This window comes from Panthera tigris, chromosome D3 (genome assembly GCF_018350195.1).
Source record: "Panthera tigris isolate Pti1 chromosome D3, P.tigris_Pti1_mat1.1, whole genome shotgun sequence".
Lineage (NCBI taxonomy): Eukaryota > Metazoa > Chordata > Mammalia > Carnivora > Felidae > Panthera > Panthera tigris.
In genome coordinates this window covers 45,513,411-45,740,608 of record NC_056671.1, presented here as the reverse complement: position 1 = coordinate 45,740,608, position 227,198 = coordinate 45,513,411, and the positions used below count along the sequence as shown (strand labels likewise).

Here is a 227,198-nt window from a genome sequence, read left to right as displayed (position 1 = left end):
TTCTGTCTTTAATTTTTTGAGGCACCTCCATACCGTTTTCCACAGAGGCTGCACCAGTTTGCTTCTACCAACAGTGCACAAGGGTTCCTTTTTCTCCACGTCTTCACCCACACTTGTTGTTTCTTCTTGATTTTAGCCATTCTGACAGGTGTGAGGTGGTATCTCATTGTGGTTTTGATTTTCATTTCCCTGATGACGAGTGATGTTGAGCATCTTTTCATGTGTCTGTTGGCCACCTTTAGATCTTCTTTGGAGAAATGTCTGTTCAGGTCCCCTGCCCATTTTTAAAATTTTTTTTTCTTCAACGTTTTTTATTTATTTTTGGGACAGAGAGAGACAGAGCATGAACGGGGGAGGGTCAGAGAGAGAGGGAGACACAGAATCGGAAACAGGCTCCAGGCTCCGAGCCATCAGCCCAGAGCCTGACGCGGGGCTCGAACTCACGGACCGCGAGATCGTGACCTGGCTGAAGTCGGACGCTTAACCGACTGCGCCACCCAGGCGCCCCTCCTGCCCATTTTTAAAACAGGTTGTTTGTTTTTTTTGGTGTTGAGTTGTATAAGCTCTTTACGTATTTTGGATAGTAACTCCTTTTTGGATGTATCATTTGCAAATATCTTCTCCCATTCGGTAGTTTGTCTTTTTGTTTGGTTGATTGTTTCCTTTGTTGTGCAAAAGCTTCTTATTTTGATGTGATCCCCATAGTTGGTTTTTGTTTTTGATTCCCTTGCCTCAGGAGGCATCTAGAAAAATGTTCTTACCACTGATGTCAGAATGATTACTGCCTATGCTCTCTCCTAGGACGTTTGTGGTTTCAGGTCTCACATTGAGGTCTTTAATCTATTTTGAGTTTATTTTTATGTACAATGTAAGAAAGTGGTCCAGTTTCATTGTTTTTAAAACCTCAGGTATTATCTTACTTTGACACCAGCAGGAGGCAGAGGATGAGGTGTTTCTTCAATATACCATCCTGTTTCCTTTAGCTTCCATCTCTCCTAGGGCTTTCCCTCCGCCCCCCAAGCCTTAATTTCTACATTTTATGCCAAGTTCACATGCTCAACTCTAAATGCAGGGTGAGTGAGAGGTCTATAGACCCAGGGGCTGGCCCAGATTACTGCAGTCCCCTTAGCTCTCATTGTCCGTGGCTCTCTGCTTCCCTCACCCAGCACTCCCTTTTTTCAAAAATGATCCATTTGGCCATGTCTTGTCTGGGTCTGATGATCCCGACCTTGCTGGCCCCAAGTCAAAGCCAAAGTGCTTGGTTTTTTCATTTGTACAAATAAAGTATGCTTTCCGCCAAAGGAGGCCAGATTCTGTATGATTGTATATTGTTACGAATCTCCTGTGGATATAAAGAAAAATAAACCGTTTGTTTTCATGATAATTTGCCTTTCTTTCTCTTCTCTTCAAACTCAGCTGGAGAGGATTGCAAAAACAGTTGTTATCCCTGGGGGAAGGGAGCAGGGGGAGGGTTCTTGCATCTTAAATACAGACTCTGACTTCTTCCAACATCCAGGCCACTTAGCTCCGAACAGGGAGGATGACCCAGCTCCTTCTGCTGGACCCTTGCTGTCCAAGAGGGTGAGCATAGCCATGTGTGGCCGTCACTGAAATGACGTGTGTCCAGATTCACATGTGCTGTACATAAGGGTAAGTACACAGTGATTTCAAAGATTTAGTACAAGACACAGGATGTAAAATATTTTGTAATCATTTTTATACTGATTACAGGTTGAAATAATATTTTGATAGATTAAATAAAACATCAGAATGAATCTCCCATTTCTTTTTACCTTTTTTTTTAATGTTTGTTTATTTTTGAGAAAGAAAGTGAATGGAGGAGGGACAGAGAGAGAGGGAGACACAGAATCCGAAACAGGCTCCAGGCTCCCGGCTGTCAGCACAGAGCCCGACGTGAGACTCGAACCCACGACCCATGAGATCACGACCTGAGCCAAAATCTGACGCCCAACCAAATGAGCCACCCAGGTGCCCCTCTTTTTACCTTTTTTAACGGGACTACTAGAAAATTGCAATGTGTATATTTGGCTCACATGATGTTTCTGTTGGTCAGTGCTGATCTGGAGTGGTTCTTCGACACTGGGCCCGGGAAGCGGCAGAGGAGACAGGTGTTGGCAGCAGCTGCTGGGGTTACCAACCCAGTAACAATATCTAAGACATTAAGTTATTGAATGTTCATTAAATGCCGCACACTGTGCTAGGTATTTTCTAGGTGTCGTGTCATTTCATTTTACCAAGGGTGGGTGGGCAACATTCTCCCCCAGTTTATCAAGGAGACTCAGAGAGATTCAGTAACCCAGGGTCACCCAGCAAGGGTTCGAACCCAGATCTTTCTGATTAAGCCTGTTCTTCTCATCTGTACCTGAGAGAGTTCTGTTGTGAAGGAGAAATGAAACCCCTTACATTTTACAGGGAGTTGTTGGTTCTGCTCTTAAGTGTTTCCATGTGGATTCCTGACATCGGTGAGGTCACTTGTGGCTTTCTCCCTGGAGGCCACGTCTTTGCCAAAAGGTGGGGTCCGTGGCCTGCGTTCCAGCTGCCTTTCCAGTGTTTCAGTCCGTGCCACCAGCCTCCTCCCTCGGCTTGTGTCTGGGATCCGCCCTGCACGGGTTGGAGCAACCAGGAGCACTTTGGGAACGGCACTGCCCCCACCTGGACTATAGCTCTTAACGTCTCCAGAACAACCAGCCACTGTTGGATTCACAGGCTCCGTTCCTTGGGGACCGGCAGGTTTTGGTGGCTGAGAGGTTTGAAGGTTGAAGGATCCTGGGTGACTGTGTCAGAAGAGGATACCCTTCTCTGCACCAGGTCTGCAGGCCCACCAGAGGGGGGGACAGTTACAGATCTGGCTGAAAACATAAACGTGCAAGAATGCAACAGGTGGGGCATCCGGGTGGCTCAGTTGCTTGAGTGTCTGACTTTGGCTCCAGTCATGATCTCACGGTTTGTGAGTTTGAGCCCCACGTCGAGCTTTGCACTGACAGTGCTGAGCCTGCTTCAGGTTTTGTGTCTCCTTCTCTCTCTGCCCCTCCCCTGCTCCTGTGTGTGCTCTCTCTCAAAAATAAATAAACATTAAAAAAAATACAGTAGGTGATTAGTAATGCTTAGAACGTGATAATCTTTCTTGAGCAGTTGGTTTGGGCAAAGTACTGAAATAGAATATGGAATCATCTGGAAGTTCAAGTGCTTGGGACTCTTTGGGAGTCAGTGGTCCTTTGATTCTTGTTCCTGGGAAAGCCAGTGAAACGAGTGAGGCCACTGAGCTTCTCCTGGCCCTCCCCCAGCTTCAGGCTCTGTCCCTCTACCCTGTCTGGAAGGAGGCTGTGCTGGCTTGTTCGCAAGATGCCCGCACCCCCACCCCAAGGGTATTCACTCCCCTGTGTAGTTTCTGGCCCTTTCTCTTAAAGCTGGGCTAGCTCTGTGACTTGCTTGCTGCCAGTAGGACATGGTGGAAGTGATGCTATGTGACTTCCAAGGTCAGATCGAAAGCAGCCTTGCAGCCTTAGTCTTCTAGAATAGCCTCTGGGAGCCCTGAGCTGACATGCGGAAGTCTGAGCACCCTGAGGCTTCTGTGCTGCAGACACCAGGTGCAGGCGCTCCAATAGACAGTCCCTGCTGAGCATGTCCTTCTAGACCTCCCACTAGGCCACCAGACTGTGAGGGAAGCTGTCTTGGACCCTCTGGACCAGCCCATCTGCCAGCTGACTGCCATCAAGTGACCTTAGTTGATGCCACGTGGGGCAGAAGAATCACCCAGCCCAGCCGCACCTGCATGAATTCCTGACCACAAAATTATGAGATACGGTAAAATTGTTTTAAGCCACCGAGTTTTAGGGAAATCTGTCCCACAGCAATAGATGCCAGAGCAGAGGTCCTGGGATTCTGGGCCTCTTAGGTGGATCCACTCTGAGCTCCCTGAGCCCCTCCCCGGAACAAAGTCTTGCTCCAGAAGTCGTCCCTGCTTCTGCTGACCTCTGGCCCCAGAGCTGCCCTGCGGAGCGGAGCGGGGGGGGGGGGGGGGGGGGGGCCCAGCTGACTGCCCCAGGCTGCCTAGAGCCCCATTACAGAGCAGATCTGTACTTTGCGGTAAGTACCTCCTTTACTCATTCGTTCATTCAAAACACATCGAGAGTCTGCTACATGTCAGGCTCTGTTTGGGCTCTGTGGATATAACCATGAACAAGACAAGCCCTCCTAAAGCTTGCTTGCCGTGAGCAGTGAGCACTCCCTGTGTGAGGGGACAGGGGACCTAAGTGAGCAGAGGCGTGGAAGTGGCAGCCCAGCGGAGAGGCAGAAGCCTGTGAGAGGCGGGGAGGCCCGGAGGGAGGTCAGGCCGCCCCCGGGTGGGATTTGAATGCTGGGACGAGAAAGCCTACGCTTAGGAGTGCCCATGATGTTCCATACGGGGGCTCCCAAGGTGTGAGGTCATAGACTGTTTACAACCCTGAAGGTCCAACTTCGAGATGAGGCCTCAGAGACCCTGACAGGACAGGAAACCTCCCCAGTCTCCCCGCTCCTCAGCCAAGACTCCAGACTTGTTTTCACTACCTGTCTCCCTGGCCCCTCCCCATGGTATGGGCTGTCCAGGGCATTGCCCACCCACCTCACCCCCCTCCCCAGATCACCGCGTTCTGAGCCACCCAGAGGAGCCAAGCCCCCCAGTGGCGGCCTGCACAAGGCTCCCTCTGTTCTGGAACCTTTCTGAGGCAGCAGACACCCTGAGCTCCTGGTGAAATGAGGGATTCTTTGCTCCTGCTGTGAGCTGATTTTCGGGGGCGTGACAAGCAGCGGCCTGGCCTTAGTAAAACGAACAGTGGCGTATAAAGCTTTGTGTGGTTCCATCCAGGATTCACTGGGGAGGGGTCTGAATGAACCAAGTCCCCTCACCCCCTCAGCTCCCCTCCTTTGGCAGCTGAGAGTAGAATCCCATTTCGACAACTGCCTGAGCCAAAAGGAACTTTTGAGTCATTTACTTCCTGCCTGCGGTGTGAAAAGGCCCACGGGGCTGGCAAGGCAAGGCCTTTGTGCCCATTTGTCTTCACAGTGTCCCTCTGAGGGAGCCTCAGCTAGAGCAGTGGAGCCTTGGGAATGTGGAGACTTAATCCAGGCACCATTCCCAGGCCCGGCGGATCTGCGTGCTTGGTGAAAAGGGCAGTAGGGCAGAGGTGGAATCTTAGGGTCTGTCCAGGCTCTCTCTGTGCCCTGGCAGGTGATGTCAGTCATTCCTTCATTATCTCCTCACTCCCTCATTCATCACACCCATATCACGTGCCCGTGGGGGTGCTAGTCTTGGTTACCCATGCTTCCGTTTTCCCCAGGAGAGCTAACCTGCCTTCCTGAAGAAGTCAGCCTCTCCACTGCTGAAAGTGAGGCCTGGCTAATCTTACCAGCGAGGCCAAGGGCCCATTCCGCCCCCACCCTCCCGGCCCCCGAGGGAAGCTTGTGGTCATCCCTGAGGCAGAATCTCCCGTGTTCTGGCAGGAACAGCTCTGGGCGACTTTCTGTGTGCTTCTAGACGTAAAGCAAATACAGTTGACCCTTGAGCAATGTGGGGGATAGGGGTGCTGACCTCCTGCAGAGTCAAAAATCCACACATAAGTTTTGACTCCCCAGAAACTTAATAGCCGGCCTACTGTTGACCTGAAGCCTTACCAATAACATAAACAGTTGATTATGCATATTTTGCATGTCATCTGTATTATATACTGTATTCTTACAATAGTGGAAGTGAGAGAAAAGAAAATGCTATTAAGATCATAAGGAAGAGAAAATGCATTTGTAGTACTTTAGGTATATTTTTTGAAAAAAAAAAAATCCATGTATACGTGAACCTGATGCATTCAAACCCATGTTGTTCAAGGATCGCTATGCACATTCCCTGTTCTCACAGAGGTCCTGGGCCTACAAGAAGGCCTGCAGACAGAGGTTTGTTTAAAAAACAAAACAAAACAAAACCACTCACAACAGCTTTGGGGCACTTGGGGGGCCCAGTTGGTTGAGCTTCTGACTTTGGCTCAGGTCATGATCTCATGGTTCATGGGTTCGAGCCCCATGTCCGGCTCTGCACTGACAGTGTGGAACCTGCTTGGGACTCTTTCCCTCTCTGTCTGCCCCTGTCCCTCCCTCCCTCTCTCCCTCTCTCCCTCTCTCTCTTTCTCTTTCTCTCTCAAAATAAATAAAATAAACTTAAAAAATATATATATATAAATAAATAAAGCACCTTGGGGGTGCCTGGTTGGCTTAGCTGGTAGAACACATGAATGACTCTTGATCTCGGGGTTGTGAGCTTGAGCCCCATGTTGAGCGTAAGAGATTACTTAAAAAATAAAATCTTAAAAAAAAAAAACAGCTTTACTGAGATATAATTCATATGCCCTAAAATTCACCCAAAGTATACAATTCAGCGGGTTTTAGTACGTTTGCAGAAGTCTGCAACCATCATCACTCATTTTAGAATATTTTCATCATCCCAGCAAGAAACCCCATAATCATTGTCTTTCCTCCCTCCCCTGCTCCTGCTGACACAGGCAATTCACCTTCTACGTCTACAGGTCTGTCTGTTCTGGAGATTTCATGTGAACGGGGATCATGCAGTACCTGGTCTTTTGTGTTAGACTCTGGTTTTTAAGTAGTTCATATACTTCCACCAAAGGCTGCTTCCTGTAGGAGCCACATCTCTGCCTGGGGTGGGAGTCCTGAACGTGGGGCATGGAAAAACGGAGGGGGTGGGTAGGAACAAGGGGACCCAGGCACCTTGAGGGAGGTAGTGGGAGGGGGTGTCGTCAACGCTCTTCCAGAACCCTGGGGGAATCTGGTCTCAGTTTATCTTTCAGCGATGCCCCCATTTGATCCTCAGGCCTTCAGCCAAGTCTGTTATTGCAAGACATCCTGGTGTTGGCTGTGCCTTGGGGAATAAAGGGTGTGGGTCTCCTGTGTGTGGTGAAGTTGGACAGGGGAGAGGAGGAATGGGCACCACTATCGGGTCAGGCAGTACTTCTGAGGTCCTGGGGGTGAGGACTCCAACATACCTTTATGTGGGGGACACGATTCAACCCAATTCATTACTAATGAATGGCCATCAGTTTTACTTGAGAGGCTGTGTATACAGCTAACAGATGCAGCTCCCACCTCCTGTGTGGCCCGTGAAGCTTATCTGACTGGGTTCAGGCCAAGGAGATGTAAGCAGAACTTGGTGGGTGAGACTTGGGGACAGCTCCTTCAGAGACTTCAGATAGGTAGGTCTCCTGCCTTCTTCCTGCTTCTTTTCTAGATCGAGGGCATGATAGCTGGAGTTCTAGCATCTGTCTTGGGCCCCGAGATGACCTTCGAGTTGGAAGCTGTGTTCTAAGAACAGTGGGGCAGAAGCTAGAAGGAGTCCGGGTTTCTGATGAGACGGTGGAATCACCACGCCGGCTGTGGGCTGCCCACCTCCAACCATTTTAAGTGGGAGAGAATAATTAAATTCTCCTTTGTTATTTCGCATCTCTGTTACTAACAGCCAAAGGCGACCCTAATGGAGACGGCCTCCAAGGAGCCCGTATGGCACACTGGGAAAGCTGTGTAGTAATATTTGGGCATAAGACATTCCTGAGTGAATACTTCTCCTCAGATCTGTTTATACACACAGTTGCCTCACAGCATAAAAATGACCTCTCTACTTGTCCCTACCCCCTACACTGTAAGCTCCTCGAAGACAGGGTCTAGGTCTATCACTGTTTCCTCAGTGCCTCACACAGAGCCGGCCCACAGAAGGTGCTCAGAACGTGTTGACCTGAATGGATCCTAAATCCTCTACATTTACCAACTCTGTGGTCTTGGATTCTGAGTCTTAATTTGCTTACCAATAAAAATGGAGGCTATCATACCAGGGCTGTTTTAAAAACGAAGCACAATTGGGGTGCCTGGATGACTCAGTTGATTGGGCATCCGACTTGCCCTCAGGTCACGATCTCAGGGTTCGTGGATTTGAGCCCTGCTTCGGGCGCTGTGCTGACAGCTCAGAGCCTAGAGCCTGCTTCAGATTCTATGTCTCCTTCTCTGTCTCTGTCCCTCCGCCTCTCACTCTCTGCCTCTCTCAAAAATAAACATTTAGAAAGGTTTTTGAAAAGTGAAGCACAATTAAATGTATAGCATTTATCAAAACACCTAACGGTGTTGGATACCCGAGGAATGGTGGCCAGTATTGCATTATGATTTTCTATAAGAAATCTTGTTCTAGCCCCCATGTGAGGCTCCACTGATTTCTGACAACCAGAGTTTACTTTTTCCTAAGACCAAGTCTCTGACTTACGTTGTGTTCATTAGGGTCCCATCTTACTCTCTTTGCCTTCTTTTGGTCTTGAGAACCTCATTAGCACATGAGTCCCTACATTCCAATTTTGGCACCTTCCAGTCTGTGCCTTCCGGTGCAAGTAAGCCTTCCATGCTGAGCCAGGTTATTAGCTAAGTCAGGATATGGGAAGCACTGGGGGCTGTACATTCTGCCCAAGGGTCTTGGTGAGTAAAGACGGTCTTCCTATGAAGTTGCAAAGATGTCCCTATTGTCCCACTGTTCCTGGTACCCCAGCCACTTGTCACGTGATGGAGCCATTTCCCCTCTGCTTGGATATGGGCCACCCTTATGACTGGTTTTGGCTACAAAGGCAGTGAAAGTTGTAGAGGCCTCTTTTAGGCAAACAGACTTGAACGATGGAAGGTAGAGAGGGTCCACAGCGACCACCTGGCTAAATAGACAGGCCCATCAGGAGACCCATCTCAGAATCTCCATAGGCCCTAACTAACCAATGGGCTACTTACAACTGGGCACAGTTACCAAAAAAGGGAACATTCCATATGTCTCCCATACCTCCTCATCTTCCCCCTTTAAAAACAGCCCCAGCCACTGCCACTGCCTCGGTGCAAAGGTACAGACAGCCTCTCTGTGCTGTCCAGCCCACGGCTCCTTGTGGTATACGCATTAAACTTTGATCGCCTTTGTTCTGCCCCAGGGGAATTCTTTGCTTCCTGTTCCACCAGCTTCTACCCTATCCTCGCTCCACATTTGGGGGCCCTCCATCCAACCAGACAGATGCCCCACTTAGACACCATGGAAGCGACATTACCAATTTTGAGCTAAGGCCTTAGGAAGCCTTATATTCTACCGACTCCCTTGGCTTCTTCTCTGAGCCCTGTCTACGAGGCTGTTTCCTTGGCCTGCTGAGTTCAGTGCAGCCAGATTCCTGCCAAGCCAGTTTAGCAAGCATCCCTCCCTACCCTCCATACCTAACCAAGTTCCTCTTGGTATTTTTCCATCCACTGACTCCCTCACCCTGCCCATTGTCTGTAAGTCCCCAGCTCTCTGTCATATTCAGAGTTGAGTTCAATCTCGGTCCCCTATTACAGTAGTCTTGATCTCTATTTCAATAATCTTGAGTAGTTTTCCTCACTTGTTTAACTCTGTCCAGTGTTCCATGTTCTCTTTGACAGCTTCCACCATGGGAACAAGCCCAGACGTGGCTGCCAGAAGATAAGAGACCATGTGGAACAAGGCTAAGTCCTTCCTGCCAAGGCCACCCTAGACCAGCCTGCCCGTAGTGACTGCAGACGCATAAATGAGCCTGGATGAGATCAGCTGAGCTCCGCTTAGGTAAGCAGAACTATCCAACCGCCCCCGAGGTGCCTGAGAAATAATCAATGTCTGTTGGTTGATACCACTACAATCAGGGGTGGTTCGATCTGCAGCAACATTGTGGTCAATATAGGTGATGACAGATACAGCAGAGAAGGAAAAGCTGAGAGAAGCACAGCAGAAGTTCTTTGGGAAAAAGCCCCTGCCCTGAGCTCCTTGGGTCCTGCAGAGTTCATACTCTGGCTCCCACAGCATTAGGAGGGACAGCCCTATCTATCTCTTTGGCTACCACAGCCAGAAGGAGGAGGCATGGGGGAATGGAGTGGGAGCTGACTGTGTGAGTCCTGCAGTCGCCAGGCAACACCAAAGAGGCCAGGGAGGACGGAGCCTCGGGGCAGGAAGGGACTGGCTGGAGCTGGGGTCACCTTAGCGGTCTGCGCCCGCTGGGGAACAACTAAGTCCTACACTGCCCATCACTTGAAGTGAACACATTGGGACCAAGCTGTTAATAGCAGGCCGAAGAACTCTGAAAGACCAGCAGCCAGAACATACTGCACTCTGGGTCCCCTTCTTGAATATTCTCTTCCCCAGTCTGTGCCCTACCCAACCCTGGGCCTGTTGTTCTCTCACACAGCTTCTCTTGTCTCCTCAGCCATATTTTTATTCTTGTGTTTTTTAAACATTTTGTTTTAAGTTTACTTATTTATTTTGAGAGAGAGAGAGAGCAGGGGAGGGGTATAGAGAGAAGAGGAGAGAGAGAATCCCAAGCGGGCTCTGCGCTGGCAGCAGAGAGCCTGACGTGGGGCTTAAACCCACAAACAGTGAGATCATGGCCTGAGCCAAAAACCGAGAGTTGGACATTCAACAATTTGGGCCACCCAGGCACCCCTGTTCTCGTATTTTTAAAAATTGTGGTAAAGCAGGGGTGCCCGGGTGGCTCAGTCGGTTAGGTTTGCAACTTCGGCTCAGGTCATGGTCTCATGGTTTATGAGTTCAAGCCCTGCTTGGGCTCTGTGCTGACAGCCCGGAGCCTGCTTTATATTCTGTGTCTCCCTCTCTCTCTCTCAAAATAATAATAATAATAATAATAATAATAAAAACTGTGGTAAAATACATCTAACTTAAAATTTACAATTTTAACCATTTTCAGTGTATATTTCAGTGGCATTAAATATGTTCACAATGTTGTACAACCATCACCACTATTTCTGGAACTTTTTCATCACCCCAGATGGAAATTCAGTACCCATTAAACAGTAACTCCCTATTCCTCTGTCACCCGGCCATTGCTAACCTCTATTCGACTTTCTGTGTCTATGAATTTGCCCATGCTAGGTAATATAAATAGAATCATATATCGGTTCTTTTGTTCTCTCAGCCCTTTATTCCCAAAACCAAAAGTTTTGTGTTTAGATATCTGAAAAGCAGCCCACTAGGGATAAGGACTTTCTTTCTTTTTTTTTAAGTTTTAATTTATGCATTCATTTAAGTAATCTCTACACCCAGCGTGGGGCTCGAACTCACAGCCCCAAGATCAAGAGTTGCACACTCTTCCAACTGAGCCAGCCAGGCACCCCATCCAAACCAAAAGTTTTGTTTTTAGACATCTGAAAAGCAGCTCACCAGGGATATGCACTTTCTTCAATACCCATCCCCCCTCTTTTGACCCCCTGCAAGAGTTGGGCTGCATGACCGTGACCTTGGGGTATAAGGTGTATGGGGTATGGGTGTCCCTGTCCTCATCAAATCTCCTCAAAAAACAAATCTCTCCTCCCGACCAAGCTCCTGAGGAGGGGCCGTGAGGACACCCCAGCCTGCATTTTACTTTCTGCTTTGTGAGTCCAGCCCTTCATTCTCCCTGCACACTCTGAGCTACCAGTTTGCTCTCCTTCCAGTCGGATGGGGAAGCCATGGTATGCCGAGGGAGCTGTGGGCCTCAGCTCTGTCTCACCAACCCCCAGAGGACAAGGTCCACGCTCCTGGAGTGGCCCCAAGGTGCCCCACAAAATTTTAGGTCAAAAGCTTAACAAATAAGTACTGCTTTAATAGCAGAGGCCCTGGCTTGAGGTAAGTTGGAAGCAGACCAGTCCTATGGGGCCAGAGCAATCTGGTGGGGCCTCAAGTCTGCAGGCTGCCTGTTCGCACAAGTTGATGAGGTAAAGTAAGCAGATGAGGAAAGAAATGCAGAATACTGCTAAGTTTCCACCCACCGCTGCCCCTTCCCCCACCGTACACAGGCTCACTCACGTGCACACACGCGCGCTTGTTCACACGCACTCTTTCACACGCTGACATACTCTCTCCCCGCCCCCACCTCACACACACCTGCCTCAGGGACTCATGTTTTCCAAGGCTGAGATGAGAAGGCTGGACAGAAGTCAAAGGAACTATTTTCCAGAAGACCCTGGGGCCCATGAGCAGTGGGATCAAAGGTGAAACTGAGAGGGAGAGCAGGGTCTTTTTCTCTCCCTTATCTTTGAGAATTTAGCACTGCTCTGGCCCTTTGGCAAGCTGGGGACAGCACCTGGGGGCCAGTGGGCTGGCAGTGGTGGCGCCCGAGGTGGGGAAGCTGCCTTGAGAGACTGTGGGTACCCAGGGGGGGCAGGGGAAGTGGGTAGGGAGAAGGGGAAGTGGCAGGGAAGCAGAAGGATTGTCAGCTTGTTATCATGTGTATGATTCCCCCCCAGGAGCTCACAGGGGGTCTTTGATCAACTTTGCCCACAGTAGGGGCGCCAAACAGAAAATTCTACCTCGTCCTAAGTGTAGAATTTATTTTTATCTCACAGGATAAAAACCAGCAAAGCTGATTCTTCATTGTCAAGAATTCCCTACCTCCCTTTCCTCCGTGGTCTTTCCCAGTTCCCTTGGTCAGGCAAGTCCACTGCCGCCGGTGTTGAGATCTGTGGAGTCTGGGCAGGAAGTAAGGAACCCTGCCGGACCCCTATCCTCCTGTCTTTAAGATGGACAATCATCCCTTCATAGGTTCGTTGAAATAATTAGATAGGAAAAAGTCATATATATATATATGAATATACATATGTATGTGTATATATGTATATATTCACCATATGTCTATGTACATAGGTCTGTGTATGCATACCATATATATGTACTATGCATAGTCCCCAGCACATGGTAAGCAGTAAATATCACTATTGCTATCTTTATCCTCATCTATGATGGCTTTCCACAGCAGTTGGCTTTAGGTGGCAGGAGATTTGGAATAAATGGAATGTGACCAGGAAATAAAGTGACATTTAAGTCTATTAGCACTTACATCATCCAAGTGAGCATGGAGTCACCCCGGAAGTCCTCATTCCTTCATTTGGGATGTCACAGAACAGGATGCATTACATTCTCCAGACGTCTGTGACGTCTGTACTTAAGAGAACGGTAGTTTCTCAGACTGGTTCACTTTCCTGATCTCCACGGCTGTTCCAAATACTTTCGTTCTCTTCAAGCCCCTTTCCCCTTACTTGCCCTTCTGTCTCCCATTTAGGTGGGCCTTGCCTCTTACCGAAAGGGAAAACAGAAGCTGTCAGATGGGAACTTCACCTTCCCATCTCATCCATGCAAACCTGCTCGCCTGGGCACTTAGCTTCCCTTCTCTTTACCTCCCCTCCCACTTAGGGTTAATCCCTCTTCTCTGCTCCTTCTGATTCTAGCTCCTTCTGCCATCTCAGGAACTTGACCACATCTCTCTTTTGGTAATTTGACCCCTCTCTCTCACCTGGCTGTAGACACCCTCAAGTCTTTTTTTAGCAACAAGAAAACAGAAATAAAAAACAACGAACTTGACCTCTTTCTTCATCCCCATCGTCAGGAGCTGGCTCCCCCAGTACTGCCAACACCCCCACTGAGGAGACAAAGCGACCGCCGCTTGGTGTGGTGGGCAGGAGGGAAGTGCAGTGAAGCTTGGTTTTCAGAGGAGGGGAGACAAGCCCAGAATGCATCAGGACTCGGAAGCTGGGTTTGAGGTTAGTCTTTCAAGGTGGGGGATCTAGGACTTGGGTAACGAGCTTGATACCACAGCCCAGGATTGGTGGGGACGGCAACGGGAGGGATTCAAAGCATCTCCAGGCACAGACTGTACGTGCTTCTCATTGAAGAGTTGATGGGTATCTGGGGGAAGTTACTGTAGTGAGCAATCACCCTGTTTGTTTGGGAGGACGGTCGCAAAGAGTAGAGGAATGCCAGCGAAGACGGGACGAGCGACCTCACGCCAACTGGGCAGTAAGGCGTGGTTTCACTTCTCTGCGTCCAGGCTGAGTGTGGGGTGGAAGGTTTTGGTTCTCAGCTTTGAGCTTCAGCCCTAGTTCCTTCCTCACATTCACAATTAAACTCGTCAAAACAATTTCTCTGCTTGCTGACGCCAATTTCTCGCCTCCTCCTCACTCGGAGCCTGATGTGGGGCTCAAACTCACGGACCACGAGATCATGACCTGAGCTGAAGTCGGAGGCTCAGTCGACTGAGCCACCCAGGTGCCCCCCCTCAGGTATCTTCTAAAACAGCACTCGTCCTCAGCCGCGATCCTGTCTTTCAATCTGGTTGATACTTTGCAGGCCTCATCACACAGGGCCTCTAGGGCCTTGGTCTCCTGCTCCTCGGTGCCCTACGACCCAACATGCCCCCAGGGGTCCCGCTATCTCTCTCACACCACTCTTTCTCTGCTTTGTAGACACATCCCCGTCTGTCCAGGTGTTAAACATTATCGTCCCACCAGGCCTGGTCCTGGGGCTGCCCTCCTCCCTCTATGCTTGCCCCCCTGGCAAAGCCATGTGTTCACGCACTCCAGGCACATTTGTAAACGTATGTCTCCAGCTTGACCTGTCTTTGGAGCTCTGGACCCACATACACAACAGTCTACATGACATCTCCTCTGAATGTCTCCAAGCCTTTACACTCCAAGATCTCTGTGGAAGTTAACACTGTGACAAAACAAACAAATAAACAAAACAAAACAAAACAAAACAAAATTTCAGGGGTTTGACATAGTAAAAGCTTACTCCTCTCTGATATGCCGGTCCAGAGCAGGAGTTTCTGGTCTGCTGGTCATCTCTCCCACATGGTGACTCAAAGGTCCAGGTTCTGTGCCACCTGCTGTATCTTCAGAGTCCTCTGCATTTATCCAGTGGGCAGTACAGGAGAGGAACAAAGCACATTCCCTCTACCCTCCTAGATTTAATAGCCAGGTCTATGAAATAAACTGACAACAGGCAGATTAATAGAAGAAAAGTATACAAATGCATTCATTTTTACTATTACACTACTGGGGATATCACAGGATAAAACTAAGTGAATACCCCCAAAATGGTGAGAATTGAAAGCTTAAATACTGTCTTATAGGGGAAGGGGAGGGGAGATAAAGACAACGAAGGAAAGAGGAAATTATTTTTAGGAAGGATGAGAGACCAGATGGGAGGTATGACAGGGTACGACAAAGTTTGTCTGGCTGTGGTGCTGGCTTCCAGTCCTCTCCTGTGAGAAGAGTCAACCTTCCCGGGTTGATGAAACTCCCCAGGTGGGGAATCTATGACAATGGAGTTCGTTTTGGAGGATCTGACTTTAGGCAGGTAAGGGGACTGCAGAGAAAGCAAACTGCATTTGCTGGTTTTCAAGTGCCTTCAGTTCAAAATAACTAATTTGCCAAAGTGGCACATTTTGGGTTGGCACATCCTGAACTCCTTCAACAGGGAAAAAGGGAGTGTCAAAGCCACATCTGAGTTTTAAAAGCTTTGGCCTGGGAAATGGTATCACTTTACTCATGTTCTGTTGACCAAAAGAACCCCCCCCCAAAACAAAAAACAAAAAACGAAACAAATCAAACAAAAAGTCACGTGGTATTATGGGTTAGATTGTTGCCTACCATCACCCCAAAAAAGATGTGTTCAAAGTCCTAACCACAGGTACCTGTGAATGTGACCTTATTTGGAAATAGAATCCTCTGCAGATGTAATCAGGTTAAGATGAGGTCATATTGGCCAATCACATGACTGGTGTCCTTACAAGATGTTAGAAAGTTGAGCATGCAGATATACCCAGAGAGAAGTTGACCAGGCGAAGACGCTGAGACACAGGGGAGAATGCTATGTGAAGACAGAGGCAGAGATTGAAGTGATCCGTTTATAAACTAAGGGACACCAGGAATTGCCAGCAACCATCGGAAGCTATGGAACAGATAGATTCTCTTTCAGAGCCTCTGGAAAGAACTGACCCAGCCGCCACCTCCATTTTGGACTCCCAGCCTCCAGAACTATGAGAGAATAAGGGTATATTAAGTCACTCAGTTTGTGGCACTTTGTTACTGCAACCACAGAAAACCAGTACACCTGGCCACACCCGGATACAAGAGGAAACGTAGTCCCACATTTTGGTGAGAACTCCATCCTACTGAAGGGCTTCTGTCACAATATGGAAGCCTGAACTCACCCTCTTCCCTTCCAATCCTTTATACCCTAGTATGGGCACTGCCCTCGTTGTAGTTGTCAAGGCTAGAAACTTGGGATCAGCCGTGACCTCTCCTTCTTCCTCCCCTCCCATATCCAATACTAAGTCCTAAATATCTCTAGAATATATCATTTCTCTCAGTCTCCATCACAACCCACTCCCCACACTGACACCCCATGTCCTGATCACTGCAGAAGTCTCCTGACTGGTCTGCCTTTGCCCGTGCTAGTTCCTCGTTGAGCTTCCAGACTCCTGCCACAATTCAGTTTCTAAATCTCCAATCTGCTTATGTTATCATCCTATTTAAATATGTTAAAGATGTTCCATTGTCTAGAGGATAAAGGTAAATTCCTTGTGGTCAACAGGGGCCTTCATAGTCTGACTGATGGTTCATTTGATGTGTCAACTTGACAGAGCCATAGGTGCCCAGACATTTGGCCAGACATTATTCTAGGTGTGTCTGTGAGGGTGTTTCTGGATGAGATCAACATTTGAATGGGTAACTGAGGCTGGTTGCCCTTTCTGATGTTGCTGGGTCTCATCCAATCAACCTGAAGACCTGAATAGAACAAAAAGACTAAGAGGGAAATCCTCCTGCCTAATTGTCTGAGCTGGGACCCTGGTCTTTTCTGCCTTCAGACTCAAATGGAAAAACCCACTCTTCTTGGGTCTTGAGACTGTTGGCTTTTAGATTAGAGTTTATGCCTTTGGTTCTCCTGGCTTTCAGTGTTTTGGGCTTAGGCTGGAAATACATCATCAGCTGTCTTGGGTCTCCAGCTTGCTGACTACAGATCTGGGGACTTTTCAGCCTCCAGTCATGTAAGTCTATCTATCTATCTATCTATCTATCATCTATCTATTATCTATTCTCTCTCTCTCTCTCTCTCTCTCTCTCTATCCATCGATCCATCCATCCATCCTTCCATCCTTCCATCCTTTCATCCTTCCATCCTTCTTCTTGGTTCTTGGTTCTGTTACTCTGGAGAACCCTGACTAATATATTGACCCTATCTATCTCTCTACACAGCACACTCCCACCTGATGTTAGGGCTTTGCATATGCTCTCCCCCTAGAAAATCTGTTCCTTCTCATCTTGCCCAATTTACTGCTACTCATTTTTCCTATCTCAGGTCAAACATCACTTCTTCCCTAATTTCCTTGACCAGGTCCACTCTCTCAACTAGATATTCATTAACACACCATGAATGCCTCCACTGAAGGGCTTGTCAAAGTTATGTGGCCATTTCACTGTGTGTCTTCCCTACAGCCTGTGAGCCTCAGGAAGATAGTTACCATGTTGGTAGTAACTACTACTCACTACCATGCCCCAGCACCTAGCTCAGTGCCCAGCCAAAAGAATGTGTGGATTGAGTTTTGCCGCCATTTGCAGGGGATATCTACTTGGAATACACGCCAGGAATGATCAGGGCTGTGATAGACAGTTATCCTTGTTCTGGGTTGGGGAAGAGGGAAGAGACAAAGAATAGGTGGCTTACATCCAGGGGTTGTTCTATGGGGACCTGTCATCACCACAGCAAGGGCACCAGTCAGAATGGAGGCAGAAGGGTGGCTGGAGGGAAGTCAGGACAGATGCCACTCAGTTGCTCCAAGGACACTGACATCACTCAAAGCATCACTGGAACAGGCCATCTGAAATTACCTATTTTCTCTTTTAAAAAAAAATTTTTTTAATGTTTATTTATTTTTGAGACAGAGACAGAGCATGAACGGGGGAGGGTCAGAGAGAGAGGGAGACGCAGAATCTGAAACAGGCTCCAGGCTCTGAGCTCTCAGCCCAGAGCCCGATGCGGGGCTCGAACTCATAGACCACAAGATCATGACCTGAGCCTAAGTCGGACGCCTAACTGAGCCACCCAGACGCCCCCCACCCCTATTTTCTCTCTTTAAGGCTTGCTATGGACTGGATTGTTGTGTCCCCTCAAAATTCATATATTGAAACCCTAATCCCTAATGCAATGGTATTTGAAGATGGATCCTTTGAGAGTAATTTCATCATGAGGGTGGAGCCCCCATGAGGGGATTAATGCCCTTATAAGAAGAAACACAAGGAGCACCTGGGTGACTCAGTAGGCTAAACATCCAACTCTTGATTTCGGCTCAGATCGTGATCTCATGGTTTTGAGATCAAGCCCTGTGTCGGGCTCTGTGCTGGGCATAGAGCCTACTTATGATTCTCTCTTCTGATCCCACCTCTTTCTCTCTCTCTCTCTCAAAAATAATGAGAAGAAGAAGAAAAAGAAATACAAGAGAGTTTGCCCTTCTCTTTGCTCTCTGCCACACGAGAATACAGTGAGAAGATGGCTTTCTGCAAACCAGAAAAGATTGCCCTCACCAGTCACCAGATATGCCGGTGCCTTGCTCTTGGACTTCCCAGCCTCCAGAACTGAGAAATAAATGTTTGTTGTTCAAGCTACCCCAGTCTATGGTATTTTTGTTATAGCAGCTCAAGCTAAGACAAAGCTGGATTTTATTTTTTGAAAACGCCGGATGCCATTTGGTGCGAAAAGTGACTGGAGTAGGTGATGGCTCAGAATGACAGTGTTTCAGGTCAAAACGGGAGGTGAAGATATGTCTTAACGAGACTGATCTCTTATCCCACTGATCCTCTTCTCGTGCCAGACCCAGAAGGGGAATCCCCCGCATGCTTTATACCACAGACTAATACTAATAGCTGATGTGTAAGTGCATGCTGTGTGTCAGGGCTACCTGCGTACTTCACGTTCATTATCTTGTGGGCCCCTCACCACCTCCTGAGAGAAAAAGCCAGAGTCAATCCCATTTTAGAGCTAAGGTCTGAAGCTTGGGAAGGTTTCATAACTGCCCCCAGCTGCGTCGGCTCATGAGGGGCAGAATGCACCTGTTACGAGAACGTGCACCTTGGACGTCAGAGCCATTCTTTGAACCACTCTTGTGTGCTGCCTCCCGAGTGACTGCCTGAGAGAGCAGTGATTGTTTAAATAAGGTTTACACTCATTACAGCAATAGCCTCATTATATTTCACTAGGGGAGATAAAGCACGTGAAAGTGCTATGCTATTAATTACTACTGTAATACGTACACGTGCCCACACACACACACACACACACACACACATGCATGGAGATAATGGAAGGGAGACATGCTTTCCAGATCCTTGCTACTAAAAGTACTAAAAATGTGGCTTGTGCCCGGAAACATTGGTTCCCCAGAATCTCGAGTGCCCTCCTAGATGCGCCGACTCCATATCTGCTCTTCAACAAACCCACATGCTTGGTAAAGTTTGAGAAGCCCTTTCAGGATCAGAATCTTTGCCTTCCACCTATGACCCCACACTAACAGCTATGACCTGCAAACTTCTGGAGGTGGAAAAATCACTGGGGAACTTGTTGCAAATATGGATTCCTGGGTCTCACTCTCGGAGATTCTAGAATTCCCAGGCCTTTTCATGTCTAAAAGACATGGCAGGTGATTCTGATGCATCTGATCCTACTAGGACTCCATACTTTGACAAGCGCTCATCAAATATTTCTTTAGTTTTCCAGCAGAAAATACGTCCTTAATAGTAACTTAATAGTAAAAGCTCTGGAAACTGCTTTTGGCAACAACAGAAGTCCAGATCTTGTCTTCATTGGAATCAAGAGGACTGTTTTAGTTTGGGAAAGTCTATATAATAAACCTCTAATTCTCCTCCTTCTCTGCCTCTCCCTTCGCATCTGATTTCTATTCACTTCTCAGCAGCTGGGACTCATGCTTTGATTTAGAATGGTGGTAGAGACTTCCTGAGAATCATTTTAATCATTCTGCAAGAAATGAAAAGCTTGCACTGTCTTTTTTGAGATAGTTGAGTTAGCACACCTTTTTGGACCACTTGGGGCATGTGAGCTCTGGGAACCCCACAGAGCAAACTAAGGTCTCTCAAAAGTGAAAACTCGGGGGTTTCAATGACCAGACAGCTACGGAAAATACCCATCCCCAAAAGGTGATTGGGAATTAAAGGGACTTCCCAAACTTGGAATGGCCCAAGAGCTTTCAGCGAAATTGACACTGTGGGCTGTTCTGTGTGCTTAGAGAGGCTATCCACGTTCAGTGACTGGTGGAAATGTGTGCTAAGATGTGGGGAAGCCTGGAAAGGACAAGGGGACTGTGTGACAAGTCGAGAAGCAGGAGGCCCTTTGCTGGGCCCGGAGGACAGGTGGTGGCCAAGGACCAGAGGGAGCTTTGAGGTTTGGACGGGGCAGGAGACCCCAGACGTGAAGCAGAGGTGCAGAGAGAGGGATTTCAGATGGACAGGAAGGAGGAAATGCAGGCTATGGGTTGACTGCAGGGGGTGGGACAGCCAGGAAAGCCTGTGACGAAGGCAGTTGGGAGATGAGCCAGTGAGGAAAGTGATTGCATTGCACAGATGGAGAAGCAAAGGAGTGTCTTGATAGAGAAGAGGAAAGCAATTTCCATCCTTCTTCCCTTCCTTCCCCTCCCATCCTGTCCCCTCCCCTCCTGTTAGTATATGTGCTGCCCAGAGAGCAACGCTTTCTCTCTTTTTTTTAATGTTTATTTATTTTTGAACGAGAGAGAGACAGAGGGGGAGTGGGGAAGGGCAGAGAGAGAGAGGGAGACACAGTATCTGAAGTAGGCTCCAGGCCCTGAGCTGTCAGCGCAGAGCCTGATGCGGGGCTCGAACTCACGAATGGTGAGATTATGACCTGAGCCGAAGTCAGAAGCTTAACCGACTGAGCCACCAAGGCACCCCACAACCCTTTTTCTGAGAGCAGAAGATTGGGGGCTGGAGGTGGGGATGGGGGTAGAAAGAACACAACCATCTAGGTCCTCGGGGCTGGGTAGAGGACAGGAAGCATCCCATCCAGAGCAGCCTGTTTGGATTCTGATCTGACACGTCTGTAGAGCCTGAGTGGACACGTGAATGGCCTTGACTCGGTGGGTAATGGACACTCTGAGTATTATGGGCTGAACTGTGTGCCTCCTAAAGCCATGTGTTGAAGCCCTAACCCCCAGAGCTCAAAACGTGACCCTGTCTGGAGACTGGGCCTTTAAGAGGTAGTTAAGGTTAAACGAGGCCGGCATGGGTGAGATCTCATCCAGTCTGACTGTTGCCTTTAGAAGAAAAGGAAAAAGCTGGGCCCCCGAAGAGACACCAGGGATGTGTAGGCACAGAGAAAAGGAAGAAGAGGCCGCAGGAGAGACCCCAGAGGAAGCCAACCAACCCTGCCAGCACCTCCGTCTCAGACTGCGAGCCTCCAAAACTGTGAGAAACTTTCTGTTGCTGCCCGGACTGCAGGGCTGTGGCTATGCGGGAATGAACCTGTGATATGCGGTGTGGCCTGGGGCGTCTGCTGGGCGGTGAGGGTGAGGAGGCAGCCTCGTCCCAGCCCTGGGTGTTGTTGTGAGGGCTGGCTGCACAGCAGCTGGCTAGGCGGGGTCCGTCTCCCTGCTCAACTGCCCTGGTTCTTCGGGGTGAGCTGTGAAACTGGTGGCATTTCCACCTGGGCTCTGATGGAGACGCGGTGCCAGCGCCTTTGGCTTCTGAGACTCTGGTGTCGGGCCCAGTGCAGACGCGGTTGCAGGACCAAGGGTCAGGGGGGCCCCCCCCACTCTCTAGGCTGTTTGTCACCACTCCCTCCCCTGAGTGGGGGACCCAGGCTACCAGGCCCGGCCGCCAGGCCCACTCTGCCCAGGCTTCCTGGTTCTGGGCACGGGAAACCTTTGGAAGGGAGGAGATTAGGGGGAGAGAAGCCACCAGGCGGCTCCACCTGGCAGGGTGACACCTGGGGCTGTGGAGGGAGGGAGCTCTGGTGACACAAGGACTTGGGGTTGCTGCCATCAGCACGTGGCGGGTAATTGGAGCTAAAGACAGCAGCGAGGCATCCAGGGCCCATTTGCTGGCCGACAGGTGTGGGAGCAGCCACCTTGTGGAGGCAGTCACTGCGCCTCGCCCAGCTCGTGGGTCCCTGAGACGCAGCCAGCACCCCTGTCCCCCCCAGCAGTGGGGACAAGAATGGAGAGGCGCCTCTCAGGGGTGTGAGAACATGAGCGAAATACCGCTGTGCGCTGCCCGGCACCACGGCCCTCCGACTAGAAACGTGGGATGTGGGATGGGGACATCCGAGTCCTCAGGGCCAGCTCTGGCTGACGGCTGGCATAACCGTGCTGTGAACGGGGCGGGGCATACACCGTCTCCGACTCTGCATCCCGGCCCTGCTCCACGCCTCCGCCCTCTGCCGCTGGTGACCGTGCGGGAGGGGCTTGTTCCTGGGTCGTGAGAAAATGACATCCAATGCCGTGGGGGGCAGGGGGGCGGGTGTAAGCTTGTCTGTGAGTGTGTCCGTGTGTGTGTCTGAGTGTGTGGAGGCAGGAGGACCCGTCGCGCCTGGTTCACAGGATGAGTGGGCTCAGCTGTGGCCTTGGGTGGGCGCGCAGGTGGTTCAGGCTGGGCCCTGCAGCGCAGGCCACGCCCACAGGCCGTCCTCCGTGTCTCTCCCCCAAAGTGAGGGAGGTCGCTGAGGCTCCCGCTGGGCTGTGAGAGAGCTGGGTGCTCTTCAGCGCCAGCCAGGCAGCTGCACAGTGCTCGCCATCCCAGCTGTCCTAGTGCTCGGGGCCCTCGGGCTGCTCACCACCACTGTCTTTATACCTTTACACACCTGCCTGCCTCTTTGGCCTGCGGGAGTTCTCCTCTAAAAACTTAGGCTAGAGGGGTCCCCGGGTGGCTCAGTTGGTTAAGTGTCTGACTTCGGCCCAGGTCACGATCTGAAGGTTTATGGGTTTGAGCCCTGCATCGGGCTCTGTGCTGGCAGCTCAGAGCCTGGAGCCTGCTTTGGATTCTGTGTCTCCTTCTCTCTGCTCCTCCCCTGCTCCGTTGCTCATGCGCATGTGTGCTCTCTCTCTCTCTCAAAAATAAATACTAAAAAAAAAAAAAAAAAAATTAAGGCTGAAATCCCTAGCAGCCTGAATGCATCAATGTCCCATCAGGCCTGAGGGGTACCTTTTGGGAGGACTGACACAGTGACCCCCACCTCACCTACTGCACCCCAGTAGGACTAGGACTGAGCTGGTGGGTGAGGTCTGGAACTCAAGAGCTTTTAAAAAATAATTGATAGTAGTTCTGCCAGAAGATGCCATCAGCCTCCCTCCTATGGACCCACTGATTGTTTTGTTTTGTTTTGTTTTGTTTTGTCATCTTGATCAGCTCCTGTTCAAAGCCCCTCATGAAGGAATGACCAAGAACCCTGAGGTTTCAAAGGAAGGTCCATTTGGTGGAGAGGGGGTCTGGATACCACCCTGAGGAGGGCCGTTTTCAGAATCAGGTTCATTGTAGCCAAACTGTCTTTTTTTTTTTTTTTTTTTTTTTTTTTTAATGTTTATTTTGAGAGAACATGTGCAAGCAGGGGAGGGGCAGAGAAAGAGAGAGAATGTCCCAAGTAGGCTCCGTGCTGTCAGCACAGAGCCTGATGTGGGGCTTGAACCCACCAACCCTGAGATCATGACCTGAGCCAAAACCGAGTCAGACGCTTAACTGAGCCACCCAAGCACCCCGCCCCCCCCCCCCCCCCCCGCCTTTTTAAGGCACATGATTTTTTTGACAGTTCTCACTTCTTCTTAATGGTTCAGTGGGTCAGTTTTCACTGTTTCTTTCCAGAATGATTTGGAAGTATAGAATGCTTGTTTTCCCAATTGCTCCTGCTTGATGAAACACAGTGTCACTAGCCTGTCAACTGGGTGTGCCAGGTGGGGTTGGCACTTGCAATAGGGAGGCAATTAAAGTGAGTTCAGTGAGCAAACTGTTTATGGAGGTGTGGATGGGTTAAGGGACCATGAAGGCCAAGAGACCCCAGGACTAGCAGGGCCCTTTGGGTGAGGTGGGGGTTGGGCTGTGGAGCCAGAGAGCTGGACCTCCTTCTTCTCTTTTTTATCCTCGGCAGAGCCAAATCAGCAGCCAGAGGGCGAGGGCGCTTGGGTGCTGTGGTCTGTGGGGTCAGAGCTGAGCAAGACCCGAGCAGAGAACCGACTGATAATTCGCCCGAAGAAGGGATTGTTTTGTGATGATGGCTCATTAGACTTGACCAACATTTATTTGGTGAATTCTGCGTACCACGCACTGCGCTGAGTGCTCGGGGATGTGGCAGCGAGTACTGTTCCTGTCCTCCTGAACCCTGTGGTCTAGAGTAACAGTTAATGACCGTGAAATGGTCTCTGTGCACATCTGACGAGGCCTGTGTTCTGCAAGTAACATTTGAGGGTGGAGGGGTGAAGTCTCAAGCAGCTCATAACCCCTAAGCCGTTCTCTGGACTCCACTGCAGTGTGGCCTTTCCTGCCAGCTGACTGCCTGCCCAGGTTGTACTTGGCCTCATCTTAGAGAAAAACAAATATGCGTTTCCTAGTCATCTACGGATAGGAGGGATAGCAGCCAGGGAACATGCAGAGTCAAGAGGCAAAGAGAATTTGTGATAATTATAACACACAGTGGAAAACCCATACATAAACAATGGGAAACTGGTCGGATGTTGGTGGCCACCGACGCTGGCACGTTACACTGTGATCTTCCACTTAGATGCAAAAGCCCCTTGGCTCACCTGTTGCAGAAGCGAGTTTTCTACAAAGCCCCAGTTCTCCCAGGGCCCAGAAATGTGTCCCACATCAGCCTCGAAGCCTGCTCGTATCCCAGAGGACAGTGCTCTGGACTTAGCAGCTCCAGATCCCTTCTTCTTTCTGCCCAGAAAGGGCTGGTGGCTGCTGTGTGGGTGGGGGGGAAGGCCCCCCCTCCCCTGAGGGTCCATCAGGGCAGCAGTTCAAGGGGGACATCTGAGGGCAGCTGAGCAACGGCCTCCCGCTTTCTTAGCTTCTCTGTTTTGATCCAGCTTGAGGCAGGACGGCTGGTTGGGCTTTGGAATGAGACAGACCTGGATTTGAATCCTGCCTTTACCATTTCATAACTGTGTGCTCTTGGGAAAGTGACTTTCAGAGCCTGTCTCTCCCATCTGTGAAACGGGAGCATGACCCCTAATTTTATAGTTTGTTTAAGGGTTGACTAAGAACATGTGGTCTAAGTGCCTAGCACAGGTCTGGCGTGTGGAATCTGCTTGGTGAGTATGAAGTCCTCCCCGGCTCTGCCCCACCAGCCATCAGTGCCCAACGTCCAACCGCCTATCACAGTTCGTGACTCTGGCTTCTCATCAGCCCGCCCAGGCGCCCTGGTAAGGAGTCCCCAGTTTCATCCTGCCTGTCTTTGTGGGCTCCACTCCTAGGACCAAACAATGGCTCTAACTTGGCCTGCCTTGTCATCCAGGTACCTGCTGCCTTGGACTCCTCCACTCCAGGCCTGCCCTGGAGCTTGGCTTTTGAGCGTCTGCATTCAGGGGTCCCTCTGGAGATTAGTATCATGGCTCCTGGTAGAGGTGCCTTCTACCCACCCCCAGTAGTCCTTCCTTAACCTCTGGAAGCCCCTCGGGGGCAGGCTCTTGGGGTCCTCTTGTCACCCACAGAGCCCAATGTATTAAAAAATGGTAGGTGGACCCCAATGAAAAAGCAAAATGGAGGTGTGCTCACCCGTGATGTCCCCAAGGTCATGACTATCCAGCCCCCGCAGCAGCCCTGGGGAGTTGCCTTTGGTACCAAACTCTTCAGCCATAGGCCCAAGAGCCCGGGGCACAGACCTTGTCTGAGCAGCAACACCAATCAACATTAGAGGAGGCGATCTCCTGTGAGCCAGCTCCGATTTACAGTAAATGAGCTGTCGCTCTGTCCAGTTGAGATCTTTCGGCCATGTGCATCCAGAGAATGTTAGAGGCAGTGGCTTAGGGAATCCAATGTCAAAAGTACCTTTCAGCGAGAGACTGGTGGTATGTTACTGTTGTTGAATTAACCATCTCCAGTGTCTGCCTCTTTTTCTATCTTAGATAACTCTGTATGATAGGTGGTTATTTTTTTTTAGACAAAAAGGTTTTCTGTGCTTATTTGGAACAGTGACTCTAAGACATTAATGTCTGTGGATCTTCATGGAATCTCGGGAAGCTGCAGATTCTGCCTTTGGAACAAGCCCCCAGGTGATGCCGATGCTGTGGTCCTTGGACCACACTTTGAGTAGCCGGACGGTAGTGGCGATGGTGTGTAGGCAAGCACCTTACTTGCCAGGGGAGTTTGCATGCTTCAGCCCTGTGTTGCAGACTTTCTGGAGTCTGTCCCTTTATGGGGTGGGGGCTCTGAGCTAGCACTCTAGCATTCCACAGGGAGGTCCTTTGGCAGCAAGATCATTTCTTTCACCGATCCTTGGTGTTAACGACACGTGACTCCGGATTTATAGCCTTGATGTTTCCTCTCTTCCCCGGCTGCCAGCACTCTCCTACCTGGCCCTGCCGTGACATGGCCGGCGTGGTCCTTAACAGCCCTGACAGCCTTCAGAAGAGAAACTCAAGACTACCCCTAGGATGCTCCCCTCATACACCCCATTCTTTGAAGGACTCCCCCCTCCACCCCATCACTGGACATGACTAACAGGTAACAAAACTACCTGGCTCAAATGTTCTCCAGCAGATTGCAAGGTGAGGGTGGGGGGCACGGCAGCTTCAGGCTCTGAGTCGTAGAGGTGGCCAGAGGGAGAGGCCTGCCGCCCTGAACCAGAGACGTCTGAAACAAGTCAGCAGCAGGGGCTGTAAGTTTTATTGTTTGCTGTTGGGGCATGAAGGGGACAGGACAGAGTAACAAGGAGATGGGAAGGGATATCCAATGTCACCTGCTCCCACATCAGAAGGGTAGGTAGGGGCTGTGGTATGGAGTGGTTTATGTGCAGTAAGGGACCACCCTGAAACGGGCCTGCTGGGTGAAGACCATAGAAACTGTAGTAGGGGGGAGGTTTAAGTTAAAAACAAGGAAAAACCCACAGAACGATCAGCTTTGCATTTGGCGTGTTTCCTGTGTCCATCTAGGTTTGACTGGGGGAAATGGAGGGAAAGGAGTGACCTCTGCCGTCACTGGGCTGGCTCAGGCCCCCCCCCCGGGGGCAGCTGCTCTGGGAGGTGGGGGCCCCTCCTCCCCAGTGGCTGCCCTAGCCTGTCGGCTCGGTTGGGTTCCATCTCTTACCTAACAGTCCAGTCCGAGGAGAGGCCGGTCTGGGGGAACCACGTGAGGCAGGGCAGCTAGTGCTAGCCTGTGGGGCATGTGGCCGGGCGTGGCTTCCCCACAGACATTTGTGCATGCGGAGAGCTGGAGAGGCATCGAAGCAAGTCTGAGGAAGCTGGGCTGGCAAGGGCTAAACCCGCCCCTTGTGGTGGAGGATGAAAGGGCAGAAACTCACGGTCTTCTAGAACAGTCTGTGGAGTGGCCTCCTCTCCACACAGACTCAGGCTCCCTGACTCCTAGTCAAAGCCCTGGGATGTACCAGATTATGGGGGCTGCTCTGGCAATGACCATCCCTTACCTCGGTCTCATCCTCCTTTACCTCCAAAAAGCTCAGGTTAAGGACAAGCAAAAAGAAGCCTTTTGACAAAAATCTTTCCTTCTTAGCACCCCTCCCAACTAAATTAAAACTCCCCACTCAACAAATCCACAGGCCAAAATAGTTTAAAACTGTCTTAAAAAAAATGGACCAAGTTCAGCTTGCTAACTTTGCTAAAAACTAAATGGCCCCCCATTCAAAAATACTGGCCTGACTTAAGACACAGGAAGGACCTCGGTGGCATGTGTTACCCTATCAGATGTCCCTCTGAGCCTGGCAGGAGATTCAAGGCAGATGGACGGTGGGGAGCTCTGTGGGCAATTTTAGATCCTAGTGGCCTTGCTCCTCAGAAAGGCTTTCCATCTGCCAGGCACTCACCAGGGAGCCGAGCAGGTGGAGAGTCTGGGGTGGCTTATCAGAGAGCAAGTGACAGACACCAGGAGGGGAAGGTCAAGAGCATGTTTACTTCAGGTGACAGACGCTCCAAACACTATGCCTCATTCCCAGTTTGCTTCACGAACAGCGGGCGCCCCTTACACGTTGGCTTAGAGATCACGTTCGTCTAGCCCTGTCTTACAACTGAATCCAGCCAAGGAAATGCTGTGGCAAAGTATTTAGTACTAAGTTCAGTTAAATCTAGGACTCTGGAGCAGGGGAGTATTCAACCTGTTCTCTCCCCAGCTGTTCCTTGAATTCCTGTCCCGTGTGGCGATTTTTTTTTTGGCTCCGCTAACCAAAGCTGTGCCCGCTCAGCTCCCCTGTCACCCGTTCTCTGGGGTGACCGGAGAAGCTCCCACTCTGTGCACAGATGGGGACAGGGGCAGGGCATGAGGTGACTGGTGACATATGCACCTACACATACACACATGTATATAGAAACAAAATATTTTAATTCTTTTTACATGGCCACAGGCTTTCTTGTCAGGTGAACTCCAGCAGGCACCTCTCGTGGCTGCGAGGGGATGGTGTGGTGACGTCATCCCAGCCAGTTCGTATAAGCTACAGTCCCCATTCGGCACAGCCAGCCTTATGTGGCAGATAGGTCGCTGCCTCCTCAGGTGACCGAACCACAGCTCAAGAGCAGTTTATCCCAGCGGTCAGAAGCCTCGAAACACCCATCATGCGTCTTACCCCTATTCTGGAATCTTATAAAACATTTATATATATATAGCACAATAAACGTGCTTATTATGCACTCTAACATAGAGTACAGGAACACACACCACGGAGCACAACCCCAGCCGTCTCCACGGTGGGAAAAGTGCGAAAGTCAAACGCATACACAAGGTGTGGCAGCAGAAAGGTATAGAGCACCACGCTCCATGCCTTTCCACACGACCCGACACCGCGAACTTGTCATCTTTGTCCCGTTGGTGGTAGGAGCAGTAACAGAAACTACGTCACCTTCTAAGGGCAGGGGATGCCAGACAATCTGGTGTGGAGCGGAGAGTGATTACGATCCAGAGCTGATCTAGAACTAACTGCTGAAGGTCAGCCTGGCTCACGACCCCAGGTGGAGGTCTGCTCTCTGGTGGGCGGGACCGGCTTTGGGGGCCGAGGGCTGACGTGATATCGGTCAGACACACACATTCTCACACTCACACGCTCCGGGGGAAAGTGCATTTCCAAGAGCTGATACGAAAATAGATTGGCACACTCTTTTGACACAGTGAGGGTATGTTTTCAAAGCGTTCCCCCAGCTGCTGCAAATTCTCTCCCCACTCTGCTCTAGAACTTTGCACTGAGTTGGACCAGGTCTGGAGAGAAGGCCCTGTACTGCACTGGCGAGGTCTGTGCATGCCCGGGAAGAACAGCAGGGAGGGGACAGCTGCAGAATGTCGCCAGGGGAAAGGCCCTGTACCATCTTACGCACCGTTCTCCCCTTCCCCCGCTGAGTAATAAACTGCTCGTGGGTCATCCCAGCTAGCCAGACCAAGACTCCCTGAAAAGTTTCCGGTACTGCCCTACACGAAAACATGTGGAGAGGAAAAAAGGCTGGTATGTCGAGTTCTATTTTTGCATTTCCAGTAGTAAGTGCTGTTCTGCAAGCTCAGAGGAAGTGGTCCCTGGCCCTTCTTAGGGCCTGTGCTAGGAGCTCTGCACCAGGCGTCTGTAATGGGGCATGACCTCGTGCTCCGGCAGATGAAGAGCAAACTCCAAGGCCACTAACACTGGGAATTCAAAGGCAATCAGTTCTCGTCTATTCAGCCGGAACTTCTCTTCCAGTTTCTGCAATGGAATGAAAGGAAACCAAGAGCATATCAGCTTTGCAATCAAAGTCCTTGCCTTTCTCCACATGTAAGCTCTCTACCCACCAGCCAATGAGTGTTTACAGAGAAACCCATTACAGGCAAGACTGTGGAGGAAGAAAGGGAGGCAGGCTTCAGCTGTACTTCCCTCTCTCAGTCCTGGTGAGAGAGGGACCACGGTCCCACGACTTCATTTACTCTCTCAGTAATCTTAGTACAAGATCAAGTACTTAGATCAAGTACATCCCACGACTTCATTTACTCTCTCAATAATCTTATAAGTTCAATGTGACATTTATGCCCACTTTACAGAGGAGAGAAAACAGGGTCAAGAGGGTAAATAGTTGAGCCTAAGGTGAAATGGGACAGTAAAGGCAACGCTGAGATACCAACTCAATTGAGATTTCAACTCCACCTGTTACAAGTAGCTTATTCAGGCTTAGAGGGAAGACTAAAAAGATCGCACATCATCTACAACAGCAATGACCACCTGGGAAGTTCAGGATTGGGTGGGCGGGCTCTATGTAGTTTGGTCCTTTCACACACGAAGACCCAAGACCTGTTGAGATCAGCTCCCTTCTAGGGTGTCACACAGCCTGAGTGTGTGCATGTGAACGGCCGGAGCACGCGGCTGTGTTTAGCTTGCACCCAGGGGCTCCCCGCTGCCACCAGAATACACACCATGAAGCACCTCAGCCACCTCCATGGCCGGGGGTGGGGGGGAGGGGAGTGCAAAGGTCAAACACACATGGTTTGGCAGCAGAAAGCACCACGCTCCATGCCTTTCCACACGACCCAACGCTGAGAATTGGTCATCTTTGTCCCATTGGCAGTAGGGGTAGAAACAAACTATGTCATCTTCTAAGGGCAGAGGATGCCAGACAATCTGGTGTGGGGCAGAGCTCAATCCACCCAGCTGTGGGCGCTGCTGGAGGAGAGATGAAGGAGAACGACCAGGGGAGGGTGGGCAGGGAAGGCCTTGTTTTTGCCAGGACACATTCTGCTCTGGCTTAACCGGTTTGGGCTTAAAAAACAAAACAAAACAAAACTCCCCCGCAGAGCCATTGGTGGCCACTGATTATAACAGGGCTGGGACCCTGTGTCAAATTAACTGCTACTGCAAATGTCAAAACCACTGCCTGTATATCCTGCATGGACACACTGTCTGGTCTATTACTCGGCTACAACTAAATGTACACAACCTCACACTTGTCAAGATTATTAGTTCAGTTAGTATCTATGTAAACCTGTTGATTCTCAGATTTAGTAACCAAAGTTCCCCTCCATGTTCCTAAAAGTATATACTATACAAGCTAGAGGATTATGCACCATTTCTTAGAAGCAGCAAAGCACTGACCTAAAGAACATTCTTTCTTCCACGGATGGATGAACGGATAAACAAAATGGGCAATACACATACAGTGGAATATTATTTAGTCTTAAAAAGGAAGGAAGTTGTAACACATGTTACAAAATGGATGAATCTTGAAGACCTAATGCAAGGAGATAAAGCCAGTCACAAAAGACAAACGGTGTGTGATTCCACTTCCGTGAGGTCCCTAGAACAGACTAGCTCAGAGAGGCAGAAAGCAGAATGTGCTGGTTGCCAGGGCCTGGGAGGCAGAGGGAGTGGAGAGTTATTGCTTAATGGGAAAAGAGTTTCAATTTTGCAAGCTGAAAAGGTTCTGGAGCTGGACGGTGGTGATGGCCACAACAATATGAGTGTACTTAATACAACTCAACTGTAAACTTACGAATAATTAAAATGGTAAATTAAAGCAAAAAGAATGCTCTTTCTTATGTGGGGAATACCTACATTAGCTTCCTTTCTGCTCTCCTTTGCCACGGAGACAGCTGCACAACTAGACATAAAGGGCATCATGTTAGGCATGTCTTGTGTGTTCTGTATTCTGAGGTTTGACATCTGGGGCCTTGCTGATCCTGGAGGCACGGCCACTTTCAGGGTCAGCCAATTCCTAGAGAGGGTGAACAACCTGCCTGGGGGCACACCTTTCATACCCAAAACAACCGATCCAAGGCCTGCACCCCAACCTTCTCTGGGCCTCTATCCACCTGCCCTAATGACGCAGGGCCAGGAGGTAAGTAGGGCGGCCCCCATGCCCTAAAGTCCACTGAAATTAGTCTAGCTATCCAGTCCTAAGCCTGCTTAGGCTGCCTTGCCTGTTCCTTCCTGTGGAAGCCAGAGTGAAGACTCCTGCCCACATTATCCCCTTCTCCCTCCGCCTCCTAACCAACCCTGGTACTTCCCCACATGGCCCCCCCAAGGTATGCTGCCTACCCCGCCAAATGCATGTTGACACCCTATCCTCTAGCATGATATTAATCGGGAGGCTTTAGGACATGGTCAGGTTGAGGAGCTGATACGTGGAGTCCTCACAATGTAATTAGTGCCCCTGTAAGAAGAGACCAGGGAGCCTGCTTGCTCTTTCTGTGCAAGGGGAGGACACTGTGAGGAGGAAGCCATCCACAAGCCAAGGAGACGACTCTCATCAGGAGATGAAGCAGCTGGCACCTTAGTTTTGAACTTCCCAGTCTCCAGAACTGGGAAAAGCCAATATTTAAGCTGCCCCGTCCATGGTATTTTGTTATGGCAGATAGAGCTAAGAGACTTCTTTTGGGAACTGTGTAAGCTAACTTTTCAATGGCAACTGTCTCCTGATCTGTTGGCTTTACTATATCTCAAATTTTCTATGAATACACTGTATTTTAAAACAGGCATTCACATATCCATCTAAGATCAAGGTTGCTTTGCTTTGATGGGGCTCTCCTTTAAAAGAAGATACTACTGAATCAAACCCATACCCTTCCCCAAAGATGAGGCAACTAAGGCCACAGGAAGCCAAGGTCTGATGGACACGCTGTGGGTCACATTGCTCATAAGTCCCCTTTCCATTACAGTGGCTTCTGTGGCTTTGAGAATAATTTCACCCCTCATGGTGTCCAAAAATTGATTTTTATGGCCAGACCCAATATGGGGGGGGGGGGGATCTTGTCAAAGTGGATCATCCCTCTGTTCTAGGACAGCCTTAGATGTGGGGCCAGACATCTGCTGCAGGATGACCTCACGGCCCTGGTCTCGCAGTGGCTACTAACAATCAGAATTCTGGGCAGGATCATTACCAGGCTCTTCCCAGGTGCTCCCTCAGCCAACAGGACTCAGGTCACTTACGTCAATTAAATGCTTGACTTCGTGTTTTTTGAGGTCACTTCCGATTTTGGCTGCTAATAGTACACATGCTCCAGCACAAAGCTTCCGGTTCTGTTTGTTTAGCTTTCCCTTGAGGGCGAGCTTCTCAAAATAGACAAAGGCCATGGCCACCGTGGGCTCCTCAAAGCCGCAGTCCTCCTGGGCAAGCTTCCGCATCTCTCGCTTTAGACTAGAGAAAGACAGGAAGAAAGGAAGATTATTAGAACTTGGGAGTTTCAGAGGACCCCAAAGATAAACATTAATCCATCCTGAAAGCATTTCCTTTTTCTCATTCCCAGAATGATGACGTGGAATCGGACTAAATCCCTAGGAGTAAGAAAATTCCATTACATGTGGGCAACAGACTTAGGCTGCTGGGGCTCTTCTCTGCTGGTGGAATTGTATAGACGATGTCAGTAAGGGACACAGAGGACCCCACTGAACCCAGGTGGTGTCTGAGAGTCTCTGGGAACTAGGAGTAGAGCTACCCAAAGGGAAAGAGGAAAACTATGATGGGGAACTATGATCATTCCAGAGAGGCACTTTCAGAAATAAATTAGGTGCTTGGTATCAACTCTGCTGAGTATCAGTCACGTTCAAGAACCATGACAGAAGAGGAGTTTAGGCTAACAGCACAACAGCCAGTGTGCTTAGGAACGCTGCCCAGCTAACGGACAAAGTGTGAAAACTTTTTTTTCTTACGTCTCTGGCTTGGAACATGCCAGAATCAAATCAGTATTGGGAGACACAGCATGTAAATATTGGCACATACTCCAACACTGTGTTGGCGTATAGTCTAGCCCTCATCACTACGCGCACTGAAAATCTGTCCTGGCACGCAGATACAACATCAGTCAGCTCCTCTCCAGCCTGGCAGATGTGGGTCACCACAAAGTCAATCCAATCAGCTGTAGGGGAAATACAGGCCTGATTTTACTTTGGCTGTTTTACTAACTGCTTAAAGCTTAAAGGTAGGGCTTGGCTGTCAACTCTTGGGTGGACGACTGTGGGTGAAGCATTACCTCAAATGCTGTGATGCCTACCTACTCTTTTCTGTTTTGTCTACATTGGAGAAAACAGGGAGTGGTAGGTTTCCTATTCTGAGTTTTCTGTAACATAACTCTTACTGAACTGATTATTCTTTCACTTAAAGAAACCACCCTCAGATGCATGTCAGAGCTCATGTCAAGAGCTCTGCCATCGGTCCTGCTTCCCTTGGCTCTCACTCATGGAAGCAAGGGTCAGCCAGCATCAGATGAGCTTCTTTTTGCTGAACATGCCTGTGTTTTATTTCCCCAGAACTACAGGAAGAACCATCATACAAAGCGTGAGCTTAACGCATGCCAAGTGAGAGTCGGAATGGAAAGGAAAGTTCAAGTGGATGTCGATCCTCACATACCTCCTTATTTTGCTGAGTGTTAATTTAATGTGAGGAAATTTCTCCTTGAAGGTCTCATTCATGTCCTTCTTGAGATCTGAGGGCTTTACGTAGTCAATGACGGTGGTCTGTAACACATCAGACAACCTGGGTCACTCATTAAAATAAGGGTTCTGGGTGGCAGTTACGTATACGTTACAGCCACCTCACAACTTCTGACACCACCAAGCAATGGGGAAGCCAAGAGGAGAGCCACAGCATGGGCCCTGTTGAACCCAAGAGCCTGAATGGGACGTGGTCTCTGGAGGTAGATGGAATCCCTGTGACAACAGGACCTGGTGACATCTGAAAACACCGGCCTCGAGCCAATCAGGAGTCAGTGTCTGGAAGGAGTGGAGCCCCTCCTTCAGTTCCTGTAGTTCAGCCTGTTAGTCATACAGCACAGTGTTTACAGCATCGAGTGTGGACCCACACACGTGGGTTCAATCCACACTTAACTAGTCGTCTGGCTGTGGGACACTTCCACAACCCCAAACATCGGGTTTCACATCTGTAAAATGAAAACGGTTAGCAGTGCCTACTTCATAGGACTACAGGAGAAGTAAAGTGCTCTGTGCGGGGCATGGCATACAGCAAGCACTCGATAAATGTTAGCTGTTATTTTTTTAACTGTGGGAAAACATACATCACGTAAAAGGTACCATCTTAAGCATTTAAAAGCGTGCAGTTCAGTGGCATGAAGGACGCTCACATTGTTTTTGCAGTCATCACTGCCATCCGTCTCTAGAAATTTCATCTTCTTGCAAAACCAAAACTGTGCACCCATTAAACAATGCCCTACCCCCCAACCCCCCACCCCAGCTCCTACTGGCAACCACCATTCTGCTTTGGACTGGACTTCTCCAGGCACCTCATTCAAGTGCGATCACACAGCATTTGTCCTTTTGTGCCTGGCTTGTTTCACTCACTATCATGTCCTCCAGGTTCAACTGCAGTGCAGGGGTCACAATCCCCTTCCTTTTTAAGGCCGAATCACATTCCATTGTGCATACTTGATGTCAGCTATGGTTAATAGTCCTTTAAACCTTGGGTTTCCTCCTCTCCCCCCACCCCACCCTTTTAGCAGGCTCCATGCCCAACGTGGGGATTGAACTTACAACCCCTAGATCAAGAGTGGCATGCTCTACCGACTGAGCCAGCCAGGTGCCCCTCCCCTCCCCCTTCCTCATCCTATCCATCCTTAAGACAGGTTCCTCCAAGCCTCTTCTGAGTAGCCAGGTCTTCCCTGCTCATCTGTGCTCTACACTGTTAACTCTGAATCAGACACAGTCTCTGGCTGGGTCTCACCAGCATCACCTCATCCCCTCTCAGGAGCGTGCTTTCAAAGGGCAGCAACAACGCACGATGCCTCTTCTGGTTGGCCATAGCCAGAGGCAATAGCCTTCGCCAGGCAAAGCCAGAAAAAGAAGAAACAGATTCTGACAAGGAGGCCCGTTCCCATGGATGGCTGCTGCCAGCCTCTTCACGGGCAACAGCCTGGCCTTTTCCAGAAGATGCGTCAAAGGTTTCCTCAATGGTTCTAACAAAAGTTGGCAACTATCTGTAAACACCTCTATTCAGGAGATGCTTGGTTGGGCAGGATGTTCATTTTTATTTTCTTCAGGATTTTAATTTTTAAGCAATCTCTACACTCAGCGTGGGGCTCAAACCCTCAACTCTAAGATCAAGAGCTGCACACTCTATGACTGAGAGGGGCCAGCCAAGCACCCCTGGATGGACAGGATTTTAGCACGGGCACATGAAATGCCTCTGGTGTCAGTCAATAAGCAAGAGGAAACAAAGAGCAAGCATGTCCAAATTCACACTGATCTGAACGGCACCTTCTGAACAGCAGCTTTGGGGACTAAAAGCAAACCAAAGCAACAGTAACTCAAACAGTTGCACTGAACTTGTTCGGAACTTTCTCAAATTCTGGGTGGAAGTAGACTTGGGGCAATGCCCAGAGTCCTTCCTTGGAGCCATGTCTTTCTGGCCCTATCAAGAAGGCTCTCCCTCAGCTGGCCCCGGGACATGCCTGTCCTGGTAGCCACCGTGTGCATCTGTGACGTGCCAGCAAGGGGCAGGGGAGTGGTGATGTGGCAGCAGTGTGCAAACATACACATGCATACGCACTTGCGTGCAGCGACGTTCTGCTGAGCAGCGAGGCAGAGTGCACGGGACTTCATGGAGGCCACTTACTGCCAAGGTCTGACAGAGAACGCTTCCCCTGTGGCAGCCCTCCAAGATGGCTTTGTCATCCCGAACAAACATCTCCTCTGGGCCGAACAGGATGTAAGAGTTCTCACTTAGGAAACAGGCAGAATGGGGAACTACGTCTGACATTCTTATCTCAAGCTGGACCCACCGGCCAATCAGCCAATCCTTCTGTTTCCTAAATACCCAGCCCCCCACCCCTCTCTTCTACCCCTCCCCAAGCATCCTGAACTCTGCGACAGCCTCTCCTACTCTTCCTCGGTGGATGAAAGCTCAAGGTTTGCTGTGACGTAAGCAGGCTCAAGCAAAGACTCATGGGCCCTTGTTGGGTACTGAAGCCCTGTGAGCCCCAAGCAAGGATATCCTAGACTGGGAAGGGGTGGTCTGGATCCTTCTCTGTGGCAACCACAGCAGCCCTGCTTTCCTCGGTCTTCTATATAGATCACACAGCACTGCTTGCTCTCTCACCAGCAGAAAAGCAGCTTGTAGGTGCGTTTCAGCCACCTCATCTCACAGATGTGGAAGCAGACGCTCAGAGGGGTGAAGGGGCAGGGCCAGCACTGGGAGCTGGGTCTCCCAGCTCGCCACACACACTGACTTCCTGTTTCCCTTCTCTATCGGGCCAAAATGAGAGCAGTGGACAGCCTGAGACTGCCAGCAGGTGGAAACGTCTGGGTGCTGGTCAGTGGCTCTGCCTCCAGCAAGCTGGGCAACTCTGAGAAAGACGTTTGACCTCCTTGGGCCTCACCTTCCCCTTCTCTGAAATGAGGGAAGAATACCTCCTGTGGCTGCTTCATAGGTTTGTTTACACTGAAGATCAAACAAAGAGAACAGAACGTACCTAAAGGACCCTGGAGAATTTTATTGAGAACACGGAAATGGGAGATGGCACAAAACAGGGTTCTGGTCCAGGCGCACAGAGTCAGGGTGTGAGGGTGGGGCCCTGGATCCGCATCACAATGTCACCCAGGTGACTTTCCTACGCATCACAGTCTCCTCCCCTGGCTAGCATCCAGGCCGCTGTCCCAGTGATTCATCTTCACATACGCTGTGGCCTAGATACCCAGCCCTCTCCTGGGACATGCCTTTTGCCATACTTTCTACTCCTTTACAGCTAGGATTCCAAATACAATTCTGGTGCTTCCTGTCCGGTGCTCCGGCACGAGGAGGCAGCACTGAAGCTGAGGCCATGCTTCTGTTGATTCTGCTGCCAAGAAAAGTCATGGCGGGAGTCCTGGTTTCCCACTCTACCGGTGTAGACCACAGCAGGGCAGCACGGATCTGAAGCCAGGGGCAGTGGCAACTTCCTAGAGGTGGAAACACCACCATGCCTGAAACCAGCAGCTGGTGTAGCTTCCCAACCAGCAACTGCGGGGTGTGTGTGGGGGTGCTGATCAAGGATGAGGCAGGGCACAGCTCCCCTGCTGGCCTGGCTCTGCAGAGTGGGCTCAGGATCATTCCTGAAATCCCAGCTTAGGCTGTCTTGTCAGCCTCCACAGTGATTCTAGAAGCTGTTTAGTGTCCTGTGATAAATCCTTTTCTTTGTAAACTTGCTCACAAGGATGCTCTTCTTCGTAGTTGAACCATAACTGATGCACACACTACATGGGGTAAGGGCAGAGCTGCTGAGTCCTCTAAAGGCCCCAATGTCCTCAGTTCCCTGGGGCACTGAGTCTTGCCCGGGGCCCTCACACACCACTTTCTGACCAGTCCTAACTTTAGAAGGACCCCATGAAGACCAAGAACCCCACTCAGCCTGCAGCCCTGGGCCCAGTCCTTTCAGGGGACACTCTTGTTTTCACGAGCAGCCCTGTCCTAGCTCTTAGGGTACAGAGCAGGGACCTACTTTTCCTGAGAGCAGGAGAAATAGACATGTGCATTTATTTCAAGGCTGGCCCTGGAGATGGGGGGGGGGGGGTCAGGGGGAGGGCCAGTGAGCTGATGCTGTGAATCCCCCAACCAGTGCCTGGCCCCTAGTGAGGGCAGCACACGGCAGCCACAGGGATGGCCAAGCCCTCGAGTTCATCTCCTAGAGCTGTAGAAGCGGCACTCTGTCACCCTGGTGGAGTTTCCAGCCATATGGCTGTGCCCTTGCCACTGTTCCCCCAGCATGGAGTGGAAAGCCTACTGGCAGCCTGGTCCTCCGCTTATTATTTGGCCGTCACTGGGCTACTCTTTGGGTCTTTTCTAAAGTAGATATGGTGCATTTTGGGGTGGGGGATCTCTGCAAACCTCCACGTGTGTCATTTCCTGACCTCCAAGTGGTTGGCAGCCTCCAGGATAGTGTGGAGAGGGAAGATACGGGATAGACATGAGAGAGCTGGGCCCAGCATTTCCAGGGTGGCTGCTCTGACAAGTCCAAGGGCATCTGGGGAAGGGGATGGGCATACAGACTCCTGGAGGCTTCCTGCTGCCACACCTGAAGCAGGTGCCCAATGACACCGCCATTTCAGTTCACTTGCTTACATGGATGGCGGTGAGGCAGGCTGGCTTCAGGGGCGCTGAAATGCCTCCAAGACTCAAGACCGGTAGGACGGTGGTGGTAAATTGTGGACGTATCTGAACACCTAGGCAGACTGAGAATGCAAAAGTGGTTGCATTAGTTTCCTGTGGCTGCTGTAACCAAGCACCATCAACTGCGAGGCTTAAATAACAGAAATTTATGGTCTCAGTTCTGGAGGCTAGAAGTCTGACATTAAGGTGTCAGATGAGTTCTGTTACTTCTAAGACTATGGCTAGAATCCTTCCTTGCTCCTTTCCTAGCTTCTGGTAGTCCCAGGCATCCCCTGGCTTGTACATGCATCACTGTAGTCTCTGCCGATCATCACATGGGGTCCTCCCCATGTGTCGGTGTTCACATGGCTGTCCTCTATCTCTGTTTATAAAGACACCAAGTTGTGTTGGATTAGGGCCCACCTTACTCCAGTACAACTTCATCTTAACTAGTTTATATCTGCAAACACTCTATTTCTAAATGAGGTCACATTTTGAGGTACTAGGGGTTAGGGCCTCAGCCTGTTTTTTGGGGACACCATTCAAGCCAGCGCAGTGGCGCTTCCTCATAATGGTGCTGCTACACAGCCTCTCTGTTCTTCCCAGGCTGGACGTAGCTGCCCCCACTGGCCTTAGCTCTGACCCAGGCAGCAGGTGTTTGTTGGCCTTGGCCTCAGTCTGAGGGAGTACTTTCCATGGCTCTCTCTTCGGTCTTACTTTTGTCTGTTTTTCTGAGCTGTGGCTCTGTGGGAGAAGATCACAAACTCTGGAGCCAGAACCCCAGGATTCCGTGAAACTGCTAAGTGTTCTCTGCTTCAGTTTCTTCTTCTGGCTTCTCCATCATCTGCTTTATGTCAACAGCTGCAAGGCAACTGGCCATCTGTAGGGCTCAAATTCAACTGCTTGGGGTACACAATCAGGGCAGCTGAGTGGGAAGCCCCCAAAGCGACCATCTGCTTCCAGACCCTTACATGCTGCACCCTTGAGCCCACTGCCCCATACTGGCCCCGCATGGATCAGACTCTGTGTATTGGGCAAATCACCCTGAGCCCAGGGCCGCTATGTCAGGCAGTTTCCAGAGGAGATGACGGTCCTTTCTGTCTTCAGCTCCAGTTCCCACTGAGAACCACTCTCTGGAATACAGCAGCCACAGTTCCACTGCGTGGTCCTGTCTGTCTTGGGGGGCCATAAGAGATTTTGATAGGCTGGACCTCCTGACCACCTGGAAGGCACCTCTCCTCCTTCCAGTGACAGAGGTGAGTGAAGATGGCAGTACTGGAGGCTGAGATATGGGCATGGGATTACAACGGGACCCCAGTTACTCATTCCTTCTGGCTTGAGAGACAATGAATTAAAAGTGAGGCCAGTGCTACGTACCAGCTCTCCTATGAGTCTAACTGTGTAAAGACTCCCAATGCCCAGGTTTTGCCAGCACACATCACTACAAATCAAAGTGCTAATAACCAGGCTGTGGTTCCTTCCTGGTCTGGGACAGACCAAGTGACCACTGTTTTCCATGCCACCTAATTCTAGGCCATAGGATTTGCCAGACGTAGGGCTCCTTGTGGCCCACTGCAGAGGCTGACAGCTGGGACAGGCCGCATGGCAGGCAGACAGCTCCAGCCCTGTGGTGCTTGCAATTTTGCAGAGAGGGCCATTCCACTCTTGGGATAAGAGGTAGCTTCAATGCACTTTCATGCAGCTGCCTGGCTGCAAGAAAGCTGTGTGTGCACAGCCACATAAAAGGGAAGAGAGGAAGGTCAGCTGGGAGGAGACTATCCCAGACGCAGAATGTCCAGAGACGCAGTTCGGAAGGGGCCTGGCCTGCTTGAGATAGGAGGCACAGTCAGGAAGGCTCAGTGGGGGGCTGACACCACGGCTCCCTTCTGAGATGACAAGAAAAGATGGTAAGACCAGAACTTAGTCATCTAGCTGGAAAAGTCTACCGTATCTATTGTGGGCATACTGAGACACCTTTTGCTTTTAAAAAAAAAAACAGAGATTGACTTATGTTAGGAGAGAGGGAAATGACCTTGACCCGCACCTGGCCCATAGCACCAGTCACAGCGCTGTGCAGTGGGGGCCTCACAGTGGGGTTGGATGCAACGGGAGACAGTGGAGGCAGGCAAGGCAGGCAGGTGTGTGTGGGGGGTACATGTACCCCAATGACAATGCCGGAGAACAAAGAGGGGCTCAGAGCTGGTCTGGTTTCAACAGAAATATAAAAGGTGCTTCCATTTTGAACCTGAGAACTTTCTCCTTCCTTCTCTATCCTCCTGCCGTGCACATCTCTCCAAGCATTCTTACAAGCAGCTCTGAACAGATGTGGGCTTGCTGTAGACTCTGCTAAGGTTCCCCTCTGGGTCACAGGATCCCCTGGGGGCAGAACATTCCAAAGGAAGGATGGGTATCGGGCAGTGATCTCTGCAAGCTCCTTCCAACACCAACAGCCACTGCACGGCCGGCTGGGGCTATCCTGCCTGACTGCACTTGTCCCCCGTCCATCGGCGCTCCGAGCTCAGCAGGGCACTGGGAAGCAGATGTTCTGTGCTCGCTAAGGTAATTAAGCAGAGTGGTGGCCCTCACCTAGATCAATCTAACCACGAAGAGCTGTGCATTTCAGCTCTTCTACACATTTTTCCTTTTCCCTAAGAGGACAGTAAATCACAAGGAAAACTATGGGAATGAGCAGAGGGCCTTCGCAGCCCCGGGCAGCATTTGTTGCTATTTCTACCCATCGGATTCCAAATATATAATCCCGGATTTACTCTCCCTCCCTTCCCCTTAGGGGAGCAGCTCTTCAATTTCCCTCACCAAAACGAAACCGTTTGCAAATCAAGGAGAGAAACCACAGGAAAAACTGCTTTTGCTTCAGGGTTACACTCCTACATGGATTTACCAGGAAGGGCAAGGTAGGTATTGAGCTTCAGGTATTTGTCAAATACTTATATGGTACTATAGAAACTTCTAGAGTCCACTCACTTGAGAGGACACTGGGTAGGTGTGGCTTTAAGTTCACACACATACATAATGTATTTGGATGCACTTTTACTATTTTTTAAAATGTTTTATTTATTTCGAGAGTGAGCGAGAGCGTCTGCGGGGCAGAAACATAGGGAGAGAGAATTCCCAGCAGGCTCCATGCTGGAGATTAGGATTCTCTCTCTCCCCCTTCCCTGCTCATACTCACTCTCTCAAAATAAACAAACCTTAGGAAAAAAAAGATCGCAAAATGGGCACTAAACCTGAAATAAACACATGGAAAGGAAGCAGATGCTACAACATCTTGGTAAAATGTAAAGCTAGTATTTCATTTTGCATTATTTTTATAAGAAAAAAAAAAGATTAAAAGAAAACCACAATACTGATGCATGCTACAGCATGGATACATGCTGAAAACATTATCCAAGTAAAAGCCAGACATAAAAGGCCACATGGTGTACGATTCCATTTTTATGAAACGTCCAGAATAGACAAGTGTCCAGAGACAGAAAGTAGATTAGTGGTTGCCCAGGGCTCAGGGGGGTGGAGGGTTAAGGGTACAGGGGCATCTTTTGAGGATGATGAAAATGTCCTGAAACTGATTATGGTGATGGCTACACAACATTGTGAGTATTCTAAAAACCACTTAATTGTATACTTTATTTAATTTTTATATTTTAGTAGGCTCTACGCCCAACATGGGGCTTGAATTTACAATCCCAAGGTCAAGAGTAGCATGTTCCACAGACTGAGCCAGACACCCCTGAACACTTAAAAAAAAAAGTGAATCATAGGATATGTGAATTACATCCAATAAAGCTGTCACACACAACCCCTTCCCCCCAAAAAAACCCTAAAACCAAAACACAAAATGCACCACATAATGCAATAGGGCATTTAAAAAGGCATTTTATTTTGGGGCACCTGGGTGACTCAGTCGGGTGGAGCCTGCTTAAGATTCTCTCCAACCCCCCATTCTGCGCCCCTCTTCCCACCTCATGTGTGGGCTCTCTCAAAATAAAAAAAAAAAATTGTATTTTAACACTTGCATCAAAAGCTGTGGGACAAAGATCCCACTGCTCAGCTTCTGTGCAGGTGCCTGACAGATTTTCCCTGGAGCTGGGGAAGCTCTAAAGCCCTTCCAAGTCTCCAGAAAGGCCTAGCACTTTGGTTATTGTAATGACACATTACTTTTCCTAATGAGGGTCTCCTGAATTGAAGGAGCTTTTAAAGCACCTTGAAACCTGAGGGCCTTACAGGGAGGAGCCCCTGGGGCTCAAGCTACTTCATCTTCTCTATAAACCCACACTGCAGACAGGTAAGTAGGAAATCAAGATAGCTTGCAGTGAAAAAGACATACAGTGAAGGAAAGCTGGGCCAACTGCCTGCCACACAGAAGGCTGAATTCGTCTTCCTTTGATTGACTCTTTATTATCCACTGCTCAGCATTTCCTACTGTGCGGAAAAAGTTCTAAGACACATTCCCACAACACTGGGAAGGTCTGGGGATAGGAAGGAGGGGTTTTTCTGGGAGTATTTAGACTGTAATATTAAGTAAATACAAGCATAGGCACTTTATCAAGAAGATCAATCCAAGAGATGTCCTCTCAAGATTGATATAGATATCGTAAAGGTTATTAGTCGGTTTTTTTTCTGCTGTCAGAACAGGTCGAGAGGGACTTCTTCCTGAGAAAGGAAAAGGATCCAGAAATCCATTCAAATAACCTTAACTCTGTTGGCACTAGCTCAGTCAGCTCTTTTGCCTACTTTCTCCTCTTAATTGCTCTCCACACCCATAAAGGGAAGAAAAAACAAAACCACTACTGACTTCAGCTGCCAGGTTCTAATGATAAACAACCACTCTCTGGTGAAACTTTAATGACAGGCCAGGCGGTGCATAAGGCAGGAAGCCCCCGCTTCTGACTCGAGGCCTCACGGCTGCCCTCACCACACTGAGAAACACCATCATTAAGCTAAGGCCCTGTGAGAACCCACATGCAGCCAGGAGGCTCAACATACTTTCCTATTCTGTGGTCACCGTCTAGAAACTTTAGGGCCAAAACCACAGGCCCTACTTGTAGCTGAGACTTGGTTTCCAGACCTGCCCCAGGAATCTTTTTTTCTTTACTTCAAAATTTTCCCTTTGCCCTTTCATGGTGGCTAATAGTGGAAGTGACTTGCGTACATCAAGGTTAAAAACCAACCTAAGTCTATGTGTGAGGCCAGTTTTAAAGAGGTGCCACTTAAACTTTATATGTAACAGGCTTCTTTCTAGGCCTCAGGGAATTGTTTGCCTCTGGAACGCTTCCACTTTAAGACATGTCCCAACTGTGGCAACACAAGCAGCCTTTTTATATCACACTTAGAACACACAGGAATGAAAATATATGTCCAACTACATCCCGGCTCGTTAACATCACCTACATAATGACTCAGAAAGCCTACTCCTAGGTATTTATCTGTCCAAGAGAAATGAAAATATATGTCCACCAAAGACCTGTAGAAGAATGCTCATAGCTGCAATATTCATAGTGCCTCTAAACTGGAAACTATGGTATACCCATACAATAGAATCCTACTCAGCAATTAAAAAAAACAAACTACTGACACCTGCAACATGAGTGAATCTCACCTATTAAATCGTATGAAAGAAGATGGGCCAAAAAAAAAAAGCACATAGTATATGATTCCACTTATTTAAAGTGCCAGAGTAGGCAAACTAGTTTATGGTGACAGAAGTCAAAAGAGCAGTTGCCTACGGGCACTTGGGTGGCTCAGTCGGTTGAGCTTCCGACTTCAGCTCAGGTCATGGTCTCGCAGTTTGTGAGTTTGAGCCCCGTGTCAGGCTCTGTGCTAATCAACAGCTCAGAGCCTAGAGCCTGCTTTGGTTTCTGTATCTCTCTCTCTCTCTCTCTCTCTCTCTCTCTCTCTCTCTCTCTCTCTCTCTCTCCCCCTCCTCTGCTCATGCTCTGCCTCTCTGTGTCTCTCAAAAGTAAATAAACTTAAAAAAAAAAAAAAAAAAAAAAAGCAGCTGCCTTGCCAGGAACAGGTGGGAGGGAGAACAGGATGGACAGGAGGGAACTAAGGGGAAAGAAATGTTCTATCTCCATTAAAGTAGAGGTTACAAAGATCATGGAACTGTACACTTCAAATGTGTACATTTGATCACATGTAAATTACACCTTCATATGAAAAGAGAAAAAAAGTTAATGGCTGCCACTGGATGTGATGGGGTGAAAGGTTTAGCTCATCACTTTCAAGGATGCCTGATTCTGCAGAGGCCACACGTACATCTCAGACCCTGAATTTCCACAGAAACAGAACACTCTAAAACACTGGACAACAGTCCCTGGCTCTCCTGAGGCCTCTGTTGGGCTGGTCTCACCTGAGCTGCCCTGGGGACCTCAGGGAGATAAGCATAGGCAGCAGGACCCCACAGGCCTTGGGAGTATTAAGGGAGATGGGCATCTTCCAGCAAAGGCCACTACAGGAAGCCCCAGAGAGGGGAGAGAGGAGCCGGGGTGCACAGACTTTGTACAGGTCTGACGTCCACCCGCCGGGGGTGCCCTGCCAATGATGAGGGTTCACATACCAAGAGGAAAGCTCCAAGGCTGGGTTTGTCTACACAGAGGGCCTCACACCCACCTACAGGCCAAGATGTGCCTCAGACCCTCAAAGAAGGTTTTCAACAGCCTGGGTCAAGTAACCCTATACCTCTGTCTACCCTGGTAGCCAGAGCCCATTACAAGCACAGTTCCCTGTGCCTGGGGTCGAGTAGGTATGGAACGTCTGTCAGGATCATCATCTATGGGCCTGCCTTCTCCACCTGTGCGTGTGTGGGAGTGTACATGTATGTGCATGTGCGTAGAGGGAAGGACAGTGACTTTTACTGTTAAAAATCTTGATTTTATACACTCGCTCTCTTCTACCCCTTCACATGACAGTCTTGTGCATGGGCCCCTCCCATCAAGGCCTGGCAAGGCTGCTCCTTCTTACCCCTCACACTCCCCTTCAATGCTATGTCCTCAGGGGAGCCTTCCTGCAGGCCGGCCTCCAACCTCCACCCCCCAACCCTGCCCCCATCATCTCCTAACCACTTTTCTTCACCCTCCTCCTGACTGCAGTGACTTGTCTACTTGTTCACTGTCTGACTTCCCCACCCACTAGAAGGTTGACGAAAACACTATGTAAGGGAGCACCTGGCCTGACACATAGTAGGGCCTCAGTCAGTATTGGCTGAATGGACAAATTCTATGAGTTCAAGCAAACCAACACGAATCAAAAACAAAACCCTCGCACTTAACTCGTGCAAGTTCGCTGCATGTGAAACAGCTCTATTCCATGCCTGCTTCTAAACAGGAAGTTTCCTGGGAGCCAGTCTGAGGCTCTTTGTAACACATGACATGCACATCAGTGACAGAGGACTATGCTGGAAAGCAAATGCCCCACATTTTATCAAAGTACCAATATCTGTGGCCAGAGTAGGAGACGTACATCTTATGGAGCTGACCAGGAAATGCGGCTCACAAGCAATTTCGTTCTCTAAAACGTGTACTGTTACAGGAAGCACAGGCTGTAGATTCAACGTGGTGAAATGAAAAATGAGCCAGTTGGGAACATAAAACAAGGAGGATAGGACGTATATGCTGACTTGGCGAATCATCTGGCACACCGTCCAAGGACGAAAAATCATCTGTGTGCACAGGCACGCAAATGTAGACTGTGGCCCAGAACCTTAAAGCTCACAGTGAAATCATTTAAAGAAAAGAAGATGTAGTACCAGCCTGACACCAGGCCTGTAGAAGGAAAGGTCAATGTTATCACCAGACAGAACATGATCTAGAAAAGAGCTTCCTACCAAACCCCAAGGTCAATCAAAAATAGTGCCCCCCTCTTATTCTCTTGGTTACCTAGAAATCTGGTAACCTGTTGGCCCAAAGAACCATTTTCATGCCCTACTCCAAGGTCAGCAGTTCTGCCACTGACTGCTGAGGGACATGGGGGTCACGGGCCAAGTGAGAAGAGGACCAAGCCAGGAGTTCTAGCCTCGGCCCCCACTTCCTGTCTGGCAACTATGACAGCCTCACTCAAACTCCCCGAACCACAGTTTCCAGCCCCGTCACTTAGTGAATAAAAAGCAGTGAACAAAGAATCTTAGTCTTACACAAGCCATGACGTTTCAGTTGCTCCCTCCTTAACATTAGGGCGGTGATTCTGATAATTTATTACACACTTGTGGGCTAGCTTACATGAATAAACTCTGGCTTTGTAAAAGAAGTAAATCAGGGGCGCCTGGGTGGCGCAGTCGGTTAAGCGTCCGACTTCAGCCAGGTCACGATCTCGCGGTCCGTGAGTTCGAGCCCCGCGTCAGGCTCTGGGCTGATGGCTCGGAGCCTGGAGCCTGTTTCCGATTCTGTGTCTCCCTCTCTCTCTGCCCCTCCCCCGTTCATGCTCTGTCTCTCTCTGTCCCAAAAATAAAAATAAAAAACGTTGAAAAAAAAAAATTAAAAAAAAAAAAAATAAAATAAAAGAAGTAAACCATCTTTTTTTTTTTTTTTAAGTTTATTTTTAGAAAGAAAGAGTGTGAGCACGGGGGAGGAGCAGAAATAGAGAAGAGAGAATCCCAAGGAGGCTCTGCGCTCTAAGCACAGAGCCAACATGGGGCTCTGTCCCATGAACCGTGAGATCGTGATCTGAGCCGAAATCAAGAGTCAGAGGCTCAACCAACTGAACCATCCAGGTGCCCCAAGAAGTATATAATCTTAACAGGTCATAGAGTGGAATAAAAATTACACATGGCTCTGGTCTTGCTTTCTGTGTTTAGGAGGTGGGGAAAGAGGATGGGAGAGTAAGAAACGGGCAATTTTAAACTAAGTACCTCTGGTAATTCATTCAGACTCAGCACAGCGTATTAGAATAGGATATATGCTGGAAAGCCCCCGGGAAGGTCCCGAGTTCTGCCTGCTGTTCCTCTGATGTCAGCCACTTGCCAAACGTTCAGGGGAGAAGGAGAGGCTGGAGCGTGGAATGCTACTGCTGAGAACTCTCAGCTCAGAGCGCGTGTGCAGGGGCTCGTTCAGTAAATGGGCTCCCGGCCCTTGCTTTTACAGAACCATGAGCCCAAAACAGAAGAAGGACCCTCTGCTCGCTCCCGAAGTTAAGGCCGTGGAGAGCAACAAGGGTGGTGGAGGAACAAGGGAACCAGAGCCGGGTGTTGTGAACTGTGCCCGCCCCATCTGGGCCCATCAGGGAGGCAGCAGGGGCATTCCGGGTCAGTGCTCTCCCACCCGATGTGTGTGGCAGGCCTGGCGTGGCAGGTTTCCCACAAGCCCAGCTCTCTCCTCCTCCCACAGCTGCCCAGGATCTGCCGGCCGCTGAGCTGGGGCAAGTCCGCCCCAAGAAAGGACACACGACCCCATCAGGCCCCACTGGTGTCTGGAGAAACGGCAGCCCAAGTGGTGGGAAATGGTGGTCAGCCAAAAGCAGAAACCGAAATTACACAAAGGGAAAAACAGGAAGAGTCCATGAAGTAAAAATGGCAAGGGAAGATTTTGCATTTAACGCCCACATTGTCCTACCTTCACTCTCCCAGGAGATAATTCTGTCATCGGGAGCCCAGTGCCAAACGTTTGCTCGGAGTGCACATGGAGGCCTCCAGTCACCATGGATCTCCAGACAAAGCTGAGCCTGATGGGCCTGGTCCTCCCCTAGTGGGGCCTACGAATGTATAAGCTCAGTTGTGTCCCCTCAGAGGTGAGGTCCCCAGCACCGAGCTGGGGGCCAAAGTGGTGTACACAGGCCAGGTGACCAGCCCGTGCTGGTCCTTCCGTAAGCAGCTCACACTGGGGAGACCTCAAGAAGCTTCCCTGGCCAACCAGCGTTTGAACAAGCCCCCCTACCCCAGAGAGCAGCCATCTGTTAGGGTGAGAATATCACCTCCAAGCTACTCCTCAGAGGCAGAGGGGGTGAGCAAAACGGACTGTTTCTCCCCCGCTACTCACCATGTATGAAGGAAAGATCAGAACTCGCTTGTGCTTGCCACAAGGCCACTGGGGGTCATCCAGGAGATTTGGGTCATAGTCCGTGAAGTCTCCCAGGTCACTACCTAAGGATCACACACAAAATGATCAATAGGGGCCCCAGACTCTCAGAAGCAGAGGCGGGGTACAGGGGGAGTGCAAACGCCCAGTACAAAGTTACACCGATGCAAGGCTGGCCTCAGGCCATTTAGCCCAGAGTCACATCGCACACTCTGACCCGCAGGAGACGTCTCTACATGCCAATGAACTGTATCCCCTGCAAAAGGGTTCACCAAATACTTAACATTCCATTGTGACAGGTTTTCCACCTTAGAAAATTATGTATGAATCTCCCTGACCTGGGAGAGCACAAAACCTCAATGGGCGTGAAAGATACAGCAAGCAATGAGATCACAAAATGTGGCACTAAAAAAATGCATTTGCTAAACCTGCAGATCGAATTGGTACCTCCAGTGGTGCCATGTGAGCAGCACATTTGTGGTGTGAGCGCCTCCAGGCAGGCCACCATGTCTGTACAAACACAGACAAGAGCAGGTGCCAGTGCAAACAGCCGTACGTGGCCAGAGTCGGTGGATACACCAGGACAGTATGGCCAAGCTCAGCACCTGGGCAGGCCTGAGGAACTTGTGGCTCACCTGGAGTTTCTCCAAGAGTGGAAATAATACTGCCTCATACAGTTTTCTCCCTTGTTCACTTCTTACGGAGGTGTGGAGGCCAAGCTGGAAGCAAGCAAGCCTTCCTTCACAGGCCATGTTAGTTCACCCACCACGAGACTCACAAAGTTCTCACACCTGATCCTGTGTTTCTGGCCCATTAATTGAAAAAGCCAAATCTGAACACTGTGAAAATACAGGCAAGAACCAGGTTGAGATAAGTTGGTAGATTATCTCTGAGTGGTAGAGAGAGGCTGAAGGGAGCGGGGTGGGTCCAGCCATATCTGCACGATACAGCATATGGCATTTCTCCTTGTGGGAGCTTGAGAGTGAGTGGCTGAAATATCTCAATGGTGGGGTCCCCCTATGGCCTGGCTGCATGGCCACACGCATGGCCTGAAATCGGGCTTGCCCAAAAGTCATGTCACCCGTGGGATGAGCTCACGCTCCAGAGGCATGCTTCCTCCAGCCTGCACACAGAGAGACCCACGCACACTGTGCACCGAGGCACCTTCCACCACGCGCTGCCCGGGGCCAGCCCGGCCCAAGGTTACCTGTGTCGAGGCTCCCCTGGGTGCTGCTTGCGCGTCCTATGGAGAGGCTGCGGTGGCTCAGGTTACGGAACTGGGAGAAGGAGGAGGTGGAGTCTATGGTATTTCTCCGGGCTCCGAAGGCATTTGTGGGTAACAGAAACTGGGTGTAAGAAACAGTCTAAAAGGTGAAGATGAAAATGGACAAAATGGATTATTCCCAGACAATGTTAGGTTTGCATCCTGACCAAGCTAAGTTATCACACCAAGTTCACATCCATATTCTTAGCTCTGCCCAAGGAGACCTGAAATTTGTTTTTGGCATTTATTGGTGCCAAAACCTAAACTCAACTGACTTAAGGCTAGGTAAAAGTTTAAATTTATTGTACTTTGGGTGAATGCTCATGTCCTATAACAGAAATATTAGTGTTTGGTAACCATCCCAGAAGCTGTTGGGATGTTGTGTAATACAGGAGGCACATACCACACATGGCTGTTTTTTTCTGAACAGCACACGAGTTTTAATAACCCACCAAGTACGGAATTCCAAAACACGTCAGGCTCCAAGAGTCTCTGATAAAAGGGCTGTGGCCTCCTGTACGTTCTTTTGGCAGATGCGATCTCTGATGCTTGTCTCTAGCTCACCTCTCTCATTCCCAGGTGAGCACTCAAACTTCAGGAATGGAGATGGAACAAGTGTTTTTTTGTTTCACCTGCTTGGAAAAGTGCACCTCATGCACGCCTACTTGTGGCTCGGGGCTGATGTCGTCTGGGTACAGTGGGGACCGGTTGTTCCGGGAGAGGGGCTGTGGGAGGTCATGTGCTGCCCCAGCAGCTTCAGCTACCCTGAGACAGCTTCCCCAAATACTTGCACTGTCTCCACAAACAGGCTTTTGAAGCGCTTACAAAGACCACCTGGATCGAGCACCAAAAGGTCAACTTCATCTTTCAACCTTCACTCCTCAGGCTTCCACCCAGCAGCTCACTCACTGGGTCGTGGACAGGGAGGAACGTGACAGCCCTCCTGCTAGGTGCTCACTATGGCTGACAGACTCAGCTGCTCAGGACCACAGGAAGCCCTCTTCCCCGCCCCTGCAAACTTTCTAGTAGCAAGAATGCTGCTGGCTGACAGCATCAGTTAATGCATGTTCAAACCACCCGTCACTCCATTCCAGAAGAGGCACAGGTGTGCTTGTCTGAGACAGTGGTCAGTATCATGGATTCCATCATAAACTGTGCTGGAGGAGAAATACACGTGCTGCTATTTCATCACTGGCTCGGGGGTGGGGGGAGGCAGGGTTCCACATGCACGCTAGGGGAACAGGGATGGGCTGGCATCACCCACCAGGAAGGGGCCCCAGACTCGGCTCCTCCACCACGAGCAAGGGTCCCGGTCTGTCATGCTGCCTCTGCTTCCCAACCCTGGAGGTGTCGGCACAAACCTGCTGGGTGGAAGCCAGAAAGCCTTACCTTCCCGTCAGCTCCCAGCTCCACGCCTTCAAGGCCAATGATCTCTTTCAAGCTCACGGCACCTGTTGACTGTTTCCCTCCATCCAACTTCAAATCCCTGGGAAGGACAAGCCCAAGAAAAAATGCTTTGGTGTGTACCCAAAAGAGCCATGATGATGTTTACTATACACGACACCACAGTCACACTGACAAAAATGACCAAGCAGGCCCTGGCCAACAGCATGTCCCTTTGTCCTGCCTCTGAGGCCCATTAGCAATACTGAGGGCAGTTCTACCTTGGTTCATCCACTTTGACATAAATGAAATCCAATCAAACAGAAAGCCTGAAGATGAAAGTCAGTTTCAGAAGCCGATGGACCACTGATGTCCCTCTCTGCTGCACAAGGCCCCTTTGCTGAGAGTCATCCTACCGGAAGCTAGACAGCAATCTCTGGGTATGGTGGGACAATGGTTCTCTTGGGCTCCCGCTGCTGGATTCATTTTAAAGCTGGGGGAGACCTCCTCTCCTTGCCGCCCCCTTTTTTAGATGGGAGTTAATAAATTCGTGTCTAAACAGTTCTCATTATTACTGCATTAATGAAGGAATTAATGCCACCATAGTCACCCTAGCTATCTCACCAAGGGACCTAAGAAGTGAGTATTTTTCTGTAAAAGAATAATCTCCAGTATTAACAACAAGCATTTATACAGCACTTCCCAATTTACCAAGACTTCCACACACCATCTTTCATTCTTTAAAATGATCTTATTATAAGGTATTGCTACGATCTTATTTTACAGATGAGAAAGACGAAGCCCCCAGTAGGTTAAGTAGCTTGCCAAGACACAAGATAGTATGTTGTAGAGACTGGTTTTGCATCCAGTGTTGCTTCCAGTACATCACATTGCCTAAAAGATGCGAGACAAGCTGGCTGCGGTTATGCTCAGGCGTTAACTGCTCACATTGTCAAGGTCAGTCCCCCTCCTTACAGTAGTCCTCAGACTTGGCTGCAGATTAGAATCACCTGGAGTTCTCTGACCAACTACCACTGCCTGGCTCCCGTCCACAGACATTCTGTTTCAGTTGGAATGGGGTGCAACCTGGGTATCAGTTTTAAACACTTCCCACGGGATTCTAAAACACAGCCACATTTGGGAAGGACTTCCAGTTTCTGTGTCTATGGTGCTTGTTATACACAGCCACCTCAGGCTGGTAGTGTTCTTGCTGTGTGGCCTGGAGAGAAGCACCATATTCAGGGGCTGTCTTCCACAAACTAAGCAAGAGAAAAATGTTAAAGGCAAGACTCTCCAGGCCAAAGATCAAGAAATCAAAGAAAAAGAGAGGGAGCCGGGTGAGTGAGGGGAAGAGAGACAAGAGACGTCCCCTTCTGTGAAGGAAAACAGGCATTTTCTGATTTAGCTGAGCAATCACTAGCTCTAAAACCCTACCTTATAACGAAAGCTTGATTAACAGCTGTAAAAGAAATAGCCCAAATTTGCATCAAATATTGCATTTTTTAAATATTGCAGGGTACTTGGGTGGCTCAGTCAGTTGGGTGTCTGACTTCGGCTCAGGTCGTGATCTCACAGTTCGTGCATTCAAGCCCCACATCGGTCTCTGTGCTGATAGCTCAGAGCCTGGAGCCTGCTTTGGATTCTCTCTGACCCTCCCCTGCTCGTGTTCTGTCTCTCTCACTCTCTCAGAAATAAACATTAGGGGAAAAATTAAAAAAATATACATATATATACATAGGGGAATAAAGGTACTCTCCTTGGGATGCCATGGTATTGCCATGTTCAAAACTCTCTGGAGCCCCTTTGGAAATTGATAAAGTCTTACAAAAAAAAAAAAAAAAAGGCAAATAACCAACCTTCCCAATCTTCAAGCTTTATATTTATATATATTTTTGCTCTGAACACTGTTGCTTGAATCAGAATGCCCCCTCCCACCCTCATACCCTACTAGCCAGATTTGACTGTAAATGACTTCGGGTAATTTCAGACCTCAAACTCACCCCTTAGGGATGGTGCAGAATTAGGACATTAACATACAGAACTGTAAACACTTTGTCAGAAGGTGCACATCATCCCGTCCTGAGCTCCAAAAATATTCTGAGCAATGGGAGTCCTTTCGGGATGTGCCTGCCTTTTCCCAGGGGCACCTTCTCTGCGGGGGGGAACATGCTCACTGAGGGCCAAGGCGTCCAGGAGGATTTAGGTCACATCACTTTATAAACATGCTAAGTGAACAGTGACCTGCATTCTAGTCTCTGACCTCAAATCGGCAGCTGGAAGGACCAAGCAAGCAGGTGGAAGCAGAGTGGGGCTCAGCGAGGCCACCAGGACCTTGGGATGGCACACGCCAGAGACCACCTGCCCTTCCGCCCCGCCTCCTATGTGAGCCATCCAGGCTGTCTCTCAGGCTTCCTCAAACGATGGACAGAGATGATGCCTGCACTAACAAAGGGAAACGCCTACAGAGCAAGAACCTGAACCAGGCAACCAAGGCAAAAGTAGCCATGGTGGGCAAGGAGAAGGGATGGCTGCGGCAGCCCAGGAGGCAAGTGGGTACAAAGACAGCAGCGCCTTGTGTCTTATTAAAGGATCTACAGCTCGCTTCCGGGACTTCCTTCTTGCCTAGAGCACAACCCAGCAAGCACGTGCCTCAAATTCCCAACTCCCAAACAACTGTTTCCTTGTTTCTATTTTGCCAGACAGAGAATGTTATTTAGGGCTGAAACTAATTTAAAAGCAGGGCCTATCTTTATGGGGTGAGAAAACAGAAAGAAATGAGGATGACAAAACATGCCCATTTTAAGAGTGCTCTGGCTGCAGGCAGGGACAGAGGCTCATTCCACGATTGTATCCTGTCTACACCATGTCTGATGTGTAGTATTGACTTAAGAAGCCAGGCAGTCTGGCTCTTTGCTGTCTTACCAGTGCTCATTTATACAGATGGCATGGGACATGGCTGTCTATCATGTCCCTTAACATCAGTCTCAATTTGCTCACAGGCTCCTGATTCCCTGGACAGCCTTGCCTTTGCCAGCGGGCCCCCTCCTTGCTGTACGTACACATCCCAGTTCACAGAATCAAACCAGCCACGCTCAAACCACGCTCAAACCACACTCCCCTTGCCGATGCCACCCCCAAGGGAAATGGAGCTACAACACACATTAAATTTTATGTGCTCACATAAAATCCAAGATCCCTCTTAGGAGATAAATCCCAAAACCCATTTAAAGATTTAAACAGGGATTCTTAGACCCAGTGATTATTCCAATACCTCAGGACACTCTGGACAACATGGGAGAGAGAGGGCAACAGGCAAAAGCCCCACCACACCTAACCACAGGAACCCATCTCTAGAGAGTGTGTGAGTCTGCTCACCATAGCCATCCCTGCCCACCACCCTTCGCTTGTTACTATTCTCCTTTGTCAATAACCAAAGCCAAGCAGAGTCGGAAAACAAGTCAGGAGAGTAGTAGATCCAACCTCAACTGTTCCTAGAAAAAACACACATTACTCACTGTAGACCAGCTCTGTCCAATAGCACTTCCTACAGTGAGGGAAACATCCTGTCTGCGTGGTCTGATGCGGTAGCCACTAGCTCTCTGTGGCAACTGGGTGCTTGAAGTGTGATGAGTTGACTGAGGAACTGAACTGTTTTAGTTCATTTAAATTCAAATAGCTAGCTAGCAAGGGAACATGGCTAGCAGCTCCAGTACTGGACCAAGTAAGACTTCCCACAAGTGGCCTGGCCACTGCCTCAGGATATTTACTTCCCAGGCCCCAGCTCACTGAGGAGAGATGGTGTCAGGTGTCCCAGAAGGGGTGGGAAAGAGGCAGGACCCTGCAGATGGGAGCCAGCACAGGATTACCCTCAGTGGGGAGGGAAAGGATTATGGGACCCAAGTTCAAAGGGGACCCACACCCTGCACTCCAGCACCTTGGGAACTGGGCTCCTGGCTGTGATCAGATGCACATCATATGTGGGGCACACAGCAGCACATCCTTTTGCCTCGAAGGCCATGGGGACGGGGTGATAAGGGTTTCAGCAACACCAAGCACATTCGCGAACAATGAGCAGTGGTGCTCCCCAAATCCGAGGCATTACAAAAGACTCTAGGTCCTTTGCACATCCTGGTGGGGAGAAAGGAGGATGCCCAGTGATAATTATCTTTTAATTTCCTTTCAGCCTTGGGGTGTGGGGGATGGGCCAGCTGTTCATATTAAGTAGATTTTTTTTTTTTTTTTTAAGAAGAAATGAGGCATTTCCTGCACACCACATCTGGTACACTCCTATCTGCTCCATTTGAACTTCAAAACTTCACCCACATGGTAATAAATATCACAACCGCTCCAGAAAATTGATAGCTTCACGGCAGCGGTTGAGGGCATGCTTTCCCATTTTTTCTGGCTCAGGTTCAAGATGAGGTTGTTGCTAACTTCAGGACTGCCACTTTGGTGGAACTGAATTAGAAGCACACTCGTGCACACATCTGCTTGCATAGTGGCATGTCCATGGAACATGACATCCACATCTCGTGTAAGCGATTTCAATATGTTGGTTTCTTTTACTGGCTTTTGAATTTCTAGATAGTAAGACTCGTGGCAACTGACAAAAGACGGCTTTCACAAAGAGGCTGACAAACTTCTCTAGGTTCCTTAGCTAAGTGCTCTCGTAAGAGTTGCTGAAATCTTGTATTAACATGAGCCATACAAAAATGCTGTTGCTTGCCCGTTTTGACCTACGTACATAGCGATTTCACATCGTGCCACCTAATTTACAGACAAAGTAACTGCTCAGGACTCACATGTGAGTGTGAAGCAAATGAGAGACCTATGACCCAAGAAGCCCCACTGTTTGGGGAGCCAGGAAGAGTTGCCTTTCTGTAAAAGGAACTCTGAACAGTGTTGCTGGTTCATCCAAAAAGAATCTGTAAAAAACTCCAGTGAAAAAGAATTAGGCAAAAGTCCTAGGGGAGTAGTGATAAAATCTTGATGTTTTCTAAGATCATTGTTCTGAATTCTCATTAAAATGGTGTATGAAAACAGTCTGGCTCAAAAGCCAGCATGAACCCTCCAGTACCAGGAGACAGAACTGAATTAACACGGAGCTGCAGCTGTAAGTAATTAAAAGCAAACTGAAGTTGGACTTTCCAGTTTCTCTGAAAAGCCTGGAAGATTATTTTTCCCAGATACATCCAGAGTCCAAATATTAATTTACTTATGTTCCACCTCCTTCTAAAAATGGAATAGAGACAAGTTCAAATACCCTATATGGATACTATCCAAAATTGTGTGCATTAAGGTTTAAATGCTATAGCTTGCATTCAGAGATGAACATGGTTAGTTAGTCAGGTCATAGGAAAGGATCTCATGTGGGCAGATGCACTAACAGAGCCAGTGGTGAGGAACCACGGACAATGCAAGGGTCTGTTTTCTTCTCTTCCACAGGCCTGAGTGACGCTACAGCTCAGACCTACTTAGCTGTAAGAGCTCATTTCTCATCCATTCAAGTTTCTTTTGCAGAGGCTGTAGGCAACAGACAACACTTTGAAAACCCAGCACAAAGGTTTTCTTACAAAGTCTGGCCACTGGGAGTGGATGGGAGATGGTTTAAGGGGGGACAGGGCAGGGGCTCACAGAAGATGGGGGAGGGGATGAAAACAGAAGATGAAAATGCATCTGGGGAGACAGCCAGGCAACAGTTCTACCCTTCAGCAAGGGGCAGAAATATAGGTTGGTTCTTTGTGGAATGGAGCCCTATTCTTCACAGGATGGCCCCACAATTCTTTTAATGTAGCTCTCCTCGAAAGCCTATGACTTTGTGGTTGGAAACCCCCTGGACCTGTCTCTGTTTTGGCTCCCACAGCAAAGAGTGGATGAGTGTGATTTTGCAGTTGTGGAATCATCTGGTCAGAGCAGATGGCCAATCTAGATATCCTGGTGCCCAAAGGGGATTACCTAGGTTGTTATTAACCTCACAATGTCCCAAGTCCTGATTTCATCCCGTGTAATAGGTAAAATGATCTCCCATTACCGATGCTCACGAAGCAGTAATGCATGCAACTGATCAAACAAGATTCCTTGTTAGATAACAAGAAGTTCAAGGTTAAGGCCCTTTCCTAAAGGAGCATGTGATTAGCAAACCAATATTACTCCTAATAAAAAAAAGATATGATTTAAATACTTAACACCTGGGAAGTGGAAATGTGTGCGTAATCCAATTAACTAGCTTCCAGGGCTTCCAGCTTCCAAGATGGCCCAACCTCCACTTGTGATCATTTCTCTAATGGTGCTCTAAACTCGAGACCTTGTAATGCCAGACAAAAACACCACTGGGCACTCGCTCTTTAAGGAACAACAACAGGTTGAACGCTTTGATGCATAAATAATTTAAAAACCAATTAAATATTAATAGGATTTCCAGATCCTTTTAAAAAAGAGAGAGATTTGCTGCAGAGAGTAAAGCTTGAAAGCTGGATTAAGAAATACCACTTGTGAGCTAATTTTAATTAAGAGATTACGCATCCGCTGGAACCCTGTGATATAAAAACATTTATCATCTTTTAAGAAATCCTATTTCTCACCTCTTCAGATAAAATACAGCTGCCATCTTGGATTGAGTCTGCTTACTTGTAGCAGAGCTGAACGTTACACCACCATAGTTCAGAGTCAATGGAACAAAGCCCAGGGCTGACAGGAAAAAGTGAAATCAAAGCAGCTTTTAGTCTACAAGTCCTGCCCCTGACACTCAGCACTTCACCGATAAGCCATCCCCCAAGGGTAACTGGCAGACAATGAAGGGGCCTTAATGTAGCTTACACCAAAATCTTTGTCTAATGGCAGCTCCTATAAACAGCCGGATAACGGCATGATTCATCCATGAGCTCATTCCAGAAGATGTCTGTGTGTGGGAATATGGTTGGTGTGAGCAAAGAAACACAATTTGTGAGTGTGTAATTTTCCACAATGAAAAGAGACGTTCTGGGGGAAACTGGGTAGGGAGGAAGGAGGGGGATAGGCCAGAGCCAGGGAGGAGGCTTTTAGGCTTGGAGGCCCTCTCTCAGAAGAAGTGGTTTTGTATGTCACAAAACAATCAACGCTCAGGAAACAGACCCAAGAAGATGACCTCATCTGAAATGTCCCCATGACAAAAGCTAAAGACATAAGCAAATATCACGTGGGCACTGCTATTTTAAAACATGCTCCCAGAGATACCTTGTGCTCCACTGGGAAGCCATTTGCTTTATCACATGGTCTCAGATACATCTGTAGGAGAATCCAGAGATTATCATTCAATCAGGTCTGGTTATATGAATGGGTCTGTTCCTACACACATCATCATCAAGCTGGAATCATCTATTTTGATTATTTTACATAACCCTGAGTCACAAGTTAACTGGATTCACTGCTACCTCCTGATCAGATCTGTACATACAGAAATACCTAATGATGTCTGTATGTTTCAGGAAATAAAGTACATCTGGGCATTTGTGTCAGTCCCCATATACAGAGATAGTCCTGGGACTGGCCCCCAATACAATGCCTGTAGTCTCTCACTCACCAATGGATTGTGTTCCAAAGCCTTTGAGTTGGCCATCTGGAACTTGGAATGTATTTTCCCACGGACGTGATGTTACAAATGGAGATGGCCCACACAATGCTCTTTTAGCCTCTAATGTCACCAAACTAGCCCCATAGTAAGAGCAAGAACTCTGGTTGTAGGAGCAACAGGTCAGAGGGTGAAAGAGGGTGAAGAAATAGGAAAAAGCTGTCTCCCTCTTGGTTTCCTCATTTGGGACTAACCTTCAGTGACATTGTAAAGGGGGTCAAGTTTGCATTCTTTCTACCTCTCTCTCTGAACCTCCTTTTCCTTCTCAGGACCCCAGGATCCTTACTCCTAAGCTGTTCCAGTCTTTCACAGTCTCTCCCGCTTTCTACTTCATTTAAAAAAAAATTTTTTTTAATGTTTATTTTGTGTGAGAGCAGGGGCAGAGAGAGAGAGAGAGAGAGAGAGAGAGAGAGAGAGAGGGGGAAAGAGGGAAACACAGAATCCAAAGCAGGCTCCAAGCTCTGAGCTGTCAGCACAGAGCCCGATGCGGGGCTCGAACTCACCAACCGCAAGATCATGACCTGAGCCGAAGTTGGAAGCTTAACCTACTGAGCCGCCCAGGCACCCCTCCTGCTTTCTACTTCTGAACCCATAAATTCCTTTGCAGCTCCTGGCCCCATGGTGATGGCAAAGCAGTCCAAGGGGACAGGGCTGGTGGCACAAATGGAGGGGCAGTGGTCTTAGGTAGAGATGTGGACGAGTGGTTTATCAAGTGGGGTCTGCCTACTTAAGAGAGTCGGGAAACTTGCTTGCAATTCATTTTGTAAGCAAAAGGTTGCCAAGCCAAACCACAGATCCACACGAAAAGAGAAGGCAGTGACTCATGTGGATAAAAGGCAAAAAGACTCAGTCGGGCCTTGGCAAACTGTTGATTGAAAGAAGAAGAGCTGGTTTAAGGCTGGGACTCTTCCCAGAAAATAGTATAATTTACAAGCTTAATCTGAGAAGGGTGTTTACAGCTATGGGAAGGTTTGATGTTACAGTTATAGTGAAAAAGACGCGCAACATCTGTTCCTCTTCTCAGTGACCAGCTTCTGATAGCTTGTTCTGAAAGGTGGGATGTGGCAAAGCTTCTTCCCACCGGGAAGATCAAAACAAAACAATCAGCTCTTCATATTCCATACAAGCACATGCACTAGGGGATAAGAAAGAAAGAAAAAAAAGACTGGAAGGAAATAAACCAAAATGTTAATGAAGGTTTTGTTTAGGAGCTAAGGCTCAATAATTTTTACCTTCCTTTTATTTTTACATACATTCTAGATTTTTTAAAAATAAGCAGTTAACCACCGAGGAAAACAATTTAAAGACCAAATGAAAGCAGATCTGAAGATGAATCCCTTACGTTCGTAGAAACAAAGCGCTGATGAACTCATCACGAATCGGACTGAGATTTGCTGTGTTGGGGCAGATTTAGGAAGAACAATGAAATAGCTCTGTGACTGGACAGAACAGAACCAAAGTGAACATTTAACGAGTATCTACTACAGCCTGGCAGGGTGCTCAGAGCTTTCATATGTAATATTTCATTTAATACTCTCAAAACTCTAAAGCTGACATCATAGCCACTTTTACAGATGAGGAAGCCTGGGATCAGCAAAGCAAGTTAATTTGCAGGGACCGAGGATTCTGCCTGACCGCATCTCCATCAAACACAACCTATGCTCCCTGGCTTCAGATGCCCACCGGCACCAAAGGCAGGGATGTTAGATAAGGACTGTGGTTTTCCTAATGGGACCATGAAGCACAGAGTAAAAGTGAGTGGGATCCTCATTCTCACCCACTCTTCTGGAGTAACTCTGTGGTTAGCTATTTATTGGCATTTTGTGTAAACTTATATTGGAGGAGCGGTTTCTTCAGCAAAATGTCTGAAAACCACAGGACTGAACAGTCTCCAAGTTCCTTCTAGCTCTGAAGGTACATCTTTGGAGTTTAAGGGTGCTCCTTGCCATTGAATTCTGAGAAAAGGCATTACCTGGTGTCAGGTACCCTTTGGTGAGTTAGCCTGGGGACACCCAGAGAAGAGGCAACGCCCTTATGACCAGAAAGGGCTTCTACACCCTTACAAGTGGTTTTTGCTCACTAAACTCAGCCCGCAGGCCTGCTGTTATGAGTAAAAATCCACCCCTATTCATGATTAATGGAACTCAAATGCAGTTTACCTGAAAGGAGTTAGTGCAGCCTGTAACCAGTCTTCAATCTAAGCATGCCAGCAAATCCTGACATCTTCCTAACATGTGCACTTGATTAGACATGGCCATGCTGGTCCCCAGAAAAGGCCGGACAGTGAGGACCAGAGTGTGTGCACGCGCGCACGCGCGAAAGTGTGGGTGGTGGGGAGAAGGACCAAGGCAAGAGCTTCACTTTACCTGGCATGGAAAGGGGCTCCAGAGACAAGAGGAAGCTCCCCACTGCCTGGGAGTACTGGGCCAGGGAAAACCACCTCCTTCTAACTCTATGCAAAAGTCAAACCAAAGATGTCCTTGGTTTAAGCTTTAAGCAAGAGCAGTAAACACAAAAGGAAAATCACATGTTGATCACGGGCTAGATAAGCAAGCCAGCTAAAAGCCAGGGAACTCTGATGGGGCTTGGGCAGACCAAGTGGGACATCAGCAAAAGGCCCTTGGCATTCTTGGGTTTAATATTCAGAGTGTTGAGTATCTGTGAGCAACTCAAGCAGCACAGCAGGAGTGATCCATGGTGTTGGTGAAGCCAATAAGAACTGCCCAGACTGTGAGGCTACCATGTGGAGGAGTCACCTGGCCGGGTATGTCAGGTGAGGGAACCTAGTTGGGGCTTAGCACCTGTATCCTGACACCTCTTTTGTCACTGTAGGCTTAGCAACTTTCATTGTGGATGTGGTCATCACCTGCAGAAAAGCAGGGCCCAGAGATCCATGACAGATCATCCTTGTTGGCACCTTCCAGGCCCCTCCTTCTCCTTGCCCATCCAGCACCACCATTTCTATCAAGTTGCCAACAGGGATGGGGTGCCAGGTGAGGACTCCAGGGAGTACTTGCTCCTGTTGAAGCAGCCAATCTGGCCATCGTTTTTTGGCACAACGATACATTCATAAAATTAGCCATTCTCAAAAGCCCAGAGACACAGTCCTCAGACATACTGTTTTTACTCATTCATTCAACAGAGTGTCTACTATGCACATTGAAGTGCTAGAGAGGCCTTGAGAACTAAGACACAACCCACACCTTCAAGCAGGATGAGGACAAATTACAAAGGAGTTAAAATATATTTGTTAAGTGCTATGACAGGCCTATAGGTACCATGGAACACAAGTGGGCTCTTAGCAGGGCTTTGAGATGGGGCATTAGGAAGACCGTGAGGGTGGCCTGAGAAAGCTGCCCGGAGGCGAGATCTGAGTTCCATCTCAGTAAGAAGCTTAAATGGGGTGAGGGGCAGGAAGTCTTTCAACCTTTGCACCAAATATATAAAAGCCCCAAAGGCAAGAAGAACCTGACACGCAGCCAGGCATCTTGTTAAGGCCAAGAGAGGCCATGGGAAGAAGGGTTAGACAGGAGAACTGAGGCCAGCCCAAGGCCCTCTATATGCCGACTAGTCTAGAAAATCCTGAGAGACTTTTAAGCAGGGGTGATAAGCTTTGAGTCAGAAAAATGACAAGTAGACAAGAGTAGAACCGTCCAGGGTGCAAGGGCTCCCACATATCTGACTATGGTTGGGTTTTTCTCAGCTGAATGATAATCACAGATGAAGGCTGGGGTCAGGAGACAGCAGCGGTGATGGCGAGAACTGAAGGGGTGGGGAAGGGAATGGGAGGCTGGGGCCCAGGGCTGGGAGGCTGCTTCCACCTGCGGGGTGGACATGTATGGAGTCTGATTAGACATGGTCTTCTCATTAAATTGGAAAAAAAAAAACCAAAAAACAAAATGAAGGTGAAACAGACATCTTCAGATAAAAGAAAACTAGAAGCAATGGATCTGTACTACAAGAAATAGTACAGGAAGAGCAATTTCTTCAAGATGAAATGAAAAGATATCCAATGGAAAGTTTAGAACTTTGGGAAAGAAGGAACGCTGGAATGGGTTAAGTATCTGGGTAAATGCAAAAGTCTTTTTGGTCCTTTTGCCATTTTCCTCTATCTCTTTACAAATTACATGCCTGTTTGAAAACACTGAGAGCGTCTTCTTTCAGTGAAGCATGTTTGGGTGAGGGGGAGGGACCCCTTACTTCCCTGAGGGTTCCCTCCTGGGGCTGAGACCGGGTTAGGGCTGGAGTCCTTTGGTGGCCTCCACAGGTTCAGTTTGGCCACAGGTGGTTCTTCAGTGAGCCACTACGGCAGAGATCACCGACTGGCCCGCAGTACCCAGGAAGGCCAAACACTCCATTTCCCAGACTCTCGAAGGCAGCAGAGGCTCCACGGAGCAGAAGCCCTCATGTGGAGGCTGGAGGCGGAAATAACATTGAGTGGGGGTGGGGATCAGAACTTCTGGCAAGTGTAGGTGGAGGCATAAACAGCAGGGTTTTTACAGAAAGAAGCCCAGAGTGTGGCTGCATGTCTGTCCCAGCCGCACTGCCTCCTACTGGGCTGCTCTTGGGTGTTGTTACTGGTTTCTCTGTCTTCCGGGAACATTCTCTGAATGCCCCCTCCCCCCAATCCACGGCCTTCCCACAACAGTCAGTGAGGATCCTGTTGTCAGAGTGTACCCCACCCTGCACTCCACCCCTCCGTGCCCATCAGAGCCACTGTGAGTTCATGAGACAGGCAAGACTCTGAATTCTTAAACTAGAAGAGCAGGAACAAAGGACAGTTATTAGGAGCGCTTTGTTTATCTAACAGAGGATTTCCTCAAGTGTTGTACGTGAACAAACTCTGTAAATCAAATGGTATTTTAAGCAATAAGAGAGCTTATTATTAAGAAAGCAAACAAGCTTTTCATTTTTAAAAAGCCTTGTCACCAACCCTTTTGCAAGGACGTGTTTGGTGCTGTGATACAGTCCTCGACTGTAACTACTTAGCATACTTTCTCAAAGAGAGGCATTTTCCACACAGGATATAGACAGGAGAAGACCCTCACCAGCCCCTAAATCGCTTCAGTGGTGGTGTTTGTGGGGTGACCTGGCCGTGGCTGGGTAGCTACCGGGGAGATGTAAGCAAGTAGCACTCAGGGTCATGACCTAGTGATCCCCACAGACAGCCAGGGTGTCCGCACCATGTCAACACCTGCATTACGTGACCCCCCACTCTCCACGGGCATTCCTACTCTACAGTGGACGAACACTCAGGTGAGGGGAATTATACAGATTCTTTTCACCCAAGGCTCCACCCAAAGATGCTGGGGGCTTGGCCTTGGAGGAGCCAGGCTGCAGCATAAACTGGCAACCTCTAAAGCCTTCGGAAGGTCACCACCCACCAGCACGAAGACCACTGCGTCCCCAGGAGGTGGCTCTCCTGTGGCACATACACAGACCTCCACCATCACCCAGATACACACTAGACAGCCAGTGTCGCCCACTTGTCACTAGTTCCGGGCCAGCAAGTGCGGCCCCAAGCCACAACGGTGAAGAAAAACACACTTGGCTCTCAGCTGTGTGTCAGTGCTTTGGGACCCGCACCTATGGGGTCTGTCTGCCCCAAAGCAGAGAACACAGCACCTCACAGAGCCTGCAGCCTGTCTGCCCTCCCTCTTACCTCTTGGCACTGCTGCTAGGGCAATCTCTGCCCCAACCTTGTAACTGCAAACTGATAACCCCAGAACCCACCTGATGAGGCTGTTGCGAAGATTCAACGAGCAGATGCGTGATGGCACTCAGCACAGTGCCTGGGATACTGGAAGCATGACTTCTGCTTCAGCTCGCATTACTTTCTCCATCTTGTTCACACAAATGCTTGACCTCATCAGCTCTTCCTAAGAAAATAGGCTCTTTTCTCAAATACCTTTAGCTTACATCGAGGCATGGAAAACAGCTTGAAGAGTGCGGCAGCTGCTAAATAACCAGGGCAGTCCGCGTTAAGCAGAAGCTCTAAAAATCACAGTGAGTGGTCCTATTGTCAGCTTGGAAGTATAAATCTGGTGGCACGCAAAGTGATCCTAAACATTTCACACCATTCTCAACCCTGAGCTGATTAAGCCCCTGTCCTTGTAGCCTACACCAGGAAACCACGTACCAAATAAAACCGCAAGGTCACCAGACCTGCACTTTTTTAAAAAATCTCAAATTTAAAAATATTGAATGGAGAATTATTCAGAGGGGAACTCCAGAAGCACCTGATCACTAGCGGATGGGAAGTGTGAATGGCACACCTCATTCATAAACTCCTCGTTCAACCAGACTTCCAGCTTCCACATTAGCAAAATTGACAAGGATGACAACGTGTGCAGGACCTTGGAAAGTCTGGTCAAACGTCCATGTTGTACTGAGACCTGGAGCGGCTGAGTGATGGGCCTGTGGCAGTGACATCCCAGGACAGCTCGCTTCTGTCCCTACCCCCTTCCCCTTACTACCTAGGTCTAACCACTTAGCTGTTGGTCAGCAACAGGATTCCCACTTGGTTGGGGCTTTACCAAATTCTTTCAACAAGCCAAGCATCACAGAGACTCCCCACCACATCCCCCAAAGTTCCTAAGGGGCCAGACCATCTTCTAACATCCTCGGAAGTCAATGGCGAGGCTGGAATGTCCTTCCCCACTTCTCTAAGACCTCACGCTTCTATGTCTTGATGAAGAGCTGCCAACTCTGGGGAGCATTCCGTGATCCCTCCGTCTGAATTCACTGAACTCCCTCCTCTATGCTCCAGCTGCACACTGCTTAGGACTCATTTCGTTGTTTGCTCTTGTGTCTGATGGTCAGTGTCTTTACTACCTTGTGTCTCCTACCATTAGAGGGTAACGAGGAAAGACACATTTTCCTGTGCACCACTGTATCCCTACTGCTTAGAACAGTGTGCCTGGCGAACAGCATGTTCTGTGAAGGAGTGAATTCTGCTATGCAGCAGGATTGCCTGAATCTCTACCCAGGAGTCAGGCAGGGATGGCAATGTATTGGGAAGGGGAAGGAAACTCACATAACAAACTCTTGGCTTTTTACTGTTGATAGTAGACTCAATATAAATGTGGATCTTGATAAAGATTTGGGGGAAGTTAAAGCACTCTGTAGCACCTCTTTGGGGCTCCCCAGCTGTCCTGGATTGGTTGTTTACATGTCTGGCTTCCTGGCTCAATAATAAGCTCCTAGAGAGTGGGTCTTCCTCATCCTACACCCTCCCAGCCTCGATCAAGGCCTTGCACCCGCAAGGGGTAGAAAAAATGCATGAGTGAATAAGTAAATGAATAAATGGTAAAACCTCTCCTAAGACTGGCCTGTCTGCTTTGATCAACTGATGTCAAGGCCCAAAGTTAAGTGCTCAGTTCAGCTGAAAACCAAGAACAAAGCTTTGGGGTCAGGGTGGGAGGCAGGGCGAGCCAAGATAGGAGAGCCAGACTTGGGAAGCTCCAGTGCAGCATGAGAAGCCAGAAAGCAAAACCAGAAAGAGGTAAGGCCATCCTGATAGATGCTTCCCTTGTAAAAGAGGTTCAAGTACACACTGGATGAACTTCTGAGTTTCCTGTTTTTAAAACTTCCTTGTGATGAAGTTGGAGCTGTACATCATCCCTTTTAGCAGTGGGGGTTTACGCGTGTCTGGCATAATCAGGCGCCTGTGGCTCAGTCCACGTGCAGAAGCACAAAAGAAATGTGGCGGCTGGAAACCACAAAGTCAGCAGGTTAAGATGGCTGGAGTACAGGGTTCTGGTGCTGCTGGTTCTGCTGGGCATCCACCCCCATGCCCGAGGGGTCCCAGCTCTGAAGCAGCGAGGCCAGGCCAGGTCATCTCTGAAGTCCTTTCCAGCCCTGAAATTCTAGGATTTGTGTCCCAGTCACACAGAGTTAACTCTTAGCATAAAAGGAATTTTCCACAGCAGAAAGGTATTAGTTACTACAGGCATGAACTAAAGCACTGGAAAATATATATGTATATAATTTACTAGCATAAATACTTTTATTATTTGAGCACAGTGGTTTCCCAATAATTAGTGAAAAATAATCCTAAGTTTAAGTGGCATTCACTAATAAGATGTCTGCTCATCGAAAAATTTAAAAAGCAGAATCGCTTCTTCACCTTACCACTAAATTACAGTATTTTGAATGGTGTGCAGAGTTTCTCATGTGAGTATTTAAGTAGAATGTGCTGCAGAAAGAAACAGGCATGCTCTTTTCTGTTAGGTATTGCAATTGATCTGATTATGTTTTTTGTTATAGAAAATTAACCTTACTGCACTTTGGTTTCCTCATCTATAAAGTGTGAAAGAGTTTATTCATATCTAAAATGTAAAAGGTTATGTCCTGTGACCCCACAAACTCACTCTGCTTCTTCATCTGGGCCAACCGGCAGAACAGCAGAATCTGCCAGTAACCCTATGACAGATCTTCCTGAAACATCCAGGGCCTTGTCAGCAGCAGCCAAGGAGACTGCGGCACTGACAGACACCTGTTTCCCAGCACACTAGCTGGGATTTCCTCCAGGTGTTAAAATGGGGGGGAGGGCACATATTTCCAACAAGGACGTCAAACAGTTTGGGTGATGTCTTCCTGGGTAATTTAAATTTAAATGTGGTCCCACGAGTTCTGCATAAAATGCAATGATCTTCAAAGTAACGACACAGGTAGTAACCTGATATCCCCATTCTACAGAAGAACAAGCAGAGGCTCAGAGGCAAGTAATTTGCCCAAGCAAAAAACTACAAGTCTCCCAAGTTCTCCATGCTGACCCCCCACATTCTGTTTAAGAATTTGGAGACCCTGACAAGCGGGCCCCACCTACCTCTTTGTGTGAGGTGCTGTGCTGGACCTTGTGTACTCAGTTGCCCCAGGAGCCTCAGTTAACCCCTGCGAGGCAGTTACCATAAAAGCTCCATTTCAGAGATGGGTTTCTGTGATTATGAAGCCTGTTTTGCCCATTGGCCAGAGTGAGTCAGGGAAAGTCCTAGAGCTGGTCAGAGTTGGGTTCAAATTCCCATTCTGGCCCAAAGTCGATGTTTGAGACTGTAACTCTTAAAGATCAGTGGTCCTATCTATAAAACGGGGTAAGTACTTCGGTACCATAGTGAGGGGGCCCCAAAACTTGGAAATAAGATCACCATTCCAGAATGAAAACAGACATGAACAGTTCCAAGATGAAAGCACAGAGAAGCCAGATTATGTTAAAGACACTGAATGAGTTCTCAGCCAGGAAGACTTGGCAATCATCTGACTGAGTATCTTTAGCCTTAATTAGAAGTAGTAATTATGTGTGAAATTTCAGCGTGCCTTGGTTTAAGTTCCAGGGGGCAGGAACCAGGCACAAGTTTCACTACGTTTATCCCAGTACCTAGTCACATAGTAAGCACTCAATAAATGAACGAATGCAACATAGCTGAGGGAAGAATACATCAATCAGAAAGGCTAGCAAGGGCAGCCTAGAGAAATAAGGCTAACTCCACAGTGACCATCTAAGCTGGCCATGAGGGGAAATACTTAGCCTTCCACTGCTGATTCAGATCTCCGTGGAAATGTGCTCACAAGCTGGTCACACTGCAACAATCTGAGCCCTGGGGCCATTACTTGTATAATAAGTTTAACGAACTTGCCTTCTGGGTCACACATAGGTTCGTGAGCTGGTACAATCTAGTCTCCGTGAGGAATAAGCCTGCTCTCAGGTGCAGCTGAACCTGGGACCACAGTAGGTTGGTAAGGTAAAGCAGGCCTCCTCACAAGGTCTCCTGTGGGCAGCCCTGCTGGCCACACCCAGGTGGCCCCTGAACCTCTGAGCCGAAGGATTTGCTGTTACTTTTCCATGAACACCTACTTTTGCAAGGTTGTTGTAAGGATGCAGGGAGTGAAAAGGACTGGCATAAAGTCCTCAGTCAACAGTAAGATTACCATTGCTCTTTCAGACACATCTAATAAATGACTGAGTCACAATTCCACGAACAAAATGTGCCACTTTCTGTCCCACGAAGCTTATGGTGTAGAGTACGGATAGAAGTGAACTGAACGGATAGAAGTCTGACAAGTCTATGTAGGAAAGGGAAAGCCATGATGAGCAGGAGCAACCCGCAGAGCTCATGGAAGACAGACAACGGTGAATCCGCCCCAAGGCCACACTGCCCTCCCACAGGGTGGTGGTCATGAGCAGGTAGGGTGTGGTTGTCACAGTGTCTAGAGGGCACTTCCAGCATTTAGTTTATAGAGGCCAACATCCCACAAGGCTCCTGCATCCTATGCGGTAAACTGTCCTACCCTACATATCAGCATCTCCCTGACCTCAAACACAATATGCAGTGACAGGTGAGGGACAAAGCAGTCAAGACTCAGAGGAAATGAGCACAGAGTTCGGCATGGGGAATGAGGAGGAGAGGCTCTGCAAGGACAAAGCCTCACTTACCTACTTTTCTTCAGAGCGAAAGGAGGAGCTGGTTGATCTAGAGAAGTAAGCGTTCCTTTGGCCTGCGGTGAATCGCATAGGGCTGTTCCCGGTACCATTTTGCTTTGGTATTTGCTCCGGCTTCCTGGTCAGTTCCCAGCCCCAAGCCCGAAATGCAAAGAGGCAGGATGTCCACATGGTTTGTATGATTCCTTACCTCACCTACCTTTCTCCGAAAGTTGACATGGCCCTGAGGAATGGGGTGGGTCCCCATGTTGATCGTTTTACAGTATTGGAAGAGGTGACAAGATGCACATTTAGGAACAGCAGGCAATATGGCGAGGACTGGCACAGGCGCGTGCGCGCACACACACACACACGCACGCGCGCACACAAATAACAAGGAAGCTTTCTGGCTGAAAAGAAAGTGGAGTTTTTTTTCTTTCAAGTTTACAAGTCCTGAATTTGCAGTGTCAAAGGCAAGGCAAGTTCTTTGAATGGAAAGGGTAGCCACATTATGCACAAGGTGTCACAACTTTTCACCCAGAGAACTATAAAGCAAGCATGCATATACATACCCTGCTTGGGCACTGTCACGATAGGGCAGCACTGAAAATATACTACAGAAGGATCTTCTGCCACTGATAAGGACTATTCTAAAAAATAAAAATAAAAAAAAGAACAAACAACAAACAAACAAACTAAATGCGAACACTCTTAAAAAAAAAAAAACCATAGCAATTAAGCATTCATGGAATTCACAGCAATATTTGCACACTCCTGCTGCCTCCTCTGGCAGATGGTGTTCTGTGCTCCTTGCAAAATGCAACCTCAGCACAGCACAAGTACATGGCTTTCTCCTCATCCGAAGGTTAGCGTGTGTGACACTGGCGAGAGTCTCTAAGGCGCACACACGCATCATTTCTCTGCTGAGAGCTCCTGGCTGGGGGCTGCACGGCAAGACACAGCAGACAGAGCCATGAGTCTGGGGGCCCAGTGCTGCCAACAGTCATGCCGCATTTAAACCACCCTTGTCTACTCTGCAGTGAACAATGCAAGAGCACTAGTGCCAGAAACCGTGAGCAAGAGAGACATTCAGATGCCATTACGATCGTCAGGTTTTTTATGTGCTGGCAGCATGTTAGGTTCTGAGAATAAATTAAGGGAACAATTACATAATCAGTCTTATCTTCCATTCCTGCTATAAAGAAACTACTGGAAACAGTTCTGCATGATGCTCTTATGCAATCAAAGGCCACTTAGGAAAATATTAGGAAAAAAAAACCTCAAAAAAGTACTTATCCTAGCATATGAAAATAACTTTTGCCAAAGACAACTGCTGATTAAAAAAATGAGAAACAAGTGGAGGATGTTAAAAAAACTAACGTTCTTTAACACAATAGCAACAAACATCAGATACGGAACTTACTGACTTTTGTAATCTTTTCCTTCAATAATCATGATGATAACAACCAGAGAAACGACTACTACTAACTGTATCAAGGTTTGGAGATTCTGCCCTAACTGTATCAAGGCTTGGAGATTCTGCCCTTGTTTTAAAACCGTGATATTAAACTGTCGACCTGCCTAGCATAAAGTCGGGTTCCCCAGCATGGCAGAGCAGGCCCTCTGTCTTCTGGCTCTTTCTGCCTCTCCGGTCTCAACAAACATGACATCCCTTTGGCACTTCATCATCCACCCATCCTAAAGGACTTGCTGTCCCCCACCTTTAAAAGACCGCTGCTGTTTCATACCCCTGTCCTTTGCATGCTATTTCTTCTGCCCGCTATGCCCAACTTGGTAGGCTTAGTGAACTCCTACGTAGTCTTCAAACCTAGCTCAGAAGTCACCGCCCCAGGAAGCATTTTCTCTCCCTTCACTGAGTTACTCCTTCCCTTTTTGGTGCCGTTGCTGGCTCCGGATTTCCACTGCCAGGAGTGCACCGATCACAGAGGGCTGCTCACCACTGCCTCCCTCTTCTTCTAGAAGGGGCGTCCAGAGGCTGAATACATGGCAGCCCCTCCATCAACAGTGTGGGCAGTGTTGTGCTTCAGAGCAGCACCTGAGTGTCCGTCCCCGGGAAGGCAGGACCACGGCTGTCTGTTCATCCCATGGGGATTCATCTGACATAGTTAAGGGGGTGGAAGCAACAGTCCCAGCTGCAAACAGCTGTGTCACCTTTGCGTGACTTCGGACCACTGACAAACTCTTCTGAGCCTCAGTTTCCTCAACTAAAACGACAGGATAAAACTGCTAACTAGCCTATTGGAATGCTGTAAAGAGTAAATGAGTCTACCCTGGGAAAGCCCTCAGAACAGTGCCTGGCAAATAATGCACACTAGATAAATATTAACTGATTTTACTGGGGACCACCTTCTTGGGTTGAGGGAGGTTTCACCCTGGATTCTGAATCTCTTCAGAGCTCTCTGCTAAAACACACAGGCCCGCGGGGCACCTGGGTGGCTCAGTCGGTTGAGCATCCGACTTTGGCTCAGGTCGTGATCTCACGGTTCGTGGGTTCAAACCCCACGTCGGGCTCTGTGCTGACGGCTCAGAGCCTGGGGCGGGCTTTGGATTCTGTGTCTCCCTCTCTCTCTGCCCCTACCCCACTCATGCTCTGTCTCTGTCTCCCAAAAATAAACATTAAAAGAGAAACCAAAAACACAGGCCTGCAAGATGTGAAAGGTGTACTCCCAGGACAGCTGAGGGATGACACACGTGGCCCGTCTAACAACCTACACGTAACACTCACACGGGGGGGGGGGGGGGGGTCTCTCTCCTCTCAAGGGAGAGGTTTCTTGTCAGATACCACGGACCCAAACCCTGTCACTGCTGCCAGAACAGAAGTGTCACAGACAGAGTGGACCACCAAGGCGTCAAGGGCCAAGAGGTAAATAAATTGTGAGCACACCACCTTGCAAAACAGCAACCAGGCTCCTTGGGCTCTTACTCGGGGAGACCAGAGACAGATCCTGACGCTGTAATGCCTGTGTCCATTTATTTAAGCAGACATAATAATAATAGTTAAAACTTACTAAGTATCCATTAGATGCCCCATTCTAAATGCTTTAAATGAAGACAGCAAGTAAATGACATGCCAACAGGGACACACTAGCAGATGAGACCCATTGGGGATCTGAAGCCATGCTCTTTGCCACTATGTGCCTTGATGCTTTGCCCTTCTCTAAGACTTACTAGAAGAGTCTGCTCCTGTAGGTTTGACGGGGTATTCATGGACTTCCTAGACCCAAGAAGTCTGCCTTCATCCACATTTTCTAGGGTGGCTTTCCAGCCTGGCCTGCAGGTCACCAGGCTAGGAATGGGTGGGGCCAGAGGGTGACCCATCACAACAGCCCAGATATGAGTTGCCAGCACCACCAATGCCTCACTCTCCTGCTCTGCTCAGCCTGGGACCTTTTCCAGACAGAAAGAGGTTCTTCACACAACCCCCACCATCCCTGGCCATCCACCCAAGAGAAAAGCCTGGAACTGCCCATTCCTGGTGGTGCTCAACATCCGTGTCTTCTGCAACACAGAGGAAGGAATGTGTTGAGCAAACTCAACTGGCTTAGTGTTAGTTCATTTTCTTCATTACTTTGTGTTAACGTACGGTTCCTTCCCACACACTGAATTTGTTTGGACATTTTTAATAGAACGAGAAAATGAGAGAACATAAATGCATGTGAAATTAAATATTCTTTCCAAAGTCCCAACCACGATGTGTCTATTAGCAAACAGGCAGCATTAGAGTTCTGCTAAATGAGTGCTCATCTGTGTGGTCTTCACCATTTAGGTCTAGGAGAGGCTGACAGCCTGAGTCTCATTCAGAAAAACATGTTATTCTAACACATAGGTCAGGTTTAGCAACTATGAATATGGAACGTTTTCCAGCAATCCAGTAGGGTTGGTCCTTTCACAGATGACCATTCTCAAGCAGCTGGAGTGGGGAGGAGAAAAATAAGGACCACTGAATCTTTGGGCACTTCCCTCCCTTTTTGGGGTTGAACCATTCTGTTGACTTCCACTTTATGCGGGCTTCAGAGGAGGAATACAGAGCAGAGACCTACACAGCAGCTCTGCACAAGTTTGTGGCTGTTCCTGGGGAGTTCGAAAGAGCTGACAGAGTTCCCAGGTACGCATCCAACGTGTTTCCTGAAGTAGCTCTGAATCCAGGCGGGGCTTCGGCCTTAGCCAGAGCAGGCAAATAACAACAAGTGGCAAGCTCTCGCCTTCTGTCTCCTCCAAGAGCAACTCTGAGCAGTGTAAACCTAAAGGCAGGCCCCTCGTAACCAAGTGCTATGCCCCAAAGCTTCAGTGTTCCTGTGAATTTGCAGCTTTCCTCTCTGTGAGTACTGGGGAAATCTCCATCATCATGGTGATGTCCAAGAAGAAAATCAGATTTATTTGCCTTCTTAAAGTGCTTCTGTATTTGTGGAAGAATTCAATCAGATGGCAGTTGTCAAGAATGACAGAAGACAGCCAAACTCCATTTCCAGTGGGCTTTGGAAATTGGCCACCTCCATGTCTTGGCCTCCAACCGATACAGTTATTTTCTTGGATGCCCAAATTGCATGCAGAAAGTCCACATAATTTTCCTTCCTGTAACATTTAACACTTTACTTGGAGTCAAAATGACCAGAAAGCATTACACAAAAGATTGTAACTTCAAAAGAGGAATTAACTCCAGAAGGATAGGTCTTTAAGGAATTAAAGATCACATTTCCATACAAACATCTGCCAAAGGAAAAAAAAAAAAAAAAAAAGACAAAAAAACAAAATAAAACAACAAAGGGAAAATCTCCTAGGGCTGCAGCCCACATGGGGAGAGCTGCTTCTGGATAGACAACATTTTCCAAACCCTTCCAGGAAGCATGAAGAGCACCGACTTTCTTCTTCATAAAACTTCATTTCCTTGCTTAGGAAAGTGTTTCTGGTATGAGGAAACCAGGGCTTCAGGCCACAAAGCTTCCAAAGGCACACATTGCCTCTGAGATACTGGAGTGTTCCAAATAGCCAGGAGATACACAACAGGCCCCATGGCTAACAGAGCACCACAGACCACGGTCATTACATCCACTCTCGACCCTTTAGACCGGAGCCAGCAATGTCTGACCAGGGAATATTTCATGACATCCTGGACCCTCAAATATCCCCTCTTATGCCAAAAACTGGCTTTTTGTTCTATTTCCAGAATCCTGGGGCATCTCTGTTGGCTGTAAGAAAGTTCACTCTCTCCCAGGTGGAATATTCCATTATAGCAGAAATATGCTCTTAAGGACATAAAACGAGCAACTAACATTTACTCTAAAGTTAAAGAAAATCACACTCGCAACAATGGTGGATGAGCATGAACACAGCCCAGGGTGACACATTAGGTACTGGGGACAAGTGAATACCGCATTCCCTAGTTCTGTAGCTCATGCCCTACATGACCAGAAAGAGAAAGAACACACTTTTAAATGCTGGGGTCAGTGGTTGAACTGTGTTCCCCAAAAAGACACGCTGAAATCCTAACATGTTGAAGTCCGTGGCACCTTGAACTTTGCAGATGTCATCAAGTTGGGATGAGGTCATCCTGAACTAGGGTGGGCGTTAGAACCAATGGCTGGATTTCATCAGGACAGACATTGGGGGACCCTCCCGTACACACAGAGGAAAGAAGGCCACGTGACAATGGAGGCAGGGACTGGAGTGGCGCAGCCAAAAGCCAAAGATGCCCCGCCTGGGATTGCCGGCCACCCTCAGGAGCCAGAATGGGCGAGAGGTGACACTTCCCTAAGAGCCTTCAGGGGGCACACGGCCCTACTGACACCTTAATTGTGGACTCGTGGCCTCCGGAGCTGCGAGAGCACACATTTTTGTTTGAAGCCACCCAGTCTGGCAGCCCTGGAAAGTGAACACAGCTGGCGTGCAGTCACTTTATTCCCATGGCTGCGCAGTGCCACCCATCTCCCGCTCGGCCGTCTTCCCTGCACTCGTGCACGGTTGCTGGTGCACAGAGAAGGTAAAGCTGTGAAGACTGATGCCAGAAAACAAATGACTTTTGTGAAATCAGAGAACTAGAGCCTGCCAGGCACTTTCTCTTCCCAGCCCCCGCTCCCCCCACCCCCAGCTGCTTCCTCCTCCTACAGTGTATGTTACAAGCTGGGGGGGGGGGCTTGACACCCCTCTCTCTCTTTCTGAAGGGCTGATTACATACTTGAATGAAAATTAAAACCAAAACGTTCTGTTTCCTCTATTTAAGCTCTCATGAGCCATGGGTGGGGGCGATGCTTTTCCTCCTTAGGAACAGGCCCCTAACCGTGGCATGTGCTGAGCTTGGGAGGAGGGCAAAGAGCAGACAACCTGCAGAATTCCAAGCCCTTTCTTCACAAAGAGATCTGACTCTTCCATCCTGAAATGTAAGAAAAGCAATCTCCCAATTCTGGGAGTCAGAGGGAGGGAGGGAGGGAGGGAGGGAGGGAGGGAGGGAGGGAGGGAGGGAGGGAGGAAGGAAGGAAGGGAGGGAGGGAGGAAGGAAGGAAGGAAGGAAGGAAGGAAGGAAGGAAGGAAGGAAGGGAGCCTGAGGAGAGGAAGGACCTAGAAGCCTGAGCACGAGGCAGGGCTGAGGCCAGGGGCAGGGCAGGCCATGGAGGAGCAGTGGGGTTCCAAGAGGTGAGAAGAGGGAATACAGAGCACCAGATGAAGGGAAACATGGTGGTCACAGTGACGTGTCAGGCCCCCAGCTGGTCGGGGTGAAGGAACTGGAGGCCCCAGGGCTGGCATGGATTAGACAGCAGAAAGCACCTGAAGGTCTCCGCTCAGTAGCCTGCAAATACAAGCTGGTGAGATTCTCATCAACGGACGTGTGCATCTCCTTCTCACGACTGCTCACACCGCCCCAATCTTCACAGCCCTCCGGGACTGCCAACACTGCTAGTACCCGAGCACAGCCCTTCACTGCCGGCTCAGGGGGCACACTTTATCCCACAGAGCAGGAGTGGTGGAGGGCTCCCGGGAAATAGCTGTGTGTGCTCTTCCGCTCCTCTCTCCCTTCCACAGATACTTTCTGAGCACTTACTCTGCCAGACCTTGGGGATCGGAACTGACAAAGCCAAGAGCTCCCTGCTCACAAAGCTTCCAGTTGGGTAGGAGGTACATTTACATAGGGGTGGGAGTGCCCTGACTGAGAAGTAGAGGTTGTTATCTGAGGGACTGGTAACCTGGCCTGAAGGAGGCAAAGTGGGCTTCCTGGAAGAAGTGACACCAAAGTTAAGACCTAAGGGATAAGGGGCAAGGAGAAGATAAGCTGGCGGAGGGACTGCCTAAGTCAATGCTGGCAGGAGAAAGAGCAGAAGGCCTCTTGAGGAACGCAGTGTGCAAGAAAACTCTCTGCTGACCTCCACGTGCCTGAACCACCAGGGTGAGTCACTCTGACCAACACTCACCACACACTCAAAGCTCAGGTGGGGTGGGGAGGCTTGTTCTCTAGAATATACACTCTGAGTTGTTTACTTACGAAGAGTTAATTATGCACATCCCCAACCTGTTTACTCCAGTTGTGCTTGCTACTTGTATTTGTTCAACAAAAGCTACACAAACTGATCAAATGTGAAGGGGAAAAGGAGATAATGCTATAAAAACACCAAGTGCTTTAAAACATATTCAAGCAAGGCAAGTCACTGAAAAAACTGGGTGGGGGGTGGGGGTGGTTACTAGAAAGATTAGGAAAACACTGAATATCCAATTGGATTTTGCACTTAGATTCTTGGGTCACTTTATTTTTTTTTTAATTTTTTTTTCTTAATGTTTTTATTTATTTTTGAGACAGAGAGAGACAGAGCATGAGCAGGGGAGGGGCAGAGAGAGAGGGAGACACAGAATCCGAAGCAGGCTCCAGGCTCTGAGCCATCAGCACAGAGCCCGATGCGGGGCTTGAACTCACGGACCGCAAGATCGTGACCTGAGCCGAAGTCGGACGCTCAACCGACTGAGCCACCCAGGCGCCCCTCTTGGGTCACTTTAAAGAAGTCTAATCTGGGGGTGCCTGGCTGGTTTTGTCGGAAGAGTATGTGACTCCTGATCTTGGGGTCAGGAGTTCAAGCCCCACGTTGGGTGCAGAGATTGCTTAAAAACATAATAATCTTAAAAATAAGTAAAATCTTTAAAAAAAATTTTTTTTAATGTTTATTTATTTTTGAGACAGAGAGAGACAGAGCATGAATGGGGGAGGGGCAGAGAGAGAGGGAAACAGAATCGGAAGCAGGCTCCAGGCTCTGAGCCATCAGCCCAGAGCCCGACGCGGGGCTCAAACTCACGGACCACGAGATCATGACCTAAGCTGAAGTCGGACGCTTAACCGACTGAGCCACCCAGGCGCCCCAGTAAAATCTTTTAAATAATAAAATAAATCCAATCTGGACATGGCAGCAATAGGTGGGAATAACGATATGTGGCTTTGATGCCAGAGACAGAGTCTGATCCATGGGCCCAAAAGCAAAGAAAAACCTTTTTTTGGCATCAAAAAACCGGCTGAATGGGGCACCAGAGTGGCACAGTCAGTTAAGTATCCAACTCTTGATCTCAGCTCAGGTCACGATCTCACAGTTTTAGGAGTTCGAGCCCCACGTCGGTTGGGATTTTTTCCCCCCCTCTCTGCCCCTCCCCCTTCTTGCACTTTCTCTCAAAATAAAATAAAAATAAACTTCAAAAATTAAATAAAATGTCCTCAATAAAACAAACAAACAAGAAACCTGCTGAACGGATGACCACCAATATGCTTTAAGTTAAAGCACAATATTTCAGCTCCATGTGTAATTTCTGTGGCTATTTCTTCCATGGATCACTAAACTCTTCTCATAACCATGCAACTACTGTAAATAATTCTGCATAGCTGGATGGTGGCTTGGCAGTAGAGGAGGAGCAGAAACAGGTTAAGGTTGCAGGCCAGCTCCTGAAAGGCTTCCCAAACTGGGGAGGGAGTGGGTCTTGAGGCACAAGAAGCCTGGGGGTGGTTAAGATGGTGACTGGTGACTGTGACGGTGACAGTGACCATGACCAAAACTGTGGCTAGGTGAGCTCCCCACAACAGGACAGGCAGTGGAGCGCCTAACAGCCACGCGAGCAAGAAAGGGAGTGTGTCTGCAGGGGCTGCCATAACAAGGGGCCACGTGCTGAATGGCTTACACACCAGAACCAGTGGTCTCTTGCTCCGGGAGGCCCAGAGTCCCAGTCCAAGGTGTCCACCAGGCCATACTCCCTCTGATGAAGGCACCAAAGAAGGGTCTGCTCCAGGCCTCTCTGCCAGCTTCTGGTAGTGCCTCAGCAGGCAGCAATATAACACACGGCATTCTCCTTGTGTGCAGGTCTGTCTCCAAATTTCCCCCTTTTAACAAGGGCACCAATATTAAGATTATGGGCCTACCTTGCTCTGGTACAATCTCAACTAATTACATCTGCAACAACTCTATTTCCAAATGAGATCACATTCTGAAGTACTGGGGTTGGGACTCAGCCTAAGAATTCACTAACAGGGAGATGGGAGGAAAACAAGCCGAGCGCGAGTTTAAGGAAGTCTCCCCTCGAGCCCTGGAGCCCTCTGCTACCTGCTCTTCTGCACTTCCAGGATAGCACTGGTAGCTGTGTCGCAGGCCCTGGCCCGAAGCCATCTGCATTATGGTTTTCTCCTCCAACTGCTGCATACCACTGGTGGGGACCACTATCTGGTCTCCCCCGGGGTCCCCAAGCCCTCTCACCAAGCAGAGAATTGAAGCAGAACCACCCAGAGAAGGTTCTGCCCAACTCCCAAACTCTTTCTCTGTGGCTCATTTTACTTCCTGTAAATCAAACCGGTTGAAAAGCAACAAGTGCTTGTACACTTTGAATACATCTGTGCGTGCGAAGCACTGACAGTAATCCCTGCAAAGCTTGGTGCAGAGTCCCAGTATAACCTCCCTGTTTCTTAGACACAAATAATAGAAGCTAGCATGCGGTGCGCACCCCAAGGCACAAGCATCCCTGGCGGGTGGTCTACGTGCCCAGCTCCTCCCTCGCTCCTGCCACTCGCAGCACCAGGGAAGGTGCAAAGGAAAGCCACTGGGTCAGCACACCGGAGGGTGATCCTGGGGGCCATTTCGGGCCGAATCTAAGGGAGGCTTGGGGATTGCCGAAGGCTTCTTCAGTCTGTCTGCTCGTAGCCCCCAGGCCTGAGGTTGTGCTGTCGGCTGGTTACAGACAGATGAATACAAATAAGGATGCCTCTGCGCCAGCCAGTGCTACTGGGGAATGGCGGGTTCTGGTTTTGTAAGGAGCAACAAGAGTTCTTTGATGGGAAAAGCCTGTTTGGGAAGGGCAGATGTTGCACGGAGCCTCACAGAAGAGGCTCACCATCTATCAAGTCAGATGCATTCATTTGAGGGAGAAAAGGCAATGCCATTTTTCCACTTTCAAGAAGGCCAGTCCACAACTTAACTAGGGGTTTTATTTTTTTTGAGATGTGCCATTTCCTCCAACTCATTTTTCAAACTAAACTAGGCTGACAGATTGGGACTGATGAGATCACAGGCAAGCTCTTAATTTAGTTATTACCCGTCCCCTGCCCTCCCTCCAAAATTTTCAGTATAAAAAGGAAAGGCTGCAACCTGACTTCAGTTACCATACTTTTACCAACTGACTTTGGAAAGCAGATAAAGGGCGCCGAAATCTTTTATATTTTTTCCTTCCTACTGAGTCCACACTTTAAAGACGCAATGGTCTAGCTCACTTCTTTGTCATTCTCAAACCCTTTCAAACCTCTTTGAAAATTCCTCCCAAAGGAGGAGACAGCCCAGTCAGTCACGGCAAAGAACATTTCTCTGCCTGTTCTGAGTGAAATGGTTCTCAAAGCAGACCCAGGAGGTGGGCACTTCCAGTGTACTTGGCAGCCAGACGTCTGAAAACCAGATCACTTCCAAACAGTGCCAAATAACGGCTATACGCCTGAGGGAGGGGGGTCACCCATCTGAAATGACGGCTCTTGTCTCCTATCATTCTCAAAGACAAATGTTTGTGGCTCGGGAACTGGAAGCACCAGGAGAAAAGGTCCTTTCCTAATAGGACCATGAGGGTCACTAAGACATTCCTGAAAGGTCACTAGGCCACCTGCTAGTCTTTGATCTTCAGGCTTAGAGGCTCCACTTTCCATTCCGATGGCCCAGTTCTACCTCCCCAGCAATCAGCTCTCCACTCGTACTAGCTGGCCTTGTAATGTTGGTCATTTTCAAAGGTGTATCTTGTCCCTGAGGACGAGGTTTGTCTTCACTTGTGTTTAACCTCTTGTCGCCAGCAGACAGTGGGGCTCTTGGCACAGATGCAGAGGAAATCGAAGGGTACCTGGCTTTTCTCTACTCAGCAGCAGATCCCGCTTGCCAACCACCCTCCTTCACAGGATTTTCGGGGGGCCTGTTCCAGACACTCTGGCATGGGATCACTGTTGATCACTGGTCACCTCTCTTTTGTGACACAGGGTTTTGCTCATGTATCTGTAACAACTTTCTAGAGGCCTCAAGTCATTTTTAGAAGTTTGTTTATTTTGAGAGAGACAGAATGAGTAGGGGAAGAGCAGAGAAAGGGGAAGAGAGAGAATCCCAAGCAGGCTTGATCCCGTGAGCCATGAGATCATGACCTGAGCTAAAATCAAGAGTTGGACGCCCAACCAAGGCACCCAGGCACCACTCAAGTCATTTTTAAACTTCATTATCAGGGGCACCTGGGTGGCTCGGTTGGTTAAGCGTCTGACTTCGGCTCAGGTCATGATCTTGTGGTTTGAGCCCCACATAGGGCTCATTGCTGACAGCTTAGAGCCTGGAGCCTGCTTTGGGTTCTGTGTCTCCCTCTCTGCCCCTCCCCTGCTCATGCTATCAAAAATACATAAATCTTAAAAAAATCTTTGAAAAAACTTGTCTCTTTTAAAAGACAATACACAATATACACATCCCTTAATTTTCTGTAAGAATAAGGTTACCAAAAAGGTCCTGCAATGCTTGCCCTTGATGGTTGGTTAAGCTCCTGTTCAAATGCAAGTCAGACCACACTGGTCCTCTCTGCTCGGCACCCTCCATGGCTCTCATCTTGCTGACAATAAAAGCAGACATCATCACAATCTATCCTGCAGGACTTCTCAGGGTTTGTCTCCTCCTCTCTCCCTGTCTCTACTCCACCGACACCAACTTTCCTAAAGTTCCTCAGACACACTCGTCAGTGAACGATCCAGCCTTAGTGACTCCGCAGTTGCCGTCCCACCCACCTTCCATGTCCTTCCCCACTGGCGGGGACGGCACAGGGTTGGCTCCCTCGCCTCCTTCAGACCTCTGCTTAAAAGTCTCCTCATCAGTGAAGCCTTGGCCCACCACACGCCCTGTCTCCACACCCCCAACCCCTCAGCTACTTCAGCTTTCCTCCACAGCACATCTGTCCCATCTCTGACAGGACAGGTTTTCTTGGCTGCCTCCCCAGCTAGCCAGTAAGTCCTTAAAGCGGGATCTTTGTCTGCTTCATTTACAGATACATCCCATCACCTGAAGCAGTCCCAGCACAGGGCAGGCCAGTACCTCTACGGGTATCACTCTGCATTCTGTGTAGTTAAGGAACTACTCTACCGGCACCTTCTGTCTGGATGCACATGTCTCCTTCCCCCAAAATGGCTGTTTATATATAAGGCAGTTCACTGAAACGAGATGGACAACCTGGCTGTTCCCATTTGCTACACGTAATCATCCATCCTTCCGTAAAGAAGGGGCTTAGAAAATCCTAGTCCGCTGCAGTGAGGCCATCCCAATACAAATCCAGTGTTCTAAAACAGGGCACTCAGGCTGATCGCAACATGGCAGATGGGACTGACCCAGGCTGGGTGTGAAAGCGATACATTTCCCTCCATTAGGACAAGTTAATTAGCTCACTCTGTAGTTCCAACACACTGCTAGGCTCTCTGGAAAACACGGTCTATCTAAATTCCACAAGATCTTTCACACAAACTTGTGAAAAGCCTTTATCCTGTACTGTAAATGATCATCTACCTCGACTGCATTTATTATCCCTGCTGGGTTTAATCTCGGTGAGCTGGGCCTAGCATTTCCAGCGATTGTGGGACTGAGTTGCGTGGTCCTCATCTGTAACACATCCTCCTTCTCTTCCTGCCTTTGGTCTCCTGTTTGAGGCGTACTGGCCTTCCCTCTGCAGAGGAGGCAATACGCTCGAGGGAATACCATGTGCTATTCTTCTTCAACCTCCCTTCAGGCTGACTAGAGCCGGCTAACAACTTCCCGCTGCCTGCAGGTTCTCCAGCTTCACAATCACCCAGCAAACGCTGGCATGTGTGATAATGACGAACAGTCTAACATTTCTCCGAGATCAAGAAATGTCATGTCTATGGCAGTCTTCTCATTTACTACCCTAGTTATTCCATCAATACAGAGATGAAGTTAACTTAGCATGACTTTTTCTCAGTGAAGTCATGCTGACTTCTGAAAACCATCTGCTTCCCAGTCCCTTCCAGAGCTTTGCTCGCAATCTGCTCTGGGCTTGCTTGCTAGCCTGTGATTATTAGAACTCACCCTCTGCTACCACCTTAGTCTCTTTTTGACTTTTTGAAGGCAACATCTGGCTGCCATTCGACTTAGAACTTCTTTTATTCTCCATGGCATCTTAAAGATCATCTGTGTTTCTGAATTCTTTCCATTTCCTGGGATCTAGTCCCAAAGACTAGAACTCACTTAAAATGTAAGGCTTCTCCATTTGCTTCTTCCACAATAAATGATATCTGTTTCCTGAGTGCCTCCAGTATGCTGAGAACACTGCTCCGAGAACACTGCTCTGTTTAGAGTCTGTACTTCACAGCTGTACTTGAAGCTAAAACAGCCAGCAGCGGACATTTGCTCTGTCCTTGTACCATTAGCCCCAAGAAGTTTACCATCCCTCCCCTCCCTCTTTTGAATATGGTTTTAAAAGGACCATAGCTATCGCTGGCATTTTCTTTTATTGGCACAAAATACATTATATTTATATGTAATATACATTTGACCATTTTTCGGCGTACAATCTAGCATCGTTAAGTACGTGCACAATACTGTGCCATCATCACCACTATTTCCAAAACCTTCCCATTGCCCCAAACAGCAACTCTGTGTCCCTTCACCCAGTCCCTGGTAACTGTTCATCTGCTACTGTCTATAAATTTACCTATTCTGGGTATTCTGTATAAATGGAATCATACACTATTTAACTTTTGTGTCTTATTTCGGTCAGCATAATGTTTTCAGGGTTTATACATATCCTGGCATGTATCAGCACTTCATTCCTTATTACGGCTGAATAATATTCCTTTGTATGAACATACCATATTTTGTTTATCCACTTATCTGCTCATAGACACTGAGGTTGTTTCCACCTTTGGGCTGTTGTAAATGATGTTGCTATGCTATGACCATGGGCATACAACTAGGCGTTTGAGTTCCTCTTTTGAATTCCTTTAGGCATTAACCTGGTAGAAGAATTGCTGGGTCATAAGGTAATTTTATGTTTAACTTCTTGAGGAACTGCCAAACTGTCTTCCGTAGTGGCTTTTACATTCCCACCAGCTACGTATGAGGGTGCCAATTTTTCTTGCATCAGTCTTTCCTTCACTACGGACTTTAGGGCCCTTCACACTATTCTTATAAGTTTTCTTAAGCCATTCCTTTATTAGTCTTTAGTCTTTAGCTAATGGATTTTAAAAATTAGAATTCAATAGTTTTCTCAAATTTCACCATGACATGCTGTCTTATATTTGGATTTTTATCGCCCACCTTTCCCTTATTAGGAGAATGAGTTTTAAAATCCAATGCCTAGATGTGGATTCCACCCCCTACTTTCCAGCCATGCACTCCAGCTTCCTCCCTTGTTAACTGGGATGATGAGTGTTTTCGTTTCCTATGGCTGCAGTAACAAATTATTACAAAGTCAGTGGCTTAAAACAAAGGAGTTATTATGACTCTGGTGGTAAAAACTCTGAAACGGGTCTCGTGGTGCCAACACAGAGGGGTTAGAGCCAGTTCCCACTGAAGGAAGGCTCAAAAAAGTACCTGTTTTCTTGCCTTTTCCAGGTTCTAGGGGCCACCATATTCCTTGGCTTATGGCTCCTTTCTCCATCTTCAAAGCCAGCCATGGCCAGTTAAGTCTTTCTCACATCACTCTGACACTGACTCTCCTGACTCCCTCTACTGCCTTTAAGAAGCCAGTGATTACTTTGGGCAAACCCAGATAATCCAGGATAATCCTGTTATTTTAAGGGCAGCTGGTCAGAGACCTAGCCCCCCTCCCCTCCCCTGCCATGTAACCAGCATATTTACAGGGTTACGATATGGACATCTCTGGCAGGCATCATTCTACTTAACGCAACAGCAATACCTTCCTCATAAGATTGTTTCAAGGATTATCTGTGTTTCTAAATTCTTTCCATTCCTCAAAATACATAGTTCTGAAGACTGAAAGTCATTTGAAACCTCTGTCCACTCACTCCACAAACACCTCCTGAGTTGAGTTAATGAAATAAAGTACTTAGAGCCTGGTACCCAGTAAACACTCCATAAATGTTACCCATTATCACTTTATGATACTCATACTTTATAATCCCTTTGGACATGTGGTTGCAGCCACCAGAATCGACTTCGTAGTCTGAATTTTCTGAGATCTATCTTTCTAAAACCCAGCCAAGCACTGCTTCTTTTCACAAACATCAAGTCCGACACAACTTTCCCATCACCAACCTGTCTTTGTGTTAGTACAGAAGTGAAACCAGAGCACAGCAGCTCCCTTCACCACTTCCCCTAGCTGCCAGGAGCTGAAGCACCATGCAGGGCTGGTAAAGAACTCATGATGGCATGTGGTCCCAAAGGCAGAGCTGAAGCTTCCATCACTGGGTCTGTAACCTATACCTAGGCTCCATCCTTCGCAGCCCCACCTTGCTTAAGGGTCTGCAACATGACCCCCAAACACCCTGAGCTTGGTGCTCTGTGCTTTATCCGCACACAAAGCCTTCCAGCAGGTGCCCAAGGCCAGTCACACAAGCTCCACTGATTCTGAAGAAGGTGAAGATAGTTTTTCATTAAAGCAGATTCCATCCTCCATCAGAACCACATCTTCCATTGAAGGTGCTCACCTCTGCTTCACACATCAGTAGAGATTCCTCTAATGTCACAGAGAGAAGTGGGAGAACACGAGGCTGGCCGAGACCCCAAAGTTTGTTTCTAAGTGATTACCTTTGATATTACTGATCATTTTATACCCACTTGGGCTGGATGCAAGTATGGTCTTTTATCATACTTGGTTCTCAGTTTTTCTCCTTCTCATCTTAAGCTGTGCTTCACACTCACAGGTCGGGCACTGAGTCTCACAACAGATGCTGTCCTCTCCCGGGGTCAGCCGCACTGGTCCTTGCTGAGCTTTGAGCTCAAACCCCCAATCTATACTGGTGCCTCAGTCTCACGGTCAGCGGGCTTGGGGACAGAGCAGCCTCAACACCGAGGTCTTCAGTTCCAGAGCAGCAAATGGGCCCCAGATGCGGGTGCAGTCTTGAGAGGCTGGTCTGTGCTAGTCAGTGGTCACAAGGTGACTTGGGAGCTGGCACAACCATGAGTGGGAACCGCTGCAGGACTGGGCCTGGGGACTCTGCAGGCCCCTTCTCAGTCTCTTTCCCCAGTTAAAGAGGAGTCAGGATACCAGTACTGAGGCCATTCCATTTTCTGTACAGCCCTCCAAGCTCTTTAATGAACACCTCCAGCCTTTTCTGTAAAGCCTCATTCCTCCCAACACAGGCAAGAAACCTGAGTTCGATCCTCGCTGCAGGAATGCACCCTCTGGTGTGGTGTTGTGCATGCGCCTCAGTACGTGGAAGGTGGGAGATTCAGAGACCCCTGCCGATGCAGTAGTCCTCTCTTCCAAGAGCATGACCAGGATCCCTCCTCTCCACCGCTGTTGGACCAGAGCTCATCCACATGTCCCTCTGCCAGGACGATCTCATGCCTGCTGCCCAAGGGGGGGGGGGCAACTCTCCTTTCCTTTCTCAAAAGGCTGGTCATATCCTCCTCCTATTCATCAGCTCTTGACCACAATTTCCTTCTGTCACCTCAGAAACCATATTATCTTCCTGGTGCCCTCTCCAGTTCTTTCTTTCATCCATCTAAGGTCGATACACCCTTGCTAAAAACACAGAGGAAGGAGGGAGAGCACCTGCAGCCCTTTCATCTTCCTCTGGCACAGGAAAAGCAGCTCCTACCTGGGCAGATACAACCGGCCGTGGCACAGACCACAGCCTGTGGCCCCACAACAGCTCTCAGCTTGCTTTCCTGCCATCAATTCCAGTTCTCAGATCTTCAGATAAGCTAATAATCCTTCCTGGCTCCCTCTGAAAATTCCCCAGCAAAACTGCTAGCAACTGAATGCTTTCTGGACTGTTTATGTTGTTCCTGGGTCAAGGGTGTGCCGGGAAGGCCGGCTCTGTCATGTGCGCTGGCAGTCCCATCGGGCCACACATTTTATTAACTACGTCCTGTCACTACCCCACCAGGCCAGGTGGTCGGCTGCCTCTGCGACCTCGACAGCATCCCCACCTTGAGAGGTGGGGAAGGCTATCCTATCCGTTTGGCACACTCCTCTGGCTTGGTCTTGACTGGATTTAGGAATTAAAGGCTATCTGTTTATTTTATGGTTAAAGAGATTATGAAAAGAACACAAATGTAAATAAACAATGAGCAATTATACTAAAAATGGCATGAGTGAGGTTTAAGTTAAGAGCCTCAAAGGAAGAATAAAACGCTATGGTCAAAGGAATAAAGCCCAGTAAGCGTGAGGGTGAGATGCAGTGAGAGAAATTCAGAGCAATCTCTGCAACAGAGGACAGCCGGGTATATTTTCACTAAAAGCTCTATTTAAAATAGGAATATACACTAACTACGTAAACATTATTTGATGAAAGAGCGCAGTTCTGCTATTCTGAAATCACGGAAGAGCTGTAAAATTATGTTCCCTATTTAAGTCGGTTTAAAAAATCAGATATTAACTTCAAGAAAACAAGTCTTTAAAAACTGTAATCATCAGTGTTATTTTGGGGGTTATACAGTGTTTTTTATACCAAATAACAGGCAAGTATGCTGGGCCTTAGTCATTCCATGAGTCTAACTACACACTTGTTTACCAATTTGCACTTGGTATGGATTAGAGATTAGCAGGGCCCATACGGTTTTCTGTATATCAGGAGGCAATAACACAAAATGGTCTTTGTGGCAGGACCTCTGCTGGGGCGAGATCTCTAACTCTCCCATTCAAGAGAAACCACTTCCCAGGTCATGGGTCAGTGGGAGGGAGACATTCCTAAAAGGTAAAGGGCATGAGGGACCCCGAGAGTTATGGGGCTCTGTCCCCATGCTGTTGTCAGGCTCCCATGAACGGACGTGGCTATTCAGTCATAAGCATGCCAGCAACAAGGATTCTGATCTATTTGTTGCGAGAGTTTTAATACCAAGGTTATATGAATTTCAATTACGGTAATTTTCATTTAATAGTACTTTCCAAAAGAGCAATGGAAGAGCTGGAGAAACATGTGCTCCAGATGTCAGCAGGCCCAGGCATTCGAATCAGCGCCCAAAAAGAATCTGCTGGCAAAATTGTCATTCTGCTTTCCTAAAGACAGTCAGCAAAGTTAGCACCAAAACCAAGTTCAGGCACAGATCTGATGGGATATTTACTGACCAGAGCATGTAGCCCTCATGAAAAAAAAAAAAAAAAGAAAAGAAAACAAAGCCCAACAAAGCAGAAAAAGAAAAAAAAGCAACTTTCTCTCTTTAGTTTTCTATAAAGATATATTTGAGTGCTATTTAATATTCCATTTGCGGTTAACCTAAAACTCTCACCAAGCTTTTGGGCGCTATCAAGCAGCATTATTTTTTATAGACTTCTGGTGGGAGGGGGTTAGAAAGAGTCTGGGAAGGTTCCATGAAGTCCTGTTCATCTTAACAGTGTGGGTTTCTCTTTGCAGAGCTCTGGCCGTTTAAATGGCCCCCCTCCTCCCATCCACACCAGACCCTCCCTCCCCTCCCACAACAGGGAGGCTGGTGGGGCAGCTTCTGTCACAGTGGTACCTGCCATTCCTGGTATCGTGCTGCCGCATGTTCTTGATAAAATGAATCTTCTTAAAGTTCTTTGGTCTGGGCGAACCTGAGAGAGTTCGACATCTGAAAAATAAAGTCATTTCAAAAACCCGGTCAGTTGCCTGCAGGACAGCTGAGACATCTCCACAAAAAGACAGGAAGGAAGACCAGACAAATGGTTTGAATCATCCCTGAGGATAATGAGGACAATACGGCTGGAAGCAAGGAAGCTTTAAAAAACAAAACAAAACAAAACAAAACAAAACAAAACAAACAAACAAACAAACAAACAAAAAAAAACAACAACAACGAAAGACAACTTCCTTGATAATCCTGATGATAATTTATATGGGTCTCTGGAAAGCCAGCTAATGAAAACTATTGTCCTCAGTTACAATAACATAACCTACACGGATTCCAAAGTCATTATTCTTTCTTGTCATCTTAAAAAGAATTCTCCTGTATCAACAACAGTAATGGGAACTGAAAATGGTAAATTTAAAGAATTTAGAGGGGGAAGAAAAACATTGGAAAATTCAGTTTAAAAACAACACCAAATCATTTTTCTTCTGTAGCAGGACTCTGCCCTGAGCCACCTGGACAGCTGCTTCAATGCTTAACTTGACTATGCCTGGAAGCAGAGGCCCAGCTAGTGGCTGTTTCCTTTCTTTCTTTCTTTCTTTCTTTCTTTCTTTCTTTCTTTCTTTCTGTTTTCAAGATAAATTGTAAATGAATATTTGTTGAACAAAATGACTTGAATTCCAATTACCTTTTTCCTGGAATATACGGCATTTGCTTGCACTACAGGACTAACAGAACTGACCCACAGGCTAAAAAGAGCTTGTCTATTTTTCAAAGTTCACCTGGCAACTGCAAGAAGCAAAACAGCAATAAAAAAAAAAAAAAAATCAACAAACAGGAGTTTGAAATTTGGTCTTGTCTTGAAAAAGGGAGCTGTGACATTTCTATTTGGGTTTTTGCTACCAAAATTTTTGTCTTACTCAAGCCTTTCTGACCGTGGGTCCCAAGGGCTGGCTCCTGCCATGGGGCCTGGGTACCTGGGACCTTATGCTTCAAGAATGAGTTTTGGAGTAGCAGTGCCTGGCTTCCCAAAGCTACACTGAGGTCTGGGCTGGGGCCACCAGCTAAGTTTAGTCAGTTCTGAACTTTGAGGCTTCAGGTAAGACTAACAAGATAACCCAACAAGGATGTACAGTTGAGCGCAGGTGGGATGTGGGGACGGGCTAGGGTACAGGACTGGGGAGCGGGCAAACTAGCAGACTTGCATACCCACTCTAAGGGCCCAGCTCAAGGAAACTGGGTGTTGTCCCCAGTCCAGACCTCAGGTGTACATCCCTCCAAGCCCCCTTAGCCAGCCTCTAGTAAGGGCCAGTCTTCCTAGAAGCCATTCCCTGAGAGTGCTGAGAATGATTTTTTTTTTTCCATTTAATTTGAAGGAAAAAAAAAATCATACTGAAGTGGATGCAGTACAGGCTAAAGCAGAGACATCAGATCAGATATCTGGTAGCTTTCATCAGGAAAACAGGGTTTCCCAGTCCTTTGGTCTACAGGAAGGAAAGCCTCCCTTCAAGTCATGTCCACTACATCAAGGCAGGGTCCGAGGACCATGCTCAGAGCCTGTGTGGCCCTGCAAGACACTTCAGAAACCAGTCTTCCCTTCCTTCAGCCCCAAACTCACCACCAATTCCGACACCCTGACCTATCACTAGTAAGATTTCAGATCCTTCCTGGCGTTGTTGTGAGGATGAAATGTTAATAATACATAGGAGAGAGTCATAAACTGTCAAGTGACACATTCAAATACAAGCACTGACACATTCAAATACAAGCATTCACATTCATACGTGTGTATACACATGTAAATATTCATACACAAATTTCAGTGTTGTGATTAACCAACCATTAGCTACAAAGGATGCATATTTTGTTATTATTTGCTTCCTATATTCTTAAAATTGCAGCTGTGACTAAGGGTCCTGAATTCTTGATTTAAGACATATTCTTTTAAAGACCTGTATTTAGTAGATGCTTCCTGTGGCCTTCAGGCAGGGTTTGAATAGACGGCACCCATCAACCCCTTCCTAATCCAGGGTTCCAAAGTTAGATTTAGTCTTACTGAGGTTCAAGGGCATGGAACCTCACTCTGCCTTCTTTGGGCAGCTTCCCGGAGGCAGACCCAGGACCCTAAACTGCCTCAGGTCTACCTCCAAAGTGACTCTTTGAGGCTGCAGCCCACCCAAGGTCCCCAATTGTCTCTCACACACACTGCAGAAGATTCTAGAGATAGCCACTGGAGAGAGGAGAATCTCTGAAAGCAGAAGGTTATGCTTCCTTTGGTTTCTGGATAGGGCCTAAGTATCCAGGAGTGTCCTCACACCCTTACCCTGCTTCCTCCCAAAAAGGAGAGCCTCCTGAGCCACCCAGATGGAGGGCAGTGAGCCAAGAGCTAGACTGTGGGGGTAGTGGATAGGTACTCCTGCCCCCAGCAGCAGGAAGCTGGTACCCAGCCCAGCCCAGAGGACAGAAGACCTGAGCTTCTCTCTGCTTCCCATGCCTGCAAAAAGAAGAGCTGTTTGTTATCCTTCAGGTTGGAGCACAAACTACCCCCCCCCCCAATCTTCTGCTAGAACTGGAAGGCGGCAAAGGGGCCACAGGTGGTTTTGCCACTCACAGGGAAGGGAGGAGGCATCAGTTAACACTTTATGGTGCAGTAGCCAACTGAGACAGGCTGGAAAATAGGAGCAGGTGGAGACAGCTGCCAAATTTGCCACCACTGAACTGAGGTTTTTCTGGGCACCTGGTAGCAATGTCCCAAGTCCTTAATACTAGGATACAAGGTAACCACCAGGCAGGCGGAAAACTCCTCAGTCTAAACACTCTGTGAATGCTTAATTCATTCTAGGTAGGTGCAGGACCCTAACTTACTAGCAAACTGTGATGTGCCAGAGACAAGCAAGCCTTTGAAAAAGATAACACATCAGCACATGATTATAAGGGAATATGCTATTAATCCAGCCTCTCCTTCAGCAAGTTGTTTGTTGTCATGCATTTTTTTTTTAAAGCATTCAACTCAACCACCAGAGAATCTAAGAAATGCTTTAAAAGAGAACTGTGGCATTAGCAACAATTGCCAAGGAAACTGGAAGACTAAGCACTCAGCTTGTGGCAGGTTAAGCAAAGAACGAATTAATTTCAGTACCCATTTAAAAACATACATTTTAAGTGATGCAAAATTAAATTAGGATAGAATTAAATTAAAAACTAATTTAATGAAAGATTAGCTCTTTCTTGTTAGCACTGATTACAGGATACACTTAATTATGCAAAAGGTTTTTAATAGATGCCTTGCAGCCATTTGTTCAATGTGCTGAGTTTAAAAGCAAGTTGGGCTAATAGCCTTCCACCCCCACAGTTCCCAAAACAGTTCAGTGTCATTACTGGTACATTCATTTCACAAAATTGGGAGCTGGAGAGGACCTTAGAGATCAATTTCCCCTCCCATTTTACAGATGGGAAAACTGAGGCCCCAGAGAAGCTAAATAAAATGTCCAAGGCCGTAACCAGCTAGTAGAAGGATCAGACCAAGAATTCAGGCCCCCTGACTCCCAAACCAACATCCCTTCTATACCATGTCAATTTTACTTCCTAGGAATAAGTACATTTCTAAGGTAGTTATTATTTTTAATTCTAGTATAATTAACAGTGTTACATTAGTTTCAGGTGTACAATATATTGACTCAACAATTCCATACATCACCCAGTGTTCATAATTTCTAATATTAAACTTTTTTTAAGTTCAGAAAAGTCTAATAGGGAAAATAAAGCCTTCTCAAACTGCCCAAATTCCTTTGGTTTCAGACTTGTTTTTTAAATTTTATATTTACATGAGACTTTTTGGAATTTAAGTATAGTATTCTATAAGTAAGCATTGGATAAAGTTATAGTTAAGGCAGATAAGCCCTTTTCAGTATGCTCAAACGTGGTATGGTAGGGCTGAGGGGTAGAGTGCAGAGGATCAGCCTGAGAGATTCTGAGAGGAGGGTACAGAGGTGACCAAGCGGCATGTGACCAGAAACGTGACACGTGACCAGAAACACAGCGCGTAGTTCCTCCTCGCCCTCCCCCACCCCTGCTGTAACCACCTGGAATCCCCAAGGATGCAGTAACATTTTTTTTTATCTGGTTTTCCTTGACTCACAGCTATCACACTGCTTTAACCGAGGCTTCTCACAGCCTCTAGAAATACCAGGAGCTTTTTAGTGCTACTCATTGATTTCCCGTTCGTGGCAGGAGTGACCTTACCTGCCCAAATGCCAAAGCCGCTCAGTGCCACCTGAGAACCTCTCTCCTCCACTCTCGAGGATTACTCTGGACCAGAGCCAGCTCCTTAAGTGGACTTTTCATGCAGCTTTTTGTACGACTACTTCAGGAAAGAGCTTCTCTCAACATTTAATAGTAAGGGATAGAAGAACACTTGCACCCAAGCCACATTAATCCCACAGCCACACGCTCACCCTACGATGATCCCAGAGGTTACGTACGTTTTCAGAAAGACTTCGAAAGTGGCCCGGACTTTCTCTTTGGGATGACATCACCGGCGAGACTCACAGTCACCCAATACTTTCGATCAGATCCCCCCACCTGTCTATGCTCCACATTCCATCCAGGAGGTCTGTGGACAGGACTAACCCGGGAGTGAAACCTCCGGCGGGAAAGGGAACGGCTCCAGGGTGAGACCTATGCCGGCACCCTCCCAAATGCCCGCACTCCCCAGCCATAGCCAGGGCCTAAAGGACAAGGTATGCAGACAAGGATTCCGGAAGCTGGTGCGAGCCAATGGGAACGCACGTTCTCCCGCGGGCCTCCCTCTGCGCCATCAGCCACGCATGCCCCGTGAAACCTTGGCGCATGCCCTGTGAAGCCACCGTGTTCTAGGCTGCCTCACCTCCTTCGGGAGCAGGCCAACCTAGCTCCCCTGCTGCAAAGACTAAAGGAGAAGTCCTGTGTGAATACGGTCTCCTTCAGTGACGGAGGGCCAGGGGTACCAAGGCACAGAAGGGGGTTGGTGGTAAGGTGCAGGATTAGAGGAAGGAAAGCTGCCAGAGGCCTGGCACAGCTCAGCAACTGCCGTCACCCAAACACAGATGCCTCGCAAGCACCTTTCTAATCCCAATGGAAAAATCACTTTCAGCCCCAAAGAAGCCCCCAGGGCGATCCTAATTGAGTTACCCCAGCAACTACTGATGGCACTTGCTAATGAAGTCCAGGACTGTGATTACTGTGTCACTGAACCTAAGAAAGCTGAGACAATAATGGGCTCGTCTTCATCAAGAAGCAGCTTTCAAATTGAAAAGCAAACAGCACCCAAATCCACATGCAAACTGCGCTTTTCCAATACATAACTGAGATTTAATAGTGCCCCAATGGTCCTCAGGGTTGGGATTTCCAAACTATGAGTCTGGAGATGAGGCCATTATTTAAAAATTTTAATTCTGTAGACCAAGGACAAAAAAAAAAAAAAAAAAAAAAAAAAAAAAATCAAACTTTGCTGTATTGTAATGCAGGCCATTTACATGCAACAGTAAAAACTTACCTCCGTAGAGGGGCATTCTCCTCAATATCTTCCAGGGTTTCCAAGGATGATCTCTGGGAAATGAGGCGACGTCTGCAGAGAGAGGGAAAAACCTAGGAGTTAAAACTGCATTGTAAAATGGATCACACATTTCTGTAAATCTGAAACTGTTCTAAAAAATGAAAAAAAAGACTGGACACGAGCTATCTTAAAGAGGCTGCCATGTTCCCAGCCTGCACCCTGAATGCCAAGCCCATCTTGCCTTGCTGAGTCCTGAGCATTCTCCCTGGTTAATAGGGCCGCTTTGTGGTGATCAGGGAAGGTGGTTCTTTTATGCTATGATTCCCTCAAAAAAGACAAGGTGCCTCTTACAGTATATAACTTGGATACTGTGTGCAGTTTTTCTAAAGCATTAGATAATACTGTTAAGTATTCAAATATCAGTTGTCTGAACCAGGTTAACTGATAAATACTAAATTTTAAAATCATGTTAAATAAAATCTGAAAATCATTAGGATGTGATTAAAAAAAAAAAAGTTGTGATCTCTGGAAGACATTACTCCTTTGGGAGAGTTTCTCACACACCAGTAAGAATAGATATCAAGGCACGATTAGGCAAAATATGGACTCTTCCGGGCTGCTAAAGAATTGCAAACCATCTGCTAAAACCTCCTTAATCTAGTTTCTTTTGCCAGATTAAAATAAAAACAGGTCCTAGTTAACAGAATATCTGGTATAGGGACCAGGGTTGCATGGTGGCTGGTAACTTTACAATCAATCCATTTGAACAAAGACCATCATTTCATAATAAATGGTTTGGCTGAGGAGGGTGGATAGAAAAAATCCGATTGGGTCTTTACTTTGAAAAAAAGGGACTAAAATGAGAAGGATAAGCCTATTTTATAATACATTTGATAAAATTAGGTTAAGAACATGCAGTTATAACCATGTTCTAATTTGTCCTAAAGAACAAGAAATGAAACATGTTTTAACTTCTGTCTTGTGTGTACTTTTTCTGAACAACTACCTTTCGCTTTATGTTTTACTTTTAATAAGATAATCAGAAAGGTCATTTTTGCCAACTATTCAAGGGCTTCATCAATTTTTGAAGAACCTTTCTTAATCTTTCGGTATCAAATCCTTTCTAAAGCAGTCATCTAGAACAGTCTTTGCTCTTCAACAGTAAACGGGCATTCTCTCAGACCTTCATTTGTCCGTGTGGGAGCACCAAGAGTTCTATAACGCTACCTTCAGTGTCTTCCTGACACACTGGACCTTTTGCAAGATCTGCAGTGTCACTCTGCAATTGACTTACAGTAAATTTCCATTTCCATCATATTCCCAGATTTCTAACAGTCAGCCCAGATCTGAGGCAATGGTTGTGAGGAGACAATGGTCTTAACCTGAGAGGGTCCACAGGTGCTGAGGGGGATGGGAACTGATTTTATAGTTTATAAGTGGCCAATTCATTACTAAGGGGGACTGTTGTGCGCAGCCCTATAACTGCAGGGACTCAGCTATCCCAGGGCCCCTGTGACAACACCTTGCAGCTGTGGTTTTGACCCATCTGGACCCTCAGTTGCAGCACAGCACTTCTGGGTACTAAATCTGTTTGGTGCAGAGTCCCAGGCTGGTATAGGGCAGATGCCCAGTCAGTCATACCCCCCCCACATCACAGTTCTCGGGGATCGGGCCCCCCGCATTCCCCATCCAGAGGCAGGGGGACTTCCACAAGGACCATGCACTCGGAGTCAGACAAACTCAGATTTCAGTCCTGGAGTTCAGGGGCTTTGGATATTTAGAAAAGTCCTTAATCTTTGAGCCTCAGTTTCCTCATCTACGAAATCGGAAAAGGAGAATAACTAAGAAACAGAGAGTCCCTGGCACAGGACAAAAAATGATCAGTAGCTACCTTTTTTTTTTTTTTTTTTTTTTTTTTTTTTTGAGAAAGAGACAGTGCGAGTGGGGGAGAGGCAGAGAGACAGGGAGACACAGAAACCGAAACAGGCTCCAGACTCCGAGCTGACAGCACAGAGCCTGACACGGGGCTTGAACTCGTGAACCCTGAGATCATGACCTGAGCCAAAGTTGGACACTCAACCAAAAGAACCACCCAGGCACCCTGCTACTGGGTTTTTCATGACACTCCAGTGCCCCACACTGAGGCTGCACTCTGACCTGGCACCTCCCCCACCATTCCCTCACCCCAGCCCAACTGGCTAGGATTAGGCTGGCTGTCCTAGCTCTGGCCCCTCCTCCAACCCCAGTCAGTAGCCAGGGCACTCAAAATGCCTTGTGCCTGAGCCCACGCGCAGCACATGCTCCTTCAACACCTACCTATACCCTCTAAGCATAACTACGTGGCACCTTTGCTGATGCATTGGTCATCTATGAAATCAGCACCCCCAACCTTCTCACTTAACACCAGTATTCTCCTCCACAGCTAGAAGGGAGTCACTGAAATGTTTAGTCTGTTGATCTCTGGATAATGTTCTGACTTTTTAAATCAAAAGTCAAATATTAACTTAAGTATGCACTCCTAAATTGTCATTAGACCTAATTTATATCCACAGGCAGAAATAAAGCATAGGTTTCAGATCCTGGAAATCTCAACAAATTCTGTTACACTCTGAGCCTTCTTTTGTGGAACAATATTTTCAGACGGCCAGTAAATAGACATTTTCATGTTCTGCACAATCTACAACCAGGGTGGGTGACAGAGCAACCTCAAAGCCTCCTCCCCTCCTACAATTATCCTAACAGAGGTCCACTGAGAAGTTCTGGGGTTGGCTCCTTGGGGAGCAAAGATACAACCCAAGGCCCCAGCAAAGGCCAGGCTTGTGCATTTTCTCAACACACCCTGTGCTGACCCACACAAACTATAAGCCTGACCTGTGGGGAACACAGAGCAGACCCAGGCTGGACTCCTGTCCTCAAGGAGCTCATATTCAAGGGGGAATCCATGGAACAACCTCCAAGGAATTTCATTAATAACCCCTCAATCTCCTCCAGCATTTGGGGCTGCCTCCCATGCTCTCCAAGAACAGCAAGGCCAGCACTCCAGCTGCAAATGCCAAGTGAATCCCATGGTGAACACACGAGGCCCTTGCGGGCAACGGGGACCCCACAGGCTCTCATCCAACATTGAGACCAGGGTGTTCACCCTGGAAAGATAGGTCCGTTCACAAAAGCACACAATCTGATAATTTCCCTATCAAAAAGCTGCCTGTAGCTCTTCCTATACCAGAAAAGAAAGGTGCTTATTTGAAAAATAACCAAATTCAAATATATCTTTCCATACATTTATGAGGATTTTTAAAAAGTAATCTGTATGCCCAACACGGAGCTTGAATTCACAATCCCAAGATCAAGAGTCGCATGCTCTACTGACTGAGCCAGCCAGGTGCCCAGGATTTGTTTTTTAAAAGTCAATACATTTGATACTCTCTTCATGAGCTGAACAGGTATAGTTTCTCTCTCTCTCTCTCTCTCTCTCTCTCTCTCTCTCTCTCTCTCTCACACACACACACACACACACACACACACACACACACACACACACAGAGAGAGGAATTTAAGGTCTGGATTCCTTAAAGGGGAAAAAAAAAATCCCCAAACCCAGATATGCACTTGTTCCTCTAAATTCAGTGGATGTGACTCTCTTCTTCATGAATGGGACCAAACAATCTGCACTTTACCCTTGAACACCACAGGACTGACTGTGCAGGTCCACTTACATGTGAATTTTCTTTGAAAAATACCAAACGGTACTCTAAGTGTATTTTCTCTTCCTTGTGGTTGTAACATTTTCTTTTCTCTAGCTTCCTTTATTATAATACAGTATATAATGCATATAGCATTCAAAATATGTGTTAGTCGACTATTTGTTATCAGTAAGGCTTCAGTCACCAATAGGCTATTAGTGGTTTGGGGGGAGTAAAAAATAACATGCAAATCTTCCACTGCGCACAGGGGTGGGGGAAGGAGGGGTAGTGCCCCTAAACCCCCATGTTGTTTAGGGTCAACTGTTTGTTTGGTTGTTTTGTTTTGTTTTGTTTTGTTTTGTTTTGTTTTAGAGAGAGAACAGATAAGGACAAGGGCAGAAGGCCAGGGGAGGAGGGAGTAGAAGGAGAGGGGGGCAGAGAAAGAGAGAAAGAGCAAGAAAGAGAAAGAGAGAGAAGGGGAGGGAGAGGGAGGGAGAGGGAGAGGGAGAGGGAGAGGGAGAGGGAGAGGGAGAGGGAGAGGGAGAGGGAGAGGGAGAGGGAGAGGGAGAGGGGAGAGGGAGAGGGAGAGGGAGAGGGAGAGGGAGAGGGAGAGGGAGAGGGAGAGGGAGAGGGAGAGGGAGAGGGAGAGGGAGAGGGAGAGGGAGAGGGAGAGGGAGAGGGAGAGGGAGAGGGAGAGGGAGAGGGAGAGGGAGAGGGAGAGGGAGAGGGAGAGGGAGAGGGAGAGGGAGAGGGAGAGGGAGAGGGAGAGGGAGAGGGAGAGGGAGAGGGAGAGGGAGAGGGAGAGGGAGAGGGAGAGGGAGAGGGAGAGGGAGAGGGAGAGGGAGAGGGAGAGGGAGAGAATATGAGAATCTTAAGCAGGCTCTGCGCTGAGCATGGAACATAGGGCTCAATCCCATGACCCTGCGATCATGACCTGAGCAGAAATCAAGAGTTGACACTCAACCGACTGAGCCACCAGGCGCCCCTAGGATCAACTGTATTCTTTGAGATGGACACACAGTCTGCAAAGAACATTATGGTCAAAGGCACCATGAAAACAAAAATGCAGTGCCTGCCCTTCCCACATAAAATAAGCCTTTGTTCACTGCCACGAGGGCATGTCCTGTGGTGTTAACCCAGCAGTGCTCATCTCTGCCCCTTGTTAGATCCTTTCAAGGTATGTAATAACCTCCCCCTTTGCTTTCTATCTCAGAAAGCCTGAAATGGAAGAGAAAGCTTAGGGAAGGTGGCCAAGCTTCACCAGGCACTTTTCACCCTGCAATCTGCCTCATAAACTAAGTCCATTACCATGCAAACTCCTCCTCATCAGGCACAGTTAACAAGCAGGGGTCTTCGCAGGTTTTAATGACCGAAAAAGAACACTTGGCCTTCTTAAGCAAGTAGACATTAAGTAAGAGCCCAAGCATTACGTGTGGACATGATCGAATGGGAAGAGTCCATGACTGGTCCTCAGGGCGAGTCGTCAGAACTCAAGGTTCCCTGCCCAGTCTGACGGTTATGATTTGGGGCCTTCCACACTGTCCCTTAACACTTTTGAGGCCAACGTGGCTCACATTCAACAACTGTACATGCCAGCCTCCCTAAAGTCCCCAGTATCTTTTGAACGCTGGACTCTGTCTAGATAAGGAAATGCTAATTCATGACAAGACTGCCTATCTGGATACACCTACCTGGACCAAATTAATCCACTTTATCATTAGGGCTGATGGTTCACCGCAGAGGAAGTCACTGTGAGCTCCTGGGACCCAGGGCTGGTTATAATAAATCCACTTACACTGAAAACTTAAGGAAAGGTCACTGGGAGAAGAGAAAAAAATCACACAGAAAAACAAGTGACTGGGCTAACAGGGGACTGGACAAGGGAAGACCCAGGGCCAGGATTCTGAAAGTGTCTTTTAGGCACCAAAATGTCAGCAGCTCCACTTTCAGGGCAAGAGCAATGACTACCCACACAAACTGATGGGTGGGGTAAGTGGGCCCAGCTGCCTGGCCATCCTCAAAGGCTTGACCATACCTATTGCCGGCCCAGTCAGCAGTGATTCTGGGGACCCCAGGAGAGTAAGGGGCAAGGTGGGAGCCGTGCCCGGGGCATCTTCATCAGAGCTTCTGGAAAAAGGGCATCTCTTCTTAGCACAGTAAGCAGAGTGTCTCAGAGAGAGAGAGAGAGAGAGAACGCTGATGTGGGCAGGGGGGCAACTGCCCAAAGAACCTCACCAGAGCTGGACTCTGGGCTCGCTGCCGTCCCTGCTGATCAGTGAGGCCAGGCAGGGTCATCCTGGGCCAGATGATCAAGGCCAATCCCCCTATGGGGTGACCTGAAGAAGCAGCTTGGCCCAAAAGCCAACATCAGGCAGAGGGCACCACAGGGGACAGCATGTGACACTGACAGGACCAGCATTTGACAAGGAAAGTGGCCCCTGGCCTTAGGCTCAGTGTCAAATGAGGAAGTAAGGCTGGATCAATGCTCTCTCCCTTGACTGCCCACCGGAACCCTGGGGCCCATTAAAAATCTGAGATCAAAACATGAGCTTTGAGAGCAAGAAGGGACGTACGCCATCTGGGCCAACCAATGCTATCCTAACAAAAAGGCAATTTCCTCTGTGGCTCCAGTTTTCCCCCATGTAAGGAGCCCCCTTCCTGGCTATAAGATGGGCCACTGGCAGGCACAGTTATGTCTTCACACGTGTGAAGAAGTGAGGGCATCACGGATACTTGCTACACAGCTAATGGGCAAGCTGAGGTCATGGCTACCTCAAATCCATTCAGACAGTTATTATGACCCAAAAAAGGAAAAACACAACAACCATAAAAATAACCTATTAACATGGTCACAAGACATGTGCACACTTGTAATTTATTTGCTTTGTTACCTATGTCTCTATCTCTCTCTCTCAGACAAAACTGAACCACACTAGACAATGGGCTGGCTTAGGGAAGGGACCACTTTTGTGGCCTAGGGATGGAGCATGTTCAGCAAACAGTAGGTACTCAGTTCAGGCTGGCTGAATGCAACGACGAACTCCATCAACAGGCAGGTGGGTTCTTACGGACTTTTCCCAGAAAGCACCTGACCTTCCACTCAATGCTTTTCTATGCACAACTATTGGTAGGCTCTTCCTATTCAATATATGAATTCCCAGGCTGGTCAACAGAAGCCAGAAGTCACCCTCAGGAAGCTTTCCAATGCCTCACTGCAACAGGAAGTAGAGGGAGACAGCAGACGCTCATCTAGTGGGACGGTGGGAAGGGAGAAGGGACAGCTGGGCAGTTGGCAGGTAGAAGACGTGATGTTTAAAATGAGTTTCTTCTGTTTGAGCTTATTAAACATTCGTTTTCCCAAGTGGAATTTGTACTGCTTTTGTGACTATAAAAGTAATATATCTCACTGTAAAAAAAAAAAAAATCAAATCAGGAAATGTATGAAGTAGAAACTAAGAAATGAAAAGCAAACCCCAAGGGCCAGAGGACACTCTTTATAAGTCTGGTGTATGTGGGGGCGCCTGGTGGCTCAGTCAGTTAAGCATCCGACTTTGGCTCAGGTCTTGATCTCACAGTTTGTGAGTTCAAGCCCCGCGTCGGGCTCTGTGCTGACAGGTCAGAGCCTGGAGCCTGATTCGCATTCTGTGCCTCCCTCTCTCTCTGCCTCTCCCCCACTCACTCTCTCTCTCTCAAAAATAAACAAGCATTAAAAAAACAAAAACAAAAAAACCCAAGAGTCTGGTGTATATCCTCTCAGGCTCTTTGCTAGTTCCACATCTAATTATATATGTAAATATAAAGATTTGTCAATGATTGAAACCGTGGAAAGGAAAAGCCAGGGCAGTGGGAACGGCACTCCGCCTTGGGATAAAGCTGCAATCTGTCTCCATCACTGGGGACACTTGCAGCATCTGAGCAGGATAGAAGAATGGGAGCCAATAGGGAATCCAGGATTCTCTCCCAGGCTGGGCAGCCGTCCCTAGGGCTGGGTACCCTGTTCTCTGGCTATGGACCAGCAAGCAAGAAAGGCGGTCAGCAGAGATGGGAGGAGGGGGATCAAGGACCACCAGCGGAAGCAAGAAGCAGGGCTCCAACCTCACCTCGAGGCCTGATCCCGATGTCCACAGGTTCACAATGTCAACCTGTGGGTGTGGGAGCAGTGGTCTGAGACATTTCTGGGGTCTCAGAAAACTCTGAAGACTATCAGGATACAGACCCCCTTCCCCAGGTAAAGCTGGTGGTACCCGGCTGCGGGCAAGGAGACAGGGCTGGATATGAAGTCCCACTTCAACCAAGAGACTACGGGAGCCTTCATCTCCTAGTCTCCTTTTCAGACTTAGAGTTCAAAGCTTCCAAGGGGCCCAATTAGGGCCCAGCAAGAAAAGACAGGGAGCCCACTAGCCTAGAAACTAGCTGACCTTTTTAGCAGATAGAAAATCTCTGTAAAATGTCCTGAAATCCTACCCTGTTTTCTTGTATCTCCACATCACAGACATATTCTTTTGTTCTAAAAATAGCGCTCAGCTCATGCAGAAAAGGTGTTCTTGGAAAGCAGAGTCTAAATCTATAATTGGTAAACTTATTTACTATGGGAGCCTACTACTTAAAGGAACCCTAGGGAGAAGAACCTCCATATATCCAAGAATTACACTTTCATTGATATCTTTTGTGAAAATGCTGGTTTTCACACAGTAGGCTCTCTGAAAGCCAAGTGCACCTCTAACATGCACTCCCTTCATTTCTCTAACATAGCTCTGAGTTGTTAACACCACGACATCATGAGCTTACTCTCCAGATTCAGCAACTAAGTTATGATAATTTCGTTCATGATTTGGCAAATGTCAAAGTCAAGATTCCAGATGCTCCTTTAGCAGAAGTCAAATTAGAGTGTGCTCAGTGAAGAAGCAAACTTCTTCTCCACCAATACATATGTGTTCACAGATGAAGAAAGAAAAGTCAGCTGTCACCTCTTTTTTTTTTTTTTTTTAACTTTTTTTTTTTTTTAACGTTTACTTATTTTTGGGACAGAGAGAGACACAGCATGAACGGGGGAGGGGCAGAGAGAGAGGGAGACACAGAACTGGAAGCAGGCTCCAGGCTCTGAGCCATCAGCCCAGAGCCCGACGTGGGGCTCGAACTCACGGACCGCGAGATTGTGACCTGAGCTGAAGTCGGACACTTAACCGACTGAGCCACCCAGGCACCCCAGCTGTCACCTCTTAAAAGAAGCTACATCCATAGTCTTAGAGCAAAATTGGCCTTAGCTTTAGCACAAAGACATGTTTCTTAGAGCCATGCTTAATTCTGCTTTCCATGGATCTAAAGCATTGTCCAGCAGCAAAGGTGGTGATGGACTCAGCATGGCCCTTACGTGCTCACCTGGCAACGGCTGCCTGTCAGACTGTGGAGGAAATCCCAGAGGAGAGCCACGAAATCTGCCATCACGGTGGCAGACTAGCTGGGCCCGGACACCAGGCTGGGGTGATCCACCAACACCCTACTGGGCCAGTCAGTCCTTGCAATGCCTGTGAGCAAAAGGCACACAGTTGGCTTGCCTGTGCAAGGAAAAACCTCCTTTGCCCATAACAGCTTGTGTGCCTAAAGCCAGATCCATACCCCATACCTGGGATACAGACAGAAACATGCAACCCCCCTCCCCCCGGCAGATCATGGAAGTCTTCCTTGCAAAAGAAGGAAAACAGATTATCTTAAGAAAAGGAAGAATGGAAACAGACTTTCAAAGTGGCTATGTTTTAAAGCTTGGAGCTGATGAATCAGGCAAAAATCAGATTTTAAAATCCATCCACTAAGTGTTGCAATCAGCTTGTTCAAATAAGATCTGTTTCTACGTTTTTATACGCAGGTCAAGAAAGCAACTTTAAATGTTTCCAGAGAATACAAAGGCACTGGGCTTGCCTGAGTTTACTTTCGCTTCAAAGCTCTCATCAAACTCAACAAATCCTGGAAAACCAAGGTGTGAGGTCATCTTGGTATTTAGGGCTGTTCGGAGACAGACCTGTTGGCAGGATTTAGTAACCGGCCAGGTATTCACTCCTCAGAGGCCTGGGTCCACCCTGCCCACCACCACCCTAATCTTACAAAACACCCTTTCCATCATGTCATTCCCCAGTATGAAGATCCACGATGATTCCCTCTGGGGACAAGTTCAAACTGCCCTGACAAAGACAGTAGACAGGGAGGTCAGAAGACAGCAGTCTGACACAGCACACTGGCTACCGAAGGCACTGGTCCAATCTCCTGGGACATCCTCCAGGTATCAGGAAATAAAAGGGCCGGCCAGGGCCGCAGGCTCAGTGACAGTGCTGCATCCTAATCCGGGCCCAGCCCCATCCTGGAGGGAAGGGAGGGGCCTTGCCCTGCAGCTGGAGGGAACAAGGCGGCCAAACGTGCAAAAGCAAAAACCAAAAGCAGGCTTATAGGTTGAAAAGAAAAAAAAAATTAGGATCCAGAGAGGTTTGGGGTTTGTGTGGCTGAGAGATAAGTGATGCTGTCCTTGCTACGAAACATGCTGGATACCAATGAGGGGGTGGTGGGGAGACAAGTGGGGACCAAGCCCCGACAGGTTGAGGGTGGGAAAGAGACACGAGCAATGGAAAACGACTCTAAAATAAAAGGGTTGGCTTCAGCCTGGAAGAAAAGAGCTCTGTCAATCTAATAACCAGTGCAAGAAGCACAGTGCCAACTCACATATGTTCTGGATAGCCTTCAGAATTCAAGCCCTCAAATCCAGGTGTTCTCTGCAGAAGGGATTCCCTGAGCCAGGTGGGAAGGGTGACTGGGAACCCAGCACCCGATCCAGAGTTTAAGGCCAGCACAGACTAGGTACAGAGTACAGGGGAGACAAGGGAGGGCATGAGTGAGCTCAAAGGAGAACCGAGATTTAACTGGGAAGACGCAACCAGACTATTGTGGGAGAGTCAAAAGGTAAACTCAGAGTGGATTTCTCAGACACATGCCTTACCAGGGCTTAACAGGATGGGCCACTAGGTAAGTAAGCACAAGACATAGAGGGATCCTCTGAAGCAAATTCAGGGAAGAACCTATAAAAGGAGCCAGGAAACAGGCCCCCGATAAGACGGACAGGGTCGGTTCCAGGAGGAGCTGGACCAGATGGGTGGGGCTGGGGTTGGCACCACATAAGTGTGTGTGCAAGCACACTCGTGCAGCATTTCCTTCTGATACCAGAAGAACAGACAAGGTGCAGGAACACTGCAGGGCTTCAGATGGGAGAGGAGGGTGCAGATGCAGAGGCTGGGGTTGTTTCCTCAGAAAGAGGCTGACTGTAACCGTTTCCTGAGCCTTCTGAAGGCCCACGAGCACCGAATCGCGTCTGATGGATGCGTGGCCTCCACTCATCTCAAGCCTCTTCAGGAAGCGTGTTTCATCCCAGACCCTCTTCTCTGCACTCAGGACGGGGCCTTCTCTTAAATACTCCACGCTGACAATGGCCTGGGCATGGGTGACCGCACCTTTCTTTCCCAATCACTAGGAGGACTTACTGGTCCCTTTGCAAGAATGCCTATGCAGGCGAAAGACTTTCTAAGCCAGATACATACATATTTTCCATTCAAAAGCAAAATAAGGGCTCTCTACGCCCGGCTCTGTGGGGTCTGCCGCACAAAGGCTGGGGTGCACACACTCCAGGAGAAAGCCCAACTCTGCCGACAGGTGCACTCTTCTCCCAGGCGCCCCAGTTCCGGAAAGGTGAGAGGTCAACGGGAGCTAACTTAATTAGAACCAGCAGGAAGTCAGGCAGGCTGGTTACTTCCACATCAGTATTTAAGAAGACCTTTAGGAGGCTGCCTTCCAGCATAATCGCTCCCCTGAGTTTCTCCCTTGGTTTCCAGTTTGACCTTTCCCTGTTCCAAAGGGCCTTCAGTAGAAATGGATTTTGACAGCTCAGAAACAGCATGCAATTATTTATAGCAAATTCAGGATTGATGGGGTTTCATCAATCTTTATTTTCTAGTTTTTCAGATTAACCTCGGCCCACGCTCAATAGCAGTTTATGGAAACAAAGATTGATGCTTCCTTGTCCACCCGGCCCCAAAGCAATTACATCCTTTTTCCTAACAAGGGGCCCAAGTGATCTCATTCCTTTCTGGAAGGCTTTTTAAAAATGCCTGCTCCTCCTTCACCACGACGTTAACTCCCTTTATGGAAGCTGAGAGGAACCGGGGACTTCCGAATTGGCCTCATAACAGGTTTATGGGGCAAGGAATGCCTCAAGGGTGACCAAATCTTAGTTCAACAGAAAACTCAGAATGTGCTTCACCTGCTCTTCATCCTTCCAAATCCTACAGGTGCAGAACCACCCGCTCTGTGAAGCTGCCCCTGACTGTTTCGGAATTCCTACATTTGGTATCTTTACCGTATTAGGAAATACTCCTATCTAGACACTTGTAGAATGATTTCATTCTTATTTTACACCCTGTATCTCCAGACTGCCAGTACCCTGAAGACACATAACTAGGTCTTCCCTTCTTTGAAACCCCTTTAATAACTACGTTACTTTGTCATAGTAAGTACTCAATAAATGCTTAAGTACATCAGGGGCAACTGTTTGCAGCTACAGGTGGCCCACGCGAGGCAACGATGGATCTTAACTGCTCCAGGGAGTCAGATTAACATCACTCTGGGGGACTTTCCCGAGACCCTTGGCAAGCCAACAGAAGCCAAAGCCATAATGGGAATGAGGTCCAAAACCAAAGCTGAGACCTCAGAGTTTGTCAGATCACTGAGGTTCAAACTTTTGAGCAGCACATTTTTTTCAAACTGATCTATGTCAAATCCCAAAATATAAAACAAATTATAAATTTTATAAATTGACCATATAAAATGTACTTATAACTCAGCCACTATTAGAGCTATTTTGATGTACAAACAATATGAAACCAGGAATTATGGATGACATTTCTACTCTTAAGATCAATCTTAGCATCTAATTTGCTTCTTTGGCCTTGGTTGTACAGTACAGAGATAATCTCAATTGACACAGATAAGTATGTGCCTATGGTAACCATTTCTAAAAATCTCAGGACCCAATTCAATTAAAAAGATGTGGCAGGTGAAGCTTAGTTACAAAAAAAATCAACTTACTCTGGCAGCAGAAATTAATGCATAATTAATGTACAGATGGTCACCCTGTGATAGGGTTATAGAACACTATTAGTTTATGTTTTACTGCAATTTTTTTATGTTTTATTATTTTTGAGAGAGAGAGAGAGAGAGAGAGAGAGAGAGAGAGAGAGAGAGAGAGAGAGAGAGCGCGCACGAGCAGGGAAGGGGCAGAGAGAGAGGAAGACACGGAATCAGAAGCAGGCTCCAGGCTCTGAGCTGTCAGCACAGAGTCTGATACAGGGCTCGAACCCACGAACTGTGAGATCATGACCTGAGCCAAAATCAGACACTTAACCAAGTGAGCCACCCAGGTGCTCTTACTGCAATTTTTAAAAACATTTTATATACAACTACTTATATTATACATTATGCATATATTAAATATATATTATATACAACTATATATATACATGCACTGTTTGTACATCTTTTATTGTGTATGTATATATTATACAACGTAAATTATACCTCAAAATGTTAAACACAGAATTACCCCAGGTAAGTGGCAATTCCATTCCTAGATGTAATCCAAGAGAAACGAAAGCATACCCATGCAAAAAACTTGCACGTGAATGTTCAAAGCAGCATGATTTACAACAGCCAAGATGTGAAAACTACCCAAACGTCCAACAACGGATGAGTAAGATGCAATATTACGCAGCCATAAAAAGGAATGAAGAACTGGAGCACCTGGGTGGCTCGGTCAGTTGAGCCTCTGACTCCTGGTTTCGGCTCAGGTTGTGATTCCAGGGTCATGGGATCGAGCCCCATGTTTGTCTCCATGCTCAGGGTGGAGCCTGCTTAAGATTCTCATTCTCATTCTCATTCTCATTCTCTCTCTCTCTCTCTCTCTCTCTCTCTCTCTCCTCTCTCTCCCCCCACCCCCCCGCATTGCCCCTCTCCCCAGCTCTCTCTCCCTCTAAAATAAACTTAAAAATTTTTTTAAATAAAAAAAATAGAAAGGAATGAAGTACTGACACATGCTACAAAATGGATGGACCTTGAAAACATGATGCTAAGTGAAAGAAGACACAAGAGACCACGTATTGTGGGATTCCAATTATATGAACTGCCCAGAACAGGCAAATCTGTACAGACAGTACATTAGTGGTTGTCTAGGGCTGGGTGTGGGAAGTAGGGGGAATTGGGAGTGGCTGCTAATGGCCACAGGGTTTCTTTTTTGGGGTGATGAAAATGTTCTAAAATTATACAATGGTGGGCACCTGGGTGGCTCAGTCAGCGAAGTGTCCGACTTTGGCTCAGTTAATGATCTCACAGTTTGTGGGTTCAAGTTCCGCGTCGGGCTCTGTGCTGACAGCTCAGAGCCTGGAGCCTGCTTCAGATTCTGTGTCTCCCTCTCTCTCTGCCCCTCCCCTGCTCATGCTCTGTCAAAAATAAACATTAAAAAATTTTAATTACACAATGGTGATAGTTGCACAACTTAGTGAATATGCTAAACCCACCGAACTTTAAATGGATGGTGGTGTGAATTGCAACTTAATCACGCTGTTAAAATACTTACATATGATATATAAATGTTAAGATATGTAAGCTATCTAGGTAGAAAAATATGATTGGGGGAAAATAAATCAACTGCTTATGGAGCTGCTAGGGCTCTTGCTGAGATCCTTGAAGCTCTAGGGAACACAATGTTGAAAACTATTGATCTGGTTCAATTTCTCTCAACCAGGGCTACGGAGACGGTGAGCTTGATGGACCGCCCAGGCCAGAGCCAGACGGTAGGAGAGCCAGGGTGCAGACTACCTCACCCACCTCACTACAGGGCTGGTCCCTTTCCTTTTTAATGGGGGTTGAACTGCTCCTTTTGGTTTGTGTCCGGCCCACAGCAACAGGCAGCGGGTGGGAAGGGAAGGTGGGCCCAGGCTGACCTGCTTCACCCACCACCTGCTGACTGCCCACCCCCCTCTTTCTCCCTGCAGGCCAAACAGGCAACCTCCCTGATGTACACATCAAAGTGTTGTTTGTTCGGAGCTCTGAGACTTCAATTTCCCTAACTTCTCATTTCCCTAGCCTCTAAAGGAAGCCATGCTTGCAAAGGACTCCCTTTTTATTAAAGGCTGATCCTGTTTTCTAGGAGAACCAGAGAGCACTTTCAGGCATCCAAGAAGCAAGACGGAAGACAATACCCGCTCTAAGGTCCCTCTGTGTTCCTGTCAGCATCTGGGGAGGTAGTTTAATTTTTTAACAGCTCTTTCGGAGCCCTTTGAAAATATATTATTAGCACATCTGCCTCATCGTATAGGTAATTAGCAACCACAGTTCTAATTACCAGGCTGTTCAGGAAAGGTTTCCAAAGTGAATTTGTGGCACAAGAGCTGTGCCTAAAACCACATGAATATTCACTTAGATGTAACTGGGTTCAACAGCAGTGGAATTGCATTCTTTGCAAGAGCCTGTCCCAGGGGTCTGAATGGCCCCTCATCGGCAGGGCTTCCGTGTGATACCGCGTGGTTATTGTGGAAAATAAAATATTCGTAACAACCTGGAAGGTGGGGGATACATTGTTTGCAACCAATGTTTTCAGAAAGCAGTGGGCTAAAATAAGTGCAATCAGCTACCATTTTATTTCCCTAAGGATGTTCAGTGGTGTCATTCTTTAGCACAAGATCCTTAAACCTGGGTGCCTGACCTCCTAGGGGTTCTGTGCACTTTTAAAACCAGAGGTGAAGTGTGTATGTGTGTATGTACATATGCCCATTTTCCACTCTTTTCTAAAAGAAAGTCTATGTGATCCCAAGAAAGATTAGAGACCACTGTTCTCAAGCAAAGGCTGGTGCTAATGGGGTGGCAGGGGAAACAGGCAGGGCTCCAGATCCAGCCGTCTCTATTATATGAATCTAAGCAAGATGGCATTGTCGGCATTTTTAGTGTCACCATCACATACACACAAGTGTTCACAGTCCTAGGTGTCAGGGACAAAGAAGAGTGAAGAACCTTGGTCCCTGTTCTGGGTGGCTCCTGACATAGTATGGAGACAGGGGAAACATAGCTCTAAAACTTCCAGATTACTCTCACAGGCCAGAGCTTGGAATGCAGGTGAGCTCTGAGCTGTGCCCATTTGGCAGGCACACAAGGCCAATGGAATCATGGGGAACCAGAAGTCCAGGGAAGGCACGTGTGGTGGGTGGAGGTCTGGTGGGGGCCAGCCCCAGGTGGCTGGGGTTCCAGGGAGTGGCAGAAACTGAGGGATGACATCAGACTAGAAGTGAGAGGGCCTGGGTGGCTCAGTTAAGCATCCAACTCTTGATTTTGGCTCAGGTCATCGTCTCACGGTTCATGAGATCAAGCCCCGAATCGGGGTCTGCACTGACAGCATGGAGCGTGCTTGGGATTTTCTTTCTCTCTCCCTGCTCTCTTTCTCAAAATAAATAAACATTAAAAAAAAAAAAAAAAAAAAAAAGAAGTGAGAGCCCTCTCTGAAAGCTGGGTAGATTCCTAAAAATCACAAGGAAAAATAATAACACCTTGATCTGTCGAAAGTTAGATAATAACAAAACAGAAAAACTTCGTACAGCTTTACCAAGAAATAGAGGCACAAATGAAAAGACATGCAGGGCTGACAAGAAAAGCATATATACCATGGGAAGGTTCAATGCCACACCTTCTCCCACACCACCTGGGACAAAGCTCACCGGAATTATAAACCATCCCTTGGGTATGCATTCAACCATTCATTCATCACTTGTTACACACCTGAGACAAGGTACTGGGGAATCAAGGATGAAAAGAGCATAGTGTTGCCTTCAAGAACAACCTGGCAGAGGGCACCTGGGTGGCTCAGTTGGTTAAGCATCTGACTTTGGCTCAGGTCATGATTTCACAGCTCGTGGGTTCGAGCCCCATGACAGGCTCTGTGCTGACAGCTCGGAGCCTGGAGCCTGCTTCCGTTTCTGTGTCTCCCTCTCTCTGCCCCTCCCCTGCCCACGCTGTCTCTAAAATACAAATAAACATTTTTTTAAAAAAAGTTGTTTCGTTTTTTTTTTTTTTTTTTTTTAAAAGAACAATCTGGTGGGGAGACACATTAGGAGAGAATTTAAAAAATGGAGAATGCCCCAACAGGTATGTTCAAGGTGTCGTGGGAGCAAGAAGGAGGGAAGACCCTTGCTCAGGCCAGGTGGGGCCAAGGAGGAGCAAACCAGGGAAGTCTTGCTGGGTGTTAGCACTGAGAGGGACCTAGGCGATCACTAATCCAGGTGAGGGGACTGCCCAGCTGCCCAGGTCACATGTTAGCAAAGCCCAGGAGATGGCCATCATGTACAACACTATCTGATCATCCCTAAAGGGAAGTGCAAACTCTCACGTTCTTTGCAGCCAACACATGTGAAAAAAGGTTTTCATCTTTGCTCTATAACCTGAAACAGCCCTGCTCAGTCTGAGACATTCTGTTCCTGGATTCGGACACCTGTCCTTCAAACCTGAAGCCTGTCAAGATTCAGGACAAATAAGGCTCACTCTGATGCTGGTCTGTGCCTATTAAATTGGCTCTAAGACTTAATGCCTCATAATCATCAAGAGCCCATTTTCCCAGGTTCATAAAAACCCAGCAGTTGGCTTCTGCATTTAGACTAATAAAAAGCATGGGGGGGGGGGCATAAAGGGAACCAAGGCCCATCAACATTCTGCCTGAGGAGCCTTGGCTGAGTGGTCTTGGAACCCAGAAACATGGAGTGGAAGGCTTGGAAGCATCCCTGCCACCCAACCCTCCAGAGGCCAGAGCGAAGGTGTGGAAGAAAGGGGACAGTCATGCTGTGGGTGCTCAGACATTCCTTCCCACAGCACTAAGGCTCTCAGGAGGAACATCACACCAGATCAAAATGCCGGCAGATCCTGGTTACACTTCTATTTCATCTTTACATACCAAGCACTCTGCCAAAGGCTTTATAGATATCTTGGTTTACTTTTTTTAATTAATGTTTATTTATTTTTGAGACAGTGTGCTGGCATGAGCCGGGGAAGGGCAGGGAGAGAGAAAGAGAATCCCAAGAAGGGTCCCAGCTGTCAGCTCAGAGCCCGATGTGGGGCTCGAACTCAGGAACCGTGCGTGAGATCATGATCTGAGCCGAAATCAAGAGTCAGATGCTTAACCGACTGAGGCACCCAGGTGCCCCTCTGTGTGTGTGTTTTAGGGTTTTATTTATTTTTGAGAGAGCACAATCAAGGGAGGGGCAGGTGCAGGGGATCTGAAGCAGGCTCTGTGCTGACAGCAGCAAGCCCAATTATCGGGCTTTGAACTCATGAACCACGAGATCATGACCTGAGCCACCCAGGTGCCCCCCTCTTTGTGTTACTTCTAACCACATCCCTGTAAGGTAGGTACTACTCTGACTTCCATTTTACAAATGGAGAAACTGAGGTCCCAACATGGTGTGTAATTTGCCCAAGGCCTCAGAGCCAGGAGGTGGTAGGTAAGGAACGGGGCAAGGTCTACACTACACAGTCTGAGGTGTCACTTTGGAAATGCAGATTCATTCTCGTGTCTCGCCTCTTCCAGAACTACGGCTCACAAGAAGGAGTGGGGCTGTCTTCCAGAAGGGAGCCGGGAAGGATGGAAGGCTGCTCGGTGATCCCTCCCTCCCACAGGGCTGGCTGACCCACTCAGGGCCACCGCCAAGCCAGGCAGGAGCCACCTGCCTTGAGGCCACCCGTGACCCCACAGTCAGCTGGCTCCAATTAGGGGAAACCAACGGAATTTCAAAGGAGTCTCGGGAGAATCTCTGCAGGTCACGTACACCACTTCAAACCCCCTCACTACTTATGTGAGCACTGGGACATCTGTCCCACAGTCCTTTCAAATTCTGATGAGTTCTCCAGAAGTTTATTTCAAAAGAAGTGAAGCTCTTTCTGTCTCTGCTACCTTTGAAAGCTCTTTTAGCTTCAAACAACTTCAAAGTTTACTTTCCAATGAGAGCTATTTTGCCAAAGAAATAAGAAAGTTTTACCCAACTGGAGAAGAATGATGGGTTTTCAAAAAATTAACTTTGGAACTTTGGACTGGGCCAAGGCAAGCTTTGCTCTTGGAACTCTAAGGCTCCATGAACAGAATAACTGTTTTCCTGACAGAGGCAGCTTCTTTGTAAAAGGTCTGGCGTTATGGGTTTAATGTATTTAACCACCAGACCAGGGTTTTAGGCGGCTGGAGCCTAGTGGAGACCCTGTGTCACGGGTACCTGTTGTGGGGTCGAGGGGACCCTCCAGCACAGACGGGCTCGTGCAAACGTCTGACTGCTCTTCTGCCGCAGGACAGCCTGGTCCTTGTTGTCATCGGCAGGGATGTGGAGGGGGAGTTCCTCCTGAGGAACCAAGCGGAGGGGCCAGGGACTCTTCCTCCAGGTTCGACAGGCAGCCCCAGCCTGGAGGGCAGCTTTGCTCTCTGCCTTGCTTTTTTCTGCCATTAAAACGTTTTTTTATTGGGGCGCCTGTGTGGGTCAGGCAGACAAGAGTCCAACTCTTTGATTTAGGCTCAGGCCATGATCTTAAGGTTCAAGGGATCAAACCCCACGTCGGACTCCAGGCTGACAGCGCAGAGCCGGCCTGGGGTTCTCTCAGCCCCTCCCCTGCTTGTGCACATAGGCGTTCTCTCTCTTAAAAAAACAAAACAAAACTTAAAGAAAAACTTTTTTTTATTGTGATAAAATTTGTGTAACATAAAATTGCCATGTCAGCCATTTTTAAGTGCACAATTTAGTGGCATTAAGTACATTCACACTGTTATGCCACCATCAGCAGCATCTCTAGAAATTTTTCATTCCAAACTGAAACACTGTGCTCTTATTAAACACAGACTCCCTAGTCCTCCCCCCACCCCCGCCCCCCCTCCCTGCTGGCAACCTCCACCCTACTTCCAGTCTCTGATTTCTGACTAGGTCAGGTACTCCATGTAACTGGAATCACTCAGCATTTGTCCTTCTGTGTCTGGCCTATTCACTTAGCACAATGTCCTCAAAGTTTATCCACTTCATGTACGTGTCAGAATTTCCTTCCTTCTTAAGGCTAAATAGTAGGTTCAGCCTTAGCAGTTTCAGCTATTTGGTTGAGATATGCACCCATTGATAGAGACTTGGGTTGCTTCCACTTTTTGATTTTTGTGAATAATGCCACAATGAATACGAGTGGGCAAATACCTGATTGAGTTCCACGTCTGTTTTTTTTTTTAATGTTTATTTTTGAGAGAGTACGCATGAGTGGGAGAGAGGCAGAGAGAGAGAGAGGCAGAGAGAGAGAGAGAGAGACAGAGAGAGAGAGAGAGGCAGAGAGAGAGAGAGGCAGAGAGAGAGAGAGGCAGAGAGAGAGAGAGGCAGAGAGAGAGAGAATATCTGAAGTAGGCTCCATGCTGTCAGTGCAAAGCCCGACATAGGGCTTGAACCCACGAACCTTGAGATCATAACCTGAGAGGAAGTCCGATGCTCCACCAACTGAGCCACCTAGGCCCCGCCCCCCCCCTTTTTTTTTTTTTAACTCTTAAAGAGCAAATTGGCAACAGTCCCATCAGATACCTCAAGGGTTGCCCTTGGGTGACCCTGAGGGGCCTCAGGTGTGAAAGGGGCAGCAGTAGTCCCAGGAGCTGCCACCGTCTGTCCTGCCCACAGCCATGGCTGTCACCCAGAGAGCTGCCAGCTCAGCTCTACAGTGTTGATGAGAAACTGCCTGTTGCTTCTAAGCGTGAGAATGGACAGAAGGGCACAAGCCCTTGCACGCCCCGTACCTTTGCACATCCTTCCACTCCCCCAGACACACCCTTCCTTCCAATGAGGGCAAACAACCTGCTGAGCTCCCCCAGGGCATAACTTAGGGTTCAGGGGCTCAGGTTTAGAATGGCCCCTTCCCTGCCCCCTCTTGCCTCTCTTTGCAGACAGAGCCCCGCCTTGCTCCCATTGTCTCCTGAGCATTGCTGTCACCGTAGCCCTGCACCTTCCCAGTGAATTTTCTTGACTAGCTCTCTAAGGGATTCACAGGTCCTTAAGTCCAGAACTAATTCATATTAGGTGTACAGTAAACCCCTGAAAAATGACTGAACAAAATAATCAGCACTTCACAAATCCCCAAAACAATCAGCACCAAATTAACACTATACAGATTACAACCAGAATCTAACCAATATGATTTCCATAAGGATGGCACCTTGCTAGCCTTTTAAAGAGGAGTATTTTGAATGAATGAGCTAATAAAACTGCCAAAAAAAGGAGGCATCTGGTAAGTAAAACAGACTCTGAATTTCCAAACAGCTTTTGAAAAAACTGGCCTGCTGCTGGCCTGAGGATTCTCAGTTCGGGCGGTGAGGGGATGGTCCCAGGCTTATACAGGTTTCCAGCCACGTGAGAGGAAACATCCCCAAGTCTCCCAAAGAAGTCTGGAAAGTTTTTTATTTTTTTAAGTGGAAAAAAAAAAAAAACCCAAAAAACAAAAAAAAAAACAGACATGGAATTGAAATTACCATTAAGCAAACAGAAAAATATTAAAGCATACTCCCAGGAGATTAGGGATAATAATTTCCGCTGATAGTGATCTTGAGATTAGCTTTATAGAGTGAATCAAGCACCAGGCAGTGAATGAACGATCTGGTTTCTATTTCCAGCTTCCCCCGTCCTGGTTAAGTCATTCAGACCTAACTTCTACTCCTTGTTTTTTCTACTGTAAAATGAGGGAAATGCCACTCTCTCTCCTCCATTAAGATCTTCAGCAGAGAAATCACGCTCCACACAGAACTCACAAGACACCTGACTCCCACGGTGTCACCTCCACCGAGAGAATTCAAGACATTTCTGAGAATGCACTGCTACCCAGGCACCAACAGTCACACTCATCAGGATATGATTTAATGGCAAGGGAGGGTGTTCATAAGGGCTTCCTCAGTGAAAGAAGAGAAACTTACAAATCGGTATGTGCAGTTTGGGGGAGGGGCAGAGAGAGGGAGAGACAGAGAACCCAAAGCAGGCTCCAGGCTCCAACTGTCGGCACAGAGCCCGACACAGGGCTTAAACTCAAGAACTGTAAGATTGTGATGCTTAACTGACTAAGCCTCTCAGACGCCCCCCTAGTATTTAATAAGAGAGGATACAGGGGCACCTGGGTGGCTCAGCTGGTTAAGCATCTGACTCTTGATTTCAACTCAGGTCATGATCTCACAGTTTGTGGGATTGAGCCCAGGTCGGGCTCTGTGCTGACAGCAGGGAGCATGCTTCAGATTCTCTCTCTCCCCCCCTCTATGTCCCTCCCATACACGTTCTCTCTCTCTCTCAAAATAAACATTAAAAAAAATTTTAATAAAATAAAAACAGAGAACACATACATATACCATAACAAACAATAACTGACAGATAATAACCCACCCATGTGTGTGCATGTCCTATACCAAAACATTAACTGGTCATCTCTGGGTGATAGGTTTATGGGTAATTTGAATTTCTGTTTCTTCTAAAATGTCTCAAACAGGTATTCCTTTTTATTAGGAAAAAAAATACGGAGTTTTGAAAAATGATGTATTCGTATTACATACAGATATAAATACATACTGTTATGGTATATCCAGGTAGTATTAAAGTATCGATTGACATCATTACTGAACAAAAAAAAAGGGGGAAGGGCAAGAAATAACAGGTTGATAAGATAGCCCATTATGATTAATTTCTTAACCAGTTGCTTGCACACACATGAAAAAAAATTCGCTAGAATTGCTTCTTTCCAGCAGACAGGAAATCAGTCATTTCCCTTGAAATGTGAACTTTCAGGCACCAAGTTTGATGAGAAATCATTGCATTCAAACCAACCAACCTTTGTAAATCACCCCTAAGTGAGAGATCGTTTCTAGTTGGTGAGGGGAAAAAAGAGCAAAATCTTTAGTGTGATTTTTACCAACACTCATAGCACTATTTTCACAATAGCTGAAAGGTGAAAACAACCTGAATGTCCATCAATGGATGAATGCATAAACAAAATGTGCAATATCCACACCACGGAATATTATTCAGCCTTAAAAAGGAAGGAGATTCTAACACATGCACAACATGGAAATACGTTATGCTGAGTGAAAAAGCCAATTATAAAAGGCAAATACTGTATGATTCCACTTATATGGGACACATGGAGTAGGCAAATTCCAAGACAGAAAGCAGAATAGTGGCTTTTCGGGGCTGGGGGGAGAAGGAGCAATGGGGAGTTACTGTTTAATGGGTACAGAGTTAGAGACTTGCAAGATGAAGAGAGTTCTGGTGATTAACTGCAAAACAATGTGAGTGTTTAACATCACTGACCTGTATGCTTACAAATGGCTAAAATGATAAATTCTATGTTATGTAAAGCTTAAGCATGGCGGGCTTACACGCTCTGTTCGGTTTGGTTGATGGATGCAGGGAGCAATTTCTGATGCACAGAAACCCATCTTTTCCCGACATCACACCCGTCTTTCAGCAGAGGCTGGCCTGTGGTTAAACCTCATGCAGGAAAAAAAAAATCTCATTCCCACGTCTGCAATCGGCCACTCAGGTATAGATGCTTTAAAAAATACACTGGAAAACACAGCCCACAAGTGGCCCACGCACTGCCTACGCTGCTGGCTGATTTGGGGGCCCTGGGAGGTCAGGCCGCACACACTTGGGGCAGACCATCGCCATGACAACATTAGCCCGCATCAACTGGGAGGTGGGGGCACTGGCCGAGAACAACACACACAGTCATGGGCTAAAGGGAGACAGCCTCACCCTAACTTGCAAGGTGAAATTAACCATTCATATCCAGATTCATATTCATTTCCGAATCCAAGTAATCAGAGATGAAAGAGCCGTGAGATACTTCTAGGGTAAGCAGTGTTCTAGACTACAGAAAGTTTCTGAAACGATTCAACTTCCTTATGATGTTGCCCCCTTCAAAGAAGAGCAATGACAGACCACCTGGGTGGCTGCAGAGCCCCAGTGGTGGCATGGCACACCAGAGGAGAGCCCTGACTCTAGAACTTGTCTGGGTTCAAACGCCAGCTCCCTAACTGCTCAGCCCTGGGATCTTGGATGAACTAAACAATCACTCTATCATCTCTCTGTACCTCTTCCCTGGGTGAGTCCACCCTCTCCCTTGGCCTTGAACATGATCTACAGGCTGACGATGCCTAAATCTGTTTCACCAACCCGCTCGTTTTGGAGCTCCAGGCCCCCATGTGCCCAACTGCCTTTCTTAAACCTCCACGAGGCATTCTCAAGGGCAGCTCAAACTTCATGTGCCGAATTCAACCTCCTCCTCTCCCATTAAGCCAATCCCCCCTTGGGCTGCCCTACCTCAGCTAGTGGTACCAGGAAGCCAAGTCACAAACCCAGGACTCATCTTTGACTCCCCAACACATCCATGTTCAGTGCCAACAAGTACTGCCCGGACTACTTCTGAAACAAACCTTGAACCCTGGTTTCCCAGCCTGGTCACGGTTCATCTCCTGGGTAGCCGGTGTGAACTAACTGGACCTTGTTGCCCTGGGCTTCAAACCCACTGAATGTCTCCCACTGCACGAAGAAGAAACTACAAACCCTTTAAAGAAGCCCACACAGCACGAAAAGTGTCCGTATCTCCCCCGCTGACCCCATAATTCTCAGCCACACTGGCCGTCTTTCATTTCTTTCCCCAAATAGGATCTTCCTAGCCACATGGCCTTGGAACATGTCATCGTTTCCTCTACTGTCCGTATGTCTTTTCCACACACTCCTCACGTACCGGTGGCTTCTCTTCCGGCTGCTGAAGACACCTCTTTCAGGTAGCCTTCCTTGACTCCACCCCGTGGAAGCCGTTATGCCTCCTCCACTAATCTCTTCCACAGCCCACATTCTCTTCTTCCAGGACACTTAGCAGAACTTATACCCATATGTGTACTTGTTTACTTCTCTGATTGTCTACATCCCGTCCAGAACTCTAAGTTCCCTGAGGGTGAGAACCAATGACATTTTGTTCAACCCTCTCTGCCCAGGCCCAGCAAATGGTGTTTATCATCAATAGACATTTCCTGAAAAAATGAGCCTAATGGAAACCAACATCAGGTACATGCCCCCCTATGCTGCCTAAGTTTCTGGAAGGACATCAGGACATTAAGGGTACTAGGACATTAAGTAGCTGGTTATCTAAACTAACAATATCTTGCTCTTGCTTAAAAAGAACATAACACACCCAGAAATCATTAGAGGTGATTATCTAGATTATAAAAACTTGCTTCCAAAGGATTTATCACAATTTTATTTATTTACTTATTTTTGAGAGAGAGAAAGCATGAGTGGGGTAGGAGCAGAAAGAGAGAGAGAATCCCAAGCAGGGTGTGGAACCCCCTGCGGGGCTCAAACCCATGAACCATGAGATCATGACCTACACCAAAGTCAGATGCTTTACTGACTAAGCCACCCAGGTGCCCCTATCACAATTTTTTTTTTTTTTTTTTTAAAGAGTCTAGATGATATGGGGGCATCTGGGTAGCTCAGTTGGTTGAGCATCCGACTTCAGCTCAGGTCATAATCTCAGTTTGTGAGTTGGAGCCCCGTGTTGGGGAGCCTGGAGCCTGCTTCGGATTCTGTGTCTCCCTCTCTCTCCCTCTCACACTCCTCCCATTCACGCTCTTGCTCCCTCTCTCTCTCTCACACACAAAAATAAACATTAAAAATTTTTTAATAAAAAAAAAATCATGTTGCTACTTTACAAATGTGGTTCTTTTTTTGCCTTAGTGAAAAAGAAAAAAGCAATCCAAAACACATAAAGCATGATGCCACTTACAAAATACAATATGCAGGCACACGCACATCTTCGAACTCTGAAAGCACAGTTCGTGCCCACATCCTGTGACTGGTCTAGTCCCGGTGGTCACGGGTCCGAGAAACAGGGGACAGAGGGTGGAAGAACGATGGAACCCCACCCCAGGAGTAACACCAGTGTTAGCAGTAATGGGGCTACCGCTGATTTTACTTAGATTCTGTCATTCGTTTTTAACACAACTGTAATTTAGATACAACTTTTCTGACAACACAGATTCCCAAAAAGTATCAGCAAACCGTTTTATGAGAAAGTATGAAGGCAAAACATAACAGATAAAGCGAGTGTTGGTTTCTGGGTTTTGTTTGTTTGTTTTCATTTTTCAAAGCAAGATTTTTATCCCAGTCCACAGGCTGGCTCGTGTTTAGAAGGGCCCTTCACCTGAGCACCTGGCTGGCTCAACTGGTGACGCATGCAATTCTTGATGTAGGGGCTCTCAGCTCAAGGCCCATGCTGGGTGTAGAGATTACTTTAAAATAAAATCTTAGGGGCACTTGGGTGGCTCAGTTGATTGAGTGTCCAACTTTGGCTCAGGTCATGATCTCATAGTTCATGAGTTCAAGCCCCATGTCGGGCTCTGTGCTGACAGCTCAGAGCCTGGAGTCAGCTTCAGATTCTGTGTCTCCGTTTCTCTCTGCCCCTCCCCCACTCATGCTCTGTCTAGCTCTCAAAAATAAACATTAAAAAACATTAAAAAAATTAAATCTTGGGGCGCCTGGGTGGCTCAGTCGGTTGAGCGTCCGACTTCGGCTCAGGTCATGATCTCATGGTCCGTGAGTTCCAGCCCCGCGTCGGGCTCTGTGCTGATGGCTCAGAGCCTGGAGCCTGTTTCAGATTCTGTGTCTCCCTCTCTCTCTGACCCTCCCCCATTCATGCTCTGTCTCTCTCTGTCTCAAAAATGAATAAACGTTAAAAAAAATTTAAAAAAAAAAATTAAATCTTAAAAGAAGGGGACCTTCACGGACAAGGGAGTCTCAGGATAAAGACCAGACAGGAACATATGGCCCCTGCAAAGCATGTCTGGGAACCATTTGGAGAAATGCCCGGGACCACCACCTCCCACCCTGACATTGGGCCTTCTACTGACTTCGAACAGCAGATGGGCTGAGGTCCCTTCAAGAAGGGCCGGCTGGACAGACGCGCCAAGGCAAGGACAGCGCACGGCCATGTGGCATCCACTCTGCACACCGTGTGCCTAGCCCCAAACCTGGGCGCAGGGCTTACAAAAGAAAACTGGAAGAGGACTTTGCCTGTGACTTTTCCCATTTCTCAATTCAAGACTTTAGTAATCCATCACCAAAACACCTACTTGAAAATCAACACATCTTTTCGAAAAGTCCTTGCTTGGAAGAATTTTATCTTACGCAGGCAATTTCAAAGGAGCCATAGATAAGAATTACCTTATAATTCTCCAGAGACTAGCAAGAGTCCAGGCACGATGTGAGGATGTTTTAACTTGACAGCGAGTTTAAAAAAACAAAACTCAAAAACCTTTATCATTTTTTTCTACCTAGACCTTTCGATGAAATGAAAAAAAAAAAAAAAAACCACCATGAATTCTTTTGAGAAAAATATAAAGAACCTCTATAATATAGCAGACTAATTTTAATCTCACTAGGACCAACAACCTTTAGTCTGTGCATGTGTTTTAATTATTTATTTTTGAGCTTAAACAGAGGTCTTTTATAAACTCACACAGCCAGGATCATCTGACTGGAATCTATTTAGCAGTGTTATCTCACACCGTTGCCTCGGGCTGAGCAAACGCAGCCTCTGAAGAAAGAATTACTTGTTCACTGATAAAAAGCGTATACTAGAAAAAACTATTCTAGTGTAAAAGGTCTACTTCAGATGTGTCACAAAACACTTGCTTATAGGAAAGGTGCCCTGTTCTCTTGCTAGGAGTTTTCAAATAAGACAACTTTATACTTTATTATGGGCTTTGACCATGAATCCAAGCAGGTTAGGCAAAGCAAAATTTACTATTTGATAATAGGACAATCATGACTTCAGGTCTGCGTTTTTCTGTAAGCAAATAACAGAAAGCCTCCACCACCATCCTCCAGGGCTGGCAAGTTCCAAACCCTATTTCCAGGGAGCAAATAGGAATCTCCTGTGTTGCTCTCCTAGTCTACTGCCCTATGTCCTCGCTCCAGACTGAAGCATCTCCTCTAAAGAGTTTTGTGAGACCTGGGTTCATGGGGGCGGGGACAGAGAAATGCAGAAGATTAACCTGACTGCCCCAAATCAGGGCTTTGAGAGAAAAGAAAAAGAATCGATTTTCCAAATAACTACCGTACCAGAATTGTACAGATCTGGAAATATCTTTACGTTCTTTGCAATTGTCTTCTGCTCGTGACACCAAAGGTATTACCAAGGAAATGGGCTGGCTGCCGCAGGTCTGCTTAGAAAGATACAGGTCTGATGGGTCCAGGGATAGCTTCTGTTTGAGGACCTTCCACACGATATGGTGTCCCCATCCCTGTGGGGCACACAACTGCTTTTTACTGACATGGCTACCAGATGCTGACTAGCAGAAGGAAGGAAAGGAAAACTCTGGCAATTTTAAATACTTAGTAGCTGTAAAGATGGAGATCTCGGGGTGACATGAAAAGGTGCTCTTTATAGGTGTTAATCATGCTCTGCCTTGTGACATCTCATATTCTTACCTTCTATCACTCGAATGTTCACTGGCAGGGACTATTAAACCCAGCAGGTGCCCACTCATATTTGCTCATCTGATTAGCTGTCCACTCACCAAAAATGACACAGACTTGACAAAAGTCTGTTTAATCTGCTGACTACTGACAGTCAAACTGGATAAATAAATCCCTAAAACAGACTTTCCAGGTCTGAACCATGTCATCCAAACGGATCAAAAGGACTGGAAAATCGCAAAATCTCCTCTTAGCTCTGGGCTGTGAAATTACAACCAAACGTTACCATTTGCCTAATTTTTAGAGTCATCATTGATGGACTCAACACGAATCTCCTGAGTACCCATCCTGCTAAATGATAATCACGGCTAACACAGAGGGTTACAATGTGCCAGGCACAGATCAAAGCACTAAATATGAATTAATTCACACAATTCTCACATGAACCCCACACATTGGGTGTCATTACTATTTTTATTTTACAAACCATGAAATCAAGAGTCACAAAGGTTTTACTTTACTCATCAATTACCCAAAGTCATACAGGTAGTGAGTAGCAAAGTCAGGATTCAAGGTAAGTCTGGCGCCTAAATTTATGCTCTTAGTCACAATGCTATGCCACCTTTATCTAATGAGATCACTGAGAAACTGTTAAGAAGATAACTTTCTGGACAGTATTAAAATATGATGTCAGCCTTCAAATTCTATTGTTTAAAGCACTTGTCCTATGTTGCACCTACACCTCTCTGCACAGCATGGTGGGAAGAAAACAGTGTTCAGAACCAGAAACGCAGATTCGATTAAAATACTGGGACCCGGGGACAAGTCAGCTCTCCAGTTCTTGGTTTCCTCATCAATAAAGGGAAGACAATAAAGCCAGCCCTTCCCCTGTCAAGGGTGGTATCAGGAATAAATACGAGAAGGCATGGAGGCAGGCCTTTGTAAAACAGAAAACACACTCCTTCCAAGACAGCCCCCAGCACACGGCAAGCACTTAATACCTGAATAAAGTCCAGTTGATTCTCATTATTTGCCGATTCTATACCTGTGAATTCACCTACTTGCTCAAATTTATCTGTAAGTCCCAAATCGATACTTACAATGCTTTCACAGTCATTCGTGGACAGGTGCATAGGCAGAGCAGAGGAAATTGTTGCAAGCTGAGGTGACAAGACGAGGCTCTGCCCTCCTGTCTCAGCTCCCATATTGTAAACAAGTGTCCTTTTTTGATGGACTTTCAGTGTCACATTTTTCACATTTTTGTTGGTGACTTTGCTGTTTAAAATGGCCCCCAGGCAAAAAAAACCTGAAGTGCTATTTGCTGTTCTGTGCAAGACGGCTGCAATCTGCCCAATGGAGAAACACGTGTCTGAGAGAAGCTTTGTTCGGGCATGAGTCACTGCTGGCTGGAAGTTCAATGTGAAGGACTTAATAGCTATTAAAAAAGGTATCTTCACACAGGACCACACATAAAACAAGGTTATGTATTGACTGGTTGATGAAAATGTGACCAGAGGCTCACAGGATCCCAACTCCGTCCCTCTTTTAGGAGCTCTCAGTGCTCAGTGTGTGCAGCTAATTCAGACTTTCAGAACAGAACTTTCTGAACTTTCAGAACTTTCAGACTGTTCAGCTAATTCAGAACAGGACTGCCGGAACAAGAATAACTATACATGTAACCCCAGAAAAATGTGGGTTTGAATTTTGGGGGTCTATTTATACAAGGATTTTTTTTTTTTTTTTTTAACAGTACTATGCTCTAAACTCGCTTTTCTCTTATGATTTCCTTAGTAACATTTTCTTTCCTCTTCCTTACTTTAAGAATTTGGTATATAATACATATAACATACTGTTTATGTTATTAGGAAGGCTTCCAGTCAACAGCAGGCTATTAGTCAAGATTTGGGGGAGTCAAAAGTTCTATGCAGATTTTTTTTAATGTTTATTTGTTTTAAGAGAGAGAAAGAGCACTCATGTGCATGTGCATGGAGGAGAGGCAGAGAGAATTCCAAGCAGGCTCCACACAGTCAGAGCAGAGCTGGACACAGGGCTCGATCTCACGGCAGGGAGATCATGACCTGAGCCAAAATCAACACTTAACTGACTAAGCCACCCAAGTGCCCCAAGAATTTGGTATATATTACATATAACATACCAACTTTGTGTTTCTTGACTGCTTATGAGGAAGGCTTCTGGTCAATGGCAAGCTATTAGTAGTTAGGATTTGGGGGAGTCAGAAGTTATACGCAGATTTGACTACGGGGGGGTCAGCACCCTTAACCCATGTTGTTCAAGGGTCAACCATATAAGCCAAAAATGTTATAATAAAAATCCATTCCCTCAGAGTAGATGCAGCTAACAGAGGAGGACAAAACTGGGATGGGCTAAAGAGGAAATGTAAAAGTATTTGCATCACTCAGTCTTGGCACCCTCCAGGTCTCTGGCCACAGCTGAGAAGACTTTGACCAACATTAGCCCCAGTGAGCAAGGGCAAGGGCTCTCATCCTTTTGTTCCAACATACAGGGAGCTCAGGAGGGCATGGCAGCCTCACTTCTCTGGGCCTCTTGAAGGTCCCTTCTCATCCATCTGAAAATCTGCAGCTTGGCCCCTGTAAGAAATACCAAGGCCCATCCGGGGCTATGGAGTGACCTCACTCTACTCTACTCCTGCAGTTCTCCAACCGCTCAGATCTGATATTCCTGTTTTCCAGACTGATTCTCACCAAAGTCTGACAGCATCCAAGGTACAGAGCCAGAATTCAGACTCCGCTCTCCCAGCCATCCAGGCGACTTTGCAACAACTCCAACGGGAAAATCAGCACATACTCTCACACAGCAGCACCTTTTAGAAAGCATTCGGGGAACACAGCAGAGGCGTCAGGCCACTCAAAACTCATTTTATGAGTCATTCAAATGCCAGCAAGAAAAACGGCCTGTAGGGGAAGGGAACACTGTTGAGTCCAAACCGAAGGAAGACTCAAGACCAAAGGCCACGTTTTTGAAACCATAGGGGGAAATGGACAAGCCATCCCATGAGCCGGGGTCCTGCCACAGGGAGACCACACGAAGCCGGCTATCCCAGACAGAAGTGTTCTTGTGCTTCTCTTCTGACCTGAGCTTGAAGGAAAATGGAAACGAAACTACTAGCTCTGGGCATGGTTACACGGGGCTGAGCCAGCTCCCAGTGCAAGTGGGAGATGCCAATGTTAATAAAATGTCACCTCAACTGCTTTTGCCAGGGTTATAAAAAGAAACAGGAGACCTCCTCCCTTGGGGATCTTCTGTTAATTGCCATTTATAAAAGTTCTGTTTGCTAGGCCTGGAATATGCATTATTTTCCCTTTGAAAACAAAAAAGAAACTTCTAAAATATCAATCAGCATTCCAAATGGCAAAGTGATTTGTTTTCCAACTCACACTCTCGGATCAGCTCGGTAGTCTGAAATGCAGGCATCTGGTAACAATTTGTGACAATATAAAATCAAAGCTAAACTCCCGTGTAAATATATATATTTTTAGCCCAGATTTCACCAGCCTGCATGTATCTTATCCATTTCCTTATATTCCAGCCTTGACTTTTATTTTCCTGGCTCCAAAAGAACTAGAGTCACACATAACGAATGTCACACCTCTTAATAAGCTCCACAGGCTAAATTCTTTCCAGCTCTGAGAAATACAGCTTGCAGAGAGGGTGGATCCAGCCTGGGCGACTGGATTGAAATATATCCTTCCCATCTCTTCCAATCAGCCTGGCCTCAACTGCAGCATTGCATTTGCAGCAAACAGGGCCGAATAAAAAAACCCGATTTAGTCCCTCTCTTTACACATAGCTGCTCCCCATGGACACATCCATACTCAAACATGGGTTGAACAGGTAAACAACACCAAACACCAGCGTATATTCTTAGACAGTGACAAGTGTTGGAATAGTACAAGCGCCAAAAAACACCACCTGGATCCTCAGACAAAACCCCTTTTGCTCGGGAAGGTCACAAAACTTGTTTGGATAAAACGATGCACGTGTCAAAGGCAATAAAGCACAGTGGCAGAAGTATGGTCTTACGGGTTAGACGGGATCCCTGCTCTGCCCAGCTCTACGTGACTTGGCGGGAAAAGTAAACTCCCTAGAGTTCAGTTCCCTCACTTACAGGGTGACATCAGTCCCTACAAAATCTGCAGAGAACCAGCAGGGTACATGGGCTGCGATAATCACGTCAGATTTTTACTGAGAACTATGTGCCAGGCACTGTGCGAAGTGCTCTACAGAAATCATCTGGTTTCATCTCGGCAGCCATGGCATGAGGTATCTGATTATTAAGTGCTATTTCCTCCTCTTTAGAGAGGAGAGCTGGGTTCCACAGGGATCACGGAATCTGCTTAAGGTCACACCCGGGAAGTGGCAGATCTGGGATGTGAAGCGGTTTCCGTATGGCTCCATCGCTCAGAATGCCAGTGTTCAGTAAGCATGCCGCGATTATGAGAAATCACCGATAAAACCAGAAAAAGATGCGACTGTGGCTGGCATCCCGGCCGTACTGAGAATCACCGAGCAAGTATGAAATCACCCCGACACTGCGTCCTTGTCTAGTTCCTGCAGCCGACCATTGTGCAGATTCGCAAGCACATCTTTTTCTCGTGGAGATCGTATCTTTACCCTCCACATTCCAGATCACCCAGACTTCAGCACCTGGTAATTAACTGCAACTATGTGCAAGCGGAATTAGGAACTGTTTGAAAAATCTTACGATCTCAAGGAGGTTTTGTTTTCTTTAAAAAAGAAATTGTAGGTCTTTAACTGAAATTAAATGAATAAAAACTGATTTATGGGGTTTTCTGCAAATCGAGATGCTCAACATTCACCTTAAAAGGTAATTATTAGAATTTTTAGGCCAAAAAACTTGGAAATGAGCATTAACTTGAGATCGTGTCTGTCTACGCAGAAATATCATTCTCCCCTTTGAGAGAAAAAGGAAAATGTATGCACTTCAAGCTATTTGGAGGGTAAAAGCATAAGCTTGGTGGGGTGGGGTGGGGTGGGGTGGGGTGGGGTGGGGTGGGGTGGGGTGGGGTGGGCGATGGAGACAGTGAGAAGCGGGTTTTCAGGTCTGTAATTTGTCTTCAAGCTAGTGTTTCTTTAACCCCTTGGCATTGGATCATGCCCGTGCCCCCCTCCCTATACCAGGGCTAGCACTACCATCCTGTCGGTCCACACACTAGAAACCTGGGGGTGTCCTGGATGCCCCGGTCTCTGGTCTCTCCCACCCTCCACGGCCAATCCATCTCCAAGACCATTCCGCCACATTGCGAGCCCTAAATCCCTGTGGACCCACCCACTTCCCCCCACTCCCATCACCACCAGGCTCATCCAAGCCATTTCCTTCCTGGACCACGGTGGTGGACCCTGGTTTCCTCCCTCCCACCTACGGCTCCCCGCATCTCGTCCTCTTCCATGCTGCAACGGAACAATCATTTCCAAACAGAGGTCTCATTCTGATTCCACCCGGATGGAAATCCTCTGATGGCTTCCCAACCAATCTTATGATGACAATCAACATCCTCGGTGCAGCCCTGACTTGACCTGCTCTCCTCATTCTCTGTGCTCTAGTCACGGCCCTTTGTCTGCTTCCTCCAGGGCTCTGAGGCTGGTCCTGTGGACTGCCCCAGTCCTCCCGGCCCCACTAACTACCCGCCCGACACCTGCTCACCCTTCAGACCTTAGTTCAGTGGAAACCCCTGGAAGCCAGCCTTCCCCACCACACCTGGGTGGGACCCACCATGGCACTTATACCCACCTCCAACAGACCCGAGGACCTCCCCACTGCAAAACACACCAAAGCAGCCATCTTACACTTGCTGGGTGATTATCCAAGTCTGTCTCCAACTGGATGTAAGCCCCATGACGATGGGGACCACCAAGTCACCTACAATTTCTGTCAATTCTGTTCGATTTGCAGTCCGTCACCCCCTCACCATCTCCACCCTAGGCCAGGCCACCATGTCTCTTGGCAGGATACTCACCTGGAAGCAGGAGGCTCACAGATTTCTGCCCACATGCATGCCTGTCCTCCTTCGAGCTGTTTGCCACACAGCCATCAGTGGGCCTTAAAGCGTAAGCCAGGGAGCACGGCTCCCCTTTGTAACTCTCCAACCGCTTCTAACTGCAGTTGTAAGACAGTGGGAATGCCCCACCATGTTCTATGAGGCTTTGCTGGCTGTGGCCCTGCCCAGTTGTGGGGCCTCAGCTCCCTCTGGGCCCCCATTCACCAAGGTCCAACTACCCTGGCCTTCTTTTTCTTCCTTAAACATACCATATTTCCATCTCAGGGCCCTAGGACACATTGACCCCAGTGCCTGAAACCCATGTCCCACCCTAAGTGGCTAACTGCTTTCTCATCTTAGAAAATTCTTGGCCACTATGTTTAAGAGATGCTTACAGACCTCATTGATTCCCTCCACAGCATTCTTCAGAATTTGCTTTATGTAGTTTTTTATGGTTGCTCCTTTTTTGCCCACCTCCCACACTAGAGACTAAGACCTATCTCTGATGGCAGGGACCCCCAGCTCGCTGGTGCCCCACAGTATCCCCAGGCCTTGGCACAGGGCAGAATGCTTTCAACAAACCTGTTGGAATACTTGGACAAACAGCTAAGACCTTCAAACAGAGGTAAATAGGAAATGCTTTAGGACACATAAAAAAGAGAAGAGATACTATCACCAGAGAGAAGAGGCAGGGAAAGTTAGTGTGAAAGGGACCCCTCAGAGCCGCGTCTAGAAGTTCACCAGATGGATGGAAGGGAAGGTACAGAAAAGGAGGGATGAGCCTATGGCAGTTGTGTGGAGCCTCAAACCCGAATTATCTGGACTTTCGGCAGAGCCCCGCATCAGGAGAGAGCTTCCACTGATTTGCACCAGGATAAATGCGGTGAAGCAAAATAAAAATGCTTCACCTAACACCAGACACTGTTTACATCTTCCAGGAGGTACAACAGAGCGCGAGACACACAGAACTTTGTCTATAGTGCTGTTCCCAGACGCACTTCAGCGGCCTTCAGAGACAGACTGCTGGGCCCCACCTCCAGAATTTCTGATTCAGGACGGCTGAGGTGTGGCCTGGGAAACTGTATTTCTAAGTTCCTAGGTGATGCTCGGGCTCCTGGTCCAGAGACCACATTTGAGAACAAATGGTTTACAGCCAAAGAACTGAACAAAAACACAACTGCTCACCACAGAGTTAAGGTTTCCCCCCAACCGCCAAATAAATCCCACAGAGCCCCAGCCACCCACAGACATGCCTTCAGGCTGTGCTTTGGGACTTGGGTCCTTTCCCACAGCCAGGGAGAGAAGGCTGGTCCATACGGACAGAGAGCCAAATCCAAGTCTAACTCTGAGACCCCACCATGCCCATTTCCTAGGGCTGCCATAACAAATTAGCACAAACTAGGCACCTTCAATACACAGAAATTTAATCTCTCACAGTTCTGGAGACTAGATGTCCAAAATCTGGTGTTCCCAGGTTGGGTTCCCCTGGAAGCTCTAAGGAATAGCCCTTCCTTGCTTTTTCCCCCGCTTCCGATGCTTGCTGGCAATTCTCTGGCTTCTATCTCTGTCTCCATCTTCCCTGGGTCTCTCTGTCTCTCATGCGTTCACTTGGCCTTTTGAGGACACCAGTCACTGGCTTTAGGACCTACCCTACTCCAGGAGGGCCTTATCTTAACTCATTACAGCTGCAAAGATTCTATTTCCAAATAAGGTCACCTTCTGAGGCTCCAAGAGGACATGAATGTTAGGGGACACTATTCAACCCACTCCACACCTCAAGAGCTGCACAGGTGGGTGACCCAAGGGACTTCAGAGATTATAGGTAAAGCTGAGACCGGGGCCATGCCCTGAATCCATGTCACTATGATGACAAGCTAGGGTCCCATGTCTGTGATGGTCAGAGGCCCTGGCACTGCTTCTGCATTCAGACCCCCATCTTCCTCTGGGACCCCTAAACCAGCTTCATCACTGAGATTCCCTCCCCACAGGGAGAAATTTCTAAGCCTCCATGAACCCCAATACTCTTCCTAAAATTCTGCATGTGTAAAAAAGTAAATGAACTCTCTAAAAATGAGAGATCGTGAGGGCTATAGCATCTTCAAGGGAAGAGAGCAAAGGTACACCTTCTAGAATTGTCTGTGGAGGTAGCAGTCCTCCACGTATGCCCTAGGGCAGCATCTTCCACATGCTTGCGTGTGGGCCAGACCAGCTGTTGCCCTTAACCTCACCACTTTGCTGTTCCAGGAGGACAATGCTGAACATGTGAATTCAGCCCTCCTTGATTCTCTGTCCCTGAGACCTTTATTTTGGCAATGGAAATTGTCAAGACTCCAGTGTAAATAGAGGCAAAATGCAGTGCCTAATGGAAGGGGTATCATTTTCCTTCACTGCTCTGATTTTACTTTACTACTATTTACGAAGTTAAAACTGCAGCAAATTATCTGTTCAGTGTACCACAGCATAAGCTCCACCAAAGCAAACACCTCCACTCCGGATGATCTTAGCAGACCTTGTCAGGTTTCTCAACTGCTTCTCGACAGACCACATAAGGCACTAGGCAATTGTGAGTGGAATTAACAGCTACTATTTTACTGATCAAACCACCAAGGGTCAAAACTCTGCAAGGTGGTTCACGGTACCTTCTCATTTCAGTGCTTGCAATACCCCAAAAAGGCAGGAATTCTTATCCCCCTTCTACAGAGGAGGACACTGAGGTTCAGAAGGATTAAATGAGAGAGCTGTCTAACTCCAAAGCTGGTCTTTCCAGTCTTGAATCTGTTCACCCAATTTGCTGAGAAGTAAGCCAAGCAGTGAGCGGTGAGAAGCAGGAACAGGCAACAAACTTATTTGGAGCAAGATGTTGTTACTGGGGAAATTTTCCACAACCAGGCTTCTTTGGCCCGCCCCAGAGGTTATCACGTGAAAAATCAGCATCCACGCCTGCTGAGAGGCGCTGACTAGCCAAAACCGTGGCACAGAATTTTTTCGTACTTTAACACACTGAATACAAAATTCCTGCTCTGCCATATACACAGTTCATGTTCTTCATGGTCTTGATTTGCTAATCTATAAAATGGCTACCACACTGCCTTTTTGAAATGACTTCATGAAATTATATGAAAATATTCTGCACACTGTAAAGCCCCAAACAAGCATGTAGAGCTTCCATCATCAGATGTTTTGTCTTGTGATGGAGAAATCGAGTCCCTCAAGTACCCACACATTACTTTGGACATCTGTAATCTTATCTTCCTTCTTCACTATTCCCCCTCCAAAAGCAAACTTGATTCAACTCATTAAACGTAATACTTACTGAGAACTACCTTTCAACAGCAGATCAACCATTTGTCCCCTAACACGCCAATGTTTGTCCTTAAGCAGAACTATAGACTTTACTTGTCCTCCAGCTACTGACATTCTTCTCTTCCTAAGACAAAGTAGACATTTTGTTCTCATAAATCATTGGGTTAATGAGTAAAATGCTTTAAAATTAAAAAAAAAAAATCAATGTGCTATGCATATATAAATCTTTGGTATTCTCAGGATTTTAGTATTTTCTTCTTGAACGGTTTGTTATCTACCATGGAATTGAACTTAGGCATAAGTACACCCTGGCCTTTAAATCAAGCACAAGACTGGCCCTTTCTTTCATGCATACACATTTTATCACGATATTCCAAGTCCTGAACTTCTAGCACTTGCATGTTCCGCTTTACAAGCTTTTGTCTTTGTAACTAAGCGTGCAGCAATAAACTCCAAACTACGTTAATGATAACCCTGTTAAATATAAACTAGCGTGCAATTATCCAAAATGCTAACACAAACAAAAAAGGGGGAAAAAACACAAGGAAACTCCGACTGGCTTTTAAAAGCCTCCAAGAACATATAATCAAACAAAAATAAAAATATAATATCACATAGTTTGTAAAAGAGAATAATAGCTAATACTTTTGTGATTCCCACACATAATATTAAACAGTGTGTTTGAGCCCCATGGTTGTCTGTGAAAAGCTTGCTTTTTAAATTGCACGTAGGCTGAAACTTTTTTTTTTTTTGAGATGAAAAGTAAGTGGTGGTGACCCTTGGGAAATTCACAAAATTATGTCAAGTAACTGATTCTTATAAAAACCTCTGGTTTTCAACACTCTTTCCCCTGATGGTGACATTTTGTACAGCACTCCCAAAGGGAGAATGGAACCAGAAGATATGTAGTGTGGCCTTGGTACATGTGCGGATAAACCAGCTCTCTGGAAGAAAGGGAAAAAAAAGAATCCCTGATTCCCTGAATCATAAAGCTGACTGATTCCCACAGTGTAAATACTCCTATTAGGACTGATTTCAGACTATCAACCACCTCAGATTCCCCAGTTGGTTGTTTCTGCCACGTCCGTAGGAGCCAACTATCACACACCAGGTCTAGCAGAAACCAGCTTAGAATCCAGAGAAACCGGAGTTCAAATCCCAGCTCTAGATCCCAGTTAGGCCTTAGGCAAGTTTCCTTAACCCCTCCAAACCTCAGCCGCCATAGCTCTAAAATGGATAGAATCCCTGTTCCTCAGGATTGATGAATAAATGAAACAAAACAATGCATGTAAAGCACACAGGTCATTGAGAGGCACTCAGAACTCCGTAAGTGTTCCTCCCCTCCCCGGGGAAGGGGAGAGGCAGACATGGATGCAGTGGGTGGGATGGGGCTACAACTTAGATCACCTGTCTCACCCCCACGACGGGGACAGAAACACTCAAGTGGGGAGGTTCCTTATTGTAAGATTGAGGAAGGAGGAGGTGGTAGGGAGACTGTGACCAGTGCATGAAAATACAAGACCTAAAAGGTTGGAGGGGGTTACCAGGATTATCAGGGGGACTTTGAGGGCAACGTTTTAAGAGGTTTTGCCAAATTTCCCTACTAACAGGCTCGGAATGTGGGTTTTGTTTGGTTCTGTGGTCGCTCTATAGAGGCAGCTGCTCCATTTTGCTGAGAGCCAGCCCTAGGTCATCACCAGCAAGCCCCTAAGGGGCCGGCAACGAAGGAGGGGCCTGGCAGGTATGCAGAAACCCACAGGGAAGGGAGAAAGTCTATGCTTCCAGGAGAGTGTGCTCAGTGCCAAACGTGAGGGCTCTGCAGGGTGACGGGTCAGAAAGGAAAGGGGCATCCGATGGGAGTAGAGCCGGGACCGTTCCCATGGAGAAGCGTGTGAGTACCTGACCCTGCGGGCCCCATGGAAAGCCAGCACAGCATGGAAATGGAGGGTAGTGTGGGGTGGGGCGGTGGGGGTGGCATTCAGGGCGGGGGGGGGGGGGCGGTGGTTGTGAGAGGTGGCCACACGTGAAATATACAGAATTCAAAACTGACAAGAACTGAAAGTTCCCTCTATCAGCCAGGGGGAGAAGGAGTAGGTCCAAACAGAAGCCAGGAGGCTCCAAAGGCAGAGACAGTGAGGGCAGGCAGGGAGGGACAGGGGGCCAGTGCACACCTCGGCGGTACAGAGTGCGGCTGGGGCGGGGGGTTGCACACTTCTGTGAGGACTCAGAATAAATAGTTTAGGCTTTGTGGACCATGTGGTCTCCGCCACAACTACTCAATTCTGTTCACGGAGCACAAGGGCAGCCAAAGACAATACAGAAATGAACGGGTGTGGCTGTTTCCCAGAAAACGTTATTTATAAACAGCCCGTGGGCCACAGTCAACCGACCCCTGAGTTAGGGGAAAGGGTACGGAGGGAGAAGATTCAGAGGGTCCAAACAAAGGAAACACACCCAGAAAGGAGGTAGGATTACTCCCATTTCATGGATGAGAGCCTCATGACAAGGTAAGGGGCAGGGCCAGGGCCAGGGCCACAAACAATTCTAGGAGTGCCAGGCTCACGCTCCTGTGCCGCTCCTATTCTGTAAACTACAGAAGGCACTTCGTAAAGCACGAGATGCATAAAAAGCAGCAAGAGAAAAAAAAAAAAAAAGGCAGCAAGAGAAGTGAGAAGGATCTAGAGGTGGCTGAAGAGAGTTCTGGAAGCAGGGCAGGCACTGGGCAAGGCTGGATTACTGGAGTCCCAGGAATCCTTGTCCACCTTGGACCGTCCTCTGGGCCCTCACCCACAGAGGTCCTCCCTGAATGACAGAAAGGCAGACACCTAAATAAGGAAACCACAGGGTTAGCAAATGCCCTTGGGTCACTTAGGCCACCTTCTGCCCAGTTCAGCTGGAGCCAACTGAACAAGCATTTACAAGCCTGACTCAAACCGCAGCACAGAGTGGAGCGAGCGGGTGAGGGCACGGACTCCGGAACCAGACTGCCTGCGTTTGAACCCGGCCCCCGTGTAGGGGCTCCGGGACCGTGGGCAAGTAATTCAACCTCTGCTTCAGAACGGGGGTGACGCAGGGGCACCTGGGTGGCTCTGTCGGTTAAGCATCCAACTCTTGATTTCGGCTCAGGTCACCATCTCACGGTTTTGTGAGTTCGGGCCCAGTATGGGATCTGTGCTGACAGTGTGGAGCCTGCTTGAGATTCTCCCTCTTTCTCTGCCCCTCCCCCACTCACACTGCCGCTCTCAAAATAAATAAATAAATAAACTTAAAAAAAAAAAAAAAGAATGAGTGTGATCCAGTAGTGCTGTCATCTCAGGGCAGTTATAAATATGAACTTGCTTAATCCTCATGTAGTGCCTGGGACATGTTTGGTAAATAAAAATACTGTGTCAGGGCCCTGAGCCAGGTCCCACAGGGGAGGGCATTTAATGCTCCTGCCTTGGTAGGGGCTCAAACAAGTGCACCTCTAACCAAGCCCTCATCACTGGAAAAATTGGCCTGTTTCTGTGATTCAGGTCTCCCGACAGACAGGGACCACCTTTTTTGTCTGACTAGCATACCAACAGCTCATAATCGATAGTCATCATGTTCACTGTTTGTTGAATGAATGACACAAGGCAGTATTCCCTCTACTACATACCTGACAGATGACAAAGCACCTAAGGTCACCCTTTGCCCACTCTGTGACCGTGGATTCCTGCCCCTCCATGGTGTCAGGGGCCTGGAATCGATGTCCACAAAGTGCTTTGTAAACCCGTAGGCCCGTGAGCAAGAGAGGTGGTAACTCCAGTTCGCTTCCTCAATGGGGTGGTGTTGGTTGGGGACTGACCAACTCATGAGGGAGTGGTTTCCAGCTTGGATGCCTTCCTAAAATGGCCATTCCAGTTATGACACCTTCACTGCCAGAGGGAACATAGCTGAAGGTGTTTCGTAAAGTTCTCCCTTACACCAGGGGAAACCCATTCATTCTGTCGTTCCTCACTACGTGTTCTGCCAACCGGAGCCACGTGAAACCAACTCAATGCCACTTCTACATCCGATGCTAAGGTTAGGTTATCTACACATCCCAAGCTAAACACGCCCCAGCCTCGGCAGCAGGCCCAGGACTGAGGCGCCCAGAGCCCTAGACCAGGAAGAACGGCAGCTCACCTAACCCAGCCCTTTAAATCCATAAGGAAACTGAGGCCAAGGGTGTAAAGTGACTTGTCCAGGGTCACTGGGCATGGCAGGGGCTGGCCCAGCATCCAGGTTTGCCAAGTGCCGATTGGCATTCCTGATCCACAACATGTCACCTCACCTGGCCTCACCTATCTTTCCCTCCCAGTGTGCTTTAAAGGCCACCTGCCCTACACCCCTCTCCCCCCTTAACAGCTCTCCTTCCCATGGGAAAAAGTCCATGCAGGCGAGGCTCCCCAGGACAGGTGTGGGGACATGGTACAGAGCCATGCTGAGGCTTCCCCACCCCCTTTCCAAAGGGCAAAAGGTCACACTTGAACTAGCTGCCCTTTCTGGGCACACGCCAGTGGGGAGCAGGCTTCCGATTTATGTCCCCTTCTGCGTTCACCCATATTACAGGCTTTGTGAGTGCAAAGGGGAGGGCAGCAGGTGCGCCTCGGGCCACTGACCTCAGTCCGCGGCAGGGCATGGCCTCCGCCGCGTCGTGGGGAAGCGTCCTGACCAGGGCCTGGCCGGCCTGGGACTGCAGCTTTGGCCTCTGTCATTCATGGTGCCAGAAAGATGGCTTAACAGTAACCTGGGTTTGCCTACTGCTGGAGGAGATCAAAGTCCTTCACAGGTTTCTAAAATCCAGTCAAGTCAGGTGGCTTACAACAGGAAAATGGAGTGGGAACTTGCCTGAAATCACAAAGCAAGGAAGCGACAAAACCTGGGGGAAAACGTCCATCTCCTTTCTCTTACTCTGGCGGTCGATCACCTAGTTAGCCCACATCTTTCTTTTCAGTGAAGACAGGGGCCACAGATACAGAACCCGGACATTCACCCCAATAGGGGCAATACAGAGGGAGGAGTACTTAGAAGTTCCAAAGCAGTGTGAGCTCTGCCCCAACAAGCTGAGTGACCTTGAGCACTGTTACTTAACATCTCTGAGACCTCGCTTCCTCAATCTTACAATTGGAACAATCCTAGTACCCAGCCAAGCCTTCCTTCTTAAAAGGCTACCCATTAGCATCCCACACAGCTGTGCAGAATTGAGGCCCTCCCAGAACTGAAGGATCAAAATCCTTGCTTTTTCCAAGGTCCTAGGGAATTCTAAAGACATTTACATTTGAGAAGCCCGGATATAAATTAGCATTTGGGGCATGCCCACGCAGAGTCAGCCCTCAATTATATAAGCCCAATTCACACTTGACAAAGCCCAAGACACAGGCCAAGGCTCTCTAGAGGAAACAGAACCAGAAAGGCTGATTAACTTGCCCAGGGTCATGCAGTGGCATGATGATTTGAACCCAAGACTTGGGAATTCTTTTGCACCATACGTCCTCTTTCCATGTACGAACTAACTCTCCATCCATAAGGCATAATGCTAACGCAGGTGCTCTAAGAAGCAAAACCCTCATGCTTTTTAAAATTAATTCCCTGCAAATTGGTGCAGCCACTCTGGAAAGCAGTGTGGAGGTTCCTCAGAAAATTAAAAATAGACCTACCCTATGACCCAGCAATAGCACTGCTAGGAATTTACCCAAGGGATACAGGAGTACTGATGCATAGGGGCACTTGTACCCCAAGGTTTATAGCAGCACTCTCAACAATAGCCAAATTATGGAAAGAGCCTAAATGTCCATCAACTGATGAATGGATAAAGAAATTGTGGTTTATATACACAATGGAATACTACGTGGCAATGAGAAAGAACGAAATATGGCCTTTTGTAGCAACGTGGATGGAACTGGAGAGTGTGATGCTAAGTGAAATAAGCCATACAGAGAAAGACAGATACCATATGGTTTCACTCTTATGTGGATCCTGAGAAACGTAACAGAAACCCACGGGGGAGGGGAAGGAAAAAAAAAAAAAAAAAAGAGGTTAGAGTGGGAGAGAGCCAAAGCATAGGAGACTGTTAAAAACTGAGAACAAACTGAGGGTTGATGGGGGGTGGGAGGGAGGGGAGGGTGGGTGATGGGTATTGAGGAGGGCACCTTTTGGGATGATGAGCACTGGGTGTTGTATGGAAACCAATTTGACAATAAATTTCATATACTGAAAAAAAAAAATTAATTCCCTGGTCAACTTGCAGGGTCCTCAATCAGGCCTGATGGCACACACTGGTTCACCTGGGCTTGACTTTGCTTCTGGGCGGCTGTCTGCCATTCAGAAGCTCAAGGAAGTGGAGTAACCCAGGACTGCCGCCAGCTGCTGCCAGAGATGAAATTTTTAAAGTGGAAGTAAGCCTTAAAACACACCTTATAAATTTACACTCCTTTCCACCTACTAACACTTTCCCTGTGCGGCTGGCACTGCCTAAACAGAGCGCACGACAGGGTGTCAAGCTAGAAGGCATCTTTTTGGCTTCCCACCTCTGACACCTAGCCAGAGAGCAACCCCCAGTGTGTTGGCTTCCCAGGGGAGGAGCCCTGCCCACCAGGCTGGGAAGATGCCCAGGCCTACAGGACTGGGTTTCCTAGGTGCTCTAATGGAGATGTGAGCAGAAGCTGGGGGCTCAAAGGTCAAATGGCAGGGGAGGGGAGACTAAAAAGTACAGAATCACATCAGTATGACTAGCCTGCTGTATCCCAAACATTTGCACTCAATAGCTCCAAAATTCTTCTTGGGCCTACCACATGCAAAGCATAATGATACAGTTGAGTGGCAGAGGAAAAGACGCCAGGCTTGGATGTCAAAGATCCGGGCTTGTATCTGGACTAAACTGGGTCTGTCAATCTACACGTGGGGTGGCTGTGAAGCTTCAACCTAGGCAACCAGAAATGGTGCCTAGGCCTGGGCTGAGGAATTTTCCCCGAGTCGTATTTCAAAGTTTGGAAGTCCAAGCAATTACTGTGATTGGTTATACAAGTGTCCAGACGGAAATAACAAAAATGAAAGCATTTCACGATTTCAGACTGAGAAATTCTGATTTTTATATATTCATAACAAACCCAATATATCTCAAGTTGATTATAAAAGGCAGATGATTTCAGATTAACTACGGCAATGCTTTCCAAACTTTCACATGTACATGAATCATCCGGGGATCCTGTAATCTGGAGTGGGACCTGAGAGTTTGCATTTCTTTTTTAAAGTTTTTTGTTTTTTTGTTTTTTTGTTTTTTTTAACATTTTTGAGATAGAGAGAGACAGAGCATGAACGGGGGAGGGGCAGAGAGAGAGGGAGACACAGAATCGGAAGCAGGCTCCAGGCTCTGAGCCATCAGCCCAGAGCCTGACACAGGGCTCGAACTAACGGACCACGAGATCGTGACCTGAGCTGAAGTCGGACGCTCAACCGACTGAGCCACCCAGGCGCCCCTATTTTTTTAAAGATTTTTGAGAGAGCACAGAAGGGGGGGGGGGTGGCAGGCGACGGACAGAAGATACGAAGTGGGGCTCTGCGATGACAGCAGCGAGCCCAATGCAGAGCTTGAACTCAGGAACCGTGAGATCATGACCTGAGCTGTGAAATCATGAGGCTCAACCGACTGAGCCCACCCAGGCCCCCCCTGAGAGTTTGCATTTCTAAGAGCTCTGGTAAATCTGCAGGTCCCAGAGCCCAACTTTTGAGTAGCAAGGCTCTATGGAATTCCTTAAATAGTAAGAGACACATCCGAGGCAAGTATAATTTGATTTGAAAAGGATATCCCAAGAGAACATCCATGAAGTAGGATCTAGAACTACCCTGGCTAGCATGGTTTCTTAAAGGGAGGCACAGCAGGGAAAGCCAATAGCATTCTTCTAAGTTGGCCTTGGGCCCAATTCAAATGAGTTTGTACTCTACATCACACTGTCTAGGCAGGTGAAAAGTACTCTTTAGTGGTCATAAAAACAGCATGCTTCTGACAAAATTCTCAAAAGCAGGATGGTGTAAGAAACAAAGCATCCTAGAATATTTGAAGTTCATGACCACTGCAACAGCTATAGCCAAGCTAGGCTTTTTAAGGCCTTTCTTAAATCCCTGTTTCACCCATTTACCTCCTCTCTGTACATGATATTTCAGGCTGTTACTGTTGACAGCTGTAATAAAAAAAAAAAAAATGCATCTATCAGGTTGCCAGATATGGATAATTCCTAAGTAGGAAGATGAATGGGACTATCAGGAAGCATCTTATACTGACTGACTCATCTTACTTAAAGCATGTGCTGGGGAGTAGGGGGATCAATAAAACAACCAAGGGGTTCATATTTATGGGACTGGAAATTAAATTCTGGCTATTCTTTGGATCAGAAATACTAACACAGGGGCGCCTGGCTGGCTCAGCTGGTGGAGCGTGCGACTCTCAATCTTGGGGTTCTAAGTCCGAGCCCCCATGTTGGGTGTACGGAGTACTTAAAAATAAAATCTTAAACAAAAAAGAAATGCTAACACAGAAGGTCCTCCATATCCCCTGAAATGAGATTCTTGGAGACAAAGTGTGAGGTAATCTGATCTCCAGCTGCTTTTAGCACAGGAACACATCTGTCTAACATGAGACACAGGCCAGCCTTGCATACTGGCTTAGAATAACATGTATGTTTATTACAATTCCTGTCATGACCCTCAGGCCTGGCTGGGCTTACGCTCAAACTATAGAGTCATTATGAGCCAGAGTGTGATGTCAAGCGGTAACACCAAGCTGCCCAGAAACTGCTGAGTATGCACCACTCACCCAGAAAGGAAGGGATTCCCCTCCTGTGCACTGGCCCGCTAATGGAGAGATGCATGCTCTGACAAGAAATGCCAGAGCCAGACTGTCACCTGTGCCCAGCATCGCTAATTCACCCATGCAATCACAAGGCTGCTTCTCTGTTCCACACCCCTCCCCGCAGCCCCTGTGCACTCACAATGTGAGGCTACACACCAGACAGGGTCATGATTTCACCCATTTGGGAAGAAGGAGACTCAGGCAAGTTTCTGGATGAGACTGGCTTGTTTTTCCCCATTTGCCTGTTGGGGGAGGAAGTTAAGTTTTCCAGTAGGCCACCTTCTTAACTTAGGCCAGCAAAAGCCTGAGCTTTCCCAAGAGCAGTACAGGAGAGAGACTGTAACAGAAAAGGTTCTCCCTTCTCATCTTGAGGCCTGCAAAATGTTTCCATTTAGGAAGGGGAAAACTGAGGCCCCAGGAGGTTAAAATAACTGACCCAAGGTAGAGCCCAAGCTATAACTGACTTCACAGGAGGCCTTATTACACTAACAAGGGAGAATACTCCCTCCCAGGAAGGAAACAGGCCTGCATTTCTCCACTGCTCCCCACTCAGATTCTTTTCCAAACTCCGGCCTTACTGCTGACACAGACCTAACTCCCACCTGTCCTTTGAACATATGGTGACAAACTCCAGCTATTTCCTTCACAATAAGCAAATGTCCAACATTTCATATTTTTGCTAAGATGCCTAAAACCAGCAGATGACATAAGCTGGCAAATATAACAAGCTTCTAACTAACTTTAGCAAATTCATCTTGGAATGGAAAAAAAAATCATCAAGCCCTATTTCCTCTCTGTGTCCAACCTCCAAGGCCCATTGCAAGGAAACGCAAGGATTTTCCGTTTCTTAGGAAAGCAAAAGGAAAACCCCAAGGTTTCCCGGGACACCGGACTACTATGAGCACAAGCAGGAACTTTTCTCAGGAGGGATTCACCGCGACTCTGCAAGAAGTTCAGGCTTACACGCGCCACTCAGCCACCAGCTGAACCTTTGCGCCCCGCCAAGTCTTGCCTGGCGTGGGGAGAGAGCGCCTCTGGGTCTGAACCCGGTTTCTGAAAGTTGGTGATCTCCTTACAATGGGAGGTTTGGGTGCGGCTTTTTAATGGACTCCCGCAACTCCCAACTCCGGACTCAGCGTGAGCGTGATGCTTCTGCTCTTTGAGTGCCGGGCTCATGCACACACCTGTGAACACAAGTCCCTGGGGCCCCTCTCTCTTTACGGGCCCTCGTGGTTTGGAATTTGGGCCAGAAGCTCAGGGTTCCGGCAGGGCGCGAGAAGGTGGGAGCGATCCGTGTTCCGCGGCCAAGAGCCGGCTGGGAGGGACGCGGGGGCGAGGCGCGCGTCGCATCCTGGATACTCACCGGGACCTCTGCAGCTGTTCCAAGGCGCTGGTGCTGGCCCCCTGGCCCGGCTGCTCCAGGGAGCAGTAGTTCTGCGAGGTCTGCCTGGAGAAGGCGATGGGCAGGATTCCCTGAGTGAACGAGTTGAGGCGACCTCGACTGCCGCTCCCACTCCCGGGGGTCCCGGAGGCCAAGAAGGCGGCCGTCGGCACCTGCACGCTGGAAAAGGCATCGTCCTCCTCCAACTCCTCCTGCCCGCCGTCCCGGGGCCCGTCGGGCAGCTGCGGCGAAGCACAGGAGGCGAAAGGCGCAGACCGGGGCGGCTGTAGCTGCTCCCCCGACGCCCGGCCAGCGCCCAGAGGGCTCACGAAGCCCCGTGCCGCCCCGGGACCGGACCCCGGAGCGTGGCCGCCGGGGGCCAGCGGCGGCAGCGGCGAAGGCTGCGGGAGGCAGGGGCCCCATCCAGCTGCTACCGCCGCCGCCGTGCCCGCTGCAGCGAGCGCGTTGCAGCCGCCCCGCTCGGCGGCGGCGAGCAGGCTGAGCCGAGTCCTCGCGCCGCAGGCGCTGCCGGCGCCGGGCTTGGCCGCACCACTCTCCTCGCCGCCGCCCCACTCCTCGTCTTGCAGCGGCGGCCGTCCGTCTAGCGAGATGTTGGTGAGGAAGGAGAGGGCAGCCTGGCGGCGCCGCGGGTCCATGCGCGGCTTCCTGGGGGGCTCGGGCGGCGGTGGCTGGGCCGGCGGGGCGGTCGCGGGCTGGGGCTGCTGCGGCGGCTGCTGCAATCTGCTGGTGCCCGCGGCGTCGGTGCCGGTGCTGCTGCTGTTGCTGCTGCAGGCGGCCGTGCCGGCGGTGGCGGCCGTGGTGGCGGCAGTCGCCGCCATTGTGTCCGTCTGCGGCGGTATTTCCGCGATGCCTGGAGAAGCGAGCGGCGCCCGAGTGCTAAGCAGCGAGCGCGAGCGCCGGTGACCCGGGCTGGGCAGGGCGCGGGGCGCAGGCGGCGTGCGCGGCGGCCCGGCCCCCCCGCGGGCGGGCCATGCTCGCCCCTTGGTGCTGCGGCCGGGGACGCCGCCGCCCGGGCCCACGCGCGCGGCTGTGTAGCTCGCTCGGTCGCTTGCTTCCTTGCTGGCTGGCTGCTCGCTGATCGCCAAGTCCCAGGCCCTCCCCACCCTTACGGTCTTCGGCTTCCCAGACCCGGTGTCCGTATTTATAGGTGCGCGCGCCCTGCGCTCGCGCTCCGAAGCGCTCTTTGCAATAACACAGTATCACGTGTGGGGAATGAAACCTGGGAGGAAAACAAAGCCGCAGGCGGCGGCCGCGGAGGCAGGCGGCGGGAGGCGAAGGGCCAGAGGAGGAGGAGGAAGAGAAAGCCGAGCGGGTGACGGGGCGGGGGTTATCTGCGGCGGGTCCAGGTACTCCGAGCTTCCTGCGGGGAGTTCTTGGCTCCCGGGGTGCGCGGGCGCCAGTTAAGGGAAGCGAGCACGTTTTGCCGCCGCGCCCGCACAAGGAATCGGGAATCGCGGGCGGGGGTGCAAGCAGAACCCTGGAGTCCCGGCTTGAGGATGTGGTCCCGGGAGAGTTATGGGTCTACAGGAGGGTTACTCGGAGGGAAGCTGAGATCTGGCCCACGAGCTTGTTAACTGGACCCCGCGCTGCCGTTGGGCCCTGAGAAGTAGGTCCTTATTAATAGTTATACGAGTAGGTTCACAACCCCTTACGTAGTCAGTCCCACCTTAAAGCTGTTGCTTAACGACTAAGGTTATGTCTCATTCATTCGCAGGCCCCTGAGATAATTGCGCACCCCTGGGTGCATACAGAGCCCAGGCACAGGTGAACATCTTCTGTACGGGCTAATTTATACATACCCACTTGATGGTGCTGTCACTTTTCATCTCTTTCTTAGCAAAAGCCAACATCAATTTTTACTCTATGAAGACCAAAATAAGCTAAAAAGGCCTCACGCCCTTTTCCTCTAGTCACCCTGCAAATGTTGTGGATTATGATCTCTTTTTATCCCATATAAACTGGGACAATATGCACAGTTACTTTCTGTCATTTAGTTCATAAACATTCGTTTGGCATCTACCATGTCTTCTTTAAAGATGGGTTCCTGCCCAAGGATTCAATGACTGGACAGCAAGTCTGGACCTGGGAGGAGACACAGAATGCTGTACCTTGGCCCCAGCCCCAACAAATGCCTGTGCTGGCTGAGGGGGGTGGGAGGCCAGAGGGCACCAGGAGCTCTCTACAAACGTGCACCGGTTTCCCTATGCGGTAAGGAACAATTGTCACACTTTATTAAGCTCTGTGATGTCTAAGACACCTCTATACACTTTTCTGAGGGAGAAGCAATGCATTTAAGATCAAGGGATTAATTTAATTAAAGGTTTAAATTTAGCCCTGGAACTAATGGGTAACTCTACATTGAAATTCCACTCCACTTCAAGTTCAGGAAAGTAAATTGAGTAATGGAGAGCAAATACAGCCTGTCCAGAGATGGGCAGCCAACCTGGAGTATATGAGATATGGGTGAGTTTCAGGTTACATTTGCTTAGGACAAACAGGCACCTGGCCCTTCGCATGAAAAATTGCTCATATTTTATTTTATGCCATTTTTAGGCCTTTTGAAACAGTGGAGAGTGAGATCCATTTATAGCAGCCTTATAGCAGCTAAGTCAAAGCTTGGTGACCAGCTCTGTGAAATTTCATTAGTTTAATTATTTTGTTTAACTAACTACCTTGAAACTTCCAAGAGGCTTTATTACCATTAACTTAATTTGCATGACCACTGGCCTGGTTGTGCTGGTAGGTAGCGTTAAATGAAAGACACCCCATGAACTATTTTTTATTACAAACGTGATAAATCTTAATTGCACAACATTTAGAGAATAAGGTAAGTAAAGAAGCTTGGGGTTTTTTTTTAAGTTTATTTATTTATTTTGAGAGAGAGACAGCACATGTGTGGGAGGGGCAGAGAGAGAGAGAGAGAGAGAGAGAGAGAGAGAGACTCCCAAGCAGGCTCCAAGCTGTTGGCACAGAGCCCCACTCTGGGCATGAGCTGAAATTAAGAGTCAGGGGCTTAACCAACTGAGCCACCCAGGTGCTCCAGTGAAGAGAAGTTTTAATAAAAAAAAACCACTAATGGTTTCATCTGCTACAGAAATAACTTGAACTTTTTATTTCTATCCTGTATTTTTAACCAAGTGAAAGCACACAGTTTGTGTCTTGTGATTTTTGCTTGCTGTGTTAAGATCATCTTTTCATTTAGAATATTCTTCTATAGAATCATTTTAATGATTAATAGTGTTTAATTTGATGGAGAGATTATAGTTATTAAATCTGTACCCTAGGGGCACCTGGCTGGCTCAGTCAGAAGAGCATCTATTGATCTTGGGGTTGTGAGTTCAAGCCAGCCCCATGTTGAATGTAGAGATTACTTAAATAAATAAGATGTTCAAAAACTAACAATAATAAAAAGAAACTGTACCCTACATTGAACATTTAGGTTGTTTCCAGTGTTGCTTTTAGGAAGAGTATGGTGATGACTTCCTGTGTTTTTCTAAATCTTCTTACTGTCCAATATTTTCTTAGGCTAAATAGATATGGGGGCAAATGGCATATCATGTTTTTAAGGTTTCCCATCCAGAAAGTTTGTCCCAGTCTGCTTCCTCACACTCGTGCCAGCAATATCAATTTTTTCATCAATATTCATTTCTTTGTCCATTTGCTATAACTCTGCCTGTTTTAAGTGTCAAACATGCAAAATAATTTCAAATACTTATTTAAGCATCAAACAAGAATCAATATTTTATTTAACCTACACACTGTTCCTGTGCTCAATCCTCTTGTAGGGATCATGAGAGGTATGGTTTACTGTTCACCTACTGTGTGCCAGCCACAGAATATTTCTAATCTTTTGCACTCTGCAAGTTGGGGTGGTGGTGTGTTATTACCAATATTTACAGATGAGGCTCAGTAAAATTAAACAATTTGCCCAATGACCCCCAGCTCTTATACTGGGCCAGTATACAAACCGGTCTTAGAATAAGACCCATACATGGTCCTGCGCCCTCTGCTGGTGAGGATGTATGATGGGGGAGTACATCTCCAGATTTATAATCTTATATTTGTACTTAAAAGTCAACTCTACTGAAATAGTACAAAATTTGGAGGAAGAGGATCTGAGTTTCAAGAGCAAGTCTCTTAACCTCTCCAACCCAATATTCTCGGCAGTTTATTTTGAGATACAAATGAGACTGCTCATGAAACATTTTGATGAATCTTAAAGTACCCTTTAAAATGTCTGTTGTTGGGGTTCCTGAGTGGCTCAGTTGATTGAGCCCCCCAACTCTTGGTTTCAGCTGAGGTCATGATCTTGAGGTTTGGTTTGTGAGATGGAGCCCTGGTCGGGCTCTGCGCTGACAGCGTGGAGCCTGCTTGGGATTCTCTCTCTCTCCCTCTCTCTCTGCCCCTCCCCTACTTGTGTGCACGCGCGCGCTCTCTCTCTCTCTCTCTCTCTCAAAATAAGTAAATAAACTTTAAAAAAGTAAAATTTAAATTAAAAAATTTTTAAGATGTCAGTTGTTATTTGTACCAATCCAATCAACCTACTCCCTGAATTATTCCAAATTCACTTATTTTTCACCTATTTAATCACTATTTAAATATTACTGAGCAACTTCTATGTACCTGGAAGCTCCTTGCTACAAAAGCAAAAAAAGAAGCGGTGGCTCTTTGCCCTTGTGCATTCTATAGCAAAAATATGGGAAAGCAAAAAGCTCAGAACACATTTAAACAAAAATGCAAGGCAGGCTTCAATTAAGTGATCGATCAAATGAGCAATCAGACTGGTACTGTGAATGTTATCAAAATATGAAAAAGAACCTTTTTATTTGAGGTGAGGTCTGTGGGGGTGGCCTCAGGGAAGATCCTGGATTTCAACTGACCTGGATGCTAAGGAGGGAAGGAGGGGAACACTTTAGGAAGAGGAAGTTCTGCATACAAATTCCTCGCAGAATGTGGGCACAGAGGACTAGAACTTGAAATGTAATTATTGGTCTGCTAAAGGTTTTTGTTTTGGGGTCCCCTCCCATTTACTTTAATATTGCCCCTTTACAGTGCCCATTCTAAAAACTTTTTTTTTTGTATGCACCCAACAGTTTTGATTGACACACACAAGAGTCAATTTTTGAAGGAAAGAAAAAGAACCTACAGGTAATCACTAACCCTTAAAAAAAATAATTTTCACAGAGGGCACCTGGGTGGCTCAGGTGGTCAAGCAACCAACTTGGGCTCAGGTCATGATCTCACGGTTCATAGGTTCGAGCCCCACGTGGGGCCCTGTGCTGACAGCTCAGAGCCTGGAGCCTGCTTCAGAGTCTGTCTCCCTCCCTCTCTGCCCCTCCCCTGGTCACGCTCTGTCTCTCTCTCAAAAGGAAATAAACATTGGGGTGCCTGGGTGGCTCAGTGGGTTAAGCGTCTGACTTTGGCTCAGGTCATGATCTCGCGTTTCAAGGATTCGAGCCCCGCATCGCAGCTCCAGAGCCTGGAGCCTGCTTCGGGTTCTGTGTCTCCCCCTCTCTCTGCCCCTCCCCTGCTTGTGCTCTGTCTCTTAAAAAATGAATAAATGTTAAAAAAAATTTTTTTTAAAAATAAACATTAGAAAAATATTTTTTAAAATAATTTTGCAGACAAGAAGTCTGAAAATTAGCTTAGAGATGACAGTGGATATCACTCGTAACAAAAACCATCTGACGCTGTGGAAATAACAAGGGGGTCTGATGCCAGCTTAGGTTCTTACAAACATGTGATCTCTGGGGGCTCCAGCTTAGGAAAATTACAAACCTTTTGCATTGGTTGCTTCATCTGTAAAGGTAGGTTTAGTAATATTTTACCTTGCAGAGCTGTGAGGATTAGTGATAATATAAATTATGCAACTAACAGAGTATCTTAAGTAGGTAGCTATTATTAGAAAAATGCAAAATATAGAAGGTACACACAACAAAGGCTGGGATATTTTAGCCTCTAGGTTTTTGCAGTTTTCACTAATCCTGCCAGGCCTGCAGGACCATGAGAAACATCAGATGCGGGCTCCAGTTCAGATCAGATTATTTTATTGCATGTTCCATAAAAGTGCTGCTGCTGCCCACTGCTAGAACTCCCACCCAGACTAGTAGATCTAAAATACAGGCATGGTGCCAGTGAGAAACCTGCTGCTGGCCTCCATCAAATCAAAGTTAGACCACCAAGACTAGAAATGGAGAATGCCCAAGAGGTCGTTCTCAGCGCCCCAGCTCTTCTCCCTGAAATTTACCTTCCCCATGGGGACTTCTGATCATTTCTGTTGGCCAAAGAGAAAGGCAGGGAGATGGGAGTATCATTGTTTTCCTCTTGACAATTTGACATAGATACTTTAATTTCCTTCCTTAATTTCTCCAAGACATCTGAGACCAGATGCAACACTTAAATAAGACTTGACTAGGGGCACCTGGGTGGTTCAGTCAGTTGGGTGTCTGACTCTTGAGCTCAGCTCGGGTCTTGATATCAGGGTGTTCAAGCCCCACGTGGGGCTCTGTGCTGGGCGTGAAGCATACGTAAAAGAGGGAGAGAGAGAGACTTGACTAGAAGCTCAGGGATATTTAATGAAGAATTGAAGTCAGTGAGTAACATAGAGCCATAGATAGCAGCTTACAAATTGTGACTTGCTCATAGTCCTCCTTCCAGTATTTCCTAAATGGCAATCCCCTGCTAGGTTCTGGGTTAGGTTCTGTGAGTGCCAAGGAGAACAGGCTACAATCCTGTCCTGGAGCCCTCAAGCTAATGGCAGAGAAAGCCACATCCATATTGTCACCAAAAATACATCAGAGTACTTAAAAGAAAGGGCTGTATGCACAGGGTTCAACTAACCCCCAGCAAACCTCCTGGAACTGAGGCTGTTTCAACCTTTGCCCCTACCACCACCCACCTAAGACTTCCTCCTCTCCCTATGCAAGAGATGCCCAGGGGAGACTGTGTTCCTGCCACTTCTTGACATAGGGCCAACTTCCAAGTCTCCTTGTCCTGCCTGAGGTCCTGCCCTTCCCTCAGTGCTTGGTACCGGCAGCCCCTGACATTGTCCACACCTAGGCCTAGGTCCACATAAGACCATTTTGCTTCCAGACCCCTCGCACTATGTGGAAGAAAGAAGGAGAATATTTTACTGCAGTCCCTGCCTAAGATGATGTAGGGCCTCCAGGCTCTTACAATTTGCATGAGAAGTTGAGAAAAATAGGTGATGGGGCATGTCCATGGACTGTAAGGACAGTCAGGTAAGCCTGTGTTACTAATTTGTTAAGGACAATAGTTCAAGCCAAGAATGGATTCAAATACCTCGTTAATCTGGGGAGATGTGTTTCAGTAACTCTTCCTCATCTCCACTATATGTTTAGAGTAGATATCCAAAGACAAGAGTGCAAATGCATTTTCTCTTCAAATTCCTCTGATCCATCAGAAATCTCCACTGGATACAGCCCAGCAAACTGTGAACAAGAAGGGATAACCGTCTAGGGTGAAGTGGCCTATCCCGCCAGCCCACCATGGGAAGGACATAGGCTTGAGTTTGCAGATCCCAACTCTCTCACTAACTCTGTGACGCCTGAGCCTCAACTTCTCCGTCTCAAGGCTGAAGCACATCCTGTCTGCCTTGCATGGTTATTGTGCAGATTGGAATCAGAGCATGTGTAAAACACTTCCCAGGTGTCCAGCCCATAGTGGGTGATTGTTGAGTGCTGGCTGTTGTCATGATACAAGGAACCCCAGAGAAGCACACTGTTGAGCTAGTGGGCAGAGGAGGACATGGTAGAAACCTGGCATCGGACTGTGTTAGGAAAATACATTTCAGATGCTTCCGTGAGATGTCCTCAGTCTTCCAAAAGGGTATTGTTCTTGCCCATAATGCCACCCATCATCCAACTGTGGAGTTTTTATAGTATTAGCATTTCAAAGAAACACACTGAATTTTCTTTGTAGTATTACCTTTATACTTAAATCATAGCAAACACTTAGCTTTATTGTCTGAAAAGAATAAATTTTTTATTATACTAGTATGCATGTATAGCCAGCCCATGGACAAAGAAGAAAGCACTTCTCATGCAATCACAGGGGCAGAACATGCAACTGACATATGGTCTGCATGCACGGGCCTCCAGAGGAAGGCTCCTGTCCACTCCGAACAAACAGGTGGGCCTATAGGGCTCTACATCTCCAGGCATAAAAGCATTATTTTTTAGTGTTTGCATTTGTTCAGGCCATTGTCACATCAGAGTGGGATGGATGTGGCCAGATTCTGGGGGACAGGGCGTCACTTTGCCTGCCACTGGGAAGTTCAGCTGGACGAACTGGCACAGTAACCTTGACTGTTAAATGGGCAAACATCATGAAGCAACAGCACATGATGCACACGATGCAAATACCTGGCAATCACTTGGAAGAGGGATGATTGAGAGTGATGGGTACCCATACTGCTGGTCGCATCAATTGGAACAACCTTTCTGAAAAGTCTGGCAACAATATGTATGAAGAGTTTTAAAAAGTTCATGATTGAAAGCATGATCTTTGGAGTCATACTGCCTAGGTTAAATTTTCGCCCTACTATCATGGCTTTGAGCATAGAGAGCATGTAATTGATTTGTGCTTCAACATTGTCATCTGTGAAATGGGAATATCTACAATATTCAATATGCTAACAATGCAGTAAATGCTTGGTACATAGTAAACTCCAGAAATGTAGCTGTTGTTTTTTATTTTTTTTAATTATTTATTTGACAGAGAGAGAGGCAGAGAGAGAGGGAGACAGAGAATCCCAAGCAGGATCCACGCTGTCAGCACAGAGCCTGATGCAGGGCTGGAACTCACAAACTGTGAGATCATGACCTAAGCCGAGATCAAGAGTTGGATGCTTAACTGACTAAGCTACCCAGGCACCCATATATATATATATATATATTTTTAAGTAGGCTCCACGCCCAACATGGGGCTTTAGCTCAAGACCCTGAGATGAAGAGTTGCATGCCCTACTGACTAAGCCAGCCAGGCGTCCCAGAAATGTAGTTATTGTAATAATCCTAAGAAGCTATTGAGAAACAAGGTCAAAGATTTATGCACAAAAATATTCATTGCAGCATTATTTTAAGTGAAGAAAACTTGAAAAAAGAAACCCTCAATGTGAACATTGGAAATACTAAGTAAATTATGGTTTACTCAAACAATGGGATATTGTGCTTCTATTTTTGAAAAAATTATCTTTACTAAGCTTTCTTAATGACATGAAAAATTTTTTTTGAAACAATGCTAACCAAATAAAGCAGAGTAGAAACCAGATAGATCACAATATCTCAATTGAACCTCAATGAATGGGATTGTTGTTTTAAATACTAAGACGTGTCTAAAGGCTACATTGTGACCAGAAGTTAAATCACTGGCTACCAGGATTATGATGATTTTTATTTGCTTCTTTTTGCTTATCTAAGTATAAATAAGCATGTGGTCATTATAGGAACTGCTTATTCTCAATTAACAAAAAAAAATATTTTTCAGTGCATGGAAATAAGTTCTGGAATAAAATGTACCCAAACAAATGGTGGAATTATTGGGGACTTTTTTCAGTTTCTTTAGGGATATTTGGTGACATCTAGCTTTCTCTAAAGCTAGGGTAGGACGTGGTTAGTCAGAGAGAAGGAAATGCCTTTTGGTGAGGGGACCAAGTGTGAATGAAGGATCAGAGAGGAAACGGCTTTTTGGAAGCGGCTGGCAATGAGTGGACCTGCCAGAACAGCTACTTTAAAAGAGCTGTGGTGGTGAAAAATGGGATATGAGGTTGAAACCAGTATACCAGGCCAGGTCATGAGAACCCCCACATCTGAAATAAGAAATCCGAAGGCGCCTGGCTGGTTCGGTGGGTAGAGCATGTGACTCTTGACTTTGGGGTTGTGAATTTGAACCCCATGTTGGGTGTAGAGGTTACTTATGAATAAAATCTTAGGGGCATCTGGGTGGCTCAGTTGGTTGAGCATCTGACTCTTGATTTTGGCTCAGTAGTGATCCCAGGGTCATGAGATTGAGCCCCTCGTTGGACTCCGTGCTGGGTGTGGAGCCTGCTTGAGATTCTCTCTCTTCCTCTCCCCTCCCCCTCAAAAAGTAATAAAAATAAAAAATACAATCTTTAAATAAATACATGAAATAAGGAATTTTAATCCATAGGTAGTAGAGAACCATAGAGGATTTTTAAACAAGAAGTAACATTATATGTTGAAAGCCAAATTGATGGAGGATTAATTTGGCAAATGTGCATATGGGGTTGAACAGAGAGTGTGAAGGAACAGAGAGGGTTTTCTATTCATTCTTCCATTTATATGTTTGTCCATTCAGCATGCACTGGGCTCCTGCTCTATGTCCTGCTCTCTGCTAGGTACTCGGAGTAAGGTAAGAGCAGAGGCCTCAAAGAGTTGACAACCTGCTGAAAAAATTGGGAAGCAGAGCAAAGGGAACAAAGGTGGGTTCCCTTTTATGTGCAAGCCCTGAAATGGTCATTTCTACATACTAGCTTATCAAATTCTCACCACACCCCTGCTATTTATCCTGTCTGTTGGATGAAGAAATAGGCTCAAAAAAGTTAAGCATGGTGACGTGCCTCTGGTCACACAGCTGATCCCTGGATAGTTCCTTCTGTAACATCTTAGGGTGGAGGCCTGCGTCAGCAGGGGACAGAAGAATCCCAGGGGTCAAAGAGGCCCCACAGAGAAGGTGATATTTGAACTTGGACTGCAGTATACAAGTGAGATGGGACATTTGGGGTCATGCAAAGGCACAGTGGCAATAACGTTAGGACTGTTACAACAGGCAGTAAAACTTGGAATTGGCAGAGGGAATGGAAAAGAAGGGTCAAATGCAAGAGACATTAAGGAGAAACTGGCTTCCAGATTTCCAACGGCCGGGTGGGGGAGGGGGGGCAGCTGTAATTCCTGAAAGAACCAAGACTACTCTAGGGAGAAGAGAATACATGAGAGCGTAAAATGCTGGCTAAATTTCGGCATGAGTTCCTGTCCTACACCACACAGTGGCCTAATGGAAAAGCTAAGAAGATATTTTTCTAAATCACAACTTTATTGGTCTTTATCACACTGAAAAAGAAGTAGGCTTTAGGTTTGCACTGGCACAGTCTTCAAAGTGGTTACAGATGGGCTCACAGGGTGCCTGGCTGAGAACGCTGGCCGCTGGAGCCCCTGCGCTGGCCATAATCACACACTCCATTTGTCCTCTGAGACACAACTCGAAGCCGAAACAGCATTCTGGCCCCTGTTTGGGATGTGCTCCGGTTGATGCTTGAGAAAGAAACCCTTCTGGGATCAGACCAGGTTCAGCCATTTCCTGGGATCCCTTGTCAAAGCAGCTTAAGGAGAATGTATTCTAAAAATCTTGGGAAGAGTCTGGAGGAACACAACAGGGAAGCAGCTAAAGCCCAGCCAGGTGCACAGAGAACCGTGGGCATGAATGCTTGGGCACTTGCCCTTTCTTGCCCAACCTTCTTGGGAGCCTGATTCAGGCTCCATCTCCTTCTACAGATTAGGGTCCTCTGCTTCTCTCCATGGGCAAGAAATGCGGCCTCTCGTAGATACCCCCCTGTATAACTCACAGAGCCTGGCCCCTCTAGGTTTCCATTTCAAGCATATGAAGAAAGACTGATCGGCAAAGCTTGTGGGAGCAGGCCCTGGCCCCCTGAGCTTGGCCGACAGGTGTCGGCTGTTGGAGGCGATGGACGGTGGGGGTGGGGGGGGGGGCCAATTCCCAGAAGGGAAGCAAGGGGAAGATAAAACAGTAGGGGTCTAGCCTATTGGGGGACTTTCTTAATTTCTCTAGGCTTAATTTTCTTGCTTGGAAAATGGAGATACACTATCTATCTTGGAGGTTCTTATTTGAATATCAAAGAAGACTTTAAAAAATGTCAGTGATACTCAAACTTCCCACCAAGTGCTCCTACAGACAGAAGAGAGAGCTCCTAAATGAGTCTCAAACATTAAGAAAAATAAAAAAAGAGGGGCCCGTTGGTGAAGCTTGAAGCAGGACATTTCTTTGAGGTCCTCTTTTTGGTTTAAAAATGCATGAGCTATGGTAATTTAGCATATGATAGAACTGACATCTCAAATCAGTAAAGGAAAGAAATTATTTAGGCAATGATGTTGAGACAACACGGTTGCTAGTTGGGAAGGAAAAAAAAGACCCCTCACAGTTTATACCAAATTGAATTCCCAACAGAAGAAAGATTTCATTGCAAATGTGAAACCATGAAAGTACTTAGAGAAAGTACTAAACGCCTTAGCAAAAGAACTCAGAACATGTACTGACGGTTTGTTTAGTTGAGCATTGTGACTCTAGTACCTAGAGCAGTGCTCAGCAGAGTCAGACCTCAGTACATTTTTGGCGGCATGAATTAATGAGAGAGTTTTTTTTTAATCACCTCAGTTAGGGGAGAAGCCTCTTTAAGAATGGAATAAAACCCAGAAGTTATATGGGCGCCTGGGTGACTCAGTTGGATAAGGGTCCAACTTCGGCTCAGGTCATGATCTCACAGTTCATGGGTTCAAGCCCTGCATCAGGCTCTGTTCTGACAGCTAAGAGCCTGGAGCCTGCTTCGGATTCTGTGTCTCCCTCTCTCTCTGCCCCTCCCCCACTCATGCTCTGTCTCTCTCTCTCTCCTTCAAAAATAAATAAACATTAAAAACAACAACAAGAAGCTGTAAATGCAAAGGTAAATTCTACCAAAAAATAAAATTATAACTGACTATATGGGAAGAGGGGACCAAAAGACAAACTAAGTCAAAAGACAGACATACTGGAGGGAAATATTTGTTATTCAAATCACAAGTTACCTTTCCTAAATATTGATAAGAAAAAAGCCAACAATCCAATGGAAAAATGGGCAAATGATATGAAACAACAACAACAACAACAAAAACAGTTCCCAGAATAAGAAATACAAATGGGTCTTGGGGTACCTGGTTGGTTCTTTCGGTGGAATGTGTAACTCTTAATCTCAGGATCATGAGTTTGAGTCCCACACTGGGTGTAAAGATTACTAAAAAACTAAAAAAAAATGAAATAAATGAAATAAAATCTTTCATTAAATTTTTTTGTGTTTATTTTTGAGAGAGAGAGAGAGAGGGAGAGCAGGGGAGGAGCAGAGAGAGAGGGAGACACAGATTCTGAAGCAGGCTCCAGGCTCTGAGCTGTCAGCACAGAGCCCGATGCAGGGCTCAAACTCACAAACGGCGAGATCAAGTCAGACATTTAACTGATCAAGCCACCCAGGTGACCCTGAAATAAAATCTTTTTAAAAAGAGAAATACAAATGAGTCTCAACTATTAAGAAAAAAAAGAGGAGTGCCTGGCTGGCTCGGATGGTGGAGTATGCAACTCTTGATCTCAGGGTTGTGAGTTCGAGTGTCACACTGGGCACAGAGATTACTTAAAAAGATAGATACTCAAACGTCTCCATAATTTTAGAAAAGCAAGTAAAAATTCTAACGAGAGGGGTGTCTGGGTGGCTCAGTCGGTTAGGCGTCTGACTCTTGGTTCTATTCAAGTCACGATCTCGTGGTTCATGAGATTGAGCCTCTTGGTGGGCTCTACACTGAGAGCACATACCCTGCTTGGGATCCTCTCTTTCCCTCTCTCTCTGCCCCTACCCTGTTCAGACTAGCAAGCACACTCAAGTGCTTTCTCTGTCTCGCTCTCTTAAAATAAATAAACTTAAAAAAAAATTCTACCAAGATACATGTTTTTACATATCAGATTGGCCAAGGTCAGAAAGCTTGAGAACACATCATTGTCTATTGTATTGGCTAAGGGAGGAGGAAACAGATGCTCTGATATAGTGTAGATTGGAAGACTCTTCTTTTTCTTTTAATGTTTATTTACTTTTGATTGAGAGAGAGAGAGAAAGAGAGACAGACAGAGGTGTGAGCGGGGGGAGGAGTAGAAAAAAGGAGACACAGAATCTGAAGCAGGCTCCAGGCTCTGAGCTGTCAGCACAAAGACCAACACGGAGCTCAGGCTCGTGGACCATGAGATCATGACCTGAGCCAAAGTCAGACACTTAACTGACTGAGCCACTCACGCGCCCCAGGAAGAGCTCTTCCGAGGGCTACTGGACCCTACAGCATACCCTGTGATCCACGTCTAGGAATTCTTCCTACAGATACACTAACACAGGTACAAATGAAGAATATTCACGGTCATATTTGTTGTAGTGTTGTTTATAATAGGAAAATATTGGAAATAACCATCATAGGGCTGGTTTACAAATTCTGGCACATCCATACAATGAGATATTGTGCAGCTGTTACAATAATGACATAATTCTTGATGAACATGTTACGAGAAGCTCTCCAAGATGTACTGTTATCTGAAAAAAAGCACACTGCAGAGCAGTGTGTATTTTATGCTATCATTTTTTACAAAACAAAACAAAACAAAAAAACAACCATATACATAGGTATTTACTTGTACTATGTTTAGATTATCTCTTGGAGGATTCCCAGGAATCTGGGAATACTGGTTGCCTCCTGGGAATAAAGCCAGGTGGTTGGAGAACAGAGGGCTACATTTTCATTCTAAACTCTTTTTTATACTTTTCAGATTGTGTTTCATGTATGTATTATTACCTCTTCAAATAATACATTGAGGGGAAAAAATGTGTTAATTTAGTATCCTGCTCCATAATCTCTCCACGACTGATTTAATGTAAAAATGTCTTAAATTACTTACCTTACACTAATTAACTTTCCCTCTCAAATCTTTGAGTGAAATTAGCATTCTAGAAAGACAGCACATTTACCCTGGGACTCTGTCCCCTGGGCACACACCAGCAAGCGTCCCCTTTCTGAAGAGAAGAGAACTTTGTGGAGCGTCTGGCACAAAAGTAGCTGTGCCACAAGTGTGAGTTCCTATCTCTGTGGGAACGGAACTGCTCCTGCTGGGGCAGCACCGAACGGGACCTCCGCTCCCTTGGCAAGAACAGAAGGCCGATGAATGTCTTACGCCCTAAGCAGGGCCCTGGGACACGTTATCCTGTGAAATCTAAGGTTCTACAGGGCCCACATTCTTCAGCCCAGCCCAGTGCCTGGCACATAGTCGACACTGTTGATGTAATGAATGAACGTACCAAGAGTTACAGGATCTCACCTGAGGGAGGGACAGACGCCCTTGGGAGGCTTTGGGGAAGTCCCATGAATCGGCTTAAAAAGGAATCCTCACCCAGCAGGCAAGGGGGATAAAGCAGGCATTTCGGGCACGGAGGACAGCTTACCTTTGGGATGACAGTGGAAGTGGGGGAGGCTAGCTGGGAAGGCCAGCAGAGCTGAACACACAGGACTCCCACCTGCCCCGCTGGGAGCAGTAATCAGATGTGGCCAGGCACCTCGGGCATCACCTGGGGTGGTGGTTACCTGACAAAGTTATTTTACAAAGGTCCGGGAGCTGACAGACAGGAAAGAAAATAATCAGGCCACATTCACTTGAACGTAGAGGAGGTTTGGGAAGGGGAGAAGCTCAGGGGTAAGGTGGAGACCCCCAACCCCAGGAAACGGACTTTGATTGGTGGGTGGAGCTGTGGTCTCAGCCTATCAGAGCTGCCTTATCAGCACCTCCGCCTCATGATTCCCCTTCCTTATGGCCAGAGTGAGAGCCATTTGTAATAGAAGCCTGTAATCTCTTATCCAGAATCCAAAAAGTGTTGAAAATCCAAAGCAGTTTTTTTTTTTTTTAATTTTGTCAGCAAAACCTGCCCTCGGCTCATCTGAAGCTTCGTATAGACTTTATTCATCCCACGCTAAATGTCTATTTATATGTTTTGCTGGAGAAATATTAGTGTGCTTGATTAGAGGATGCCGTTCCAGACCTCACTGAGGGGTTATATAATACATCATATGTGCACCACACTACTTTTCTAAAATCTGGAAAATTCTGAAACATATCTGGCCCCAGGAGTTTTGGACAAAGAGTTGTGGTCTAATATAATCGACCGACTCATATAATGTTTAAAAGTAAAAGTGATGTAATGGCCTTGAATGTAAAATAAAGAAGAAATAAAAGACTAGAAAATGTTAATAACACAATGTATATTTCAATATGTAAATGCTAGAGCAGGACTACACTGGAAGACCTAAAAACTGAGTTGGATGCTTGCCCCTAAAGGTGGACTCTCCTGAATGTGGCAATTCAATTGTATGTGATAGGGGCGCCTGGGTGGCTCAGTCGGTTAAGCGTCTGACTCTTGATTTGGGCTCAGGTCATGATCTCATGGTTTGTGAGTGTGAGCCCCGCGTCGGGCTCTGTGCTGATAGTGCGGACTCTGCTTAGGATTCTCTCTCTTCTCTCTCTCTCTCCCTGTGTCTCTTAAAACAAACAAACAAACAAACAAACAAACAAGCAAACAAACAAAACCCAACAGGGGTGCCTGGGTGGCTCAGTTGGTTAAGCTTCCAACTTTAGCTCGGGTCATGATCTCCTCCTCCATGGGTTCCAGCCTCGCATCGGGCTCTGTGCTGACAGTTTGGAGCCTGGAGCCTGTTTCAGATTCTGTGTGTGTGTGTGTGTGTGTGTGTGTGTGTGTGTGCACGCGCCTCCCCACTCATGCTCTGCCTCTGTCTCTCAAAAATAAATAAATGTTAAAAAAAAATTTTTAATGTAACTGATAAGGTTGTATATGCTTTTTTTTTAACTCAAATACTAGGAATGGCATTGCCATGATTTTACAAAATGGTGAACAACTCTAAGTAAAGTTCCAAGTATCATAAACACAGTCTCCCTCAATGTACTCAATAGTTGCATTCCTGGAAAATCTGGTGCATGTAAAAACCAGGCAAAATGTCTGTGTGTTCATTTGTAAAACATAATTAGGTTTTAGGCTCAGATAATTATAATGAGGTTTTCACTTACGTTTGAAAGTGATTCAGGATGCAAAACAGTTCTTTGTTGTGGGCCACTGCCTCACACATGGCAGGGAGGCTTGTGTCCCTGGCCCCACAGATTAAATATCAGTAGTGCACCCAAACCAGACCATATGACCACCAGGAATGCCCCTCACATTCCCACAAAGCCCCTGTGGCAGTGCCCCCTGGGAGGGGAACACTGCCCACCACTCAACCCTGCTGGGAGCCACCAGGTGGAAGAAGCCAGCAAGGGGCTGGCAGATGAGCCCGTGGTGTCCCAGAACAGGCTCTGGTCCAGTTGGAGAATGCTGCAGTCAAGTCTGGACTGAGAAGTTAGGATTGGAAAGCCCTTGTCTTCCCCAGAATGTAAGTCTCAGGGATACAGACTGGAAGTGAACACCGAAGTTCCTCATCGGGTGTGCCAGCGTGGCCCTGTGGAGCTCCAGTTGGCTAACCCGGAGGACGTTCTGGCCTCAGCCACCTTTTTCCCCTGCCAGCAAGGTGGCACCTTCTGGAATGGGCTGATGGGCCGACTGCATGGTACTTGGCTGGTCTGCAGGTTAGTGGTGTCAGGCAGTCCGTGGGTCGTGTGCCCCCCTTTAAGAGTCACTCAAAGTCTCAATGTGTCTCAGTGGTTAAGAGTTAACCACAGCAGCATTATTCACAACAGCCACAATAGCCAAAAGAAGCAACCTAGGGGTCCCCCCGTGGGTGAATGACAAACAAACATGTTGTATATAGATAATGGCATATTATTCAGCCTTAGAAAAGGAAATTCTGATGCACGCTACAATGTGGATGGACCTTAAGGACAGTATGCTAAGTGAAAGAAGTAGTTTAGAAAATACTGCAAAAACCCACTACCTAGAGTAGTGAAATTCAGAGAGACAGAAATTGGAATGGTGGTTGCCAGGGGCTGATGTGGGGGAAGAGGGAATGGGGAGCTGTTGTTTCATGGGGACAGAGGTTTCAGCTCTGCATGATGGAAAAGAGCTCAGGAGATGGACGGCGGTGATGGCCACACAACAAAGTGAATGTACTTCATGCCACTGAGTGTACTTCATGCACACTTTAAAATGCTTAAGATGGGTGGCCCTGGGTGGCTCAGTCGGTTAAGCGACTGACTTTGTCTCAGGGCATGATCTCATGGTTCATGGGTTTGAGCCCCGCATCAGGCTCCATGCTGACAGCAGAGAGCCCACTTCGGATCCTCTGTCTCCCTCTCTCTCTGCCCCTCTCCCACTTGCACTGTCTCTCTCAAAAATAAGTAAACATTAAACAAAAATTTTAAATAAAAATCTTAAGATGGTAAATTTTATGCGATGTGTATTTTGCCACACATATAATGTAGATAATAATAAATTAGAGGAAACATAGATAACAAAATTAAGAAAACAAGTAAAAAGCTAAGGCTATGATGGAAAGACTGGGAATCAAGTTCTGGCTCTGCTACTCAGGAGGATATGGTGGATCTTGGCCAAGTTACCCTCTCTAAATCTCAGTTTCCCTATCTGTGAAACAGGAATAATGACTGTACTCTCCCTTTGGGTCCTGATGGAGCTCACTCCAGATGGTGTGTGTAAACCATGGGGCACAGCACCTGCCTGGCATGTTGTCGGTACTCAAGAGGTGTGATTATTATCATGCGTGCAGATTTTTTTTTAAGTTTATTTATTTTGAGAGAGACAGAGCTAGTGGGAGAGAGGCAGAGACAGAGGGAGGAGAGAGAGAACCCCAAGCAGTCTCTGCACTACCAGCACAGAGTGCGATGTGGGGCTTGAACTCACAAATCATGACATCCTGAGCTGAACCGAAATCAAGTCAGACACTTAACTGACTGAGCCATCCAGATGCCCTCTGCGTGCAGATTTTACATATCCGCTGCTCATGGAAGCAATCCTCCCTCTCAGACACTCCCATAGAAGCATTTAGGGCATTTGCCTTAACAGCAAGGTTAGAAGGACACTGACAAAGAATGACTGGGGACCCAGGAGCAGGGGTGGTGGGGTGGTGTGCATGTGTAACTTTCCTGAGCCTTCCTGCCTGTGGTTAGCATCCTCTGGGGCCACAGCCAAAGGTCCTCAAGGGCACCCAGAGCAACTTTGCTGTATCTAGAGAAAGCCTTTCTTAACTGGCCCCCAGAGGGACACTTCCTAAATTTAAAACTGCCACGATTCCCATTTAGACTCAGAGGGAGAGTTGATCATTGTTGTTGACAGCAGTAAAAGTCCATTTTCTTTTATTTTTGGTTAAACAATAATTTGATTGGAAAATGCTTCCTGGGGCAGTAATTAATGGCTGGTTGGAGGTAAGGCCAAAAGCGTTTCACCCAGAAAGTCATTAGTTACCAGGAAATGCTAGACCTAGAGGGGATTCACCGCTGGTACAAACTCTGAAGTTGGTAGGAAGAAAAAGAGAATAAGGAAAATGTAAGCAATTTCTTTTTATGCAGTGAAAAGTTTAAAAATGGAGCGTTGCGTTGCCATAGACACCACTTCTGGCTCTGGGCGGCTCTGGGCGGTCCTCGGTGCCTGCATCCAGCCGCACAGCAATTAGACACGGTTTTCAGCCTGGCGGCTGTGCCTTCCAAGTACCTATAATGAATATCTGCGGCTCCAGGCTCCTGCGGAAATCCTCAAGCCTTGACTTGTCATCGTAATTTCCTTGGGAAGTGTTTCTAATTACACATTTCTTACTGCCTGCCCCAGGTCAAGTCTTCTTGTATACAGTATACGAATTGCATAAAACCACAAAGCAGTGAGGGTACCTACTCCACCCCCTGGAGTGGTCCAAATTGCTATGTGGTTGTTTTTAACCTAGTAGTTAAGCATTGCTGGGTGTAATAGGGCGTCATTTGCATGAGCAAGAACAACATTAAAGGAGCAGCACGCGCCTCATTCTTTACAACTCTGTAGAGGTTTGAATCCATTTCAGCAAGACAGCTATATAATAACAGAACTTCCAACTCTAACACACAGACTGTTTATTTTAACTATTATAGCAGGGTCTTTGAGAAGAGGGACTTAATTATTTTGTGTTGTTCCCTGGGACCTGCCATTTAGGGAACTTCTGGCGGTTGAGTTTCCTGGAGGTGAAAGCATCATTACCTTTGGACTCTCTTGGTTGAGGAAATTCTCCCAGACTTGAGACAACATTCGCCAAATACTTTTAAAGGAAACTGAAGTCAAGTTAAATCTAAATCCAGATGCTACTGTTTGGATGTTAAGTTTTCTTTGAAGTTGAGCGAAATGGAGGCTTCTTTAGCTCTTGAAGAAGGGTCAAAAATGGTTTTCTAAAAGAAGGGTTTCTCTGGACTTGGGCAACCGCATCTCCACAGGAAGGGTCTATGGACACTACCCTCCCCTCCTTGTGTGTGTTTTGGAAGACTGAGAACTTGCAGGAACCAGCGGTACTGACTGATCACCTTGGTGGGGCTGAGGAGTTGGGCTCAGCTGAGCCCCTAGTTAGTGCCCACTGGGAAGGGCTGTTTGTGGCCCCATGTAGCAACTGCTGGCCAATGCAAGAACCTGCCCTGACCCCACTTCCTAAGGAATTTCATAAGGAAGGAGGAGCAGTTGCTGCAAAAAATGACTTTTGCTCTAAGCTTCCTTCTATGCACTGGCTCCTCTTCCTCCCATTCTCTAAATGTTGGGTGCCCAGGGCTCAGTCCCGGACCTCTTTGGTCTACATTTGCTTCTTAAGTGATCTCATCAAATTGCAAAGCCCTAAACAATTACCATCTGTAGTAAGTTGTATTTCCCAGGATTGTCCACAAAAACATTTCCATCCTACATGCTCTTCTATAATGTAATCTTCACATTCCTCCATCAAGAGAGAGGATCTATATCTACTCACCTCACCACCTACTTTGAATCTAGACAGGCTGTGACTGACTGTCTTGTAGCCCTTAGAATGGAGTGGAAAGGGTGCTGCATAGCTTTCAAGGCTAAGTTAGGTAAGGTGATGCAGCTTCTGCCTTGTTCATTGGTACACTCACTTATGGAGCCCTGAGCTGCCATGTACATAGTCCAGCCATCCCAAGGCTTCCATGCTGTAAGGAAGCCCAAACCACATAGAGAAGCCACTATGAGTAGTCCAGTTGACCACCTCTGCTCAGGTCCCAGTAACTAGCCAGCCTGAATTGGCAGATTTGTGAATAAAGATGCTTCCATGTGATTCCAAACCCACCTTACGTGTTGCCTCCAGCCTTAAAGTCTTCCAAGCTGAGACCTCATTGTGGCATAGAGACTAAACATTCCTGTTGTGCCCTGCCTTAAATTTTTTTTTAAGTTTCTTTATTTATTTTGAGAGGAGGGAGAGGCAGAAAGAGAGAGAGAGAGAGAGAGCAAATCCCAAGTAGGCTCTGTGCAGTCAGCATGGACCCCTATGTGAGACTTGATCTCATGAACTGTGAGATCACGACCTGAGCTGAAACTGATGGTCAGTCACTTAACTGGCTGAGCCACCCAGGCACCCCAGCCCTGCCCTAAATTCTTAACCCGTAGATTGGTGGGCAAATGAAATAGCTGTTTTAAGCTAAGTTTTGAGGTCATTTATTACACAGCTATTGTATCTGGAACACCATCTATATGCCATGACTCCCATGTTTGTATCTCCAGCTAAGGCCTCTCAAGGCTCTAGACTCACATTTCCCACTATTTATTTCACTTTTCCACTTGGATATCTAACAGGCTTCTCATAGAACATTCCCAGGATCAAATTAATGACTTATCTTGCCTTGAAAAGCTACTCTTTCCTTAGGTGTTTTCATCTCAATAAATGACACACCATCACTGACCCAATACCTAACTTCTCAGGCTAACAATCTAGATATTATCAGTGACTCCTCTCTTTCCCTTCCAACTCCCATCCAGTCCATCAGCAAATCCCATAAGCTCTACATTCAAAGCATTTCCCAAATAGGACTACTTCTTAACTATTTCACTGCTATAACCCTAACCCAAACCACATCATCTCTGTCCTGGGTTATGGCTAAAGCCTTTAACCTATTGTTCTTCCTACCTCCACACCTGATCTGTTGTCCCTTTCTCCCCAGTCAAGTCTCCAGAAGCCACAATAATCATCTCAGATGTAAATGACATCATAAGCTCCAACTCTTCCTTGTTCACTTGTCTGGCTGTTGACCAGGAATCTGGTTGGCGCTATTGACCAGGAATCTGTGTGGCCTTTGTGTGGCCTGGACTTTCTCACAATATGGTGTCTGTGTTCAGAGTGCAAGTGTCCCAAAAAAGAGAAGGAGAGCCAGCCAGGAGTGCCTTTTAGGCCTCAGCCTTGGATGTCATGCCACAGCACTTCTGCCACATTCTACTGGTTGAGGCAATTATGGAGATCCACCCAGGTTCAATGGCAGGGAAAAGAGACTCCACCTCTCATTGAAGCCTGTTACAGTCACCTTCTAAGAAGAGCATGTGAGATGGGATATATATTAGTGCAGCCATCTTTGGAAAGTACAGTCTGCCACACCATTTGAAAAGATTTAACTATGTAACAAAGAAAATTGTCTACACCCCCCCCCCCAAATACCAGAAGCAAATTGTAAATACAAAAGGCAGTATAAAGACATGCCAACTCTCTTCACTGAGCCCCTCCTCTGGGCATTGTGGGTTGGAAGCCTTTTTTTATAGTACTACAGGGAGAGATTGGGTCAACCGCGCCTGTTTCTTCTTCTCTTTAAGGGCAGGAGGAAGAGTGTTCTCTCCTTCATTTCTACCTGTAAAGCTCACTTCAGATGCCATTTTCTCTACAAGCCCTCCCTGATCCCCATCATGTGAGCAATGAGAGTTTTTACCCATCTCACGGGCTACTTCTACTTTCTCCCTTGTACTGCAGTTACTCACTTGTCTCTTATAAATCTTGCCTCTCCAAGGGTGCCTGGGTGGCTCAGTCAGTTAAGCATCTGACTTGGGTTCAGGTCATGATCTCACCACTCACTTGTGGGTTCAAGCCCTGTGTTTGGCTCTGTGCTGACAGCTCAGAGCCTGGAGCCTGCTTCGGATTCTGTGTCTCCCTCTCTCTCTCTGCTTCTCTCCCACTTTCTCTCTCTCAAAAATAAATAAACATTAAAAAAAAAGTTGAGGGGTGCCTGGGTGGCTCAGTTGGTTAGGTGATTGACTTCAGCTCAGGTCATGATCTCACAGTTTGTGAGTTCGAGCCCTGTGTTGGGCTCTGTGCTGACAGCTCAGAGCCTGGAGCCTACTTCAGATTCTGTGTCTCCCCTCTCTCTACCCCTTCCCTGCTCACGCTCTGTGTCTCTATCTGTCAATGATAAATAAGTGTTAAAAAAAAATTTAAAAAAAGTTGAAACCTTGCCTCTTTAATCCCCTCAAGAGTGTATTGAACTTTAAATTTTCAGTGTGCCTGGGTGGCTCAGTCGGTTAAGCGGCTGACTTCGACTCCGGTCATGATGTTGCAGTCCGTGAGTTCGAGCCCCGCATCGGGCTCTGTGCTGACCGCTCAGAGCCTGGAGCCTGTTTCAGATTCTGTGTCTCCCTCTCTCTGACCCTCCCCCATTCATGCTCTGTCTCTCTCTGTCTCAAAAATAAATAAACGTAAAAAAAAAAAAAATTTAAAAAAAAATTTTTCAAGGGTCAGGGAGTTTTAAAAATTCCTCCAGTTCCCTTCCTGCCCTGGTCTCTGTACTCGTCACATGTGCTAATTATTCAGTTATTTGCTGGGAAAATTCACAAAGAAGCAGTTGCGTACAGGTGTCTGATTCATTTACATTTGGAATGCAGTGGGTGCTCAGTTAAAACATGTTTTTATTTTTATTATTTTTTTTTTAATTTTTTTAATGTTTATTTATTTTTGAGACAGAGACAGAGCATGAATGGGGGAGGGGCAGAGAGAGAGAGGGAGACACAGAACCAGAAGCAGGCTCCAGGCTCTGAGCCATCAGCCCAGAGCCTGATGCGGGGCTCGAACTCACGAACCATGAGATCGTGACCTGAGCTGAAGTTGGGCGCTCAACCGACTGAGCCACCCAGGCGCCCCTAAAACATGTTTTTAGTGAATGGACTGTAATCGACTAAACGCAGGACACTTAAGGGGGAAGTAAGAAAAAGAGCTGGTCCTGGCCTTCACAATAATGGAAGAGCTATTAAGACAGTAGCACATGGCTATGATTTATTGACAAAAGTCTGTGGGACTTAGAGAAAGCTTTTTAAGCCTATACAACCAAAGTCAGAAAACAAAAGGGAAGATTAATATAGTTTCTACTGCATAAAACATGAAAACAAAACACTTCTGTACATTAAAAAAAAAAATCACAAATACAATTAAGGCAAACAGCAAGCCAGGGAAAACTTGCCAATATGTTAACAAAGGGTTACTGGGGCACCTGGGTGACTCAGTTAATTGAGCATCCAAGTCTTGATATTGGCTCAGGTCATGATCCCAGGGTTGTGGGATTGAGCCCTGCATCAGGCTCCTGGCTGAGCTTGGAGCCTGGTTAAGATATTCTCTCTCTCTCTCTCTCTCTCTCTCTCTCTCTCTCTCCCCCTCTCCCTCTGCCCCTCTCCCCACCTCTTGTGCCCTCTCTCTCTAAAATAGAAAAAAAGGGGGGGGGTTACTATCCTTAATATTTGAAAAGGTCTTCTATATCAGTAATAAAAAGACAAGTATTGCAACAACAACAACAAAAAAAAAACCCTAAAGAAAGCATATAAATAGTCAAAACAAAAATAAAAATATAAATGGTTAATAAACACAGTGGAAAAAGCCCTTCAATGTCATTAATAATCATGTAAATTCATAGTAAAAACACAGTGAAGTCACGTTTTTCTTTTATCAAATTGGCAAAGTATTTTTATTAAAATAACTTGCAATGTTGGCAAGACTAGGAAGACTGAAAATTGATGTTTAAACTGCATGTCAGTGGGGTGCCTGGGTGGCTCAGTCGGTTATACATCCGACTTTGGCTCAGGTCATGATCTCATGGTCTGTGAGTTTGAGCCCCGCATCAGGCTCTGTGCCGACAGCTCAGAGCCTGGAGCCTGCTTTGGATTCTGTTTCCCTTGCTCTCTGCCCCTCCCCCACTCTCTCTCTCTCTCTCAAAAATAAACAAACAGTAAAAAAAATTTTTTTTAAATAAATAAAGTTGTATGTCCAAAACCTTTAAAATGGGCGTGTTCTGCGACCTGGAATTTCAACATCCCCTAACTTACGCCAAAGGACGTATTGCTGAAGTTTATACAAAAATGCCTCAGAAGAATTAATTTTAATAGCAGAAAATTGGGATTCATGTCCAGCAATGGGGATTAATTTAAATTGGTTAAATAAATCATAGTACTCCTTTCATGTAACCATTTCAAATCGCCATTTCAAATGCTGATATGAGATAGTATTGAATAAAGAGGGAACATATCCATGTTCTATAGTTAATTTAAAAAATCAATTTAGGGGCGCCTGTGTGGCTCAGTCAGTTCAGCGTCTGACTTCGGCTCAGGTCATGATCTCTGGCTCGTGGGTTCAGGCCCTACATTGGGCTCATTGCTGTCAGGGATCCTCTGTCCTGCTTCGGATCCTCTGTCTCCAGCTCTCTCTGCTTCTCCCCTGCTTTCCCTCTCTCTCTCATTCTCTCTCAAAATAAATATATAAACTAAAAAAAAAAAAATTATCTAGCAAATGTAGAGTCATTTTATTTTTCATTACATATATATATTCCATAAACATAAACATGCATAAAAGCAGCCTAGAAGGATTCACCACCAAAAATTTTAGGATTCTGAGATTTTCTTTTTTCAGATCTCTTTTTTGTGTTTTTAAACTTTCTACACGAACATTCTTTTCTATTCAGGGGAAAAAAATACCATTATTTCTTGTAAGTGGTGTGGAAGTGCCCCTGAAATCTAGATGGGAATGCGAGTTCTAGCTGTTTCCCTTGAAAACATCTCTAGGCCCCACGGGCACACATTAACAACAGCCTGTTCTCTCCCGAGGGTCGAGTTGGGGTGGGAGGAATTTGGGTGAATGTTTGCACTTGCTGCTGGTTCTGCAGTAAATCTTGAAGACTGTGGGAATAGGTGCTTAGCATTCCCCAGGGTTGGAGAATGTGGTTGAGGTTCTCTGTCCTTCAGTCTCCATCATGCAGAAAGATCTGTGAGTGAGGGGTTTCGGAATTGAAACGCCACTCCACGGGAGCATTTTGGTTTCACCCAAAAGTGATTTGCTTTATTTGCTTTATTTCCTCCCTGCAGAAATAAGGGGATGATAGAATTAGTTCTTGCACTGAGCGTGGGGGTGGAGGTTAAGCAAATTACATTTCTGCAGCAAAGTAAAAATGAGATGGGTGTGAGCATTGGAGCAGAAGAGGGAAACAAAGTTGCCTTATTTTCCCCTTTATTTAGCTCCCAGTTTTATGAGGGTACACAAAAATCACACAAAGAAATCTGATGGGAATAGTCCCTAAAACTAAAAAGTAACATAAACCAATGGTTTAGCCTTCATAAATTCCTCTGACTCTATTTCCAAATTTAATTCTACATAAAACTATCCCATGCCACTTTGGGGACCACTAAAACCAGTGAATATTATGGAACAAAAAAAGGGAGAAAGTTTTTAAAAATACGTTTGTTCAGATGCCTGCATCAAATATTAAAAACCTGTCAGTTCACAACGGAGAATACTCACCTGCCCATAGATATAAGCAAAAACATTTCCTTTGCCTGAGAAGTATTTTTTTTCCATTTTATTGCTTTTTAATTTTTAGTATTTTTAAAAAATGTTTATCCATCTATCTTGAAAAAGAGAGAGAGAAAGCATGTGAGTGATTGAGGGAGGGGCAGAGAGAGAGGGAGAGAGAGAATCCCAACTGCTGTCAACTTGAAACCTGACTCGGGGCTCAATCTCACAATCGCATGAGATCATGACCTGAGCTGAAACCAAGAGTGGCACGCTTATCCAACTGAGCCACCCAGGCACCCCATTTTATTATTGCTATCAGAAGTATAGGAAATGGCTTAAAACACACTGGTGGTTTAGCTTTTTATGAGATTTCTTTAAAAAAATTTTTTTAATGTTTATTTATTTTTGAAAGAGAGAGAGAGTCAGAGCACAAGCAGGAGAGTCAGAGCACAGGGCAGGGAGAAAGGGAGACACAGAATCAGAAGCAGGCTCCAGGCTTTGAGCTGTCAGCATGGAGCCCAATGGGGGCTCAAACCTATGAACCACGAGATCATGACCTGAGCCGAAGTTGGACGCTTAACTGACTGAAACACCCAGGCACCCCTTTATGAGGTTTCTTTTTGATTCAACAAGTTTTGAATGACATAAATGAGCTTTGCACAGATGCTTCTAGAAAGTTTATGGCTCATCCCAGAGGTTCCCAGAGAACGGCTGTCTCCACATCACACCTCATGGGACCCCTGGCCCAGGACAGCAAAGGTAAAGGAGGCTGTAATTCTCTCTCAACCTTCTTCAGATTTGGAACTTGGAAGGGCCACAGAAAACAATGAATTCAGTGACACATCTGATTGTCAGCTTCCCTGTGCCAGCAACCATGCTTGCTAGGGACCAGGGCTATTGTGGCATGTTCAAGCCCTTGACCTGCTGGAGTTTATAGCTGGCGGTGAGCACAGAGCCAAGGAGAGGACATTTATTTAATAGGCTTCTGTGTGTTTCTGTTCTTATTTTACTCTCGGACAAGCTGGTGAAGGCAATGGTTTTCAACAACCTATCTGATCCTACTATTTGTACGTTTAACGGAATTATCTCTAGAAATGCTAAAGGACAATCTAATAACCATACAAAGCCTCCCAGCTCTCTTTCTCTCTCTAAACATAGTTCACTTGTCCTGCCTGTCCTCAGCTGTCCCCTGAATCTCTGTCCTTCTTTTCCTCCACACGTGCCCCAGATTTCCCCCATCTCAGCCTACTCTGGTGTTTCTCTCCCTCCTTTTTCTCATTCTTTCCCAATGGATTTTTCCTTCATCCTATACTTGCCCTCTGTTCTTCTCTGTAGAAGTCAAATCAGCCTACCTTGGCCCTTCTTCTTTTCCTCCCTTACCCTAACCCTGCAGCAAAAGGCCCAGAATCTACCAGGAAAGGCAGAATTCTCCCCGTTGGGTGTGAAAGCTAAGATTTAGGCACAGTTTACTCCCTCAACAGATAGGACTTAGAGTACATCACTCACCCGCGTAGTGGAACCAATCTTCAAAATTCCTCATCCCAAAGTTTGGGCCATTCCCAAAGTACAAAGGGAGGCCCTCAGGGACGGCTTTGGGTGGATGAGGAACAGAATTACGTCATATGTATGGATAGCCACATCCTCTCAGGGTGGTGTCCAGGCCTCGGACAGGAAATAGCCCTTCTCCCAGGAAGCTCCCTGTGGTGTGTGTCTCAGGAGAATGTCACCATTCTTGTCCTCAGAGGCCTGCTCTGCACAGAGCTGGGGAGGGTGGAGGGACGGGGGTCGTTCACTCTTTCCTGTGAGTGGCTCCCCTTTAGCAGTGTGAGGCCCGCACTGGCTGCACAGTTCCTGTATTTCTCATGGTGCTTGCTTGGAGGTCTTGAGGGGAATAACTGTGACATCTGCTCTTGGAGTGTTTCCCAGGCCTGCTGGGGTTCAAAGCCCTCATCTGTTCCAGGGACTTTAGCTTCTGGTTCCTCCTACCACTTCTCACGGATGCTTCAGGGGGGACCTATAACCAAAGCTTAAAACTCAGGTTGCTAAGTGGCCCCTGGGTGGCTCAGTCGGTTAAGCATCTGAGTCTTGATTTTGGCTCAGATCATGCTGTCACAGTTCCTGAGTTCAAGCCCCACATTTAACTCTGTGCTGACAGCTCTGAGGCTGCTTAGGATTCTCTATCTCCCTCTCTCTCTCTGCCCCTCCCCAACTCGTGCACACGTGTGCTCTCTCTCTCTTTCAAATAAATTAATAAACATTAAAAAAAAAAAACCTCAAGTTGTTAGACATCTGGAAGAGTCAAAAGCTCTGGCAGATGGAAGTATTTCAAAGGCTCTGAGAAAAGGGTATCCCAAAATGTATTTGTAAATATACAATCATAGTCTTCTCAAAGTGACTGTTTTAAGAAATTCAATGACAACCACTTTAGATGAGAATCTGTGAGACATATTGGGGAGTGTGGAGTGGAGGACAGCAAGAGCAGGAAGGAAGGAGACTTTGGGGTTTCTATAGAAACAGTTTGAGGGAGGGGTGTCTGGGTGGCTCAGTCAGCTGAGTGTGTGACTTCAGCTTAGGTCATGATCTCATGGGTCGTGGGTTTGAGCCCCACATCAGGCTCTGTGCTGACAGCTCAGAGCCTGGAGACTGGTTCAGATTCGGTGTCTCTCTCTCTCTCTGCCCCTCCTCTCCCCCTCAAAAGTAAATAAACATTAAAATCTTAAAAGAAAGAAAGAAAGAAAGAAAGAAAGAAAGAAAGAAAGAAAGAAAGGAAGGAAGAGTTCAAGGGTAATGGGGTCTTCTCCCCCTTGCTCCCTCTTGGGTAGGCCTTTCTGATTTTGCTGGGCCCATCGGAGTCAGAACTCCACTTTCTTTTGAAAGAGAGAAAGAGAGAGAGTAAGAGAGGGAGGGGCAGAGAGAGGGAGAGACAGGATCCCAAGCAGGTTCTGGGCTGCCAACACAGAGCTCAACATGGGGCTCCAGCACAGGAAACATAAGTCATGACCTGAGCTGAGATCAAGAGTCAGGCACTTAACTGACTGAGCCACCCAGGTCCCCCTGATCTGTTTTTAGCACACTGACCAATCAATAGATAATTGACTCACAAGAGCCAGAAGGGAAGGTAAGCTGAAGGAGGCTTCTAGAAAGCAATACTACCTAAAACAAAGCCATTTCTCATGGCTGTGAATGCTGTCATCTGCTGGCAAGCTTCTCAGGTGAAATTAGAGGCATTGAAGCAAAAAGAAGGGAGTTATGGGGTTTGTTCCCTTCCATACCGAATCAATAAAAGTAACAAACCTCGTGTGATTACAATAAAAATATATACTTGGTCTTTGTCACCTGTTTCTGACACAGATCTCCTAAATCCATTGTAATATCCTGGATAATAGGAGCTTCTTTTGTTCTAATTAGGCTACTCGTGGCTGGCCCCTAGGTAACTGCAAGATGGGGGCTAATCTCCAGATAGATCAAGCCATGATTAGAGAGTTGGACCTCTTGGGAGGGAGAGGGACTAGAGATTGAGTCCAACCACCAGCGACCAATGGCTTAATTGATCATGCCTGCCTGTGCAATGACAGCTCCATAAACCCCCCTAAACACTGGGTTTGGAGAGCTGCTGGGCTGGTGAATGTGGGGAGCTGGGAGAGTGACATCAGAGAGAGCACTGAAGGCCCAGTCCCTCCCCTATGCCTTTCCCTGTGTGTCTCTTCCATTTAGCTGTTCCTGAGTTGAATCCTTTATAATAAATCAGAAATAGCAGGTAAAGTGTTTTCCTGGGTTCTGTGAACAGTTCTGGCAAATTTTCAAACCTGAGGAGGGGATTGTGAAAACCTTGAGTTTATAACCAACTGGTCAGAAGTATCAGCAGTAAACTGGGACTTGTGGCTGGCATCTGAATGGGTGACAGTCTTGTGGGTTTGAGCCCTTACAGCGGTGGGCTCTGTACCAATTCTGGGTGGTGAGTGTCAGAACTGAATTGAACTGTATGACACCCAGTCAGTGTCCAGAGAGTTGGAGAATTGGTTGATGTGGAGGGAAAAAAAACCCTCACCTGGTGTAAGAAGTGGTGTGAGTGAAAACGTGTTACAAGTGTCCTTTTTTAAGGACTAAGAATTCCACGGCACCGAAAAAATTAGCACTAAGGGTGAGAATGGAACGAAGAGGGACATTTAATACACTTTTGGCTGTGTTTCTGTTCTTCTTTCGCTCTTGGACAAGCTGTTTAAAAAACAGTTTTAAGCAGCCTTTTTGATAAAACTATTTGTTTAGGGGTGCCTGGGTGGCTCAGTCGGTTAAACATCTGACTCTTGATTTCAGCTCAGGTCATGATCTCACGGTCGGAGCCTGCTTGGGATTCTCTCTCTCTCTCTGCCTCTCTCTCTCTCAAAATAAATAAAGAAACTTAAAAAACTTATTTGTTCGGGTGCCTAGGTGGCTCAGCCGGTTAAGCCTCCAACTTTGGCTCAGGTCATGACTTCACGGTTCATGAGTTCGAGCCCTGCGTCAGGCTCTGTGCTGACAGCGCAGCACCTGGAGCTTGCTTTGGATTCTGTGTGTCCCTCTGTGACCCTCCCCCATTTGCACTCTGTCTCTCTCTCTCTCTTAAAAATTAACAAACATTAAAAAAATTATTTGTTCATTTGGTTTTTGGGGGTATTGTTTTGTTTGGTTAAGACAAATGAAAGCTACCTGAGACACAGTGTTGAGTATCAGGTAGCTGATATTTGCAGTATTGTGCCTGGCCCATCCGCAGTGGGAAGGACTCAGCAGGCTGAGATCCAGAAGTGACCTGTTGGCTATATTAGTGCCGCTGGACAAACAGCTGGGCCAGAGACAACACACTTAAGGAATGTTTTCTCAGCCTGGCCCAGGGAGGCCGCACATCTGTCCTGGCCTGTTGACCTGCTTTCTGCAGCCAACACGGGAGACAGGGCCAAAAGAGGCGATGCCATAAATTAATGATATGTGCATAACGTTCAAAGCGCTTCACATACTTCATGCTATGTAAAATTAACGTTGTGCTTACAATTTGTTTCTTAGAATCTAAGTGTGTCCACTTTACAAAGATGAATCTGTAACACATTCTCTAAACATAGCCCAAGAATTTTAAGAGACCAAAATAAGATTTTTAGGCAGAAACACCCTTGCTTTCAATGAGTAACATGCCACATGCTTGGGGTTTGAACAAGCTTGAACTTCATAGTTCATTTTAATATTTGTCTTTGATCAGCTTTTTGCTAACGATCCATCAAGACACATTTGAGCGACTCCTTGGAAAACACTTCATGCACAATGCACTGTGCTAGAGGCATTGTCTCACGCCCTATTCAGGCTCTGTGGAAGATAACAGTACTCCTTTCAGTTTAGTGTTCAGAAGAAATCCCTTCACCAATTTATATTAGTATTAGCAATTTTGAATCTATTAAAATGTGGAACAGAATAAGATTGAAAGTTCAGAATAGAGAGCTGAGTACAGTCTTTCTAAAAACTCAGTTACCAATACACTAAAGTGATGTGTCCAACCTATGGTCTTCCTAGAAATTGTCTAGAAAACTGTCTTCACAGAAACTCTGTAGTAGTCCCTCGTGCCCGAGTGTTTTATGCCAAACAGTAGTATGTGAACAATATCAACTGCTTTGAGGCTCCAGTGTTTCCCACGGAGCACAGGCTGTTGTTATCAAATGTCTGTATGTTGTGAAATGTTTACAGCTTCTCAAAAGCTCTTCATTAAGAGAAATGTGCTCCAGCAAGCATACCAAAAGCAACAACAGCCACATACTCTCTCTCTCTCTCTCTCTCTCTCTCTCTCACACACACACACACACACACACACACACACACACACTTCAAAAATTCAGAACATTCATGCCTGTGTCAACATGATTTCAGATAAGCACCAACCAAGAACCCAAACACGGTGTTGGCAAAGCCAGCAAATAAAGAGAAACACAGTGTTCTGCTGGCCCTCACCTCATCTGCCTCCAAGGGGACTATATTTTAAAGCATTTTTTTAAAGTTTTATTTATTAAGTAATCTCTACACCCAACTTGGGACTCAAACCCATGATCCTAAGATCAAGAGTCACATGCTCTTCGGACTAAGCCAGCCAGGTGCCCCTTGATACGTTTTATTATATAGCCAACCCCATCCTATTTGTGTCTATTTGGGCATTTTACTAGGAAGTACTGTTTCTAATTTTTAGAAGAAAAAATATCTTTCCTTAATTACAAGGTTGTAGATGTCAGAAACTTAATCAAGTTACAAAAGATGTATGATAGTTTTTGAAAATCACATTGAGAAGGGGCACCCCTGGGGGGCTCAGTCAGTGGTTAAGTGGCCAGCTCTTGATTTCGGCTCAAGTCATGATCTCGTAGTTAGTGCGTTCCATCCCTGTGTTGGGGATCCGCCATCAGCGCAAGCCTGCTGGGGATTCTCTGTCTCCCTCTCTCTCTGCCCCTCCCTTGCTCGCCCACTCTCTCTTCACATAAATAAACTTAAAAAGCAATCATATCAAGAAGGAACATGATTTGCTATGTTTTATTTTAAGTTTATTTTTATGTATTTCGAGAGAGACATAGAGAGCAGTGGCAGGGGCGGTGGGGCAGGGGTGGGTAGTGTGTGCAGAGACAGAGGGAGACGGAATCCCAAACAGGTTCTGCACTGTTAGCGCAGAGCCCAATGTGGGACTCGAACTTCTGAACCACGAGATCATGACCTGAACCAAAATCAAGAGTCGAACGCTTAACTGACTGAGCCACTCAGTACCCCCCGATGATTTATTCTAGGCTACCATGAGTAGTAGCACCCCAACATATACATGAATTACACAGCAGGTTTATTTTGGCCACAGTTTGTCTCATAGCTCTTTATAGATTTATCAACTCTTGGTGGAGAGTTTGATGGATCAAAGCTTTTCAAGCTGGTTCCAGATACCATACTGCTACTGATTCAGTTACCAGCATTTCAGTAAATATTATTTGAAAGCATCCCAGCCCATCATTCACAATACATTTATTCATTCACAATACATTTATTTTTTTTTAATTTTTTTTAACGTTTATTTATTTTTGAGACAGAGAGAGACAGAGCATGAACGGGGGAGGGTCAGAGAGAGGGAGACACAGAATCGGAAGCAGGCTCCAGGCTCTGAGCCATTAGCCCAGAGCCCGACGCGGGGCTTGAACTCACAGACCGCGAGATCGTGACCTGAGCTGAAGTCGGACGCTTAACCGACTGAGCCACCCAGGCGCCCCCACAATACATTTAAGTGAATCTCTCTGTCAGGTTTGGTACCCATTTCCAGAAAATCAAAAAGTGAGAAAATAAAAAGGAATCTATCCTTAGAGAGAAAAAGAGAACATTTGCACGCAAACTTCTCCCTTGGATTTGATTACATGAAAGCACCCAGAGGCCATGAATTTGGTTCATAGTGAGACACTGTGCTCATTCCCTTTCTTGGGAATGTATCTGGGCTGTTTGTCCAAGGGTGGCCAGTGACACTTCCCTGTATGAGGCCAAGGCGTTGGGGCGTTTGGCCAAGAGAGGTGAGAGATGGGAGGCCAGAGCGCAAAGAGGCCTGAGGGCCCCAGCAGCAGTGAGTTGGTGACAGGTGTGCCATGGAAGGTGAGGGCCCAGGACTACCTCAATAGGAAGGCCACCTGCCAGCCAGAAGAGGTGTTTGAGTTGACATCCTAAACCAAGACATGGCCAATGGATGAGGCCTTAGTTCTTTTTCTTTCCTCCCCCCAAATACTGTACTTTCCACAAATGCATCCTCTCTTTTCTTTCTACAGTTATTCAAAATCTGCCCCTCTTTTTTTAATTTTTATTTATTTTTGAGAGAGAGAATGAGAAAGAGCATGCAAGAATGCAGGAGGGGCAGAGAGAGAGGGAGACAGAGAATCCCAGGCAGGCTCCATGCCAGCAGTACAGAGCCTGATTCGGGGCTTGAACTCAGGAACTGTGAGATAGTGATCTGAACCGAAATCAAGAGCCGGCTGCTTAACTGACTGAGCCACCCAGACACCCCAAAACCTGGCCCTCTTTTAACATCAGGATTCCATCCCTTGGTTTCATGAAGCACCCTCTGCTGATCTGAGCCACATTCTTTGACTTTCTTTCACTTATGCTATTAACCGTTTGTGCAGCTCATTTAGGACTTAATCTTAGGGTATCTTTTGATGTTCAGAATTATTCTTTCAATGTGTCTTGTTTCGCTAAGCCAGACTAGGAACTCCTTGAAGTTAGGACCTGATCAATAGTGTGCACGGCCAGACCAGTCATGCTTTTTCCAGCAGTCAGCGTTGCTCGACCACTGATGGATGGAGCCACTGGCCTATGGTTTATTAGACTTTTCCTTAATGAGGACAGGATGATTCCCAGAGCCTGAGGCGAGTGTTGAGTCGCAGGGTAAGTGACCCTCCTGCAGGCGTGTTGGGGATGAGCGTAAGTTCCTGGCAGTGCTTTCTCACTATTTATCCTCTTATCATTTTGCTCTCCAACTCTCTTTAACCATGTTTGTGCTAACTTTTCTAGATTAGAGGAAATCTCCCCTCTTTCTAAAACCTGCAAGTGTTAGATTCTTTAAAAAAATTTGTTTTAACATTTATTTATTTTTGAGAGAGAGTGCAAGCAGGGCAGGAGCAGAGAAAGGGGGACAGAGGAGCCAAAGCAGGCTCTGCGCTGTTAGCCATGAGCCTGACAGGGGACTCGAACTTGTGAGCTGTGAGATCATGACCTGAGCCGAAGTCAGATGCTCCACCAACTGAGCCACCCAGGCTCCCCTGTTATATTCTTATTATACCTGAATATGGTGTTGACTCTTGAATCTCATCAAGCCTCTAACCATTTAACCTTTGGCTTTCCTGACCCACTTCTCGCAATTCCATGTGGGTCTTTATTATTCAGCCTTTACCATTTACCCTTCCTATTCATGGACCATGTGACTTTAACATCAGATTAATAGAAGAGTGCCTCAGTGGCCACTTTGGCACTTTGGTCTCCTCGCATCACTGCTGTTCAATGGGGGCACTGCTGGCATTGAGAGAGCAGGTCTGTGGTCCTTGGACTGAAAGAGTTTGAGCATCCTGGCCTTCCATCGCCGAGAACCAGCACTGCCAGGGATTTACAATAAGCAAAAATGTCCCCCCAAATTTCCAAGTGGCTCCTTGTTGAGTCACACTGCTTGAGATCTGCCTTTAGATCTTTCAGAAACACACATTTTCTCCCTAAATGGGATTGTTTGTGCCTCTGTCAATACACTGTTTCTTTTTTGAAGGCTTGTCATATTTTAAAGTCATTCTTCCTTTTAAAGTTTTTTTTTTTTTTTTAGCCTTGGAATGAGTCATACATTATTTTATTTTGTTTTCTTTTGTTTTACTTATTATCATGGGAAATGTGGAACACACACAAATAGTGTAGTATAAGGAACCCCCATGGATCCATCACCTCGTTTTAACAATTATGACCTCATAGACATTCCTGTTTTTTCTATACAGCCACCTACGATTCTCCACCTACTCCCCCCCTGCGATTAGGCAATTTTGAAGCAAATCACAGACATCATTCATGGTATGTAACTATTTGATAAACTTTATGGTATCTTTATTTTTTTTTTAAGCCAACAAGGATTAAGGTGGAAACATTTGCTTAATTCTCCAGGACCCCACCCTTCTATATCACCTCCACATTCCTTCTGCTTCACCAAACATAAATCTTGTGTTGTAACTATTCCTACTTGCTTGCTTCCTCTATTTCCTGAGACAATGCCAGGACAAGTCAAGACTTTGTCACATGCTCTGTTTTTAGCAGCTGTTTGTATCATACAAGTCTTTTTTTTTTTTTTTATGTTTATTTTTGAGAGAGAGAGAGAGAGAGAGAGAGACAGACTGCGAGCAGGGGAGGGGCAGGGAGAGAGGGAGACACAGAATCCGAAGCAGGCTCCAGGCTCTGAGCTGTCAGCATAGAGCCCAACGTGGGGCTCAAACCCATGAACTGTGAGATCATGACAAGTCTTACTGCTGTATGTTTTATCTGTGCTAGCGTGGTGATCTGTATTAGCCAACTGACATCCACGTGTTCTCTTGGGTAAAGCAAAATGTAGTTTAACACCATCCAAATATCACTTCTATTTCTGCCTCTCTTTGTATTTCCTGGAAAGCTCTCGACCAGGCTGGGAACTCTGAGTCCATGATTTAACCAGCCCTCCTGTTTTTTTCCTTACCTGTCCTGCTAATTTGGAAAATGTGTGTCCTTCTGATGTACTCACATTTCAATTCTCATACAAGCATTTAATGAAAGCAAAAAGGTTGCTTTTCAGTTGTGTTTATAAAATAGTTTAAAATTGAAGAGAATATAAGTCGAGTCCATTAATGGTTGAGTGCTGATATTCAACAGAATATAGGGATGATTGGTTCTTTGTCATGACTGGTTCTTAAATAATTAGGACAATTAGTGTGTGCAGCTTTCTTCCTTTACACCCTTGTGGGATGCATTTGCTGGCTATTTGATTCCTTAGTGGTTAGAACTGATTAACCTTGCTGACTTTGGGGGCAGCTCTTTGAACACAAATTGATGAACCTTAATCTGTAGCAATCTTAAGTGTCAAACCATTAACACTGAAGCCCCTGGACTCTTCAGTTTATGTGGGGAGTCATTATCTTGACCTAGAATGCGACTTTTCAGACAGTCTCTCACTGAATCGTGGCTATCCCCTTGGATTTTTTCCCGCAGATGTAGCTCCCCTCCAACTTCTTGCCTCTAGATGGGTGCTAAAAAGATCTGTGTTAACAGTTTAAAGGATTACTGTATACTGGGACTGCAAGCAGATCGAGCAGAAGGAAGGGGATGTTGGGTTACCTGATTGGCTCAGTTGGTTAAGCATCCGAATCTTGATCTCAGCTCAGTCTTGATCTCAGGGTCGTGAGTTCAAGCCCCCGCAATGGGCGCTGGGTGTGAGCCTACTTTTAAAAAAATAAAAGAAGGAAAGGGATGTTAAATGCTCATATCAAACACTCTATAAGAACACTTAGATTATTATATTGAATTTGTGAGTGCACTATTGTTTAGAATAGTCTTGTCAAAATACTTCTCTAAGTTCCACTCCTAAAAAGACATAATTTTGACTGCTTTATCTTCCTCTGTGCTTAACATTAACCCTATGTCAAAGGGTACAGTGGTATTATTACTATCATTTTTATTGGCATTGGCTAAACACTGAGAGGGATTTAAGTAACTTGCCTAAAATCAAACAGTTCATTAGCAAGGAGTCGGGAGTCTCTGTCTCTGCTAGAATAGACAGTATTTTGCCAACCTTGTCCACTCAGTCTGTCTGCTTTTGCCAAAATCACAGTTTCTCATTATTCAGTCCAGAAAAATGCCATCAGCAAATGAGTAAGCCATCATCATGAGCTACAGTGTGGAAGCACCTGGAGACCAGAAGGTTCCTCATCCTTGCCTATTTTCCCAAGTTGCTGTGACAACTAAAAGTATACATGTATGTGAAAGTTCTTGTAAGCTATGAACTTCTATTCAAATGAAAATACTGATGATGATACTAATGGCATTTGACATCTGGGAAGTATTTTCAGTGAGTCAGTCATTGAGCTGAATTCTTTTTTTTTTTTTTTAATTTTTTTTAACGTTTATTTACTTTTGAGACAGAGAGAGACAGAGCATGAACGGGGGAGGGTCAGAGAGAGAGAGGGAGACACAGAATCTGAAACAGGCTCCAGGCTCTGAGCTGTCAGCACAGAGCCTGACGTGGGGCTCGAAGTCACGAGCCGTGAGATCAGGACCTGAGCCGAAGTCGGACGCTTAACCGACTGAGCCACCCAGGCACCCCAAGCTGAATTCTTTATGCATCATCTCATTTACTCCTCCTTTAAGTGCTATAAAGTCTACTCAGACCAATCCCACCCCAAATCATTATTGTTTGCTAAAAAAAAATACAAAAGGGACAAGAAAACCCAATGTACACCCCAAATAAGTCAAATCAAACACTTCACCATAACTTTCTCTTACATTCATAATTTATCACTCACTTAACAGAGGTTCTAAGAATCTAAATACACATATTTATTTAAAAATTTTTTTATTTATTTTGAGAGAGAGAGAGAAAGAATGCAATATGAACAGGGAAGAGGCAGAGAGAGACAGAGAGAATCCCAAGCAGGCTCTGTGCTGTTAACACACTGAGCCTGATGCAGGGCTTGATTTCACAAACTGTGAGATCATGACCTAGGCTAAAATCAAGAGTCCAACACTTAACCGAATGAGCCACCGAGGTGCCAATAAATATATATATACACTCCTACAGCAATTTATGTATGTATGTATGTATGTATGTATGTATGTATGTATTTATTTATTTATTTATTATTTGAGAGAGAGGGAGTGCAAGCCCCAGAGAGGGGCAGAGAGAGAGAAACAATCTGTTTTTTAAGTTATTTATTTTGAGAGAGAGAGCATGAGCAGGGTAGGGGTGGAGAGAGAGGAAGACAGAGAGGGAGAGAGAATCCCAAGAATCCGACATGGAACTTGATCCCATGACCTTGGGATCATAACTTGGAAATCAAGAGTTGGACACTCAACCAACTGACCCACCCAGGTGCCCTGTGACTTGCAATTTATAAACAAGAGCAAGGCTTATCTTCTTCAAAATTGTCACTTGAATAATTATCCCTGGCTACCCCTTGGGTCCAAGTTCCTCTAGGTGGTGGCCTCTTTTCTCACTCCTACTCTTCAATATAACAGAAAGAGAAGCCTTTGAAAGCAGTTAATGTGAAACCAAAGCTGAGACTGATAATCAGAGCCTGAGAAGAGGAAATGCCAGCTTCTTTTAAGATGATGTTACTTCCTTTTTATAGACTAAAAACCAGTCTTTTCATAGTGGCTTGTCAAGGCATAAGTGGCAATGTGGTTCCTAAATGTCTAACAAAAGGGAAATACCTTAAATTATAGTACAGTCATAAAATGGAATATTATGAGCCAATTAAAATGATTTTTCAATGAGAAAAATTACAGAGGAAATCCTCAAAATAAAATGGTAAATGATAAAATCAGGATACGTAACTGTTTGTGTGGTATGTCCATAGGTTGTTTTACACACACACACACACACACACACACACACACACAACATGATTCAAATGTTAACAGAGGTTAACTTTGGATTTTGAAGTTATGAAGTTTCAAAAATTTTAACTATTATACTTTCTCTTATTTTATAAACATTCTATAATGAATATTTATTATTTTAATAATAAAAAAAGATGGAGGAAAATAATAGAAGGGTTAAATATTGTGGTTTAAATGTGGACAAGAGTTTCTGAAGACTATAGTTTCCAATAGTAAATATGCGGTTTTAATAGTCCTATTTACTTGTGAATAGAAATATTATCTTCCTATGTTGTTTCCCCTTATTCTAGTTGCTTTTTATCAGATTCCTACTTGCACTACATGGTTCTGATCTTGCCAGCATGTACAGAATTTCCCAGGAGTACTTGCTGAATGTTTTGGGCAAATGGCTTTCAGATGAGTGGGGCTCAGCCCAGCTCAAGGGATCCTGCAGTGCACTAAGACTTTCCTTCTAATTTAAAGGAGATTATTTAAATTTGCCTAAAGCTCTCAATGTGCTACTTGAAAGTTCTGCTAAACATAGAACCAAACCGAGAAAAACCTCTAGGGAATACATTTGGCAAAAATAGGAGTAAGATGCATTTTTACAAGTAGGTATTTGAATGTTAAGTGTGGAAAAGAAAGACATTTATTAATTGGAGATAAACTCCTGAAAATCACTTAAAATGTAAATATGGGACATGATTATAATGCAGAGGTATTATTTTCTCCCTTAGAAGAGGATTTTTATGGGTGCCTGGGTGGCTCAGTCGGTTAAGCATTGCTGATTGTGTTGCTGTTTGCTGTCAGACCCCTTCCCTGCCTCCCCCCTGCTTCTGTTCTGCCTCTCTCTATCTGCTATTTCAGGGAACAACATTTCTCAGGTCCTTGCCCTCTGGCCTTGATGTAGCTTCTATTTAGCCATTGGAAGCTCCTGGAAGACTGGAGTGGGGAGAAAGGGAGAAGGCATGATGCTTTCCTCCCTCTCTCTCTTCCTTGGGTGGTGTCTTTGGTTCTAGCTTTTTCTCCTCTTTGGTATCAGCTTCTGCCAGGTGATGCCGAATCCTGGCTTCCATGAACTCTCTGCCCTCTCAGCCTTGGTAGCTTCCAGCTGTTGCTAATCTCTTTTTGGCTTCTCCACTCTTTCATCAATTATATATTGAATTCCTTCTATTAAATTCCCTCCAAAATACTCAAACTGGCTTCTGCTTTTCACACTAGACTCTGGCAATACAACTGGTTGTAATTTAGGATCGTGTTGGGAAAGGCACCCAGTTCAAGGGAACATACATAAGGGAAGCAAAGTAAAGACAATTTCAGAGACCCACTGCACCATCAGATATTTTGTCACAATGGTATCAGGCAAAATGCAGGGGCTGCATGAAGTGGGGTTTCTTTACGCAAAGAGATTTAGAGAGAATTTTAAGCATGTGTTGAAAGAAAAACAAAAGTTGGCTATCTTAACAATCTGGGTTTGATGGCTGATAACTGGTGAATTGTTTATGTATCATAGGGAGAGTCCATTTATTTCTTTAGGAATGAGCTATGGAGCTTCAAACAATACCTGTTCTCTTGAGTAGAAGCCTTCTGAGAACATCCAAATTCAATAAAAACTGAACAAAGCCTCAATACACGACAATGTCTCCCATGGCTGTGCTAAGCATGATTGGGCAACAGAGCGTATTTAATTTTTAAAAAGCCACTTTGAGATAATTACTAGCTGCTTTTTAAATTTTAAAATTCTCAACTCTGTATTTATTAAGTCAGGACCATAATTTGTGAAATCAAAGAATTACCAGTTGCTATAATTTTGTCACCAATGGGGAATCCTTATGATAGAGGCAAGAATAGAACAGTTACCAACTGAGCCCTATAAAGAAAGAAGGCAAATAAGGTGTGCTCAGTACATAGTAGAGAAAAATCTTTTTTTTTAAAGGCTTATTTATTTATTTTGAGAGAGAGAGAGAGAGAGAGAGAGAGAGCATGAGTGGGGGAGGTGCAGAGAGAGAGAGAGAGAGAGACAGAGAATCCCAAGCAGGCTTGCATAGTCAGCACAGAGCCCGATGTGGGGCTTGAACCCACGAACCATGAGATCATGACCTGAGCCCAAATCAAGAGTCAGATGCTTAACCGACTAAGCCACGCAGGCGCCCCAGAAAAATCTTACTTGAATGAATGCATGCATGCCTGAAATTATCAGTGAACAGGAACAGGGAATTCATTCTGTCTAGACTTAGTAGTATCTTTTAAGCAAGGTTTTGAAGAATGGTGAGTCATTGTGGAGGCAAGAGGAGGATGAGATTTCAGGAAGATCCAAAAAGTAGAATGGAGAAAGTGAGCAGTGGCCAAGTGAGGCTGGGGTAGGGAGTGTGGTAGGCAAGGCTGGCTTTGTAGGTCAGATAAGCAGTTTTGACTTCCTTTTATGAACAGAAGGGCATGGAATTCTTTTGAGTTGAGGAATGACATGATCACATCTCTGCTTTGCAAGTTCCTTGCATGTACAAGTTCAATATAGATTTGTCAAATTAAATTTCTGAAAGATGATAATGAAACAGCAGCTAAAAATTCTTCTGAATATAATTCCTCTTCAGGTTAGGAACATTTTCCTGCCAGGTGTGGTTAATACCTATTGTTGGTTTCCTAGCAACCATACATCTTTTTGGTGGAGAAAACAGAAGGGTCAGTTGAACATCTCCATTTAGAATCACTCAAGGGACAGTGTATCTCCAAGGAGACACTTGCCTCATTTGTTCCCTCAACTTCCAGAGAATACAGGTGGGTCGGAAGGGATAACTGAGGTTTGGGGTGGGGTGGGATCATGTTTCTGCAGGAAGGTTGGGGAGTACAGGGTGGGGGAAGGGTGCAGCCTTCTCCACCATGCATCAGAATAAGGTTTGCACAGAAAACTTAAGCACAAAGGAATTTGCAGAGAGAGGCTCAGATGAAATGGGAGGCATGAAGCTGTCAGATGGGCTCCAAGGGTGAGATTTGGGTGAGACAGGATAAAGATAGAAGGAGTGAAGGGCAGAGACATCACCAAGACACTGAGTATCTTTTTGGTAATCCTTAGAACAGTCCTCAAGGAAGTTGTTATGATGTCAAATTGATAGATGAGCAAACAGAGACCTGTAGAAGGTAAGGGGCTTGACCAACCTAGCCAGACCAGGGTCTTATCATTTCAAGGGCAAGGAGCACAAGCAAAAAACTCATCCACCCACCATGGTCACTTGTGGCCACCTTGGACTAAGTCCACTCTCTGCTGATCTTCCTTGACTTCTCCTTGGCATCTGCTCCTTTCCCACTTCCTCTTAAAAACATTGCATGGTTTCTGTCCCCACTTCCCCCCCTTCACCTCCTAACCCTCCAGCTCCTCCTTGTAGGCATTCTTGACAGGCATCTCTTCCTCTGGCAATGGCTTCCTTCTTCTGAGAGGTGGTATACTGGGAGCTCCGTGCCCAGCCTCTTCTCTTCTCACACTACAAACCCTCTGTGATGATCTGTCTACTGCCCTGATTTCAACCTCCCCTAACACTGGACTGATGATCTGTCAGTGTAGGTCTCTGCTTCAGACAGTTAAGCTGCCTCCAGTCCCATATTCCTTAGTATGCATGTGGCTATTCCACAATCATTTCAAATACCATAGCAGAGCCCATCATTCCTACCCTGAAGTCTCCATCTGATTCAGCATTCTGTTAGGAGTTTCTCATCAGGGGACAATTTGTTTCAGAGACAGGGCCACTGTATCTCTAGGCTTCCTTTCAGATCTCAACGATCCAACTCTGTGATCACAGAACAAACACTACGTCACAACCTGAACTTAATGCCAACACGCCTCCTCCAAAAGGGAAAATAAATCTCAATCTGCAATGTTCTTGACTCTATCAGGTGAGAAGAGGAGGGGATGAGGAAGAGGAGGGAGGGAAAGAGACCCTCATAGAACTGGGTCAGCACCTGCTAGGAATGAAGTCGGTTGTTTAGCAACAGTACCCTCTCCTCACCTCCCCCTAGATATCAATTTGCGATATTCCATTCCTCCCTCCTTCTTTCAGGCTTGCTCTCAGTGTTTATTTCAGGCAGATTTTACCTATATAAAATCGGAAGGGAGGGGATGCATTTATCATGTTCTTACTGCTGACATAGCTGAATATGGAATTTTCAGATCATAGAGAAATGCACAATTCTTCAAATGAAATTGCTTCTTTTGGCCATTATTTATTTAACAAAAATTTATTGAATGTGTCTGCAATGTGCTTGACACTCTGCAAAGTACTCAGTTGAAAAATCTTCCATAGGAAGGTTTGAAAACTGAAATGAATTCCTTGTGTCCAAGGAGGACTAAGAATTGGTGGAGACATCACACATTAACATTCTAACTTTAGGAACATATGTGGGTTGCTGGACATAATATCAAAAATCAATTGCATTACTATATGCCGGTAATAAACATCCTGAAAAATACCATTTATAACAGCAACAAAACCACAACTTATCTAGGAGTTAAACTAACAAATGATGTATAAGACTTAGTGAGAAGGAAAAAAAAATGCCTTGGCATGGAGAAAACTATAAAACTCTATGAAAAAAATATTTTAAGAAATCTAAGCAAATGGAAAACATATATTGTATTTGTGGTTGGGAAGACATAAAATCCTAAAGAGTCAATTCTCTCTAAAGTAATCTGTGAATCCAATAGAATTTAAAATTTTTAAAAGTTATTTGTTTATTTATTTTGAGAGAGAGAGTGCATGCATGTGCAAGTGTGAATGGAGTCGGGGCAGAGAGAATCCCAAGCAGGTTCTGCATTACCAGCACGGAGCCCAGCTTGGGGCTCGAACTCATGAGCCATGAGATCACGACCTGAGCTGAAATCAAGAAGGGGACACTTAACCAACTGAGCCACCCAGGTGCCCCAATCCAATAGAATTTAGATGAAAAATCCCGATTGATATTTTGTGGATCTCTATAAGCTGATTCTAAAATTAATACAGATAAGTAAAGAGCTAATAGCAACCACAGTAATTTTATTTCATTTTATTTATTTAGATCTATCTATCTATCTATCTATCTAGAGAGGGAGAGAGAGCATGGGGGAGAGACAGAGAGGAGAGAGAGAAAGAATCCCAAGCAGTCTCCATGCTGTCAACATAGAGCCCAACGTGGACTTTAACTCACAAACGGTGAGATCATGAACTGAGTCAAAATCAAGAGTCAACGCTCAACTGACTGATCCACCCAGGTACCCCAACCATGGTAATTTTAAACACAAAGAAAATGGCAGGAGATATTAGGACTTCTTACAATATTGCAGGAATTATGGAAGTGTGACACTGGTGCAGAAATGGAAAAAGCACACTACAAGAACAGAACAGGGACCCCAAAACAGACTTATGCATAAAGGAGTCTTTATACACAAACGAGATAGAATTACCAATTAGTGGGGGAAAGGTGGACAGTTTAGTAAATGGTGCTGGGAAAATTGGGTCTCCATAGGGAAAAAGAATTAATCACATCACCATCCTACATCATAAGCAAAAAACTTTTGCAGAGAGGTTAAACAAGAAGAATAAAACTTTAACGTTTATTTATTTTTGAGAGACAGCATGAGCAGGGGAGGGGTAGAGAGAGGGAGACACAGAATCTGAAGCAGGCTCCAGGCTCCAAGCTGTCAGCATAGAGTCCGACGTGGGGCTCAAACCCACCAACTGTGGGATCATGACCTGAGCCAAGGTCAGAGTTTAACTGACTGAGCCACCCTGGTGCCACAAGAGTAAAACTTTAATAGCCTAAAGAGTATAGGTGAGAATATCTTTATAAGCCTGGGTGAGGGAGTAATTTCTTAAGACTCAAAAACATAAAGCAAAGGAAAAGATTAATATGTTTGTTAAAGGAAATTTTCAGAAAAGGTAAAATCATACAGACATAAAATTAACACATATTAAAGATTTTATTTACAGTGAGCCTGGCTGGCTCAGTCGGTGGAGCGTGTAACTCTTGATCTCCAGGTTGTGAGTTTGAGCCCCATGTTGGGTGGAGAGGTTGTTTGAAAAGAATAAAACCTTAAAAAAAAGATTTTATTTACTTCATTATTAATGAGGGAACCAGGCAGACATTACAACTGTTAAAATGAGAAAGCAGAGAACCACAAATTTATAGGGAATAAAGGCATGTTGAAATAAATTTCCACAGGCAGGTTTGGGGAAGGGGATTAAGGAGTATGGGCAGACTGAGTCAAACTGCCACCAGACAGAATTTTATTTTCATGTCCAGAGACAAGAATTATTTTACATAGCTATCAGTATTTGCAATATAAAATTTGTAAAATAGCTCAAAACAATGAGCAGCTAAAATCCAATAACCTGGAAAAATGAGCTCTAAACAATGCATAATTTTCCCTGGAGAACACCCAGCAATCCTTCATGTTTATTCCAAATGTCCTAAATATTTGACTATATTTAAAAAAAAAACACAAAAAAAAACAACCTTTGGTCTATCAAAAGACATTATAAATTAAGTGAAAACATAAGCCAGAGTAAGAGAAACTTTTTGTGATGCGTATAATTAACAAAAGATTCTCCAAAATATATAAAGAATTTCTACAAATCAATAAAAAAACATAAAAATACCAGTAGAAAATGGGCAAATGTTATGAAGAGGCAATTCAGGAAAGAGAAACAAAGAGAAACAGAGTGACAAATATGCTCAACCTCACCAGTAGTGAGAAAAATGCAAATTAAACCACAGTGACATAACATTTCACATTTGCTAGATTGGAACAAAATAAAGCAGACTGACAATTACAAATGTTGGGGACCACACAGTGCCATGGGAAAAAAATACCGTGAAAGTGTGAATTGGTACAACCACTAAAGCAACGGGGTTATTGCTAGTAAAATTAAAGATGTGTATGTCCTCAAACCAAGTAATTTATTTCCTGGGATTTTCTTCTACATGTGCGCAAGGAAATAGAAACATTTTGGGGCACCTGGGTGGCTCAGTCGGTTAAGCGTCTGACTCTTGATTTCAGCTCTGGTCATGATCTCACAGTTCGAGCCCCACATCAGGCTCTGTGCTGACAGCGCAGAGCCTGATTGGGATTCTCTCTCTCTGCCCCTCTCCTACTTGTTCGTACTCTCTCTCTCTTTCTCTCTCTCTCAAAACAAATAAATAAATTAAAAAACACCACAAGACTATTTTGACAGCATGGCCTATAATAGCAAAATATTAGAAACCATTGAAGTGGCCATCAACAGAATTTAAAAAATTGTGATATGTCTATACAAAGGAGTGCTATATAGCCATTAAAATGAAAGAATCAGAGCTACATGTGTGAACATGGATAAGTCCCCCAAACATAATATTGGGTGGAAGAACATGTTGCAGAACAATGCATATGTATGTTATTGTCCATACCAAAACACATATGGAAATGATAAAAAAAAAATGTGTGTGTAATATAGTAGTAACTTCTGGGGTAGGATGCGGGTGGAATCCAGGAGGGCTACAAAGGGTCTGTGTTGTGACTGCTTTATTTCTCAGGCTTTAGAAACTGGATATACAGTGTTTGCTGCATTTTCCTCTAAATTGTTATATGTCTTAAGTAGGTGATAGTTTTTTGTCTATGTACCTGGATTATACTTGGTATAAGTAGATTTCAGCCCCAAAGCTAAACCAAAGTCCCCTTTCCCCTTTTCTGTTCATTTCTCTCAGAAATGGACTTCCCGCTCCCCCCAGGCCAAGTTTTGGCTCCTAAGGAACCCAGGGAGTGAACTGTAGGTAGATTCCTTCCCTTTTAGGAACACTGACTCTAGCAAGAGCTGGCACAATCTTTGTCAGGAGCGTCTGTCCTCTAGGAGGTGGACTGGATTTGCCTGCCAGCAGCCAGGTGTGGGAAGTCTAGAAGGAAGAGAAAAAAGCACGTTTCCTTCTTCCCTAAAGGAAAGCCTTTCCTCCTGCCATACCGGGCTTGAAACAAAGCAAGATGTAGTGGGGATCCAGGTGGGGGAGAGAGAGACTTCAGGATAGGAATTCCTGTCCAATTCTGTGAAGGCCAGCTCTAATCTTTCCCCTGACCAATATTAGCCCTGCAGGGCACATGAGAAAACACAGCTCAGGATCCCACAGCAAAATGTGTAAGTCAAGGACCAAACACATCAAGAAGATATAATAACCAGGAATGTATATGTATGTGGAATAGACATTTATCCTGCCAAGCATCCTCACCCACTTCTCATTTTGAAGGATTCTCTACCTCCCCCTATAGAAGCTCAAAATACCCTACCGTCATTTTGCCAGTGTCTTGTCTTCCAAGGCAAGTCATGAGACCAAGGCTCTGGCGATGGACAAACATTTGCCTCCCTCCATTTAGGAGCTAGTGACACAAGAGAGCAGAAACTACAGAATTTGTCCAGCAGGCTGGGGTCTCCAGCAAGACTGAGTTCCTGTGGCAGCATTTTGGCTCTGCTGCTCACATTCCAGTTGCTGGGAGCTGCTCAAGGCATTGGGGAACAGCATGTGTAGCTTTGCAGAGATAGCGTGATATCTGCAACTTCCTCATGTGGCTTCTTCCGTGGCTTGCTGTGCAGCTCCTGGCTGGGTAGCACTGAGCCCAGTTGTTTTAGGTCTTCCAATAATTCTGGGAGGTACTTTTTCTGCTTAAATGGGCCAAAGTCAATTTTGTTTGCAGTGTAGAATCCTGACAGATGTACCTAGCAACACAGCCTTTAAATTGATGAAGTAAAAAGGATCAGAATCACATGGGGAAACTGACAAATGCCTTGATCAGAATGGAAGATGTAAAAGTCATTCTTTCAGAAACTGATAGATCCGGGTGACAAAACATCAACAAAGATTCCGAAGGTTTGAACAAGGTGATTTGAAAACGTGATCTAGGGGTACCTGGCTGCCCCAGTTGGTGGAGGATGCGACTCTTGATCTCAGAGTTGTGCGTTCAAGCCCCACGTTGGGTGTAGAGATTACTTAAAAAATATATATTAAAAATAAAACAAGATAAAATAAAATAACATGTGATTTTATACATATGGATATAGAGCCTGATATCTAATAAAAGCAGAATTAAACCAGTCAACATACATGTAATGAGCACATGCTATGTGACAGGCACTGTTCCAGACACTTGGGATACATCAGTGAATAAAATGAAACCTCTCCTCCAGTATGGTCCCTTGCAGCAACCTCCTCTCAGGAGGCCAAAGTGAGTCCTTCTTCTGCCATGCAGTCATATTCCCCTTGCTCTGGGCTTGGCCTTATCAAAGCATCTTCTCAGCAAAAGCAAGCTTCTTCCTGTAAGGAATTCTTAAACCACTGCTAAGAAACCAAAATTATCTTTATCTTGTTGCACAGAAAATTGACTTTATAATACTTTTATCTAGTGGGGTGATGAAAATAGTCTGGAATTAGATAATGGTGATGGTCACACAACCTTGTGAATATACTAAAGCCCACTGAATTGTACAATTTTAGAGGGTCAATTTTATGGTATGTGAATTATATGTCCATTAAAAAAAAAGATTTAGCAACTGGCCCAGCACCTATCATTCAATAAGGGCTGAATAAATGATAGATGCTATATATCTATCATCTATACAATTATCATCTCCTTTTAGCATTTATCCTTAAAAACAACAGAGATGCTTGGGATATCGTATAATTTTCTAGAATCTTCTCTCATTCACCACTATCATGCAAGTCTGTAGGGACCCTGGAGCTGATAACATCTGTGGCTTTCATATGTGCCATTCTGATTTGGGTTCAGATGTTATGTATTGGGAAGCAGAGGAAGCCTGCATCTTTTCCACTAAGCCTCTCAGGGGTTGATGGTCATCCCCTAGATTATTTGTGCTGTTTAACAAGAGGCAGGACAGGGTCAGTTTATAGTGTCAACCTCTCCTTATATACATAGCCAAAGATAAGGTTAAAATTTAGAGCTCCTGTAGTTAAAAATGTTATTTGTGACTCTCATACAGAGGCATAAAAATTTGCTATTAGACATTTCATTAGGTGCCTTTACACCTCCCACCCCCCAACATGTTTATATATAGTGTTCATCTTCTAAAAATTAATAAAAAGAAAGCTTTGCAAAAGTTACCAAAACAGGGGCGCCTGGGTGGCTCAGTCGGTTAAACATTCAACTTCAGCTTAGATTGTAATCTCACAGTTTGTGGGTTTGAGCCTTGCATCAGGCTCTCTGCTGTCGACACAGAGCCCACTTTGGATCCTCTGTCCCCCTCTCCCTATCCTTCTCCTGCTCATGTGCATGTGCTCTTTCTGTCTCTCTCTCAAAAATAAATAAACATTTTTTAAAAAGTTGTGAAAACACTAAAAAAAGAACCACACTGATGTATGAAAGACACACAGCATTTGAAATGCACATTAAATTTTTACCTGGAATGGTAATCTGAGATACAAATAACTTTTTAGCTGATGCGTATTTTTTAAATTATAAGAATTATAAAGTTACTTTCTCTTTCTGCAAGATAGCCAAGAGGGGACAAAAGCTGAATTATAAGCCCACACAATTTATGGTTCTTCAGGTTTGCCACTTGGTGAGTAGCAATAAAATAATTTGATAATAGTGAGAGAAACTCAAGAACCCAGGAGGATATTTGATATGGCACTATAAAAAACAAGCCATCATTATAAATTTAAAGGTATTATATAAAATAGCCAACTGGTACACCCAATCCACAAATCACCTTTGACTACAGACTTCAAGGTCATAAAAAAATGAGGCTGTTTACCCTAAAGTTTGATACAAGATAGTATAAAGAAGACATGTTTTGGGGGTTCTTTTTTTGGTTGATAATATTGCCCTGTGTACCTTCTTAAAGAAGAACAGAGAGAAATTATTTATTTCATTTGGCAACAATACAGTTTCTCTCTTCCAAAGAACTCAAAGTATTTGTACAAGTATTCACTGATAGCCTTGTAGAGATGGAGGAGCAGGGGGGAGGGCGGAGAAGGCGGCAGGGTGGAAAAGCGAGAGAGGATGGAGAATGGGGGAAGATGGAGAAGGGGAGGAGGGTGGAGAAAAGGGAGCAGGATGCAGAAGGGGGGAGAGCGGAGAAGAGGGTAGGGTAGAGAAGGGAGAAAGATGAAAAGGGGAAGGTGAGGAGGGGGAAGGTGGAAGTGGGGAGGATGGAGAAGGGGGATGAGGAGGAAGAGTGAAGGAAAAGAAGGAAGTGCCAGCAGGGGCAGGTGCTAAAAATGGTAAAGTAATTTTCCTGTTTTTCTTAATAATTCCCAGGATGTCTACAACCGTGTCAACTCACTACTAAGTCAGCTGCAAATTACTCGGTTCCCAACCTAATATTTGGTGTACAAATGAGGGCACCGTGCTCTGTAAAGTTGTTCTTGCACAGTTGCGTCTGCCTCAGCAGGGAAAACGTGTAAGTATTTGCACAAACCGGTCTGTTATCTCAGAGAATCCAGGATTGTTTCAAAGTGGCTTCAATTCAGTTTAGTGGGTAATTATTGAGCATCAACTAAGTTCTGGGCCTTTTAGGGATTTGGTGGCGAATGTATTCATGCAGGGCTTCTCAGACTGTGCTCCCAGGGTTAGTAACATTTGCAGCCCCTGGAAATTTTTAAGAAATGCAATTTCCAGCGCCCCACCCCTTGCTACACAAGTCAGGGATTCTGGTCCCGTGTCTGCATTTTAGTAAGTCACGGGGTGACTGACTACAGTTTAAGAACCACTAATGTTGTGTTAATGGGTGACTCTCAATGCAATAAAGCTCAATAATTGTTAGATGAATGGATGGATGACAAAGCAAACAATAACAATAAAATGAAGGGGCTGTTGCGGAGATTGGGGCGGCACAAAATATTAGCATACTCGGAAGAAAGCATCCTCCGTCAGTCTCAGCTTTCCATGCTTGCCGGCTGGGGCACACGCCTGTGTTCCCAGCATGGCCGTTGCTTTCTTTTTCTTTGTTCATTTGTTTATTGATGCTTGTTTACTTCCCATTGTGGGAAGAACAAAACAACAAGAAAATAAAGACATGAACATGATCAGACAAAACCAGAGGCATTTGAGAACTGGTGATGTCCTCACAGCAAGGTTGGTTTTGATGGATTCTTTGGGATAAGAGTAAGGAGCGCTTGGTTCGTTATTTATAAAAGGAGCAGAATTCACTGTTGGTTCACTCGGCCCTGGTGTGCACAGTCACCTCTCTTCTCCCTCATTCTGGAAGAGGCTGGCAGAGCTAAGCTCAGCTGGCTTAGTGAAGTCAGAACTTGCCTGGGGACACAAAACTTCCTCCACGAAAGGTTTTTTATTTATTTTTTTGTTAAATAAAGGAAACACTTTTGTGTCTTCTAAGCTGCTGCTGGCCTCCAGCCTGGCTCCCTGCAGCTCCTTCTTCCCAGGATCTGACTTAGAGTCACAGGGGCTTTCTTGGCATTCAAAACCCTCACACGTTTTGGAGCGAAGTAAACGCAGTGAGAACCTCTTTCAGTGAATTTCTGGGGAATCTCAACTGTGGGAGCCCCGGAAAGTCCTTCTGCCCCTGAGGACACTGGAGCCACCTAACAGATGAGGACACTTGGGTTTCGTAATGTAACTTTTGTCACAGTGGAGCGCACTTTAGAATTTCACTTCCTGTTTTAATTCTGTTTGGAGATGAAATCTGCTGAGATTTCATTTCAAAAGAGCAGTTCGAACTTCGTCCGGAAACTTTCTCTGCAAACTAGAAAAGCGAATGGGAACAAAATTGTAGTCAGCGCCTACGGACAACCAGTTACATACTAATTTGAACAGCCAGTGAATACTGGTAGTGAAGTGCTGATGGTATTCAGCTTTGGGTTCTGGGCACCAGGGCTTTGGGGGTAAGGGGCTGGAGAGCTTTGCACTGGAGGGATTTCGAATGCAATCTCAGACAGCCAAGGTTTTGCAGATGGGACAGCCCGGGAAGGAGAGGGAAAGACTGATAGAGAACAGGGGGCTGAGGTGTGGAGGGAGAGAGGTGTGAGGGCAGCCACAGGATATCAGCAAGGGATAGCAAAGGCTTAAAAGGCTGTGGGGAGGGGCGCCTGGGTGGCTCAGTTACTTGAGCATCCCACTCTTGATTTCGGGCTCAGGTCAGGATTTCACGGTTTGTGAGTTCGAGCCCCACGTTGGGCTCTGTGCTGACACTGAGGAACCTGCTTGGGATTCTCTCTCTTGCTCTCTCTCAAAATAAATAAGCTTAAAATTAAATTAAATTAAATTAAATTAAATTAAATTAAATTAAATTAAATTAAATTAAGAGTTGTGGGGAGTTAGGCTGTGAGGCCTTGTGCCAAGTTAAACACGGACTTCATTCCACTGGCCAGAGGGAGGTGTGGACGGTGTTTCCTCAGGGAGGATGGGCTGAGCCTGTCCAGTTTGACAAAGATCGCTCTGTGGGAAAGAAGAAAGCAGCTGGGAGGCTGCTGGGATAGCCCAGGTACAAGTGGCAGGCACGAAGCTTCGTCCAAGTCTGGGGCTCTTCCCCCTGCCCCAGAGCTCCCTGGCCGAGCAGAGTTCGCATTCCCCACGGAACTGGAGGCACAGCCAGAGACAGAATATGGCATGCCTGAAAGTTCTTCAAGGTATTAAATTTTGTCTTAAAAATTCATGCAGATGTTTGCTGCAGGAAGCTGGGCCGTATTTTTGTCCTATGACTTAACGTGCCCTATGCGTCCTCCAGGGCCACCCATTCTCCATGTTGGGAAGGGGTCTGCACTGTGTAAGCCTCTCTGTTGACATCCCTTTGCACGCTAATCAAGCAGGGGTGCCAGGCTCATCGTGTGGAGCAGTGAGCCATCTGTACAAAGAGTACCTTTCTGTGTCATGTAGACAATGGCTTCACTTGTCTTGAGCGAAAGGATTTCCTGAATTGGATTTCATTTAATTAATTCTATTGTCCGTCTCTTCTAATACTTTTCCTCCGCTTACTATGATACTCAGTTAATTGGCTTGACAGATCCATAGATAACTAATTGGCAGGCGTAGAGGACACGCTGACTTGCCAATGGGAGGTCTGTAGCCTTAGCTCCGTTGCGGAGTATTTTGTATTCTGTCTGACTGTTCTAAGACTGATCGTAGTAGTTAACGTTAACTGGGCACGTATGGGGTGCCGGACACTACTCTGGGCTACGTTATTTCATTTCTTCTCTACAGCTGGCCCGAGGTAGATGATGCTATTATTCTATTATTCCCATTTATAGATGAGAAGACTGGGATAGAGAGCCAGGATATGACCTGGAGTGGTCAAAATCCAATGTGAGAGTTTTCAGTCTGTTCACTCTGGGAATAAAATGGAAACTTTCGTGCACGACTCGACCAGTAACACTTAAGATCCTCTGCAACCTTGGCATTTCCTGATTATGTGAACTTTTATTTTTAAAATTTTTAAATGTTTACTTGTTTTTGAGAGATAGAGAGAGACAGACAGACAGCATGAGCAGAGAAGAGGCAGAGAGACAGGGAGACACAGAATCCGAAGCAGGCTCCAGGCTCTGAGCTGTCAGCACAGAGCCTGACGCGGGGCTTGAACTTGAGAACCATGAGATCATGACCTGAGCAGAAGTCAGACACTTAACCAACTGAGTGAGCCACCCAGGCGCCCCCTGATTTTGTGAACTTTTGAAAGAGCAGATTGATTCCGAGGAGAATGGGCAGACAGACTACAATGAAATCCACTTTTTCTCTAGGCGACCTCCCTGAGACGAAAGGGTACCCAGTAAGACTTTTCTTTTTTTTTAGTTTTTTTAATGTTTACTTTATTTTTGAGAGGGACAGAGACAAAGTGCGAGTGGGGGAGGGGCAGAGAGAGAGGGAGACACAGAATCCAGAGCATAGAGCCCAACGCAGGCCTCAAACCTACGGACTGTGAGATCATGACCTGAGCTGAAGTTGGAGCCTTCGCCAGCTGAGCCACCCTGGTGCCCCAAGACTTTTCCATTGGAATTGTAACTTTCTTGTTTTTATTGGGTGTATAGGTAGAAGTTGCAGAGATTAATATATATATGTTTTAAAGTTTATTTTGAGAGGGAAAGATAGTATGAGTGGTGGTGGGGGGGAGGGGAGAGACGGAGAGAGAGAGAGAGAGAGAGAGAGAGAGAGAGAGACCCAAGCAGGCTCCATGCTCAGTGTGAAGACCAACTCGGGGCTCAATCTCATGACCGTGAGATTGTGACCTAAGCCAGAATCAAGAGTCGGACACTTAACCAACTGAGCCACCCAGGCACACTGAGATTAATGTATTTGAAAGAAAACTTGATTTTCTTTTGAGTTATAAAACAAAAATGAAGACACTGTCAGTGCCTTAGTCTTCTGGGGCTGCCATAACAGAACATCACAGACTGTGTGAGATTTATTTTCGTACAGTTCTGGGGGCTGGAAGTCCAGATCAAAGTTCCAGCAGGGTTCGGTTTCTAGTGACAGCTCTCTTCCCTGTTTGCAGATGGCTGCTTTGTCCTCGAGTGGCCTTTCCTCTGAGGGAGGGAGAGGGGAAGGAGAGGAAGCGCTCTCCTTTTATAAAGCCGCCAGTCCTAGTGGATTAGGACTCCATCCTTACGTCCTCATTTAACCTTAATTACCTCCCAAAGGCCTTATTTCGAAATACTGCCACATGGCAGGTTGGGTCTTCAACATATACATCTGGGGGAGAAAATTTAGTCCATAGAAGGCTTTAACATTTGCCTTGGCATTGAGCTCCCCTTACCCTAGGGTGAAAGCCCCAGTGACTATGCCTGGTCCCCCCTTGTGACATAGAGAACTTGGCTCTTCCAGGGTGCACATTTCACTGGCCTCACCCTCCTCCATGTGTCTGCAACACTTAGGGCTGGTGCCCATGGGAAGTTCCATGGCAAACATACTAACAAAACAAGCACTAGCTTGCCGTGTTTTGTTGTTTTGTTAGTATGTTGGCAAAGCTGTCTCTCTTTTGCTGGGTTTAAAAATGCAATAGATGTTTTGTCATAATGAATTGTATCATTGTTTCTCTGGTGCATTTTAGTGGAAATCACTGTTTTATATTATATATGTTGTTCTGGGGGAAATTCCACTTCTTTTGTTATAAACATTACAGAGGGGCACCTGGGTGGTTAGGTCAGTTAAGCGACCGACTTTGGCTCAGGTCATGATCTCATGGTCCGTGGGTTCGAGCCCCATCAGGCTCTGTGCTGACAGCTCAGAGCCTGGAGCCTGCTTCGGATTCTGTGTCTCCGTCTGTTTCTACGCCTCCCTCACTCGTGCTCTGTCTTTCTCTCTCTCTCTCAAAAATAAATAAAAATATTTTTTAAAAACCTTAACTAAACATTACAGAATAGCAATAATATAATTCATCACATTTCTAGAGCACTTTACAGGTTTCAGATTGATCTTATTTACTTAATTTCCTCGTTTAGTCCCTGGGGAATAAGCAAGACAAGTACTATTCCCATTTTACAGATGAGGAAATCAAAACTCAGGGGAATTTGTCCACTCACACAGTGAGCTGGGAAATTCTTTTATCTGCAGGTAGTTTTCTTCCTACAATGTCTCATCGCCCACACCACTCTCTGCAAACACATGCCCCAATTTCTCCATGCCGCCTACTGCCTCTTATCTCCTGGGTTGTGGACCCCTTTGACACAAGAAAGCATTCTCTCCTAGACTTAGGTTTTGGATTATGATGACCTCAGGCAGCTCAGGAGCAAAGTTCACAAAGATTCCACGGAGGGCTTGTTTTCAGTGTTCCTTGGTGAGGCTGCCTCCGGGTGTCTTGAGATTCAGGGTCACCCCGCTGCTGAGACACAGCACTGCTGAGCTCACGAAGCCCCCCAGGCTTGTTTTGACTGTACATCGATGTCATCTCTGAGCTATGGCTACTGTGCTTTGGGGATGCAAAGTTTTGAAGATGACTGTAAATACTGCACCCCCATCCCCTCAGAAAAACCCAGTCCAAGGAAAACAGCAAAAACTAACTGAAACTAAGACAACAGCACAAATATTTATGGGGATAGAAACTGAAACACCAGCAAAAACAAAGAATGCATTTCAGATTGGTCTTAATGAAAACAAACATCATGGTATCTAATGGAAATACATATATTTTTTTACCATCAGATCTGATACCTTTGAATGATTGTTACAACTAGCAGGATAAAGTCATAAATGATTTCCTCAAAATAGTAATTAATTTCAGCCATTTGCCTTCACATAGATTGTGTAGTGTTGCCTAATGTCATGGGAAGGGCACAGGAATGGGACTCAGGACAAATGACACAAGTAGTTGTATAACTTTAAGCATGTCACCAAATCCTGCACAAAGCTCAAAGTGACCTTAACTTTCTTCAGCTGAGCAGAGAAGAGGAGGGACTGGGGAGACAGACGGCTATGCAGACACGGTATCATCCAGAGGGGCTGAACTGTGTGATCTCTAACACACTGGCTCAGACTATGGGCTGGAACTGGGGTGCCGAGGTTCAAATCCCAGCTTCATCATCTGAAAGCTGAATGACCTTGACAAATTCCTTAGCTCTCCATGCCTCCTTTCCCTTACTTGTAAAACCCCAATCTCACTGTGTTATGAGCATTAAATTAGTAAATATATCGAAGTACGTCAAATAATGCCCAGCATGCAGTAAGTACCTGACAAATGTTAAATGTTACTATTACTATTAGATGATCTTACCTTGGAGGAAATATTGTGTGCACTGGAGAGAAAGAATGGAGGCGATTTCTCTAAGGATTGTGGGCTTTGACTAGGGAATAAATAGCAGAAAGGAAAGAAACTAATATTTAAATAATTATGTATTCCTATGCACTAAATAAGAGATGATACACATGAGGACTCAAAAAATATTTTCTCGGGGCGCCTGGGTGGCTCAGTCGGTTAAGCGTCCGACTTCGGCTCAGGTCACGCTCTCGCGGCCCGTGAGTTCGAGCCCCGCGTCGGGCTCTGTGCTGACTGCTTGGAGCCCGAAGCCTGTTTCAGATTCTGTGTCTCCCTCTCTCTCTGACCCTCCCCCGTTCATGCTCTGTCTCTCTCTGTCTCAAAAATAAATAAACGTTAAAAAAAAATTAAAAAAAAATATTTTCTCTAGGAATGAATAATCCTGAGAAGTAAGGTTTTTTTTTTTTTTTTTTTTTCATTTCTATTTTTTAGAAGAGGAGTCTGAAGATCAGAGAGGTTAAGTAACTTGCTTGAACTGGGTGTTGTATGGAAACCAGTCTGACAATAAATTTCATATTTAAACAAAAAAAAAGTAACTTTCTTGAGATCACACAGCTAGCAGTGCCTGACCTGGGATTGGAGCCCAGGTCTCCACAGTCCTGAATCCTGTCCCTTCCTTTACACCATAATGCTCCCCAGAGGTTAGCCAGGAAAGGGATACTAACACATCCACCAGAATGACAGTTGTCTCCTGTTTGGTGACAGCTGCAGGGCACCAGAGCAGGGCCAGCACCAAGTGCTGCCAGGGTGCCCCTTCATCACCAGCTGCTGCCCTCCCCTCCCCTCCAGCTGCTACTATCATCCAAACCTCCCCGCTCACCCCACTCAGCCCTCTCGGCTAACATGACCAATGCCAGGACTGGATGGGCCTGATATGAGGATGTTTTGCATGCATAATTAGCAGATACATAGCTGACCCTCAGCTGGTATAAGGCAGGTATTGGGTATGTTTGTCTTTGGCTCCCAGCCAAGAAGAACACATGCCTGACTGCCCCTCCCTCTGCACGTCCTGCCCCTCTGCTCCTTAACCTCCCTGCTTAGTGAAGACCAAAAGACCCAGTTGGCTTAGACATTCATGTAAATGGCAATTCTCTTGCTAATCAGTGTGTTAGCTGTCAGGGAGGTGAGAAAAGCGCAGACAGGTCCTCCCTTGGGGAGTTCACATGTAACTGGGGAGAAGGCCATCCTACTGGGATACAGCCATGTGGAGGTGCTCCCAGGGGGGCCAGACTGGTGGGAGGCAGGAGGGAGAGGGGGGTGGCTCAGTCTCCAAGAGAAAGCTCCGCAGAGAAGGCGATTTTTGAGCTGGGGAGGAGTCTGAGGGACTCAAGGAAGGGCAAAATAGAGACAACCACAGATACAAGGCCCAGGGTCAGGAAGGAGCAGGGGACTTCTGGTGGGCAGATAGCATAGGGCGCCTGGGGAGGATGGCAGCTGTGGAAGGGCCTGTGTGCCCCACTCAGGGGCCCAGACAACCCCGAGGGCCCAGGAGCCAGGGAGACTTTAAGGAGGGGAGCTGTGTGGCTGGATTGGCTCTGGAGTTGTGTTCAAGATGCTGCAGTGTGGGTGATAGATTTATGGAAGAGGTGCAGTCAGGAGGCTGTCTCCCCAGTTTGTCTCTAGGGGCCCGGTCTCCTCTGCTGTGGGTGACAGAGGGAGAATTGAAGAGAAGTTATTGAGGCGAGTATGAAAACTCAGGCCAAGAATCATACTCAGGTTTCTAGTGGAGAGATTGCGCTGGTGGTGACCATTTAATGGAGGTAGGAAAGGTCACTTAGGACACATGTGAGCTTTGGCTCACAACCCAACAGGGTAATGGGGATGGGGACAAAAGTCTGCTCTCTTCCAAAAAGCACCCATAAGGGAAGTCCCGTCTCAGAGCCTAAGCAGGGAGGGTGCTCAGAGGGAGAGATGGCCGCTGGAATCATTCATCCCTTCATCCCTTCGGCCATTGAGTGCCTGCTGCAAGCGGTAGGGAGCTAGATGCAAGGCAGGCAGAAGTAGAAGAGCCAGCGCCTGTCCTCCAGAGACTTGCAGAGTCACTGAGAAGGAGGACAGATAAACGGGAAAGCATGTTAGGGTATGATCCATGCAATGGTAAAAATGAGATAGGAAAATGATGGGGTCAGGGAAGACTTCCTGGAGGAGGTGGTATCCAAGTTGAGTCTTGAGAGATTTGTAGAAGTTGACTGAAATATAGAACCTGTACCTTCCAGCAGAGGAAACAGCCTGTGTAAAAGTGTGGGGAGGAAGCAGGGTGGGACCAGAAGGAGATTCAGGGAGCAGGTGGTCCTGGATTTAAAAAATGAAGTTTGGGAAAAAAAAAAAAAGGGTAACTAGTTGAGGTGTGGATGTGCTCAGTAACTTCACTGTGATAATCCTTTCACAATGGACACACCTATTAAACCACATCACACACAGTTAAAAAAAAAATCATGTTATACAACCTAAGTATATACAATTCTTGTCAATCATATTTCAGTAGAGCTGGGGAGAAAATGACCTTTGAGCAATTTCAGAACTAGAAGCTGTTCCACAATAATAAAAAGACTTCATATCAAGTAGCAGCCACCTCGACTCTGGCACTGGCAGGACCACAGGGGATACATGCACAGGACTTGCTGATGACAGAAGTCGGTTCAACTGAGTCAGACCAGGACAAACTGGGGCATCGGCTGCACTTGGTGGAGAACACCTGGTTCCTTGTGTGGAGGGATAGACACACACCCTCTGAGCCCTCTCCACAGTGTTTATAGTCTGTTCACCAATTACACCCCCGCTTGTTGATGGGTGAAGCCTAACACAGCGCTCTCTGTTCATGGCCTGGCTCCATTCCAACCATCTTAGAGAGACGATGGTGAGAAATGCCCAGGTATGTCATCAAGCTCCCTAAGGACCAGGTGTGTCCTTCCTGACCACAGCAGGTGACATTTACTTACATCCCCCTTCTTTCCTTACTGCCCTACATGTACATTTCATCCGATGAGTTACAAAATATCTGCTTTGCTGTCTGCGCTGGTATCTCCTTCCCCCCCCCCCCCATGGGAGCATCCGGGCTTATTCATGATCTGCAGCCAATTCCCCCAGTGAATATGGGCCAGGCACCTCACTTGTCTTCATTTCAAAGCCCCTTTCAGCTTTCATTTCAGCTTCATTTCATTTCATCTCAAAGTGAGGGGCTGGACTACAGTATTTTTAGGGGCCCATCCACACCCAACTCTTGGCAGAGCTGTTCAGATCGAGGATCCTGCTAAGTATCTGGCTCATCCTCGCAGCCTTCTAAGGGGATAAACAGGTTACTGATAGGCTGTCCAATGTCAGCATTTCTCTAGTGACGTACCATGAAATAGTCTGTTCTCTCTCTCCCTCACTCCATCTCTTTCTCTTCATTTCCTTCCTGGTTCCCCACCCCAGGTTAAGGAGCAGCAGAAAGTCTGCTTAGTCTTAAACTGGGCACAGCTGTGTATTCAAGAACCATTAATGATGCCATTTGGTTTTGACAGGGTTTCTTTTCTCCTCTCTAGGGAAGCCAGGAATTCCCACTTGCTCGTTTGTTCTTACCTTCCTAGACAATCCTACCAAATCATTGCAACTTGGTGCAGAGAAAGAACAGCATGAGCTGGGAATTGGCTACTGTTCTATGCTTGTATGATGAATAGATCAAAGAGAATTATGGAGGAATCCATTAATTTAAGCCAGAAGAAAGCTGAAGAAGTTACAGACTACATTAAGTATAAACTGCAAACTAATTGGCCATCTTGGAAATATCATAGTTTTTCAGATTATTATAAAGTTCCAAAGCCCTACTGTATCTTTTTACACATAAAGAAATTTAAGACTAAAAATAAGATAATTCATTTAAGCTCACAATATTATTTGGTCTTATTTTGGGGAGCTGTCAAGTAAAATGACAAATTAAAAAGGGCTAATCTTCCAAAATAGAGTACAGCGAACTTTTCCTTTTTTTTTTTCTTAAATGCGTTGGGCCAATTTTTTTTTTTAAGTTTATTTATTTTGAGAAAGGGAAGGGGAAAAAGGGGGGGCATGATGAGAGGGGGAGTGGCAGAGAGAGAGTGGGGAAAGATGATCTGAAGTGGGCTCTGCGCTGACAGTAGAAATCTTGATGTGGGGCTTGCACTCATGAAGATCACGACCTGAGATCATGACCTGAGCTGAAGTCGGACGCTTAACCAACTGAGCCACGCAGGTACCCCAGCAAACTTTTTCTTAAAGGGCCACATGGTAAATATCTCAGATTTATAGTCTATATAGTCTCTGCCATTATAGCACCATAGACATGTAAACGAATGGACATGGCTATGTTCCAATAAAACTTTATTAAAAAAAACAGGCAATGACACTAGGATAGCTATAATAATAATTTTATTTATTATTTTTAGAAGATTTTATTTTTAAGTAATCTCCACACCCAGTGTGGGGCTTGAACCCACAACACTGAGATCAGGAGTTGCATGCTGTACCTACTGAGCCAGCCAGGTGCCTCATATAACCATAATTTTTTTAAAGGAAAAAAAAAAGTGTTGGCAAGGATGTGGAGAAATTGGACCCTCATACATTTCTAGTAGGAATGTAAAATGGTACAGCCACTGTGGAAGGCAGTTTGACCAGTTCTTCAAAAAGTTAAACATAGAATTACCATATGACCCAGCAATTTTTACTTTTAGGTCTATACTCCAAATAATTGAAACAGGAACTTGACCAAGTACATGTACAAACATGTTTATAGCAGGACAATTCATAATAGCTAAAAGGTAATAATAGCCCAAATATCCATCAATGGATAAATAAATCGTTATATGCACACACAATAGACAATTATCCAGCCACAAAAAGGAATGAAGCACTCTCATACACTACACTGTGGATGAACCTCCAAACCAGTTAAGTGAAAGAAGCCGGACAAAAATCTACATATTGTACGGTTTTATTTATATGAAAGATCCCAAATAGATAAATCCATAGTGACAGAACACAGGCGGGTAGTTGCCAGGGGCTGGGGGTTGGGGAGGAGGGAACGGGGAGAAATTGCTTAATGTGCACAGGGTTTTCCTCTGGAATGCTGGGAATGTTGGGAACCCGATAGAGATGCTGGTTGCACAACACTGTGAATAGAACAAATGCCTCTGAATTGTTCACTTTGAAACAGTTCACTTTAAAACACTAATTTTATAAAGATTTCACCTAATGTATTATTAAAAAGAAACAGGCAACAAGGTAGATGTGGTCCCTAGATTATAAACACCAATTCCTGTTATGAAAGAGAGAATAGAATGAATGGTTCAGTGAAAAGAAGCTGTCCTCGCCAACGATGTTTGTTGTTATTATAACCATTTATCTTGTCACGGGATGGAAATAAAGCAATTTTCCAGGTGTAATATTTTCAGACCCAAGAATATTAGTGAGTGTCAAGATGTCTCCAAACCTAATCAGGTGGGTCTTGGATAGATTTCAGACTAAATTTAGATCGATTGAATATTTTGGTAAAGACAAAATTCAATGTTGAAGGGCTGTTTACTATTTTTAGAACCCTCTGGACATCCATCCCAATTTTGGGAACTAAAATAAATGTTTGGGGCTTTTTGTCAACTTCCTGTTTCTAAGGAAGAAGAACCTAGAAAAAAGTCTCATGTAAAATGTGCCAGAAGCTTTTGGAATATCAAAGAATTCCCAAGAAACAAGGGAATTAGTTCATTGTAAAAGAATCTGAAAGACACTAGATAATTTTATTTAACAAATACACAGGATGACTCTTTGTCCAAGCCAATTCAAGGGGTTTCATCAATTTGAGGTTCAGTGACCTCAGAGCCATGTCTAATTCAGACATGGAGACAAGCCATGAAAGATTGTGTGTTGGGGAACGATGAGAAATTTCTCATGTGAAACTGGACAACTTGGCCTGATAGGCTCACTGCTACTTTAAATTAATTTTAACAGGAGATGTGAGAGAAAGAGGCTATTTTCCAAAGGGGGGAGGTAGGCACAAAAGGATGTCTGTGATTTGACTTTTATGTGCCAGACCAGCTTTCTCAGGTGACAGAGGTGCCATAGCACCATTTCAGTGGAGGACAAGTGCCCTTAGGTGGCTTTTGCTCAAAGAACAGCCATGTTTAAAGTTATGATAGGGCCGGTTTAGGCTTTAAAAGAGTCACTATCAAGGGGCACCTGAGTGGCTCAGTCGGTTGAGCGTCAACCCAAGTCTTGATCTCAGGGTCCTGAGGTCAAGCTCTGCGATGGGCTCTGTGCTGGGCATAAAGCCTATTAAAAAAAAAAAAAAAAGTCACTAACAAGAAGGACTGCCTGACGTTAGAATGGCTCATTCCTGAATGAGGATAGTTTTTCATGGCACCCTGCTTCCTACCACAGATGTCTGGAGTTCTGGGATGTCCCTCTTTTCTTTGTAGAAACATCAACCCATCTTATTTACATTTTACTGTGAATGAGTTTAAGGCAATGGGTATTCACATTTAGCCAATTTTCACTGTGAAATAAGGGCTGTTTTCCTGAGTTCTGGTTCTGGGGAGCAGATTAGAACAGTATTTCTGGGCAGCAGCCTACTTGGGGACCCTGAACGGTCACTTTATAGGGCCTCCCAATTCTGTCCAAGACCAAGGCTGGCCTGGGAAGTGTCATTGGCTTTGGGGGTATGGATGAGAATTCTTAAAATGAGAGGCAGACACCAAAACACTTGAGGACATTTGTTGATTGTGGAAGGTTCATTTAGCTCCACTACTTAGTTTGAAAAAGTTGTTCACAGCCATGGTGGGAGGTGATTCTTTTTTTTTTTTTTTCTTTATGCTCTGCTGTATTTTCTACAATGAACTATATGACTTTAATAATTGGCAAAAAAAAAATTGTAAAATTTTAAAGGACATATTCTGCCTATAAATTATTTTTCCTCGTCCACAGGCTTACCCACACTTTCATTCAATTTATCATCGCCTTCTGAAACTGTCTCTTAAAAGAATTGAAGTAGGAAAATTCTGCAAATTATTCTGCCTGTAGCTTTTGGTCAGACTGATCGATGTTTTATGTCCACACAGCCATGGAGAGATGTGAGGATTAGAAGTTCTGATTGCACAGGGTTGCAGACAGATCACTGTGCTTGGTTTGACTGAAAGAGTTGGTTGAGGGGGCACTTGGCTGGTTCAGTCACTAAAGCATATGACTCTTGACGTCGAGAGTTCAAGCCCCACGTCTTGACTCTTGAGTCAAGAGTTTAAGCCCCACGTTGGGGTAGAGTTCACTTAAAAAAAATTAAACTTAAAATTAAAATTAAAAAAGACAGCTGGAATGATTGGAACTGTTCTGTCCCCACGTGTGGAGACACAGTCTTGGAAATAGCTGCCCTTTTGTACCACTCCCCCACATCCTTAAACTAAAATACCACAAATACTATGCTCATTGTTCTCAATCTTATCTCCCTTATCTGATTGTGGAAGAATAGGAGAAGGCGGGGACGTGAATGAATAGGGACCTCAGGATATTGCATCAGCATGGATTTAAGGAGACATGGATTGGAAGAAAAAGGAGTATTAAAAAATAAATATGTATAAATATAATATGAATATATTACATATAATATATAAAGAATATATTACATATGTAATATGTAAAATCAGTATTTTAAAAAAATATATATGTATAAATAAAACATAAATATGTATATGCATTTAATATTTACAAAATATTAAATATATTTAAAAGTATATTACAAAATTTCCCTTTCCTTTCTGTCCACATCTCCTTGGAGTCCATATTGATGCAATATCCTGGGCCTCCATTCATACATCCATATGTACATATTTGAAGCCTGTCTCACGGTCTTTCAGATCATGAGTCCATGCTGTTTTATAAGTTTTCTCTGATCTTCAATACATTACTTTATACATATTTTCTACATATACATATGCATATTTTATACTTTTGTTAGGATAAACATATACCTCTTACATCAGTATCCATGCCTGGAAGAAGGTAGGAATATTTTGCTATCAAAGAAAGTTGCTGGGGAAAAAAAAACAAACTTGCTGGGCCTGGCTTTCTTTTGAGAGCTGTAATAAAGGGTCTAATTACCAAACCAGACACACTTAGCCAGCCACTTTCATCTCGGTGCAATAAACAACAGGCCAGTCTTCCCCAGCCCTGCTGGTTTAGATTATGCAAGGGCAGCAGATGGGTGTTCCCCACGCCAAGGGGCAATCACTTGGAGTCATCAGCTCAGACTGTATAATGTCAGAATAATTATAATTCCCTCCTTTTAGATATTTACATGTTGTAATAAGACTATCATGTCAATGATCCAAGTTTTAAATTTTCTCTCAAGATGCCTTTTTTGGGAGCGAGGGTTCCTCTTCTTTCCTGGCAGTTGGAATCCTTGCCAGTGCATTCCCCAACTGTGTGCCCACTTTTGCCCCTACAAGCTATTCCAGACACGTCACCTGTCTTTAGTGGAACGCATTCTTGTTTCTATTTACGAGGCCTTGGAGTAAAGGCATGCGTGATGAAAACAGTTCCAGTTTCTGCAGAGACTGGTCCATTTGAACTCCATGTCATGTCTCTGTTCCAATCCGGGTTTTGCATATTTGGAGTCTAGCATCTTGCAACAAAAACATGACTTTGATAAGCTGCCCGGGTCAACCAAGGGCTGGAACAGATGATCTCTTTTGTAATCAAGACGACTGAAGAGAGTCCAGCCATCTGTTTCGGCCTGGCACCCTCGGAGAAGTTGTATGTTGGCGGGGTCACTATGTTCCAACCTCTTAGCTTTGCAAGTTCAGCTCTCCAGTATCATCAGATCCCTCAGAGCAAATCAGGCTTGGGAGACTGATTCCCAGTAATCAGACTCACAAAAGACTGATGGATAAACCTACCTCATTATGTGTTTGTCAGGATTAACTGAGAGTGGATTTAAAGCTTACTTACCCCTGACCTGGCACACATGGCAAGTGTCCTGTAAGTGTTGGGCGTTTGTTTTTTTTCAGTGACCTGTCAAATACATAGTATTTATAGCGTAGGATAAACACTGACAAATATTTACTCTTTGGCTCCCTCCCCTAGATTCTAGCATCTATACAGAACACCATCCTCCTATTAGGACGTCAGTCACAATGTGATAAAATAGGTTATTTACAAAAAAATTCCAGTCCTAAGGATGCAATGGCCCATACTATAGTGGCCCTCTGGTCTCTTGATTGACTCGAGAGGAGCTCTTGTCTCCTGATTATATTTGGCAGAGCTACTGGCTCATGTCTACAACTCTGTTTGAAGTGCTATCCTTCTGCAGATGGCTGATCTTATCCGTTCTATGTTGATTCTTGTTAGCTTCAATTGTGATTAATAGTGCCTATCAGTGAGTTTCCCCTGAGCTGCATCTGCTGCCATGAAACAATCACTGTGTGTGCTCAGGGAGTAGTCATAGTGCTGGTTTGTCAGGGAGCTGTAGGGGTGGAAAAGTTTTACTTCTTCCCTTCTAGGCTCTTTGGTTGGTCTAATAATTAAATTGACATAAGACAGAGTAACAGGAGAAAAACAAATGATAGTTTAGTAACAGGTACACCTGCTGTACATGGGAGGGGCCTCAGAAAACTGAGTAACTCCCTGAAATGGCCAAAGCAAATAACCTTAAATACCATCTTCAGCTTAAGACAGAAAATGTTGGGGGTGGGGAGTCAGTTATGGGAAGTGACAAGGAGAAGCACAATAAACAAAGGTAAGGCTGTTATGCAGATTTAAGTCCTTGCCTTCTCCATTGGTAACAGATTTCTAGAGATATATTTTATTTTATTTTTTAATGTTTGTTTGTTTATTGAGAGAGAGAGAGAGAGAGAGAGAGAGAGAGAGAATCCCAAGCAAGCTCCAAGCGTGGCTCAAACCCATGAAGCATGAGATCATGACCTGACCAGAAACCAAGAGTAAGACACTCAACCAACTGAGCCACCCAGGTGCCCCTCTAGAGATTCAGACATTCTCCTCTTCCAGGTACATGGAGATCTCCTTACAAATGGAGATTTCTCTTGTTAATGTAAATATTTCTTACAAAAGGGAAACTTCTCAGTTTTCACAGCTTTACCTGTGTTTGCAGTCTCTTAAAAAATAATCAGCTTAAGACAATCAATATGCCAAAGAGGCATATCTGGGGGTGGCAAAATCTGCTCCCCTTGAAGGTCCACAGAATTTGCTGGAATTCGCTATAGTGCTAATACTTAACACAAAGTCATGCCAATACTTAACATAAATGCCAAACCCCTGGTTTCGGTGGCACCCCCTCCCACCCCATCCCGTCCCTTTCCAGATAACCAACCAACGCTTGGAAAACAGAGAACAGAGCCCTCACATTGAGATAAGAAACTGGTTATGGTTCATCGGGTGTGTTGAGTGAAGGAACTGGGTTGGGGGGAGCACAGAGCTCTGCAGGCAGAGAAAACCTGAGGGCAAAAAGGGCCTGGGGGTGGGGAGCGTGGGGAGGGGTGGTGATGGGGTGGGGTGGTGGTGGCAGTGTGTCAGGGTGCAAGGGCAGCCCCAGGCCAGCGAGAAAGCCTATCACAGTCCCAGGCCTTCTGAGGGGAAACGGGCCTTGCAGAAAAGAGATAGAGATAGAAAGAGAATAGAAAGTGGAGTGCGAGCTGACATCAGCACTGCCCTCTACTACAGAGTCCCAGGGTGGATTCTGTCTATGGTGATGCTGAACAGTGCTACCTGCTGCCTGTAGGGGAATGGGAATGAAAGGTTCCTTTCCAGGAAGACAGTCAGAAACTATCTTCCCTGTGGAGGGGCAGGGGGTTGGTAAGGAATTTCTCATTGCTGAGCAGGAATGGGGTCTCAAGCAATATAAAATGAGTTATAGGAAAATAAAGCAAGTAAAATCTTTTCTCCAGGCAACCTTGAATACTGTGAAATGAAATACCAAACACATTTATGAACTATGTGGTGCATATGCTTTCCTTGCTTTTTCTTCTTTTGTTTGTTTATTAATAGTGCCAAATGTGGGAAAATATCTCTCCTGATATGAGAGCTAAGTGCTTTCCACTCCCGAATGTTTATGTGGCAGTGAAGAGTTGGTGGGGGCTGGGCGGATCAGTATACCATCGTTTGCCTGCTACTGGTACCAAGGAAGTCAAGATTTATTCACTGATTGATTCATTTATTTTTTTTCAACAAACCAATTAAAACCCAACAGTGGCAACTTGCTTTTAAGAACATCATTCGTCACATTAAATTAATGTTGCTCATGAAAATATTGTTGGTTTTTGTGGTTTCTTTTGTATTGTAGCACATTTATTTTTACAATTATATGAGGGTTATATGCATAGGGCTTTATGACTCGTTTATGTTTGTACTCTTTAAAAGATATAATGAAAGTCATTTAAAGGCAATATGGAGGGTCTATGAGAACTATTTTCTTTTATAATAAGTCAGTAACAGTTTTTTTTCCTCTTTAAAAGTCTTGATGAATTACATGATATTTGATGATCAGATGTCACTGAGTTGTGTTTTGTGGTTTTTAAAAAATATTTTCTGGGGCACCCGGCAGGCACCAGGCAAATGGTAGGACATTTGATTCTTGATCTCGGGGTCATGAGCACCAGCCCCAGGATAGGGGTAGAGTTTACTTTACAAAATAAATAAATAAAAATATTTTCTTAATCAGGCCTCTAGAAATTTGCACTATTTTTATTGCCTCATTCTATCATAGTGCTTATTAAGTTTTCCCACCAGTATCTCCTGTGGCATGCTTTCCTCACTAATGAAATCCCATTTAATGGACAGCTCCCCAATTCTCACTTAAGATACATCCTGTAGAGTTCCCCCTTTTTTCTGGTTGTTGAGTTCATTTAATGGCTGTACCAAGCATTGAAAGACTAGAAAGAAAATGCCCAGAAGGCTGAGCCTGTGGTAGGTTTCCCCATGCTTCTTCTTTTTTTCTTTTTAAACTTAAATCCCCATACTTCTTTAAAAAAAACAAAATTTTTTTTTAATGTTTATCTTTGAGAAAGAGGGAGACAGAGTATGAGCAGGGGAGGGGCAGAGAAAAAGGGAGACATAGATTCCAAAGCAGGCTCCAGGCTCTGAGATATCAACACAGAGCCCAATGTAGGGCTCGAACTCATGAACTGTGAGATCATGACCTGAGCCAAAGTTGGATACTTAACCAACTGAGCCACCCACGCGTCCCTCCCCATACTTTGATAGACATAGGATCCTAAGGCCCCCTTTCAAACATAAGTCCCTGCTATGCTAGATCAAGGAGAGAGGGAAGGGGTGCCTGGCTGGTTCAGGCAGTAGAGCATGTGACTCTTGATTTCAGGGTTCAAGCCTCAGGGTGTGGAGCCTACTTAAGAAAACAAACACACAAAAAGACACATTATAAAAACTATCATCCAATTCATCAAAATATTTGCTTACATCATTGATGAGTGATGGTCCCACATATGTCTTTACTGTCCCATTTTTGTCTTACTCATTAAATTAACATATCAACCAAGATTCATATCAGAACTGTATTTTTCATCAACTTCAGCCATTGTTGGCTGTGAATACAAGCGTTCAGCAAAAGTGAATGAAATCATTCTGTGACAATCAATTGCCTATGTGGAATTTTAAATAAAAAGTTTATATATTTTTTTCAGTTTTATTGACAAATAATGGATATATAAGAGTTTGTATATTTATTTGTAAATTATGTGATTCACATCCATTATATTGGTAAAATTTATAATAAACTATGTACACGGGGCCTGGGTGGTTCAGTCGGTTGAGCACCTGACTCTTGGTCTCGGCTCAGGTCATGAACTGATGGTTTGTGTGTTTGAGCCCATCATCAGGATCCATGCTGACAGTACAGAGCCTGCTTGGGATTCTCTCTCTCTCCCTCTCTCTCTGCCCCTCCTGCGTCTCTCTCTCTCTCTCAAAATAAATAAATAAACTTAAAAAAATAAACTTATGTACACATATTTGCATACGGATATTTTATTGTTGTTGGAAAGTTGGTTGATACACATTTACCGGCACTCCACTGGGTAGTTTGGTCACTAATCATTCATTGCTTCACTTAGCAATGATACCCAGAATTCTATCTTTAAAAAAAGTGAAAAGTACAAACATATTTCCTTCCTTTTTTTATTGTGGTAAAATATACAAAACATAAACTTACCATTTTTGACCATTAAAGAATTTTTTTAATGTTTATTTTTGAGAGAGAGAGAGAGAGAGAAAGAGAGAGCATGAGCTGGGGAGGGGAAAGAGAGAGGGAGACACAGAATCTGAAGCAGGCTGCAGGCTCTGAGCTGTCAGCACAGAGCCCAACGCGGGGCATGAACTCACAAACCATGAGATCATGACCTGAGCCAAAGTTGGACACTCAACCGAGCCACCAGGCACCCTAACCATGTTTAGGTGCGTAATTCAATGATATTAAATCCATTCCCACCGTTGTGCAGCCATTCTCCCTCCCCCCACCCTGTGCATCTCTAGTACCTGTCATCATCCCAAAGTGCAACTCTATACCCATTAAACAATTCCCTAGTCCCCGCTCCCAGCCCCTGGGGAACCTCTATTCTGCTTTCTGCTGCTATCAGTTTGACTGCTCTGGGGAATTTAGGTAAGCGGAATCATACAATATTTGTTCTTTTGTGTCTGGCTTACTTCACTTAGCATGATGTCTTCAAGGTTCATCCATGTTGAAACATGTGCCTGAGTTTTCTCCTGTTTTACGGCTGAATGATAATTCATGGTAAGAAAAAAATTATTCATTGTACATATATGCCACATGGTGTTTATCCATTCATCCATCCACGGACCTTTGAGTTGTTTCACTTTTGGCTATTGTGAAAAACGCTGCTATGAATGTGAGTGTACAGTGAACTATTTTTTCCTTTCTTTTTATGGATGCCTTTAATTGTGGAGTTCCCAGAGGGCAGATGGGAGAGTTGGATGGATCAAAATGGGGCCTCAGGACTATCTTATCCCCTGCTTTCCCTAAATGCTTGATGGCTCCTTCTGCTCCCTCCTCTTAAATAAGAGGCTGTTTGCTGTGGGAACAACACGCGGACAAGCCAAGGTCAGCTGCTGACGCATGATACCGCCTCATGCCTTTCCCGATGGTCGATGGTCGGGTTAAGTGCGGCGAAAATGACCACCACTGTGTGAAGCACAGTAGTGCCTGGCAACCACCAGAAACTGGTTGACAGAAACCACGGAGGGGTGGGGGAAGGGGGCGAGCAAAAGTCTTTAACATTGTGAGAGGCGAGTGACCTCAAGGGATGAGGGAAGCAGCCAAGGGCTTAGCCCCTCTTCAGGATCAGGAAATGCCGCTGACACTGAACCACCAGTATGATGTGGATCTAAATAAACTTTTTTTTTTTTTAATGCTGGAAATAATCCATCTTGATTTGTGCCTGGTTGCTGAAAATGCCATCAGCCTTTTCCCAGATGGAACAAATTATTTGCCATTAAAAATTCATTTAAAAATAACATAACCAATTAGTGTGCTTCAGTGTCAGCTTATCATCTAAAAGGAACTGAAAATATAAAATGAAATGGAAAAAGTTTTCTTTCTTTTTTTTTTTTCTGAAGGAGAAAACAGACGTCTTAGGTTTCTCTGAGCAAACGGAGCTGTGTTGGGAAGGGCAAGGTCAATGGAATGAAAGTTTTTATGTGACATCAAAGGATGTGCAGACAGTGGAATCAAAGCTTGAAATGAACACTTTCAGATATATTTTTAACATCTTTTGTCAGACTTAGAACAGCTTACTAAGTTGTGGAGCGCTGGCCTGTGCTGATACGTTCAAAGCTTTGATAAGGTGGGTTGGGGCAGAGGACTGGAAGCCTGGGATTGCTGACTAAGGCTGAATAGTACTGCCCAAGCAGCAACCTTCCTCCATACATATGCTCTCTGATTCCTATCCCCAAACCCCCAGTTTAGAGGCATCTGGCTTCCCTTCCCTTTGGACTCTTGTGCACACCTGCTGGCCACGTGACTCTCTGGAAGCGGAGTATGGTCTGGGCCCAGGTTCTACAGAGGGAGCCAGTAATCATCTCTGAGTCATCCACTTAGTTGGGCCCAGGTGCCCCTCAAGGTCCTCACCCTGGAACGGGGGCAGATAGATGCTTTGGATTGAAACAAGCCACTTCAGTCTATGTCTTCACCTGAAGTAGTTCGTACTGGCTTGACACCCTTTTGTTGAAAGAAATAAACATGAACCAGCAGACCTGTGGAAAGGGTGTGTGTGTGTGTGTGTGTGTGTGTGTGTGTGTGTGTGTGTGTGAAGCACTATCCCCAGAAGGGGGGGAAGATCCTAAGGATCTGGGGAGTCCACCTGCTTTATTTTTTTCTGATCCTATCTTAAAAACTGGTACCCATTAGGTAGCCATAAACAACACTTAGCACCTCTGAAACTGCTGGGAGGTAAAACTGACTTCCATTTAAATAAATTCTGCCAGATGAATGTCCTATTGACAAAAGTAAGCAGATTTCCATTTCAATGTAAACCACTTTTAACCATTAAAAAATCCAGTTAGAAAATGGGCAAAATGTATACAGAGACATTTCACTGACGTATACAGATGGAAATAAACACATGAAAACATGTTCAGCATCATTAGCCTTCAGAGGAATGCAAATGAAAACCTCCATGAGATATCACTACATACTGATCAGAATGATGAAAATAAAAAATAGTGCCTATTATTAAAATAATAATAAATAAACACTACATGCCAACAAGGATGTGGATAAAAGGATCCCTCATACATTGCTGCTAAGAATGTAGAATGACACAGCTGGTCTGGAAAGCAGTTTGGCAGTTTCTTACAATACTAAATATGCTATTATCATATGATCCAATAATGACACTCTTGGGCAATTTCCCAGAGAAATGAAAATTTGTGTTCACACAAACACCAGTGCATGAATGCTCATAGCAGCTTTATTTGTAATAGCCCCAGACTGGAAACAGCTCAGATGCCCTCCTACAGGTTAAACAAACTGTACCATGGAACACCCCTCGGCAATAAAAAGGAAGAAATTATTGATACGTGCAACAATTTGGATAAATTACACTGAGTGGAAAAAGGCTATTCCAGAGGTTACATCTTATATGCTTCCAATTATTGAACACATTTGAAATGATAAAACTTTAGAAATGGAAAACAGATTATTGATTGTCAAGGTGACTGCCGTGGATACTTGAACACGTGATAAAATTGTATAGAACTAAGTACACAATGTACACGAATGTTTACAGATAAGACTGGAGAAATCTGAGTAAGATGGCTGGTATCAAAGGTTATATTCTGGTTGTGGTATTGTGCTACAGTTTTGCAAGGTGTTACCATTGGGGAAAACTGGGTGAAGGGTCCATAAAACCTCTCTGTATTCTTTCTCACAACTGCATGTGAATCTACAATTATCTCCTTAAAAAACATGAATCATAAGCACAACACTTTCCTTAAAAAGAGTAAGTCTGGGAAAACTTGAGGCTAAACTGTCAATTCTTTTAAGATTTTATTTTGGTGGGAGTGGGGGGATGGGGTGCCTGGGTGGCTCAGTTGGCTGAACGTCGTCCAACTCTTGATCTTGGCTCAGGTAATGTTCTCACAGTTTGTGGGTTGGAGCCCTGTCTCAGGCCCTGCACTTTTAGTGTGGAGTTTGCTTGGGATTCTTTCCCTCCCTCTCTCTCTCTGCCCCTCCCCCGCTTGTGCTCTCTCTGTTTCAAAATAAATAAATAAACCTAAAAAAAAAAAGAAAAAGATTTTATTAAAAAAACCCTTTTTTTTAGTGTTTGTTTATTTTTGACAGAGAGAGAGAGCATGAGTGAGGGAGAGGGAGAGAGAGAGAGAGAGAGAGAGAGAGAGAGACATAATCTGAATCAGGCTCCAGACTCTGAGCTGTCAGCCCAGAGCCTGACATGGGGCTTGAACTCACGGACCCGAGATCATGACCTGAGCCGAAGTCGGATGCTCAGCTGACTGAGCCATCCAGGCGCCCCAAAAAAGATTTTATTTTTAAATAATATCTACACCCAACATAGGGATCGAACTCACAACCTTGGGATCAAGAATCACATGATCTACTGACTGAGCCAGCCAGGCATCTCCAAACTTTCAGTTCTATTATGGGATGCCACGTGTTTCTCAGAAATTCACGTTACTTTAGATCATGTTATTCACTATACTTCTGCTTAGATGGATTCAGGTATTTTTTTTCCCTAAAACAGATTCTTTTCCTTTACAGTTGTCTCTCCCACCTCCCCATACTAATTAAAGAGTAGACATTAGGTACTCTGCATGTTGATAAATTAATCTGTAGCTAATATGACCCTGACACTTTCAGCCCTTAACTGCTCACTAACTCCTAAAATCTCATATGAAGAGCCTTTCTTAGAGATCTTGAAATTGTCTAAGAGATGATCCACATAGCATTAAAAAGATTATGACTTTAGATCTACTAATAGAGAAGTTTCATATCTTGGAAACAAAATCTTTTTATAGAAAAGAGACTAAATTTTCTTAATTTTTCTTTTTAGTTCATACTATGTGCCAGATCCCAGGGGTATTACTTTGCTTTTTTTCATGTTCTTTTATGGGGGGGGGGGTTGTTTTATTTATTTTTGAGAGACAGCAAACAGGGGAGGGATAGAGCAGGGGTGGGGTGGGGTGGACAGAGGATCAAATGAGGGCTCTGTGCTAATAGCAGTGAGCTTGATGTGGGGCTCAAACTCATGAAATGTGAGATCATGACTTGAGCTAAGTCGGATTCTCAACCAAGTCACCCACCCAGGCACTCCTGTTTCATGTTCTTAACAAACCTATGAGTAAGAACTGATTTTACTGTCTTATATTTATAAAAAGATTGAGAACCAGGGGAGGAGCCAAGATGGCAGAACAGCATGGAAGTTTTTTGTGTGTCTCACATCCATGAAATATAGCCAGACCAACACTAAACCACCCTGCACACCTAGAAAACCGACTGGAGGATTAACACAACAATCTGCACAACCTGAACCACAGAACTCATCAGGTATGTGAACTGAGAGGTGAACTGGGGGAGAGAGAAGCCACAGAGGGCAGGGAGCTAGACAGGGAGTGGAGAATACAGAAAAAGCAGCTGGAGAGAAAGTGGAAAAGTGTAAACAGCCACAGGGACTGAACTAAAAAGGGAGAAAGGAGAAAGGAGAGGGTTCAAATTCCATTAAGACTATAAACGGGGAATGCAGGGTCTGAAACTCCGCAGCTCCATACCTGGCGGTGCTCTGGTGAGAAGGGAGAATCCTCAGGAGCAGAGTGGGGTCCGGGGTTCTTCAGGCCACACGGGGAGAGGCAGTTCCCCTGCTGGGAGGACACCTGGTGAAGGCTGTGTCGGTTCCCCAAAGGCAAGGCCCCAGTGGACCTGGGAGAACAACCACATTTGCTGGTCCTGGAACAAGGTCATTAAAGGTAAAGCCTGGTGCCAGATGCGTGTTGTGATTTTCCATAATCCCTGAGGCGCTGCTGCTATACTGTCTCACGAACTTTTTCCAGGGCGGGTTGGCACCTGGCCGCAGTCTCTGGGCGTCGGCAGCAGCGCAGCCCGCGAACGTTCTTGGGAGCGGCCGACACCTGGCCATTGCTCGGTGAGACCCTCCCGCAAACGGGCAGATCAGGTCAAAGCTGCAGTCCCTCAGAAATAAGGGGTCGGGAAAAACAGCCGCATCTGAGACAAAACTCAGGAGGGAGGTGCTGCCTGGGGCTTGGTCACGGACCGTGTAAAAGCGGGGAGTGGATGGAAGCCGAAGACAAAGGACGGGCGGGTGATTGCTGATCCGGGAGAACAGAGTTCCTATACTAGACGCCATTTTCACTGCCGTCGCGCATGCCCATACGCACCTACAAGCACCGCAACAATCCACCCCAATAAGCTAAGCAGCGCCATCTAGCGGAGAATGGAGCCATTACACCAAGCCCCACCCAACTGGGCCAACCTCGCTCTTCAGGAACACAAATTTTCTCTGGCTGCTTAGTTTACAGACTATAAAACGCTTCATTGGCTTCTAGGGGAAAACGAAGTAATTTCAATAGTATTTCAGTCTGTTCGCTCGTCCATCTATTTAATTTTCTTTTTTTCCATCTCTTTGTCATTTCTTTTTCTTGAATACAGAAAGAGAAAAAATTATTTTTATTTTCAATTTTTATTAAAAATATTTTTCTTTAATTTTTTTCTACTATATTTTTTCTTTTTTGTAAATTTTTTCAAATTCTGTTTTACTTCCATCATTTCATTTTATTCTATTTCAGTGTATTCATTTTTTTCAAAATTTCAAACAATTTCTTTTTTTTCTTTCCCCTTTTTTCTCTAATCTATCAAGCCCCTTTCAAAACCCAGACCAAAACACACCTAGGATCTAGCTTCATTTATCTTATTTGTGTGTGTGTGTGTGTGTGTGTTGTTTTTATTTTTTCAATTTTAATTTTTTATTTTAATTTTTTTACCTCATTAATTCCTTTTCTTCCTTTAAAATGATTAAACAAAAGAATTCACCCCAAAAGAAGAGCAGGAAGAAACAACAACCAGGGACTTAACCAACACAGATACAAGCAAGATGTCTGAACTAGAATTTAGAATCACAAAAATAAGAATACTAGCTGGAGTCAAAAATAGATTAGAATCCCTTTCTGCAGAGACAAAAGAAGTAAAAGCTAGTCAGGATGAAATAAAAAATACTACAACTGAGCTGCAATCTCGAATGGATGCCATGGCTGCAAGGATGGATGAGGCAGAGCAGAAAATCAGTGATATAGAGGACAAACTTATGGAGAAGAATGAAGCAGAAAAAAAGAGGGAGACAAAAGCAAAAGAGCACAATTTAAGAATTAGAGAAATCAGTGACTCATTAAAAAGGAAAAACACCAGAATCATAGGGGTTCCAGAAGATGAAGAGAGAAAAAAGGGGGTAGAACGGTTGTATGAGCAAATCTTAGCAAAAAACTTTCCTAACCTGGGAAAAGACACAGACATCAAAATCCAGGAAGCACAGAGGACTCCCGTTGATTCAACAAAAACCGACCATCAAAAAGGCATATCGTAGTCAAATTCATAAAATACTCAGGCAAGGAAAGAATCATGAAAGCAGTAAGAGAAAAAAAAGTCCTTACCTTACAAGGGAAGACAGATCAGGTTTGCAGCAGATCTATCCATAGAAACTTGGCAGACCAGAAAGGAATGGCAAGATATATTCAATGTGCTGAATCAGAAAAATATGCAGCTAAGAATTCTTTATCCAGCAAGGCTGTCATTCAAAATAGAAGGAGAGATAAAAAGTTTCCCAGACAAACAAAAATTAAAGGAGTTTATGACCACTAAACCAGCCCTGTAAGAAATTTTAAGGGGGACTTTCTGAGGGGAGAAAAGATGAAAAATAAATAAATAAATAAATAAATAAATAAATAAATACCAAAAGCAACAAAGACTAGAAAGGACCAGAGAACACCACCAGAAACTCCAACCTTACAAGCAACATAATGGCAATAAATTCGTATCTTTCAGTACTCACTCTAAACGTTAATGAACTAAATGCTCCAATCAAAAGACATAGGATAACAGATTGGATAAGGAAACAAGATCCATCTATTAACTGTTTACAAGAGACCCACTTTAGACCTAAAGACACCTTCAGATTGAAAGTAAGGGGATGGAGAACCATCTATCATGCTAATGGTTGACAAAAGAAAGCTGGAGTAGCTATACTTATATCAGACAATCTAGACTTTAAAATAAAGACTGTAACAAAAGATGAAGAAGGGCATTATATCATAATTAAGGGGTCTATCCACCAAGAAGACCTAACAATTGTAAACATTTATGTGCCAAATGTGCGAGTACCCAAATATATAAATCAATTCATCACAAACATAAAGAAACTCGTTGATAATAATACCATAATAGTAGGGGACTTCAACACCTCACTAACAGCAATTGACAGATCATCTAAACAGAAAATCCACAAGGAGACAATGGCTTTGAATGACACACTGGACCAGATGGACTTAACACATATATTCAGAACATTTCATCCTAAAGCAGAGAAATATACATTCTTCTCCAGTGCACATGGAACGTTCTCCAGAATAGACCACATACTGGGACACAAATCAGCCCTCAACAAGTACAAAAAGATCAAAATCATACCGTGCATATTTTCAGACCACAACACTATGAAACTCAAAATCAACCACAAGAAAAAATTTGGAAAGGTAACGAATACTTGGAGACTAAAGAACATCCTGTAAAGGATGAATGGGTTAATCAAGAAGCTAAAGAGTTAATTAAAAAGTATATGGAAGCCAATGAAAATGATAATACCACAGCCCCAAACCTCTGGAACGCAGCAAAGGCAGTCCTAAGAGGAAAGTATCTAGCAATCCATGCCTTCCTAAAGAAGGAAGAAAGGTCTCAGATATACAACCTAACCTTACACCTTAAAGAGCTGGAAAAAGAGCAGCAAATAAAACCCCAAACCAGATGAAGACAGGAAATAATAAAGATTAGAGCAGAAATTAATATTATCAAAACCCCAAAAACAGTAGAACACATGAATGAAACCAGAAGCTGGTTCTTTGAAAGAATTAACAAAATTGATAAGCCACTAGCCAGTCTGATCAAAAAGAAAAAGGAAACGACCCAAATAAATAAAATCAAGAATGAAAGAGGAGAGATAACAACCAAGAAAGCAGAAAAAAAAAAAAATAATAAGATAATATTATAAACAATTATATGCCAATAAAATGGGTAATCTGGAAGAAATGGACAAATTCCTAGAAACATATAAACTACCAAAACTGAAACAGGAAGAAATAGAAAATTTGAACAGACCCATAACCAGTAAGGAAATCAAATTAATAATCAAAAATCTCCCCAAAAACAAGATTTCAGGGCCAGATGGCATTTCCAGGGGAATTCTACCAAACATTTAAGGAAGAGTTAATACCTATTCTCTAGAGTGTGTTCCAAAAAATAGAAATGGAAGGAAAACTTCCAAACTCTTTCTATGAAGCCATCATTACCCTGGTTCCAAAGTCAGACAAGGATCCCACTAAAAAGGAGAACTATAGACCAAATTCCCTGATGAACATGGATGCAAAAATCCTCAACAAGATATTAGCCAACCTGATCCAACAATACATTAAAAATATTATTCACCACGACCAAGTGGGATTTACACCTTGGATGCAGGGCTGGTTCAATATCTGCAAAACAATTAATGTGATTTATCACATCAATGAAAGAAAGGACAAGAGCCACATGATCCTCTCAATAGATGCAGAGAAAGCATTTGACAAAACACAGCATCCTTTTTTGATAAAAACCCTCAAGAAAGTAGGGATAGAAGGAGAATACCTCGAGATCATAAAAGCCATATATGAACGACCCAACACTAATATCATCCTCAATGGGGAAAACTGAGAGCTTTCCCCCTAAGGTCAGAAACAAGACAGGGATGTCCACTCTCACCACTGTTACTCAACATAGTATTGGAAGTCTTAACCTCAGCAATCAGACAACACAAAGAAATAAAAGGCATCCAAATCTGCCAGGAGGAGGTCAAACTTTCACTCTTCACAGATGACATGATACTCTATATGGAAAACCCAAAAGATTCCACCAAAAAACTGTTAGAACTGATTCATGAATTCAGCAAAGTTGCAGGATATAAAATCAGTTGCATTCTTACATACCAACAATGAAACAACAGAAAGAGAAATCAAGGAATAGATCCCATTTACAATTGCCCCAAAAACCATAAAATACCTAGGAATAAATCTAACCAAAGAGGTGAAAAATCTATACACTGAAAACAATAGAAAGCTTATGAAAGAAATTGAAGGAGACACACACAAAAAAGGAAAAAGATTCTATGCTCCTGGATAGGAAGAACAAATATTGTTAAAATGTTAATACTACCCAAAGTAATCTACCTATTCAATGCAATCCCTATCAAAGTAACAACAGCATTCTTCACAGAGCTAGAACAAACAATACTAAAATTGGTATGGAATCAGAAAAGACCCTGAATAGCCAAAGAAATCTTGAAAAAGAAAACCAAAGCAGGAGGCATCACAATTCTGGACTTCAAGCTATACTACAAAGCTGTAATCATCAAGACAGACAGTCAGATCAATGGAACAGAATAGAGAGCCCAGAAATGGACCCACAAACGTATGGCCAACTAATCTTTGACAAAGCAGGAAAGAATAGCCAATGGAATAAAGACAGTCTCTTCAGCAAGTGATGCTGGGAAAACAGGACAGTGACATGCAGAAAAATGAACCTGGACCACTTTCTTACACCACACACAAAAATAAACTCAAAATGGGTGAAAGACCTAAATGTAAGACAGGAAGCCATCAAAATCCTTGAGGAGAAAGCAGGCAAAAATGTCTTTGATCTTGGCCGCATCAACTTCTTACTCAACACGGCTCCAGAGGCAAGGGAAACAAAAACAAAAATGAACTATTGGGACCTCATCAAAATAAAAAGTTTGTGCATAGCGAAGGAAACAATCAGCAAAACCAAAAGGCAACTGACAAAATGGGAGAAGATATTTGCAAATGACATATCAGATAAAGGGTTAGTATCCAAAATCTATAAAGAACTTATCAAACTCAACATCCAAAAAACAAATAATCCAGTGAAGAAATGGGCAAAAGACATGAATAGACACTTCTCCAAAGAAGACATCCAGATGGCCAACTGATACATGAAAAGATGCTCACCATCACTCATCATCAGGGAATACAAATCAAAACCACAATGAGATACCACCTCACACCTGTCAGAATGGCTAACAGCAAAAACTCAGGCAACAACAGATGTTGACGAGGATGCAGAGATAGAGGATCTCTTTTGCACTGCTGGTGGGAATGCAGACTGGTGCAGCCACTAGAAAACAGTATGGAGGCTCCTCAAAAAATTAAAAATAAAACTTCCCTATGACCCAACAAATGCACCATTAGGTATTTATCCAAGGCATACACGCATGCCGTTTCAAAGGGGCACATGCACCCCAATGTTTATAGCAGTGCTATCAACAATAGTGAAAGTATGGAAAGAGCCCAAATGTCCATCGATGGATGAATGGATAAAGAAGAGGTGGTATATATATACAATGGAGTATTACTCGGCAATCAAAAAGAATGAAATCTTGCCTTTTGCAACTATGTGGATGGTACTAGAGGGTATGATGCTAAGCGAAATTAGTCAGAGAAAGGCAAATAGCATATGATTTCACTCATATAAAGACTTTAAGACACAGAACAGATGAACACAAGGGAAGGGAAGCAAAAATAATATAAAAACATAAGAGGCTCTTAAATATAGAGAACAAACAGAGGGTTACTAGAGGAGTTGTGGGAGGGGGGTGGGCTAAATAGGTAAGGGATATTAAGGAATTTACTCCTGAAATCATTGTTGCACTATATGCTAATTTGGATATAAAAATAAAAAAATTAAAAAATGATAATTAAAAAAAAAAAAAAGACTGAGGACCAACCAGTTGCCTCTGGTCACACAGCTAGTATCAGCAATGGGGTCTGGGTTGATAAGGGCATTGTTTCTGTACCATACTGGCCATTGTCAAATGTTTTGGTGTCAGGACCCCTTTTGACTTAAAAACTATTGAGGGGCTCCCGGGTGGCTCAGTTTGTTAAGTGTCCGACTTGGGCTCAGGTCATGATCTTGCCATTTGGGAGTTTGAGCCCTGTGTCGGGCTCTCTGCTGACAGCACAGAGCCTGGAGCCTCCTTGGGATTCTGTGTGTCCCTCTCTCTCGGCCCCTCCTCTGCTTGCACTGTCTCTCTTTCTCTCAAAAATAAATAATATAATTTAAATTAAATATTTACATTTAAATAAAATATTTAAATATTTAAATGTAAGTACTTAAATTAAAGTAATAAAAAATTCTTTTGAAAAATTGAGGACCCTAAAAAGCTTTGCTTAATGTCGATTATATGGATTGTTATTCACCATGTTAGAAATTAAGGGTGAGATATTTTATTTTATTTATTTTTTGCTTTTTTTTTTTTTTTTTTAAGATTTTGTTTTTAAGTAATCTCTACCTCCAAGGTGGAGCTCAAACACACAACTCTGGATCAAGAGTTGCATGCTCTAATGACTGAGCCAGATAGGCACCCCAAAAATTTTATTTTATTTTTCTTAAGTAATCTATCTGTAGATAGATTAAATCTGTAGATTTAATGTGGGGATCAAACTCCCCACCCTGAGATAAGTGTGGCATGTTCTACTGACTGAGCCAGCCAGGCACCCCAAGGTGAGATATTTTAAATATTTATTTATTAGTCTCTCTAAAAATAACAAAAATAATCCTGTTATATTTTAATATAAAGTATAAAATATTAATGAAAAATAATTATATATTATCTCAAACAATAAACTTAAAAGAGATGTTTTAAATCTCTTTAATGTCAATCCAACAGAAGACAGTTGGATTTTCACGTTTGTTTCTGCATTTAATTTGTTTGTGATATGTTGTTTTGGTTGAGGGGTAGGAAGAAAATCAGGTATCAGAGTCTTTTGTAGATTTTTCAGATAATATAGAGTTTCAGATAATGGGTATTAGTCTTTGATGCTCTATCAACCCTATTCAACAAGAGGTACTTTCTTAAAGGTCAGTTGCAATGTAGCATCTGAAACCATATCAATGAAAATTTGCATTAAAATTCATAGGTCTATCTTGCAATTTGAATCTTTTCCCCATACCTGATTTGTAACAAATAGTAATTTGTTCAATCAAAATATGGATTCTGCTGGGGTATGTGGAGCTCCTAGTTGTTGACACATTTCAGTATATAGTAAAAAATCACATTCATTAGTACCATCAACAATCTCATCAAAAAAGTCTTTTAGTAGCAGATACAAGTTTTCCAAAATTCTAATTTTGACTTGAAAGCTTGTATATTACTATTGGCAACAAATACGGAGAGTTGTTTTCCGAAGTGACAGGCTTACTTACTTCATTTAAGAGAGAATGTCTGCTAATTAATCCAGTCTTAATAATCATTTCTACTAGTCCTTTTTTCTGAAATGACATTTCCATGCAGAATCGATACTTCAGCTTTGCAACTCAACTGAGCAAGTACTTTTCCTTAAGACAACCATCCCAAAGTAGAATATTAAAGATGTTGAAATTTAATACAATTAACACTATTTTTTACTGCTTCAGCAAGAACATTCTTTTTTCTTTATGATTTTGTTTATTTCTTTAATAATTTTTTTAGTGTTTATTTACTTTTGCAAGAGAGAGAGAGAGACAGGGTGTGAATGGGAGAGGGGCAGAGAGAGAGAGAGAGAGAGAGAGAGAGAGAGACAGAATCTGAATCAGGCTCCAGGCTCTGAGCTGTCAGCACAAAGCCCAATGTGGGGCTCGAACCCACGGGCTGTGAGATCATGACCTGAGTTGAAGTCAGATGCTTAACCCACTGAGGCACCCAGGTGCTCTGTTAAAGATTTTTTTTTAAAGTAATCTTGGGGCGCCTGGGTGGCTCAGTTGGTTAGATGTCTGACTTTGGCTCAGTTCATGATCTCGAGGTTTGTGGGTTCGAACCCCATGTCAGGCTCTGTGCTGACAGCTCAGAGCCTGGAGCCTGCGTCAGATTCTGTGTCTCCCTCTCTCTCTGCCCCTCCCCTGATCATGCTCTGTCTCTCTGTATCTCTCAAGAATAAATAAACATTAAACAAATCAAAAAAATTATTTTTAAGTAATCTCTACACCCAAATGGGGCTCAAACCTACAACCCTGAGATCAAGAGTCTCATGCTCCACCGACTTAGCCAGCCTGGTACTCCCAGCAAGGACATTCTTAAGTGGCAGTGGCTGTTTTTCCTTGTCGGTGCCTAGCAGTGAAGAATACAATGACTACTGCCATGGTTGCCTTAAGCATCAGTTTTACCTACAGTTGTTTGCTCTGTCAGTGAAAATGTTAATACAGAGGAAAAGGCAAATGAGTCTTAATATTATTATGAAAGTAACAATACTAACTAAATGATGTCAAAGGGACCCTCTTGGGGCTACAGGTCACACCATACAAACTCCCAGTAAGGCTGAGCTACTGAGATGTTGCTTTTTAGCAGCAAACCTGCCAGGGTTGATGCAGCAACACTGACAGATGGGGCATATCTATCAAAGCTCCCCATAGACAAGCACAAATTCTATCTTGATGAGATACCCAAACCAGGAACGCACAGGAACTGCCGTGGTACCCTCCTGCCTCCTCTTAGGAACCATTTCTTTATTGACTTCTTCCTAGCATCCCAGGTGTCCTGGGCTTCCTGCTGCCCAAGGCCACTGAAGGGGCCCTGTCATGCAGTGTAGCTTAAAAACCAGCTTCTGCAGAGCAAGCCTGCCACCATCATTGCTCTGCTCACTACAGGTACTTAGTACA

At 46.0% G+C, this 227,198-nt stretch overlaps 1 protein-coding gene and 2 long non-coding RNA genes across 10 annotated transcripts; 2 read left to right on the top strand and 1 right to left on the bottom strand.

The window, feature by feature from the left end:
- Nucleotides 1-28,388: 28,388 nt before the first annotated feature.
- Nucleotides 28,389-157,688, bottom strand: CABLES1 (Cdk5 and Abl enzyme substrate 1). 6 transcript variants are annotated; one of them, XM_042962119.1, is made up of 11 exons: nt 157,129-157,419; nt 149,698-149,846; nt 94,535-94,606; nt 88,912-89,004; nt 70,363-70,435; nt 51,774-51,870; nt 50,328-50,484; nt 49,082-49,185; nt 34,374-34,480; nt 32,957-33,164; nt 28,389-29,746 (listed from the first exon to the last, which is right to left on the bottom strand). In XM_042962119.1, exons 3-11 carry the CDS (start codon nt 94,548-94,550, stop codon nt 29,606-29,608), a joined length of 996 nt encoding a protein of 331 aa, XP_042818053.1. In that variant the 5' UTR covers nt 94,551-94,606; nt 149,698-149,846; nt 157,129-157,419; the 3' UTR covers nt 28,389-29,605. The 6 variants fall into 6 exon arrangements, with proteins under 6 accessions (XP_042818053.1, XP_042818054.1, XP_042818051.1 ...); XM_042962120.1 differs by lacking the exons at nt 149,698-149,846; nt 157,129-157,419 and adding an exon at nt 157,670-157,688; XM_042962117.1 differs by lacking the exons at nt 149,698-149,846; nt 157,129-157,419 and adding an exon at nt 142,357-143,249 and having other exon boundaries at nt 70,363-70,440.
- On the top strand, nt 39,909-47,678 carry LOC122232536. Its single transcript, XR_006209879.1, has 3 exons — nt 39,909-40,354; nt 41,887-42,010; nt 47,642-47,678. It is a non-coding gene; the product is annotated as an uncharacterized LOC122232536 (long non-coding RNA).
- A 20,738-nt stretch (nt 157,689-178,426) lies between the features above and the next one.
- LOC122232552 lies at nt 178,427-217,657 on the top strand. 3 transcript variants are annotated; one of them, XR_006209908.1, is made up of 5 exons: nt 178,437-178,502; nt 184,693-184,823; nt 192,546-192,610; nt 193,312-193,453; nt 203,275-203,548. It is a non-coding gene; the product is annotated as an uncharacterized LOC122232552 (long non-coding RNA). The 3 variants fall into 3 exon arrangements; XR_006209909.1 differs by lacking the exons at nt 184,693-184,823; nt 203,275-203,548 and adding an exon at nt 217,619-217,657 and having other exon boundaries at nt 178,427-178,502; XR_006209907.1 differs by lacking the exon at nt 184,693-184,823 and having other exon boundaries at nt 178,427-178,502.
- The last annotated feature ends 9,541 nt before the right edge of the window (nt 217,658-227,198 follow it).

Coding starts and splice junctions, on each gene's coding strand:
- CABLES1 (XM_042962117.1), bottom strand. CDS start 143,213: ATGGCGGCGACTGCCGCCACCACGGCCGCCACCGCCGGCACGGCCGCC. Junction 94,607..142,356: donor GAACAGCTGCAGAGGTCCCG/GTGAGTATCCAG, acceptor CTCTCTCTGCAG/ACGTCGCCTCATTTCCCAGA. Junction 50,485..51,773: donor AGCTGGGAGCTGACGGGAAG/GTAAGGCTTTCT, acceptor TTCACCTTTTAG/ACTGTTTCTTACACCCAGTT.